Genomic DNA, 248301 nt, shown 5'->3' with positions numbered 1-248301 from the left:
GTACATGTACTACAAACTTTCACATGTTTGAGGAAATCCTAGGTTACACAAAGTCATAAATTTCAGTTCATGGTGATGAAATCTTGATGAATATTATTTAAAGAAAGAATCAAGCTACACTCACAGATACATGTCTTATGCAACTTACTCTTCTTCAGATCATATAGTAATCTTGTACATTACATTACTGATAAAAAGTGACAAGCGGCCTCACAAACTACATATTCACTCTAAGCATCCTTCATTAAGGAGACATCATAATTTCTATCAGTAGTTACAACAGTCAGAATACTGTTTGCAACTGTTATGTCAGATGTAATTCTAGATGGTTCTTCAGCCTCTGACATATTGTGACTCAGAATCAATGGCAGGGGAGAATATCTTCACAATTGTAGACAAGTTCTTCTGCAGAATTTCTGTAAATTTATTTTTACATTACAAAGGTAACAAATGAAATATTTGTTGGAAATTACAGGAGATGCTATGAGGTGATAATTGAATTAATCACTACATATGTGGTTCTTAGTATGAGTAGCTGAAGTTCACTAGGATCCAGTACTACCAAATATAAATCTCATTTATACAAGAGTTGTTTGCACATTCAGTGCTATTTCTGTATGACCCAGACAAACCGAATTATATGAGCTTCAGTTGTAGTGGCCTTCCAGATAATTACCATAAAAGATATGGTGCTCCTGATAATTCAAGTATAACAAATGTATGTGGTGGCAATGTGCCAGATAAATATTTCTGTGCTGATGTCATACAGGACAAGTACATGGAACAAATTATTTTTCCTTTGTGTGTGTGTGTGTGTGTGTGTGTGTGTGTGTGTGTGTGTGTGTGTGCGCGCGCGCGCGCGCAAGTAGCACAATTATAAGTGCTGTTTCTCTCTATATTATAATTTTTGTTTTCTCACCAATGTACAATCAGATAAATATGGACCCTGCGGAAAACCGGACCAGCAATTAAAATCTTCCAACAGTAGTGAAAAATGGCGATGAAAGAGAAAGATAAATGTTAAATAACAATGCAAAATGTAGCAATCAGAATATTTTTCTGGCATATTTTTTTTCCTTGTTACTATGTTGCATGTGTCACAAGTTACATGAATGTCTGAGAAAGTAATTCCAGTTCACGTCATTAATCTGACTTGATAAAACATGTTGCAGGTAATGAGTAATAACAAAAAAAAGAGACCAAAAGTATTTTAAGACAGAATAAAAGGTAGCAGAGTCTCTATCCCAGTTACTGCAGTGTCTGGTGCTCACCATAAAGTCATTTGTATACCAAACAGTATTTTAGAACTACATAATATTTGTCATAGTATACAGTCTGTTTGCATTTAACATGTGGATGCTGAATTTCAGGATGAGAGATCAATATATATGGTGGTCTAGAACAACATACACAATCTCATGATACCAGCTGATGAGCAACCTGTGTAAATAAACAGCATGCCGAACATGTAGCAAACTCTCTTTGAATTAAAAGACTTGCATCAAGTCTTTACATGTTCCCTTTACACTGAAATTGTCCATCAACCACAAGTATACATTCTTCCTACCCAAACATCAGTATGCCACATGAAAATAAAGTAATTCGCTTAGGTGATTCGTGTATTATGTGTGACTATTATGTGTGACATGTATGGCAATGCAGTAACAGATATATTAAGTCATGAAAGCTACTGACCACACAAATGTGATCAACTTCATGGTGCTGTTGTTTCTCTCAACCCAATGGAAGACTTTTTGCCATGAGCTTATTTCAGCAACAGTGGAACAGACCAACAGAGAATTCAAATTTCACAGTCTGCAGCATTTCTTGAATCTCTTCCACACCTACACAAAATGGTAAAGAAGTACATGCACTGTACAGATGTTGTATTTATTGTTGCAGACAAAGTTGCCAGTATGTTGAAATTTCGAATGAACAGACATAGAACACATTTTGTTTCTGGTACACAACATATTAATAACGTGACATTTCAACACATTCCTGAACTAACACATAGTTCCCATTCACTTGCTGATGAAATCTGTGTTCCTAGCACAAAGTTATATTTTGAAAACCTGAACATCTTTTCATAGGTAATTTGCATGAATTTTTTAATGTTACTATATCTATTAACAATCCTTCAATACAATATTCCTGATTCTCAAAAACAGGATTTCCTTTCTGAGAAGATCTAATGCTTGAGCCAAGACATTCTCTCTGTTCATCTGTTAAATGATGTAAAGTCAGGTAATGGAGAACTCATCCAGAGAAAAGAAAATTATCCTCAAGCACAGGTTGATTCAATTTAAGTCAATGTCTGAGGAGTCTTATCTGGGTGGTAGAGAGCATGGGGTATCACATACTCAACTCTATCTTCACAGTTACGTGGTTATAGCATTTCTGATGGGAGAGAAAATTTTTATTGTCATATGGAAGATGAGTCTCTGGACTGTGCTATTAATTCCAGCTCAGTTTCTAATTCACTTTCCACCAGTAATGAAAATCTGATTTAAGATTTCTTTATCTTTAATATAAGATCTTTGTTTAAATAAAGCCATTTTGGATGCCTGTTTCACAGTCTGTCCACTCAGTACAGGACATGTTGTGCAAAAACTTTTTGCTTGTTTAAATTACTAGTCATAATTCAAAATACTGACGTTGGTGGGATCATTGTGGTCTCAGAAAGTGACTCACATATTGCATGACATTTTCCTTCACGAGCAACAGTCACAAATTTCATTCATCTACAGATGTTTTTTGCCTCTTCATTCTTGGTTTCGAGTTTATGTTTCCACAGTCACCAAGGAAACAATTATGCCAAAGTAAACCGTAGTTAATTCACCACACAGATTACTGCACGAAATATGTATTTCTGAAACTTCCTGCCAGGAAGTTTCATATCAGAAAATTCATTCTGGAATATGTATTTCTGTCCTTATATGACCAAGTAAAATTATGATTTCACTGTATGATCTTTGATCTAATAATTCCAATGGAAAAGATTTGTGTAAACTCCTTCAAGTTACCTAGTCACATTAAAACAAAATAACTGCTTCCTTATCATAATTTCAACAGTAAATTACATAATGTCCAGAGTTGTTTTGCCATGTAACCATTATTGCCAACCATCTTATTACTTATTAATAAGTCTTCACAAACATTCGCAACATTAGACTTTTAAAAGAGTAAAAAGCATCAATGTGTTCAAAGTGAACATTGCAGCAGTTTGTGGAAAGTTAAGGTTTTGAAAATAGTTGCATGAAGATGACAGACTACTTGATTGCTGCAAATCAACATTCATGTATGGATGATTGAACTGAAACATACAAACATAATTGATTACATTGCTATAGAATGACAGCAAACACCATTTGCACAAAATATAATTCAGTTAAAAATATGTTGACTGTAACGACACAATGGCCCTTCAGTTTTCTAGCAGTGAAAATTCCTTCCAGTTCCCTGATCAGTACTGACTGAAAAACACAATAAACTGAGTCCACAAATAATTTATTATTTGACTGTATTCTATAATGTGCCATTAGTAGCTACAGATGCATTGCTAAATAGGTACAGCTGCAAACTATATACAAATACTGAAACTTTTTGAGAAGTAAAGCACTACCTCACATACTTAATGTTGGCCATTTAACATTCAGAAAAGGTAATGGCACAGGTAGAATTAAAGTTGAATAATGAGTTCCTTTGTGTATGGGTGATATAACTTTTGTGGATTCAACAACATGCTTAAGATCTAATTGTGATATGATCAAGTCTGATCCACAACAGGGCACAGGCTTCTAAAGACTGTTAACAAATGTGTTAAAAAATTTTGGCCCAAATTTAGTGCAAAAACATTTATTTAAAATATTTTTATTACAAAACTAATAAACTATTTCAATATAGAAGTACTGTAACTTATGATTTTTTTAAAAAATATACAAGTATAGACATCAATCTAACACCTCTAGAAACAATATGTTCTTCAGCCAGTTTACTGAAACAGCTTTGTAACACTGACAGTAAAACCATGGGGTATCTATCAGTTCATATCTAGAAGTAATCAAGAATAATTATTGTTACATATAAACATTACTGCAATACAACAACATATGCTTTTCTCCGCAAAATGTTTAAAATACTTTACTAAGTGGCACAGAACAAACATGATATAAGAAATAAGTCAACAGTCTTGTGCAAGCTGGTATGGACAGTCACACTTCTTTATACAGTCCAACACTTACAATGGCAACAACAAAAATGGGCTACAAAAATACCATAACACATATTCTAAATATGAACTACATCACATGTCACTGAAATTAGTATTAATTACCAAAATGTCAAATACAGAAACATTTGAAACCTTAGATACCTGGTTGTGCATGCTATGTGTTAACAAAATACAAGGCTTGCACCAACATTTATTGCACTAAGCATTTACACACATTTACTGGTACCTAAAAAAATGGCGCCGGCCGAAGTGGCCATGCGGTTAAAGGCGCTGCAGTCTGGAACCGCAAGACCGCTACGGTCGTAGGTTCGAATCCTGCCTCGGGCATGGATGTTTGTGATGTCCTTAGGTTAGTTAGGTTTAACTAGTTCTAAGTTCTAGGGGACTAATGACCTCAGCAGTTGAGTCCCATAGTGCTCAGAGCCATTTGAACCATTTTGAACCTAAAAAATGGCAGAGCTGTCATCATCAAAAATGAAAGCAAATCTTTTACTTAACATATTTTTCTTCATAACACGTATTTCATTCTTTGAATTTTTTAAAATCAAAACAATGTATGTGCAGTCAGAATTTCTGGCAGTTTTATGACAGTTTTTAATAAAACTGAAATGAACTGTCAAAATTGTGTCAAAAGACACTCATCACATAGTACAGGACAAGCAGGAGCAAAAGAACTCAGCTTAAAAAGAGATATACAAAAACTTCTAAAAACCGATTTGATTTCTGTTCATATACTAGGCAGTTGCAACACACAGGCAAGAAAATGGGACATCAACATAAAAGAAGAAATCTAAGAATGTCAAATAATCTCATGCATATAGACTACTGTAGTAAATGATAACTCAGTTTCTCTTTTTAGAGGGGGCAATGCGCACATCTCTTTTCACATACAGAAATCATATACAAAAATGAAATAATCATATTTTACACTTACATTCATACTCTGTAAACCACTGTGAAATGGATGACTCAACGTACTTTCCACTGTACCATGTATTACAGCTTCTTCCTATTCTATTAGCATATGGAGTACTGGAAGAATTGATATGAAGCAGAGTATGAAACATTTCTATATCAAAAAAATTATTAAAAATAATGATATTAATAATATATATTCATATTTTGATCATTTTGTACAATGGGATGGACAAATCACTTGGACAGAAGTATGTATGGGGCAATCAAATGAAAGCAAGACAAATGGCAAAAAAGTACGTAAACTGTTTATTACTTCAAATGTAATCCTCGGAAGTGTTAACACATTCATCCCATTGTGGGACAAGGCAGTTAATGCCGTCATCAAAAAATGTTTGCAGCTGCATGTAGAACTGTGACTGTACCCAAGGCTGTACCTCTTCATCTGAAGCAAATCAACAGCCATGAACATCTTTCTTCACAGCTGCAGGGCCAATGCACATGTTGCCGTGGTTGTTTCAAGTATGCTGCAGCAGTTTTGCTACGAAGCCCTTACACATCTTCCACGCTGTCTCAACGCCTCCCCATGTGATTTCCATATTTCTGAAGCCCTAAAAAAGACATTTGTTGCTGTCGATTTGCTTTGGATGGAGATGTGCACACCTGGGTACAATTATGATTCTGTGAGCAACTGCAAACCTTTTTCCACAAAAGCAGTAACCATCTTGTCTCACAGTGGGATAAATGTATTAACAGTTAGGACATTTACTTTTGAAATAATAAACAGTTTACTTACTTTTTTCCATCTGCCTTGGTTTCATTTGGCTGTCCCTTATACAACGTACCAAATGTAGATAATATTACACACAAACAATTTTGGCTTTAATTACACATAAAACCAAAGAAAATCTTACGTCACAGGTCCTGCCAGGTTACGGGAGGAAGCAAGGCAAAGACTGAGAAAAAAGCAATAAGGCTGTGCAATCTTCAGTTCAGAGATGGTAGAAGGTAATGATAAAGAGAGAAGTAAAAATATATCTGTAAGAAGCAGATAAATGGAAAACAGTGAGAGTGATCAAAATTTCATACAACAAGTAGAAGAAAGAAAAATGAAATGCCATCTGTGAGGGAGAAAGAATAATGTGACATGATGAGAGTAAATTTTGGAGAGACAGGTTTCGTCTTCCAGAGTTCAAAGAAGCAGCTGCATGGTGGGAGCGTTTAAATAGCCCTTGTGCTATAGCATGCACTCAGGGCTCTTTTTGTGGAGCAACTGGGTTCTGGCCACCTCAAAGACATCCATACCCATTCATCCATTCTGCTAATTTGATAGTTATTGCTATGGTTAATTAATGAGTAGTTCAGGATACAGCCTTTCCTTTAATGCTATACATTTTACCAGCAGTAGGCTTAGATTAGGTGGCAGTAGGTGAGGATACAGTTAACATTTCATAGTGGACAAGCAACTTAGGGATGGGATGCTGGTCTTGAATGTCAGAATCTCAGAAGGGTGTTTAGGAGGTAGCAGCATACAGGATTGAGTTGATATCACAATGAGAAAATATTTCAGGACTCAACCTGGGAAAATCATAGTCCTGATGGAGTAATTCAGTAAGGCACTAAAGTGTGGGTACTACTGCATTATGAGCATAATGTTTCTTAGCTGTTTGGATGTAGGAACTTCACTGATGGTATGAAGTGACAGGAGGAAATCGCACAGGAGATATGTTTGTGGATGTCAGTGGGGTAGTTGCAAGAGAGAAATGCTTGAGAGAGCATATTGGTATAGGTGTTATGGGATTTCGGTTTCAATCAGATTCATTTACCACAATCACCTACACTGTATGAAAGGGAATATTTGACTTGAAAAGGATTAGAGCTGTGAGAGTGGAGATATTGCTGTTGGTTGATGTGAAGGGGGCTGAAGTTTGGATGTATGACTCACAGAGTTGCAAGTATACACTCAGCAAGATGGCTTGACTTATGGACAAGAATGAGGTGAATTTCATCTGGGAAAATAAGTTGAAGGAAGTTCAGCAGATCTTCTTTACAATGAGTTTATACTGCAAAGATATTTATGACTATATAGGAAGTCAAGGGGCACAGCTTCTAGGGAGCTGATGTATGCCTCTTCCACACACCAGACAGCGCATTCTGTTTCCCATTGCCACCTATTCCCTAACAACTAATAAACACTCTTTTTGTTACACATTATCAGCACTGTCTTGATGGCCTAAGAGATTATTTGCAGAGCTGGGGCTTTCTCGTGCTGCACCCTGAAATGACATCATCCCTCCCTGGTCTCCTAACAACATGCACTTTCACTTCCAATTATTCTCTTAAACTTTTCAGCATCCTTGTCACGCCCTACACCATTCCCAGACCAAAATTTTAACCTGTAAAACATTTTCCATGCACTACCACCTTCTTTACCCACATCATTACCAAAATGTAAAACTTAAAAAGACTTAGCCACAAGCAAAATTAATTGTGTGGGTTACCAGCTGATACCTGTCTACAATGTGCATTTCTACACAGGGATGAACTACAATCTGGCAGAAAGCATGAAAGGACACAAATACACTGCTTCAGTTGCAGAGTGTGCTCTATAGCATAATTCAAGAGACCGCAGTGGTTACTATACCACATGGTCCCACTCAGAAGCTGTTTCCCTAAACTGTGGAAACAGGAACTTCAAAATATACTTTAATATACCTAAACTCAAATCATTTACCTTCACCCTTTTTCCTTCCACAGTCAATTTTCTTTTTATTTTACTTCTATGTTTATATTCCCCCTCTATAATTGCCCCTTTGTTTATCCTCCATTTATTATATTTTATTTGTGTCATTCTCTCAGTTTTGTTATTTTATCTTATTATTAAAAACCTGCTTTTCTTCTTACTATATCCCTCACTTCCACAAACTCTAAGCTGAAGAGGGACTAGTGTTTTTTAACATAATACTTTAGATCTCCTACTTTATCTGATACTATTCTCTTCATATTTGTCTCCTTCTTCACTCATACATGGTAAAACATTGTAGCCTGATTTCCAATTGATCTGTCCATCCCACTTAGCCAAAGCTCTTTTAAACATCAGGTATAGTCATGAATGCTAGTACTACTGTAATTTATTTTTTGAAATTGGTATTATATATCAATAATGTTGTATGTGTCGATTATACCAATGTGAAAGGAAATTCAACCACATCCACAGCAGTCTCGATAGAGTGTTCAGAGATGGTGGGCGTGTGTCTGTGAGGTGTCTGCGCTTGTGTGAATGTGTGTGTGTTTTCCTTTCTTTTCTGAAGAATGCATTGGCCAAATGATTAGTGTGTAATAATCTTTTCATTGTGCCTGTTTGCAAATCAGGGTGACACTATATGGTGAATAATAATCTCTCCTTTTCATAATTGTTGATACTTCAATCTGGACTTTCTATTGTTTCATTTCCACAGTTATCTATTTCCTTCTTCACACATTTTCTAGTAACATTATAAGTCTGTAACAAATAGGTTTCTGTCTTTAGTTAGAGACTTTCTTGGGAAGTTTTAAGGTCTTCAGATTTTTATGGAAATTCTCATTCTGCAGAAATCACAATGGCAAATGATTAACAACTTGCACGCATCTTTCATTCAAAGTAACAATAATTTTATCAGTGATAACTATAACCAAACTGTTTTAGTCACCAGTTACAGCAACTGTCATCAACTCCTCCTTGAGAATATGCTGTAGTTTCATGTCCACATCACTGTCTTCAAGTGGCCTGGCATACCCCTCAGTCTCAAGAAAACAAAATACTGTCCAGCATTCTTATAGACAGTGGGGGGCATTACATATACAATCTTTTCTTTCTTATTGTGGCCCTCTCTTGAGCAATTTATCTTCACATGATCGTGAGGGCAAATGAACTAACTGTTGTCAACCTCCACAACCTGATTCACTTTATGTTCCAGACTCCAACAAAGCTTAAGTAATTTCAGCAATCCCGTCTAATAGTTTCTTTTCAGCTAATCTATTGAGTTCAGTTCAGTATCCAACTACTTCAAGCTCACCACAAGTGTACATTAGCCATAACACAACCTGGCTGTTAACTGCTGTAATAATATGCTTACCAGTTGGGTACCTATGTCACTCCGATCCTGTATTCATATGTAGATGTTTTCTTTTGCTTTTTGTGATCAGTTCTTATATTTTGTTGCATTCCTAAATACTTTTACTATGATCTGCAGAAAAAAATCAACTAAATTTTATTTGGTAATGTCACTAAAAAACTTGTCAGAGACCAAGTAATTAAATTTCTGCAGAGATGAAATACATGAACTGATTTTGTTTAAGCAATATGGTTATTGCATCTTCAAAGTCTATTCATATTTTGGAGAAAATACTGTAACATCATTGTTTATCTTTGTATGGAAAATCTGCATTGAAGAAAGGCTTCACGTATGCATTTGACTATCCACATTATCTGTTAGGAGGCATTGACATAAGTAGAGCAAAGAGAATTTGGCAGTTTTAAAACACTACAAATGTGATAGTGTGAATGAAAAACTAAATTATTATCTATTTTTATCAATAAATGGTTTAGAAGGGAGTTTTTAGTGATTGGTAGTGACCAAATGTAAATTTGTGAGACGTTAACTTTTCCTGGCGAATTGAATGTTCAAATAATTTATGAGTTTGCTGCCGGATGACGTCGTCATCCACTGCCACCATGGTGGTCGACGACGTCACCCGGCAGCAACCTGTAAATTACATGAAATGTAAATTTTTTTGACAACCTCACATCCCTCTGGTGTAATGGAAAAACGATAGATGCACTGAAGATCTAAGACTTACAGCCCACTACAGATTTAATAAGTAATGGTGTCAGAGACTTTTATGTTGCCTTTTTGGGGGATAACATTAGGGTGGATGTTGTTGAACATTTTTTGGGCATATGAAACCTTGAAAATGTGTTAATTACATGTAATAACTTTGTAGAGAAATAACATGTTATATGAATGTATAATATAACTGGCTTAAAAGTAGTTTTCAGTTCTTCAGTCCACAGATTTCAATAGTACATTTCAGTCATTCACTCAAATAAAACAAACCACAAAAATCTGCAATATATTAAAATATAACAAAGTCAAAAATTTCATATTGTCTCCTGAGGCATTGCTAATAATATCACTTTTGTTTACTTCACAAAATTCAGTTGAGAGCTGTTAATTTTCTTCTAACTTTAAAAATACTTTCCATGGTTTCAGCATCTTGTGTATTGGTTCCTTTCTATATAATGGGATCCATTTAAAAATGGGTAATCCCATTTTGGTTTCTAGTTTGCCTTCTTTCAATAGGATAGCCAAGCAGATCTGCTATGGCAATAAAAGTCTCCCTGAAATATTCCCCTTTGGCTGGGAATTATTGTGATGATCTCATTTTTGAACTAGACATTTGCCGTGATGTCTATAGTTCAAGGTGTAGTGCTTAGCATTGCTGCCTTTAAATTGTCGGGTCTTGGGTTCACTTCTGGGCCTGGTTGGAGATGCTCTTCACTTGGAGACTGGGTGTTATCCTAATCATTTCATCTCATTTTATTCACAAAGATGTGCAAGTTGTTGAATATGTATCAAATAAAAAGATTTGCAGCTAGTTGCCAAGCAACTACAGACATACAGACAAGGTTTCAATTCTGTCACTGATCATTTCATTTTTCCATATGTCCATCATTGTTTCCTCACAACTAAAGATGTGTAGGCTCATACTGTTAATTTAGAATATCTCAAGGAGAAAATTATTAGACATTAAATCAGTAGTCTTGGCGTCATCAGTGTAAGAAATAAGCAAATTGCATTTCTTAATCTGCATCTGTTTCACTGTGGTAGGATCAATGAAGAGCATGTGTGTAGCAATGAGCAAGTTATTTCATTAATATCCATGGAAGATAACACACTAAAGGACCAATTACAGAGTCAGAATGAAATGTGATTGTGGCTTCTTGTATAGTAACAATACATAAAAATAATTATAACGCATGCACACAATAAAATTACAACAACAACAATAGAATAATACCTATTTATTATCATGTGTAGTCTCTTTTAATGAGTATCACATTTCACACAAAAGTGTTCAAATAAAAGAAATTTCTTTTTGATGTTTAAAATACTATAGAAGTTGTACACATGGAAAGTTTTTCTCTTAACCAGATCCAAAGAAATGAAGAACATATTTCCCATCCTTTTTTTGGATACGGACTTTCCACTGGTTCTGCCTATGTTATAAGTACATACTTCTGTTGAGTGTTACAGTACATTTAAACTTATAAACTGCACTTTATCCTCATTCTGGCAGGTAAAATTCAGGTATGTGCAACAATAAAAAACAATTCCATATTATGTGGTGGGTGGTTGAGCTACTATTTTTTCTACATTATTATTAGTAGTTTCCCTTCATATATGTACTACATTATTGTATAATCTATGACAACTACGATTTTGTTAATTCATTTCATTATCAAATGACAGTCTAGAAATAGACGAAAAATTACCAGAAGTATGACAACAAATTTTCAACTAGATGTGTTTATATTTTACTTCACTCGAACTGCATCATAATAAAATGAAAAGATAAAAAAGAAAGGAAGGAAATAAAACTATGAGTAACTGTGTTGCACTTTATAACTCTATACTGTTAATACTGAATATCTTAAACCAGTTATTATTTATGTTTCTGTAGACAGTTCTCAATCTATAAATTTGATTGAATTTGTTCACTTTCATTTTTTCTTATAATTTCTACAGTGTTTAGTTCTTATCTTTCATCTATCAAATGCATCCAGCTCATTCCTAAATCTATTAAAAAGTTGTTAGTTCAAAGATGATCACAGGTTTTAGGAGTAACTTTCTTTTTCCTTGTACTCTGTGCATTTCTTCCTATTTCCTCTTTTCACCTTTGGAAATATCTTATATGTGTGAAGCTGCACCATGTTTTTGTTTGTGTTAAACTGTAGATACCCAAGAAGTAGCTAAAATCAATTACAGATTAAAGAAAAGCAAGGGAACACTATCTCAAATGAAACTGCAGCCTCTCTGACAGTATTTATGAAGTAAATTTGCAACAATCTCTCTCAAATACAAAAATTATGAATATTGACACACCAGTAATGTCTCACATTTCATTTGTTCCAGAAATGCTCTGTGCACTCCATTTCCGTCACCTCATGGCAAACTTATTCTCTCATTGAAGACTAGGTAAATTCTTTGTTCCTAGATTTCAAATATTGGTCGATAAAACCACTAAGTCACATACATATGGCAAGAGGTAGCCACTTACTCTTCCTCGAATTGGTAGAGTTCAAGTGGTATTTAAGTACATACACCCTTCCACTCTTTTGTTCCTCAGTTTCCATCCAGACTACAGTTGTGCTCTGTGAGAATTTGGGAAGAACATTTAACAAGTAAGGATGCGTGCCAATTAACCTGTGTGTTTTGTACCAACAGACAGTACAGGCCTGGTTTTGAAATAGAACTCCTAATGTAATATATACATGTGATTCCTTCATTTGTGTGAAATTAACGGAAAATGTCACAACAATGTAGCTATAAACTAGATGATAGAAAAAGCATTCCAAGTCAACGCAGCTGATACATGAAAACCAGTTAGGTTTCCCACCAGGATGTAACAAACTGAACAGGCTGTTGCCAAACAGGTGATCATGCTAGGAACTTCTGATTATACAGTGAACTCATGTAGTTTTCTCTTTATTTGCTTAAATTTCTCAAAAAATAGAGAGAACTTCAGAACTATTAGCTGTGTGTTGCGGTATTATCCTGACTATTTTCCACAACTTTTTGAACAGGGTCTAACGTTTGAAGGTACAGTAAGTAAGCTGATAAGCAGAATGCACACAAATGTAGGAATTAAATGAATTTCCTTCCAGTATAAATAAAGAAAAGAATTCGCAAATTCCCAGATGTTAAACATATACATAAATATTCTCATTAGCTATATGAACTAAAGTACAGTAAGCAAAGAGCTACATTTATCAACTTGAAAAATCCAGAATGGAATGTAATAATATTAGAGAAGGAAAGTTGCTGCTCACCATATGGCGGAGATTCTGAGTCGCAGATAGGCACAACAAAAAGATTCTCACAATTACAGCTTTCACCCACTAAGGCCTTTGTCAACAGCACACACACACAAACACACAGACACACACATATACACACACGCACACACAAATGCAACTCGCACACACGACTGCAGTCTCAGGCAACTGAAACCGGTTTCAGTTGATTGCACTCTCAGGCAACTGAAACTGGTTTCAGTTCCCTGAGATTGCAGTTATATATATATATATATATATATATATATATGATGATATGGTTATAATAAAGGGAAACATTCCACGTAGGAAAAATATATCTAAAAACAAAGATGATGTGACTTACCAAATGAAAGTGCTGGCAGATCGACAGACACACAAACAAACACAAACATACACACAAAATTCAAGCTTTCGCAACAAACTGTTGCCTCATCAGTAAAGAGGGAAGGAGAGGGAAAGACGAAAGGATGTGGGTTTTAAGGGAGAGGGTAAGGAGTCATTCCAATCACAGGAGCGGAAAGACTTACCTTAGGGGGGAAAAAAGGAAAAAAGGACGGGTATACACTCGCACGCACACACACACACATATCCATCCACACATATACAGACACAAGCATACGTCTGCTTGTGTCTGTATATGTGTGGATGGATATGTGTGTGTGTGTGCGCGCGAGTGTATACCCGTCCTTTTTTCCTTTTTTCCCCCCTAAGGTAAGTCTTTCCGCTCCTGGGATTGGAATGACTCCTTACCCTCTCCCTTAAAACCCACATCCTTTCGTCTTTCCCTCTCCTTCCCTCTTTACTGATGAGGCAACAGTTTGTTGCGAAAGCTTGAATTTTGTGTGTATGTTTGTGTTTGTTTGTGTGTCTGTCGACCTGCCAGCACTTTCATTTGGTAAGTCACATCATCTTTGTTTTTAGATAGGTTGGAATGACTCCTTACCCTCTCCCTTAAAACCCACATCCTTTCGTCTTTCCCTCTCCTTCTCTCTTTCCTGATGAGGCAACAGTTTGTTGTGAAAGCTTGAATTTTGTGTGTATGTTTGTGTGTCTATCGGCCTGCCAGCGCTTTCGTTCGGTAAGTCACCTCATCTTTGTTTTTATATATAATTTTTCCCACGTGAAATGTTTCCCTGTGTGTGTGTGTGTGTGTGTGTGTGTGTGTGTGTGTGTGTGTGTATTGTCGACAAAGGACTTAATGGCCGAAAGCTATAATTGTAGAATCTTTTTGTTATGCCTATGTGCGACTCAGCAACTCCATTATATGGTGAGTAGCAACTTTCCTTCTCTAATATTGTTATATTTATCAACTTGAGTCTACACAGACAACAATTAAAAGAAACTGTTGAAATTACTTAAATGGTAGACAGTATAGGTTTCTTGTGAAGTAGTTTCAAATCCTCTACATCTCCTAATTTATTGGCTTCTGATACTCTACTGATTGGATATCATACACAAAACCAATTTTATAAGTGGTTCCCTATGGTGTAACATATAGGCAGCACTTATTACTTCTTGTAACACACTGCAAAAAAGTCATGAGTAAGGAAATTACTTTTTCATGTGTCCAGTCTTAAGGCTTGGTAAGTTCTGCTCTTAACAGAAATGTCACATCAAATAAGTGGATGTTAGAAAATTTAATTAACAAACTGCCTGGAAGGCCAATCAGGAAAAAAGCAGCAATTATAAAATTATCTTATCTTCTCATAACAACCCATACTTTTACTTCCTTCACAGAGCAAAGGAACTTTAACAAAAAATAAACAAAAATGAGGGCAGGTAAACACTCATCTATAACTGATTGTGTTATGTTTGGTGCATAAACAGATAATAAGCAAAGGCACTTCAGTTCTGAGAACTAAATCACACACACACACACACACACACACACACACATACACACACACACACAGTGATGCTAACTGTTTATAGCTGGTTGCTCAAGCTGAGAGAATCAGCTGATGGGTGGAAGGATGCCTGTGACAACAGGGAGAGGTTAGACGTAGTGAATGACGCAGAAGTGGGCCTTGCAGGAAATGAACCCGAAAATTCAATTTATTTGTATCATGAATGTAATCTTTGTCAACATACTTTGTGATAGAAAAGCAAAAATTATTAATCAGACAATGAAACAACTTATTTGTGACATCTGCAAACCAAGTAATGTGAATTCCAAAGTTAAGAAAATATATATATAGAAATGGTTGGAAGAGTGGAAAGTGTACATGTATAATCCACAAAATGTTTATTTTCCTATGATGAATGGTTGGTCTAGAAGTGTGCCTCTAGAAATCAAATGAACTTTAACATTCAAAATGCTCCGAAAAAAAGAATCTTACAAAGTTGTTTTGTTTGTAGTATTTGTATGTGTTCCAAATTTTAAAAATATAAACAAAAATAATTGTTACATACTGTGCAATATGGCCTTTGATTGTTTTGTAGCTAATAAATTATATTGTACAGTCATTGTATTAATAAATTAATGTCAATGTTAACTTGTTTTTAAGTGTTATTGTAAATGAAGGATAATACACTCCCTATTTGCTCACCTGCAAGGAAGAATGTTCCAGACCTTTTGAAGATCATATAATTAGATTACAATAATGTACTTGTATGACAACATCAAGTTAATAATCCTGATAGGAGTGAAACATGAAAGGACATCATCTTGCCACCATTGATGAGATAGATATAGAATTACTGAAGGAGCTGGACACCATAATGAACAGTGGGTTCCAGAAGTGATTCCAAGATTGGAAAAAGTGCTGGCAGGTTTTCTACTGCATCTCACAAGAGCTCAACAGGACCAAAGTATGGTGGCTTGAGGGCCATACTAGCACCTCCGTATGAGCGGAGTGTTTCTAAAACCAATACGGGCACAGCTTAGGAAGGTGGGAGGCTGAACCGTTCTGCTGATATTTCAGGTAGCCTGCAGGGAGCTACAGACAAGCAAATGATGGCAAGTGATCAGACAAAATGTTACTGTACAGCTTAACAAAGAGACATGATAGCAAATACACTGAGATGACGAAAGTCATAGGATACCTCCTAATATCATGCATACCTCCTTTTCCCTGGCATAATGAACCAACTTGATGTGGCATGAACTGAACAAATCATCAGAAGACCCCTGCAGAAATACTGAGACACGATCCCTCTACAGCCATCCACAATTGCGAAAGTTTTGTCAGTGCAGGACTACGTGCACAAACTAACCTCTCGATTATGTTGGGGTTGTTTTGGGGAAGGAGACCAGAGAGCGAGGTCATCGGTCTTATCGGATTAAGGAAGGATAGGGAAGGAAGTCGGCCGTGCTCTTTCAGAGGAACCATACCGGCATTTGCCTGGAGTGATTTAGGGAAATCACGGAAAACCTAAATCAGGATGACCGGACGCGGGATTGAACCATCGTCCTCTCGATTATGTCCCATAAATGTTCGATGGGATTCACTTCAGACAATCTGGATAGCCAAAATGTTTGCTCGAACTGTCTGGAATGCACTTCAAATCAGTCTCAAACAACTGTGGCCCAATGACAAGGCATATTGTCATCCATTAAAATTTCATCATTGTTTGGGGACATGAAGTCCACGAATGGCTGCAAATCATCTGCAAGTACCAGAACATTACCATTTCCAGTCAATGATTTGTTCAGTTGGACCAAAGGATCCAGTCCATTCCATGTAAACACAGCCCACACCATTATGGAGCCACTACCAAATTGCACAGTGCCTTGTTGACAACTTGTGTCCACGGCTTCATGGGGTTTGCATCACACTCGAACTCTAACATCAGCTCTTTCCAACTGAAACTGTAACTCATCTGACCAGATCATGGTTTCCCAGGTGTCTATGGTCCAACTTATATCATCACGAGCCCAGGAGAGGCACTGTAGGCAATGTCATGCTGTTAGCAAAAGTACTCGCATCAGTCGTCTTCTGCCATAGGCCACTAATGCCAAATTTTGCCACTGTCATAACGGATATGTCAGTCAAATGTTTCACCTTGATTCCTGTGTTTATTTCATGAATTGTTGCAACTCTATGCAAACGTCACTGCTCTCAGTCATTGAGTGAAGACTGTTGGCCACTGTATTGTCCTTGATGAGAGGCAATGCCTGAAATTTGATATTCTCGGCACACTCTTTAACAGTGTGGATCTACAAATATTGAATTCCCTAACAATTCTTGAAATGGAATGTCCCATGTGTCTAGCTCCAACTACCATTCCCTGTTCAAAGTCCGTTAATTCCCATCATGCAATCATAAGCACATCAGAAACCTTTTCACATGGAGCACCCGAGTACAAATGACAGCTCCACCAATGCACTGTCCTTTTATACCTTGTGTATGCAATACTACTGCCATCTTTATATGTGAATATCATTGTCCCATGACTTTTGTCACCTCAGTGTATATCTCAGACCCCATTTCAATCACTGTAAACTTCCCCGAACAAGAATACCTTCAACATCTGAACAAAGTCCACCTCGATAGCTGAGTGGTCAGCGCAGCAGGATGCCAACCAAAGGGTCTGGATTCGATTCCCAGCTGGGTTGGAGATTTTCTCCGCTCAGGGACTGGGTGTTGTGTTATCTTCACCATCATATCATCCCCATTGACACACAAGTCACCGAAGTGGCATCACCTAAAAAGACTTGCACCAGGTGACACGTCTACCCAACAGGAGGCCCTCACCACACAACATTTCATTTCATCTCAACAAAGCGTGTCCTGCTGGCTAGTGGGATGCATACGCTCATGTGATATTTGATGCACTCATACCATGGTCCCTGTTATTGGAGTGTAACAAGCTCATGAGAACTGGCTTCCATCACAAGGTTAAAGCAGAGTAGGACAAACGGAATGAAAACATTGTCTTATTCAGCAATGGACTGAGCATCCAGCCAGCAACCATCAGCAGCCAAGTTACTGCATGACAATGACCAAGGAGTACTTGGATGATAGCTTGTGGATGTACAGGGTAACCCAAAAGTCTGTTAACATTTAAAAATTCAATACTTCAGGGGATAATGTAGGTAGAGAGCTACAGATTGAGACATACTTGAAATTACTTTTTTTGAACCAAAAAAGTGAACAAAAGACCAACAGATAGCACTTCATATGATACAAAAGTAATCATTAGCATAACAATCGATTTTTAGTAAAGACAATTGTCTTTACAGCAATGCTCAACATGTCAATCACCATTCATCAAAAATACCAGAAGTTGCACTGTACAGCATATCAGAAGGTATGATGAGAAATTCCCATTGGAGGTTGCCTTTTACCATCCATAATGATGTTGGATGACCACAGTTGATGTGCGACTTCAGGTAACCCCACAACCACTAATCACATGGACTGAGGTCTGTGGACCAGAGAGGCCAAGCATGACGGAAGTGGTGGCTCAGCACATGATCCTCGCTGGATGATATGCGCAAGATATCTTTCACACTTGTAGCAATATGAGATGGAGCATCATCCTACATAAGATCCTACCTTCTAGTACATGTTTATCAACCAGGCTAGGGATGACGCAATTCTGTAACACAGCAGCATACCTCGTACTCATCATGCTGATAGTTTGAAAAGCAGCACATCACTGTCCAGCACCATCCGTTGGCCGCTTTTTGCACTCATGCCATTTCAGGATGTGTGTGACAAGTTTTACCTCTCTACCAACATTATTCTATGAATTAGTGCTTTCTCAAATATTAATGGATTTTCTGGTCACCCTTTATAGTCCCCTCATGCAGCTGGAAGCCAAAAAAAATGTTTTGTTCAATGGCAGTTACAATTTGTACCTGCTACAAGAGCAATACTATGAGTGATCTTTTGCTGTGTCATCAGTCATAATATCTGAAAATATCAGCCACAACAAAGGGAAAGTGATTTCTTGCCACAGACTAAAGAAAAGAAATGAGAGGAATGTATTCCAATAGGTATGTTGTGGCACAGGCCGTGAAGAGAAGTGATGATGAAAATTGATCGGCAGATTGTGAATGGCTCAAGCAATATATGAGTTCTGTTAGAAAAGTAGACAACATTTGGCAGAGAAGGGCTTACCTGCAGTGTTGGACATGTAATCACCCTCAGAATAGTTCCCTTGGGACTCCACACACTTCTCCCAGCGGTGCTGCCATTGTTGGAACCAAGCCAAAAAAACCTCTTTCGGGATGGAGTTTAGCTCAGCTGTCATAATGTCCTCTCGTCTCAAATTTCATTTCTTTTAAAAGCCTTTTGAGTTTGAGGAACAGCCAGAAGTCACAGGGGGCCATATCACGAGAATAAGGAGCCTATTAAAGTACAGGAAACTGGTTTCACATCAAAAATGTCTGAATCAAGTGTGGGGAACGTGCTGGAGCGCAGTTGTGATGGAGGCGCAAATTTCTGGTTGACCAAAAGTCTGGTCTCTTGCCCCCACACACAATTACATAAGTGACAGAAGATGCCCCTGCAGTATTCTTTGGTGATTTGAGCTGGTGGAGTGTACTTGTGGTGTACCACACTGCGGGAGTCAAAGAAATCAGTCAGCATCACTTTGACATTGCTGTGCACTTGTCGGGCCTTCTTTGGTCTTTGTGATGAGAAATGCTTCCACTGTGACAACTGGGATTTGATTTCTTGGTTGTACCCGTATACCCTACACCCAGGACTTGTCGCCCGCGATTATGATGTTCAAAAAGTCGGGCTCACTGTTTGTGGAATCCAACATGTCTTTTGAAACTTCAACCACAAGTTGCTTTTGTTTTGCCATCAGCAGCTTCGACACAAATTTCCCTGACACTCTCTTCTTGGCCAAATCTTCGGTCACAGTGGAATGTGCCAAAAAAGTGCTGACGCCCTCCCCTTCCACAATTTCTACAATAGTCATACAACGGTCTCACATCACCACAGGATTCAGTTTGGCCATGACCTGGTCAATTCAGCATGTTGGAGACCAACCGGAGCGTGGCTTTCTCTCCACCAATCTGCAGCCATCTTTGAACTTGTTGTACCACTCCTTAATCTGTGTGATACCCATATCATCGTCACCAAAAGCTGTCTGAATCTTCTGAATGGTTTCCACCTGGCTGCTGCCCAGTTTCTGGCAAAATTTGATGCAGTAGCACTGCTCCAGTCATCACGTCATTTGCCTTGCCATAAAAAACTAATGCAAGCACTCCACAATACTTCACTCAACAGCTGCTTGCCAGCAACTAATGCCATCGACAGCCGTGAAAAAAATTCACACATGTGTATGAAGGTTAAAAAAAAAATATGAAGAAGAAGAAGAGAGAGAGAGAGAGAGGGAGAAGAAGAAGGTGAGAGAAAGAAAGTTAGTTTTATACATTTCTAGCAGACCTCATATTACCTGGATTTCTGGACAAGGTATGATTCACAGATGAGGAATATTTAAATTAAATGGCTAAGCTAGTTCATAAATACACATACAATTTAGCAAAACCAGTTGAACATGCACAATCATATTGTTGTACTCAAATACCACCAACACCACATTTTCTGTTATGTTAGCAGTTCCTTTGCATCTCCGTTTCCTGTAATCCACTGCATCCTTCTTAGTATTGCTGTATATGATGTCGATGAGCACATCATTTAGGATCTGAAATCTCTTCCTCTCTCACCTCATCTAACCTTCCAAATACCCCTCTAACACGAAGACCTCACGGAAATCTGATTTTTGTAATTTTTTATATTTACAGTAAAGTACATGAAGTTCAGAAAGCAAATATCAGTCACATGAAACAGTCAGGTTTCTTGATGACATCTTTATAATCTGGACCCAAGGCCAGGACACCTTATCCTCATTCCTCTACTATCTCAACACCGCCTCTTCCACCCACTTCACCTAGTCCTCCTCCACCCATCGCACCACCTTCTTAGGTGACTATTTCTTCCTCTCAGATGGTTCCATCCACACCCCAGTCCACATAAAACCTACCAATAAACAACAGTACCTGTGCTTTGATTTCTGCCACCACTTCCACACCAAAACATTCCTCCCATACAGCCTGGGCAACTGTCGCTGAATCCTCCCAGACATAATATACAAACAGATCTCCCATGCCATATCACCACACACACCAGAGCCTCACAGCCATCCCAACCACAAAGAAGTGCTGCCCTTGTCACCCAGTACCACCCAGAACTGGAATGACTGAACCACATCCTTCGTCAGGGCTTTGGTTACCTATCATCATGCCTTGAAATGAGAGTCATCCCACCCAAGATACTTCCAAGCCCACCCGAAGTGGTGGTCCACCATTCACCCAACCTCACAACATCCTAGTCCATTCCTATGCCACTCCCACCCCCCTTCCCCCTGCCACTGGGATCATACCCTAGTGGAAGACACAGCTGCCCTATCCACCCACCCACCACCTCCCACTCCATTCCTGTTACAGGCTTATCCTGTCCCATCAGAGGCTGAGCCACCTGTGAAAGAAGCCATGTTATATCAGTTCTGCTGCAACCACTGCACAGCATTTTACATTGGAGTGACAACCAACCAGCTGTCATTCAGAATGAATGGCCACTGCCAAATTGATGGCAAAAACAAGTTGGACCAGCCCGGGGCACAACATGCAGCAGAGCTCAACATGCGAGATTTCAATGTCTGCTTCACAACTCATGCCATCTGGATCCTTCCCACCACCACCAGCTTTTCTGAGTTGCTTAGATGGGAGCTATCCTTAAAGCACATCCTTCACTCCTGCAACCTCGCTGGCCTAAACCTAACATAACTCTCTGTCCCCCCAAGCAAAGCTCTGTACCTCTTGTTTATGTATCTATCAACGACAGAGTGCTTCTGCCTTTCGGTAAGTCAACTCCTTTATTTCTAAATAATTTGTTTTTATCTTATAATACACAGGAATTTTGAGATGTGGATTTCTAGCTCAGTTTTGAGAATCACATGGTGATTTGAGTGGAGTTATTTCCAAAATCATGTGAGAGAAATACAGCAATTCAAAACCACGTCAGCTGTGTCACCAAGGCTATGATGTAACGTTCTAGTGTGTCAGTAGGTTTTTATTCTTTCCGTACTGCCTCTACATGAAATAAAAGAGAACCAATGCACAACAATGTCATTATTTGAATAGGATGGAAATCTGTAGTTGTGATGTACATGTCAAGACAAGGATATGATTACAGTTTCACAAAAATAGGGAGATTTATTCAAGAGAAAGAGGTTCACAAATTGAGCAACTCAAATCACACGTTTCTCCACTTCTGGTTCTTATGCAAGCAGTTGTTTAGCTTGGCATTAATTAAGAGAATTGTTGGATGCTCTTCTGAGGGATATCATGCCCAGTTCTATCTAAATGCCATGTTACTTTATCAGAATCTCTTGATGGTTGGAGAGCCCTGCTCTTAGTGCTCCAAATGTTCTCAAGTGGGGGGATTTTTGATGACCTTCCTGCCCATGGTAGGGTTTGCCAAGTATGAAGACAAGCAGTAGAAACTCTCAACATGTGTGGGCAGGCATTATCTTGCTGCAATGTAAGCCTACCAGGACTCCTCACGAAGGTCAACAAAAACGGGGCATATAATATCATCAAGGTACCACAGTGCTGTAAGGATGCCTCAGATGACAACCAAAGGGGTCCTGCTATGAAAAGAAAAGGCATCCAAGACAATCACTCCTGGATGCCAGGCCATATGATGGGCAACAGTCAGGTTGGTAACCTGCTGCTTTCTCGGGTGTATCCAGACACATCTTCGATGGTCTTTGGAATTCAGTTCGAGATGGGACTCACTACTAAAGACAATTCAACTCCAGTCGAAGAGAGTAGTCTGAAGATCTGTTTGGAAAAGCCCGGACAGTGGTGGCATACCAATTTGACTGTCAAGCGCAATACTGCTCGACAGCTAGTAGTGATGGTCTGGGCATCCATTTTTTCTGAAATTGTATCATTTTTTTGTCTGTACATGTACCTCACATCTACTGCTTTCTGTCCCATTTGGATAATTCCTCTGAGGTGTATCTTTTTTTATGTCTGAGGTGTGTGTTTTTTCTGTCTTAAGAGTGTATCATTGGCAGCTGTGCTCTACCCTTTTGTTCACTTAGCACTTATTATTTACCCTAATATGAAAAAAACTCTACCATCCGAAAAAAAAAATACTTACATGAGAAGAATCAAAGTTTTTGGCAAGACTGAATACTGTGCCACAACGTCCCAACTAGATATGTGATCACCATAGTATCATGCTGCAGATTACATTATCAACAATTGTATTTCAACAATATTGTGTCAAAATTTGAATTATTTGAAAAAAATATATGAACAACATTTTGGACAGAAAAATTGCATCCTTACCAGCTTGGAGGAATAATCCACTGAACACAAATGGCAGAGGAGGAGAGAGTAGGTTGGGGAGACAAGGGGGAAATGGGGGACGGAACAGAGGCAATTACAAAGAAACCTATACCTTCTATATCTTTCAACTATTTTAAAAAATTTCTTCACTGAGAGAAAGGGAAATATAAGAAGTTAATGTAAGGAAGAGAAAAAAATCTTTCCAAATGGTGGGTCTGTTGTGGTGTAACATTTCCTTCCATGTTCCTCTCCTGTCCCTTTATTACATATCTCCACTTCCTACTTCATGCAGCCCATAAGCACATAAATTGACAGGAGGGCAAGACCTACAAGTTTCAAAAGTGCTACCTGACAGTCCCAACCACACTTTGTTGACAAATCACTTTTACTGTAGATATGCAACCAGATAACAGAGTGGAGGATAGAAAAAGGTGAAAAGGAGTGTGACAGAAAGGGGATGATGACAATGACAGTTAGAACATGGAAAAAAGTAGGCAGTCCTAGATAACTTTGGGATGGCGGAAGAGGGGGAGCGGTAATACATGGCTCTAAGAGCATAGCAGCAAATTTTGACTTAATAGGAGAAAGAATCACAAAACTAATGCACAGTATGAGGAAACTAAAAAAAACATACCATAACAGGTGGGATAGGAAAAGCCAAGAGAAGAAATAGAGTGACAGGGAAGGGAGTGGCTAAGAATGGGAACAAACTGAGCTTTGTGCCAGAGGGATTTTTGAGGATTGAGGATTTGCTGGAATGAGAAAAGCTGACTACACAGCTCAGAGAAACTGGTGCTATATGAAGGTCTGGGGATTAGGGGGGGGGGGGGGAGTGTCTAAAACGAAATAGCAAATCTAATGATGCAGCTGTTTAGGTGAAGAGGGTTGACATGAAAACAATATCAGTTGTCAAAATGGATATATTAATGGCAGCTACACTGACAGGCAGAAGCTTTATAAATGTTGGGACTGTAGAAGTTGACAGTCATTGGATTATACATCACGGCTGTAGAGGTTGACAGTCATCAGATTTGCTTCTCTACCGAGGACAGGATAATGAGACAATGCAGCAACAGGACACAATTTTTGTAGTAAATTTATTTTTCATATTGTATAAAATATCATTTATTAATAAACCAAATTAATTTTCCAAAAAGTGTTACAATTACATTATTTTTTCAAGAGACTTAAGTCACTGCCTTTCCTACGATCTTCTAGATGGGCCTGTAAAACAAAATAAAATTCAGTTAAATATATATTTATAAACACACTAACGCAGATAAATGCCACTGAGAGTAAAATGTCTGTAGTAGACAAATCTACATGGTAAGTCAGAAAGGACTTAATAACTTAGGGACAATATAAAAATTTAATGAGATAACTAACAGAATTGGCAGATGTGTAATTTTGTAGCAAAAAATAGCATACATTTTGCACCAAATACACTAATGTACCTCCAAGCAGGCCTATAATTTGCTCTTAGCACAAGAACTTTGTTGAAACGGGTTGTACACTGCGACATCATAAATTGCCAGGTAGCCTGCTTCTTTTTGATTATGTCAAACACATTTGATAAAGATGAATGAGATGGGATGGTGAAGCACCTCACTTCCTCACAGGAGCACGAGGTTTTCTCCATAATAGCTTCCCAGTCAATGGATTGGCCATGAAGGCCAATTGCATGGCCACCTTGCTCCACACACTTGACACCACTGGATTTCTTTCTCTGGGGTTTCAGTAAAGATGGTGTGTATGTTCCCACCCTACCAAACAATTTAGCCGAGCTGAAAAATTGAATCTACAGTGCTGTTGCACAAGTTACGTCTTGTTTGCTGCAACAATTGTGGGAACAAACTGATTACCAGTGGGATGTTTGCTGCATCACAAATGGTAGTCACATCAGGCCAAAAGGACACTTGACACTAAGTCATTTGAAACATGAAATTGTATGCTACAAAATGACACATCTACCGATTCTGTACCACATCTCAATAAATTCCGAAGTTGGAATGTGCTTCTTGACTCATCTGTATCATCTAACTCTACTATTAAAAAATCCCCAATTACACATAAATTTCACATTCATACTATAGTTTTTGCTTAAGTAATACTCATAACTGTGATATAATTCTGCCACCAAGCATGACTTTTTACGGAATATTATAAACAAATGCACATGTGAATGCAGTACACTTGAAGATTTAATTATTAATTCCATTGCAGTGGATATGATCTATTGTGTGTACAAAATAATTTCCTTGCTGTAAGGAAGGTAATCTATTACATGTTATACAGACCTCAGTTGCATACACATGTAAGGTTACGTATACAAGGTTACTTGCTTTGGACTCACTTTACTAGATGTGATGTGCTAAAATTCAAAGAACTTTTAGCATTTTTATATTTAAATTGAAGGTGGAAGGGGGAGAATGGGAAAAAAAGGGAAGGAAGCGGGTTATTGATGTCAGTCAGCTGCATCGGGACTTCATGTGGAACCAGCAGCGACGAGTGAAAATGTGTGCTGGCCTGGGATTCAAATCGAGGATCTCCTACTTTGTATTTGATAATGGTGTAAAAGCTAAATCTATATTGCACAGGAGAAAAATGCAGTAATATACAGTCAAATAGCAATGGATTATTTCAAAAAATATGTAAGGTTGTCTGTTTCTTAAACATACTTCATGAGGTCACACCACAAGAAGTAAGTGATGGTAAATCAATAAATGAAACAAAAAATTTAAACTATACAGTTTTTGTTCATTGGAGATAATATAAGATTTTGAAGGTGAGACGTCAAAAAGTTGACTTTTTCTCTCTCTCTCTCTCAATTCACTTATGTCTTGTGGCATCATATTCTGGCACAATTCGTTGCCAAAAACAAAAGTATTTGTTGCACAGAAGCATGTGATAAAGATAATATGTGGCATCCACTCTAGAATTTCTTGCTGACAGTTTAAAAGTTGGGCATACTGAGAACAAGCTCACTGGGCACTTACTTCCTAATAGTCACAGTTTGAAAACTGCAGTGACATTCACAAATACAGTACTGGAAGGAGAAATGATTTACACTATCTGTCACTCAATCTTACTGTAACACAGAAACAAGTGAAGCATTCAGACATAAAAATAACTGACCATCTATCCTGTGATGCAAATAAGTTAATGGCTAATAAAATTAACTTCAAATAAAATCAGAAATCATATCTGCTCAACAACTCCCTCTACTTCAAACAGGACCATGTGGAACAATCTTGCATGTTCTTGTACCACTCCTGACATTAATTTGTTTCCTTTATTGGACCACACTTTGTAGAAAACACTCACATACTTATCTGACTGCTCACTTCAAGCAGGCACTTTACCTGATGTATTGAAAAGATCTACAATTACTCCAGTATATATATTTAAAAAAATGAGAGAGTGTATGTAAGTAACTACAGACCCAACACAATTTCCTCTCGCATTTCAAAAATACTAGAAAAATTTACATATGACAAACTTATGGAATTCTAAATAAAAACAATGTCCTATGTAATGAACAACACATATTCTGAAACAAGAGGTCAACAACAACTGCATTTATGAGTGCATCAATTGCAGACTAAGCCTTATGGACAAGAAACAGGCATCGACACAAGTATTTATTGACCCATTTGAAGCTTTTGGCATGGTGGATTGTCAGATTCTACTGTCAAAGCTTGAAAAATATGATACTTGAGGTCTGTTCCACAACTGAATTATTTCTTTCCTCAACAATCTGAAGCAAGCAGTATGCATCAGGCACACAAATGACAACCTTAAAACTACTTCTGAACACTTGATGGATTATAAACTAATTAAATATGGTGTACTCCGAGGGTCAATAATGGGGACCTTCTGTACATAATTAACCTAACTAAAATGGGGATAATCATCATTAACCAATCATATTTACAGATGACACCATAATTCTATTAAGAAGACAAGTAAGGAAGAATTACAATAACCTACATCTACATTTACACAGAAACTACACAAGCCACCACACCGTGCATGGCGGAGGGTATCCTGTACCACTGCTTGTCATTTTCTTTCCTGTTCCACTCTCAAATAAAGCGAGGGAAAAATGACTGTCTGTACACCTCTGTATGAGCCATAATTTCTCATATCTTATCTTTGTGGTCCTTACACACAATGTATGTAGGTGGCAGTAGAATCACTCGGCAGTCAGCTTCAAATGCCAGTTCTCTAAACTTTCTCTGTAGTGTTTCTCAAAGAGAATGTTGCCTTCCCTCCAGGGATTCCCATTTGAGCTCCTCAATCAGGGGGGAAAAAAAAAACTAAAATTTCACACCACTTCACAAATAAAGTGTACAGCTCATCTTTCTCCATCAACGATGAACCAGTTGGTATCAGTACAGAAACTAGGTTCTTGGGACTAAGTAATGTGAAACTGAAGAAATCTATTGAATGCCTTAATGCAAAACAGAGCAAGGCATGCTACCTTTTTTGCACACTAGAAACCTGCTATAGTGCTAAAACAGTAAAAAATGCATACCATACTTACTCTCATTCTTGCCTTAAATGTGGAGTCACTTTCTGTGGAAGCTCTAAAGCAGCTACAAGCACTTTTAAACAGCAAAAAATGATCATTCGAAACATGTCTGGGTGCCTAGATACTCATGTAAACTTCTATTTAAGATCTCTGGATTCATCCTTTACCATGTATCTACATCGTGGAAGCCCTTATATTCTTTAAAATAAATGTAATGGGTAAGGACTGCGGATTACAGAAAATGAACTGCAATACACACGATCACTTTATTGAGGAGAAAACACATTCCTGTGTCAAAACTGTTCTTTCTACATGAGAGTTAAACTTTACAACAAAATTCCTGACAAAATTTAAAAGCAATTATTGAAGTCAAAACATTTGGAAAATATTTAAAGTCATATTTACAACATCACTGCCCTTATTCCACTGAAGAATATTAACATTTATGAAGTGTAATGTATAAATACATAATGTATGTAGTGTATTACTGACATCTTAAATAAGTATTTGTAGAAATCACTTCAACTTGTATACTTATAAATCCTTTTGTCCAACGTCTTATGCATAAGCTGCTTTGTAGACAAGAGAACCAATAAAATACAATCTACAAACACACATAAGACAATTAAACAAAATATTATTCTTATTTCATCTGATGTGATGTTTCACAATATAGTTTCGCAATCACTGGCAATAATGCTATAGTTAATTTATCTGGAAATAAGTTTCATAATAAAATATTCATTATTTAAGTCATCAAGAACACACAGAGATAAAATCTCCTGGGAGCTAGCTAATAGTTGCTCTTTGCTTAATTGTTACAACTCATAAAGGAGTCTCCATTTTCCTCTTTTTAACAAATGTCTTTCTTTTTTCTAAACCTTAATATTTAAAAAGCATCAACAAAAATAATCAATTTTTGAAAATATAATATAATTGGAAAGATTAAAAAAAACAAAACAAAAAACCTTCTCGCTAAGCAGCCGAAGGAGAAAACACACATAAATGTTAACAAAATGTGCAAGCTTTCAGAACCAGTGACTCCTTCTGGCAGAAGAGTTGAAGTGGAAGAATGAGGAGTGACAGAAAAGGACTGGGGAGATTGGCATATGGGGAGACTTACAAAACAGCCATTTGTAACCCTGGGTCAGAGGTGATTAACGAGAAGGGATAAAGAAGGAAAGACGGATTATTGGGGACAGCACCAGACATGATTTGAAAACGTGAGATCTTAAAAGGTGGAAGGTAGGGTACTAAGCAAGACAGGGATTACTGATAAACAACGTGCATGAGTTAATAAGAGCAGAAAGCTAGGTGCGCTCTACACCATGTCAGTCGTGACTCCGGTGCCTGTTTCACTACACGTGCCACCTGGTTTCTGCACCTTGACACCAGTATTTCATAACTAAGCAGGTTTTAGGACTGGTGTTGCAACATGTCCTTGGTTGTCCCTTTCCAATCGGTATTTGGTCTCACATACTTCACTCCCTCTCAGTTTTATACAACTTTTATTTCCTGACCTGTGTAAACCAATGCCCCCCCCCCTCCCCCCCCCCCCCCCCCCCACACACACACACACACGTCTACCCCATATAATGCACTTAGTTTTCTGTTCTTATTAACTCTTGCATGATGAGTGGTAAGTAATCTCTATCTTCCTCAGTACCCTATCTTCCACCCTTAAGCTCTTAGGCTATCTGGCAGAGCACTCAGGGATTAGACTGCCAACAGGTGTAACATTGGGAGGCTGTGAGGAGGGGAGAGGGAAACAGGTGCAATAAAGGAGAGGGGAAAGGGAAAGATGGGTGGATACTGAAATACTACTGTATCTCATTGCTACCTATCAGAACCCCTCGGAGAGCATTAAAGATAAACACCAGTCCTAATTGTTCAACTGTAAAGTGACCTGTTTCCAAATTAAATAAATAAAAAAAAACACACACACCACTATTTCAGTATACATATAATTCATAAACAATGCTTTGCTGATTAACGTTGTTCTTATGTGAGAAACATAATATAAATGTGAGATTAATACTGTAACTAATCGAAAGAAATGTAGCACATGGTCAGGATGTACCAGTAAACTTATCATTATAAAATTACCACAGCAAATTAAATAGAACATATAAATAAAGCACATTAATTGAATCTCCAATATATGTTAGCACTAAAATTCAGGCACTAGTTGATTTGTTATAAACAAATTTAGAAATGTAATTGTTACCTGGAACATAATTAGTCAGAAAATGTTATATTAACTTGTAACTAAGCTGAAAATAGGTTCACCATGTTCAGCACTGAGATTGTAAATTTTTAGCAATGTGCATCTCATATTCAGCTTAACTTTTAATTGTGATTTTATATAAAATTGTAATTTTCATTGTAGGTAATTGTTAACAAAAGTATAAATAGAGGTCATGCAGGCACCTTGGGGCACTCGTTTTTTGGCTAGGGTTGCGAGCAAATGTATTGTGGGCTCACTCGTTTGTTGATTGTTGTGAACTCTGTGTCGTTTGATGTCAACTTTGGGTACAGGTGATGTAACTGGTACAGTTCACCAGGCTCGGACACCAGAGTCCTGTAAACGTATTGGTATTAAAACTGCACTGTACTTTGGAATTTATTTGGGAGTCTTCCGCAATCCTTTTCATGGGCTGCACAGCGACGAGACATGAATCCAGGAATTTTACGAAACCCAGAGAACTAAACAACTCTCAATGTTGGTAGAATTGACGTGAAAACAACAGCGCATCGACTGGGCATTTCAATCAAAACATTTGCAATGCGGAGGTGGGAAAATATAAACATCTCAACGTGGTGGAGGAGCTGGGATCAAGTGGAAGACTGTGCAGAGGACGACAACTCGCAAGAATTCCATGTACAAGAGGCAGGAACCATAACCTTATGAATCAGATAAGTACCCCTTTTAATTGTTTTTATTTCAGTCGCAGACAGTGTCCTACAATTTTCTGTTTTTGTTTCATTGCGTGTGTGTGACAATTTCACTTGTTAGGCAGGAAAGTGTTTTGTCTAGTGTTTAGCCACTTTGATCAAAATGAGCGAAACTCAGTTAAATCGAATAGGCATAACCACGCATTCAGGCCGTCAATTTCATGCTTCAGCTTCAAATGTACACTTAAACAGTGAAGCAAATTCCGCGAGCAGTAGTAGTTGTTCGCCTTTTCATGGTTTTTCGGGAGCAAATCAGCAACCTAATTTAATTGATCAGATATCTCAATTGTTCAATAATAAACTAGAACAACTGATAACTCAAAATAACCAATTAGGTAGCAACATTAAAGAGGTCACAGAAAAGCTGGACCAAAATTTGAAATCATTGAGAGAAGAAATCAATGCAACAAGTAACAAAGTACAAATTGTTGCATGTAACATAGACAGGATAGAAACCAAAGTTGACTGTTTGGAGGCTTTCACAATCTCCGAATTTAAAGAAACAAACAAAGGCATTGAATTAGTTAACGAACGTGTCAAAACCATGGAAGTACTCATTTTAAATGAATCAGTGAACCGAAAAGATGAGTCAAAAATGTTGCAGGAACTCTTTGTTTCAGAAAAACAATTCGTAGGGGAAAGATTGAAATAAAATTCTGAAGTTGTTTCTGATAAGATATCTCGTATTGACGAGAAAGTAGAAAGTGTAACAACAGAACTGCAAACAGTCAGCTCTGAAGTTTCAAAATCGCAAAACAATAGAATGTCCAATTTTGATTCAAACCAGATGTTTGTGCATGGTTGCAACAATGTTAGTTTAAAATGTTACCCAGGTGATGTGAAATTGCATCCGGTTGACTTTGTGCATCAGTGCAAAGACATTTTCCAACCAAACATGCCAGAGTCTGCTAAAGTTAAATTTGCGAAATGTTTTTTCGATGGTGATGCCCTTACATGGGCGAACCAAAACATTGATACAAATACTACGTCTTTTGCTGATTTTGAACGCCAATTCTTGGCAAAGTTTTGGTCGGAAAACAAACAGGCAAGAATAAAATCTGAATTTCTTAACGGTAGCAAATATCACACAGGTCTTGCAATTAGCATGCCAGAATTTTGTGAAAAACAGTTAGGGACATTGTCGCATTTGAGCAAACCTTTGGACAAACTGATACAGATTGACGCACTGAAATGGCGCCTACCACACCGTTTTAAGTGGGGACTTGTATATGGACCAGATGACAGTGTTGACGAATTTTTACGTTATGTAGACAAAATTAACCGTGCATGGTAGAATGATGACAGACAGTACAATCAAAACCTCAGAAACACTCACAATAGGAATGGGGGGGGGTCACAACAATATAATGGACACAGAAACAATAACTGACGTGGTAACCAAAACAGTAGTTACAACAGACACGAAAACTATCAAGAACAGAGAAACAGTAACCAGTTTCACAATAGCAATTCCAACCAGGGAAACAGGTAACCACCTCGTTGGGAGCCTGTCAATTCGAGGTGAATAATTATGGCACAAACCAGGCAAATAGGAGGTTAAAGAGACGGAAACATAAAAGCAATCATTGTTGTTGTTGTTGTTGTTGTTGTTGTTGTTGTTGTGGTCTTCAGTGCTGAGACTGGTTTGAGGCAGCTCTCCATACTACCCTATCCTGTGCAAGCTTCTTCATCTCCCAGTACTTACTGCAACCCACATCCTTCTGAATCAGCTTAGTGTAGTCATCTCTTGGTCTCCCTCTACGATTTTTACCCTCCACGCTGCCCTCCAATGCTAAATTTGTGATCCCTTGATGCCTCAGAACATGTCCTACTAACCGGTCCCTTCTTTTTGTCAAGCTGTGCCACATACTCCTCTTCTCCCCAATTCTATTCAATACTTCATCATTAGTTATGTGATCTACCCATCTAATCTTCAGCATTCTTCTGTAGCACCACATTTCGAAAGCTTCTATTCTCTTCTTGTCCAAACTATTTATCGTCCATGTTTCACTTCCATACATGGCTACACTCAATACAAATATTTTCAGAAACAACTTCCTGACACTTAAATCTATACTCAATGTTAACAAATTTCTCTTCTTCAGAAACGCTTTCCTTGCCATTGTCAGTCTACATTTTATATCTTCTCTACTTCGACCATCATCAGTTATTTTACTCCCCAAATAGCAAAACTCCTTTACTACTTTAAGGGTCTCATTTCCTAATCTAATTCCCTCAGCATCACCCGACTTAATTCGACCACATTCCATTATCCTCGTTTTGCTTTTGTTGATGTTCATCTTATATCCTCCTTTCAAGACACAGTCCATTCTGTTCAACTGCTCTTCCAAGTCCTTTGCTGTCTCTGATAGAATTACGTCATCGGCGAACCTCAAAGTTTTTATTTCTTCTCCATGGATTTTAATACCTACTCCGAATTTTTCTTTTGTTTCCTTTACTGCTTGCTCAGTATACAGATTGAATAACATCGGGGAGAGGCTACAACCCTGTCTCACTCCCTTCCCAACCACTGCCTCCCTTTCATGCCCCTCGACTCTTATAACTGCCATCTGGTTTCTGTACAAATTGTAAATAGCCTTTCGCTCCCTGTATTTTACCCCTTTAAATTAAAGGAAAATTCCAGGCAAAAATTGGAATGATAAAAGATAGAAACGGGAAAGATCTGAGTGAAGCAGAGGATATTAAGGAAAGATGGGCAGAATATGTAGAAGACCTATACAAGAAAGAACTGCATAATGACAGGGCTCCTACTGGTGATGTTAATGTTAATTTAGAACTAGAGCCAGATATTTTGGAGAGAAAAATCCAGTGGGCCCTTGAAAATATGGCTGATAACAAAACTAGTGGAGCAGAGTTGTTTCAAGTCACTGGAAAGGATGCAGTGAAAGTGCTGCATTCAATATGTCAAAAAATATGGATCACGTAGCAGTGGCCAGAAGACTGGAAAAGATCAATATTCATCCCCATTCCAAATAAGAGAAGTTCTAAAGAATGCTCAGACTACCAAACAATCAATCTTATCTCACATGCTAGCAAAGTCATGTTGAAAATCTTACAAAATAGACTTCGCCAATATCTAGATCGAGAGCTACCAGAAGAACAAGCTGGATTTAGGAAAGGAAGAGGAACTAGAGATCAAATTGCTAACATTTGGTGGATTATGGAAAAAAGCAAGAGATGTGTACCTCTGCTTTATTGACTACGCCAAAGCCTTTGACTGCGTCAATCACAACAAATTATGGGACGTACTGAAAAACATGGGTGTACCAGATCACCTCATTCATCTGATACGGAGTTTATACCTTGACCAAGAAGCCATGGCGAGAACTATGTATGAAACAACGAAATGGATAAAGATTCTGAAAGGGGTCCGGCAAGGCTGCATACTGTCACTGTACTTATTCAATCTGTATGCAGAACATGTTATGAGGCATGCGAGGCTAGATGAAGGAGAAACAGGAATTAAAATAGCTGGAATAAATGTAAACAACCTCAGGTACGCGGATGATACGATCCTGTTGGCAGAAAGTGAAGAAGAATTGAGAACACTCTTGCTGAAGGTGAAAGACGAAAGTGAAAAGGCCAGTCTTAGGCTGAATGTGAAGAAAACGAAAATTATGGCAACTACACCTACCAATCCATGGGATATAGTAGGAGAAACCATGGAGGTAGTGACCACATTCAGTTATCTTGGTTCCCAGATCTCTGCTGATGGTGACTGCAGTCATGAAATCCGGAGACGCCTGTTGCTCGGTAGACAGGTGATGTCAAACCTTGACAAGGTTATATATATATATACACCTCTGCCACCTTTAGAATTTGAAAGAGAGTATTCCAGTCAATATTGTCAAAAGCTCCATCTTCATCTACATCCTCTTCCATTTCCATAATATTGTCCTCAAGTACATTGCCCTTGTATAGACCCTCTATATACTCCTTCCACCTTTCTGCTTTCCCTTCTTTGCTTAGAACTGGGTCTTCATCTGAGCTCTTGATATTCATACAAGTGGCTCTCTTTTCTCCAAAGGTCTCTTTAATTTTTCTGTAGGCAGTATCTATCTTACCTCTAGTGAGATAAGCCTCTACATCCTTACATTTGTCCTCTAGCCATCCCTGCTTAGCCATTTTGCACTTCCTGTCTATCTCATTTTTGAGACATCTGTATTCCTTTTTGCCTGCTTCATTTACTGCATTTTTATATTTTCTCCTTTCATCAATTAAATTAAATATTTCTTCTGTTACCCAAGGATTTCTACTAGGCCTCGTCTTTTTACCTACTTGATCCTCTGCTGCCTTCACTACTTGATCCCTCAGAGCTACCCATTCTTCTTCTACTGTACTTCTTTCCCCCATTCCTGTCAATTGCTCCCTTATGCTCTCCCTGAAACTCTGTACAACCTCTGGTTCTTTCAGTTTATCCAGGTCCCATCTCCTTAAATTCCCACCTTTTTGCAGTTTCTTCAGTTTTAATCTACAGTTCGTAACCAATAGATTGTGGTGAGAGTCCACATCTGCCCCTGGAAATGTCTTACAATTTAAAACCCGGTTCCTAAATCTCTGTCTGACCATTATATAATCTATCTGATACCTTCCAGTATCTCCAGGATTCTTCCATGTATACAACCTTCTTTCATGATTCTTGAACCAAGTGTTAGCTATGATTAAGTTATGCTCTGTGCAAAACTCTACCAGGCGACTTCCTCTTTAATTTCTTAGCCCCAATCCATATTCACCTACTATGTTTCCTTCTCTCCCGTTTCCTACACTCGAATTCCAGTCACCCATGACTATTAATTTTTCGTCTCCCTTCACTACCTGAATAATTTCTTTTATTTCATCATACATTTCTTCAATTTCTTCATCATCTGCAGAGCTAGTTGGCATATAAATTTCTACTACTGTAGTAGGCGTGGGCTTCGTGTCTATCTTGGCCACAATAATGCGTTCACTATGCTGTTTGTAGTAGCTTACCCGCAAACCTATTTTTTAATTCATTATTAATCCTACTCCATCTAAATGTAATGTAAATAGGGACTACTACTTAGATGATACTAGTTATAAGCAAAACTTTTGGGATCACATGTTGAGTGAATTGAATAATGCACATACTCAAGCAGGACCACAGTTTGAACTTAATGAACATGACTTAGCATTAATTGATGACACATTAACACCTGATGTAGACAGAACTTATGATATGTATGGTATCACTAGCTTGTTTTCTGATGGAGGTAAGGATAATGAGGTATCTATATTAGTAGAAATTGGTAGCCAAAATGAGGAAATAACACCTGACTCTGATAATGAAACAGGTAGCAATTTCAGTAGTGTAACTTCAGATGTTGAACACTTAATAGTTAAGGCAGATGTTCATGCAGAGGCATCACCCACATATTATTTTGATGATGATTTTGGTAAAGATAGTGTTGTGAAGGATGATGTATTTGATGATATATGCACACAAGAGGAATTAGATAGCATTATTTATGTTGAAGTTATTGATAATGGTGTTGCAGCTGAAAGTAACTCTGAATGCTAAATTGGTTCGTGTGAAGATATTAAGGGTGCAAACAAGGTATTGGTAACGATTTTTATAAAAGAAATCTTAAGTAAATCTACTAATAAGAAGGAACAAGCTAAGTTGATAGGTGAGAAGATTTTGGAATCAATTGTCGGTGAAAATGAAGTTTGTTTAAAAAATAATAAGGAAAGTGAAGTCATCAAATCAGATCCATCCATGAAAGATAATTTTAAGTCTAGTGAAAGTACGGTATCTGTCTCTGTTGTGACTCGCCGATCATTTAAAGCGCAATTACACGCATCCTCTACGTGCCGCACTGTCTGCCAGCCATGCAGCAGCTGCACCACCTAAGCAGCCAGCTCAGCAGCGGCCACTAGACTGGGACTCACTGCTCATTCGAATGTTAACGCGTGCACGTCTTGCTTGTCAACTCACTCTGTGATTTATGTGTTGTGTCGTTCTGAAATATGTGTGTTCAACTTGACGTTATAACAATTGGCGACGAGGTAGTGGATTTTTCCTTTTCACCGTTGACCCACAGGTTTCCACGGCTACTGTCGAGCAACTATTGCAAAGTCTCCTTGAACAGCAAACGCTTCTAACAGCGGCGATTCGCGATTTTGTCGCGGCGTCAAATGCGGGGCGTTTCTCGTCATTGGCTATACCTCCTTTTCCTCCTTACGACGAGACGGCGGAAGACTGGTCTGATTATGAAAAACGTCTTCGACAGCACTTCTTAGCATTTCATGCCACGGACCAACAACCATGTAAGTCACTGTTCCTTTCCTGGATTTCACCTCAAACGTATCGGTTGTTGTCACAATTGGCTCCTTTGAAGGATCCCGCGTCTTTGTCCTTTGCTGAAATGTGTTCACTTCTGTCTGTCTATTTTCAAAAGCAAACGCATGTGGTAGCCTCTCGTGTTGCCTTCTATCATTGTCAAAAACAGCCGCATCAATCCTATCGCGCTTGGGCTGCTGAACTTCACGGCCTCAGTCGAAAGTGTCAATTTGTTACTGACGTTCACAAAGAATCCTATGCCGATTCCATGGTACGGGATGCTATTATCCGGTCGGCACCCGACAAAGAAGTTCGGCAACGTGCCCTTCACTTGGCAAATCTGACTCTCGATGAAGTTCTCTCCATTGCGAAGTCTTTTGAAATTTCTCGTGCCGCTGGGGCGCAAATCGAGGCGTGGGGTGATGACGGAGGAATACAACCTCTGTGCGCTGTTGACGATGCGTGCGGTGCGTCCCCGCCAGCCGACGTGGCCGCAGTGCGCTCCCACGCGCAGCCTTGGCCTAACTGTAAACAACCCGCTAATAAACTGCACCAAACCCCCGCAACTTCCTTCATGTCCGCAGTGTTTTACGAAAAATTCACGCGAGGATTATCCCCAACGTTGGGCTGTGTGTCACAATTGCAAAAAGAAAGGTCATGTGTCTTCTGTTTGCAAATCCGACCGCATACATTATGTTCATGAACGTGCCACTGATTCTGATTCTGTGTTGTCTGTCAATTGCACTTCTTCCCTTTCAGGGAAGTTATTCCTAACTGTCCAAATCCTTGGTCGAGATCTTCGCATGCAGGTGGATACCGGTTCTGCTGCCATTATAATCAATTCTCAGACGTATCTTCAGTTGGGTTCTCCACTCCTGTCACCTGTCACTCGGCAATTACGGACGTATAATAAACAGAAGAATTCTCTCTTGGGACAATTTAATGCTGAGGTATCTTACAAATCCGTCATTCGCACTGTTCCCATATTTGTGGTTGACCAGAGTAACGCAGAGAATCTTTTTGGTTTCGATGCCTTTCGTGTTTTTGGGTTCTCCATAGATGACTGTCAATATCGTCTCTGATGCTATTCCTTATGCTCAATTGGATTCCTTGTCGATGACATTTTCATCCCTTTTTTCTCCTGGGTTAGGCCGTGCAAACAACTTTGAAGCTCACGTCACACCCAAACCCACTGCTCGACCTAAGTTTTTTCGGGCTCGGCCCATTCCTGTCGCCCTTCGTGATCAGGTAAAACAGGAGCTGGATCGTCTCACTACTTCAGGGGTCTTGCTTCCTGTCACTTCCAGTGAGTGGTCCTCTCCTGTCGTCGTCGTTGCTAAGCCAAATGGTGATATTCGTCTCTGTGGCGATTTCAAAGCCTCTGTAAATGCTCAATGCCTCATCGACACTTACCCTATGCCCCAACCTGAAGAACTGTTCACTAAACTTGTTGGAGGCCAGTATTTTTCTAAAATTGACCTGTCGGAAGCTTATCATCAACTTCCTCTCGACGCTGCTTCCCGGCAGTTTCTGGTCCTTAACACGCCTTTCGGCCTCTATCAATACCAACGCATGCCTTTCGGGGTTGCTAGTGCCCCTGCTCTCTTTCAGCAATTCTTGGAACAATTATTGCTCCCTGTCCCTGGGTGTATCAATTACATGGACGACACTGTTGTCACTGGCTCCACCACTGAAGAACATCTTCAAAATCTCCGCACACTTTTTCATGTCTTACAGACTGCCGGTCTTAAGTGTAATCTTCAGAAATCACAATTTTTTCAGGCATCTATCACGTACTTGGGGTTTCAACTCTCTCGGGAGGGTATTCGTCTGCTTCAGCAAACTGTCACTGCAATCGATGCCCTTCCTCGCCCTACATCTGTTAAGGAACTGCAGGCCTTCTTGGGGAAAATAGCATACTATCACAAGTTTTTACCGTCTGCGGCTTCGGTGGCTCAGTCGTTGCATCGCCTGTTGCATAAAAACATGCCTTTTCACTGGTCTGCGTCATGTGATGCGGCTTTCCAGAAATTAAAGACTATGCTGAAACAGGCCCCGTGCCTGGCTACTTATCGACCTGGCCAACATCTTGTTCTTGCCACAGACGCCTCTCAATATGGGGTTGGTGCAGTCCTTGTGCACTGTTTTTCTGACGGTTTGGAACAACCCATTGCTTATGCCTCCAAAACGCTCACGGATGCCCAACAAAAGTATTCTCAAATTGAAAAACAAGCTTTGGCCATTATTTATGCTCTTCATAAGTTTGGTGTTTTTCTCTATGGCTCAAAATTTCATCTTGTTACGGATCACAAACCACTTGTTTCCTTGTTTCATCCATCAACGTCACTTCCCGACAAGGCTGCACACTACCTCCAGCGTTGGGCTCTTTACTTGTCTTGTTTCAATTATGAGATTCATTTCCGGCCAACGGCTCAACATGTGAATGCTGATGCTCTGTCTCGCCTTCCCATGGGTCCTGATCTGGCATTCGATAGGGATGAACTTTTGTGTTTCCACCTGGATGTTGCCAAACAGCAGGTTGTGGATGGGTTCCCCATCACTGGGGACAGGCTGGCGGCTGCTACGGGTTCTGACCTTACCCTCTCCCGGGTTTTACGCTGTATTCAGAAGGTTTGCCAGATTGCCCGTCCGCTAAGACTTCTGATCCGTTGCGGAACTACTACGCTTTGCGCTACCGCCTCACGGTTAGGTCGGTGTTATCCTCCTTTCCACTGACAATGCTTCGCCGCGTGTTGTGGTACCTGCGTCTTTGCGTGCTTCGATCTTGCGCCTCCTTCACCAAGGGCACTGGGGTGTGTCTTGCACAAAATCTCTGGCGCGCCGTCATGTGTACTGGCCTGGCATCGACTCTGAAATAGCACATATGGTCGCTGCCTGCGGCCCTTGTGTGTCACAGGCCACTGCCCCGAAGTCATCTTTGTCACCGTGGCCTTCGCCTGAGAAGCCCTGGGAACGCATTCATGCTGACTTTGCGGGACCCTTATTGGGTAATTATTGGCTCCTTGTAATTGACGTCTACTCTAACTTTCCTTTCATTGTCCGTTGCATGTCGCCTACCACCGCGGCAACCACCACTGCTCCCGCCCGCATTTTTTCTTTGGAAGGCCTCCCCTCTACTCTTGTTACTGATAATGGTCCGCAATTTGCCTCTTCCAAATTTGCGGATTTTTGTGCTCGTCAAGGCGTTATGCATGTCACGGCTCCGCCGTTCCATCCACAATCAAATGGTGAGGCTGAACGACTGGTCTGCGCATTTAAGGCTCAGATGCGGAAACTTCTGACTTCTTCTGCTGCTGATGATGCGCTTCTCCAGTTTCTGGCGTCTTACCGTTTCACCCCCATGGGCAACCACAGCCCGGCTGAGCTCTTACATGGCCGACAGCCCCGCACGCTACTTCATCTTCTGCGGCCTTCCACCTCACAGCCGCGGGTGCCTTCACTTGGCCGGTTCACCGCTGACGACCTCGTCTGGGTACGGGGATATGGCAGGCGGCCAAAATGGAGCCCGGACCGCATCTTACAACACCGTGGCCGACGCCTGTATGAAATCCAGATGGACATGGGTGTTGCAGTGCATCATTCGGACCAGCTTCGGCCTCGTGTGCCGGCAACGCCTGTTCCGAATGCCGCTACACCACCTTCGGCTCTACCTGATGCTTGGGATCTTGGTATCTCTCAATACTCATAATGCAGCCCTCTCACCGTCATCGCGATGCCAGCACAAGAACGGACGCCACCACGAGATGCGCCCATGCAGGAACCGGATGACCATCCTCTGTCAGAGCCAATCTACTCGCCTCCTCCTCCAACGGACGCCAACACATCGCCCATGTCTCCTGTTATATCAACTGGACTTGCCGCAATGGGCAGATTGGTGCATGGGGCCCCAGCAGAGTCAACCCCTACGTCTCCTGTCATCTCGACCCGTTATCATTGGGGACACTTCCGTCCGTACGGGAAGCCTCCTCCTCGAGACTTTACGGCGAGTCAAACAACGCCTATGGATGTTAGCCGTATCCAGGACGCCTCCATCAGGACCAGTGCAACAATTTCAAAGGGGGGAAAAGTGTTGTGAGTCGCCGATCATTCATTCAAAGCGCCGCCGCGCAATTACGCGCGTCCTCTACGTGTGGCGCCATCTGCCAGCCATGCAGCAGCTGCGCCACGTATGCGGGCAGCTGAGCAGCGGCCGCTAGACTGGGACTCAGTGCTCATTCGAATGTTAACGCGTGCACATGTCTTGCTTGTCAACTTACTCTGTGATTTATATGTGTTGTGTCGTTCTGAAGTATGTGTGTTCAACTTGTTATAACAGTCTCATGTGTATTTAATTCCAGTCATAATGATACTCAATCATGTGTTGATTCTGACATTGAAATCTGTAGTGAAGAAGTATGTAACAACATTGATACAACTGAATTAGAAAGTGACTTGTTGGCAGAGAATGTGAATAGTGACCCAAATATTACCTTAGGTAGCCCTTACATAGAAATAAGCATTAACAATTGGTCAGGACTTTGATTGATTGACACTGGCAGCCCCATTAGTAGTATCTCAGCCAAGTTGAGGAACAGGATAAAAAACACTGAAAGTTACATCGAATTTCCCATCACAGGTGTACGGATTAAAGGTGCCACCGGCAAGTTTAGTAAGTTAATAAATAAACAAGCTTTAATTACATTTTCTGTTGGCAACATTAATTTTGAACATGGTTGTTTAGTTATTCCAGATCTCAATGAGCAAATGATTTTAGGGATGGACTGGATAGTTAAAGCAAAGGTGAGTTTTGATTGGCAAAATTCAGAATTACTGTACACTGAACCAAAGGCTAGTATTCAAGGAAAAGTAGTGATCCAGTTAAATTCAAGTACAAAAAAGCAGGAATTGGAAAATTTTCTCTGGGAAAACTGTAACATTTTTAGTGATCAACCTGGTAGGATCAAAGATTATGAATGTCATTTGAAGTTAAAGCCACACGAATCCTTTTTCATTAAGCCTTATGGGGTACCCATCTGTAAAAGGACAGAAGTGGAGAGGGAACTCCAGAAAATGCAAAAATGGAGAATAGTAGAGAGAAGTCAGAGTCCATAAACAGCCTGATGGTCTGTATTTCAACAAAGGATGGTGGTGTTAGGCTGGTACTGGATTCACGTCACCTGATTAAGTTTGTAGAAAGACAAACAGATCATCCTGAATCCATGGAGGAACTCCTGTACAACTTCAATGATACAAAATATTTTTCTAGCCTGGATTTGACCTCAGGTTTTCATCAAATCACATTAGCACAGGATTCAAGGCAGTACACAGCCTTTTTATATAATGGTAAATGTTTTCATTATTGTGTTGTTCCGTTTGGGCTGAATGTGTCTGTAGCCGAGTTTGTTCGAGCTTTGGATCATGTGATTGGAAGTGAACTACTATCTAGACTAATTATTTACGTGGATGATGTATTAATAACCAGCAAAACTTGGGAGGAACACCTTGATACTTTGTACAAATTAGCCAATAAGTTCAGGCAAGGCGGTATGACCCTTACATTAAGTAAATGCAAATTTGGAGTATCAGACTTGAAGTTTTTAGGCCATATAATTAACAGAGAAGGCGTTCTACCTGACAGTGATAAAATTTCTGCAATTGTCCAGTTTCCATGTCCAAAGAACAAAAAAACAGCTGAGGTCATTTTATGGTTTATGTAATTTTTATCGTAAGTATGTCAGCACCCAAGCTTTAAATGCACCGTGTTTGAGAGAGCTATTAAAAAAGAACACCATATGGGAATGGACAGATCAGTGTCAAGCAGCATTCGATGAGATCAAACAACAATTAAATAACAGTCAATTACTCCACAGACCTGACCTTTCACTACAATTTTGCCTAATGACAGATAGTTCAGATTACAGATTTGGTGTACATTTTTTTCAACAGAAGGAAATTAATGGAAAAATAGAACATCTTTCAATCAGTTTTGGCAGTCGAGATCTGCAGAAACATGAACGTAATCACACGGTGACTGAGAAGGAACTACTTGCCATTGTATGGGGTTTCACTAAATACAGGAACTATCTAGCAGGCCATAAAGTCATAGTTTTCACGGATCACAAAGCTCTATGTTATATTCAAGACTGTAAACTTTTCAATAGTAGATTAACCAGGTGGGCCATATTTTTGCAACAATTTGATTATAGCATTCAGTATATAAAAGGGGATCAGAATCTAATTGCTGATGCGGTGTCTAGATTACCTGTGGGGGGTGGTGAGGAAGAAGAATTATTGGATAACAAAGTGTTTAAAGTAATGGACATGAGAGGGATTAAGGGTGAAAAGGAAATTACTAACATTTGCAGTCAGCTTAAGAGATACCAGAACCAGGATGATGATTTGAAACTTGTGAAAAGCCTTAGTGGTAAAAAGGGTTATGAAAAGGTTGGCATGTATTATCAAAACTTTAAAGGTATTTTATTCAGGAGACATAACACTGACTCTGACATCTGAAAGGTTTGTTGGCCTATACAATGTGTTGAGGTTTTAATTAAGTACACACATGAGAGCTATGGACACTGTGGAATCATGTAATGCACTGACAAACTTAAAGAAAATGTCTATTTTAATAATATGTTTAGAAGAGTAAGAAAGGTTATACAAAAATGTGATCGGTGTCAAAGAGTAAAAGTCACAAATCAGAAATACCAAGGTTATTTACAAAGTATTGTGCCAAAAGGCAAATTGGAACTGATAGGAATTGATTTGTTTGGCCAATTGCCGAGAACTAAAGAGGGTTATACATATTTGTTTGTAGTTGTTGACTTATTCACTAAACTAGTAAAATTGTATCCACTAAAGAAGACAACAAGCAGGAAAATTTTAAACTGTTTCTGTAATGATTACTTCACACAGATTGGAAAACCAAAAGCCATACTTTCAGACAATGGGAGCCAATTTACATCTAACGTTTGGAAAGATTTCATGAAAGATGAAGCCATTAAGCACATTCTTATTCCCATATATTCTCCGTCTTGTAACCCAACTGAGCACTATATGCGTGAAATAGGCAGGCTTTGTAGAACTTACTGCTATAAAGATCATAAAATTGGTCAAGTTACATATGTGATTTTGAAGATGTTTTGAACGCCTTACAACATACAACAACTGGCTTTACGCCTTATGAAGTCCATTTTAACAAACACCCACCAAACATCTTGTATGAATTGATCAATTTCCCTGTCTGTAATGAGTTAACACCGGACGAGAGAACGGAAATAGCAAAGAAAAACATTGAAACACACTGTGCCAAGAGAAAGCTTAAGGGAGGCTGTGGGGAGGGGAGAGGGAAACAGGTGCAATAAAGGAGAGGAGAGGGGAAAGGGAAAGATGGGTGGATACAATGGCACAAGATGGCAAACAAAGAGGGTGGGAGATGAGAATAGGGAGGTGATAGGACAGAGGGGCTGGAAGCTGTTGGGTAGAGGGTGTGGGGTCAGCAGGTTACCAGCCGGGATAATTTCGGGATTGGAGAATGCATTGTAAGGATAACTCCCATCTGTGCATTTCAGGAAAGCTACTGGTGGAGGGGAGGATCCAGATGGCCTGGGCTGAGAAGCAGCCATTGAAATTAAGCATGTCGTGTTTAGCTGCGTATCATATCACAGGATAGTTTCTTTGCTCCTGTGCACAGTTTGGCAGTGTCTGTTCATCCCAGTGGACAGCTGGTTGCTCGTCATACTAATATAAAAATCTGTGCAATGATTACAGCAAAGCTAACATAAGACATTGCTGATTTCAGGAGATGGCCTGGACTGGACTATCAATACTGGAATAGGAAGTGCTGGGTGGGTAGATTGGACAGGTCTTGCACCTTGATCTTTCACAGGGATCATATGCCACATGCAAGACCTACCCAATCAACTCACCCAGCACTCCTATTTCAATCCTGTCACAGGCTTATCCTTCCCATCAGAGACCAGGCCACTTGTGAAATCAACAACATCATATACTAGCTATCCTGAATCACTGCACAGCTTTTTATATTGGTACAATTACAAACCAGCTGTCCACCAGGATTAACAGCCACCGCCAAACTGTGGCCACAAGTGAAGTAGACTACCATGTGGCATAACATGCAACTAAACATGACATGACATGCTTTATTTCAATAGCTGCTTCCCAAACCAGGCCATGTGGATCCTCTCCTCCACCAATAGCTTTTCTGAACTGCATAGATGTGAGTTACCCTTACAACACATTCTCTACTCCCAAAATCATTCCGGCCTCATCCTACAGTATCCTACTGCCCCACACACTTCACCCAACAGTTTCCATCCCCTCTGTCCTGTAACCTCCTCCCTATTCTCATCTCCCACCATCTTCATGTGCTGCCCTCTGCCAACGTACCCACCTATCTTTGTCCTTCCCCGAACCTCCCCTTTTTCGCTCCCTGTTTCCTCCTCCCCACCTGACTGCCCCACAGCCTCCCAAAGCTGTGTCTGTTGAAACTCTAGTACCTGCACACTCCACCAAACATGCTCTTCTCTCCAGCCACCCATACCCTGCTACCCCTTCCCCTTCCCTGCCCCCTCCAGATTGCTGCTTCCATTCTGTGTGGCATGTGCATTCTGGTTCGAGCTACCGGAGATGGCGGTCATGTGCGTTTATATATATCTGTGTGTGTGTGTGTGTGTGTGTGTGTGTGTGTGTGAGTGTGTGTGTGCGCGCGCTTGACTGAAAGCTAATGTGCAAGTGTCTTTTCACTGTGCCTGTCTGCAACTCAGCACGTCATTTTTATGGTGAACTGCAATCTATCTCTGCCTTATACTGCTGATATTCCAACTAGGAATTTCCCTTGTTTGATTAGTTTGTTTACTTAAAGGAAACAAATATTTCCAAGTGCTTAAATTATTTAACAACCCAATATAAGCACCCTTCTTACACTTGTGTAGAAGGAATGTCATTCTGAAATCAAAAAATTAACCATTATTCACTTGTTATTTTTGTCTTTCATAAGACAAACAATACTTCATTCAGCAGTAGCTTGAATAAGCCTGTGCCTTCATGAAACTTGGTGATATATTATATCTGATCCATCTCTTTTATTCGTACAGAGTGGTAACTACATTCATTGTTTAATGTTAGGTCACAATGCCTCTTAGCAACAGCACTGATACTCCCAAATGATTTAAATTTTTATGCATTTGACTGCTGTTAGTTTTGTCTTACAAGCAGTCACAGGTTTTGTCTGTATCCAAAACGAATAGCTGATTTTCAATCATGATGTTATACAGCTGACTTAGATTGCTAAAAAGCTATTACAAATCTTCACATGAGGAAAAATTGCTCAGAGCTCCAGAATGTATAAGAATATGTAAAGGTACCTGTTCATTTACATACAAAAATATACATACACAATGTAATGGAATTTGACTAGTTGCTGAGAGAGAACATAAAATACACAACTCTTTCTTTCTAGTAGGTTTTGACCAACATGAAACAAAAATAATGCAACACTATGAAAACCTCTTATTGTGACATGAGAGACTTGAAGCTATATTGCTTTACCACACCTCTTGCATGTGCTAAGTGCTGAATACTTCTGACATGCTTAACATTCCCAAGATGACTCTTTTTTTTTGTTCCCCCCCCCCCCCATCCCCCACCCCCCCTGGGTGTTGGATGGGCACTAGGAGCATTACAAGTATTGTGTCCTATTGAGCCTTCAAGACGGCATGGCTGAATAAAATAATCTCTGATTTCAAGCCGCGTCAGTTCAAATAAAATTCTTGAGCTTTCAATGGCTAGCTTGCCATCATGGTAAGGAGTAAAACTACTGGCAGCCATAACTATGATTACGGCCACTGGCACCAATCAGAGGGGGCTGAAACGATGCACGCACAGAAGGTAAGTTGGATAGCTCACAGTAGCTCTGGCCCACTGTGAGACCGAGTGACATCAAGTGGCGTGAGGGGCCAGCGCCACATTTGAAACTGCCACTTCCGCCTCCCTAAAAGTGTCTGTCATTGATTCTTTTTGACATCCAAAGCCCACCCTCATGCCCTACTCAGTGTGTACCCCGGTCTCTGTTGAAATTGTTGATGTTCATTCTAATCTCAGTTGCCTCTTTTATAACGGAGTCCCAGTATGTTGACGGGCCGGAACATTTGTCTCAATCCATGTCTCTGTAGTACACATCCTAACTTGCTGCTTGTTGCCCCACAGTATGTCAGGAAAGCCACTGGCTTCGCTTCTTCTGCTGATTCACAAGGCGTCCTTCTTTGGTGACACATGAAAGCATTTGCAATGTCTCTTTTGCTGTAGCCATTCACCCTCAACAAGTGCCTCAAGTGCTGCAATTCAGACTATAGGTGGTTATTGTCAGAAATAACTTTGGCTCTGTATATTGAGATGTTCAGGACCATTTTCTCGTGTACAGGGTGATGGAAACTACCGACGTTCAAATATTGAACAGTGAGCGTTGGTTTCCTGTACACTGAATGACCAAGCTGGCCTCCTGCCTTCCGTTCAACTAAAATATCTAAGAACAATAGCTTGCCATCCTTCTCCATCTCCATGGTGAGCTTAGTGTTGGGATGGACACCATTCATGTGCTCCACAAACTGCTGCAGTGTATTTTCACAGTGAGGCCATATCAGGAATGTGTCATCGGCGTACCTAAGGAAGCACACGAGTGCAGGGGACTGTGGCGAGCCCATTGCTGTGCCATCCATCATTTCATAATATTTGTTGTGGTACAAGAAGTACGTTGGTGCTGGACCAACAGCTTTCACTTGTAATTGCCAAGTTGTCCTGTCATATTCTAATGACAATGCACTTCTTGCACCATGACGAATATTATGAAATGACAGATTGCCATCAATAGTTTTACTCCTGACACAATGGTGGAGCTAGCAATTGAAAGCTCAAGAATTTTATTCAAATTGTCGCGGCTTGAAAACTGAGAAGATTTTATTGATTACGTACTGTATTTATTTACAATATTTACACTATTTATTGCAGTTTTTCAAACTGACAATTCCACAGCAAAGCACAAAACCTCAGTCAACATAAATCCCAGGATGTACATTGGAATGTAATTTGTTGGTTTCACCAATAGCACTGCAATTAAACTGACCTCATATTGCATTTACCCAAGTATAAGTTGACCCTGATTATAAGACAACCCCTTTATTTTCAAGAGGTTTCTTGAGAAAAATTTACTTTTTATGTTCTGTAACAAATCAAAATTACAAACTGTTTTACTGGTAAAGTATCTGCCTAAAGAGTTAACATTATACCTATTCTAAATTTATTTAATTTATTGACTGTCTACATTTTAATGATGCAAGGAGAAGTACAGCAAATGAAAAGAAATGGTTTACACTGATTTGTGGATCATTTTCTTTTCTACATTTTTTGCTTACTAGCCCTGTCTTTTGTGGTTTTGCTATTTTTAATAATCAACATCCTAATAGCACAAATGTTACATTTCTATCTTTGTTGTCAGAAATATTTGGCCGAGTCTTCTGAATATGTTGTGATTTCTAGGATTTTTGTCACCATGGGACCTGAGAACATGACTCTTTCCATCCAAATGGACACGGACTTTGCTTCTATACTGACATGAGAATGTTACAATATCTCGTTTCCAAATATATTGTCTGTCTGCCACTCCCTCATTGGCTGTTTAGAACCAGCAGCTGGCACACCCCCTTTCATTCATCATACATCACGGCATCAATCGATAACATTGCAGAAAAAAAAACTCCACTGGCCTTTAGCGTCTCTTGCACAAATGAATGCAATTTTGATTATTTGTGCAGTTTTAAAGTCAATTCAATTCATGCCTTGGCTGTGGTGGTGTTGTGGTATCTTTGTATCCTCAGATTGACTGGTATCCCAGTAGGAGGCACGAGTGCCGAACTGATTCGCTTGGTTTATTGCTGTTTGCGATTGAGGAAACAGGTGACCAGTGCCACGGTAGAGAGTTGGTGTTCGAATAAGGCAGCAGCAGGTATGCACTGAGGGGCCAGTCTGTTGACAAGGTGGTCGTTGGGGCCTCCTGGTGTATTTGGAGCCATATGCACAATAGCATCCATTGTGGCTCTCTTCTGGGTTTTGGAGAGAGTGTACCAGCAATCTGCCTTCTGGAATGTCATCACAATGCACTTTGAATAATCGCATATGGTGTATTAAAGAAGGTATGGTGTGTATTGTGTTTTTCCTCTCAGTGAAACTCGCCTGTAGAGTTTGAAAGATGAGGGTTTCTTGCAATTGCTGTAACTTATTTGAAGCTGCAAATGTAACTTGGCAGAACTGCTTAGTGATTTCTATTTCTGTGTGTATGAGAAGTGTTGTACAGGCAGCTGGTCTGTTAGACTCTCCAAGTTAGCCTTGGGTTACATGAATGTTTACTTAAGTGGGCCACTGACTGAAGTGGTAAATTGGTTTTTTGAACTCTTCAACTACAGTTCTCCTGGTGGTACTTAATGTGCACGTGTGTTGCCATTTGTTGTTCCTTAGCTTTAAGTCATTCCTTATCTGTCATAAGTTTTGAGCAATGTTGAATAAGATTTTGATGTTTTAATTTAAATGTTCTTTTAAAAGTTGTTTTAGATGGGTTTAAATCTTGAGGGTCTGCAACCTCAGTCTTATCTGTAAATGTTAAGCCTAAAGTTTGTGCCATGGGGGTAAGATTGTATCTATTTTTCTGCAGTTTCGAAGGAGCTTTCGATGTCTATTGGTAAATCTGCTATTGGTTATTGCAAATGTCTTATCATTTTATAGTAGCAGTTTTAGTACAGTAATTGAAATTTTTGAGGATAATTAAAAGGTTTAAACCTTATTCACTTAACTTAGAGTTAAGTAATTGCTTAGCGAAGGTTATGTTACCTTAAGGGCTTTATTAACTCTTGAAAGACCTGAAGACGTTATTGTCGGAGCTCTTGACTTCAGTGTCATGATGTGTATGCTATTTATTGACAGCCCCGAATTCTGAGCCGTGACATTGTAATTGACGTGGCACTGGCTCACATGTATGTACTTCCGTATTTCGACCTGTGTGTGTACTCTGGCAGTGTCTCTCATGGCCATTAGCTCTCGCAGGGGTTTTGATTCTGGCTCCAGCTGCTAAACAAGTTTAGTTTTCTGGATATTCTATTTGATGGGTGGTTTTAAGTAACTGCCTTTTTGAGCTTGCCCTGTCTTGTGATCTCACATAATGAACCAAGGAATCTATTTTCTGCATTGAGTTTATGAACACTTATGTATGTAAATTTTTGAATGTTTAAATTCCATCTGTAATTCACTGCTCTTGATGGTCAGCTTGGAATGACTTGCTTGCACACTTCTCATAACTTGTTGATAGATTACCAGACACAAAGTTGTAAATTTGCCCTCTTTCTTGTTCTTGGTTGTCATGAAATTTAATTAGGAAAATGGAAATGGAAATGAAGTCCCATGCTTCTTTACAGAGCGTAGGGGAACGATGCGGAAGACCCGCACCGCTTTACTAGGCAAGGTCCTAGTGGAGGTGGTTTGCCATTGCCTTCCTCCGACCGTAATGGGAATGAATGATGATGATGATGTAGACGACACAACAACACCCAGTCATCTCGAGGCAGGAAAAATTCCTAACCCCGTCGGGAATCGAACCCGGGACCCCGTGCTCAGGAAGCGAGAACGCTACCGCAAGACCACGAGCAGTGGACAACCTTTACTTAATTCCACTGTTATACTTGTGTGCATTTTATTTAAGGGCCTTACAGCCATTTAAAATTTTGGATTACTTTAATGTGTTGTTTACTGAGTTTTAAGAGTGGTTTCGAGTTGTTTGGGTGAAGAGACCAAACTGTGAGGTCATTGGTCTCATCGGATTAGGGAAGCATGGGGAAGGAAGTCAGCCATGCCCTTTCAAAGGAACCATCCCGGCATTTGCCTGGAGCGATTTAGGGAAATCATGGAAAACCTAGATGAGGATGGCCGGACGTGGGATTGAACCGTCATCCTCCCAAATGTGAGTCCAGTGTGCTAACCACTGCGCCACCTCACTTGGTTTTTAAGAGTGGTCCCTGCAGGATTATCATAAACAGTATTTATTTCAAGTATTGTTTCTCCATTTTAAATTTGCTTGTGTATGTGATGCTTGTAGTTTAAATTGATATTTCTCTTGTCTTAAAGTCTGCTTATGTAAGAGAAACTTGAAGTTCATTATTGTACAACAGGTGCAAGAGAAGATTGTGGTTTTAATTATCATTCTGATTATTGACATATTTTGAAATAAATTTGTAATTTCATAAGGAAAAATGATGTGCTCATCCTGGGTTCACATTTCCACCTGTACTATCATTTGTCCATTTGTCCACTACAGACGGATTCATGCAAATTGCAGCTTAAATGTGGTACACGTACCTAGAAAGCCGAAGTATCTGGTGCACATACCCATGGTTTTCAACATGATGTAGTTTTGCTGCCTGCTCACTACTCCCATCCCTGTACTCATCCTGCTTCTCAGCCAAGCTGGTATCACTGTTCCCCATGAAACCTTTAGATAGGGTTGTGCTTGACCAAATGTGTATCAGACAGAAACAACTTCCAGCATGCAAATCATATGTAACAACTGCAACAATACATAAATGAAAGATCGTAATCACGATTCAGTCCAGTTCTCAATCTTTCATTTGTTCTGCAATCAAATAGTGAGGTATGTTCGTACTATCTTCACAATGAGTCTTGCTGCTGTAATTTATTCTCGCAACAACAATTAGTCGGTTTATTTTGTTTCTTAGACATTTCATTCTGAATTAAATTTCCTTCTTGTTTCATCTCAAAGTTACCATCTTCTAAAGCTTATTAAATGCTGGTAACATTTTTACCTAGTATTCTAATATGTGAACAGCGAGAAAATTTCTCACTTCCAAATCATTTAACATATCTGCACAATGTCTCATAATCTGGGTTTAAAATCAAGCAATGGGTTTTGAAAGACAACATTTGTGGTTCTTTGTGTTATCTTTACTTAATAAGCAGTATTAATGTTGATTAATGTTGGTATACAGTATCCATACACATATGAGAACTTTTATTGTAAACCTGTTCAAATATCACAAGAGTCTGTAAGTTGATATAATTTAGCACTACTTCCTCCTGTGTTTCACAAAATTGTCAAATTTCAGGCAGAGCAATAGATCGTTGGATGGGCTAGTTCATAGTTTCTTATGTATCCTTTGTACTAGCACCATACGAGTTGAAAGTCATGATTGCTCAAGCAACATCAATACTGTAACGAGTGCTTTAGCGTATCAGGAAATCCTAAGCCTGTTTGAAAGTCTAAATCATCTACCCAGCCCTGCTATCACAAATTCTTCAAAATAAATCTGCATGTGACCTCATAGCCAAAGCTTCACCTGTAAATGTAAGATGACCCCTATACGCTATATTAAATAACGAAAAATCTCAACCCTGCAGCTATTGTTTAATCTGTGAATATAAGACAGCTCTTTATTTTTAGAATGACTAATTTGGGGAAAAACCTCGTCTTATAATCAGGTTAATACTGTTTTCCATTACTGCTAAAGAAAAAATAAGCCAAGTCTGAAAACCTCCTTGGCACTTCATCACACAATGGGCACTTTAATGGTCAACTGCCTTAATAGTCAATCACACTCACGGTACAACCTGCTTTGACTGCTTTAGCAGTACACACAGTCAAAGTGATAACAGTGTTGGCCTAAGGAACTTGCTGAGTTTGTTCACGGAGAAATCTTTCCTATATCAATTGCTTATAGTCATCTAATGAGTCATAACCTCACATTTAAAGAAGAACAAGTGATCTGTTAGAAGAAAATAATGTTTACTAACATAAGAACAAAACTCAAGTTACCTCAAGAATAGTAGCAAAGTCTTCTCGACCCAGTAGCCCATATGCTGTTCCTGCTAACTGCCTGATGGTATTGTGGAAGACATCACCACCAAAACAAAACAGTGCTACTGCTAATTCCAGTCCCGTACCAAAATCACATTCATCAGTGGCGATATTGGCTGCTGTAATAATTTCTTGTAATTTTCCAAGGTGTGCATCACGTTCCTCATCTGTTGTTGCTGTTACAACCTTTTCCAACAGCTTCTTCAAGGTTCCTTTTCAGAATTGAAAGATAAAAGTAAGACTTACTAGTAAATAAAAATTATGAAACTGAATTACTGGCCAGTAATGGAAGTAACTATTGTACTGTGCAGAGAAAGAAAGGACACACATTGAATGTTCTTTACTGTCTATATTAAACTGTTTTTAATAAAACTTAAAAAATTTGTAGAAAGAAACAACCTTCAAAATCGAAAATCCTGTCCTTTCCTGCCTGACTCCCCCCTCCCTACACACACACACACACACACACACACACACACACACACACACACAAGATTTTAGAAAATTTTACATTTGTTGTCATAGTTAAAATTCAGCACAGATCTACTCTTAACGTTGCAAGTAACCTCTTGTTAAAAAATGGCATTCAATGTTACATTTACCGGATAAACTCCACAAACTGGGATCTTACCCTAGTGAAGTGTAAAGCTGTAAATAAAAGAATAATGACCAATTCAAAGGTGGATCACGGCAATTTCATCCCTCCTTAGTGACTGGTATGAGGTACAATGAGCTTTTGGCCGAAGCCTTCTTCAGAAATGAACACACACACATTAACACAAGCAAGCACACCTCATGCACACATTACTGCTCTGTACATTGAAATGTAATCTAGTCATTCTTTCACAGGGATCAGTTCTCAGTTCACTTTTCTTTAGCTTGCACATTGCAGACATGCCAAAAACAAAATTATGAAAGTTTGGTGACACTAGTGACTGCATACTTGCAAAAAGGTGTACCTAAATTGAACAGTCAGAAGAGATCCAAATGGAGGAACTGGAGGAAGTGGGAATTACAAATGGAGACTCCAACCAAATGTCACCAAAATGAAGGCTTTCTGCTTCCCCCTAAATAGTAAAAGTGAAGAAAAAAATCTCAACAGACAGTTTGAAAACATTACAATTACTCACAATAAAACATATAAGTACTTGAGGGGAATCCTTGATAGAACGCTGTCTATCAGAAGGCATCTAACAAAAAGGGCAAAAAAATTGAAAATCAGACTCATCATCATTCAAAAGTTATGTGGTACAACGTGTGGAGCATCGGTATCCACCCTATATTCTTCTGCTTGGGTCTTGCCTTCTCGTCTATTGAACATTACGCCTCAGTTTGGCTAAGCTGCCAAAATGCACAAAAGATAGATTTCCAACTAAATAACACCATGAGAATGATTGCTGACATCACTAAATCAATGTCTATGGGATAGCAGCCAGTACTAAGCTACCTTTCACACCCCCAACTACGACAAATAAGTGCTCTCATGAAAGAGTAAAAAAAGATAATGGATAGTAAAAATCTACCGATTCGTCAAGATGTGAATGATGCAGACTGTAACTGATTCTGCTCTAGATGACCACCAATAATAATAGCAAGGGTCGCTGTGGAAGATAAGTTCAACATAACTAATCCATCAACTCAAGAATGGACTGGACAATAAAATAATACAATGCCATGTATCACCCAAAAACCACTGGGATTTGACTTGCCATGCAAAACATGGCCAGTGCTAAACAGAATTAGAACCCAACATGGCAAATACACATACCTTTTACACAAATGGGATAAAAAACCATACTCACTTTGTTTCTGTGAAGAACCATGAATTGACAGACATATCATCAAATAATGCCCCACAAGATCATACAATGGCAGACCAGAAGACTTGCTGCTGGTGATTCCAAAATCAATAGATTACATAAATGCTGCAGATGTTTGTGTATAAGATTTTATATTGTAAATGTTATGTTCTAAACTCTATGTATTTTTCTCTCAACGTGTCAAAAATCCAAATGATAGAAAAACACAGGCAAAACATACAACATTAAAGAATAACACATGACACTATCCAGGCCATTTACCAACATGCATGTCCACTTTATAGCTTTCTATAAAAAGATGAATACTACCAAACTGGCTCACAGCATCCATGAAGAACTGTCACGTTAAGGAGTTGCGAGACGAATTTGCTGAGCGTGCTCCACAATGTTATTCAATAGACCTACGTGTTTGTTGTATTACACAGGACATCTGGATTTTCTCATCAAGAACCAGTTTCCTCGAACTCCAGAGGTACGAAATTGTCCTTCAAGATATCTGCTCACCATTTAATCAACAGTACTATTACTTATGATCAACTAGTATACCATCTACCTCACTTCTCCTGGATGCTGGATTTGTACTTTTTGCCAATGAGGAGCGTGGCTGCCCATGCTCATTCACAATCAATACCTTGAAAATGAGAGCCAGGCTCACTCAGAACATCTTGGTGTTCACAATCAGACAAATAAATAATAAAGGATGAAAAACATGAGTACAAGACTGAAACCATATATTGCATGTGTGATATAATTCTGAAGAGATGGTCAATACAAACTTTAGCAAATAAACAATAAAAAACTATTAACACCAATAAAATGTTGGGCCACCAAAATCATATACAGTGGTCTAACAGCTCTAAATATCATCTTTTAGTTAACAGTTTGAGGCACATGAAAGCCTGAAAAATGTAATCACTTAAAAAATGTTTAATAGATGCAGTTCCAACAATTATGACACAAAAGATGAAATTAATTTATTCTGCTTTCAATAATGTACTGGTCTACAACTGGATTTTATTTATTTCAAGATTTGATCAAGGAGTCATGGCTCGGTATCTTTAGGAAGCATGATTACTGCCACTACTTTAACTTCCTCACAAAAGCTGTGAAACCAAACTGTGATAGAAAGAAACATTATAGGTTTTGGGCAAACCAACGATTTCTAGGCACCTAACACTTTTGAGCTTCTGTAATCTGATCTTACAATCCTCAAATGACCTTAACCTCTTTAAACACTTGCAAAGCATATTAACAGAGAAATATGATTGCCTTCTTTTTCGTCAGAAATTTCAACACCTTAAGATGTTGTCATTTAGTTGCACTTACTTTCAGACTCTATGAGGCTTCTGTAACCAAGTTCAGTCTTCTTGTCATAAGGAACAACCATTCCTGCCTGATGAAATGTCTTACAGACAGTTTTCCTAGATCGAGCTTTCATTTGTGGTGTGTTGAGATCCAGAGTGATCTTGTGGTTTGTGGCCCATTCTTGCAGACTACTCTGTATTCGAGAAACTTTCATTTTTTGGAATGGATCTGCTTTAGAACGGTATTCCTCAAGATATGAGCTGTGAACAGAATGAATGAAGCATGCAGAAATAGGTTACAAAATAAAAAAATATTAAAAAACTAAATTTCTCAAACTATTGTTTTAATAATAATAATAACAGTGGTAATAATTAATGTGCTGTATATGCTATCTTGCAGTACATCATCGAGGATCTGATTCTCTTCCTCCCTTGCCTCCTCGTCCCTTCAACATACGCTTCTAAGATTGTTTTTATAACTCCCTTACTCCTCCTTTCTTAATATATGCTCTTCCTTTCTTAATATATGCTCTATCCAGTTACTTTTCCTTCTTTTTATTACACTCATGAATTGTCTCTACTCTCCCACTCTTCTCAGGACCTTCTCATGTTTCACACTATTCACCCAACTTATTCCTTGCATCCTCCACCAAGTCCACATATCAAAAGTCTCCACCTATTCCCAACTTAGTTTCTCATTACCCACATTTCAGCATCATACAGGACGGCACCTCCCACGAAGTGTGGATCTTGCCAAGTCGGAGACTCGTGTACCTCAACAACACAGAAAGTCATACTGTACATGCAGCCAAAATGGAGGGGTAGCAGTGCAGAGACCAGAGGGGCAATTTTCTTTTCAATAGTGGGGAATACTCAGGAGAATGTCATAATCAGGAAAAATAAGATTGGTATTCTGCAGTCAGAGAGTGGATTGTTACATTACTTACTCAGGTAGGTAGGTTAGAAAATGAAGAAAGGGAAATGGACTGGTCGAAGTTATATATAGTGGGAATCAGTGAACTGTGGTGGCAGGAATAACAAGACTTCTGGGTAGGTGAGTACAGGGCTATAAGTACAAAATCAAATAAGGGTAGGCTTAAAAATGAATAAGAGAACACAAATGCGACAGCTATGAATAGCATACTGAATGCATTATTGTAGCCTAGGTAGATACCAAGCGAACACCAACCACAACAGTAGAAGTTTATATGCCATCTAGCTTTGCAGATGATGAAGGGACAGAAAGAGTGTATCGTGATATCAAGGAAATCATCCAGATAGTAAAGGGAGATGAAAATTCAGTTGTGTCAGGTGTCTGGAATTTGGTAGCAGGAAAAGCTAGAAAAGGACCAGCAGTAGGAGTACATGAGCCGGGGGAAAGGAATGAAAGAGGAAGCTGCCAACAAGAATTTTGTATGGAGCATAATTTAATCATTGCTAACACTTGATTTAAGAATTATGAACGAAGGCTGTATACTTGGGGAAGAGCCAAAAACAGTGAAACATTTCATTTCAGATTGATTACATAATGGTAAGGCAGAGCTTTCGGAACAAGGTTTTAAACTTTAAGACATTTCCAGGGGCAGACCATAAAATATGAAAACTGGATAAATTTAACAAACCCCAGGTTGTTGAGAGTTTCAGAGAGCATTAGGCATTGTTGGATTGCAACAGGAGAAAGGAATACAACAAAAAATGAATGGGTAGCTTTCAGAGACGAAACAGAGAAGGCATCAGAAGATCACATAGGTAAAACAACAAGGCCTAGTGGAAATTCTTGGATACATTAAATTTAATCAACCAACACAGAAAATACAAAAATCCAGTAAATTAAGTAGGTGAAAGAGAATAAAAATATCTAAAAAATTAGACAGACAAAAAGTGCAAAATGGCTAAGCAGGAGTCACTAGAGGACAAATGCAAGGCTGTAGAAGTAAGCATAACTAGCAGAGAGATAGATGCTGCCTACAGGAAAATTGAAGAGCTCTTTGGAGAAAAGTGAAGCAACTGTAAAAATATCAAGAGTTCAGATGGCAAATCAGTACTTAGCAAAGATGGGAAAGCTGCAGGTTGTAATGAATATATAGAGGGTCTATATAAAGGAACAAACCTGAGCACAATATTACAGAAAGAGGAGGAGGAGGAGGAGGAGGAGGAGAAGAAGAAGAAGAGGAGGAGGAGGGAGGTAAGATACTGCAAGAATAATTTGAGAAAATGCTGATGCTGATATAATGCACCTGGATTCATTACCTCAGAATTATTGAGATCCTTGGGTGAGTCAGCCATGACAAAATCATTCAGCCTGATGTGCAAGAGCAAGATATATGAGGCAGGCAAAATACTTTCAGACTTTAAGAAGAACATAACAATTCAAATTCCAAGGAATGCAGGTGCTGACAGGTGTAAATATTACTGAACCATCAGATTAATAAGACACGGTTTGCAAAATATTTACACAAATTATTTGCAGAAGAATGGAAAAAGCAGTAGAGGCTGACCTTAGGAAAAATCAGATAAGAAATGTAGGAATACGTGAGGCAACACTGATCCTACAACTTAGAAGACAGATGGAAGAAAAGCAAGCCTATGTTTACAGCGTTTGTAAATTTAGAGATAGGTTTTGGCAATGTGGAATAGACTACAAAATAGGTAGCAAGGATAAAATACAGTGACCATAAAGTTATTTAAAACCTGAACAGAAACCAGACTGCAGTTACGAGAGTCAAAGAACATGAAAGGGAAGCCATAGTTGGAATGGGATTGAGACAGGGTTGTAACTTATCCCTCGTGTTTATAGCTGTGAAGGAAATCATGGAGAAATTTGCAACGGGAATTAAAGTTCATGGAGAAGAAATAAAAACTTTGAGAATTGCCAATGACAATGTAATTTTATCAGAGACAGCTTATGACTTGGAAGAGCAATTAAATGAAATGGGTAGTGTCTTGAAAGGTATTATACGATGACCATCAATAAAAGCAAAACAAGGGTAATACAATGTACAGAAGTTGAAATAAATCAGCCAACACTGAGGTAATTAGATTAGGAACTGAGACACAAAGTAGTGTATGAGTTTTATTATTTGGCCAGTAAAATAGCTGCTGATCACTGAAATAGGGAAGATACAAAATGCACACCGGCAATAACACAATAATATCTGAAAAAAAAAGGAATTTGTTAAATCTAGTATAAATATAAGTGTTAGGAAGTCTTTTCCGGAGATATTTGTTTGAATTTTAGCTTTCTATAGAGTGAAACATAGACAATACACGATGCAGAGAAGAAGAAAATAAAAGTTTTTGCAATAGGGTAGTATAGAAGAATGTTGAAGATTACATGGGAAGGTTAGTAACAAATGCAGAGATTATGAATCAAACTAGGAGAAAGAGAAATGTGTGGCACAACTTGACTAAAAGAAGGGACTGGCTGAATGGACACATTCTGGGGCATCAAGGAATTGTCAAAGTGATAACAGGAAAAGATGGATTGTAAAAGGAGATCAAAGATAGAATATAGCAAGCAGGTCCAAATGGACACAGATTGTTATATTTATGCAGAGAGGATGAAGCTTCTTTCACAAGACAGACTAGATGGAGGGCTGCATCAAAACAGTCTTCATACTGACTTGTCTGGCATAGCAGTAATAGGTTATAAACACAAATATTCCTCATGAAACAGTCATCTATTAGTGAAAACTGTATTAAATTCCCTAAAGTAGTTCCAGAGATAAGCCTTCACATACAAATGGAAAAAATGTGGCTGGGGACTTTAATTTATAATATTAATGATTTGCAAACAATTAACTGGGTACAACTGGGTAAAAATTAAGAAACATGCCATGGCTAATGCAACGGGCTGCATTAGCAGATCTCACCACAGCTGACCGAATGTTATTGCAATGGGGACTGCTGTTGGTACAAGGACTGCACTGCAATGCCAGGCAGTTACTATGTCGCTTGGTGCAGCCGGATTGGAAATATCAATGACACAGCAGGAAGGCAGAGACATTGCAGCACTGGCAGCCCAATTACTTCACACATGAGCCACAGGTTTATTGTGGCTTACATGATAAAATATCAACGACACAGCAGGAAGGCAGAGACATTGCAGCACTAGCAGCCCGATTACTTCACTTACGAGCCACGGGCTTCTTGTGGCTTAAGTGATAAAAAACAATGCTGTAACAAAACATGCCAAGTCCAAAGTTCTGGAATTAGTGCTCTCTACCTACCCTTTGGGTCACTTGAGGGTCTGCTTCAGATGTTGCTGGCCCTCAACCCTGGAGGTCTCTGGCTATCATACAGGGCCATGCAACTGCTCGTAGGCAAATTTTTGCTTGCTTGCCTCTGTTCTGGAAAGATATTGCTGTGGTGAGCAGTTCCTACTATCTTACGTCTACACTGTGATCTCACGCACCACATCTGGGGCTACCTGGTCACCTTTAGGAATCACAGCTGTTGCAGTGGGACACTGACTACCTTGCCTCTGGCATTATCGCTCCCCCACCTGCGCAAAACCACTGAGCTGTGTGCTGACCATAGTGCCTTCTCTGTCAGCGCATACGGTTTTTATGTCCTGTGGCATTGGCCTCTATGGGCATCAGCATGACCATTGCAATACAAAGTGATAAATATGTGGTTTATCAATGCTGTATCACTGATGACATGTTGGATTCTATCAGGCATCTACTCACCACCTTGCTGCTACCCTGCCTGGATGCTGGGCCACAAGCACCCAGATTTCCAAGAACCTCACACATAACCCACCATAGGGCCAACCATCACAGTCACTATAATATGTACAGAAGATACAAATAGATTCTGGTGATAATAATTTCATGTGGCTTAATGGCCTTGTGAAAGTCTTTCAATTGGACACCACTTCCGTGACTTAACTGTCCCCAAGGGGACTTAAAGTTTAATGTGGAACCTGAACTGTGTGTCATTTCTGGTGAATCTCCATTTCACTGAGATATGAATGTTAGATTAAAAGGCAGACAGAAAAATCCGTAGCCCGAACTGGATTGATTCCATGACCTTCCAGTTTCCAGGCCCAAGCATTACTGCTAGATCACCAAGCCTGACATAGATTCAAGTCAATCTTTGCTGCTCCCTGTTGTTGTGGCAAATGTTTACTTTACTGCTTTTTTTCTGCCAGATACTGCCTTCTATGTAGCTGACTAGCTTATTTCCATGAGATGTCATTCCAAAGGTCAATTAAATTCAGAAAAGATAACAATACAAATATTACTGGTCCACAATTACTTATCAGTAGCAAATTACACACAAACCTTCTTTGTGAATCAGTCTACCAATTAGTGAGAACAGTATTGAAATCACTACAGAAGTTCCCAAGATTAGTCTGAATTTGTGCACAGTAACTGAGGCAAGGGATGTTAATTTATAATACGTATTTACTGATTATCTACTCAACCTATTAATGTTTTATCTTTCTTTATAGAGCTGATGATGATCATTAATTGTTCATGCCAATTAATAATTTGTGACAATCTGCAACCCCAACTATTAAAATAAATATTTCCAGTTCTTTACTCGCTATTATCAACACAGCTTTCGTGGCATGTGTAATGAGCCTAATTATCATATACTGTAAAATCTTTTGATTAGTAACAGTTTTCACTTACACTTAGAAAGATCTCCATGCAGTTGCTTTGTATCATTTGGCAACCTATTAAGGATACAGGGTACTTATAAATGGTGGAAAATTTTTTTATGACTTTATTAAATTCTATACTCTTTCCTGATTACATTGATATATAAATTACAGGGTTTCAAATGAAAAATAACCTATATATACCAAATTTTAAAGTTACAGTCATGTATGCCGCCACGGCTCCTCTATTTCTGTTACAGAAACCAGTATTATTTCGAAAAGAACTGTGAACTTTCTGTTTCCAGCGATTATACATATGACACATTGTATATGTTGCTAAAAGTGCAGGTTTCTAGTGTCTGTAAGTGATTATCTTTACTTTTGTCTCGTTGAAGCAGTCTGTTCACATGTTACTGAGTGCTTGTTGCCCAAGTGCTACATATATTTGTGGAAGTACATATCCTTCAGTGTGCAATAAATATGAACTATGCCATGCGTCGAGAAATTCAATAAAAGGAAATTCCTTGGTAACCAGTTCACAAACAAAGCAAGCCACATTTTTGAAAGTAACCTATGTATCAGTTCTTCAGCAAAGATACTCCCACATGGCACGTCTCCTGGTGATTCAAATTTTTGTGTTAACAATGACACTGTTTGTAGTGGATTTGTTGTTGATGATGTGGACATCTTATCTTCTTTGATAAAGGAAGAGGCAAAGTATAAACAATGTGATTGTGTAGACTGTCTGGAAATAACTGAACAACAAAGTAGCAGGAAGGGTTTAGCGTCAAAATTGGTTGTTCTGTGTAGATCCTGCAATAAATCTACTTCGAAAATGACTTCAAACGTTGTGCATAATTCATATGATGTGAATTTGAAGTTAGTGTATCCAATGCATGCAGCAGGAAAAGGAAAAAAGGCTGCTCAAACAATTTGTGGTTTGATGGATTGTCCTCCTCCTCCTCCTCCGCCTCCTCCTCCTCCTCCTCCTCCTCCTCCTCCTCCTCCCAGTAGGTTCAGCAAGCACATAAAAATACTTTTAGGTGCCTTGACGGTTGTGTCTAAAGCATCTATGAAACTTGCAGTAGAAGAAACTGTATATATTAGTGGAACCAGGGGCGTTGCTGTTGCACTTGATGGGACATGGCAACATCGAGGACATCGTTCCTTGAATGGTGTTTTAAGTGCTACTTCTCTGGAGAATGGAAAAGTTGTTGATTTTGAGTGCTTATCTAAGTACTGCCGCACCCACCATGGTAACACTGACGGACATATTGAACATCAGTGGAGGTATGAAGTGTGATGGAGCTCTAAAAATATTTCAGAGGTCAGTGCACATTTATAACGTTAGATATACGAAGTACCTAGGCGATGGGGACTCTAAAGCTTTCAATAAAATTAATGAGTTCATTGTTTATGGTGATACCTCGGTAACAAAACTGGAGTGTTGTTGACATGTGCAAAAGAGGATGGGAGCTAGATTGAGGAAGGTACAAAGAGAAATGAAAGGAAAGTTGCTATCAGTTGGAAAACCTCTGTCTGGCTGAAGCAGATTGACAGAAACTGAAACAGACCTCCTTCAGAGTTATTATGGACTGTCCATTAGATGAACTGCACCTCTGAATGACGTTACAGCAATGAGAAAAGCTGTATGGGCCACCTACTTTCCTAAGTTGTCCACAGATGACCACCCTGTTCACAGATTTTGCCCTAAAGAAGATTCTTGGTGTGGTTACCAAAAAGCAAAAGAAAATGGTCAAATATACCAGTATAAGCTTTCTCTTCCTGAGCTTGTTATGAATGTAATAAAACCAATTTTTAGAGACATGAGTGACCCTGTTCGGCCTAGTAAATGTCTCCATGGGGGCATTCAGTAGACAAGTGAAAGTTTCAACCATTCCATATGGGAAAGATTACCGAAGAATGTTTTTGTAGGACTAAATACATTAAAAGTTGGTGTCCTAGATGCAGTGATATGTTTCAATTATGGAATGATAGGAAGGTTGGAAGCCTTGAGAAATTTAGGCACAAAATGTGGCTCTAATATGGAAGATCTATTGCTTGCATGTGACAGACAACAGGTGCATGAAGCTGAAAGCTTCACTCTTCAAGTTACCAAAGAAGCAAGAAGTGCTAAAAGGAATGCCAAGAGGAAGCTTGAAGATGAAGAAATGCTGCAGGATGAAGACTATGCTTCAGGAATGTTCTGAGGCACAGTTTAACATATCTTCATTCACAATTTCCCACAAGAAGTATTTTTCAGAATTCAGGTACAAATATTTCCTAAAGTTTATAAAGCATTGCTCTAATTTTTTCTGTAACTCGCAAATAGTCCATACTTATGTAGTAGACCTACGCTTTATTGCAGAATCAACTACATTATAGAAAAAAATAACATTTTTAGGAAAAAAAGTATAAAAATTAAAATGTAAGATGTGATTTTTTTATCCTTGCAATATACATAATAGGTTGAATTAAATAGGTCTAGTCCCTCAGCCATCATGTCATGTGTATCTGGTAAAAATTTGGTCTCCTTCAAATGTATAACATTGGATTAAATGGTACCTCAATTTGAGGGAACATTTTGGAAAAAAAAATTGCATCAATGTCTTTGTAATTTTTTTTAATAGTCCTAAACAGGTTCAAAAATATTCAAAATACTGCTAATTTGTTTAGAAAGTGTGCTGCATTACCTGATATCAACAAAAAAAAATCTGTAAAACACATACATTATAAACAGTGTCTGAAAGAAATAGGTGTTCACTTTACATAATATTGAGCTGGAAAAGTGCCCTGTATCCTTAAAGAAAAGACTTACAACAAGTGGGCTCTGATCCAAGAGCTCTTTAATTGCTCAATACTAAGATAATCATCTCTGATTGCAATATTGTAATGATAAATGTATTTAATCATTGTGTTACTTTCTAGGTTCTTTTCTATGGATGTAATTGTCATTAGAATAGACACAGAAAACACAGTTAGCAAATTATACTTACTGAACCATTCCCTGATAGATTTACATTTATTTGAATTACCCAGTATTCTAACTGCTAGCTTCTATAGACTGTTGTGACTTAAGGATTGACTGCTACCATGGAAATACTAGGGGGTGGAGGCCCATATGGGAGGCAAGGACTGCATTCTGCCAATCCCACAAGACCTGCCTAGCTGCAGCAACCACTTGAAGTTGCCAAACCTTGATCCCACCACCACAAAACTTATTGCTTGCACTATGCTACAGTTTCAGTCTGCTCACTGTCCTGTATGACCACTGTACTCTGTGACTTTGTTCATTTTCGTTTTTGTAACTGTAGGATTTTATTTGCTTTTACCATTATTTGTTGTATGGTTCTGTACAATGTCAGTAGGAAGTCTGTCAAAAATTTAGAGTAGATAAGATCTCTTGGCCAGGGGATTGCCACATCAGGGCAGTCAAGGGTTTGCATGTTACATGAAAAACTTAATAGTGACCTGCTGCTCACCGTTAACAATGTAATCGATAGAACTGCGACAGTTTTGATACATAAACAAAAACACTGTTGTGAACGCTGACAAAGAAAACGTTTGAGAATGAAAAGTGTATTACCAACACATGAGGGGCAGTCAAATGAAAATCGAACACCTGCCACAACAGGACCATGGAATCATTGCATTGAAAACTAATCATCGTATGAGTTAAGATATTTATCCCACTGAGGAATGAAATGATCAATTCCTGTCTCATAGAACGAGTCCGGCTGCTGACAGATGCACATTCGCTCTCATTCTTACACTTCCTTGTCCAACTGAAACCAACATCAAAACTTTTTTCTCAGGTTGTCAAATATGTGAAAATCACACTGTGAAAGACCTGGTCTGTACAGAGGATGCTGTAGTGTTTCTGAACCAAATTGCTGAAGCATAGTCTTTGCCCAATTGGCAGCACAGGTGCGGGTGTTATTGTGGAACAGGATGATTCTGTCTGACAGCATGCCAACAGCCCAAGGGTAAATGGCAAAGCCAACAGTGGATAAATCCCACACCTCCCTTGCCAAGGAAATCAAAAGCTGAAACTTCCTGGCAGATTAAAACTGTGTGCCAGACCAAACTCGAACCCGGACCTTGCCTTTAGCGGGCAAGTGCTCTACCAACCGAGCTATCCAAGCACTACTCACGCCCCATCCTCGCAGCTTTACTTCCGCCAGTACCTTGTCTCCTACCTTCCAAACTTTACAGAAGCTCTCCTGCAAACCGTGCAGGACTAGCACTCCTGAAAGAAAGGATATTGCGCAGACATGGCTTAGCCACAGCCTAGGGGATGTTTACAGAATGAGATTGTCACTCTGCAGCGGAGTGTGCGCTGATATGAAACTTCCTGGCAGATTAAAACTGTGCGCCGGATTGAGACTCGAACCCAGGACCTTTGCCTTTCACAGGCAAGTGCTCTACCACTTGCCTGTATGTTATTTATTGACATCTAGGGCTACCAATTTTTTCTGTGTACAAAGTCTTCTAATATAATATTTTGTACTGTCGGGTGTACCACTGGAAAGTGAATTGGAAAAACACACACACACACACACACACACACACACACACACACACACACACACAGAGAGAGAGAGAGAGAGAGAGAGAGAGAGAGAGAGAGAGAGAGAGAGAGAGAGATCCCTATGTGGCAAATGTAAAAAAGTAATCTTGTAGCAATATATCATCAGTGTGCAGAACTCATGATTATAGGAAAACACAATTTTACATTCTTGTTGTATTCTTATCCCAAAATGAATCCAATTACAAATAAAAAATACAGCTACAAATGAAAATAATGTTCAATGTCACATGTCAATTTGACCACTGTCACTGTTTACGTTTATAAAAAAAGTCCCTCTGTTCTAATGTTAACGTGCTAGCTGTTCCACATTTTACTGTATTTGCAGGTGTAAAACTGTTGAAATACCTAACTAGTGGCAAGCAGTGATATACATTGGTCAGTAAAATTTACCCTTCTTCCACCACATCTTGAGAACAATCTGAAATTGTCTGTTAAGCTAGCTCTCTCTCTCTCTCTCTCTCTCTCTCTCTCTCTCTCTCTCTCTCTCTCTCTCTCTCCCCCCCCCCCCCCACCCTCTCTCTCTCTCTCTCTCTCTCTCTCTCTCTCTCTCTCTCTCTCTGTGTGTGTGTGTGTGTGTGTGTGTGTGTGTGTGTGTGTGTGTGGGGGGGGGGGGGGGGGGGGTTTCCCCCAATTCACTTTCCAGTGGTACACCCAACAGTACAAAATATTATATCAGAAGACTTTGTACACAGAAAAAATTGGTAGCCCTATATGTCAATAAATAACATACAGCCACATATGTCCTAACGTTATCCCTAGGAGTTTACAAGTAACTTTAATGTTTTGGCTTGGGGATAGCTGCAAGTATGTACACACCTTTTAGTAAAAATAATGATAATACAAACAACGTATGGTGTTCTCAGATTTACTGACAAACAATTGCTTTTGAATGGCAAGTGGCAACAGATGCGCCAGCATTGAGAGTAAAATGCAAGGATGTGAGAAATGAGAAGAAACAATACTTGTGAGACTTTGTGACATGTAAATGCACAATCAGAAACATGGAAAGGAAACACACTAGCTAGGCTTGACATTCTTTTGATTTGAATTCAGTACTTGCCAGTATACACACATTGTTATTCCCAACATATATTAGGGCTCCAATATGAAGGCAGTAGTAATTATCAAATTTTTATTTAACTACTTTCATTCTAAGTGGTAAGTATTGTGAAGCTGTAAATCTTCTTACTGTAATAACTCACAATTAAGCTTTTGGGTTATGATAACTTTTTCTGTTATTAAATGCATGTTATCCTTACTTGACGGCACCAAAGAGATTTTCAGCCATGGGTTTTATCAAGCAATCCACAGCAGCACAATTACTTGCGACGAAGCAAGGTGCTTCTTTGGGATCATCACGAAAATATCCAATATGGAACAGTTTCTTTTCATCTCCTTTAATTACTGTCTGTAATTAAATAAAAGCAAGTTTAATGGGTGGCAAAAATATAATCAACTGGAATAATTAGTTACTTTAAATTATTACTGAATAGTTACCACCACCATTACTGGATCTCCATTCTGTCAATAAAGAATGCAAAACTCATGTACTATGCTTAAAAAAATAAAACACTTCAAGAATAAGGCAAAAATTATTTGGAACATCAAAAACAAACCAAACTTATTCAAATGAAACTGAGTATCTGGAAAACAGCTCAGGCAGAAATGGTGACACTTTCAAATCATTTGCTACCAGTTCCATTTTTACTTCCTTACAATGCCTACAAGCACTGCACCCAATAATGAACAACCAAATACATATGCACTAAATCTCTTGTGCAGACACTGCCTGTATCACCAATGGACAGTAGTTTTAAAAATACAATTCCTAAGGAAACTACAGAATTCAGTAGCCAGTGCCACTGGCTGTGATGGTGTTTCTAGCAGAAAATTAAAACCTTGTTCTGACTTGACAGGATTACCCTTAAGTTATCTTTGCAAATCAGGCAGTGACTTGGGGTATTTCCTGAAAGACCTAAATAGATTCTACTAACATCCACTGACGAAACTGGAGAACTGAACTACCTGTAATTACAAACCTATATCACTCCCAGCCCCCCATGAACCATGGACCTTGCCGTTGGTGGGGAGGCTTGCGTGCCTCAGCGATACAGATGGCCGTACCGTAGGTGCAACCACAACGGAGGGGTATCTGTTGAGAGGCCAGACAAACATGTGGTTCCTGAAGAGGGGCAGCAGCCTTTTCAGTAGTTGCAGGGGCAACAGTCTGGATGATTGACTGATCTGGTTTTGTAACATTAACCAAAACGGCCTTGCTGTGCTGGTACTGCGAACGGCTGAAAGCAAGGGGAAACTACAGCCGTAATTTCTCCCGAGGACATGCAGCTTTACTGTATGATTAAATGGCAGATTCAGAAGGATGTAGGTTGCAGTAGGTACTGGGAGATGAAGAAGCTTGCACAGGATAGAGTAGCATGGAGAGCTGCATCAAACCAGTCTCAGGACTGAAGACTACACAACAACAATCACTCCCAGCCTTGTCAGAAGTGTTGGAGGAGGTACCTTACAACTGAGCAGACTTGTTAACTGCCTCTCACTTTGGTTTCTGTAAAGGATCCTCCATGCAGAAAGCAATACAAGATCTTATGAATGGAGTATCAGCATAGCTAAACAAGAAAAATTATCCGGTTGATATATTCTGTGGACCACAAAATTCTACTTAGCACACTTAGACCTCCTTACCACTACCTTAAATGCTTTTTGTAGCAGATAATAAAAACCTGTTTCAACTAAACTGTGATACGCACATTTGCAGTACAATATAAAAAAAATAATATTCATGTAGACTGCCTTCTTGTTGATGGTTCAGTATGGAACTATAAACTATGCTGGTAAGACATTCAATAACTTACCCTCTAACATAGAGCAAGAATTTGGGAACCACCACCAGTTCAAAAGAAAATTAAAAACACACCTCATTACAGACTCTTTCTACTAATGATCTGAATACCTAGTTGCAAGGAAAGCTCTGTTAACTTTATGAGAAGTAGTAGTGTCTATTATAAAGCTGCACGACAAGTAATAATGTAATAGAAGTAGGACTCAGTACTTTTAGACGTAAAAAACTATATTATGTGAAAAACATCATCGTAATCAAGCAAATATTAAGCTACTAACAGGAGTTAAACAGCACCTATATAGTGAAACTGAGGAGGTAGCAGCTTTTTTTTGAAGAAGCAGTCTCTTTACAGTGTATGTAATATTAAGTAGGACACTGATAATTATTGTTAATGCAGTACATAGATTTAAGTCTTTATAATGTGTCTGTCTCATGCCAGCTCATTCTACAGCCTTTGGTGTGATTGGTTGGTTTGTGGGATTGAAGGGACCAGACTGCTACAGTCATCAGTCCCTTTTTCCAAAACTTCAAACACCCACACCGAATAAAAACGAACAATGGAGATGACAACAGACAACACAGGACAAGAAAGACTTAGACGGAGACCAGACAAAAGGAATTAAAATCACACAGAGTGTGACGTGGTTGGCTGACCATAGAGACAAAAAAGGAAAAGCCAACCACCTAGAAACACACTAAAAAAAAGTACCCAGTCTAAAATCGTAGGCCAAAGGCCAGACTCAAAACAAAAAAATAACAAACACTCAGATTAAGTGATAAAATCCCCCTGCCCAAATAAAATGCAGAACTAAGCCTGCCATGGCAGCGTCATCTGTTAAAAGGGCAGGCAGTGTATCAGGCAGCACAAACGTCTGCCTGATCACAGCTAAAAGGGGACAGGCCAACAAAATGTGGACCACTGTCAAAGCGGATACGCAGCGACATAGAGGTGGGTCCTCACAGCGCAATAAGTGGCTGTGCGTCATCTGCGTGTGCCCAATGTGCAGTCGGCAGAGGACAACAGACTCCTTGCAAGAGACTCACAAGGAGGAGCGCCATGCACCAGTAGCCTCCTTGATGGCCCGAAGTTTGTTTGGTGAAGGCAGGGTGCGCCATTCTTCACCCCAGGTGCGAAGGACAGTCTGCCGCAAAACTGCCCTGAGGTCACTCTCCGAAGGCCCAATCGATAAGGCTGGTGCACCGAAAGCCTGTTTGACCAGCATGTCAACACGTTCATTGTCCGGGATGCCGACATGACCAGGAGTCCACACAAAGACCACAGAGCGGCCGCAATGGGCAAGAGTTTGGAGGGACTCCCGGATAGCCATCACCATACAAGAGTGAGGGAAACACTGGTCGAAGCTCGTAAACCGCTCAGGGAGTCGTTACAGATAACGAAGGACTCACCTGAGCAGGAGCGGACATACTCTAGGGCACGAGAGATGGTGACCAACTCATCAGTGAAAACGCTGCAGCCAGCCGGCAATGAGTGTTGTTCGTAATGGTCCCCTAGTGTGAGAGCATAATCGATACGACCAGCAGCCATCGAACCGTCAGTGTAGACAACGTCAGAGCCCTGATACGTGGCAAGGACGGAAAGAAAGCGGCGGCGGAAGGCCTCAGTAGGGACCGAGTCCTTTGGGCCCTGTGCCAATTCGAACCGAAGGCATGGGCAGAGCACACACCACAGGGGTGTATGCAGAGAGGCCCGGAAAAGAGGTGGAAGAGGGAAAACCTCTAGCCCAGAGAGAAGCTCTCTGATGCGAACCACGATCATACAACCCAACCAGGGCCAACGTTCTGGGAGATGGACAACAGACTGAGGGAACAGGAGATGGTAGTTGGGATGCCCAGGCAATCTACAAACATGTGTAGCATAAGTGGCCAGTAGACGTTCGTGCCGTAACCGCAGTGGAGGGACACCTGCCTCCACAAGTATGCTGTTCACAGGGCTGGTCCGGAAAGCTCCAGTGGCAAGTCGGATCCCACCGTGGAGGATAGGGTCCAGCACCTGCAACGCGGATGGGGATGCTGAACCATAAGCCAGGCTACCATAATCCAGACAGGACTGAATTAACACCTGATAGAGCCATAAGAGGGTAGACCGGTCGGCACCCCAGCTGGTGTGGCTCAAGCAACACACAGCATTAGGATGCCACCAACACATCTGTTTAAGCTGCCGAATAAGAGGGAGCCAAGTCAACCGGGAATCAAAAATCACATCCAAAAACCGACGTGTCTCCACCACAGCAAGAGGTTCACCGTCAAGATAAAGCCATGGCTCAGGGTGAACAGTGTGTCGCCGGCAGAAATGCATAATGCAGGTCTTGGCACCCGAAAACTGGAAGCCATGCGGGAGGGCCCAAGACTGCGCCTTGCGGATAGCACCCTGCAGCTGACATTCAGCAACTGCAATGCCAATGGAGCTATAGTAGAGGCAGAAGTCGTCAGCATACAAGGAAGCTGAGACAGACATTCCCACCGCCGCAGCGAACCCATTAATTGCAATTAAAAACAGGCAGACACTGAACACAGATCCCTGCGGTACCCGTTCTCCTGAACTCGGGGGGAACTATGGGAGGCTGTAACTTGCACGCGGAAGGTACGATGCGACAGAAAATTTTCATATGAAAATCAGCAGCAGACCCCGAAGACCCCAACCGTGAAGGATAGAGAGGATGTGATGTCGCCAGTCATATTGTATGCCTTCCGCATGTCAAAAAAGACAGCGACGAGGTGCTGACGGCAGGCAACGGCTGTACGGATGGCAGACTCCAGACTCACCAGATTATCGGCGGCAGAGCTGCCTTTACGGAACCCACCCTGAGACGGAGCCAGAAGGCCCCGAGACTCAAGTACCCAACTCAACTGCCGGCTCACCATGCGTTCGAACAACTTGCAAAGAATATTGGTGAGGCTAATGGGACGGTAGCTGTCCACCTCCAGTGGGTTCTTGGCAGGCTTCAAAATGGGGATTACGATGCTTTCCCGCCATTGTGACAGGAAGTCACCCTCGACCCAGATACGGTTGTAAAGGTCAAGGAGGCATCGCTGGCAGTCCGCCGAGAGGTGTTTGAGCATCTGACAGTGGATGCGATCTGGCCCGGGAGCCGTATCAGGGCAAGTGGCTGGGGCACTTTGGGATTCCCACTCACTGAACGGAACATTGCAGGATTCAGGGTGGCGCAAGTGAAATGAAAGCCTCTGACGTTCCAACCACTCTTTCAGGGAGCAGAAGGCCACTGGGTAATTTGCAGAAGTGGAACTCAGAGCAAAATGCTCTGCTAATGGTTTGCAATTATGCCAGTCAGTACCAACTGCCCCCTTCAGTGAGAGCGCAGGGACGCTGGCAGGGGTCCGATAGCCATAGAGGTGCCTAATCTTGGCCCAAACCCGCGACGGAGAGATATGGAGGCCAATGCTGGAGACATACCTTTCCCAGCACTACTGCTTGTGTTGGCGAATGACGCGGCGGGCCTGCGCACGGAGCACTTTAAAGGCGATGAGGTGTTCTAATGAGGGATGTCGCTTGTGACGCTGGAGTGCCTGCCGGCGATCTTTAATCACCTCAGCGATCTCAGGCGACCACCAAGGTACAGTCCTCTGCCGAGGGGACCCAGAAGAACAGGGAATGGCAGATTCTGCAGCAGTAACGGTGACGGTGGTGACCGAGTGAACCACTGCATCAAGGGCGTCATTGGAAAGAGGCTCAATAGTGGCAATGGAGGAGAAAAAGTCCCAGTCAGCCCTATTCATAGCCCACCTGCAAGGGCGCCCAGAAGAGTGATGCTGTAGCAGTGACAGACAGATCGGAAAGTGGTCACTACCACACAAGTCGTCATGCGCACTCCATTGGACAGTGGACAGACGGTAAGAGGCTAGGGCTGCAAACCGAAAGGTCGATGGCTGAGTACGTGCCATGCGCAACACTGAAATGTGTGCAGGCACCATCATTTAAAAGGGAAAGGTCGAGCTGTGCCAATAGTTGCTCAATGGTACTGCCTCAGCCTGTTGCCACTGCTCCACCCCACAGAGGGTTATGGGCGTGTAAGTTGCCCAGTAACAGAAAAGGTGGCGGCAATTGGGCTATCAGCGCAGCCAGGACATGCTGCAGGACATCACCATCCAGTGGAAGATACAGACTGCAGACAGTAACAGCCTGTGGCGTCCACACCCGAACAGCGACAGCCTCTAAAGGTGTTTGTAGAGGGACAGACTCGCTGTGAAGGGAGTGAAGGACATAGATGCAGACGCCACCAGAGACCCTTTCGTAAGCTGCCCGGTTCCTATAACAACCCCGATAGCCACGGAGGGCAGGGGTGTGCATTGCTGGAAACCAAGATTCTTTAAGAGCAATGCACGGGAAAGGGTGAAGGCTGAGAAGTTGTCGGAGCTCAGCAAGATGGTGGAAGAAACCGCTGCAGTTCCACTGGAGGATGACATTATCCATGGCCGAGAAAGGCGTGAAGGGACTTGGGAGGCAGATTATGCCTCCTAGTCACCTGCTGCCACCGATTGAGTACCTGTGCAACTGCAATCCATTGCGTCTGAGGGACTGGCGAGATCCAGGCCCTCAGCAGATGCCAGAATCTCCACCTCATCCTCAGATGCAGAGCTCGAAGGTTGCGGTGGGGTGGGTGCCACCGTGAGTTCCTTGGGCTTACATGTCTTCTTCTTGGATTTCTCACGCTGCTCCTTGGGTTTCACTGGCTGGGAGGGCTTCACCGACTCAGTCTCTGGGACGGAGGAGGATCGCAAAGCCCTACGACCAGCTGCTTGTGGGCACTAATGCCACTGTCAGGCGTCATCCTTCCCGCTTGTGGAAACCTGGGAAGGGGACCCAAGGGACCCCTTGCGAGTGAGAGTAGCCGAAGATGTTGGACGCTTCTCCAGCTTGGAAGTGGGAACGGATGTCGCCGATGGGTGGGGGGTGTTGCTCCCAAGGTAGGCGGCGCAGGAGCAACAGGGTGGGTAGTGCACCACATGGGCAAGGGGGCACGTGGAGTTGTACGGCAAGGCGATCCGGCTGGAATTCGCTGAAATGATGTGGCTAGCATGGTTGTTGTAGCAGTGGCGTATGAAGATGTCATTCGCACGGGATGTAGTCAGTCATATTTCCTCTTAGCCTCCGTATAGGTCAGTTGGTCCAGGGTCTTATATTCCATGATTTTTCGCTCTTTTTGTATGATCCTGCAGTCTGGCGAGCAAGGTGAACGATGCTCTCCACAGTTGACACAGATGGGAAGTGGGGCACATGGAGTATTGGGATGTGAAGAGTGTCCGCAATCTCGACATGTGAGGCTGGAAGTACAGCAGGAAGACGTAAGGCCGAACTTCCAGCACTTAAAGCACCACATCGGAGGAGGGATATAGGGCTTGACATCACATCGGTAGACCGTCACCTTGTCCTTCTCCGGTAATGTATCACCCTCGAAGGCCAAGGTGAAGGCACCGGTAGCAATCTGATTATCCTTCGGACCCCGATGAACTCGCCGGACGAAATGAACACCTCGACGCTCTAAATTGGCGCGCAGCCCATCATCAGACTGCAAAAGAAGGCCCCTATGGAAAATAATACCCTGGACCATATTTAGACTCTTATGGGGTGTGATGGTAACAGAAACATACCCCAACTTGTCACAAGCATGTAACCTTTGTGACTGGGCAGAGGACGCCGTTTTCATCAATACTGATCCAGAGCACATTTTGGACAAGCCCCCCACCTCCCCAAACTTGTCCTCTAAATGCTCTACGAAGAACTGAGGCTTTGTGGAGATGAAAGACTCCCCATTAGCTCTCGTACAAACTACGAACCAGGGCAAATAACTGTCACTGCCATCCTGAGACTTACGCTCCTCCCACAGTGTGGCCAGGGAGGGGAACGATGCCCCAGGGAGACAGGCTTCTACTCCTTGGCATACGTGGGGAGTTAACGGTGCAGGCATCAGCAGAGCGATCCCTGTGTTGTCAGGGGGCTACAACCAACAGGGTACATGGTGGCCCCACCACAACGGACTGGCTACCGTGCTGGATATTAGGTGCAAAGATGTCCATGGTCGTCATCGGCACAAAAAGCAACACTGTGCAGTGCATAGTGGTAATCGCACCCAGGAACGTATCCTCGTCCAAGAGATGGAAAACGAGCGGGACAGCACTGCGACGACAAGGAAGCCGGCTAAAGTTCTCAATGCATGAAGGATACAATGCACCATGTAAGGGGCCCTTCCCCAATTGGCTCGCTCTTCGGAAGAATTTGGAAAGATGAAGGTCAAACCCGAAAGGGGACCATCACATAAGGCCGAAACTTTTGAGACTCCTTTTAGTCGCCTCTTACGACAGGCAGGACTACCGTAGGCCTATTCTTACCCCCGAACCCACAGGGGGACCCTTGGTGTGGTCTGCAGAACAAAATTAATTACATATGGGTCTCCGCATGCTCTATGGCCCTGGTAGGGTAGTGTCCCAAGGATAGAGTTGATGAAGGTCACATGAGAGTACTGAGTATAACAATATCCTATTGTTGATTATAGAATATATGAATTTGAGCAAATGGCTTTAGACCATGGGGAATACCCAATTATTCCTACACTCACACACACTGCTATACAAAATTTGGCAACACAAACATTAGAGGTAACAACATAACGGTACTTTAGAATCTGAGAAGTAGTAAGTGGTTCTGGAAGAATACTTAATTTTTTTTAATGAAAAATGATTCTTTTTATATTTTGATAGTTTTATGGGAAAAAATACAACATAAGAATTATAACAACTGTTATTGAAGTACATCTGCAGCTGTCATTTACAGTCAGTATTACCATAAATGTACCAAAAAAGGAGAAGTTAATCAGTACTGTCATTTATAAATAGAATTTGACCCATTTTAGCCAACCTGAGCCTGTATATCTGTGCTGCTTTTGAACATAGTCGGCTCACAGGCCCTGAAGTTGTGCTACACAATACTTTTAGAACCAATTGATACAGCATTTGCCATAGCAATTTTCTGGTTTCCCACCAGTTTAAGAGATTGGTGTTCCTCGTCAAATATCCCTTCACTAAACATTTTCCAATTCGACAACTACCACACTTTCTGGGTCGCGACTCGCCTTGACAAACACTTTCATCGAACACCCCCGCCCCCCGATTGAAGAAGTCGCATGCATTATGGAGGTAACTGGTTGAGAAATGAGCTGTGTTTTTTCTCCTTGAACAACATCTGCTTTCATTTCTGCAACAGCTGTCACACAGCAGTTCTGAAATTTTTTGTCATCTGGAAATCCCTTACTTTGAATTGGGGGTCCACTAAAATTGTTTGACTAATCAATTTGTTGCTCGAGATAACCCCAAACCACTCTGATAACTCTTTAAGCAAATTATAAACCAATGACTATTTCTGGAGGATATTCTTTATTTTTATCTTTAAAAGATTTTAGTTGCAGTTCCATTTATCTAGGCAAGATTTTCATTTCTGAAAGTGAGACTGCTTTCTCTCAGTACATCCCTTTGGTTACCTCATCGAAAACTTTCAACACCTGTAAAACCTGTGGCATTATCTCCCAGTCTATACATTTTACGTTTAAGGTTATCACTTGTCCACCTAAAATAGCGAGGCAAGAAGTTACTGGCTCTTCATTTAAAGTAAATCTTTGTAACATTTCATGAGTGGAGTTCATCTGGTTGGGACATCTTGTTCAGTTTCAGTCAGTCTTTTTTTTTTTTAAATTTTCTCGCATTTCAGCAAGTTTGCTTAAAGCAAAGTGTTTCTCCTTAAAAAGGTAATAACTCTTAAATTTGTCAATGGTTTCTGTACGGACTTCTGAACTTTGTATTGCATAGTGAGGTTTAAAGAAGGTGTAATGCATGGGATATGTGGAAGTTTCAGAAGCATGGCAGTTAATTTCATATTTGGCGCATTGTCTGTCGTTATGGAAGTGATTTTAAAATTGTATTTTATTTAGAACAACACACTGTACCCAGTTTTAGATGTTTTCTGCAATGTGTTGGTTTTTTGAACTGTGAGCACTCTAAAAGCACTTACGTTTCATGCTTCTCATGTATGAAACATGCAGTGAGTGCATAGAAACTAATGTTTTTTACATTCGTCCACACTTCAGATGTAAGGCAGACTGCCTTTGCAGCGGCCAAATCATATTTAATTTTACCAAATAACTCATGATGCAAAGTGGGCATTAGAGAATTTGACAACTTTTTCGAAACGTAAATTACAATTTTCTCTGCAAATCACTTTTAAAAGCTGTACATCTAATGCCATACTTTTAATGTGAGCGGCGATATAATATCAAAAAATTTGCTTATTGGTTGTTGTAAATGAAAAGCAGTTGTGGGTGAGGGCATAGTCAAGGGAAATAAAACGTGAAGACACTGATGGGCTGAATACATCTTGATACTGAATTTGCCTTCTGAGAGGATACCTTCTCCCAGTTGGAAACAAACATCAGTGAGGATGGTTCACAAGAAACGATTTCTCGAATTTCTGCATCTATTGATGACTATCTTGATAGGCTTCCTCATCCACATCATTTGGGAGGTACTGTAGGATGCTACGATTTTAAATGTCTTCTCAGGTTTGACGATGAGCCAGAAGCCATGGAAATAATCTGCTGACAGTACTGGATTTTCCTTTTCATTCGTAATTCTTCAATCTGAAGGCAATGTAGATGGCATATTGTTGTGCAGCACTGGTAAAATTAAAATATTTATTATTGACATAGACGTTTTAAATTGTAAAAGCTTAAAGTGAGAACAAATATACCTGCAGCACATTCTATAATCATAAGTTATAGAATAGGATGTAGAAAGTTGTGATCTGCATAACCTAGACCCACAATCATGAAGTTTGTATCATATACGGAAAGGTCTTCAACAGTCATAGTGGTTAAGCATGTAACAAAGACCAGTCTGACAATAAGCGAAGATTTCACTGCTGAAAAATAAAAATTTTGAGTAATATGACATCCAAATCGGGCTACATAGCACGTGAACAAGAGACGGAAGGATAATGGTGCAGATAAAGGCTGGCAAAAAGCAGTGCAAATGAAGGCTAAGGCCAGTGCTTTAGGAGTTATGAACTTGTCAACTCATGGAGCCACTAGTTCTACCAGTGTATTTGTATTGTTACTGTAGAACATAGTTGGCCATCACTTTCAACTCATTTCGACGAACTGCACCATATATTTCAGAATATCTACATTCATATCTTCCTTCTAATGAACATGGACACCTGGCTCAAGCCAGGCAGGCTCTCCATTGTCCTAAGACACCACAGAAGTGGCAGATGAGGTGGTGGAATAGTGGCATGCAAACACTTTGATGTATTACTGAACATGCTACTCACATTGAAGAGTAATGAAGACAAACAAGTCAAATATATGCTCATAAATATCAAATTGCTTAACAAAATTTGCCTAATCTACATCCATTAAAGACCTTCAAAAGTAGGCAGGACAGCTTGTTTCAAAACAGACCTCTCAAAATTCGATTCAGCTTAGGAGCATGCGAATAATGCTAGTAACACTAACATCAATATTATACACCTTCACTGTGAAATTCAAGTGTATTGTTTCTTCTTCTGATATAACAGTATTTCAGTTTGCACCTACCCATAATGCAGCTACAGCCACACCCCCACACATATATTTACCATTAAATCCACCAGCAAAGAAGTTATTACCTGGAATATCAGGTCACATCACCATATTCATGATTACTCTCTAAAACATCCAAAGAATAAACTATAATTGACAGCATACAAAGACTTGAAGTGTATCAATGTATCTGAACTTGCACCGGAGGCACAAGAGAATTTTTTGGGATGCAACTTCCACTCCACTCCTGGAGTTGCTCTATGGAGAAGCTCATGTGATCTAGGGAAGAGTAGGCAAAGTAGAAGCTGCAATTGAACCAATTGTCCCAACCAAGGAACTCCATGGATTTATTACCAAAATAAATATGCTCCCCAAAAAGATCAGAAACCTGAAACAAAAACCTGCACCTTGGCTAATGGAAGAGCTAACACAGTTCACTAATCTGAAACATTGCACATTGGACCTACAAACAACCTCCTACTCTTCAAAATAAAACTGATTACAAGCAGAAAGCAAACAGTCAATAAATCTGAGAGAAATAATAACTAAGGGATGCTAGTACATTAATCTAAAACAAAGACCAGATGCTCTATGGAGAAGCTCATGTGATCTAGGGAAGAGTAGGCAAAGTAGAAGCTGCAATTGATCCCTTTGTCCCAACAAAGGAACTAAACCAGTACTTAACTTTAGTGATAACCTTCATTGAATCATAAACAAAACATGGACTTAATAATTATTTCGTGGTGAGAAATGACGGTAGTCACGAAAAATTCTTTCTTGAGCTGACAACACTGTCAAAAAGTCGTTCAGATCAGCATTTCCTGTACAGGACAGTTTTGCAATCCAAATGATGAAGCTTATTGTTGACCCACTACTGCTCCCTAGACCTCGAAGCTCTTGCCTGGACAACACAACAGTTATTTGTTCATTTGATTTACCCTCACAGTATTTCTAAAGGAGCAGACTTGCCTCAGGCAGTACACAATTGCATGTATTGAGTTTTATCGAAGTTCTGTTAGATTACACTAGCAGGGACACAGTTATTAATTTTCAGTTTGATTTTTATTTTATTTGTTAGAAATGTTTTGTGAAAGACTGTGAATGTTAAAACAGTGGGTTTGTTTATAAAATAAGTTTTCTGCTACTAGTCATGTTCTTCTTTATATATCTCTTTTTCGTTTTTTGGGAAATGATTTTTCAGGTGTTCTGCCAAAATTTTGACATGAAACACAAAAAACATACTTGAAAATAAGAATCATTTTCTGAAATGCTCTGTGCACAAGATAAATGGAAACAAAGTTGTGACTGATAGCAAAAAAAGTTATTTTACAAACTAGCCCATTAATAATTTTCAATAAGATTTTACGGACATTAGAAAGTGTTGAGTGATTCTCCATTAGGCTCGATTAAAATACTTGTGGTGTCAGAAAAGGGTTATTTCTGTTTCTTGTTTAAATGAAACCAGATCATTTAAACTTAGGTAGTAAAAGACATGGGTCAGTGATATTGTCATATATTGATGGTGCTAGTATTGTGTACATAAGGTATAAAAGGGCAATACGTTAGCAGAGCTGTTATTCGTACTCAGGTGATTCATTTGAAAAGGTGTCTGACATGATTATGACTTCATGATGGGAATTAACAGACTCTGAATGTTGAATGATAGTTGGAGCTAGACACATGGAACATTCTATTTTGTAAATCATTAGGGAATTCAATATTCTAATATCCATAGTGTCTAGAGTCCGCCAAGAATACTAATTTTAGGCATTACCTCTCATCACAGACAATGCTGTGGCCGATGGCTTTCACTTTACGACTGCGAGCAGCGGCATTTGTGTAAAGTTGTCAGTGGGTCCTCTGGTGCAATGGAACTAGTCATACGCTGGAAATTGTTATTTCAGTTAACTGGAGACCATTTGCAGCAATAAGGTTTTTTTTCCATTACAGGCAATTCTCAGCAGTGGATACATGTTTCAAAAAACTCATGACTTGGATCACATCCTTCATGATGGCTATAGTACATGAGCATGTACCTGATATGAAAAGATATATCCTCCATTGCCAGACTGGATTTTATTAGTACCAACGGTTTCGTCCATAAGCCAAAATCTGGTACCTAACACCACAGCATTCTAATTTGTAGAAAAACATTAGGACAACACAAATTGGTGCCTAGAAATTACATAATAATATACTTACGAAAATCACTTGAAACATTTCACTTGTCATGAATATTGAAACAAAAAGCAATGAATGTATAACTTGCTGATGATGTGGATGACATATACAAGATTCATTATTCTGTAAACGTACAGTACAAGTACAAAGAGTGATGAAGTAGGGTACTGGAATTGCTGAACCTGTGGTAATTAGATCAACAAACCATAGTTATCTCCCAAGTATTGCTAAAATACAATTGGTTTTCAGTTTTCTGACACTGCTCACTGCTCATAATTTTGATGTCTTACAATGTAAAAAAATAAAAGCTGAAGAGGGGAAACGAAATTCGTGTACAGTTTGAATCGCGCTGCATTAGAGCTTGGTTATTTTCCAGTGTGTGATAACATAGAAACAAACATGATGTGATGTAGAATGCCACAAAAATATCAATCGAATAGTGCTCGTGTGCAGCAAGAATGAAGAAAATGCCAAACATGTTTACCACCCAAGTAAAGATGTGTAAGAAGTACTGGTGTCGAGGCAAGTCTTCAGTGATGAAGAAATTAAACAATGTGAGTGCAACAGTGTGTCCACTAAGCATAGTCTCCACATGTCCTAACACCTCGGATGGACATCCCAGCACCACGCCAAATGAAGTTTGCCTTCTGCACCATTGTCCACCTGGTCTTGGCACCTGGTCTTTCTGGATGGCTACAGTCCAAGTGGGTTCCAGGAATGGACAGCAATGTGATCAGCATTGTAAAATGCTGAAGAAGGAACACTGTGCCAGATAGAGGAAAGAAGCGATGCAAGCAATATGAATCTGTGTTTATGCATTGCCAGCACCTTGAGCCATATAAACAGCAAAAGTGTCCCAATCCATTCACACATTCTGAAAGCTCATGAGACACATGGAACATTGTTGAAGACAATGTCTGGCAGTGGAGGATGTTTCTTCATATTAGGTACATGCCCATGTACTATAACCATCATGAAGGATGTGATCCAAGTCACAACAAACAAGTATCCTATGCTTATGAAGGCTTACAGATAAGACTGGTATAAAAATGCAGCACAATATTGATAAAGAATCTGTATATGACCAATCTGGAGTACACAAGATTAACTGTGAGCAATGTGACACATTTTATATTGGTCAGATGGGGAGAAAACTTAAAATCAGGTTTACAGAACATTCTTACCCAAGTAACACTTCAGTTCTAGAAGCGTATTTAAAAACACACAAACGTGTATTACGTAATATAAATGATCATATGATTTTGTTACATAAGGCCAATAACAGCATTGGAATGAATTTGTTGTATGAGACAATTTTCGTCCCCCCCCCCCTCCCCCCCCCCCTCCCCAATGCGATAACAAACCCAGAAAAAAATACTCAACGAGTAAATTGATTTGAAGAAGAGGAGTTTCTTTGATGTCATTGTCCTTCTGATAAGACCCTTACAGACAATAATTACGTAATGGGCGGGTATGGTTCTGGATTTTGTGATAAGGTTTTTCCACTTTTAATTCTGTTGGATTCTCTCCCACCTTAGCTATGTCCAATGCATCACAGTGCATGTGTAGTAATAAAAAATATAAAGGAATGCTGCTAGCTTACTGAGTTTTATTCTTTTTTTCATTTGGAGATTTTTGTAAGTATAGTGATGCTCATGAAGGCTGAGGTTCTTAAACTACTGTACCAATTGCCAGATATGTTAACCTGGCAACTCTACTGTTATAGAGCATCAAGTATTCTACTCTCACTTATGTCCAGAGCATGAACACAAATGTTTAGGTATCTATTAAGAAGGTGTTTTTACATGAATGTTCTAGTTATTAGCTAATGTAACAAGAAAAGTATTTTCCCCCATAATTTCTCTGTCTGAAATAGGATACAAGACATACAACTCAATGAGGGGATTTATATTTTCACTGACACATAGGACCAGTGAATACACTGGAATGAATTTGCTGGAAGGGACAAGCCAATATTCTCAGTATGACAACAAATGGTGAACAACTGTGAGGTCAATTTCCCTCTTGGATGACCCTTATAGTCATTAATAAATTGATAGCTGTGTGAAACTTGAATTTGTGGCAACATTTTTGCACTTTCAATTCTGTAGGATTTCCTCCCACCTTGTCTTTATCTAATGTTATGATATTACATGTATATTAAGATTTTTTTACTGCATCCTACTTTAATACTATATTACTGGTGAGATAATCCACCTGACAGATTTTTATTCTTACAGTGAGTTGAAATAGTCCACTGGTACTACCATCCAGAGTATGCATAAAACTGGACTGACACTAGTAAAGTTTTAATATAGGTAGAGTTTTATTCTTGAAGTTTCTGTCTCTGTGTGCAGACTGTTCAATACAGAACTTATTGACCTGACTCAAATGGTTAGTCACCAAGATAGATTTTTACTGTTCCAACATACCTGGGAGATAAGCATGGTTTGTTGATATAATTACCATGGGTTCAGCAATTCTAGTACCCCACTTCTTCACCCTTTGTACTTTTACTGTGTGTTAACAGAATAATGAATCTTGTAAATGTCACCTAGAACATCAGCAAGCTATATAGAGCTGGAAAGGCTTAGGGACAGGATATGTAGTAGCTTGGATGAGCCACACAATTGTAAGATCTCACCTTATCCTGTCACTAACTTTAAAAACATGATTGTTAATGGTATTATGAGAAGGAAAGTTGCCCCTCACCCTATAGCGGAGATGTTGAGTTGCTGATAGGCACAACAAAAAGATTTTCATACTTAAAGCTTTTGGCCAATGGCCTTTGTCAACAATACACTCTCATATGCGCACACGCAAACGCAACTCACACACATGACTGTAGTCTAAGGCAACTGGTTTCTGTTGCTGGGACTGCAGTCGCGTGTGTGTGTGTGTGTGTGTGTGTGTGTGTGTGTGTGTGTGTGTGTGTGTGTGTGCACTTATGGGTGTCTGTGTGCACACTTATGTGTGCCTATTGTTGACAAAGGCCTTTGGCTGAAAGCTTTAAGTGTGAAAATCTTTTTGTTGTGCCTATCTGCAACTCAACATCTCCGCTATATAGTGAGTGGCAACTTTCCTTCTCATAATATTGTCACATTCCCTTCGGGATTTTCCATTGTTTGATTGTTAATGGATCATTTTTATGTTAGGTCTCACTTTTGTTTCAGTCTGTGCTATAATTTGCACAATATTGTGGTACTGTAATTTATACAATGTTACACTCTCAGTCTTTAGATGGTGATTAAGTCAATTGAGACCTTGATGTATGCTTTTCATTCTGTCTTTTTCTGTGCGTTAGGATGGCATGATGGTAGTAAAAAAAAACTACTATGCTACATGACAATAGTGATGATCAGATTTAGCTTTCTTTACGTTATTTGTCACATTTTGTAATTGAATAACGTACATGTCAATATATCTTCATAGGTATATCTTCAGCATAAGGAGATCATTGGACTGTGATGCTAAGTCACTTTGTATTTGTTGATGTCATCATCTCATATGATTAGGATGATTGGTACACTTGTAAATGCTACGGTGAGGATTTTTATTGTGTGTGCCATGTGGATTAAAATATTCATTGCTTTGCGTTTCAATATTCATGACAAATGAAATGAGTTAAGTGATTTTCGTAAGTACATTATTATGTGATTGCTAGGCACCAATTTGTGTTGCCTTAATGCGGTTCTACAAATTGGAATGTTGTGTTGTTAGGTACTAGATGATGACTTGTGGCCGAAACTGGTAGTACTAATAAAATCCAGTTAATGCAGTTCAGTGCCATGAGCTTTTTGAAACATTTGCAGCCCTTTATGGACTGCATGTTCCCAAACAACAATGGAATTTTTATGGATAACGTGTGCCACATCACCAGGCCATAATTGCTCGCTTTTGGTTTGAAGAACAATTTGGAGAACTCTAGCGAAAGATTTGGCCACCCAGATGGCTCGATATGAATCCCAGCAAACACTTATGGGACATAATCAAGAGATCAGTTTGTGCACAAACCCCTGCACCGACAACACTTTGTAATTATGGATGGCTACAGAGGTAGCGTAGCTCAATATTACTACAGAACTTCAAACAACTTGTTTTGAATCATTACCACATCAATACAATATTAGGAGGTATCCCATGACTTTTGTCACCTCAATGTATATATTACAAGAATAAGAACAGACCCAATATCGTGCCCTGTGGTACACATGTGAAAATTATTCCCTGTTCTGAAGATGACATTTCATTGTGTACGCTACCTGGATTTCTTAATGTGACACTCCGCAGCTTTTTCTTTTTTTTCTTTTTCTTTTTTTAATATATACAAACAAGAAACTAGTTACTAGCAAGATCTACACCATAATATTTTACGTAAGCGAAGGCTTGCAACAGTAACCAAAATGTCGGGCACTTTTATATACTGACAATGCGGTCAGTAGCCAAGAAGAATTTTATTGACAGCCATAATATTTGAGTTTCTCTAGAAGAATACTGTGAACTGCTCCATCAAATGCTTTTGACCAGTCACAGAAAATCACAACTGCATTGTAAGATGCCCCATGTGGAAGACATGCTCTTGTTTGTTTGTGCTCCAAAATTTTTGCTACTGCATGTGATAAACTGAACTTTAATGCTCATCTTTAGCACACTAGTGTACAAAAGTCATAAATTCAATTAAGTTAAAAAATCAGTGTAATCCACATGTTTGTTTACATATTTAAGACAACTTTCAGGTTTCTCTTAATGAGATACGTTACTGTTCATGTCTTTTTCCATAAACTTTTATGGGCTGCGTCACACCTTAAGGGTATAATTTGTGAGGTGTTCAGGTGCCACCCAGCTACCGCAACACCCACCTGACTTTCATTCGTTGCTGAGTCTCATGGCCCCTACAGGGTAGTTATCCAGTCTTTGTGTTATACGGGATGTAACAGCTCATGCATCATCTGGGTGAGCTCTGTGTCATCAACGGACTATAGCCAAGACGGTACATGATAACTCTACCATGTCGAATTGGCTACCTCGTTGACCTTTTTTAAAAATTTATGTAAAAACTCCTTTCCCCACATTTTCCCATTCATGTTTAAGATATGTATTGCTAAATTTACAAAGAACCATTGGACGAGCTTTTTTATTTAGAGAATTTGAAGGTGAAAACTGAATGGAGATCAAAAGAAATAAAGAGAAGAGCAACACAGCATTTTGTTTGGACCATCCCAATTTTGTTTCAGATAAACTAGCACAAACTCCAAAGTGACTGACAGCAGTAACTTATCTCTTGTTGGGTTTGTCTGGAGCACAGAAAATTTTTGTTTACATCACTTGATAGAGGGTTTGTAATTTTATTCCCCCCCCCCCCTTTTTTTTTTTTTTTTTTTACACAAAACAAAGCATAAACAGAAACTACTTCAGTGCGAGTAAAATCACTACATGTAAAATTTTATATGAAGTGTTATATAGACTTGATTGATTCATTGTTAAATAGCATATGTATGTGTCTTTGTGTATTGTAACACGCTGATTCATTGAATGGGTGTACGTAGATGTTATAAGTGATAGCAGGGTACAACTTTACCAATATGAGAGGATAGTTTTAGCAACCTGAGGTACAGGTTGTTCTGCTTACACAGGGTATATACACAGACAAAAAAAAAAAAAAAAATCAAAGATTTTTTTTCCAGATTTCCCAGTAAAAAACACACTTTTTCCTGGGTGAAATTACACTATAAACGGGGTAAAATAAATATTTTTCCATGTTAAGTGGCAGTATACTTTCCCTTGGAGCTGCAAAACCTATCAGTCCTTTGACAGGTAAAGGTCCTATACTGGCATAGGACTTCCCAGCACTTTAGGAAACGAAATCCAGCAATAAACAACGTGTTTTGGAAAGATCTTTGAAATGCAACAGTATGTCCACTGCTTATTTTCATACTGAAAAAGTACATATACAAATGCCACCAATTACAGCACAGTAGCTTCTGGAGCTCTGACATAGAAATTGCATTGCGTGATGCACTTTTGTCAGCCAGTCATAGCTAACATCAAGAGATATCATCAGCCAATGACAGCAGATATCCAGAGCATTAAACAAGTTACATAGTCAGCCGATAGCAAAATCACTGTTACGTAGGGCGACCACATGAAGAGGAAAATTTAATGGTTTAAATTAATATAAATACAGTATTGCTACTTGAAAAGCTGAACTTTCACATATAATATTGGACATCAACAATTTTTTGCTGTTTTTCTCTGAAGGTATAGTTAGGCAGGAACCTACGAGTGCTTTGGAAACCAAACTTCAGTATCTGGTGTCATTCGTATTTCTACTTTTGTATTACACAAACAAGCAGTCCAAATAGTTCCAGAATGAGATTTTCACTCTGCAGCAGAGTGTGCGCTGATATGAAACTTCCTGGCAGATTAAAACCGTGCGCCGGACCGAGACTTGAACTCGGGACCTTTGCCTCTCGTGGGCAAGAGCACTTGCCCGCGAAAGGCAAAGGTCCCGAGTTCAAGTCTCGGTCCGGCACACAGTTTTAATCTGCCAGAAAGTTTCAGTCCAAATAGTGATGCGCATCAAAGATCTTTCCAAAACACATTGTTTTTTGCTGGATTTCATTTTCTTAAGTGCCTGTAAGTATAAAACCTGTAACCTTTCAATAATCTGTTTTTCAATAACTCAATTTATTTAATATTTATTTTGTGACCATGGTTGCAGTAATTTAGGAGAAACTTTATGAAGTAAAGTTTATACTTAACTGTAGTTGGTGTCATATTTTCTTGAAGAGTGATGCAACAACTTTTACATTGTTTTTACACAAAATTCCAGCTATAATGTACAATACTTGAACAACCACTAACATAAGACTGTGAGCAATCACTGCAAGGTCTGGGGATCTTTGCGAGCATTCAGCATTCTGAGTGACAGACTGAAGTGGCAATGAAGGATGGGACTGAATAAGAGCAGTCACCACAGCATCAGCTGCTCACAGCAACACGATCCAGTGACTGGATGAAGGGGGAAGAGAGACCACTGTGAGCTGAGGAGATGAGGTGAGGCGAGGCAAGTGAGCCAGCAATCGGTCACATGAAGGAAGAGCCATCACTTTCACCAACTAACATCATTATATGCCTGCTCAGAATCCCAATACTGTGAAATGCCATAATCATACAGCTGCTGTTAGTGTGATTTAAATACAAATAAAACAATAACCACTTATACACCCAATACAAATAAATATAACTTGATATATGTAAAGTTAACAAAAAGCGTTGCGGCAGTATACGTGATTTTCGGACATGTAGTATGTTCTTGAGATGATCTTTGGCTACCGTGTATATAGCACACTTCGGTTTGTTTTTGTATCCTATCTTTGCAACAAATATTCCCAGATACGGAAGCAGTTACTAGAGAGCACTCCGCAACACCTAAAGTCTCCAGCCATCGGATCAAGGGCAGCCGTTCTGATTTCATGGTCCAAATACACAGAGCCATTCTGGCACGGAAATCCTTAAATAGGTTTTACAAGGCACGTAAAATGTGAAATATTATCCACAGTGTTTCCTTTACTGTGGACTTGATTAGGTAGAAAAATATGGAGAGGGGGACATCAAAGAACAGCTAGCAAACATAATGTGAACACAATGACACCTGAAGAGCATTTATTATATTTTTAGGTGTGAATAGATACTTAAAAAGTGACATGATCAACATAAGGATGAAGTAACACCTTATTTTAAACTTAAGCAGGTAAATCATTCCTCTACAAATAAATCAACATGTACGCTGGTATAGAATCTAGGCTTTAAATTAAAATTGGTATATGTACAACAAAAAGTCTAACAAGTCCTAAAGCAAGTTGGAAATTTTATATACAGTACACAGTATAGCACCTCTGTTGTAAAATAATTGGGAAGTAAATTTGTTCGTAACCGCAGGCTTCATAACTTAGAAATCATGGCTGGGAGGGTAGAGCGGAGAGATACAGAGAGGGGAGGGGGAAGGGGCAACGGAGGGGGGAGGAGGGGTAAAAGTGAACAGGAGTGAGAACAAAAATGAGGAGAATCTTGGAGAGAAGAAGGGAGGAGTGTGTGAAGAGCAGCGACCAAGATTTTGAGCTAGAGCGAAATGAAAGCAAAGGGATATGCCAACCTGCATTCAGAACTTTGGTCAGAGAGCGCAGCAGCCGTAGCATCTTTCATCTTTACAACTGATGCACCCTACTGTACACACAAAATCAGCTAAAAACACACAACAGATTACTGGAGTGAGACTGGTTGATATTCTTGTCACTGATAGTTTCTTAAAAGGTCAAAGAAAGCTATTAGTAATTTCGTAACTTATGATGAATGTTGCTTGGCAGAGACGGGGTTGTCAAACCTGTCTTGCTTGCTTTTCAAATCACCCAATTCGTCAGTAGTCAATCAGTGTGCTTGGCTCACCTGACGAGTTCAGTTCTGCTCATATGTGGAGCAAAGTTTTATTAACTGACAATGTGGGTACCACTCATTTGTGTCATATTTTGTCATGCGTAACAACAAGGCTCAACCTTATTTACATCTATCGGTCCTCTCTCTCCAATAAAGGTTGCCCACCAACAATCACTGAGACAGCGCCCTGTCAAATTGTTTTCAAGGCAATTGGTTTTCAGAGCCAGCATTCAAGGACTGGTCGATGAAAGTACCCATGCACCTTTATAGTGCTAAATGTGAATATGTCCAGGGACCCCTATAACATCAGTACTACAGGAAGATCGGCTCTTACAGGTCACATGACAAAATCCAAGAAGCACGTCGCAAAAGCAGCTGCCATCAGAAGCACAGCAAGTTTGTATGTCAACACACGACTGGCAGTGAAGACTTCAACCCAGCAGGCAGGTTCTACTTCCACTACCACATCTACAGATTCAGCTGGACCAACAACAGCGACGCTGACTGCTCGAATTGTTTGCCACTGCAGAAGAACCTCACTGCAACATCAAAACCCAGGGATAAACTGAGAGGATTTGATCAGATGACAATAAAGGATGAAGTAACAAAGGCAGAAATATTGTGGTATTTGTAGTGCATCGTTTCACACAAGTCACCGCCTAGTTCAGCAAGCGAAATATTACTTTTCCCCATTATGTTCCCCAACAGTGAAGTGGCCAAGAGCATGTGTTTACAAAAGGACAAAATTGGTTATACCATGCAATACGGACTAGCTCCCTTTTTTGAGTCTGAAGTTAAAGCTGACCTCATAAATGTATCATGGGTTGTTTCTTTTGATGAATACTTCAACAGGGTGTGCAAAAGAATACAGATGAACATTTTAGTGCAGTAAAAAAAAATCTAGTGTGCACTCTTTACTACGCATTGGCTTTTCCCAGCAGTTCGACAGCACCTAAACTACTCGAGTCCTTCAAGAAAAAAATACCCAGTGAAGCAATGAAAAAACTTTTTTACAAGTATTGATGGGCAGCCCTAGCTTCGAACGTTCTTAAGGGAGCTTAAAATTTTTTGAAAGAAAACGAAGGGACAGAGACAGTTTTATTGAAAACTGGGACTTGTGGGCTTCATGTTGTTCATGCACCTTCAAGTCTGCAATACAGGAGAGACAATGGATGATAATTCACATTTTACATGCCTTTTACAACCTTTTTAAGGATGTCCCTGCCAGAAGAGCTCTGTATATTTCTACAACAGAATCGGATCTGTTTCCCTTAAAGTTATGCGCAATTCAATTTCTGGAGAATGTGGAAGTTGCTGAGCAAGCTCTAGTAATGCTTCCATTTCTTCAAATATTTGTTCCAAAACTGGAAGACAAAAACAAACCAAAATGTGCTAGCTACAAGGTAATGAAAGATCACTTCAAGGACAAGCTACTCAGTCCAAAAACTGCCTTTTCCAAGACTCTTGCTGGAGACTTGACACCTTTTCTACAGGATTTCCAACTGATTGACCACTAGCATCATTCTTCCATTCTTATTTGACAGAGATAATGGAGACAATGATGACATGAATTGTCCAGCCGACGAAGATCTAGCCGTCAGTTAATTTGGACAAAGAATCCAATATTTTGGGTGTGAACCACTTTAAGACTGGGTTCACTGTACAAATGAGTTTAGGAAGTACAAGTCCCTCACAGCCCTTAAAATCACTACATTCTGGAACAAATGCAGAAGAGGAATTATCTAACTCTTGTCAAAGTTTATGGACAAATCACTCCTAAGTTTAGGTTGTCAAAATTCACCATTTAACTGAAAATACGATGATAAAAGCACAAAATTCACCATTAAACTGAAAATAAGACGATAAAAGCACATGTTCATCTTATTTTCAGTTCAATGGTGAATTTTATGAGCAGATTGATGGTGTTGCCATGGGAAGCCCTCTCTCCCCTCTGGTAGCTAATTTATGCATGGAAGACTTCGAGGACAAGGCACTGGACTCAACAAGTTTTAAACCAACAGTCTTCTGGAGGTACATGGACGACACATTTGTGGTATGGCTGCATGGAATGGATGAGTTACACCGATTTCTTGAGCATCTGAATTCCATCTATGCTAGCATCAAATTTACTATGGAAATAGAGAAAGACGGCTTCCTCCTCTTTTTGGATGTTGTTGTTCACCGTGAAGTTGATGGCACTTCAGAACATGCCTTATATCAGAAACCAACACACACAAATCTATATCTTCATGCCAGTAGCTGCCATCACCCTTCACAGACCATAGGTGTCAAGACCTTAGTGCATAGACCGCACTGCATATACGATAAATTTGCAAGAAGAGCTCACATACCCAAGAGTATTTTTTAATCGAATGGATTTTCTCCACAGCAAATTCGTAGAGCATTCAATACAAATCTAGAATGCAAATATGTGATGGGGAAGAAGTCAGTAATTCCTTCAGATCTAGTGCATTTTTGCCCTATGTAGGTGCTCTTTCCTCAAAGATAGGCTGTATTCTACAGAAACACTGTGTTAAGTGATCCTCCGGCCCCCCACGAGGATTGCAGCTTTGCTCGGCTCTGTAAAGGATGATTTACAGCTTCATAAAGCGGGTGTGTATCAGATTCCTTGTGGAAATTGTGAGAAGTCGTACGTAGGTCAAACAACACACACCGTTCATGAGAGATGTGTGACGCATCGAAGATACACATGCTTATTACAGCCAGATAAGTCAGCTGTGGCCGAACATTGTATTGGTACAGGGCAGGCCATGAATTACAGTGATATGAAGATTTTAACACCCACTTCTTCCTTTTGGGAATCTGTCTTCAAAGAAGCTATAGAGATTAGATTAGCTAATAATTTAATAAATAGAGATAGTGGTTTTAATTTGGACGAAGCATGGAATCCAGCTCTTGGGATAATTAAACTGTGGAGAAGTCGTCATGGTGTCACTGCCGCCTATCATACATTGATAAGCGAATCTAATGTCTGTAAGCCTTCGCCACAGGCGGTGCATGTGTAAGCGTTTTTCTCTGCCGCCAACCAGCATCTGCGACTCGCATGCACAGTACTGCTGCAGTGGAGCATATAAGGCCACACTTGGCATCTTGTCGTCAGTCTTGTGACTCACTCTGAGGATGGCCGGGCGATATGCGACCGAAATATCAGTGAAGGAAATTTTATTTGCGCGGCTACAAGCCCAAAATTTAATGGACCATACTTGTCCTAATTGAAAGCAAATTTCAGAGTGGTGAATAGAGTTGTTGCACTTGACACTTGTTTTCACTTTATGTGAACCACCTATCGCTCTAAAACTGGACAAATTTCGTATGAGAGCAAGGTACGAATGTGCTGCTACCTGTCACTTGACTGGTGCTGGCTTCTGTTGTCTATTTATAGAATTACTTAGAAAGAAGCAGTAGCAAACATTAGGAGAAAAGAAGCAAACCGGTATTGCTCTTATTGCAACACATTTCTCTGCACACCAGAACACTTCGCCTTTTTTGTAAAGATAATTACACTTTTTTCCATCACCATTGTATTATTTTTAATCTATGAAAGAACAAAAACAAATATGAAAACTAACCTTGAAGTTTGGTCTTTTTTAGTGAGTATTACCATTTATGACACATCAAACACAAATGTGTCAGTAAAATTTTAAATAATGGCGTAAGTGGCTAGTCTTCTGGGCCCGAAAATTTTTTTATAGCTGATCCTTCAATGAGAGTCAAATGCTCCACGATTTAAGAAATTCATTGCACATTCTCAAATATACTGTAATTCATCTTGCATGGAATTTTACTTTGAAATGAACACTTCTCGGGCCACCATTTGCAATATTTTCCCATGATCTGTTAGAAATGTAAACAACTGTGACGTAATGCTCATCAAATGTACATTTGTTGTTACAAAATACTGCATAGTCTTTGTTATAAAGCCTTTGCCTCATTTTCATCTCAAGAGACTTGTGTGTGCACTGTGTTTTGTTGTTGTAAATGGCCCACTTTACTTGCAACTGAAGTTTTATTTTGGTGTTACTCTCTCGTTTACATTTCATTGCTGCATTATTATCCAGCAGTAGTGGGCTAAGGTAAAATTCTTTGTTAGGGTATCAGTTCTTAAAAGTCAAACTTACACAAATTTAACTGAAAACTAATACAATGAGAAATTCATGGAATTCTAAAAATTCCCAAGTTTTCCCAGATGAAAAACTCCCGAGTTTCTCCCAGATCTCCCAGTTGTCCCGGGAGAGATACTCCATTATATTGTAAAAAGAGTGTCTTTAAGAAATTATGGAAATTCTTTACAGTTGATTTTGTTAGGTCTATCTCACATTGACAAAAATTTTATGACTGTTCGACAAGCTGGACGAAAGCATTCCCTTGTGAGATACAGGGGTGGCATAAATATGAACACTTTCACAGAATATTTACAAAAAAGGGCTGCGGATGTTTCATGTCAAAATTTATTAACAAATTACTTAAAAATAATAGAAGCTTGATAAACATTCATTACATGTTGGAGAATGTGTGATTTGTGTTCCTCACTATGATTATGAACACTTACTGTTCCCGACAGTTATTTACCTGGAATTCTGGTGGGTCATAGTAATATCTCCAATGGCGAAGATATTCTGATTTCTTGTACTTGCTTCCTGGACCCAAATTGCCACACAAAACATCAAATGGTCCTACCAAAGTCAGTCCAACTGGACATAATGCCTCTGTTGGGAAAAAAAAGGTATATGAGAGACATGCAAATGGGAGCTGGTGATTTTGAGTCATAAAGCAGCTCTTTACTTTATTAAGCTTTTTAACCTCTACGCAGAATGAAGCGATACCAAGTTAAGACATCTAGAATCATGCTAACGCTGTCTAATTATTTTGTATAGCCAATCTCTTCTTGTACAATTTGAAACCTGCATTACAGGAATCAACAAAACTGCTACTGCTAACATTTTTATGCAAAATGCATCCTGCAATATCATCCTATAAATCCTTCAGCCAGTGTTGGTCGACCACTGAATATATTATCACAGTAGTAACATTATTATTATTATTATTATTATTATTATTATTATTAGTTTATATTATCGTTATTAAGCAATGGAAAATCTGGGGTGGAATGACGACAACATTACGAAAAGATTGGGTTGCTACTCACCTTACAGAGGAGATGATGAGTTTCAGGGAGGCACAGGAAAAGTATCAACAATGCAAGAAAAGACAGATTACTACTCAACACAAGGATGACACACTGAGTTGCAGACAGACATAATGAAAATACACTTTCACATTAACTTTTGACCAAAGCCATCTTCGTAAAAGGAAACATAAACATATTCATTCATGAGGCGTGCTTGCTTGTGTGAACGAATGTGTGTATATTTTCTTTTGAGAAGAAGGCTTCAGGCAAAACATAATGCATAAGCATCTTTACATTGTGCCTGTCTGCACCTCAATGTGTCATCTTTACTGTGAGTAGAAATTTATCTTTTCCTTGTATTGTTGATATTCCAACCTGAAGTTTCCATTGTTTGATCAGTTTCTTTACTTAGAGAAAACTTAGAGGACTGGTTTAGGCCCCTCCCCCAAAAAGAAGAGAAACAGAAGATGGGAATAAGAGTAATGGGTGTGTTAGTGGGATAGAAGGTTGTGTAGTGCTGGAGTGGGAGCAGGGAAGCAGATAGGTGGGTGAAGGACATGGACTAGCGAAGGGTGAGGTCAGAGGGGTTATGGAAACATAGGATATATTTCAGGGAGAGTTCTCACCTGTACAATTCAGGAAAGGTGGTTTTGATGAGAAGAATCCAGATGGTGCAGGCTGTGAAGCATATTGTGTTGGGCAGCATGTTCAGCAACTGGGTGGTTCAGCTCTCTCTTTGCCATAACTCGTCGGTGGCCCCTCATAGGGACAGAGAGCTTGGTGATTGTCATGCCAACATACCAACAAGCACAGTAGTTGCAGCTTAGTTCATAGATCACGTGACTGCTTTCACAGTAGTGCTGCCATTGATGGGGTAGGTAAGGTTCATTCAGAGAGAAAGCTTGTTATTTGTCATGCCAACTTGGGTAAGAAGTACAGTAGTTGCAGCTTACCTCATAGGTCACATGACTGCTTTCACAACAATAGCCCTGCCATTGATGGGGTAGGTGCTGCCTGTGATCAGACAACCACCACCACCACCACCACCTACTCTAGCCTGGGGTTGGATCCAGTGATGTCATCAGTAAACAGTGGTCAGAACAAAAATGCACTGCTATTTCGCTCCACTAAACAAGTGGGATGTGTATCTGTACCTGCCAAGAGGTCCACAGGTGGTGATTTAGGGTGGGGAAAGCTGCTTGATTGGCTGCAATCCCACACAGACAAAGTCGTGGGTATAAGCTAGTTATTTCATACACACACAAGCAAACACTGCATGTGACTGCCGTGCTTTCAAGAAATGTGAAATATTCCCAGTACTTAAATGATGATGTCTTTGTTTTAAAAAATAGGGAAACTTACTTTCTGAATGTGCCTTGTAACTGATGAAACAAAAACCTAATCTCACACAAATTACTGGGATTCTACCATCAATGAAGTTGTAGAGGTCAGCATTTGCTGCAAAATGTTTCACTGAGATAGCACCTCTAATCTTAGTTATGGTCTTGACATTGATTGAGAAAGAGAGAAATGCAGGGTGATCACAAGCAATGATACAAACTCTGGCAGCAGGACAACATCAAGATGTTCCTGATGAAGACGACGAGGTTTTTTTGCGCAAACCAGTGACAAGAGGGTAATATTGTGGCGTGTGTAACGAGGTGTGGTTCTGACCAAAGTGTGGAAGTTCACAGCCCGTCACTAGAGGCCACATGTGCACGTCACGTGACTATACAGAGTTAGCAGAAACATGCACCGATTGTCCAACACTGCCAGTCACATTGCAAACAGTGACATGGAGGCGTCAACAGAAGAGCAAGGAGGTGTTGTTTGTTTTCTGATAGTGGAAGGAGTAGGAGAAAAGGCACATCATCAACGAATGTCACAAGTGTACGGCAAACACTGCATGTCCCTTGCAAGGTTCAAGGCGTGGCACAAGCACTTCAGGTAAGGGCGGGTGTCATTAGCCGATGATTCATGGTCTGGAGCACCACACTGCATTACTGATGACATTGTCCAGCTGGTGGATGTACTTATTACCTAGGACCACCAAGTTACAGTGAACGTCACAGCCGACATGGTTGGATTCAGCATTGGAAGTGTTCACACCATCATGAAGAAATGAATGCACATGTGCAAAGTGTGTGCCCAATGGGTGCCCCCACAGTCTTCGACCACACCAGGAAGCACGTCGAATGGCCCATGTCTTGCTCATCTGCAGCACTCTGCTTGGGAAGGGAATGCGTTCCTTGTATAAGTGGTGCCTGGAGGTGAGTCATGGTGTCATCACTTTGAACCAGAATCAAAACGACAAGTCTCCAGTGGAAGCATCCAGGATCACCATCACCAAAAGAAGCCAAGGGCATCCACACGAGGGCAGGAAAGGTTATACTGACGTTCTTCTTTAACCAAGCTGGCCCATTCTGATTCACTTTCTGCAGCACGGGACAACAGTGAATGCCCAGCATTACTCGCAAACCTTGACCACCCTACGCCATGCGATCAAATCAGAACGACCAGGCAATCTCACCCATGGGTCATTCTGCTCCACAACAATATAAAGCTTCATACCACCAACACAGTCAAGGCACTCCTGCAGAAATTCAAATGGGAGGTTCTCAGCCACACTCCATACAGTCCGGACCTCTTCCCTGTGATTGAGCCCCTTTTGGTTGCCTTAAAAAGGCTCTGAGGGGCAAACGATTCACCTCGGACGACGATGTCCAGCTGTACGTGTGAAACTGGTTAACAACGCAGTCCCAGAAATTTTATGAGACAGCCATTCACCACTTGTACTGCAGTGGGACAAATGTCTCAACAGCCAGGGTCAATACTTCCAACATACAGGTACTGGTTTCTATAATTATGCCTCTGGCTTGTTTCTTTTTGGGTGCCCTTATACATACATACATACATACATACATACATACATGCATGCACACATAAATACCCACATACATGAAAAACACTATGCTCAGAAAAATGCATCGTACAGAAAAAAAGCACTGGCATCGAAAAAGCTCTGGTACGGTACTGTGGGAGGGGGTGGGGGTGTACATATCTCACAAGGCACAGACATTACGAGTCATGAAAAACACCAATGACAACACCAATGCCCATTTCATTGCCAGACAATGACTGCCGCTATAGCATGTGGTGGGCAGGACCAGTCAGCAGGGGCAGAAGTGATGAGAGGCGGGTTGGTGCAGCATACCCCTCTCATGAGAGGCTGTAGAACAGGACAGGGGACAGCGTCTCCATAGCGACGTCCTCACTGAGTTCAACAACGGCGCTGGAGAAGTCAACAGGGGCATCTGAGATGACAACAACACAGGACCCAGCAATGTAGCTGGTGGCGGCAGCGGCAGCAGCAGCAGCAGCAGCAGTGGGGACTGCATTAGTGATGGTAGTTGACGATTGGGGACAGAGATAGGAACCCCAGACAGCTATCTGTCAGGCAGCGATTCCCTCTGCAGCACGAACCAGATCATCTGTGACATACAAAAAGGCGTCGGAGGAGGTGGAGGCGTGGGAGGCGGTGGGCTCTCCAGGACAGGCCCCACCACATGCAGCCAAAGCTGGTCGAAGTGACAGGACATCTGCCCGTTAGAAGTTTGGATGATGCACGGGCACCGGCCTCTGTGATGCTCTATGATGGCAGAAACCCAGTTCGTCCGATAGCTGAAACCATGAGCCCAAACAGGCGCACCCAACCAAGACCGTAACATAGCTGATAACGTCAGATGCAGCAGCTGGAGGGCAGTCCGAGGTTGGTGTCCATGTAGCACCTCCACCGGGCTCTTATAACCCACCGTAGTGAAACAGTAATAATTCAAAATACGGTCTAAAGCAGCTTCGCGGGACCTGCCAGATACATAGTTCCGCATCTGAGCTTTAAACGTCCGAACCATGCATTCGGCCTCACCATTAGATTGAGGATGAACCAGGGGAGCTGCGAGACGGCGACACCACTAGCCTGACAAAAAGATACATACCCTCGAAAAACAAACGAGGGGGGGGGGGGGGGGAGGCACTGTTATCGGTACCCATGGTATATGGAGGATCTTCAATTGCAAAAATATTAGACAAGGCTGCAATAGTGGCCGTCATGGACGTGGGCGGACAATGCATCATATAGGGAAACTTGGAGCAGGCGTCCACTGCAGTGGGTCAATACTGATTTAGGAAGGGCCCAGCAAAATCAACATGTAGACATTCCTGTGGGTGCTGTGGCATCTGCCGGGGAGGGGGGGGGGGGGGGGGTGATGATGATGTTTGGTTTCTGGGGTGCTCAACTGCGCGGTCATCAGCGCCCATATAATAAAGTCCCAATTTTTACACAGTCCAATCTAGTCACTGTCACTGATGATGATGATAATATGATGAGGACAACACAAACACCCAGCCATGGGCAGAGAAAATCCCCAACCCAGACAGGAATCTAACCCGGGACACTGTGATTCATGGGCAGCAACACTAGCCACTAGACGACCAGCTGCGGACACCAGAGGGGGGTGGGGGCCTGCAGAGCAGCCTGTTGCTGTGATTGCAGGTTTGAAGTACAGGACCTATGGTGATGGCCGATGCTGTTGTGGCACTAATGATGGGAAGACCATCAACCACATTCCGATCCTCAATATCTAAATAGAAACAAAGCAACTCAGGCTGATCAAACACCGGGTCCAGCCGGATGAGAAGGCAAGATAAGGCATCAGTGCTGGTATGTTCCAATTTTGACTGGTAAAAGATCTGATAATGATAACGAGAGAGGAAAAGAGCCCACTGCTGCAAATGATGGGATTCCTTGTCTAGCACAAAAGTCAATGCATTAAAAAAGCAACCAATGGCTTATGACATGTGATTAAATGGAACTTACAACCACACAAGAAAACGGAAAATTTCTTTAGGGCGAACACAATCTCCGATGCCTCGTTTTCAACCTGAGAATACCAATGCTGAGCAGGAGTAAAAGTCTTAGAAGTGTATACAATGGGTCATTCAGACCCATCCAAGTATTTGTGTGCCACTACTGTGCCAAAACTGTGCTGAGAGGCATCTGTAGCCAATACGAGATCATGACCCGGCTGAAAAGTGGCCAGTCTCGAGACAGACTGAAGCTTAGATTTAAGGATAGTAAATGCTATGGAGCAGAAAAAAGGCACATTTTGATGCAAAAGCGTGTGCAGTGGTTGAGCAACAGTGGATGCGTCCAGTAAAACTTATGACAGTAAGCAACTTTACCTAGAAACACCTGCAGTTCTGTAATGTAGGTTGTCCAAGGCAAAGCCACAACTGTATCAACATGGTGAGGCAACAGCCTGACCCCTGTGCAAGAAATCTCAAATCTAGGAACTCAATTGATGGCTGAAAAAAGTGAGGTTTGGCAAGATTGCACTTGAGACCATAGACTGCAAAACGGAAAACAATGATTGGAGATTGCTAAGGTGATCTTCAGTGGAAGAACATGAAAAAATGATATCATCGAGCTAACTGAAGCAGTCGTGTACAGAGGCTGTCAACTGTTCTAAATAAAACATTGAAAAATTGCTGGTGCACTAGCGATGCCGAAGGCAAGTGTTGATATACGTATACACCGAAAGGTGTACTGACAATGAGAAGGTGCACAGTGGCTTCATCCAAGGGGAGCTGGAGGTACACTTCCAACAAATCAGTCTTGGAAAAGTAGAGGCCACCTGACAATTTTGCGAGCAACTCATAAGGGCAGGGCAAAGGGTATGTATCTATCATTAACTATGCAGTAATCACGACACTGAGGTCGCCACAGAGACGACGTTTACCCATCAGCTTCTTAACGACAACCAGTAGTGTGGCCCACTCACTGGAAGAAATAGGCCAAATGACATCGAGAGACATCAAACTGTTTAATTTGGCCTTGACAGAGTTGCACAACGTGACAGACACCTGTTGCACCTGAAAAAAATGAGGGCGGGCAGACTCTTTTATGGTAATGCGGGCCTGAAAACTGTTATCACAACCAGCCCAGGGGAAAACTGAGATGAAAACTTAGAGCACAGGGACTCCAACTGCTGAGTCAGAACTTGATCTAACCCAACATGTCTGCAGAATGGGAATGATCCACAACAAGGAATGTGAGAGGACAAACAACAGATTTGTAAGATACAGGAGCAGAGAACTCACGTAGAATTGGAATCTGCTGTTTACTGTAGCTAACCAACTTCCGTGACACCTTTGTGAGGGGAAGGGAGCCCAAGTCCATGCATGTTTGTTCGTTTAGTAAAGTCACTGCAGCTCCTGTGACCACTTACATTTTTAGTAGCTTATTAAATACATGCAAGACAATAAACAATTTGCTCAGGAAAACAATCATTGTAGAGATACAGTTTATGTACATTTGTACTACTGTATTCACCACACTGGAAGAGAAGTTACACAATGGCGCTATGTGGCCTTCCTTTCAACATTTGTTGCAAATCATCCAATTTTTAGGGCTTGCAGCACACTCATGTTGAGCAAAGCAGTACAAGAAGGACAGAAGGGGGGTATGCAGCTGCTGCTGTCACGTGGCCTGTTGCTACTGTGACCATAACAGACACTGCTCCATGTGACACTCAGTTGGAGCTTGTACTGCTGCAACGGCTTCCCCTTCATCCTTCTGTGGACTTCCCTGTCCAGGGCCAGACGAACAACAACATCACGCACCATGTGATCAGCGTAGGATTTGTGTTTGGCACTAGTGACAAATTTAGACGACTTTTCAACCCGTGTACTTCTGCAGCCCACGTTTTGGCCATTTCTGACAATGGTAATATTCTACATGCATTGTAACGACGTGTGTTCTGTCAGAGCAATACGTGGAGAGAAACTTCTACATTTCATGAAATGACACTCTGGGAGGTTCTTGCAAAGGCAGAAGTTGGCACAGCAACTGAAACATCTTCGGGGAAAGCCATGAAAGAAAGAAAGCCCCACACAGGTATGCATTGCCCATGCAAAATATCTGGAAATGTTGGCATAACCGTGTCTCACAGGAGTCTCAGTCTTCAGCCAATTCATCATATGCAGGAAAGGGCAATAGTTACACTGATCAGAGAGTAGTGTGACGTGAATACGCAGATGCCTCTTGACTGAGAGCAGTGGTGAGAACCTGCTGTTGCTCTGCGAAAGCTTGCTGCTGGGCACTGAGATGTTGGAGTATTTCTTTCATCAAGATGTTTGTCAGGTGACTAAGCACTGACACCAACGCGTGGGGAAAACGTAACCCCCACTTGTCATCAAGTTTGCTATAGCAAGAACAAACATGATTTATGGAACATAGTACTTTATAGAGCAACACGCAATATACAGGTTGTGCATAGCACTGAACACATTGACTGGGCAACAGTAACACAGTGTAAAGTATAGGCTGAACACTCATTTGTGATTGTTTAAATAATGCTGTTTCTTTGGCGACTCATCACAGCACTATATGGAAGTGCGCTCTCCGAAATCACGAGCACTATGAGTGAAGATACATCAATTAGAAATAAATCAGGTGCTCCCGAGTAAGAAGACATTAATTTGTTGTTTTCCCCTCTCAGTCAACTGTTTAATGTATGGTATTACAGCTAAAATTATCATGATGAAAAGTTATGCAGCATTTTTGGTTGTTTTCTTATTTCATCAATTGCTTGTGGCAAAAAAATAGATACATAACATTCTGCGTTAACTGTTATTCGACTCTCTAAAACAGTGGCCACGACATGTTCACTGTAATCTCGTACACAAGCGATCAATTTCTTGGAAGTGTTCCACATAACAATTGCGTTTGTTGATTTTGGTTAACCTCAGACCAAACAGATGGTTATGCTTTATTTCAAGCTGTACAAGTATGTCTCCTGTTATGATGTTGTAAATGGATTTTGTGTTCACCCAGTTGAATTTCCTGAGCATTTCTTCACACTGACAGACACATAACTGTTTCTGAGCTTTGGTCAAATTGAGGGATATCCATTGGGATAAGATGTTTTTCACATCTGAATATTAATGCAAATTTCATGTACTGCAGTCTTTCTCTATTACACTGATAGTCACATGCTGATCCTCTTAAAATTATGTTGTACACAACATTGATGGTTTTGTTTTGATCAACAGCATATAGTCTGCTCCTATGCTGCACACGAATATTTGAATATTTAGTGGCACTTTATGCTTTGTTTTATTAATAAAAACATGCTAAGATGCTTACATTTCTTTAGATATAATGTGAAACAGTTGACAACAAAACAAATCGCCATGTATTGGAACTTACGTAAGTGAATACAACTATTCCACACCACATATAAAAAAAATGTAAGCACTTTAACACGTTTTTATTAATGAAACAACTTATAAAGTGGCACTACACATTCAAATATCCTTGTGCAGTGTAGGAGCAGACAACATGCTGCTAATTAAAACATCTCTGTAAGATGGGCTTGGTAGCCCGAAACTAGTTATGGCACTAAAATAAAACATTTTACAAAGTAAATATGGCTGGTTGCGTCATCACCAACTATTGGTGACCGATGCAGAGTTCACAAGAAGCAACTTGGTTACAACGATAACAATTTTGATCAGCCTTTCGAAATTTATCTTCAACAGACGTAAAACCATGTTGTAATCCTGGAAACCAATTGTAAACAGGCTTTCCTGAACAGGCATAAAGCTTTTCTTATTCATCTATGCCTCTACAAAAGATAATATAAAATCATCCAACAAAACAAAAAAAACCTTCATGAGATTTTTTTTTCACAATGCTGTTCCTTTAAATACTAAATGTAGACAAAAGTAAACCAACTACTAGCCAATTTCAGAGTTCCACAGTAACAGCACATCTCAAGAGAGCCATCTAGTGTTCATTTTTAAACACTTAAAACTCTGTCCTCATTTCTATTATTGGAACATACCGGCACCATCTACAATTTACTTATGGCATTGAATTAAATGCCTATAGTGCAGACAAACCGCAGCAATAATTCAGTTAACTCAATGACGCAAGTTTGAAAGTAGGCTTACCATACTGACGATTCCTTTTTGCCTTAGGATGTGTCCTATCAACAAATGCCATCTTTTAGCCAGATTTTGTAACAAATTTCTTGTCTCTACTATTTGTTTCAGTACATCGTCAATAATTACTTCATCTAATCATCTAATCTTCTGCATTCTTCTGTAGCAACAGATTTCAGAAGCTTTTATTCTCTTTTTGTCTGAATTGTTTAATGTCCACGTTTCATTTCCATGCCAGGCTACACGCTAGATAAATATCTATCCATTCTGAAACTTCCTGGCACATCAAAACTGTGTGCCGGATCGAGACTCAAACTCGAGTTCCAGTCTCGGTCCGGCACACAGTTTTTAATCTGCCAAGAACTTTCATATCAGTGCACACTCTGCTGCAGAGTGGAAATCTCATTCATCTATCCATTCTATTCTAATGCTCTTCCAAGTCCTCTGACATCTCAAAGAGGATTATTGTAAGAACAAAATCTTACATTATCAAACTAATGAAAAACAGACTTTTGTATCTGCTTGGCTCAGCACAACAGCGCCATTAAACTGTCCTGTTGGCACAAATGTCCTGTTGGCACAAATGTCCTGTTGGCACAAATGTCCTGTTGACACAAATGTCCTGTTGGCACAAATGTCCTGTTGGCACAAATGTTGTCTCCACTATGAAAACAAGGGAACTGGACTCCTGAGGAGGAAAACAAACTCAATGTGCAATTTAGTATAAGGGGGAGCAGAGTGTCCAAACACAAGATAGAGATGGGCACAGTGAAAAGCACAAAATGTGACCAGAACAAATGACTACACAACTAGCAAAAGCACCAAGAGAATAGCACAATACGTAGGTCAGGTCCGATCTGAACAAAGTCAACATAAGAACTGATGGGTCCAGCCTACTGCTGCCGACAAGTGGACGCATGGGTCAGTGATTCTGCACCATACGACACACTGTATGCACCATCTGTGACTGCTTGCACGCCACCTGCGACAGCCTGCCGCAAGACCCATACCAGCTCATCTATGTCCATATTAATGTCCGCCAGAGAGCGTACCCAACAAACAGCGCAAATTAGGAATTAAGTCATAGTTGATAAGTTTATGTATGCTAATGACACTGAACGCAACAGTTGGATGCACACCAAATTAAGAGGAAAGAATGAGTAAAATGGCCTGGAATGCTTTCAGTAAACTTGACTAGATTTTAAAAATAAAGCTGCTAGTGCAAACAAACAGAAAAGCTTACAATCTGTTGTACATGTGGCTTAAGTGATACAGAACAATACTATGAGAGGATGCCACAAAGGCACAACCACTTGCCTGATGCCTCTCAGTTCTGAGCAGCAGCCTCCAGGTGGCACTCACTATTTGGGAGCACTTACTGCTTCTGCCGCCATGTTCATCAGCAAGTCGTATTCGTCCATCAATAGTGTTTCCAGCCTCCAAAGAGAACGCTGTCAACCAGGGACAACACTGTTCCTACCTAATACTGGCAGAGGTGGAAATCCTTCGACCGACAGGCAGAAAAACAACGTGCCGCAGACATTCTGTCAGTTCCAATCCTGCAGTCAGACAGTACTGTTATGTGTCTACAGCCTTCTCATTACTCCTACTTCAATTATGCTACAGAGCACAGTTCCACAAGTTCTGTTCTGAAGACTACATTCCAACTTAGCAGTCACTATTTACATGGTAAACAGATACAAATGAGTATCTGTCTAATTATTTTCATTCATCATGACTATATTATAGACTGTCAAGTTATTTAAATTTCATTGTCTTGGGTATAGGACATCAAGGGTCATGCATCAAAGTGCTACAAAAGATAAGTTTTGTAACATACTCTTAATAAATGTCATTAGTTATTTTTCTTTGTGTTCGTACATTTCTGTTCTAGTGCCACCCGTAAAGCAAGTGTATAATTTTATAGTAACTAGAGTGCAGTCTGCCACCCATATTAATGAACTATAGCAGTAAACAAGATTTTTGCTACTGTGGATGTTAGGGCTGAATAATAGTAACACTCAGTCACAACATCCCAACATTTGTTGACAAGGAAAAGATTAATGATTATCTGTAATTTTTCATCAGCTGTCAAAATTTGGTGATGAGGTAAAAGTTTACAAGCTTTTAACAAAAATTTTGGCATTTCCCAACAATGGTGACAAGAAAAACTGGAAATTGATCACAAATTTCAACCAGTTTCCAACACTGACAACACGACAGTGCAGACCCACAGTATTACTGTCAACAAAGGTGATCAGCAAATGGAAACAACACTGGAGAAAAAATTCATTTGGGAACTAAGAAGAAATTTTATTATCCAAAATTTTTCTTTGAAAGCATAATTCATTACTTTGAGTTTTTTTACCAACATTCTATGGCTTATTAGCCAGTGCATATTAGATCCTAGAACTGCTAATTCATTTCCTTTCCGAGAAGACTTTTGTGAATTTTCTAAAATGTTCTGAGCATACTTTTTGGACTTGGTCTAACCAGAACTTGCTATTCTATGGCCCATGCTACATTTACTACAACTTCAGCAGCTCAGAGGTGCTTGGCCAGACTTTTAGAAGGCAGGGACAGAGATGAAAAACAACCACTGCAAATCAAGATGATCCTGTCACCACCTTTCTAGCATTCAACTGGAAGGCCTGGAACAACTACATACAACATCTGGAGCAGCACTACCTAATGCATCAGGTATCAAAGAATAGGTCCTTCTTATTGGCTTATGCAGGCACCACAGTTTTCCACATTATATCTAATGCATCAGGTATCAATTTTCAGGCACCACAGTTTTCCAGATACTTCAGATATTGCCACCTACTCATGAAACTGGTTCTCTCCTGTATGAGACTAAAGAAACACTCAAGAAATATTTTCACTCTCAAATCCCTGTTACTGCTGCCAGACATAGATTTTTTTTCAATGTTTCAAGAAGTCAAATCAAAGCTATAAAGAGAGGATTACTCAATTACATGGCCTGACAAGGGACTGTACATTTCTTTGTCAAAATGATCAATGTAAGACAGCTTGAGCATATTAACTAATTCAGAATGTGCTATTATGCACTCCCTTGACAATACACTAAGCAAGGACCTACTTGTTCAAACAAACCCATTTTTACAAGACTGCCTGCCATTGATTTGGGGATATGATCAAACACGTGTATTTGCTATAGCAACATAGTGCAACGATGCAGATGTATTCAGTATATTTCAGCAGCTGATGCAACCAAGCAACGGGCACAGGGAAAACACAGGATGCACTGATTACTCAATTGAAACAGTCAATAAGTTTTAAAGTACTAAGTAACAATCTTGTTCAGGCTGCAGTGTAAGACACAAAAGAAGTAACTGTTTCTGTCTGAACATGTACTGTAATAATTGTGAAAGGACCAGACATAGGGCTGAGGTGTGCAAAACAAAGCAAAGCACAAAAAAAAAAAAAAAAAAAGGTAATGTTCATAATAAACAAGTGCGAATTCAAAACCTTTCACAGACAAATTGTCAAGTGGATGCCATCTTGTCTGTTGATACCAAGTTATTGTCTTCATATTAACAAAGTGCCGATCAATATTGACATGGGGTTGTGAATTTCAATAGTTAATCTACATGCAGTCAAGTAAAAGAAAAATTTTCAACAGATGTGTATAAATGGTTTATGAAACAAGCTACATTTGTAGAGGTAAATTCAAATAATGCAAAGAATTTACTGGGGCTAGATCTCTTCAATGCTTTGGGCTTCACCATTCACAAAGGAATACATCAAATTCAACCTGAGATACTGAATAGAATATGATTATTTTTTTTTCTGAAGCAACAGGCAATATTAAAGCTCAGCAGGCAAACATTACGCTGAAGCCAAATGTGGTACCAAAATTTTTTAAATCATATAACATTCCATTTGTGTTAAAAGAAAGAAAAACAAGAACTCAACTGTCTTGAACAGAATGAGATTACAAAAGCCTTAACCAGTAGCCAATGGGCAACGACAGTTGTACAGACTCAGAATGGCTCACTAAGCATTTGCAGATATTTCAAAGAGACAGTTAATGTTCATTTTATTATTGATTCGTATACTGTTCCCAAGCTCGTGGAACTAATGTCAAAAGTAGCCTGTGATGTGTGATTTTCCAAGCTAGATCTTAAAGAAGCATATTTCAAAATTCCTTTGGTAGAAGACACACAGAGAAGTATATTGACAAATATTCCATTTCATATCTACCGTTACACAAGATTCCTTTTTGGAGTAGCCAGTACACGAATTTTGTTTCAGAGGTATTTAGAACAATTAATTTGGGAACTTCCAAACACTGTTAATTACTTGGATGACAGATTTGTCCAAAGCATCACTTTACATAATTAGGAGTCTGTTTTCCAAATTCTACAAGTGACAAATCTGAAATGCAACAAAGAAAAGCGCATCTTCTTTCCATGTGAATTACAATACTTAGGGACACATTGTCTGCACACGGTATCAAGCAGACGCTGCAACATATTGATGCCATTACGGACCTTCCAGATCCCAAGGGCTTCCTGCAATTACATTCCACATTAGGACAAAGAAACTACTGAAGTTTCTCCCTCATGCAGCTTCCAGCAGTGAAGCAGTGCACTAACTCCTGTAGCATTACTTTTCATTACAGTAGTTGTCGATACCAATAGTATTTTTTGAATTTTGGACAGGTCAATATTATCTCAGTTGCTTTTCTGAAAACTTTCATGTAATTTTATACACAGTATGTTATATTTCAAGCTAAAATTTATGAAAAGGAATTACTTTATAAAATATTTTGGTTTCAATGTTATAATCGATAAGTACTAGTTCTGAATGTACAGTTAAAATTATTTTTTTTAGAAAATTTGAAATTATGAAATATTTGCACACTTAAAAATTTCTATTATTAATTACACAATCCTGTACTATTTACTACGTTTATTTCTGGATTCATTTATGAAATAATAATTTAAATTAACAATGTAACGAAACATAGTAGGATTCATTTGTTAAGAAAAATTGTAAACCATTTGGACTATTTTTCCACATAGTTGGGGAGTTGTAACCTTGCCTCTGATGTGCTCGGACACAATTTTGTAGAATAGGTGCAAACAATGTGATTTCAGCTTTGTTAATGTGAAGAGTCAAAAGAATGTATGATATACTCAAATGCGAGAAAATATATTTATGTAAAAAAAAATAAAAAATAAAACATTATGCAGCAACAATCTTCCAATTCATTTAGTCCACACCAATCATGAGGACCTGATGTGAGATTTTCAGCTTCAAGAATCAGACCCCTAGACAAGAAGAACTGGAGCCATGTTAACACAACAAGCTAAGTAAACTTGAAAGTTTATTGTAATCTTCACTCCTCTCAAAATCTTGATAAATATTTTGCTTATTAATTACTTGGACTGGGCATTGTTTGGTGTGGACAATAGATGGAAGAAAGAAGGAGAGGGGAGATTACAAACTGGAGCAGTGAATGCCACTGCACATTTAACAAATTAAAACAGTGTTTGTTTTATGCTAATTGTCTTACTACATACAAGCTGAGAAAAATCTCCAATCACTGCAGATGTTGGAGACTACGGCATAAGCGCTGTCCTGTTGCATCAACATGTGCTTTTGAACAACCTATTGCATTTGCTTTAAAGACTCTGACAGTGGTACAAAGAAATTATAGTCACATCGAGGAGGTGGATCTTGTAATTATATCTGCAGCCAAGAAATTTCATGATTACATTTATAGACATAAATTTATCCTCCTCATAGACCATAAACCTTTAGTAACTATCTTTGGAATGAACAACACTGTTCCCAAGCAGACAGCATAATGTTAGCAGCAATGGGAGCTATTTCTGTCAAGTTATGGCTCTGGAATTATATTTGGGTCCACCGCACATCACACAAACACAGATTTGTTTTCATGTCTGACAACAGTGCAAAACAAAAAGTTTGATTCACTAGTGGAGTCTGTTTTCATATAGATATCAGTAGTCAAGACTGTGTGGAAAATCTCTCAGTCAGTTCTAATTTAACTGCTAAACTTGTGCATGCGTACCCTGTTTTGACTTAAATTAAACAGTGTATTCAAATGGAATGGCCTCAGGATAAGAAGTTACTTAATCAAACAGTGATTAAATCCTACTGGAATATGAGGCATCCACTTGTAGTGTACAAAGGTGTCATTCTGGTACATTCAGAATAGGGCAACTTGCCATAAAAATCAAATCGGATGCACTAAGTTCACCTGCATTTAGGCAGAACTCCTAGGCTATTTTCTTTCACATAATCAGAAGACCTGTAAGCCTGAAGGACCAGCCGGTACAGCTGGCAGATGTTACCTCCAACAGTGGAGCCCAGCTGCACCAGCCAGCAATGAACAGTGGACATTGTGCCTCCCACCTCACACCAGCCTACGGGCAGTGAAATGGCAAACCTCTCACTGTGGTTTTGAATGACTTTCCCATTGTGCCATGGGTGAATGCCAGGGGGCAGCAATATATGCCCACCCATAACAATGCACACTGGAAAGCAAGGAAGTAGAATGATAATGAAGCCAACTGGCTTTGTCAGCTCCCCCCCCCCCCCCCTCCCCCACTCATCCCATGCCAGGGGTGGGATGCTGTGTACATGGCTGAAAGGTACACAGTAATACTGTAAGATGTTGCCACCACAGAGGCACCATCACTCACCTGGCACTTCTCAGTTCCAAGCAGCAGCTGCCAGAAGGCACTCACTTTTAGGGACCACTTTCTGCTTCTGCCACCACATCCATCAACATTTCGTATGCCTCTGCAAGTAGTGTTTCCAGCCTCCAAACTGAGTCCTGTCAACTGGGGACAACACTGCTTCCACCTAGTACTGGTAGAGATGGAAATTCTCCCACCAACAAGCAGACAAAACAAGACCCCACAGGGATCTTGACAATTCTGATGCTGCAGTCAGACAGTACAGTTCAGTACAATTCCTGCAAATGTGCTATGGAGCACAGTTCCACAAGTTATGTTCTGAGGACTTCACAATTTACATAACAATCAATGTCTTTCTAATTACTTTCACTGATAGTGGCAATACTATAGACTGCAAAGACAAATCCTAAGTACACTGTATCAGGTATACGACAAAGTGCCCCACACCAAACTGTTACGAAAGTTAAGTAAGGTTTTGTGACATACTCTTAATAAATGTTACTAGTTATTTCTTATTCTGTTGATACATTACTATTACAGTGCCACCCTACAAGTAAATGCGTAATTTGATGGTACTAAAGTGCAATTTGCCACCCATATCAATGAACCTTAACAGCAAACACTTTCTTTGCTACCATGTATATTGGGGCTGAATTATTAGTAATATTCAATTACAACATCCCAACATGAGCAATGTTTATTACCAACCTATTATCCTGTCCCTCACCCCATCCTCCTACCATGAACCATGGGCCTTGCCATTGGTAGGGTGTCTCATGCGCTTCAGCGAAACAGATAGCCATACAATAGGTGCAACCACAACACAGGGGTTTCTGTTGAGAGACCAGACAAATGTGTGGTTCCTGAAGAGGGATAGCAGTCTTTTCAGTACCTGCAGGAGCAACAGTCTGGATGATTGAGAGATCTGGCCTTGCAACATCACCAAAACAGCCTTGCTGTGCTGGTATTGCGAGTGGCTGAAAGTAAGGGGAAACTAAAGCCTTAATTTTTCCGATGGCCAGCAGCTCTATTATATGGTTAAATGATCATGGCACCCTCTTGGATAAAATATACCAGAGGTAAAATAGTTCCCCCTTCAGATATCCATGCGGGACTTAATGCAGGAGGACATCGTCAACAAGAGACATAAAACTAGCCTTCTATGGACTGGAGCATGGAATGTTATCTCACTTAATCAGTCCGGTAGTTAAAAAATTTTAAAAGGGAAATGGATAGGTTGATGTTAGATACAGTGTGAATTAGTGAAGTTCAGTGGCAGGAAAACATGGCTCCTGGTCAGGTGAATCGATTATTATAAATAAAAAATCAAATAGGGATAATGCAGGAGTAGATTAGTAATGAAAAAGAAAACAGGAATGCAGGTAAGCTAGTATTAACAGCACAGTGAACACATTATTGTAGCCAAGATAGACACAAAGCCCACATCCTCCACAGTAGTACACGTTTATATGTCATGTAGCTCTGCAGATGAAGAGATTGAAAGGATATATGCCACGATATAGGGAATTATTCAGATAGTAAAGGGATACGAAAATTTAATTGTGATATGAGAATGGAATTCAGTAGCAGGAAAAAGAGATAAGGAACAATAGTAGGAGAGTAAGAGCTAAGGGGAAAGGAATGAAAGAGGAAGCCACCCAGTAAAATTTTGCATGGAGCATAATTTAATCATTGCTACCACTTGATTTAAGAATTATGAAAGAAGGCTGTAAATATGTGAGAGACCTACAAACACTGGAAGGTTTCAGACTGGTTTATATAATGGTAAGACAGAATTTTAGGAACCATAGTTTTAAATTGTAAGGCATTTCCAGGGGCAGATGTGGACTCTGGCCACAATTTATTTGTTACAAACTGTAGATTAAAACTGAAGAAATTGAAAAAAGGTAGGAAATTACGGAGATGAGACCTGGGTAACTTGAAAGAACCACAGGTTGTTGAGAGTTTCAGAGGGAGCATTAGGCAACAGTTTACTAGAAGGGGGGCAAGGAATACAGTAGAAGACAAATGGGTAGCTTTGAGAGATGAAATAGCATCGGTGGCAGAAGATCAACTAGGTATAAAGACAAGGATTAGTAGAAATCCTTGGATAACAGAAGATATTGAATTTAACTGATGAAAGAGGAAAATATAAAAATGAATCAAATGAAGCAGGCAAAAGGGAATAAGAACACTTTAAAAAGGAGATTGACAGGAAGTGCAAAATGGCTAAAATGGAATGGCTAGAGGACAAATATGATGATTTAAAAAGCATATATCACTTGGGGAAAGATACATATCACCTACAGGAAAGTTAAAGAGGCCTTTGGAGAAAAGAGAAGTAACTGTGTGAATATCAAGAGCTCAGATGGAAAATCATTCTTAAGCAAAGAAGGGGAAGCTGAAAGGTGGAAGAAGTGTACAGATGGGCTACACAGGGGAGATGAACTTCAAGACAATGTTATAGAACTGGAAGAGAACATGGATGAAGATGTGATGGGAGATACGATACTGCAAAAATAATTTGGTGCAGCAATGAACGACCTCAGTCGAGATCGGGCCCCAGTAGTAGATGACATTCCTTCAGGACTACTGATAAGCCTTGCGACAGACAGCCATTAAAAAACTCTTCCATTTGGCATGCAAGATTTATGAGACAGGCAAAATATCCTCAGACTTCACAAGAAGAATATAATTCAAATTACAAAGGAAGTAGGCACTGACAGCTGTGAAAATTGCCGAACTATCAGTTTAATAGGTCATGGTTGCAAAATAAAAAAAACCTTCAGCTGAAAAGCCCATGAAGGCCAACAGTACCAACCGGCCATTGTGTCATCCTCAGCTCACAGGCATCACTGGATGCAGGTATGGAGGGCCACTGCTCTCCCGGCCATGTCAGTTTTCATGACCGGAGCCGCTACTTCCCCATCAACTAGCTCCTTAATTGGCCTCACAAGGGCTGAGTGCACCCCGCTTGCCAACAACACTTGGCAGACCGGACAGTAACCCATCCAAGTACTAGCCAAGCCTGAAAGTACTTAAATCTGGTGATCTTACAGGAACTGGTGTTACCGTTGTGGCAAGGCCATTGGAACGTATGGGGCAATACTGGGCCTACAACTTATCTTAGAAGATACGTTGAGGAAAGGCAAAATTATGTAGGTAGCAGGTACAAAATATAAGAAGCAAAAGGCTATTTACAAGTTGTATGGAGACCTGACGTCATTTATATAGTCGAGGGACATGAAAGTGAAGCAGTCATTGAGAAAGGAGTAAGACAGGGTTGTAGGCTATCCCCAGTCTTATTCAGTCTGTACATTTGGATTAGATTAGATTGGACTGGGTTAGTGTCAGTTTTTGATCCACAGACCCAAAAATGAGATGATTCTCATGGGTGTGGAACAAGTCAGAAAATACAACACAAAAAGCATAAAACATTTGAATATAATACTCACTACCCCGATAATTTGTCAGGAGGTTGTCAAAATGTGTGAATACATTACAGTAAACTGGAACTGCTAATATTTCCAGAATGAATACATTGTCAGAATGAAACATAGTTATGCACTTTTAATAAATTTATCAAACACAAAATATCTATTTTTTACTGTATTGACCAAATGCTGTCAAAACTGAAAGCTAACAAACATTGTTACTTAAGCTGGTCTAACAATCTCTGTTAAGATATTCTTCTATGGTGTAGAAGGAGCTGTCTTTTAAACTCTGTTTAAACTGTGCTTTATCTGAAACTAGTTTTTAATGGTTGCTGGAAATTTATTGAAAATTGTGTTTACCTGAATATTGGACCCCTGTTTGGACCAAAGTAAGTGATTTTAGGTCTTTAGGTAGATTTTTCTTAATCCTAGGACTGATACTATGTATTAAGCTATTGGAAATAGAGCCATATTGCTTGGAACAACTGTCATATACTGACAAGCAGCAGTTAGAATACCAAGTTCCTTGAACACGTTTCTACTTGATTTTCTTAAATTTACACCACAAATGAGTCTTATTACATATTTTTGCATGCTAAAAAGTTTCATTCAGTTTGATGAGTTACCCCAGAATATGATCCCATTCCACGTAATGAAAGTAACCAAAGTACACAAGTTTTTTTATATATCTCCTGCAGCTGGCATCATTCTCCCTGCAAGTGCAGACTTGTTTAGGCACTTCAGTAATTCAGAGCAAGCAGTAATAGAAACCAAAGAAAAATTCGGGGAGAAGAAATAAAAACTTTTGAGGTTTTCTGCTGACATTGTAATTCTGTCAGCATCAGCAAAGGACATGGAAGAGCAGCTGAACAGAATGGGCAGGGTCTTGGAAGGAAGATATAAGATTAACATTAAGAAAAGCAAAACTAGGGTAATGGAATGTAGTCGAATTAAATCAAGTGATGCTGAGAGTCATAGAGTAGGAAACAAGACACTTAAAGTATTAGAAGAGTTCTGTTATTTGATCATCAAAATAACTGATGATGGCTGAAGTAGAGAGTATATAAAATGTAGACTGGTAATGGCCAGAAAAGCGTTTATGAAGGGAGATTGGTTAACATCAAATACAGACTTAAGTGTTAGGAAGTTATTTCTGAAAATTATTTTATGGAGTGTAGTCACGTATCGAAGTGAAACATGGACAACAAACAGTTAGGACAAGAAGAGAATAGAAGCTTTTGAAATGTGGTGTTACAGAAGAAAACTGAAGATTTGATGGATAGATAACTAATGAAGAGGTACTGTGTAGAATTGAGGAGAAAATTAATTTGTGGCACAACCTGACTAGAAGAAGAGATCGGTTAGTAGGACACATTCTAAGACATCAAAGGATCACCAATTTAGTACTGGAGGGAAAACGGGTGGGGGGTAAAAATCATAAAGGAAAAATAAAAGATGAATACAGTAAGCAGTTGCAGAAGGATGTAGGCTGCAGTAGTTATTTAGAGACGATGAGGCTTGCATACGAAAAAGTAGCATGGAGAGCTGCATCAAACTAGTCTTCGGACTAAAGTCCACAACAACAACAACAACAACAACAACTACTACTACTACTACTACTACTACTACTACATTGTTGCGGTAGTGTGACAGGACTCTGAATGTGAAAACCATTCAAAACAAATTTAGAAAAAATAAAGAAGAATGAAAGGAGGAAATATGTCATTAGAGTGATATAAAATTGAAACAGGGTAAACATAATTGCTGTACACGAACTAATAAACAGTCACTTTAGGGAACACAGAATAACAAGTACAATGATTTAAGATGAACAAGATGGCTGGATAATGGAACCAAAAAAGGAGGTGATAAGATGGAAACAACAACTGCAGAAACTTTAAAGGGGCCCAGATGAAATTAGGCTAATTGAATATGAGGACATGGTACTATAATAAGTATTAAAATAATTTTAAAAATTCATTATACTGGAGCCTCTGTACCAGAACACACATTGTAATTAAGTTTTCCTTCAACATTTTTTATTATTATTATTATTATTGTTATTATATAGGTACTGTCAATTTGGCCCAGTTGTGTAAACAGTAAATATGAGCTAAATGGATTCCCTGCTGGCAATGTTTTCCAAATAACCAAGCCTAAAAATAATCAAGTTCGTAAGATTACAAACATTGTCACATAAAGACTACAGCACAAAACATGGACATTACCGAACAGTCAAAGCTTACAAGTTCTGTGTCTCACCTTGAGGCTTGTTGTTAGACAAATGTTCACAAAATAACCAAAACTCATAAAAATCTTCAGGCATTTCAACCAAGAACTTCTGCTTGATGAATTCTTTTACATCACAAGGGGAGGAACTTCCTTTGTCATCCACTTCACTGGAGTCATCTTCGCGAATAATACGCGCTTGAGGAGTATGTGCAGTTTCAACTTCAACACTGCTCGTGGATTGTTGCTCTTTTTTTTCATTTTCACCACCACTAGGCTGAAAAATCACATTAATTTACTATGTGGAGTCAAGCACATGAACAACTAACATAAACTGAAAGCACACAGCAGAAGAACATAACTTTCCAACAATATTCAAAGTCACCATCAATACACGGTACATGCAAATACTTAATATTTTTTAAAAGAGTGTAAATTTAAAACTGTTCATATTTTACTGATAATGAACACACAAAATGTTGACATCATTGAACTGGCTTTGTTTCATATCCAAAATCGATGTAAGGAGTAAAGGAGACCACTACCAAAAAAGCAGAAGCGTTGAGTTGTCAACACACACATGAAAAAGAATTAAAACTTTGCTAGCTTCCACACAAAATCTTTTCATGACCTAGTGCACACGTGCGCACACACAAATATATACACACACGCACCCACAAACATATGGACGCGTGCGCACGCACGTCCACACACGCACTTGAGAGCCTAATTGTGTGCATTGTGTGTCCCACTACATAATGTAGACGTGTGTGTTTCTTTCTTTTTTTTTTTAAGGGCGCAAAACTGCTATGGTCATTAGCGCCCGGTCCGTTACTTAGGAAACAGTAAAAAACGAAGATGGAAACCAGCAGCAATGGGAACGAAATTAAAAAATTTGGAGAAACTAAAAGCAGAAGGAAAGCTTAAAATTCCACTACAGAAAGGGGTTGGTTGTCCCCCCCCCCCCCCCCCCCCCAAAAAAAAAAAAAAAAAAAAAAGCTTCAAATGACTGACGTCATTTCACTGGCACTAATAAACTCGAGAACGCGATCGGCCAAGCGCGTGCCATCTGCTAAAATTGAAGATATATCAGGCGACAGCTGTAGACGGGCGTGTAACGGAGTAAAATAGGGGCACTCAATTAAAAGGTGTCTTACAGTCCACAGCTGAGAGCAGTGGGGACAGAGTGGGGGAGGATCGCCGCTTAAAAGATGTCGATGGCTAAAACGACAGTGCCCTATCCGGAGTCAAGTTAAAATTACCTCCTCCCGACGACGCGTTCGGGAGGAAGAGGTCCAAGCACAAGGAAGAGCTTTCACGTCCCGCAATTTATTATGGGGAAGTGTCGACCAATGTGCGTGCCATAAAAGAACAACACAACGACATAAAACGCTCCGTAGATCGGCGAAGGGAATCGATTGAATAGCTGGCCGAAGGAGAGAGACTGCAGCCTTGGCCACTATATCGGCCGCCTCATTTCCACATATACCAACGTGTCCCGGGAGCCAGAGGAACGCCACCGAGACGCCCCCCAGGTGGAGCAAGCGCAGACAGTCCTGAATCCGGTGGACCAGAGGGTGGACAGGGTAAAGAGCTTGGAGACTGAGGGGAGAGCTGAGAGAATCTGAGCAGATAATGTACTGTATCCGCTGATGGCAGCGGATGTAGTGGACAGCCTGGAGAACAGCGTAAAGCTCCGCAGTATACACCGAACACTGGTCGGGAAGCCGAAATTGATTTGGGGTGTCGCCAACAATATAGGCACTCCCTACACCAAACGATGTTTTTGAGCCATCAGTGTAAATAAATGTGGCTTCCGTCATTTGTGCACATAGAGCAGAAAATGCCCGACGATAAACAAGTGAAGGGGTACCATCCTTGGGAAACTGACAAAGGTCACGGAGCAGGCAGATCCGGGCACGGAGCCAAGGCGGTGCTGTACCCCAAGTTGTCAAGAAGGTTTTAGGAAAGCGGAAGGAAAGAGAATGGAGCAGTTGACGGAAGCAGACTCCCGGTGGTAGTAGGGAGGAGGGGCGGCCTGCATACCCTACATCAAAGGAGGTGTCGAAAAAAATGTCATGGTCTGGATTAGCAGGCATGGAAGACAGATGGCTAGCATAACGACTCAGAAGGACTGCTCGCTGATTGGACAGCAGAGGTTCAGCAGTCTCAGCATAAAGGCTTTCCACAGAGCTGGTGTAAAAAGCTCCAGACACTAAACATAATCCACGGTGGTGGATAGAGTCGAGATGCCGAAGAATAGACGGCCGAGCAGAGGAGTAAACTATGCTTCCATAGAGCAATTTCGAGCGCACTAAGGCGCGATAGAGGCGGAGAAGGACCACTCGGTCCGCTCCCCAGGAGGTACCATTCAGGACACGGAGGGTGTTGAAGGATCGCACACAGCGAGCTGAAAGATAGGAAACATGGGAGGACCAGCATAGTTTTCTGTCAAACATAAGACCCAAGAATTTAGCGACGTCTGAAAACGGAAGGTTGACAGGACCTAGATGTACGGAGGGCGGAAGAAACGCCTTACGTCGCCAAAAATTAACACAAATGGTCTTACTGGGAGAAAAACGGAAGCCGGTTTCGATGCTCCAAGAGTGGAGGCGATCGAGACACCCTTGAAGACGTCATTCAAGAAGGCTGGTCCGTTGAGAGCTGTAGTAGATCGCAAAATCGTCCACAAAGAGGGAGCCCGAGACATCAGGAAGGAGACAATCCATAATTGGATTTATGGCAATGGCAAACAGTACAACACTCAGCACGGAGCCCTGGGGTACCCCGTTTTCTTGGGAGAAAGTACGGGAGAGAGTAGTGTTCACCCGCACTCTAAATGTGCGCTCTACCATAAATTCGCGAAGAAAAAGGGGCAGCCGACCTCGAAAGCCCCAAGAGAACAGTGTGCGGAGGATGCCTGTCCTCCAACAGGTATCGTATGCTCCCTCCAGATCAAAAAATATAGCTACTGTTTGGCATTTCCAGAGAAAATTGTTCATGATATAAGTGGAGAGAGCAATAAGATGGTCAACTGCAGAATGATGCTTTCGGAATCCGCATTGGGCAGGTGTTAAAAGACTTCGGGACTCCAGCCACCAAGCTAAACGGCAATTCACCATACGCTCCAAAACCTTACATACACTACTCGTGAGAGAAATGGGGCGATAGCTAGAGGGGAGATGTTTGTCCTTTCCAGATTTCGGAACAGGAACAACGATAGCTTCCCGCCATCGTCTGGGAAAAGTACTGTCAGTCCAAATTCGATTATAAAGGCGAAGAGGGTACCGCAGACTATGGGTTGGTAAATGCAGCAACATTTGGACGTGGATACCATCCGGTCCTGGGGCGGAGGAGCAGGAAGAAGAGAGTGCATGTTGGAGTTCCCACATGGAGAAAACAGTATTGTAGCTTTCGCGATTTTGAGAGGAGAAAGCAAGAGGTCGCACTTCCGTTGCACGTTTCTTCGGGAGAAACGCTGGTGGGTAATTTGAAGAGCTCGAAATCTCAGCAAAGTGCTGACCCAATGAGTTAGAAATTGCGACGGGGTCCACTAATGTATCATGCACGACAGTGAGCCCAGAGATCGGGGAGAAACTAGGTGCGCCTGATAACCGTCGAAGCCGACTCCAAACTTCCGAGGAGGGAGTGAAGGTGTTAAATGAGCTAATAAAGAATTTCCAGCTTGCCTTCTTGCTATCGCGGATGACGCGACGGCATCGCGCACGGAACTGCTTATAGCGGATACAGTTGGCCAAAGTAGGATGGTGGCGGAAAACGTGAAGAGCACGTCGCCGCTCACGTATTGCGTCATGGCACGCCTCGTTCCACCCAGGAACTGGGGGGTGCCGGGGCAATTCGGAGGTGCGTGGTATTGAACGTTCCGCAGCTGTAAGAATAATGTCGATAATATGTGTGACCTCATCGTCGACACTGGGAAAGTGACGGTCATCGAATGTCGCTAGAGACGAAAAAAGTGTCCAATCGGCTTGGGCAAACTTCCAGCGTCGCGGGCGCATATATGGCAGTTGAGGCTGCACTCTAAGGACACATGGAAAGTGGTCACTCAAGTGTGTATCGTCAAGGGCGAACCATTCGAAGCGCCGAGCTAGCGGAACAGTACCGACCGAAAGGTCCAAGTGAGAGAAATTTGTCGTGGAGGCAGACAAAAATGTAGGGACCCCAGTGTTGAGGCAAACTAGATCCGCTTGGTGGAAGACGTCTAGCAATAGTGAGCCACGTGGACAAGGCTGTGGAGATCTCCAAAGCGGGTGGTGGGCATTGAAGTCCCCAACCAGCAAATAGGGGGGTGGAAGCTGACCAAGAAGATGAAGGAGATCAGCTCGTGCCATTGGTGTGGACGATGGAATGTATACAGTACAAAGAGAAAAGGTATATCCAGAAAGGGAAAGACGGACAGCGTCAGCTTGGAAGGAAGTGTTTAAGTGGATTGGGTGATAATGGAGAGTATCATGGAGAAGAATCATGAGTCCTCCATGGGCTGGAGTGCCTTCAACAGGAGGGAGATCAAATCGGACGGACTGAAAATGGGGGAGAACAAAGTGGTCATGGGGACGCAACTTGGTTTCCTGAAGACAGAAGATGACCAGCGAGTAGGATCGTAAGAGGATCGTCAATTCATCCCGATTGGCTCGAATGCTGCGGGTATTCCAGTGGATAATGGACATAGGGTGAACAGAAAATGGAGGAAAGTGACCAAGGTTGCTGTCAACTCATCGACTGCTCAGAGCTTGCGACTGACAGCGTGGAATGGCATTCAGCCGAAGGCAGAAGATCCTGATCCATAGGTTGTTCTGGAGCAGCTCCTGCCACCAGCGATTAGCCGGTTGATCGGCCGCCAGCAGTGCACCTCGGCGACACAGAAGACGGCCGAGGGCGATTTCCGCCAGGTGGTGCTGTAGATGGGACACGCCTTGGCGGAGAAGGAGATGAACTGGTTTTCTTAGTAGCCTTCTTGGAAATATGATGTTTAGATGGAGGAGGAACCGATGGGGTGCGTAAAAAATCTTCACGAGTATGCTCTTTTTTCGAAATCTTGGTGTCTGATTTTTGGGCTCGAGATTTAGCAGAACCCGATGAAGGGTGAGCCATAGAGTGGGCAGGCGAAAGTGGTGAGGTTGAACGGGCGATCTTTGCGCTGGCCGATCTGACGACCGTGGCACTAAAGGTGAGGTCGCAAGTCTGCGTGGCCACCACCTTTGTTGGCCGAGGAGAAGCAAGGACAGTGCTGTATTTTCCTGTCTGAGGCACCGTGGGCTGTCAACTGGCGAATAATTTTTGAGCAGCAAAGGTCGACACCTTTTCCTTGACTCTGATTTCCTGGATGAGCTTTTCGTCTTTAAAAATGGGGCAATCTCGAGAGGAAGCAGCGTGGTCACCCATACAGTTGATGCAGCGAGGGGATGGAGGTGGACAAGCACCCTCATGGGCATCCTTGCCACACGTAACACATTTGGCCGGATTGGAACAGGACTGGCTGGTGTGATTGAACCGCTGACACCAATAGCAACACGTAGGGTTTGGGACGTAAGGGCGAACGGAAATTATCTCACAGCCTGCTTTGATTTTCGATGGGAGTTGAACTTTGTCAAATGTCAATAAGACAGTGCGGGTAGGAATGATGTTCGTGTCAACCCTTTTCATAACTCTATGAACATACGTTACGCCCTGGTCAGACAGGTAGTGCTGAATTTCTTCGTCAGACAATCCATCGAGGGAGCGCGTATAAACAACTCCACGCGAGGAATTTAAAGTGTGGTGCGCTTCAACCCGGATAGGGAAGGTGTGGAGCAGTGAAGTATGCCGCAATTTTTGTGCCTGGAGGGCACTGACTGTTTCTAACAACAAGGTGCCATTCCGTAATCTGGAACAAGACTTTACAGGACCTGCAATTGCGTCGACACCTTTCTGAATAATGAAAGGGTTGACCGTGGAGAAGTTGTGACCTTCGTCAGACCGAGAAACAACAAGGAACTGTGGCAATGATGGAAGAACTGTCTGTGGCTGAGACTCAGTGAACTTACGCTTGTGAGCAGACATAGTGGAAGGTGAGGAAACCATTGCGGAAAAATCCCCCATGATTACTGGCGTCTCTGATGGCACGCTCCTCCCTTGTGGGGGCCCTCTCTGAGGGCACTCCCGCCTTAGGTGATTGTTCACACCTCAGGTCACACCTCCCGGCAAACGGACGGAAGGTATCAGCTCGGGTAATCACCCCTCACCGGGCCTGGCCGTTACCAGGGGGTACGTACGTGTCCTACCTGTCTACCCGGGGCAGAGAATTCCGCGTTACCCCGTCACCGGCTACGCACAAAAATGTGTGGGTCGGCCTTCAGACACGCACAGGGAGGAAGAAAGAGAAAGGGAAAAACAAAGAAAGGGAAAGGAAAGAAGAGAGGTCTCAAACGCCACAGCGGAGAAAAGGGTAAAGAGAAGAGGTAAGGAAAAGAGAAGGACAAAGGATGGATAAAGACATACAAGCAGAGAAGGCGAAGAATGCGTTACATTTACGAGCGTCCGTCTCCGGACGTAGGCACAAACCATACTCCCAGAGGGGGAGAAAGGGAAGGAAAGAGCCAGAGGTGAGGGGAGGGGGGGGCGAAGATGGGGGATACGGAAGGATGAGGAAAAGTACGGTATGCAGCCCGGAAAGGAAGGAGGGCCACATTAGCTCGGGGTCCCGTGCTAGCTACGCACGTATCCACAAAAGAGTTGTGGACCCCCTGGGGGACGTGTGTGTGTGTGTGTGTGTGTGTGTGTGTGTGTGTGTGTGTGTGTCGGGGGGCTATGTATCCATGCATGCATTTGTGTTCTAGCTCATGGAAGGATTTCCTCCAAAAGCTAATGAAGTTCTCATTCTTTCTTGTGTGCCTTCACTCCTGAAGTATTTACATTCTGCCAGAACTTTGTTTACTATACAAAATAAATTTAATTCACTTCTCAATTCCCCCCCGCCCCCTCCCCCCACCCGACACCAACACTTTATTTTCAGACACAGATAATTTTACATTTGCAGCCTGCACTCCAAACTAATGAAAACTAAGCTGCTTATAATTTTGTTCTGAACATACCTGGTCGCTGGAAGAATGGGCCGCCACTTCATCTTGACTCTGCTTTACAATGTTGTGCTTATCTGCTTTTTGTCTCTTGTTTTGTTGCAAACCATGATGATCCTGAAATAAATTCAGTACTACTGCAAGCAGATCACTTATTATAACATAACTGCACTGATAAATGCAAAATAAAGGATCAAAGACATTTTACTTAGATGGTTGGGGTGAGGCTGTTTAACAAACTGGTTCACACTGCTTACATTGACTTAGGCTATTAATTTTTTTAATACTGCTACAGCTCCTGTCAGCTACGAGATTCCCTCTTCACATACTGCCAGAAGACGATTCCATGAGAATGCAGGTTTTCAATTAAATTTCACTGAATCACTCTTCTCGGGTTATTAGCCAAGTGGTACTATTGCCTTGGAGCAATGTTTCAACAAATTTCCTACTCACTATCTTCATATAAAGATGATGAGGAAGAAACTTGTGGAACTGTTACTTTCATAAGATGTTGCCAATCTCAGTAGATTTTATCAGAAATTACTTTTCCTCTCCACCAAACTATTCCATCTATACCAAACAAAGTGCAACAACTAGAAGAGGGATCAACTACAGATAGCTCACTAGTTTGCATTACAAAACATTGGTGTTGATGAACTGAAATAATGTGTATAGCTTTAAACTTGTGCAATCTATCATGCCATTATACTAGAAACTCCGTAGAAGTAGTGGGTCAGAAATGTCTGTCAAGAAATGAATTGTGTATAAAGTTAGAAGTAACAATTTCACTAACGAAGAGAAACACTTAATTATCTGCTACATCCGTAAGTGTCAGATTTGTACCAAGACACTAAGCCAGTTATTTACTGTTCTCCCAGTGGTGACATGCATGCTCTCAACGATAAATTAATCAAGGTTCAGATAGAAAAACCTCATTTGCACAGACCTGAATATGAACACAGTGAATCCAGATGGGTTTTTGTGGGACATTATTTTCTCAACAACATACACAGTTTTAGAATTTCACCAATGACACACACTGCCACAAGGATAACAAAAGACACAGCACCAGTCATTAATCATATACTAAATGACATAATAAAGGAAGTTGTGCTACTCTGCAAACAACCTTACTCTTTCGGGCTACTACTGCCAAAACTTGTAACAAAACACAATCCTAAAAAAAAGTCTTTGTCAATGCAAAAGGTTTGAAATTACTAAATAGTTAAACATTGAATCAGTGTGAATTAGAAGTTGTCATGATTGTTGTATATATCGAAATTTAGATTTCTAGAAATATTCAAGAAAGTATCAAATTCCATTGAATCACAAGAGACAAATAGCTAGGTACTCAAAAGTGATAAGCAAATCCTCTGCGACATAAACACAACTTTTACTACACATACAAACTAAATCTACACCTATAAATCGGAAGCCACCTTATAGCATGTGGCAGAGGGTATTTATGGCATCACCATCAAAAAACTCTTCCCCATTCCATTTGCGAATTTTGCGTGGGGAGAATGACTGTCGACACACTTCCATATGAGCAGTAATTTCCCTGATTTTCTTGTCACAGTTATTTCACGATATCTGTGATGTTAAATAATATGATGGCTGGCTCCTTTGAATGTAAGCTCTCAGAATTTCAGTAGTAACCCTCCCTGTGATATGCAATGCCTCTCTTGTAGCATCTGCCACTGGAGACTGTTTAACATCTATGTAACGCTCTCATGCCTATGGAACATGCCACACTTTGTTGGCTCTTCTCTATCTCTTCTATTAACCTGACCTGCAAGAATCCCAGATTGATGAGAACAATACTCAAGAATTGGTCTAACAAGTGTTTTGATAGCCACTTCATTAAAGGATGAAGTGGCCGATATTGGCTTTTTCTACAGTTAAGTTTTGTAAGATCACTCCACTTTAAGTGGTTCCTGAATCACAGACCCTCATCAAACTAACATCAATTTGCAATGTGATTTTGGAACCTATACTGTGTCTGAACATTACAAATTACCTTTAAGAAAATTATCTATTGACAAATAGCACAGATTCAGAAAATATTGTTCTTGTGAAACACAACCAGCTCTTCTATCACATGAAGTAATCACTGGTATCAACAGGAGACCTCAAACTGATTCAACATTTTTAGATTTCCAGATGGATTTTGACACTATTTCTTACAAGTAGCTTCTAATCAAACTGCATGCCTAAAGAGTATCATCCCAGTTGTGTGATTGCAATTACGTTTTTCCCATATGAAAGATCACAGTTCATTGTAACTGATGGAAAATTGTCGAGTGAAACAGAAATGATATCTGGCATTCCCTAATGAAGCAGTATAGGCACTCTGCTTTTCTTAATCCGTATAAACTATCCTGGAGACAATCTGAGCAGCCCTATTTACTGTTCTCCCAATGGTGACATGCATGCTCTCAATGATAAATTAACCAAGGTTCAGGATGCAGTTTCTATTCCCAGGTAGAAAAACCTCATTTGCACAGACCTGAAAATGAACACAATGAATCCAGATGAGTTTTGTGGGACATTGTTTGCAAATGATGCTGTCACTGACCATCTAGTGAAGACATCAAAAAATCAAACCAATTACAAAATGATATATATAAAAACAAAGATGATGTGACTTACCAAACGAAAGTGCTGGCAGATTGATAGACACACAAACGAACACAAACATACACACAAAATTCAAGCTTTCGCAACAAACGGTTGCTTCATCAGGAAAGAGGGAAGGAGACGGAAAGACGAAAGGATGTGGGTTTTAAGGGAGAGGGTAAGGAGTCATTCCAATCCCGGGAGTGGAAAGACTTACCTTAGGGGGAAAAACGGATAGGTATACACTCGCGCGCGCACACACACACACATATCCATCCGCACATACACAGACACAAGCAGGCATTTGTAAAGGCAAAGAGTTTCGGCAGAGATGTTAGTTGAGGCAGAAGTACAGAGGCAAAGATGTTGTTGAAAGACAGGTGAGGTATGAGCGGCGGCAAATTGAAGTTAGCGGAGATTGAGGCCTGGCGGATAACGAGAAGAGAGGATATACTGAAGGGCAAGTTCCATCTCCGGAGTTCTGACAGGTTGGTGTTAGTGGGAAGTATCCAGATAACCCGGACGGTGTAACACTGTGCCAAGACGTGCTGGCCGTGCACCAAGGCATGTTTAGCCACAGGGTGATCCTCATTACCAACAAACACTGTCTGCTTGTGTCCAGTCATGCGAATGGACAGTTTGTTGCTGGTCATTCCCACATAGAAAGCTTCACAGTGTAGGCAGGTCAGTTGGTAAATCACGTGGGTGCTTTCACACGTGGCTCTGCCTTTGATCGTGTACACCTTCCGGGTTACAGGACTGGAGTAGGTGGTGGTGGGAGGGTGCATGGGACAGGTTTTACACCGGGGGCGGTTACAAGGGTAGTAGCCAGAGGGTAGGGAAGGTGGTTTGGGGATTTCATAGGGATGAACTAAGAGGTTACGAAGGTTAGGTGGACGGCGGAGAGACACTCTTGGTGGAGTGGGGAGGATTCCCGCATCCTTTCGTCTTTCCCTCTCCTTCCCTCTTTCCTGATGAAGCAACCGTTTGTTGCGAAAGCTTGAATTTTGTGTGTATGTTTGCGTTTGTTTGTGTGTCTATCAACCTGCCAGCACTTTCGTTTGGTAAGTCACACTATCTTTGTTTTTAGATACATTTTTCCCACGTGGAATGTTTCCCTCTATTATATTCAATTACAAAATGATTTAGATAAGATACCTGTGTGGTGCAAAAAGTGGCAATTGCTTCTAAATAATGAAAAGTGTGACATCATCCCCAAGAGTACTAAAAGGAAACCATTACATTTTCGTTACATAATAAATCACACATATCTAAAGGCTGTTAATTCGACTAAATACCTAGGGATAACAATTATGAACAACTTAAATTGAAGCAACCACATAAAAAATGTGTAGGGAAGGCAAAGCAAAGACTGTGTTTTATAACAGTATTTTCACAGTTGTTGAAAATAGGCCAGGGATGCCAAGCCTGGTGCAGAGCTGAACCAAAACACTGCTGCATGAGATGCAGCAATATCACCAGCTGGTTTCCACACTGCCATCGGAGGCCCATGGCTTGCAGTGCCGCCGCCACAGCAGAAAGGCTGTACGACCGCAGCAATAATGGGCTACTTGCCACACCCAACTGGCTGCTGCCTTGTTTCAGTGTATGTGTTTACAAGCAGTACATCAGCACGATACTTATGCACATAACCAGTACAAATACCTGCCATTTCTAGCCACAGTATTAGCAGTTTGGCAGTGCCTACAATGACAGGAGGTTCATGCCAGGTGACAGGGCAACACTGTCCTGTAAGACTCGATGACCAATGAGCCACCTACTGGTTATTTGGTACCTTCCAGCTGATTTGCTACCTCAGGTTCGCATCAGCTGTAGCTGGTCTCCTGCCTTGGAACGCAGAAGTTTATGTCCAACATGGTGCAGCCACCCACCACCTGTACTTGTGCAGCCAAACTGCTGCTGCATAACACTGCTTGCAGGAGCGGGCTCCACTGCCAGAGAACCACAAGAAACACAGCACGCTGCAGAATTCTGTGTCTGCAGGAATGCCCTGTACTGAATCCCAGAGCCATGCCAAGGTGGCACATGTGTCAGCAGTCCTGCTCTGCACTTATCATTAGGCAACCAATGTTTGGAAAACGCCTCAGTGACTACTGACCTTGGTGCCATCAACACAAGCCTCGTCATAACTGCTATGGGTCAATGTTACAAGTGTTGCAACTTGAAACTGAATGAAATTTTTGACTACTGATGCCATTCACATATGCTCTGACGGCCATCCTGACAACAACCTACTACCATGTCCCAAACCTGCTAGTGTAGTGACCAACCACACCGGCGCACTGCAGTTGGTGTCAGAAGTTTTGACTACCACCACTAACAGCAATGTTTGTAGTAACACATAGCATCAAGTCACAGCCAATGTTCACAGTGGAGTACTATTCTCAATCAGTAAGGTGTTCACAGAGCAACTTACTAGGGCACTGCATGCCATGCACTAAGTCATTATCGGTGGGGTGTTCTACACACCACAGCTATGGCCATACTGCTAGGCAGTGTACTGAAACAAAATGGTTAATGATTAGGCATAGGGCATGGGTCAGTATGCTATGGTTATGAGTGTGTAAACTATTGTTTTGTATTACTGATTTTTATATCTGGTTGTGTATTGTGGTTAAAGGTTCCACAATGGCAAGGTCCAGGACACAAGGTATTTTTGGGCACGAAGCAATTCAGCTGTTAATTAATCAGTTACTTCAATTGCGAGCAGATAATATGGAGTTGCATAGGCAACTGGCAGCTAAGAAGGAAAATGAGATATTGCCAAAGCCAGCTAGCCCCTAATACATGAAGCAACCACTATTACTCCCTTTTCTTGCAAATCAACTGAGGATGTTGTGTCCTTCTTGGATGGCTCGGAGGCAGCAGCAAATATTGTAGGTTGGGTGGATAGTCAGCTATTGCAAATGACATACCTGAGACTGATAGAAGAGAGAAAATATTTTGTGAGATGTACAGATGGTATAAAAAAATGGACACAAGTTTGAGGATTTAAAACAAGGTCTCCAGTAATGCTACAAAAAATGGAATAGCACAAGGTTTATCTGTGACCAGTTAAGTAGAATAGCGAAAAACACAATGAGATGGTTGAAAGTTTTTCTCATAGAATATGGAAAGTTAATGCACAGACTTATGAGCTGGGGGACAGTGATGAAGTAAATAGGATTAAACTGCCAGAAGCCAAGCACAGGGAATTAGACACCTTTCTGAGGGGGCTGCCACCAGACATATCTACAGGGGTTTGGTTGGTTGGTTTAAGAGGGGGGAAGGGACCAAACTATGAGGTCATCGGCCCCTTGTTCCAAAGGAAACAATGCCACAAGGGTGAAAATACGACAATGAGAATTACAGCACAAAACAGAATGAAAGGAAAAACCACAACAACAACTGAAGGGCAACAAACACTTAAATGGACAAAAGGGGTCAAGAAAACCACAAAGACGCAAGAAACAGGTAGGAGGAGTTAAAATGAGAAAGCATGTTTTACCATGGCTGGCTAACCATGAGGATGAAAAGGAAAAGCCAGTCACTCTGCTACACATTAAAACCTCCACCCTGAAAGCACTAGGGTGGAGGACACACAGGGACAGAGGACATGTGTTAAAACTTAGAGCAAATGATAAAACTCACCCTCACGAATAAAATGTAAAACTAAAGCTGCTGTTGAGGCATTGTCGTCCAACACTGAAGGTAGGGTGCTGGGAAAGTTAAAAGTCCGCCAAAGATCGGCTAAAAGTAGGCAGTCCAGCAAGAGATGGACGACCATCATTCATGAGCCACAGCAACACCGAGGTGGGTCCTCGTGACGGAGGAGGTAACCATGTGTCGGCCGTGCACGGCCAATGTGGAGCCGACGGAGAACCACAGAGTCCTGGCGAGAGGCACACACAGGGGTCTTCCACACATTCATAGTATCCTTAATGGCACGCAGCTTGTTGTGCGTACCGAGGTTATGCCATTCCGTCTCCCAAAGCCGCAAGACCTTGCGGCTTAATACTGAATGCAGGTCAGTTTCAGAGAAGCCAATCTCCATAAGCGGTATCCGCGTAGCCTGTTTGGCCAGCCTGTCGGCAAGTTCGTTGCCTGGGATTCCGACGTGACCTGGGGTCCAGACAAACACCACTGAACAACTGGACCATTCCAGGGCATAGATAGACTCCTGGACGCTTGCTACCAAAGGATGACGAGGTTAGCACTGGTTGATAGCTTGTAGGCTGCTCAAGGAGTCAGTTCACAGGAGAAATGACTCACCTGGGCATGAGCAGATGTGCTCAAGAGCATGAGATATGGCAGACAGCTCTGCAGTGAAAACACTGCACCCATCTGGTGAGGAGTGCTGTTATATATGTCCTCCATGAACACAGACAAAGCCAACGGGACTATCAGCCATCGAGCCATTGGTGTAAACCACTTCATGGCCCTGGTACATGTTGAGAATTGAGAGGAAGTGACAGCAGAGAGTTGCAGGGTTAAATGAGTCCTTAGGGGCACATGAAAGGTCCAGGCAATGCCGCGGCCTAGGTGTACACCATGGAGGTGTTCGTGAACAAACCTCAAGTATAGGTGGTAAAGGCAAGGACACCAGTTCGGAGAGAAAGGATCACACACGAACTGCAATTAAAAGCCCTGACCTGGGCTGCCGATGAGGGAAATGAACCGCCGTGGGCGGGAAAAGGAGACGGTAATCTGGATGCGCAGGAGAACTACAAATGTGTGCAACATAACAGGAGAGCAATTGTGCATGCCTAACCTGCAATGGCAGGACTCCAGCCTCCACCAGGACGCTGGCCACTGGACTCGTCCTAAAAACTCCTGTCGCTAGGCGAACATCACAGTGGTGCATTGAGTCGAGTAAACGCAACACTGAGGGTGCTGCCAAACCATAAACCAGACTCCCACAGTCAAGGCAGGATTGAACAAGGGCTCTGTAGAGCTGCAGCATAGAACGATCTGCACCCTAGTTGGTGATGCTCAGGCAGTAAAAGGCATTGAGGTGCTGCCAGCTCTTCCACTTAAGCTGATGGAGGTGAGGAAGCCAAGTCAGTTGGGCTTCGAAAACCAGTCCTAAGAATTGATACGTCTCCACTAAGGTGAGTAGATCATCATTAAGGCAAAGTTCTGGTTCCGGATGAACAATACAATGCCGCCAGAAGTGCACAACACATGACTTTGCGGCCGAAAACTGGAAACCGTGGGCTACAGCCCATTACTGCGCCTTATGGATGGCTCCCTGTAGGTGCCGCTCAGCAACACCAGTACTGGTGGAGAAGTACGAAATGCAGAAGTCGTTTGCATACAGAGAAGGTGAGACAGATGACCCTACAGCTGCTGCTAAACCATTAATGGTCACTAAAAATAGAGATACACCGAAACGGAGCCCTGCGGCACCCCATTCTCTTGGATATGGGGCGAACTATGGGAGGCACCAACTTGGACACGGAAAGTACAAAGCGACAGGAAATTGTGGATAAAAATTGGGAGCAGGCCTCGGAGACCCCACTCGTATAATGTGGCAAGGATATGATGTTGCCAGGTCATGTCTTATGCTTTTCGTAAATCAAAAAGACGGCAATCAGGTGTTGGGATCTGGAAAGGCTGTTTGGATGGCAGACTTGATGAACAAAAGATTATCAGTGACAGAACGCCTCTGGCAGAAGCCACCCTGACATGGAGCCAGTAGGCCATGTGACTCCAGGACCCAACCCAACTGCTGACACACCATACGTTCCAGCAGCTTACAAAGAACGTTGGTGAGGCTGATGGGCTGACAGCTCTACACATGAAGCGGGTTTTTACCGGATTTGAGAACTGGAATGATGGTGCTCTCCCGCCATTGCGATGGAAAGATGCCATCACACCAGATCCGGTTGAAGATGACGAGGCGATGTCGCTTTTAGTCAGATGACAGTTGTTTAATCATCTGACTGTGGATCCGATCTGGCCCAGGATCTGTGTCTGGGCAATGTGTAAGGGCACTGAGGAGCTCCAACTCTGTAAATGGGGCATTATAGGGTTCACTGTGGCTTGTAGCAGATGAGAGGACTTTCCTTTCCATCCCCTGTTTGAGGGTGCAAAAGGCTGGGGGATAGTTCTCCGGCACAGATGCTTGGCATAGTGCTCAACAAAGTGCTCAGCAATAGCGTTTGCATCAGTAGATAACACACCATTGATGTTAATGCCAGGGACACCTGCTGGTGTCTGGTAACCAAAAAGACGTCTGATCATCCAGACTTGGAAAGGTGAAGTATGGCACACAATGGTAGAGACATACCCCTCCCAACACTCCTGTTTCTGTTTTTTGATAAACAGGCAAATACAGGCATGGAGCCGCTTACAGGCTATGAGGTGCTCCAGGGAAGGGTGCCACTTATGGTGCTGTACATCTCGCCAATGCTCCTCAATTGCCTCAGCGACTTCTGGTGACCACCAAGGGATCACCTTTCTCCGGGGGCACACTAAAGGGTGAAGGATCGCATTTTCTGCCGCTTTAATGATTGCTGTAGTCATCTGCTCAACCATCACATCGATGTTACCGTGTGGAGGACTGTCAACAGTGACCGCAGAGGGGAAAGTTTCCCAGTCTGCCTTGTTTAAAGCCCACTTGGGCAGGCATCCACGGGCCTGACGCCATGGCAGTGATAGGAAGATGGGGAAGTGGTGACTACCGCACAGGTTGTTATGTGCTCTCCAGTGGATACATGGGAGAAGTCCTGGGCTGAAAATGGCTAAATCGATGGGCAAGTAACTACCAGGAGCCACACTGAAATACCTGGCGGCCCCGGTATTTAAGAGGCAGAGGTCGAATTGAGACAGTAAAGTTTCGACGTCTCTGCCTCAGCAAGTAAGCATAGTACCACCCCACAAGGGGTTATGGGTGTTGAAATCTCCAAAAAGTAGGAAAGGTTTAGGGAGTTCATCAATCAGTGCAGCTTATACATTCAGGGGTGCTGCACCATCTGGAGGAAGTTATACGTTGCAGACAGTTATTTCCTGCGTCGTCCTTATTCTGACAGCCACAGCTTCAAGAGGAGTTTGAAGGGACACAGTTTCACTACAGACTGAGTTTAGGACATACACGCAAACACCACCTGATACTCGATTATAGTCACTATTGTTCCTGTAATATCCCTTATAGCCTTGGAGGGCAGGGGTTCCCACTGCTGGGAACCAGGTTTTCTGGAGGGCAACACAGAAAGTAGGTGTAAAGCTTAACAGTTGCCATAGCTCAGCCAGGCGGTGGGAAAAACGGAAGAAATTCCACTGGAGGATGTCGTCGTCATGATATTCGGAAGGCATGGAAGATTCAATGAGGCAGTTTACACCCCAGGGTCACCTGAAACCACCGACTTATTGTCTGAACAGTCTACGTCCATTGCGTCTGAGTGTCTGGCAAGATCTAGGTCCTCAGCGGACGCCAGAATCTCCACCTTATCCCCAGACGCAGAGCTTGTAGGTAGTGGTGGTGTGGGTACCACCACATTTTCCTTGGTCTTAGGGTTCTTCTTCCTGGACTTTTGTCACTGCTCCTTGGGTTTCTCTGGCTGGGAGGGCTTCACTGACTCAGTCCCCGGGACTGAGAATTATCGTGAAGCCCTACAACCAGTTGCTTTTGGGCATTTCAGCCACTGACAGGCATCATCTTTCCCATCAGCAGAAGCCTGAGAAGGGAGTGACCCAAGGGACCATTTTGTGGTGAGAAGAGCCAAAGAAGACTTACTCTTCTCCAGCTGAGAAGTGGGGACTGGTGTCCCCGATGGCAGGGGGAAAAAGGGGGTGGGGGGGCAGTACTCCCGTGGTAGGTGGTGCGGGAGCAAAGGGGGGGGGGGGGGGGAGAGTTCCTCCCCCCCCCCCATCATCAAGGGGCAGGTGTAGCCTTCTGGCTCTGAAAGCCGACTGGAATTCATGGCACTGATGGGGGCTACAACTGTTCTCTTAGCAGCAGCAGCATATGAGGAAGTCATAACCAGAGGATGTAGGTGCTCATATTTTCTCTTAGCCTCAGTGTACTTTCTTTCAGGAGTGCTAGTTCTGCAAGGTTCGCAGGAGAGCTTCTGTTAAGTTTGGAAGGTAGGAGACGAGGTACTGGCAGAAGTAAAGCTGTGAGGACGAGGAGTGAGTCGTGCTTGGGTAGCTCAGTCGGTAGAGCACTCGCCCGCGAAAGGCAAAGGTCCCGAGTTCAAGTCTCGGTCCGGCACACAGTTTTAATCTGCCAGGAAGTTTCATTCCCCAATTTGTTACAAGCAAGTAGAGTGCATGACTGGGCAGAGGATGCTGTTTTGATCAAGACTGATCCAGATTGAATTTTGGACAAGCCTTCCACCTCCCCAAACCTGTCCTCTAAATGCTCTACAAAAAAAACTGTGGCTTCATCAAAACAAAGGAGTCTCCATCAGTTCTCGTACATATGAGATATCGGGCTGAATAAGGTTCGGTGCCATCCTTAGCCTGGCGTTCCTCCCATGGTGTGGCTAGAGAGGGAAATGATTTAGGGTCATATTTTCTTGCATTGTACTGAGACTTGGAACGCTTAGAGACTGCTGGTGTTTGATCACCAACAAGTGATGATGTGGTACGCTTCACTGCGTGTCATCCACCCTGATGCCACCCACTCCAACCACGAGTGCTCCTCACAGACGCCACCCAGCCGCAGCAAAGGCCACCTGGCAGGATGGCCATTGCTGGGAGTCCCGATGCCCCACGATGACAGGCATCTACTCCTTGGCATTTGTGGGGAGTTAACGGCGCGACATCAGCAGAGCGATGCCTTTGTTGTCAGGGGACTACAACCAACAGGGTACACGGCAGGTCCCACCACAACGGACTGGCTACCATGCTGTATATGAGGTGCAATGAAGTCCACGGTCATCATCGGCACAAAATGCGACACTGCATAGTGCATGGTGGAAAAAGCATCCAGGAAGGCATCCACACCCAAGAGATGGAGAATGAGCTGGACTGCAGTGCGATGATGAGAAAGTGGGCTAAAGATCTCAAGGCACGCTGGATACAATGCACCCTGTAAGACACCCTTCCCCAACTGGCTCAGTCTTCAGGAAAATTTTGAAAAATGGAGATTAAACCCTACACGGGACCATCACATAAAGGCCGAAACATGAGACTCCTTTTAGTCGCCTCTTATGACAGGCAGGAATACCTTGGACAGGGGGCTACAGGGGTTTGGATATATATCTCCTGTATGCCGCTGTTAGGTTGACTACAGAGTTAGAGGAGAACGATGTACCAACAGGGGTCTGTTTTCTGCTGATATAAAGTGTTACTGGTATGGATAATCAGAGCACGTCCAGAGGTGATGTTGTCAGCCAAAGATGAAAAGTGTTGTGCGACTGGACACTGACAACAAGACTGTAGGGGCAACAGACAATGTAGGAACAGGGGAAATAAGCAAATGTTAAATATAAATGGGAAACCCAAATCTACTTATGCAGAGACAGAGTGTGGTGGTGTAGTAGGAATAGTGAGAGGCAAGAAATATACATTTATGTTGGACACAAGGGTACATATGTCAATGGCAAGTTTGGACCTCATAGGGAGGAGGCAATTAAACCCACCAGGCTATAGTTTGCATGGTGTGGGGGACAGTGATGTGGAATCATTAAGTTCAGCAATTTTGAGGTTTCATTTTAGGGCACAGCAATTTCAGCAATATGTAGAAGTAGTGCCTCATGTACGCAAAGGTTACACCACAATTTTGGGGAACTTCCTGTTCAAACATCATGCCAAAATTGACTTTTGGCAATGCATGGTGCAACTTAGAGGAACAATGTCAGCTGACAAATATCCTAAGGGTTAATTCGCAAGATTTAAAGCCAGAAGGCACTGGGAAGTTATCTTGGGTGAGTGCAGAACTGGAGTTTACTGTAGATGTGGGTATTGAACACTTACTGGAGAGAGATGACAGGAGAGCAATACCTGTCAGTTTGGATAATTTTGGCACCAATGAGGTAAAGGTGACCAAGAGGCTGATGGTAGAGAATTCGGACAGTCTAGATGACAACGATTGGGACATGTCAAGAGAGTCATCGTCATACACAAACTGCCATTAGGACTGCTACTTATGAATGTGGTGCAGCTAAAATAAGGAATGAGGTTGGAAATGGAAAAGCTGTTACTGGAATTCAACAACCTATTTAATCCTCAGGGCCCACTGCCTGCGACAGATATAATGCAACACAGAACGCCAATTGGGCACGAAGCAGCGGAACATCGTAAACCATACAGAACACCTTGGCATTTACAGCCAGTTATTGAGGACTTCATTAAACAGTAGCTAGCCAATGGAATAATAGAAGAAAGCACTAGTCCTTGGGGCACAGCTGTCTTGGTTATGCCCAATAGATCAGCTAACAGTTCAAAAGTTCCATTGTGACTATCAACATCTAAATCGTAAGGTGGTAACAGATGTGTAACTGATACTCAATATCATGGAGACCATCTACAACTTGGGGCAGCACCAACACTTTGCTACAAGAGATTTAAGGAGTGCATATTGTCAGTTGAATGTGGTTCCAGAGGACTGGCCAATGATGGCATTCTCAGTTTCCTGGTGTCATTACCAAGGGTCGAACGAAGCATCCAATCCCACCCGTCGGCTTTGACCTGTGACGTAAGGCTGTTGTGGTGTGTGACGTCACGCCGGCGCGGAATTTAGTTTGTGAGTGGTGTGTTTGTAAGTGTCGTTTTGATGTGATCAGTGGTGCTCTTTGGTGGTGAGTTAGGTGATGCTTCTGGTTTAGTTTGCATGTGTGGCATGTTTATAAGTGGCGTATTGTTGCGATCGGTGGTTATGGGGTTCATTTGCATGATAGCATTGTGCGTATGTGGTATCGGGACTGTGCTTTCAGCTGAATATTTTTCAGTGAGTTAACGATTTTAGTTTTGTTATTTCGACGTTATTGTAGATTTTTTCTGTTCGTCGTGTGTGAATTTTGGTAAATTGCTTTTTTTATGCCTTTGTTAGGTATGGGTATGACTGACAAGGTCAACAGTTTTCGGTTGTCGGCGATGATGGGGGACAGTGCTTTGTCTCTAATAAAATTTCTTCAACTATTCGGATTTTTGGATCAAGTCGTGAAGTGTTCAGTATGTCGTGAAGAAATGAGGCTTACTTGTTGTGTTTTTTGAGGTAGTGATGATTGTCTACATGGTTGTAGTTTTGGGTTTTATGATTTGGTACCAGTAGTTTCTGATGACCTATATAGGTCAAGGGAAGTGTTCGATTCCAATCTTTGGGATCGGGAGCTGATGTTGAGCTATATAGGTCAAGAGATGTGTTCAATTCCAATTTGTGGGTTTGGGAGCTGCTATTGAGCTGTATAGGTCAAGGAAAGTGTCCGATTCCAGAGGATATCATGTTTAGTGGAATTTGGGGAGTTTTGTGTTGACGGTTTTTTTTTCATCATTTTGTGTGGTTTGGTATGGTGGGGTGTGTCTAAATTTGTTTATATTTACTTTGTCCCCCACCCAAAAGCCCTCAATTTCCCATGTTTGTCCCGTTAGTTTCATTAGTTTTTTTGTGGAACATTTGTGTGGTGGTTTTTCAATATATTTTCGTGTTGGTGGTCATGTTTACGTAATGATGTCATAGACGCCATATTGGAGTCGTAGTGTATGGTCGTTTCTACCATATTTGTGACGTCATGGGTCAAAGCAGACGGGTGGAATCGGATGCTTCTGTATTTCCTACCAATACCAAAAGATTCAATTTGGATTAAAAAATTTGCTAGGAACATTTCAGCAGTTGTTGGATGGGTTTGAAACCTTGGCAACATATGATGTACCTCAACAATATAATTGTGTTCTCAAGGGATATGAAGGAGCATGTGCAATGATTGAAGGAAATTTTTAGAAGGTTAAGCACTTCACGTCTACTGTTAAGCACTGAGAAGTGACATTTTGCTCTGAAGGAAGTTAGTGATTTGGGGCATATAATTACTCAAGACGGGGGGAAGATATACTCGAGGCTAACACAAGTAGTACAGGATTTCCAGACTCCCAAGACAAGCAAGAAGTTAAATCACTTTTGGGGTTGACCAATCAATAAAGAAAATTCATGAAAGGGTTCACAAATGTTGCATGGCCACTTAAACAACTGCTACAAAAAGAAAGAAATGAAACTAGAATTAACGCAAAGCTATACTTGAGGGGTTGAAAAGCTTTAATAAGTCCAGTGTTGGTTTTTCCAGAATATGAGAAAAAGCTTTTTACTATCATGTGAAGCTTTCAACCACACATTGAGGTGTCTTTTGAGTCAAGTAATAGATAGTGTGGAGCAACCTGTGTCTTACACTTCTCGGCAGCTGAATAATGCAGAAAGGAATTGCTCCACAATGAAGGAGATACTAAGTGTAATATACAATTTATATGGTAAGAAGTTCAGGGTGGTAACCAACCAAGCCACATTGAAATGGTTGTTGAGGTTGAAAGACCCTTCAAGCAGACTCACTAGGTAGGCATTGAGACAGGGAGAGTTTGACCATGAGGCCATTTGCAAGTCGGGCAAGAAACACAGGAATGTGGACAGTCAAAGCAGGAAGGGTACAGTAGTGCAACCACTGACTTACAGTGTTGCAGAGTGGCAGACACCACAAACTGCTGATGCCAAATACAAGCTGTACACAACACAGGCACACTTCATTGCGCACATCTGCCTGTTATGTAGGTCAACTAAGTTGGGTCAATGCATGGTAGTATCTGCTAAGCTGAGAAGAGAGGTGTTGAAGGAAGAGTACGATCATATGCTATCTGGGCACAGGGGTCGAAGGGCAATGAATCAAAGGATAGTGAAGTAATACTGATGGAAAACGAGGAAAGAAAATGTATACCAGTATGTAAAAAATTCTGTACCATGTGCAAAATGAGCAGATACAAACCATCAGCAAGTACCATTACAAACATTACCAGAGGCAGCTAAACCTTCTCAGACAACCTGTATAATGTGTTTGCATCACTGCTTGATCTCTTTCCATCCTCTAAATTTTTCTTTCCCTTTGGTGGTGGTGGTGGGTAGTGTTTAACGTCTCGTCGACAACGAGGTCATTAGAGACGGAGCGCAAGCTCGGGTTAGGGAAGGATTGGGAAGGAAATCGGCCGTGCCCTTTCAAAGAAACCATCCCGGCATTTGCCTGAAACGATTTAGGGAAATCACGGAAAACCTAAATCAGGATGGCCGGAGACGGGATTTCCCTTTGGTATTGTACAAATGACAATCTTTTTCTCTATGCTGTTGCAAGTGGCATTCAAAACTAAGTCAATTCTCTGGAGTCTGTTCTATCTCTTTTTGTTAGTTTTAAAGTTCCATATGCACTCCTCTGACTCATTTAACATTGTCAGTTCCACAATTTGCTGCCTTATCTAGTTCATTATCACATTGTTCACTAGACACTCACAATATCTTAGATAAAATCTGAACTCTAAACATAAACATTAGCTATTGCCATGCTGTGGCTACATGCCATGGCTATGCAGAAAAATTGTTTCCTTTCATCTGTCAGCATCGCCATAGTTAGCTGCATCTGTGTTTTGAAACAATCCTGCCACCCATTAGTATCTACCAATATTGTTGGTTTTTGACTTGGTTATTACCCAAAGGCTTATTAAAGAAAGTAACAACACATGGAGTATCAAATGAAATCTGCGGCTGGACCGAGGATTTGTTGGAAGTGAGGGGGCACAGTATTATCTCATATGGAGAGTCAATGGGAGATGACTGCCTTCACACAGGGAAGTGAGCTGGGACCTTTGTATTCCAGTTCTATATTAATAACCTGGCATATAATATTAATAATCACTTCAGACTTTATGCATATGCAGTTACTTAAAATAATGCATTGTTGTGAGCTTCAGTTTGAAGACTGGTATGATAAGATCTCCACACTAAGTCCATCCTCTGCAAGGTCCTTCATCTCTGCATACTTATTGCAATTTACAGCCATTTGAACCTGCTTACAGTAGTCATGCTTTGGTCTCCCCTGTAATTTTTAGCCCTGCTCAGCTTCCTCTGTTACTAAAGCTACAATATCTTGTCCCCAGTTGAGTCCTATCAATCACTCGCACTTTTGAATGAATTTATGACCTACATTTCCCCCCCCCCCCCCCCTTTCAAAGTCCATTTAGTACCTCACAAAAGTTGTCAGAGCTACCCTTCTAATATCCGGCATTCTTCTGTCAGCACCACATTTCAAAAGCTTCTATTCTCTTCTAGTCTGTAACTTCATCATCCATGATTCACTTCCATACAAAGCTACACTCCAAATGCCTTCAGAAAAGATTTCTTGGGGCTTAAAATCATATTCATTATTAAGAAATTTCTCGTTTTGAGAAATGCTTCTCTTGCTATTGTCATTCTGCATTTTATACCCTCACCACCAGTTATTTTTCTGCACAAATAACAAAACTCATCTGCTGCTTTTAGCATCATTTCCTAATCTAATTATCTCAGTATAACCTGATTTAATTACACCACATTCCATGCCTTCATTTCACTTTTGCTGATATTCACCTTTCAATTTCCTTTTAAGAAATTATCCAATCTGCTTAACTGTTCTTCTAATTCCTTTGTTGTCTGTGACAGAATTAAGTCATCAGCAAACCTCAAAGTTTCAGTATCTTCTTAGTGAATTTTAATTCCCCTTACAAATAGCTCCTTGTTTTTCTTCACATCTTGCTCAGTGTATAGATTGAGAAGCATCAGGGATATGCTACAACACTGTTTCACTCTCTTTTCAACCACAGGTTCCTTACAGCTATTGTTATAATAGCAGTGTGGTTTCTCTGGTATTGGACCCCATGAAAGCTTAGTTGTGGCAATAGAGATTCGAGGTCTGGATTGGATTGGAAGGTGACAATTTGCTTATGAGTTGGAAAAGGCTCTGAGCACTATGGGACTTAACATCCACGGTCATCAGTCCCCTAGAACTTAGAACTACTTAAACCTAACTAACCTAAGGACAGCACACAATACCCAGTCATCACGAGGCAGAGAAAATCCCTGACCCCACCGGGAATCGAACCCGGGAACCCGGGCACGGGAAGCAAGAACGCAACCCCACGACCACGAGCTGTGGACTAGTTGGTAAAGGCAACAAATGTGAGAACAAAAAATCTGGTTGTGGTAACAAACTAACTGATAGCGAAGCCTAATCTTTAAGTCTGCGCCAAACTGAAAAATGCAAGGGGGCTGGAGGTATCTTTTACCAAGAAATCAATCGAGTGATTACATACGCTTATTCATTGATAAAACAGATGTCAGACTTCACTTCATTGATCATATAATGAAAAAATGCTATCACTCTAAAAATAAAACTTGAGACTGAAGTTTCTCACAAGCACGTCCTTGTATCAAACATTCTCCTGGTGATCAGTTGCTCCTGACGAAAATAACAGGTGATTGTTGAAAACTGTAATTTTAGTCAGGCTTGACACACAAAGAAGACTGAGAATGTTTTACACAAAGGAGACTGACTACGAAAAACTTATTCTACAATACTGCACAAGTGTGTGGGGCTCACTCCAAACAGGGCTAATAGGGGATATCAAATGTATAGAAAGGAGGTCAGCAAGGATGATCACTATTTGACTGATGGAAGGGCATCACTGAAATGCTGAAAAACCTAAACTGGCAGATGCCTAAGAGACACACCAACTGTACCATGAAAGTCAACTTACAATGTTTCAAAAACCAATAATACATGAGGAAGCTAGGAATGTACTATAACCTCTACACATCACTCCAGCAAGGACCACAAAGACACAATCAGAATAATTAAAGTGCATCTAAATGCATTTAAGCAATCCTCCTCCTCATCCTCCATATTAAAATAAAATCGGAAGAAACCCTAATACACGGTACAAACAGCAGTGCCCTCTGCCATTCACTCAACAGTTGTTCACAGAATATGGCTATAGCTACTACTTGTTCTCAATGATATGAACAAGAGCTCTCAAGTTCTGGATTGGCTAAAGTCGGCAGAAGCTGGTCAACTTCTAGCAACGGGTGTTTTCAGAATGAATTTTCACTCTGCAACAGTGTACACTTATGCAATACTTCCTGTTAGATTAGAACTGTATGCCAGACTTGGACTCAAATCTGGGAGCCCTGTCTTTCGCACGCAAGTGTTCTGCTTATGAAAGCTAAAGTTCTAGTTCCAGTCTGGCACACAGTTTTAATATGTCATGAACTTTCAACAAGTGTTCTGTGTCCAGCTGCCACCATTAGCGGTATAAAAATACATTACCTGTGCCTACAACTGTGTTTTGTCGAACTAGTAAGCACATGAGAAGTTGCCAACAGTGTGTGAGGAACTCAGAATCCCTCTCTCCCCGGGGTTGCCTGTGTGTTAGGCTCCAGCAGGCACAGTGTGCTTTCTACACTCCCTAACAACTCCCCCAGAAAACTATCTGGATGCAGGAGGCCATGAATGGAAGCGTCTAATAGTCACCAGTGTAATGGAATAAAATCTTACAACAAATTTCACAGCAAATCAAAGACAAAAAAATGGATTCCATACCTGCGGAATAGGCTTAAAATATGATTCTTAAATTAAAGTTGCTAAACAGTTGAAGATTACTTAACATGGCACGTAAATTCTTTACTCAAACATTTATCTTCAGTACTTAATTTTTGTGATATATAGCCACTGCACAATGTAGTAATAATATAAACATATAACAAAACAAGATAATATTTTGTGTGTGAGCGGCAGGGAGGAGGGGGTTATGTATAAAAGTTACTACACTTCTGACAATATCCATGCAATTAAAATTATCCGCGGACGGCGAATAAACAAACACTGTATTTAGTACTTATTAATACCTGACATCTCTTAGAATGTATCTACTGATGAAATGTACCACAAAAACAACAGTCACTGCACTAAAGTGTGGTCCTATTCTGTGTGTACATTCAAGATACAAGTTTAACAACAAAATTTTCGATTGGAGTTATTTGGTGGAACATTTACGTAACAGACGCCGTATCACTTACATCCGGACGTCGTTTTGGAGGATGCTTATACTTCTTGTGATGAGTGGGATTTTTCTGGAAGCATTTAACGCCATATTTACAAGGTATTCTAGTATCTTGCTTATATGACTCGAATCCGTCATTCACATCTTCGCAATTACCCGCCATTTTCAACTTTCAATATGTAAACATACGCCTACGCCAATGCAGTTCAGTGTCACAACACGACTACCGTTCAATGCTGATAGAGCAGAAGGATCCGCGAAGTCAACTGATAAAAATATGTGAATTATCGTCACAACTAGCGAATACATGTCTCTTGTGCCACTTCCCACTCCTTTAGTCTCTAGATGATTCAATTTATCTTTTGGAAATCTGTTAAGATTGCTTTCAAAGCACCATGTCTTTGCTTTAAAAATAAATAAAATAAAATAAAATGAAATCTCTAATTATTAGTTAAGTTATTTTCAAATTTATCCCGCCATTTGGCTGAGAAATTATTTTATATGGTTTTGCGACAGATTTTAAACAGCGATAGAAGTTCATCTTGGAACTGTCTGGAAGAGGTAGCTCTTTTACTCCTTGGCTGGAAAAGTGCATTGCGTCGGCTGTCAATAATGGTCGAATGTCAAAAGCTGAGCCAGTAGTGTCAGACTTCTGTTAATATAAGAAAAAATACCGTCTTAAAAAAATGGAGGATGATCTTCCGACAGAGTATGATGTCATTGTGGTTGGAACAGGCAAGTGCTGATTTTTATCTAACAAACAAATAATTTTGTCGAGGGGCATGCTCTAATGATGGTAGAATGGGGGTGAAGTAGTGCGCGATGTGGCACAGCTGCTATGGAAAGGGCGATTGCATGGGAACACTATCTTATTATTATTTGTCATTTTTTTATTTTCCCATGGTTTTATAAATAAGTTTCTGGCCCCAAAAATATTTCCCATTAAAATGTTCTTTTTAAACAATAAAATTCGCCATATTCAGTGTTCCATAAAAAAAAGGCTAGTGCCACTAGCTTTTTGTGTGTCTGTCACTTGACACGTTTTAGGTGCTGTGAGGTGCCTCTCAAATAAAAATTTGCAACGTCGTACCTGATCCTATTGCACTGGACGTATCGTTAACATTATTAACCTGAATTCCTCGTTATGAAATGTCAATCTTCAGCCTAATTAGGTTTAATTTGCAAGAATCTGGTGTTACCCTGGCTGCGAGTTAGAGCAAATTTTTATTGTTAAATGGAATAGTCTACAAATTAAAACTTTAACAAACAGAAAACTAACTATGAGCAATCTATTATCTGACCTACATGTAAAATTGAAATGTGCTAACTGGAAGTAACAGTTTAACGTTACTGTAGTCCGTCAGGAAAAAAGTTGGTTACAATAAAGATGTTGTAATTGGATAATGTTCATCTCACCAATCATAATGATATATGACTGTGAATAAGAATTGTCAAGATTTCTGTGTTGTTTCATTTTCATAGTAATTAATAGACCAGTTATTTTCAATCATTTTTACAGTGCTACATTCCAGCCATTTATTCCATGAGAGAGAATCCTGAACTGCCAGTCTCTCGTGGAGCAATTGTATATTTAAAAATGCTGTAGCAACATCTTTAACTTTTATAGTCCTGTCTTCCTCAGTTGCGTGTAATATTACGGTATATTAATAATTTTTACTTATGGACTGTCTGACAGCAGTTGCTGTCAGACAGTCCATAAGTAAAAATTATTAATATACCGTAAGAATGCTGTAGCACTTTTTATCTTTTCTTTTAAGTTACTGTACTTAACAGTTCATGAGTAATGTTGTATTCATGAATAAGATACTCATTGCACTCTAGCAGAAAAAAACTAAGAGCTGCTTCTCTTTGAGTGGGTGTACTTTTAGTGTCGTGAGCCTCTGTTTTCCAACCATTTTATTTTCAAATATTTGGAATGTGTCTTGAAATTTAAATGGCCTGAATAAATTAATTTTCTGGTTGACATGTTGCAGAGGCAACTGGGTGAGGAGGGTGTGGGGGGGGGGGGGGGGAGGGGAGGGGGCAATGGGAGTAGTGTTGCCAATATCCTCCAAGTCAAGCTTGAGAAAGCTCCACATGTACCTGCAAAAGAGGCAACACAGAAAGCACACAGCTGTCAAGAAGTAACTGCAATTGGCTGGCATTCCTTCTATGAATAATCTGAGTATTTAGATTCAAGGTTTAAAAATTCCTGTTCATCTACAAGGCAGGTGGCAGTGTTCATTATAAAGCTGCAGTACTAGTATTACTATATCGTAAACAGGCCCCTGTTATTACAAATGTGGGTAACTATTTTCTCTGACAAATACAGTGTGATGGAATAAATATTAAGGGTCCATTCTCATCAGTCAGCCCATAAAATAAGCATTTTTTCCCAAATGAAGCAATAAATGTAAAAGTTTTTGCAAATTATTTATTGATTCTTGGATATCATGTTCAGATTTCTTTAAAGAAATTGTCATCAGTAAGTCCCTTCCCTAGTCGAGGAGTTTAAGATGCTCTGTGCAAAAGATGGGGCTTTGACAGAAGTCCTGCACTCTGAAAATAATGTCAAAAAAATAACAATTTTATTAAGCTGTAAGATAATTGTGCTGGAGTAAGAGCAAAGTATTTTGAAATTTGAAAAAATAATAAAATGGTGGACGTTTGAAGCAAAGATTTAGTTTGAACAACAAATGCTGTAGTTTTGTTGATCACATTTTTTGCAATAACTAATGAATATATTAAAATAAAAGAATTACATATTACTCCATGTGGACATGCCCAAGGAATAATTCAGCCAAATTTCAAAAAGATATCTTTATTAGAGTGCCAGCAACCCATTCTGTCAGTTTGGGAAACTGTGTTTCAAGCTGATCAAATGGATTGCGGACATACTAATAAAAATATCTGCCAGACTGTAGAGTTTCTGATATGCACACATCTCATTTGGGACAGCAACTTTAATTCTTGGATGGGTCTTAAAGGTGACATAATTTCTTTTAAAAAGGACAGAAAATGTCCAAGAATCAATTAATGTGCAAAAAGATTTACATGGATTGCTTCATTAGTTTTTTCCAAAAAATATCGTAAAAATAGCTTATTTTGTAGGTTGGCTAAGGAGAATGGACCCTTAAGCTATCAACAGAGAATGTACAAAGGCTGTTTAATGCAACAGAGGAAGTTTCTGTGATCTGATTGTCTTTTGTTAATGTATTCTGAGACTTACTCCACATATCTGAAGGTTCTCTTTCTTGATGGGATCTACTTCAATGCTTCTGTTTATTATCTTCCCATTTTAAAAGATGATGGTCACTTTGTTTGTGCCAAACACTAGTGTGTGTTGATCACTTAATAACTTGAAGGTTAGTTACTTGAAGTCTGGGGCAGCTAAGTAGGCTTCCCAGTTTTATTGCTGTAATCATTCTCCATTTCTTCCATTAGTCTAATAATTAGAGACTGTACTTCATGGAATGGAAAATGCCTGGCTTATGGCCTTAATTTTATATTCTCAGTGCCAGCTACAGCTGAATGCACAAATGGGATTGTAGCAGACTTGTTTAATGATCAGCCTAATGTGAGACACATTGATGAAGCTTAAGTATAGTTCTTCAGGAAACAGCAAAATCTCGTGTCAGTCTGTTCCAGTTTATGCTGTTGGGAGGTCAGAATACATCACATGTGACGTCACATGGTTATGGATAAGTTAGTGAAGATCCTAGTGGAAAGAGAAGAAACCCCTGTTTTTTATTTGATCAAGCAGGCACTAGGCCTATTTAGTATAAGCAAATGTGATGGAGGAGATTTTGTATATTGTTACACATTGAAAAAATTAGTAAACTGAGTTTAAGCAAAACTCTCAGTAACCCAAAGGTTGTTTGAGCACCACAGAGCTTCATTAAGCACGGTCCTATTGGAGGTGGTGTTCAGTTGCCTTCCTGTGACCTTTGAACTGACTTAACAGTCAGTTATAAGAGGATCTACAGTTCAACATGGACTCTAAACCATGGTGCAACTTGACATTTTTCACATTAACATACATCGCTACAGGTGAAAGATGGGGTAAGCGACAGATAAAAATCTTGGGACTGAGTTAGGAAATAGTTACTGTAGCAGTTTTAATGAGCAAAATCTCACTGAGATAGTAGGACTCTTTGATGAAAGAAATTGACTATGTATTGTGCTTTCCAGCAATAATTGCTGGAATGGATTGCTAATTTAATGACAACATTGTAAACAAAAAAATTTAGGATTGAAAGATAGTCTGAAGAAAGGCAAACCCATGTTTACTGCATTTTTAGATTTAGAGTGAGTTTTTGCCACCATTGATTGATCTACACTCTTTGAAATTCTAAAGGTAGTAGGAATAAGATACAGAAAGGAAAATGTTGTTTACAACTTCTACAGAAACTGGGCTATTGTCATAAGTATCAAAAGACGTGCAAGTGGAAACAGTTGTTGAAAATGCACTGAGACTGGGTTGTAGCGTATCCCCAATGCTACTCAGTCTGTAAAATCAGCAAGCGTTAAAAGAAACAAAGAGAAATTTGGAAAGGGAATTAAAGTTGAGAGAGGAGTACTTTGATATTTTATGATGGGATTGTAATTCTTTCAGAGATGGCAAATGACTTTGGAAGGTAGCTGAATGGAATTGATAGCATCTTGAAAAGAAGTTGTAAGATGAATTTCAAGAAAAAGTGAAACAAGGATAATGAAATATAGTCTAATCAGACAATGCTGAGGGGATTAGATTATGAAATAAAATACTTAGTGGTAGAAAATGGGTTTTGTTAATTGGGCAGCAAAATAACTGATGATGGCTGAAGTAAGGAGGACATAGGACACAGGTCAGCAATAACAAGAAAAAAAGTTTGTGGAAAAATGAAATTTCGTAACATCTTCTAATGCATTTCTCCGTAATTTTACATATATAAATGGAAGTAGCGTGTCCCAGTTTTGTGGGTATGTTTGGACTAATATTGGGAACTACTCTATGAACTTTGATACAGTTTTAACTAATTGTGGAATGATTTACATGGAAGGTTCGTGTACATAATATATAAATATTTTGTACAAATTGGCTGAACTGTGATTAATTCGTCTTCTGCCACTGTGAAAAGATGTCATTGCCATCTAGCAATGAATGGCAGAATTCTGGGAAGCACAGCTGTGCACTGTGTGGTGCAGTTACACCCAAACTGTGTCTGTGTACAAACACTCCACTTTGTTTGATGTACCAACAACAGACAGAACATGTTCAATACAGTCAGTGTGGACACGCCTTGACACATTCAGATAAGATTTGTTTGGACTTGTAAACTGAGGATTGAACAGGATTAAAGAATCCCTTGTTGATAAGTATAAAAGATTTTGGAAAAAAGAGGACAATTACAGTCGCCGGTTTCTTTTCTCCTCAGATTTGCACAGTTCGCACTCATAAATTCACTCCACATTATTCAAATAATGGGCAGTGAGTTAACTTCAAAGAATCATAAACAATCATTTGAGAACAATTGCATAGGGAAAATACCATGAATACAAAATGTGGTTTTTAATTTTTTATGCTAGAAATAAACATTTTACAAAATATTACTTCAGCAGGGGATGCAGCCTTGATTAGTTTTTCAAGTCTCTTCAGCAGCACAGCAGATGACTGAACTTTCAGTTTTCTGTTTTCTTTGATCAAACCTAGATGTGCACGTGATTAATTGCAGCTATGAATCTGATCAGTGAATCGGTGCTTACTGGGATTTACAAGAGGTGGGGTGTCACAGGCTACATATCTAGCTCAGGTGTGGATTTTCTGTTTCTTTTCTTTTTATTTGTGGCCTTTGGACATGATCCACTCAGCCAGCCTCCCATACACGATATGCTATGAATTAAGTCATATCCAATCTCATACTCGTAATCACTCTACTCTTTACATTGGTTGTCACTCCAAACTCCAATTAAATGTAGAACAGATAACATTCATGTCTCCTGAGAAGTTTCCTGGCATCCACTGCTTAAATCATTGAAGTTATATGAAAGTGATGATATTCGGTTATCTAACATTGTTCTCCGATTTTTTATGTATAACTCTATGCAGTGGCCCATAAACAAATTTATTGCTACATCAGACAAGTCGTGTGGCCTTAGGTACTGGTTGTGCTCCCTTTGTGAAGCTGTGGCAGGTTGCTAGTTGGTTATAAATTGAAGTGCTAGGAAGTCATATCTCAACAACAGTTGGAGACAAGAAGAGAGTATAAGCTTTTGAAATATGGTGCTCCAGAAGAATGGTGTAGATCAGATGGGAAGACTGATAGCTATTGAAGAGATACTGAGTCTAATTGGAGTGTGTTGCGGCACAACTTGACTAAAAAAAGTGATTATCGAGAGATGTAGACACTGGCACATTGTAGGTGAGCATGGAGAAATACATCAAACCAATCTTAGGAATGAGGTCAACAACAACAGTGTAAACTTTCAAAGTAGTAGACCAGATGTTACGTAAATAGACGTGGTAATTCAAATAAATTGAACTTTCTATTAACATAACGATCAACTACATACATTTCTTAATCTGTAGAGGCATTGTTTAAAATGTTGTCACCGCAGGTCCTTCTGGTGCATCAGTGTTGCTTTAATTGTTATGGTGTGCCCTTCAAGTTGTCCACAAATGATAATCACAACTGGATGAATTGAGACCATGGATGCAATAGGTGATTTCAGACTCTTAGGTCAGATTTTTAAGTGCAGCATTGTTCATCTGCCTTTAATTTTTGTGTGAAGAGGTCTCAGATATCAGCAAGCTAATGCACTGAGTTCATATTGTATATGAAGAAAAGCATTCCAGTGATTTTATTGTGGTTGACAATAACCACCATACTCTAGTCTCTGCATCTTGCAGTGGTAGCTTGCAAATTGACATGGCTACTAACATGAAATCATGCCTCATCTGTCATAAATTGTAGACTTTGAAAAAAAAAAAAAAAAAACAATTTACCTTTCCTGCAGTAGCCATGTGCAGAACCGTATACATTTAACATCCTTTTCAGGATGTAACTTGGGCAGAGCCATGATCGTTGGTGTCCTCAAGGTAATGTCTTTCGGGATATGCCAGCCAGTTGTTTGTAATACTCCCACCAGCTGTGAGGACAACTTCACTATGGATCTACATCATGCACTACCAAATATCTTCCATGTGTGCCTCAGACTTTTCCAAACGTGATTATTTGAACACCTTATCAAACATGGATCCAGTTGTCTTAAACTTCTTTGACTTCATGTATCAATGATTTAGTAAGGAGATTATTATTAAACTTGAATGATTCAAGTAACTGAAACATTATATACAAATCATTTATTTGCCTCTACTGCGAACATCTCGGTGGAAACCACATGTCTGAGTGTTCTTGTGTCTCTATGTTCAATAAGTTTAGTTCTGTCTGTGAATGTCAATTTTTACGATGTGAGTTGTAGAAATGTGCCACACTGAGAAATGTTTTAAGGTAATTGGTATTTAGAAAAACTATTAACTGGACAAGATTTGTTGAGGACAGCAGAAATGTGCCTGAGAAATATTTTAAGGTAACTCGCATTTAGAAAAATTAACAACTGGACAATATTTGTTGAGGGTAGTATGTAGACTATGTATTTACTTGTGTCAGCAACCATCTCTTTAAGCACTGATATATAACGTAAGCAGCCTGTTCTATCTTTTTAAAGTTTCCAGTCACAGTTACACTACAGTTGAGTGAAATGAGAGAAGTGAAAGAAAAACTGCAGGAATGCAAAAAGTGTAAAAGATTATGTAATATTGGACTGCATAACTATTTGAAGTATAAGTTCAGATAGATAGATGGGTCTAATAATACTTAACTCTTCTATAGTTGTCTTTCTTCCTAACTGTGTCAAATGTGTTTTATGAACTCTGGAACGTAGTTAACACAGTGTCTGTTAAATGTTTTTTGACCTACTCTCTTTGTTGCCTTTTCTTTTATATCTTTGTGTTCCTTCATCCTCATATAAGCTTGCATTTCTTCAGGCCTGTGTGCGGAATGACCTGCACCCCATGTCCAACATCCTCCAAATCCTCCAAAAACCATTCCTCCATGCTTGCTCAAGAAAGACCATGTGGTTCCAAAATCTAAGAGTGATGTTATTGATTTTTGTATGTTTCTATAGGTTGTGCAAAATCTGCATATTATTTCTCTCCTTGGTTCCAACCAAAAAAAAATTCCGTGGATTTGGCTCCAACTAACTCCCTGAAGCTGGAACTTGTACACCAGTGGCAAGACGCAGTCAATACCTTCACTGCACGATAACAACAGTGAAGTCACTGATGACAATGCCACCAAAGCAGTGTTATTAAATATGGTTTTCCGAAACTCCTTCACCAAAGAAGACGAAGTAAATATTCCCGAATTCCAATCAAAAACGACTGTGAAGATGAGAAACATAGATGTAGATATCCTCGGTGTAGCAAAGCAACTTAAATCACTTAATAAAGGCAAGGCTTCCATTCCAGATGGTATACCAATCAGGTTCCTTTCACAGTATGCAGATGCAATAGCTCCATATTTAGCAATTATATACAACCACTCGCTCACAGAAAGTTCCGTATCTAAAGTCTGGAAAGTTGCTCAAGTCACACCAATACTCAAAAAGGGAAATAGCAGTAATCCGCTGAATTACTGGCCCATATCATTAACGCCAATTTGCAATTGGGTTTTGGAACATATAATGTATTCATTATGAAGTACCTCAAAGGAAACGATTTACTGACACAAAGTCGGCACATGTTCAGAAAAAATAATTCTTGTGGAACACGACTAGCTCTTTATACTCGTGAAGTAATGAGTGCTATTGACAGGGGATGTCAAATTGACTCCATATTTTTAGATTTTCCCAAGGCTTTCAATACCGTTCCTCACAAGCGTCTTCTAACCCAACTGTGTGTCTATGGAATATCGTCTCAGTTGTGCGACTGGATTCATGATTTCCTGTCAGAAAGGTCATAGTTCGTAGTAATAGATGGAAAGTCATCAAGTAAAACAGAAGTAATATCCGGCATTCCCGAAGGAAGTGTTACTGGCCCTCTATTGCTTCTGATCTATATTAATGACAATGGAGACAATCTGAGAAGCCCTCTTAGATTATTTGCGGATGATGCTGTCATTTACCATCTTGTAAAGTCATCAGATGACCAAAACAAATTGCAAAATGATTTAGATAAGATACCTGTGTGGTGCGAAAAGTGGCAGTTGACCGTGGATAAAGAAAAGTATAAAGTTATTCACATGAGTACTTAAAGAAGTCTGCTAAATTTTGTGTAGCAGTAAAGTTACACAAATCTGAAAACTAAATACTTAGGGATTACAATTACAAATAATGTAAATTGGAATGCTCGCATAGGTAATGTTGGGGGTAGAGCAAACCAAACGCTGCGATTCATTGACAGAACAATTAGAAGGTGCAATAGATCTACTAAAGAGACTGCTTACACTACACTTGTCCGCCCTATTCTGGAGTATTGCTGTGCGGTGTGAGATCCATATCGGGTGGAACTGACAGATGATATTGAAAAAATTCAAAGGAGGGCAGCTCGTTTTCTATTATCGGAAAATAGGGGAGGTAGTACCACAGGCATGATATGTGAATTGGAGTGGCAATCATTAAAACAAAGGTGTTTTTTTTTTTTTTTTTTTTTTTTTTTTGCAACGGGATCTTATCATGAAATTTCAATCACCAGTTTTCTCCTCTGATTGCGAAAACATTCTGTTGGCACCCACCTGCGTAGGAAGAAATCATCCTCACAATAAAATAAGAGAAATCAGGGCTCGCACAGAAAAATTTAAGTGCCTGTTTTTCCTGCGTGCCGTTAGAGAGTGGAACGGTTGAGAGACAACATGATGATGGTTCATTGAACCCTCTGCCGGTCGCTTAATTGTGAATAGCAGAGTAATCACGTAGATGTAGAAACACTCAAATGACCATCACTCAAAGAGACTTTGTTTCATGACAGAAGCCTGCTCCTCAGTGTTACAAAGTCTTCACTGATGGCATATTGACGAGAACTTAATTGAGATACTGGAAGGAGTTGATGCCAGAATCCGCCAGCTCTCATCAACAAGTACTGTCGCAGAGGTTCCTGGGTGTCCCTAAATAGAAATTCTTCAGGAAGAGATGGGCTGTGCCCTAGTAAATCATGACCAGGTATAGGCGTGGTCTTGTGATGGGGCCAGCAACCTCGTGCTGTTCATAATGAGGTACCTGGCGGTCTGGGGTATTCTTGAAAATCCCGCATGGCTGCAATGGACCACATGAGCTTTGCTTTCCGTGACTTGCATATTATAACCATCATGCATATTGTGATTGGTGCCCCTCGGCACCAAAGCAGGTTGCATTGGAAGTTACGTCTCCTGAAAGTAAGTACTGACCAGCCTGGCTGTCTGCCTTTGACAGTTTTCTGAATGGAACTTTTCATTTTACTCGATTAAGTGAATGTAAGAAATCTAAATGCAGTTAAAATTAAATTGTCCCTTACTTTCTTCATCTTGTACTGCTGCTGTTCATTCCATGCCTTGGATGACTTTGGTAATTCCTAATAATTTACAAAAATTGACACATCTGACCAAGTACCTCATATGGTTGAATTGAATCTCCTCCTTTACTAAAGATTTTTACTGTAATTCAGTAATAGAGCCTGTTGCCAAAATAATTTAACAAGTTGGGCCTACCATTTCTGAATAACACGAATATTCTGAATATTGATGGCTTTGTGACAACAGATGTAACTTTAAATAATATAACTGGCTAAGTAGGGCTAAGTAGTTTTCTTTTAATCTTGTATTTGTAATATTGAACCATTTTTTTGGATGAAACAGAACATTGTCCAAAGTCTCGGAAAACTGGTTGCGAAAAAGTATTACTGTGTGACTGAAAATAATTTACAGAATGGTGTCTAATTTGGAGGTGACATCATTTTAGAAGTACAGTGTGTGAAATATTAGGATCCAAAAAGATAGATAATTGGGGCTGGAAGAGGAAATGCACAACATCAATTTATCAGAAGTGCAGCAAAAGAGTGAAGTATGAGGAGGAGGAGGAAGAGAAGAGAAGAATTAGTTGAGTAATACATCTGTAAAATTTGCAAATAACAACAATATATTTGTCCTTATCATATTCCTTCAGAACATATCAAATAGAAACTGGACTTAGCAGTGCCTGTATGGAACTAAAAATGTCATCAAATACTAAAGCAGTGTAACACAGTTTGATAATAGTAAATCACTTTTGAATTGAATGTGATTATTGATTCAGAAGTTTGTGAGTAAAAAGTAGTTACATAGCTGAAAACATACAGGTTTATCAGAAAGGGAGTCAAATAGAAACCATGAAAAATTTGAGAGTAGGAAGACAGACCAAATGAAATTTAACCAGGACAGCATCTAAGTAAACAGTTACGCAGAGCTACACCTTATGCATGCAGCAAAATATATTGCTGGTGTAAAGAAAGACAAAGAAAAGAAAATTCCAAATAGAAAAAAGTATTAAAGAGGAGGTGAAAATTTCAAGAAAATTATGATAAGAACATAATATAATATGTTGAATCGACAAAAAATGGAAATGTCCTTGAGAAGATTTGAGAAGTGGCAATAGTAATTTGCTAAGTGAAATAATTGAAAACAATAAAACATGAAAGGAAAAAAAAACTTATGTAGGGTGTCCATTATAAGTAATCATCTAAGGAGGCATGGTAACTAAAAGCTAAATTGTCATGAAATAGGGGGGAGAGTGCCCTGGATACGATAAGCAAATGGGAGTGGCTATCATTAAAACAAAGGTGTTCATTGCGGCAGGATCTTCTCACAAAATTTCAGTCACCAACATTCTCCTCAGTGTGTGAAAATATTTTGTTGGTGTCCACCTACATAGGGAGAAACGGTCATTATAATAAAATAAGAGAAATTGGAGTTTGCATGGGAAGATTGAAGTGTTCATTTTTCCCCACACACTGTTTGAGAGTGAGAGTGAAAGTGGAATTGTAGAGAAGTAGCTTGAAGGTGGTTCGATAAACCCTCTTCCAGACACTGAATTGTGAATTGCAGAGTAATCATGTAACAACAAAAATAATCAATTTTTGAAAATGTAATGTAATTGTATAGATAAAAAATCTACTCACCAAGCAGCGGCAGGAAAACACACATGTAAAAAGTATTGTTTACACAAGCTTTCAGAGCCAGTGGCCAGTGGCTCCTTCTTCTTGGAGAGGGGTTGAAGGGGAAGGAAGAGGGAAGGAAGGAAAATGATTGGTGAGGTTTAGGAAAAGGGGAAGAGTTCAGAAAAGTCTCCCAGCACCCCAGGTTGGGGAAGACTTACCAGAAGAGATGAGAAGAAAGGGCCTACAATATATTCACTAAAGTTGTCACCAGCAACATTGAAGAAATATTAGATTTTAATCAAAGGAGAAAAACAAACTGGCTCTAGAAGTGGATATAGCACAGGAGACCATCTGTGCTGCAGCTCCATTAGACTTAACCAGGATAGTGAACAATTTGGAGGAGAAAGGGCAAGTTGAACAAGGTGGTTCTAGATTACAAAAACTAATTTTGAAAGTCCTTGAAACAGTTTCCAGATTCTTAAACGGGGAAAACAGAGGAATATATTTCGGTTGATCAAATGTTAATAGCCTCTATTTTGCAGATGATTTCTTACTTTCTGCCTCTAGAGAAGATAAACAACAAATGGAAGAACTTTTTAGACCAACTCTGAAAATAAATGTGAAAATAAATTACAATAAGAAAAACAATTTATAACTAACAGGTCAAAAAGAAAATAGTACAAATTAACAAAGATGTCATAGAAACAGTTTGTTTTGTAGTTAGGACTGTTTATGACAACAGTTGGATGGACTGGAAAAGAAATTAACAGATTAGCCAAAATTACCTGGAGAGATTTCTTAAATTAACTTCAGATATGTTTTTAAAGAAAAGTTTACCTTAATTTGAATTACCAATTTTGAAGTAATGGTATCGAGACATGGACTTTAATGAAGAAAGGTAGCTCAGCAAGCAGATGAGTAAAAGATTGATTATGACTGTAATTAAAATTAAATGGTGTTGGGCAGAAGATACATCTAGGTGCATGGATGATCAGTGAACCATGGAAGTACTTTGCTTGATGCGGATACATAAAAAAACTGAGAAGGCATCCTGATTAAAGGAGGGTAGATGGCTCTAGAAAATTTGCAGAATCCACTTGGGTACATGTGCCCTAAGGCTATCAAATATGGACAGCTCTTGGAGAAGGTCTTTATTCAGCAGTGGATGAAATGGCTGATTGTGTTACGCAGTAATGCAAAAAAATCATTTTGCTGTAATAATAGTCTACTCAGTATATTTTATTGGTTATAAGTAATTTTTTTTAACTATTCAGTTAACAAAGTATTAATTTAAATTTCTGTTTACAGGAATGACAGAATCAATTGTTGCTGCAGCAGCCAGCAGAGTTGGTAAGAAAGTTCTTCATCTAGACAGGTAAGGGAAGAATTAATTCTGTTTTGATAGCTACAGAAAAATTATCTGTGTAATATCAGTATAAAGATAATAAAATTAAGTGTATTATATTAAAGGGTTTACTGTTTGCAGTCAATCTTACAGTTTATACATATTTATTTAATTTTTTGTTCAAGTTAGGTAATATATTACCAGCAGAAAAATTCTACTTTGGGATCACAAAAGCTGAATATGTTGTTCTTTAAAAAAACTGACAGAAAAGTGGGGAACCAGCTGTCTCAAACCTCAAAAAAAATTTTGGCATGTGAACATGTTAACACTCTTTTTAACAGACATTGTAAATCCTTTTACCCAGTTTGTCTTTATAGTTCAGTCTTCATACTCAGCATCTCCTTGTCACTGCCACTGTCCATATATATCACTCTCCCACTGCCTCCTTTTTCTCTGTTGATTTAAAATATATCCCACAGCCACCGACTCCATTCTCATTTACAGGGTTTCATTGTGTGTTTCTTTCCCACTGCCACTGCCTCCATCATACTTAGTCAGCTCAAAAATTGTGAGTGATCTTAACTTATTTTGTCCTCTTTACTCACATGTTTAAAATTTCAGTCAAAAATGTGCTCTCCCCTATACCTGTATGTTAAAGCTCGTCATTCTAGGAGAGTCCAGATCTCCCAAGTGTATTCATGGTCTCCAAACATTTGTATTTTCATTTCCACTGTCTCCTTTTTATTTGCTTCCACTTCCTCTATCTCCACCCGTCTCTTTTTCTATTTTATTGCTGCTACCTCACAATGACCATCAGTATCTCCTCTCTTTTCCACTATCACTGTCTCTTTACTACTCTCTCAGCAAAAAAAGTGTGAATGTTTGTGTGCCAAAATTTTTGGTGAGGAAGGTGGAATGAGAATGGAGGCAGCTGGTTCCCCACTTTTCTTGCAGACTTTTAAAGGGGAATATATTTGCTTTTTTGTGCTCTGACAGGAATATATTTCTGCTGGTTCCCTTCTTTTCCCTGCCACAGCTCATATAAAAAAAGTGCTATACAATTCTTGAAATTTTCCTGCCATAGAAGGTATTCCAAGAATTTTTGGAATTGCAGCAGGATAACGTAGGCTTCTTGCCACAATATTTTGGCTGACAGCCATTCAGCCATCTTCAGGTGAGTGTTTCGCACTACATGTATACTAAAAATTGGCGAGGACATGCGCAATGGCAGCTGCTTTATGAGCGACCGCTCTACTGTTATGCGCCCTCTTTGAATATTGCTCCATCTATGGCACGCAGGCACATGCATAATGTGATACTTGTGTGCACTCTGTCAGAATGCACACTCGTGGACTTACAATTCAGATGTGGAAATTAATAAAATATAAACACATTCCACAGATTCCTAATAATTGAATCCCAGAAGGATCTCTTCGAGGCCAAGATTTCCATGGAATGTCCTGCAGAGATACAATGCCTGGCTATAACAGACTTACTGAGCTGTGAAAGGCAAGCGAGGCAGTCATGTTCAATGGATCTTTGTCGCACTGTGCACATTGTCTGACCAATGTAGGTTTTGCCACACTGACAATGTATTCTGCAGATTCCAGCCTTCCACAATCCCAGATGGTTCTTTGACGAACGAAGAAGAGTACAAGTCTTTGTAGGTGGGCATAAGATTATTTCAACGTGCTGTTTCTTACGATTCTCCCTAAATCAATGAAATACTGCTGATGTACAGGAGGAACGTACTGGATTTGAACTGATCCTTCTCCTTGTGATCTTGTCTGTGGTCACATTTCTTCTTCCTTAAAGCTGTGTTGATCTGAAGTGGGGAATAGCCATCATCTATGAACAGTGATTGCAGGTGTACCAGCTCCTTTACAAGGCTGTCTCCCTCAGACACAACATGCGCCTGGTGCACCAACATTCGAAGGATGTCCATAGCTTGTGATGGGTGCTGGTAACTAGATTCCTGAAAATACAGAACTGTATGTGTGGTTTATTGTAAACAGAATTCCCCAATGATCTGTCCACTTTCCATGTGGCCAAGATGTTTAGAAAAGGCAGACAGCCGCCCTTCCCCACTTTCATCGTAAATTTGATATTCTCAGATAGAATTCAGATGCTGCAAAAAGCATGACTGTTCTTATTCACCATGGAGCCACACTACAGAAGTATCATCTGCATTTTGCCAGAAGACATTTGGTTTAAGTGCTGTTACAGAAAATGCCCTTGCCTCAAATTATTCCATAAAAAAGTTTACTACTAGAAGAGAGAGAGAGAGAGCCACCTATGGCAACGCCATCAATTTACTCAAAATATTCACAGTTGAATAAAAAGTAGCTTGAAGAAAGGTGATGATGAAATAGTGGTGTTGTTTCGGCTTTGAACTTACTGCTGCTGAGTGACAATGAATCCATGAGAGGAACCCGTAGTGAAGACTGAGATAACATTGAAGATTACTAAAAAGTCACTTTGACTCGATGAGTTGAATTTAAGTCTGCTAGTAAAGTCACTGGAGTTGTGAATATCATGTGAACACTTCCCTACAAAAGATCTCAGTAAAGAATCAAGATGCTAGGTAAGTCATGGAGTGCCAATATTGCTCACAATAGGACATAATGGAAGACCTTTGTGTATTTTTGGAAGACTGTATAACCATGGTGGAACAGAGCTGTGATATTAATATTTTTGCAACTTCTTGTGGAAGGGAAGAGGAATTTGGCAACACTGCCATTTTTCTATTCTCTCTGTGGGGTCTCTATCAATCTTCTGATACATTGGTTCACTCAGCAAGCCATTTTGTAATAGCACAGTGGTGTTTTCCTTGTCCACTGGAAGGATCACCTTGTGAGGATCTTCTCGCAGCTTTCCTAATGCGAACCTTTCAATCGAGGAAATGTTGTGCTTCAGAGGCGCAGCTCACTAGGGTCCCCCTTGTGGATTCATCGTCACTCATCAGCAGTAAGTCCAAACTTTATATAGCAGTGCTGTTTTACCATGCCCTTTCCTCAAACTATTTTCTGTTTAACAGTGAATATTTTGAGCAAATTGATGGTGTTGCCAAGGGTAGCCCTCTCTCCACTCTGGTAGTGAAATTTTTTATTGAAGACTTTGAGGAGATGGCTCTTGATTCGGGAGAACTTAACCAAAAGTCTTCTGGCAATGTGTGGATGGTACTTTTGTTGTGTTGCCCGAAGAAGAACTGTCACACTTTTTGCAGCATCTAAACTCTCTCCACAATAATATCAACTTCATGATGATGGAAACGGGGGAGGGCGGCTGTCTGCCTTTCCTGGATGTCTTGGTCAGACAGAAAGTGGATGGATCATTGGGACATTCCATTTACCGCAAGTCCACAGATACAGATGTGTATTTGCATGCATCTGGTTGCCACTATCCATCACAAACTATGGGCATCCTTCGAACACTGTTACTCCTTGCGAAGGATCTACACCTACAATCAGTGTTTAAAGATAATGGATATTCCCTGCATCAGTTCAGCACAGCTTTAAGGGAGAAGAAGAGTGGCCATCCACAGGATCAAGAGAAAGAGCGGTTGAAGTCCAGTGTGCTCCTCCTGTAGGTCAGCAATATTTCTTTGAAATAAGAGAGAATCTTAAGAAAACATCATGTCAAAGTAATCTTCAACCCACCTTCAAAGACTTGGCCTCTTCTCGGTATGGAAAGTATAATCCGGGATTGCGGAAGGCTGGAAACTACAGAATACCTTGCCAGTGTGTCAAAGCCTACATAGGACGGACGATGTTTACAGTGTGTGAAAGATGCATTGAGCTTGGCCTTGACAAGATCTTATGGGATTTAGTTATTAGGAATAGGTGGAAATACTTTTAGTATAAGCTCTTATTAATCCTGGTGGCAGCATTCAACTGGATAAGGTGTGGGACCCAGTGATTTCATTCATTTCTTCAGAGAGAAAATGTTTATATGACCAATGACCTGTTCAGCGATATTTAATTTTACTAATTTTGGCATCTGAATTTTAATGCCACAAGTGTGCATCCTAACAGGGAGAGGACATATATTACCGCATTACGCATGAGCCTGCACACCATAGATGGAGCAGCGGGGCGCATAACTCAACTGATATCACACATATAGTGGCTGTCTTTATGCATGTGACTGAGCACCACTTTTTGGTATAAAGGTGGCAATATGAACTAACAGTCTCAAGTGTGAAACACTCACGTGAAGGTACTGTAACTTTTAACATCCCCCCCCCCCCCCCCCCCCCCCCCCCCGCCGCCGCCGCCAAGAAACAATTACAGGGTGTGTAATAAATCAGACAATGGAAACTTCAGGTGGGAATATCAACAATGTAGGAAAATACGTGGTGCTACTTTGCATAAAGAAGGCACGTCAACACACACACACACATCCACCAACCCCAGAATCTTCGGCCGAAATGCAACCATTGATAGTGGAGAAAATTAGAATGACATTGTTGATGATATAGTGCCAGCATGTTACACTTGCAGTGGGGTCTTCAGTGTGGTAGACAGTTGACAGCACCACCTGTTAAGTTTTCTTTTCATAAGATCTCTCTTAACAACTGCAAATAAAAACTTGCTCAATAAACTGAAAATAATTCCACTGTATAAGCACTATCTCAGTGAAGTTATTTGGTATCTTCACATAAGAGAACTGGGCTGGGAATGCTAGAGGGATATAGTCTGTTAAACTGAAAAGCAGGCAGTGCTGGTGGTGAAGAAAGTCGCCTGCCCCAGCAGATTGCACTTCTTGTAATGTAGTGAGGTAAGGAGAGTGGGGACTTACTGCTCGCTCTTCAGCTTGAAGACCTATGAACGAATGAACTGCATCATCACAATCTGCCAACATACCTTCCCTCATGCAATTAACATCCACCACCACCTCCTTCCATGTTACACCACCAGAACACATTTAATCCCTTAATACAGCTGTAATGCACATAGATGTGGTACAGTCATTTATTATTTGTTTTTGACTCACTTTGGTTAACAATAAACATTTATTTCATACTATTAACACTGTTTTTAATAATTTGTGATTTTTTTCCATTCCCTGATATGTCGAAGCTATTAGTCCTACAGAAGAAATTAAGAAGACCGTTATTCATAGAAAGTTTAATGTAGTTTGATTTTATACTGGGAAACATTTTATCTAGAAGCCATTTTCAAGTTATTCAAGGAAAAATATTAAAAAGTGACCATTTAAATGCATCGCTGCCCGCCAGGCTGTAGAGAATGAAGGTGCAGAATGGAGGAAAAATATGAATAATCACTTTGCCTAAGACTCATAGATTTTGGGGAACCTTCCGACTCAATTTCAATGAAAGTATGTACTAACAGCTCTTGAAAAACAAGTCATTGATTTCAGCATATGTTAATATAGAAAAGAGTACATCTCTTAGTACTGCAGCTTCCATTAGATTTTCACCAGGACAGTTGAACATTCAGAACTCACAGAGAAGTAGGACCAGGGCGATCAAGCTTTGAAATGCTTCAGAAATTGTACAACCAATAAACATGTGACTAATGGGGGTATTATTGTCATTAATTAACATATCTTCAAATAAAGTCTACCATCAGAAAAATAGGCAATAGGATTATAAACAAAAATTGTTCTCTGTTTTTGCCATTGTAATTATAAATGTGATAGAATTTTTCATATATTAGCAGTAAAAACTACTAACTCAACCTCCTGTTTTTAATAAAATAAGGTCAGTTGTGTATTGAAGTTAAGTATCAAGGGGACAACTCGTCAAATTTGCAGAGTCATTGAGAGTCACACACAAGAGAGAAAGAAAACTTGCTAGCTTTCAGAAAAAATCCTTTGCAGAGCTAGCGCACGCGCCCACACACACACACACACACACACACACACACACACCACACACACACACACAAACAAACAAGAACGTGAGCAATCGACCCAACCAGCACTTCCTACACCTGCCCTGCCACAGGCCTATCGAACACATCAGTGTGTTTCACCCGTTAAAGCAACCACCTCATCCCAACTGTGCTGCAATCGCTGCTCAGTTTTTTATATTGATATAACAACCCAACCAACTGTCCTCCAGAATGAATGCCCACCACCAAACTGTGGACAAGAACAGAATTGACCACCCAGTGGCACAACACGCAGCCAAGCACAACATGCTTGATTTCAATAGCTGTTTCACAACCTAGGCCATCTGCATCCTTTCCTCCATCCCCACCTTTTCTGAATTACACAGGTGAGCTTATCCTTGCAAACACATCCTTCACTTCCATAAATATCCTGGCCTCTGTCTCTGTTAAACCACTGTACCCACATCCTCCACCCAACAATTTCCCCTTCCTCAGGCCTGTCACTGCATCCACCATCACACCACCTCCTTTGTGCACTGAACTCCACTGGCTCCATTACCCGTGCAACATATGCCTAGCTTGTGCACCTCCCACCCTTCCTCCCTGCTGCATTCTCAACCAGCAAACCTGCTACCTTCCTCTGAGCTGCTACCCACACCGCAACCCCTATTCCTACCTACCACCTCTCTTTCCCTTCGCCCACCCCACCTGACATCAAACCCCATCCCACCACATTCCACCTGCAAAAATGTGATCCTGGCATTGACTGCCCAGCCAGCACAATGTAGGGATGCGTGCGTGCTCACGCACGAATGTGTGTGTGTGTGTGTGTGTGTGTGTGTGTGTGTGTGTGTGTGTGTATATACTCATGCTCAACAAGGGATTTATTCTGAAAGCTAGCCAGCAAGTTTTCCCCTCTCTTTTGTGTGTGCCTGTCAATGGCTAAACAAAGCTGCAATTTGCTGAGTGGTCTTCTTTACACCCAAATTATTTGCATTCTACCAGAACTTTCCTACCACTTCAGTTGTATGTATGTAGAGTGGGTTGAAAATCTTTTCCCAGAACTTAAAAAGAAAATACTTTCAAACTTTTCTCTGCATAAATTGAAAGCCCTTCTGAATTGACTAAATTTGGTGAGTACATTTGCATTAATTTTGGAGACTGCTCTTGAAATAATAAATGGAAAACTTTTTCATATCCCATATTTTAAAAATCCCTAACTGTGATTTGATTGCCATATAATTGTAACTTAATGTCTTTCTGTTCTATTCTTCATTTTGTAGCAATGAATATTATGGAGGATTATGGGCATCATTCAACTTTGAAGGGCTTCCAGAAGTGGATGGAAGAATGTAGACAACCAGCTAAGGCTACTGATGATGTTGAATTACCAGATGGAATACTGAGGAATGGCGAGGCTGCTGTAAAGGCTGGAAATCAATTCTCAGTAATAACCAATATTGAGGAGAAATGGTGTATCATAGAGTAAGTACTGGCATGATATTTCCTTCCAATTATGCTTCTTCTGGATTCTGATGTTGGAATGCGATAATAGTTGATGACTTGATTAATGTTGCGAAACATTTGCGCATACTGTAACTGTATTCTGTGAAGTGGATTGTCTCTGTAATTGTTTTTATGTATAAATATTGAAGAGATTGAAGCTTTATTAAAGTGGTAATTGCCATCAGAACTGATACACTACATCTACTGTGCATTTATGCTTCACTTGCTATTTTATGTAATTCATTGACTATTGCTTTACAGTCTGAGTTTTGATGACGTTAAAAAAAATAGGAAGGTTAGGAGAATATGAGAGGAACTGCAAGAGAAGTGGGAGAGGGAAAAATGAAAATTAAAGAAGTAATTAATAAATAATGAAACTGTACCATTGGGGGGGGAAGGGGGGAGGAGGGGATCATTAATGCAGGTCTAAGTCAAAGACGGTGATAAAAAATATGTTGAAGGACAAGTTTCCATATTGAAACCCTGAGGGGAAACTAGTCTTGGGTGAAGGGCAAGTTTCCATATTGAAACCTTGAGGGGAAACTAGTCTTGGTGTGAGAAATCTGATGACCCATGGGGTACAGCAGGCACTCGTTATGGTGAGCCACACTGTGTAGCACATTTGGCTTTGAATATTTCCAAGGCAAATGGTTCTTCTGTATCCATTCATCCAGTTTAGTGCTCGTAATTCCTTTAGATTCATTAACTAATTTTTCTTTCCACTTTTTGACACTAGGAAACACCACAGATCTAACTCAGTGTTGATCGATTGTGGATGCAGGACAGCAGCTGGTCAAATATGCCCCAAGTAAAGTTGCCAAACAGCCATATGTCTTGAAGTTTTTATTTTATTTTTGTCAACAAGTTTTGGCATTTCGGTATGCCATCTTCACACCCCATGTGACAGCAAGGTGGCACAGTGTGTAGCACGCTGAACTTGCATTTTGCAAGATGATGATTCAAACCCATGTCCGGCCATCCTGATTTAGGTTGTCTGTGATTTCCCCTAAATCACTTAAGGCAAATGCTGGGATGGTTGCTCTGAAAGGGCATGGCTGACCTCTTCCCCCATCTTTCCATACTACGATGGAGCTGAAAACCTCGCTGTTTGCTCCCTCCGCCAAACCACCCAACCAACAACCCAACCACCCCATTTGCAGTTTGTGTATAGTCATTCAGATGTATCAGTATTGGCATACTGGAGCCATCAGTATCCGGCTACCATGAATTCATTAGTCGAGTGGTTCCTTCAAAGACTTAACAAGTCTTTGTAGGAAGCACTTGAATAACTAAGTCATGGTATCCAGATACTGATAGCTCCAGTATGCCAATACTGATACATCTGAATGACTATACATGAAGTGGATATGGGGCTTGAAGATAGCGTATTGAAATGCCAAAACTGGTTGTCAAAATAAAATAAAATAACTTCTCAAAAAATACAGCTGTTTGCCAGTTTTCCTTGGATCTAACCTGTTGCATAGTTGCAGAATATAATGCTCCTCAGAACATATGAAGCAGTAAATTCTGTGCTTGCTACATCCTGGTCTCTGGTTATTGATTAAATGACTGATTCTAGTCACAAACTAAAAATTGCACATGCGGTGTGTGTTTAGTTTTTACTGTGATATGGGTTTGATGATATGAACCAGATGCCCAAGTATCACTGATCTAGTTTATTGGATAAAATCTGTCCACTTATCCAACTTCAGCAGACTGTGTGTCTTAATGAATTAGTAGATAATAATAAACTACAAATGCAAAGTTTTTCCTTTCAAATCCCAGTCATAAGACTCTACTTTTTAATGTAGAATATTTTTACTGAAACTTAAGATAATGTCTACCTGTGGGAAAGTTTCTTATGTACATGTGAGCAGTTTAATCAGACACTTGACTGCTTACCCAGCAGCATTTGGCAACTCCTTAAGCTCTGATACCTATAGATACTCATTGTGTTGACAACTCCATGAGACACAAAAAGTATTGGAGAACCATCCTGATATAACTACTTGGCTACCAGCTAGAACATAAGGAGATTGTGTCCATGCCATGCTAATTGTGCTCAGTGATAGCCCAGATTGGCTCAACAGGATTGAGGTCAGGTGAAATGGGGAAACCATGTAAGCATCTTCAGGTATGTGGAGTATTCATCCACTTCATTATTGTCAGAATTTAGGAGGATAGTATGATGCATTGTTATGATAAAGATACAGGTGGCCTGCTGTGTGCTATGTTAACAAAGGGATGCATTTATCCTCCATAATAGTAGTTATTTATTGTATGTTGCTAGGAAATGTGAATTGCCATAAAATCCAAGGGCATTTGTGCATTTTGTGGGAATGTATCACATCACTTTACTCTTTTCCTTCCCCTTCTTTTTATAATGATTTCATTGTAGCTTATTCACATGTCTACATCATCTAAATACTACTTACTAAGTTGTATGTATCTCCCAGGTGTTCCTATTCTAATTCATTCTCTCTCATATGCTTCAAATTGATCTTCAGTTTGTCTGCTTCTAAGTAGTACCAAAATTTCATTACCCAATTTTGTGCATTTTTAATGAATGAGACTTGGTTAAGCTTGTAGCTCAATAGATATCATTTCGTGTTTACAGGGAAGCTGCAGATTCTGTGGAAGGACAGTCATCCTCACAGCATACTCAAACTGATGGAACTGATGATGCAAAGGGTGATGCTGATGAAAAAGAATCTGAACAAGGTGACTCAAAAAAGAATGAAGAGAAGCAAATACCACCACCTTCAAAGCAGTGGAGCCAGAACAGAGTTCGTAAGGAGTACCGCAAATTCAATCTGGATCTAGCTCCTAAGGTAAGATGTTGCAAGAGAGTAGCTGAATCAGCTGTTCTATACAAATACTGCATTAAAGGCTTCATGTACAACATAGTTGAACCATTAAAAAATGTGCAATTGATGATAACCTAAATGAGAGGCTGGGATAGATAATATATGGAGTGAAATTTTAGTTCAGTAGTTTTCTGTATCCCAAAATATCTGAAGATCAGCAAGATTTTCTGTTTAACTGTGTAGAGATAACTGAAACTGGGTCTTGCATAAATTTGACCAAAACTGATTATGTCCAGTTGCTTTGAGTTTCTGGGGAAAATATGTTAGAAAGTATTGTTGTTGTATTTGACTTTTTAATACAGTTGTCCATTAATTGTTATGAATGTCTAATATTAGTTGCTGTACTAGTTTTCGTCACTAAGTGAACATAAGTGAGTCCCATTCAGGTATGTTTCTTTGACAGCCTTGCAAAAATCTCTGAAATATAGTTGTTAGTTGAATTTTGTTATCCATAACTTCCTAACTAAGGGATGATTTTCAGCAAAAAATAGGAGCTAACAATGAAACTGACACTCATATTATATCCCTTCAGTTCAGTAATAATACTAAATTTCACATTCAAGGCTTTCAACTTTTTTGGTGTGAAGTGTACACCCTGATTTGGTTATGACTGGCTTACAGAGAAATTTGGCATTGTGATATCACTATATCTCCCTCCCCCCCCCCCCCCCCCCCAAAAAAAAACTTCTTTTTTAGATCTTCCCAATGGCCACTATTATGGATCTCAAAAATAGTTTACAGTTTGACAATAATAAAATTCTATTAAGTATCCAATTTTTGTGAAGTGAACGCACTAAATATTTAGTTTCAGGCATATTAGATCATTACTCAGCAAATTTGTGTGTGGAAAATCAAACAGTGGAAAATCCAGGGTGGTATAATGACATTATTATGAAAACGATACATTGCTGCTCACCATTTAGAGGAGTTGAGACACAGACAGGCACAACAAAAAGGCAGCTTAACATGTTATATTTTGGCCAAAAGGCCTCCCCCTCTCACACACAAGCCACGGAGGCTGGATTGCAAGTAACTGTATGTGATGGAAGAAGCTATCTGGGTGGTGGAGGTAAGGAGGAGGTTGAGGTGGAGAAGGGGGGGGGGGGGCAATAGCAGGGTGGGGATGGGGTATGGCAAATTGCTGCTTGCTTGTGAGATCATACAGGGACACAGTGAGGACAGGGGGTAGGTCAGTTAGGTAAAATGAGACTGGGGAGAGGGGGGGAGTATGCTTGCAAAGGTGAAGCAATTTTGGGTGAGGATATAGTTGGTCATGGTGACCAGGAAGGAGATTGTAGGTTGGGAATCAGTAGGGCATTGGGAATGGTGGTGTTCAATAGTGGAAAGGCCATAGGCATTAGGGATTTTAGTGTGATGGGGGGTGGCATCAATAATGACGAGCAGGGTGCCATTTGGTAAAAGAACAGGAACAGTGGAGAATTGACGGAGGGGATGGATTGTGTCTTTTCAATAGGAGGGTAGATTATGGGTAATAAACTGAAGGTGATAGTCTACAATAGCAGATATTCTCTCTGTAGGGGCCCAGTAACTGTTCACAATGGGGCATCCTGGCCGAATGGGTTTATAGACATTAGGAAGAGATGAATGAGTGTTGTTCTGAGCTGGGCCTAAGTATTTGAAGAGAGACTGAAGATCCTGTTGGTTACTGAAATTGGGTCACTGTGGCAGAGTTTGTAAGTGAACAAATCTGACAGCTGACAGTCCTGCCACCTGGTAATCCCTGTGGTTCAAAACCACACAGTGGTGCAGCCTTTGTCGGCAGGTAGGATTGTAAGATCGGGATCAGTTTTAGGTGGTGGATTGAAGTTTTTTTTGCAGGTATAAGATTAGCTTCGATGTTGAGGGATTTGGGGAATGATTGTGAGGTAATGTTTGGGGTTAAGAAATTCTGGAATGTTAACGGGATGGTTTGGGGGCAGTGGGGGTGGATAACAGTTGGCTGGAGGAGTCAACTCGTCATGCAGGGTTCAACATAGGTTTTGGGTTGACTCTGATTGGTAGAGTTGATAGTGGAAAAGTGTTTCCACTGCAGGGACCATGAGAAGAAGGGAAGACTTTTTAACAAGTCCAGGATAAATGGATTTGGGAGAGTGTAACAAAAGGTAAGGCCTTTGTAAATGACTGTCTAATTTCCCAACTGAACTTAGCTGCCCTAACTTGTCCCCATCACATCTCTGCATGCTCCCACAAGCAGCAGTACTCGAGCCCTACCCTGCTGTCTTTCCACTCCATACACCCCACCCCCACCCAGATAGCTTCTTCCATCTTGCACAGTTAAGGCCTTTTGGCCAGAAACTTGCATGTTTAGCAGTCTTTTTGTTGTGCCTGTCTGCAACTCAGCATCTCTATACGGTGAGTAGAAATGTATCCTTTCCATAGTATTGTCAGATTCATGTTACAATATGATTATTAGTACTTCATATTCTAATCATCCTGTTGCTGATTACTTGTCAATTTTATACTGATAGCTTCAGGTGTCTAAAGATGGAGACCTGTAGCTTTGAAATCAATTACAATTAAATAGGAAAGCAATAAAATCAGGTGTTCAGATATAAAAGTAAAAGGCAAATTAATTTATTTGGGGTATGCTCTAAAACAACAACAAAAATCAAACTTAAACCACAGAAAATTGAGAACTGTTCATAGAGATGTTTTCAGGAAAAATGTAAGTATTCAGAAGAGCAATAAACAGAAAAATAGTTTGGAGGTATTGGTCTCAACTTACACGAGATGAGGGGTGACATGGATGTAGCTCACTAGAGGAATCTGGTAGTGTTATAGGACGTCAATGCAGAAGAGCTGAGGTTTTGATTATAGTTCATACCAGTTTGGAAGCCAAAAGAAAGAATATGATTTTAAAATAGGCTGGTAAATCCAGGATGGAATAACAATGAAATGGAAAGGATGGACTGATACTCGCCAAGTAGAGGTGGTGTTGTCACAGACAGGCACAACAAAAAGACTGCTTAACTTTCAAACAAAAAGTTGGCCTTCCAAAATAGATCCTCTCTCTCTCTCTCTCTCTCTCTCTCTCTCTCTCTCTCTCTCTCTCTCTCTCACACACACACACACACACACACACACACACACACACACACACACACACTCGCACCAGTACAACTCAGTCATAAATGCCTACTGGGCACAAAGCAGGGTGGGTAGCAAGGTAGGGATGGGGGAAGATGTGCCACTTGTGTGTGTGTGTGTGTGTGTATAGAGATGTGGTTGGGATAAGATAGAGCTGCTAGGTGCAGAGTGGGAGACTGTAAGGAGAAGGAGGGAGAAAGGGGGAAACTCTAGTAGGTGCATTGGTGGAACAGAAAATGTATGTAGTGCTGGAGTGGGAGCAGGTAAGAGGTTAGATAGGGGGAGGATAGAGACTAGAGAAAGTTGAGATGGAGGGGAGGGGGGGGGGGGTTACAGGATTGAAAGATGTGTTACAGGAAGAGCTCCCACCTGCACAGTTCAGAAAAATTGATGTTGGCAGAAAGAATTTAGATGGCAGAGGCTGTGAAGCTGTCATTAAAGTGAAGCATATTGTGTTTGGGGGGTGGGGGGGGGGGGGGGTCATGTTAATCTGCTCTCTCTTGGTCACAGTTTGATGGTGACCACTCATACAGCCAGGTAACTTGTTAGTCCTCACGCCACATGGAAAGGAGCACAGTGGGTACAGCTTTGTTTGTAGATCACATAGCTATCCTGGACTTTGCATTGTCTAACAATATGAGGAGGATAGATTTCTACTCACCGCATAGAGGAGGTGCTGAGTTGCTGATAGGCAAAATAAAAACAATGCTGGAAATATCCAGCTTCCCAATTTCAGTGCTTGAGCAGATGTAGGAAACTCCGACACATTCAGAGAAGCATAACACATGCACAAATTGCCACTGTCGTCTCCAGACACTAAGCTCCAGCTTACAAGGAGAACACGGAGAGTGCTATAACCCAATTTCTCAGAAATTTAGCTTGGTGGAAGAGGGGTCAAAATACGTGAAAACTTAGATTCTTGACCGTTTCTGAGAAAATGACAGTGAAAGTTTTTGATGCAATTTAGATGCCATTCATTGTATGGTAAGTTCAACTGAAGTGTTTGCACAGTGTATAGTGTTGCAGCTTCCCAGTTTTGCACCCCATGTTCGAAACCCAATTCTTGATTTATTTTCTATCTTTCTTTTTGATTGATCTAGCCATGTCCCTACTACACAAATGCTTCTTATGAAGTAAATGGATATGAGGGCGTTATATTAATTATAAAACTTCAACTGGGTTTCACAATGTGTGTCATACATTTATTACATAATATAAATGTGTGTGTGTGTGTGTGTGTGTGTGTGTGTGTGTGTGTGTGTGTGTGTGTGTGTGTGTGTGTGTGTGTGTTGGGAGGGGGTCCATTGCTATTTGTTCACTTTGAGAACTAATTTGGGAGTGATGAGTTTCCTGTACTGATTTTGTCAAGAGTACAAAACCAGCTGGGCAGGTCAGAATCAGTTGAAAAGAAGCCTCTCATTGCAGGCTGCACTAGTAAATGCGTATACTTCCTGGATGACTGCAACCCACTCCTCTGAAACAAGTACGCAACACCACCAATAAATATTATGGACAAGACACACAATAGGAATTTCGCTAAAAACAGTTTCAATTTTTCCTCATTCAGTTATTGTTTTACACATTTGTGTATTAATCTTCTACAGGCATGGGTAGATAAATCAAACAAAAAAGGCAAATAAAAACTGTTACAGTTTCGAACACGAGGTGTGAAAGTGTGAAGTCAGGGCTCTAGCAACTTTGCCACCACTGCATCTAAATGACTTGCGTGCTAAAATGCGCATAAAGTACCTTGAAAACTTTGACTGTTGTTTGATCCCTCTTCCACTGAGCAAAGTTTCTGGGAAATTTGTTTACTGTACTTGCCATATTCTCCAGGTCAGACTGTGTATGAGGTGAACAGCAGTGTACCTGGAGTTGGTAGTGGAAGTACAGAAAAGGTGTGGGACTGGGTAGGGAGAGAGAACTGGTTAGTGGTAGGGAAGATGCCAATGCTGCATGTGGGAGCATGCAGGGATGTGGTGGGGACAGGATAGGTCTGTTAGGTGCAACATTGTGAGGCTTTTCTGGGATTTTAGGGGAAAGGGATATGCGAGAAGTAGAGATTTAACATTAATTCTGAACAACAGTGCAACTAGACATCTCTCACTTCAACAAACATTGCCAGAGGGGAAAGAATTGATTAGTATCAGATAAAATTCTACTTGGACTGACCTGAAATAAAATTCTAGCCCTTTAGATCCCCAATCTGACATTTTACCATTGTGCCACCATCTGACACAACCGAGGTAATATGCTGGAAGCTGTCGTCCATCAAAATTTGTTATGGATGAAGTAAATGACAGTGTGTCAATGGGACAAACAATTAAAAGGAAAAATGTATCTGTTCTTAAATGAAGGGAAAAAAGAGAAGCCAAATCAATGAAAAGTAAATAAAACATATAATCTACAATTGTTTAGTTTTATTTCAGACAACCAGGTGTTATTTTAGTGTATTTGGTTGACTGTTTTGAATGTAGCTACTCAACACAGTCACACTAATGCACATTTGTAACCCCATGTTGAAGCCATTCTATCAGCAGATTAGAGAAATGTAGTTATGAAATAAAGATAGGTGCAAGAATTTTCTTAAAGAAGTTATTTTCTTTGTAATGTCAAGATACAGTATATTCCGAAAGTTGAATATTACACATGCTGTCAGCCCTCTTCGAAACCTCAATTTTGTTGTTCCCTGTACTTAAAATCATTATTAATTTTGCTGCAGCTGCTCTTTGCTCGTGGCTCATTGGTGGAACTGCTTATCTCGTCAAACATAGCCCGTTATGCAGAATTCCGCAGTGTTACAAGAGTTCTCACATGGTTGGATGGTCGTTTGGAGCCAGTTCCATGTTCACGAGCTGATGTGTTTTCCACAAAGAATGTATCAGTTGTGGAAAAGCGTTTGCTTATGAAGTTGCTCACAGCTTGTGTTGAGCAAGAAGATGCAAGTAAAGAATTTGAAGGTACACGTTTATAATTATTTATCAGCATATATTGTAGCTTAACCTACTTCCATCAAAGTTCTTACAATTTCAGCATTCTAATAAATGTCACCTACCTGTAACTTCTATATTTGGACTATTTACTGTGGCGTCTTGTAACAGCTGCTTTCACTTCATGACAGTCTATCTGCCAGATGACTTCATATTGTATTGAGTACCTATAGAGAAATAGTGATTATGTAAAAAATATATAATAAAGAGACATTAATTCAGGGAATATACTTCTTTGGAATACTAATACCTATATATCTGCCACATTGTATAATAATTCAAAATAAGTTCTTTACATCAGTATTATCAGTTTACAATTGGACTTGGAGGACTTGAATCAGACTGATTTTTAGTATGCTTTAACTATTAAGAAACAAGAGATCAGCCCTTGCAGTGCTGGTATACCCAAATACGCCTGTAATCTTTACAGCGACAAAATGTTGTTGTTGTTGTTGTGTTTCTGCTGCTGGTTGAACATACTGTTGGAACATCATCATTTGTGACAAGCTTCAAATGTTGTGTAGAAATATTCTAGTTTTATGCAACTTGAGCCAATGTAGGGTCTGTTTGACTGTTTTTAATAGTTCTTATAACTTTTGAAGTATTGTATACTATACAGCAGAGTGTAAACTGTGCCATAAACAAAAGTTGGTAGGCATGTTTCTACAGGTGTAAGATGACATACATTCAAATTTCACACCAGTCGCAAAGTTTGGCATTAGTAGCGCCACTATGAGAATGGAAATCAGGTTTGTCCTTAATACACGCTGTAATGGTCATGAACGTTAGTTACCTTTGAGATTGATGTAGCAAGTTGATGTTAGTAAAGAATGCCTTTAATGTAATAAAGACACCATTATCAACCCCTCACTGAGTTTCAAAGAATGCTTTTAATGCAATAAAGACACCATTATTAATCCCTCACTGAGTTTCAACAAGATTGTGTAATAGAGCTATGAGAAACTGGATGTTCCTTCTGTGTGATTGCAGGAATACTTGGCAGGAATGTACCCATTGTACATGATTGCTGGCAGCAGTGATCACAATAATGTGCGACTGCAAAAAGACCAGGCTCCAGACAGCCACATGGCACCAAAGAGAGGACTGTCATGTTCAGTTTGTGGCTCTGGCACATTGTACTGCATCTGCAGCTGCAATTTGAGCAACAGTTGACACCACAATAAGACAATAAACTGTTACAAATCGGTTACTTGAAGCACAGCACCGAGCCAGGCACCCTGTAGTATGCATAGGGTGGAGATCTGTTGTGTTTTCTGATGAAAGATAGATCTGCCCCAGTGTCAGTGATAGCCATGTGCTGGCTGGGAGGAGGCCAGTTGAGTGCCTCAATCAACCTGTCTGCAAGCTAGACACACTGGACCAATACCTGGAGTTACAATCTTGGGTACTATTTTGTGTGACAGCAGGAGCACTGTCGTGGTTATATCATGCACTGTGACTGCAAATTTGTGTCAGTATGGTTATTCCATCTGTTGTGCCACCATTTGTGAACAGCATTCCAGGTTTTTTTCCCCCAACAGGATAACCGTCATCCACATACTGCTGTTGTAACTCAGCATGGTCTACAGTGTGTTGACATGTTGCCTTGGCCTGCTTGATCACATCTGTCTCCAGATGAGCACATCTGTCTCCAGATGACAACTCCAGAATCATCCACAACCAGCATTAACGGTCCCTATATTGACCAACCAAGTGCAACAGGCATGGAAATCCATCCCACAAACTGACATCTGGCACCTATACAACACAATGCATGTACCAGCATTTCACATTTGCAATGGCTTATCTTGTGCTTACATTAACCTATGGTCTTGCAATGTGAATCATTTAAATAGGTTACCTAGACAAATGTATTCCTGAAATTTCATTACCCAGAATTAATTATTTTTTGATATTGCAATTTTTTTCTGCTAGTGTACATATAAAAGTTAGTAAAAAATAATTAAATGTGTGCAGTCTCTCACAACAGATTGTTCAGGGTTATTTAATGCACCGTAATGCCTTACAGTGTTAATCAGCATGGTGTTTTGAATCTGGAAGTATGTATCAACTTTCATGGGCTTAAATCCTTGGGCCCACAGGACAGACATTTGAGTCACTTTTCACCTATTATATTGTCGTTGTTTATTTGTCAGGATTACGTAGTAAATAAATATATGTGTGAGTTTAGGTTTTCCTGGTGTATGAAAATTTTGAACATTTCTCATGTATTCAGCTGGGTGGTGCCGTCCAAAAAGGACGGTATTTTGGTAAGCTGACTTATTGCCATCTTCAGGTGTTCCAGAGATGCCTGAAGATAGTAAAAAGTAAGCTTGCTGAAATGCTGTGCCATGTGGATGACGCCACCTGGCTGAACACTCAACAAATATTTATGGTATATAAATGTTGTATCAAAAGTTGAAGTGCAAAATCTTTTAAAATTACACTGAGAGGATGACTGACATAAACTTTACTTCAGGAGGCAAAAATCCTTCTATTGTTTATAGAAGCATGTAGAAAAAAAGTGCTAGCTTTTGAAAGTAATTGTTACTTCCTCCAAAATGGAAGGGATCGGTTGGGAGGGGGGGGGGGGGGGGGGGGGGGGGTTGAACACTGAAACCCAGCATCAGTCTCTCACTTGTGATGATGAGAGAGGAGATGGGTTAAAAAAAAAAAAAAGTACATTGGTAAACACTGTGACTGTTTCAATTTGTTGTAAGAAATAAGTATAACTTATAAAAAAAAAAAAAAAAGAGAAAGAAATGGAAGTGTAAAGTAAGCACAGTAGACAAAAAATTAGTCACCCCCAGGAGCTGTTGTTACTACGTACACCACCTTTAGTGTTGATAATGACCTCAATTCAGCAAGAAAGTCTAAAAGTTTCTTCATATATGCCATACCAAGCTGAAGCCACATATTGTTGCAGGTGTTACTGCACAGGTCATTTCAGTTATCCTCCCCATACTACGTCTGTTCAAAGAATTCCGGAACTGTCATAATTTCACGCCAATGTTGTGTTGGAGCGAAATGCAGTTCGCATCCCTGAACTTGTCTGTGTTTAATTAGTAACTGCCAGAAATTTCATTGTTGAGTTCTGTTACTTATTGTTCAGTGTTGTATTGAGTAAAATGTTGTCACACAGTTTGCAAATTTCGAGATGGCAGAGTTAGAGGAGCAACACACCTACATTAAATTCTGCTTGAAACTCGAGAAAACTTTACACACGCACACCAGACAATGTAGGAAGCCTACGGTGATGAGTGCTTAAGCCATACTCTGAGTACGAATAGTTCATATGGTTTAAAAAATGGCCAGAGGTTCAATCTTGGCGATGGGTCAGGAAAGGTTCTCAAAGACCAAAAAAAGCTCATCAGATCAGGTCAAATGTCAAAGCTATGTTCTTTGACTTTGATGGATGAGTTCATCATGAATTAGTGCCACAGGTATAAATTGTTTATCAGTGGTATTATCAGTATTTGTTGTGATGCCTGTGAGAAAAAGTGAGAAGGAAATGGCCTGAAATGTGGTGAGTCAATTCATAGCTCTTGCATCACAATAACGCTCCCACACATTCACCCTTGTTGATACGTGACTACTGCACAAAAAATGAAGTTGCTGTGCTGTCTCATCCTCTGTACTCTCCAAACTTGGCCCCTGCAGACTTTGTTATTTCTAAAGTTGAAGACCCTGTTGAAGGCACAAAGATTTGCAATGATAGATGAGAGAAAAGAAAATTTGGAAGCGGGGCTTCATGCTAGCCAGCAAGAGGTCGACCAAGTCTGCTTCTGGAAGTGGAAATGTCGTTGGGAGTAGTGTATCAATTGTGGAAGAGAGTATTTTGTAGGAGACCATGCACAATAAGTTAAAGGTAAGTGTAGAAAAAAATTGTGGAATTTTTTGAACAGGCATCATATTCCTGAACTCTCCAACATATTCTCTAACTCTGTCACCCTCTGGGAGTTAAACTCCACTAAAAGCCCAACCCCCTTTTCCCATCTTGTAGAATCATCATCATCAGTTTCCAGCCACTGGCTGGGTCTGTCGGGAACACAAGCCTCTCCATCGTGTTCTGTCTTTCCACCATTCCCCCTCTTCCACCTTCGTCCAGTTCTCTCCTCTTCTCGTCACACATTCCTTCACTCCCTTCACCCATCTATCTCTTGGTCTTCCTCTGGGCCTCTTCCCCTCCAGTTGCAGATCAAAAATCCTCTTTGGAATTCTTCCCTCATCCATTCTCTTCATGTGTCCATACCACTGCAGTCTTGATTTTTCTATCCTGTCCTGTACTGGTTCCTCCTTTAGTCTTTCCCTCACATACACATTTCGCAATCTGTCTCGTCTTGTTACACTCAACCTGCTCCTCTGGAACTTCATTTCACTAGCCTGTATTCTACTTTTGTCGCTTTTGTGCATTACCCATGTCTCACTTCCGTATGCCAATATGGGGACAAAGTAGGTTCGGTATATAATTCCCTTTGATTTCTGTGGCACCTCCTTGCTCCAAATAAGCCCCCTAATGCATTTGTAGAACTGCCCTGCTTTTCTGCACCTTTCATTAATTTCCATTGCGTTTCCCCCCCTTACTTTCAATCATGCTTCCCAGGTACTTGAAGTTCTCTACCACTTGTAGTTTTTCCCCTCCACAAGTTATATCCACATTTGGCCTATTCTTCTTCCTTGTTGTGAAAATTATTTCACTTTTCTTTGCAGAGAAATGCATTCCATATTGTGCTGCCGTTGCCTCCCATACATCTAACTGCTCTTGCACCACCTCCTCGCAATTTCCCCATAACGTCAGGTCATCGGCAAAAAGCACTGCTTTCATTTTATGATCTCCAATTGCATCTGATACTTGCTGTAGGATTTCATCCATAACAATAATAAACAATAAAGGCGAAAGTGCACTTCCCTGTCGCAGCCCATTTTCCAGCTTGAACCATGCAGTACGTTCCCACCCCACTTTCACACAACTCTCACTTCCCTCATACATTTTTCTGACTTTTTGTGTTATCTCTTCATCTATCCCTTTTGCGTTCAGCACATCCCAGAGCTTGTCCCTACAGATACTGTCATACGCCTTCTCAATATCTAAAAAGGCCATGATTAAGTCCTTCCCATACTCATAGTGCCTTTCCTGCAGTTGCCTTACCGCAAATATGAGGTCCGTTGTTGATCTTCCCGGTCTGAAACCATACTGCTCCTCTTGCAGTCTACTTTCAATACTGCTTCTTATTCTCTTCTCCAGGATCTTTTCATAGATTTTTCCACAGTGGCATAGCAGGGTGATTCCTCTGTAGTTCTCACATCTCCTTTTATCCCCTTTCTTGAAGATCGGGACTATAATTCCTTTCTTCCAATCCTCAGGAATTCTGTTCTCCTTCCACACCACCCTCAGCACTCTGTATAGCCACTGGGTTCCTACTTCTGCTGCTCGTATCATATCCACTGTTATATCATCTTGTAGAATGTAATTACTAATTTTTGTTTATTCTCAATTTTAAAATCTCTCTTCCTCACTAGGTCTCAACTGCAGTATTCCTTCCTCCTCCCATTTGTCTTCCTTGTTTGATGCATCTTTCTTCTCTCTCTCTCATGCCCCTTTATCATCTACCACAGTGTTTACCAATACACTATATTCCAGGTCTCAAGTGCAGTATTCCTTCCTCCTCCCATTTGTCTTCCTTGTTCCCTGATGGCAGAACATGGGCTTCAGATAGGTGAGATTACTGTTCTTGTGTGTCATTTGTGAACTCTTCTTGATACCCATGCAAAACTACAAGCATCTGCTGCCAAGCACTGCATTTATCACATTTGTAATTTTCAAATATTGAGATTACCTTTAATAATTCATACACTGTATATAGTCTTCATACTGTGGCATAAATAGTGTCCAGTCATTAGATACAATAGATGGCCTCTAATACCAGTTTCTACAAAAGTAGTTAATGTTGTGACCTAATCAGTGCAGCTGCAATTAAATTGGAATCTACTAGCTCAATGGATATAGTGATTCTTTTTGTACAGTCATCTTCCATAGAGCTTGTGTACCCATACCACATGCAGTAAAGTGATATGCCAGTAACTGTGATTTTAGCAATGTTCATTTCAGCTGGTATTTTGCCAGATTGGACAGTAATGTTTGTTGCAGTCAAATACTCTCACAGAATATTTCAGTGGGTGAACCAGTTTGGAGTTTTCATTTTCCCCTGTCCATAGAGTCTTCAGGAAGACACCATCAACATAATTTGACATAGCCTTGGGCCAATAATAATTCCTCAACAATTGAAAATTACTGGCAAGTCGAAACTGGTTTAGGCATTGAAATATTTTATGTGAGTATTTTGACTGCAACAAGAGAGATATATCAGCTGTTGCTCTTCACCAACAATATGCAAATACAAAAAGATTGGAGAATGCAAATACAGAGTGTTGCTAGGTATTTTGTCACATGTGTAAAAAGAACTCTTGAGTGTAAGCTGTCAAAACCTGATGCTTTCCCAGCTTTCATTCCTTTTAGAGCTGTTGCCATTTCATTATTGGATGGTCTTGAATAGTTTATCTTGGATTTACAATTTAATTTAAGGACTGCTAATTCCTTCTTGACTTTAATAACTTGGAGTACTCTAGAGGCAAGGCTGTGACCAACTTGGGCTTAACAGATTTACTTACATAACTGGGAGGTTTGCCAGCTCCATGTCTCCTTAACACCACAAAGCTTTCCAATTTGCTGTGACCAACTTGGGCTTAACAGATTTACTTACATAACTGGGAGGTTTGCCAGCTCCATGTCTCCTTAACACCACAAAGCTTTCCAATTTGTAACATTGAAAGATTAATGTTTTGATTGTATCAGTCCACTTTTTATGTCTCACTGCATTGATGCTATGCAGAAGCCCATCAGCTATCTCATATTCATCACTGTTACAAAATATCTTATATAGGCTCTCACTGTGTTCATGTCAGCAAGGTACGTATATTTGTGGGCCTTACTTTCCTTGCTGTGGATATTGTAGGTCCAGCAAACTGCTTGTAGCTTGTGCTTACAGTTGTGCTCATTCCACACATCTGTTAAACAATAATTGTTTTCACACAAAGGATGCTTAGTATCTTTCAAACACTTTGTAATTTCCACATAAGTATGTTTGGCGGAGCAAGTCCTTTTGCCAGACACTTTTTCGTATGGTGTGGGCTTAAGATAGTCAGAGAAAATTGTGTAAGTATTGTTAAATGCAGTGTCAGCATTCGTCGCGTGGTCTGAGCATGCTAATGTGGAATGTACAGTTTTAGCTGCAGAGTAGCACAGTGCAAGAGCTGAAGTCTGCTTGACAATGAAGCTTCCTCCACGTGAAGAACTGAAAAGTTTACAAACTAAGTTGTTTCTCATCTGGGCCTTCTGCTTCAGTTACTCACAATTATTCTTAAAGATGATGGATCCATCAACAGTGACATGTAGATAGGTTGGTGAGTCAGTGTTTGTTCACTAAAGACAATGCTAAATTTCCTTTCAGCTGTTTTATTTCATGGGCGGAATGCTGTCAATCTTTGTGTGTGTGTGTGTGTGTGTGTGTGTGTGTGTGTGTGTGTGTGTGTGTTGGGGGTATCCCCATCTGCTGTGTTTACTGTATTGTGAATGTCAATGTATAGTTTCCTATTGCACAATAAGACTGATACTTTGGTAAAGAAAACATCCTGTATTATTTTGAAACATTTACCAACTGGATTTCAAGTTGTACTGTGTTGTATGTGACTGTTAGCTCAACTATCACACCCTCTGTTACTTTCTTCTGGTAATACTCATCCTCTATGTCTTAAGTATCATTAACTACTTGTCAGGTACAAGTTTCACCCCTCCTTAAACTGTCTGGTTCAGATATAACTTCCAATTTAACCAGTGGTTTGACATAAGCCAGGATTGTGTGTTCAGAGATTTTGTGAAGATAACATAAAAGTGAAATTTGATACTCAGGGTCTTTTTCTGGTTTTAATAGTGTGCTTGCTTCTTAGGCAGTTGATTTAGCCTGATGCAGTTGGTAACTAAAGTAACCTTAAATTTGAAACATTTTACCTGATTGTTCAAAATGTCATCTCTTTTAGCAACGTTATCATACTTAAACTTGCTCCCTACTTTCTCTGGTTCATTTATTGTTACTTTTGTGTGATAAGTGGTTTTCCCTGCCTTAAATAACCATCTTTATTTTTGCTGGTCTTTTCTTTTTCACTTTTTCTGCTCAGTAGTTATTGAGCTGTTCTGTCTGTGATAATATCTATAATGTTCTTACATTTTGCTGATACTTGAATGGCCTCAAAGCTTTCTGTCTATTTTTTTTAAGGGAATTAATACTGTCAACTTTTACTTTTTACACTTTTTAGCAAAAGGATTATCACAATAATTTCTTTGCAGTAGTTTGCTGGTAGTGTTGGTTGAACAGCCTTTCATAAAATTTTCATAGGTGTGGAAATGATTTGCTGTTTGTTATACTTGGATCAAGCTCTTCCGAAAACTGAACCCAGTTTGCTTTGAAATTGTAATGTATTTTGCATGTGACCATTGATGGTCCTATTGAGGCACAACTTGAGAGATAATTGACCTATGTTGTGTTTTGGGAATGGGATCACACCTATTTTTTGACATTTTGTTGGCTTGTGTTAGAGAGATGAAACTTGAGTCTGAATTATGGTCGCATTTTTCATCTTGCATCAGTAAAAGGATGAAGAAGTTCAGCATCATAATCAATGTGTAATTACTTTATGTTGTCCAGTTTTCATTGGTTTCACCATTCTGATAAGTTTTCAGCATACCCTCATTTTTCATTGTGGCTGTTACAGCCACCTATCTATCAATAATTAGTTAGGATCAGTTAGGTTTACAATGTTTGGGACTAGTAAACGGGAATGGGGTGCTGAGTGGTTTATATGAAGAACAAGTGACTGTAAATTTTTTGTCATGAGCTCAGTGTTATTTACATTGGTATTGCCCGTTTTTATAGTAAAAGTTTAATATCTGGTCTGGTAAAGATGGCAGTTCCATAGTACTCGTACAGTTTCTCAGAGTCTTGTGCACATGAAATGTTGCATCTTTCATTAGTGCACATGTACTTAATACCAGGAGTGGACTGTGAAGGTTGTAAGAGAAATCCTGTAAGCGCTTTCTAGATACTGGGTGAGGTCAGCCAATTTTGTCAGTTGAGGTAAAATATGCGTCAAGAGTTGTGATCAGTCTTCTAGGCATTTGATAGGAATGTGCTTCAGCTTTGTGTATCAAATGCAAGGTGGGGCTTGCGATCTTCAGACCACCTAATCATAGCACTTTAACTTTCATGATTGTGTGTGTATTTTCATAGCATGTGACGGCTGTTGAGGTTTTCTAGATGTGTTTAGAATGTGTGTAGATATCAAACACTCATTTTGGCCCTCTTACTCAAAGGTTTTTAAACATTTATGGCTCTAGTTCCATCAGCTAGATAAAGTCACTATATTACATTGTTGTTAATTTTGCCTTTTGTATTTTAATTCGTACTAATTGCAGTAGATAGAAACTGAATGAACCTATTATTCATTGCCTGCCCAAAGCATAATTTCTAAAAGATGAAAATAATATTTCAATGAAGTCTTATTTAATCAGTTGGTAGACAACGTTCATGAAGGTATACCGAATCTTACCATGAGCCATTGGTTGGAGAACCATACTTATTAGAAAATTCAGAAAACATAAGGAAATTCAAGCAAGTCTACTCAAAGTGAAATCATAGAAATACGAGGGCGGTTCAGAAAGTAACCTCCGATTGGTCACAGTGCGGGTTGTGGGGGGAGTAGCGACGCCATCTGTGTGTTCACGCATTCAACAGGTCAGTCGGCATCAAGCCGTGGTCGAGTGAACGTCGTACCTGCGCTAGTTTAGTTTTTGTGGCAGTTTGAAATGTGTGCTGCAATAGAAAACCCCGCCAAATGTGAAGTGTGTGCTGTCATAAGGTTTTTTACAGCCAAAGGATATTCTGCAGCAGCTATTCATCGTGAGCTTTGTGCCGTGTACGGACCAAGAGTTATGAGTGAAGGAGTTGTCCGTGAATGGGTACGTTTATTTAAAAGTGGACGAAAAAACGTTCATGATGAAGAGAGGAGTGGTAGACCATCATTGGTGACTGACGAACTCGTTCAGACAGTTGATGCAAAAGTTCGTGAAAATCGACATTTCTCAATGTCGGAGTTGTCTACTGGTTTTCCACAGATTTCTAAGACTCTCTTGTACGAGATAGTGACAGCAAGATTGGGTTACCGTAAGTTCTGTGCACGATGGGTGCCCAAAATTCTTACCGACCACCACAAAACTCAAAGAATGGCCTCTGCATTAGACTTTCTGTCACATTATGAGGACGAAGGAGAACCATTGTTAAACACAATTGTGACCGGTGATGAAACCTGGATTAAGTACATGAACCCTGAGACAAAAGAACAATCAAAGATGCGGGCACATTCAAATTCGCCTACCAAACCAAGAAAAGCCTCGCAAGATTTTTCTGCCAGAAAACTGATGGCAACGGTGTTTTGGGATGCCAAAGGGGTGTTGTTGGTTGAATTCATGGAACGTGGTACGACCATTAATCAAGACGTGTACTGTGAAACAATAAAAAAGTTACGACGGGCTGTACAGAACAAACGCCGTGGTATGCTGACTTCCGGTATCGTTTTTTTGCACGATAACGCCCGTCCTCACTCTGCTCGCAGAACAGCGGCCCTTCTTGAGTCCTTCAAGTGGGACGTTATCAACCATCCACCTTACAGCCCAGACCTGGCGCCAAGTGATTATCACCTCTTCATGCATTTGAAGAAATGGCTCGGGTCACAGCGGTTTGATGACGATGAAGAGCTCAAAGATGCGGTCACAGGCTGGCTCCAGGCACAAGCGGGTGATTTTTATGCAGAAGGAATTTCAAAGCTTGTGAAGAGATACGATAAGTGCCTCAATCGCTATGGAGACTATGTAGAAAAATAGTGCAAAGATGTAGTTGTAAGATGTATATATTAAAATATTTTTATTTAACTTGGTGTATTATTTTAAATCAACCGGAGGTTACTTTCTGAACGGCCCTCGTAGATACATGAAAGCTTCCTTTAATAAACAGCCTTCACAATATTATCAGTACCATGTGGAAAGAAGAGCAGGTTCCACATGGTGGGAAAGAATTGTTTTTTGCCCTGCATGCAAAAGGAAGGGCCTGGCAGATTGTTGAAACTTAAGATGAATCACATTACTGAATGCAGCTTATAAAATGTTGTCAAATATACTGTTAACAATATTAAATCCATGTATTAAACATTCATTAGATGATGTCCACTGTGGTTCTAGATAAAACTAATCCACCATTCACATTTGATACATGCAAATCATTTTGGATAAAAGAAATTGGTATTGCAAGCAAGTGGATAAATTTAATAAATTCTGCACTTTAATTTGCAAAATATAGAAGTCGCAAGCGAAGGAAACTGAAGGGGGAAGGGGGGCGGAGGCGTATAGGACAAATTAATGGAATTTTCACACAAAATCTAAAGAAAAACACTATTGCCCATAAGAGACAAAGTAAAACAGATTGGGACATGTTACGTAACAAAGAACTACATTCATATATAGAGAACCAGATATAGTAGCCAAAATTAATGGCAAATGATGACAGTAGATTGAGCATATACATCACAGCACTATCAATGTGATCAAATTCCACTGGACAGTGATATTTTGAATGGCCTCATGTGAGATACCTCTAGCAGCCTAGATAGTAATCAAGTATTTGTGCAAGCCAAGTGAAGAAAAAAAAATTCAGTGCTTTGTTGCAAGGTTATTGTTGGAACAATAAAGTCACATGTCATAATCAAATTACAAAAATTAACCAACCACAAGATTAGTTATGTCCCAGAATGTTAGCAACAAAGGAGAGTATGCCCATCAGTTGTTGTTTAAAGGTATTACATATCCCAATTTTCAAACAGTTTTCGATATGATACTTATTGGCAGAGCATATTGTTTTGACATTTCTCACCTTGCTAGTAGATGGATGCTTTCAAAATAATGTTTTAGATCTTTCATTTGCTACCCTCAGTTTTTCCTTCTGTAGTACCTTTACAAAGCAGTAACTTAAAAAAAAATGCACTTTTGTGACACAGCATTATTAACACTTTGCTCAAGCTTTCAGGATCAGGCGTTCTTTTCAGGAAAAATTAAGGACCTATGATGGAACAAACAGAAAATGTTAGGTAAATGTAAAATTTTCATTTCATGTTTGACATAAAGTGTAGAAGAGACAAATTATTGTGTTAAATTATGTTAGTCCATTTTATTTTTTTCTCCAAAAGTTTTGAATTTAGCATTTTATTCACTTTTGTTGCAGGATTTGAAGATAAGCCATTTGTTGACTACCTGAACTCAAAGAAGCTGACTCCAAACCTCATGCATTATGTAATACATGCTATTGCTATGTGCACGGAAGACACTTCCTGTGACGAAGGTGTGGCACGCACACAGCGTTTCCTCAGCAGCCTTGGAAGATATGGAAATACACCTTTCCTTTGGCCCATGTATGGTAGTGGAGAGCTACCCCAGTGTTTCTGTCGACTTTGTGCGGTGTTCGGTGGATTGTACCACCTGAAGAGAGCTGTACAACACTTGCTAATTGAAGATGGAAAATGCAAGGGCGTGGCTTCTGGGGGTCGCCGCCTTGATGCGGTTAATCTTGTGATGGGTGTTGGTCACGCACCTGCGGAGTACTTGGCAGCAGCCAAGCCTGGAGGATTGTCACGTGGGATCTTTATAACTGACAGGTGGGAGCTTGTTACCATTCTTTTCTGTGCAGCTCATAATAGTTATCACAAATTCAGCTTCTTGAAAGTATGTGCAAATTCTTATAACATTGTAGAGCTGAAAACTTGCAGGGTTCATTTGTTGTTTTGTGAGAGTGTGTGGCATAATTTTTTTAGTGAAATTAGCAACCTGTCGTAAAAAGTTTATGCTTTTCATGTAGCAGAGATGCTGAATCGCAGATAGGCACAACAAAAAGACTTGTCACAAATAAAGCTTTCGGCCATTAAGGCCTTTATCAAAGCGTTTTCCATTGTTTGATGCAATTCATCTTTTCATACTTTTTCCCTCCATGCAGTGACTGCATCATGTAAATAAATAAGTAGTTCTCCTAAATTAGAGAATAAAACTGTAGCAACTCGCACATATTGTGGAAACTTGATAGTAGTAATATACGTCTGCTCAGATACCCCCCCCCCCCTTGGGAAATATTAATGCAGTATCTACATGGAAAGTTGGTAATATAGCACAGATTTAAATTTTTTGAACAGGTCCATTCTGCCAGCTGATAAAGAAGCACTTACACTGCTAAGATTTCCACCAGTTGAAGGTTCTAAAGAACCAGTGACTGTTATTGAAGTTGGTCCAGCTACAAACGCTTGCCCACAAGGATTGTGTAAGTATATGACTTTTAAAGTGAGAATAACAATTTGTTGCCATAAGTTGAGACAGTGAAGAAATGTCGTTTAACAGGTGTAAGTGCATACAAGAGTCAATTTGTAATGCAGATCAGTTGATACTTCCATATGTATCTATACATTCTGAAACACTTGGTGGAATTCCTACTATATTAGGAATTTGTAATTCTCTCAGATGAGGGGAAATATTGAATCTCAAGCTTTTTAAACTATTGTGAAACTGCAAGCTTCAAAAGTATGATTGATAAGTAAAAATTGGGAGCTTTCCTTTAATTTGATACAACTTTTTATTCTTTGCTGGAGATCTTAGTGATGTAGCATTGGTAATAGCACTGAAACTACGGCATATACTTTGGCTAGATTCTGTAACCTCAGATAAAAAACCATTAGTTTGTGCTTTTTGGGAATTTAAACCAGTTTGTGAGAAATTGTTTTCCAACACAAATAAAAAAACTAAACCATATTCTGAACAAGAAACATTATGGTGGTCAAATTTACCCTTTTTTGTATGTTGAACTGAATTACTTAGGCAGTATGGCATTTCTCCTTTCTAGTCGCAAAGCATTGGAAGTATTTTTATTTAGTTCATGAGAGCATGTTTCACAAGTGAGCATACACTGATGAAGGTCTTCACATTGTCAAAACAGTTTGAAATATCTTGAAGTACATCCTAGAATACTGAGTTTCAGCTTAATAAGATAATTTTTAGTTTGTCATGAAACTTCATACAGTAGACATATCTTTGAATGGTTGAGGTGCCAGTCCAGACTGCTTTATATTTGTAGAGGTGCAACAATAGGTGTTAGTTTTGAAGGCCACAGAAATGACAAAGTTTTGGTTTCCTACCAGACGAGATGCTGTCATTTCATGCTATGGTAAAGTTAATTTATTAATTAGGTGTGCAAGTCAATTTTGCTAGCTTTTTGTGGTAAATTAGTACATGTTCTAGTTAACTTAATAACAATTTCATTGTTTCCGTTATATTACTAGAAAGAAAGGAAAAATAACACTGTTACCAGGTTAGTTGACAATGAATGGAGGAAAATGTCTGCTTAGTCTTACAAATAAAATGTAAATGTAAGTCTCTTAATATTGAACATTTTATTACAGGAAACTGGGAAGGTTTGGTTTCAGTAAGGTTGCATAAAAGTCTCCAGTGTTAAAGCTGTATCTGCAAGAATAAACATGCATCAGATTGAGTTAGCTGCTTTAATTGTAATCTGATTTAATTGGTTTTCAATTAATCATAAATGATAAGGAATATATTACTGATTTTGTCACTATAATAGTACTGAAAGTTAAATTTATTTGTATTTGTTCAGTAGGTCTTACTGTGGAAGTTGGGAGGGGGAGACTGATGCAACTAACGAACATGTAGATTTAAAATATCTGTTGTTATTTGTAGCAGTATCACCATAGGGGACAAATGTGTCTCCTGTTGCAGGCTGTTGTTCATGGAGGAGAGGAGGAGTGCAATGCTTGTATCTGCAGTATTTTTGTTAAAACCGTAAAATTACAAGGAGACAATGTCTGCCCAGTACTCATCTTCAGGGGACAAAATTGAAAACCTTGTCAATAGCAATACTTAAAAAAAAAAAAAGAGAGAGAGAGAGAGAAAAAATACTGTTACCCAGCTTTCAGAGCAATTAGTCCCATCGTCAAGGAGGATAACTTTGGGAAGGTTTGAAAGGAGAGCAGGTCACTCAGAAGTTCATTGAGACGGACCTAACAGTAGTCAGAACAAGGAGAGACAAAGATCTTTCCCTCATCCTTCCTTGAGGATGGAACTAATGGTTCTGAAAGCTAGGTTCTGTTGTCTTATAATTCATTTTGATAAAGCACCCCTGCCTCTCAGGATTCTCTAATTGGTAAGTGCCTCGGCCAGTAGTTGCTAAGTAAAGGTTTGGCTGTTCCTGAACTTTCTCACGTAATTTGATATACTTTGTGTTCCTAAGATACTAAAACCTCATTTTTGAAGGATTCTATAGTTTATAATCGATAACAAAAATTTAAAATAGTCGTATAATGTGACCAGGTGTTCAGGTAGCATTCAAAATTTTATCTATCCTTGGCCAGGATATGTGACGTTTTCTTCTGTTGCATATGTGTGTCATACAGTGGGCTCTATTCTGAAAGCAGTTCAGACTAAATAATGCTGATAATTTAATATGTAACTCTAAGAGCTCATTCGTGGAGTGCATTAGTGAAAAACTATCACAGTTTTTCCTTATTGATTACATTTATTTATTTAAATACAAATGCTTTATTTTAGCCCATATTAATAAAACCAATTTCTGCTAGTGAAAAGTATACTCCACTTAAATTTCTTCACTTCTAGATGTTGTGCACATGACATGCCGACAACAGAAGACTGCTCGAGAAGATATGCAAGAAGTTGTGAAGAGTTTACTGCATACTGAATTTGATGATGGGACAGTTAGCCGTATTGATACAGATACACAGTCTACACAAACTTCACATCCGGTATAGTACTGTGTTCTTTAATATCATACAATTCACAGTACATTAACATAAAGTAAGGCTGAAGCACTTACGGGCTTATCAAGTGACCTTTGGGTAAAGTATCGTACAGTCCTCTAACAATTATTCTAATAATAATAAAATGTTGCCAGTTTGTAATAAAGATAAATTGTCGCTAATGAATCAAAAATACAATCTAAAAAATCAAACTTCACTCACATTATTTTCTACTGAGAACCATTATTTTTATGTGTGTAAAACTAATATTTGGTTGTATTGCTGCTATATTCCATTTTGTAATTGAAGATTCCCAGCAGCTGTTTATTGAAATGTGTGTGGACTCAAAAATGGAACTGTTTCACAAGTCATCACACAGCCTTCTTTGTAATGTTTGTGATCAGAATACATATTAGCAGCAAAACCATATAGGGATTTTTGTCAGTTTCAGTGCTTGTGTTCTTGTACCCAAAGAAACTGGCTGTGGATTAATTGTAATCAGTGAAAGTGACAGAAAATAATAGTCCATTTTATTGAGAACAGTAGTGAATTACATATTTATAAGCTGTGTTGGAACAATATTTTAAGAGTGCTAATACCAGAAATGTTTAAATTTCTAAGGGTGGTGAAGGAGACGGGGAAACAAATGAGGAGAGTGCTACCCGCCCAACGGCATTGAAGCCTCAGGTTTTGTGGTCTCTGTACTTCAATTGTCCAGAGACTTCCAGCTGTGATCTAACAACAGGAGTGCCATCAAATGTTTTTCTCTGCTCTGGGCCTGACCTGGACCTTGATTTTGAACATGCAGTTGCAGAGGTAAGTTAACAAAATGAAGTTACTATCTCAAGTGCCTTGGTTTAAATGATTCATATTTGTATCTTGTCCACTTGATGCATTGGAAAGCTAGGGGAAGCTCACAAGTGTGTGTGTGTGTGTGTGTGTGTGTGTGTGTGTGTGTGTGTGTGTGTGTGTGTGTGTGTGACATAGAATTTATGGAAGGGTAGTATTTAAATATTTAAAAGGTATGACATCTTTCATTAATGTGATAACAAATTGAAAGTTGTGAAAATGAAAGCAGCCAAAAAAAGTCATTTAAAAGGTGGTGGGTGTAGTATTGAACTGGTCCATTGTAAAATATTTCGTAAGATCAGATAAATTCTCATTTCTCTTGCATGCGAGTTCCATCTCACTCTTGGCCTTCCCCACCCCACCCCCCTCTTGAAAAGAGGGTACACTAGTTTCAAGAAGTCCTGATTGTATTTTATTTTAATTCACATTGAAATATTATTTTCATAGGTACACCTATGTGGTATTCCTCACTAATTAAACAAAACCTGCTGCTATGAGGGTAAGTCAGTTATTATCTGCAAAGTAGTTATAAAATTTTATTGTAATAAAATAGGAAACTTACAAGAATATCATGTTAGACATAGTCTCCTTGCGTTTCAACGCACTTGGTCCCTAGTTGTACAAGCTTCCTGATGCCCTCATAAAAGAAGGTTCTCGGTTGAGCTGCGAGCCAGGAATGCACCGCTTCTTTCACTGCTTCGTCCGAGGCAAATCAGTGACCCCTTATTGCCTGTTTGAGAAGACCAAACAAGTGATAGTCAGGAGGGGCCAGATCGGGACTATATGGTGGATGATTCAGTACTTCAAATTTGAGTTTCTGGAGCATTTCAGCAGCTTGGGCAGCAGTACGCGGACGGGCATTGTCATGCAACAACACAACACTTTTTGACAGCAATCCTTGGCTTTTGCTTCAAATTGCAGGCTTTAGCCTGGCAGTAAGCATTTCACTGTAATGTGCACTGTTTATTGTTATGCCCCTTTCCCCATAATGTTCCAGTACTGGACCTTGTGCGTCCCATAAAACCATAAGCATCAGTTTTCCTGCGGACGGTTGGGTCTCGAAATTTTTCCTGCACGGCGAATTCGGATGTTTCTATTCTATACACAGCCATTTACTACCTGGCATCGTAATGATGGATCCATGTTTCATCGCCAGTAATGATCCTGTCTAAGAAGTTGGACCCCTTCATTACCATAGTGATCCAAATGTTTTTTGCAGATGTCCAAGCGGGTTTGTTTATGCAACTATGTGAGTTGTTTTAGGACTCATCTTGCACAAACTTTATATAGCCCAAGTCTGTTGCAGATGATTTTGTAGGCAGAACTGTGACTAATTTGCAGACGATGTGCCACTTCATCAATAGTTAATCGTCTAAGAGAATCATTTCACGTGAACGCTCAATGGTGCCTTCATTTGTGGCGGTAAACAGTCGTCCGGCTCCTTCACCATTCATAACACTTGTGCGACCATTTCGGAATTTTTCAATTTCTTCGTAGACACTCTGTTGTGGCAAAACACTGTTCCTGTACCGTACCGAACATCTTTGATGAATTTCAGCCCCTGATTAGCCTTCCGACCACAAAAAGCGAATCATCAAACATTGCTGTTCTTTGGTGCAAATAGACAGCAGAGCAGCCATGATTAACTTCATGGCAGCAATAATGAAACTAACCTATCAACTTGAAAATTGCAAAGATATAACAACAAATAAACAAAGCATGCATCATCAACGTAAAATGACAGTACTGCCAAAATAAACAAAAATATGACTAAATTTTGGATAATAATTGACTTACCCTTGTATAAAACCCAATAAAAGACTACACTGTAATTTTGTTGCTATTTCTTTATTTTCATAATATAAAGTTACATACAACCAGCTTTTAAAAATGTTTCACAGACTCTGTGTTACTCTTACTCAGTTTTCAATTTTTTCCTGCAGGAATTGTTCCTACTGAGCAAGGTGGCACAGTGGTTAGCATACTTTACTCATATTCAGGAGGATGACTGTTCAAATCCGCATCCGGCCATCTGAATTTAGGTTTTCTGCGATTTCCCTAAATTGCTTCAGGCAAATGCCAGGGTGGTTCTTTTGGAAAGGGCACAACCTTTCCTAATAAGAGTTTGTGCTCTGTCTTTAATGACCTTGCTGTCAATGTGACGTTAAACACTAATCCTCCTCCCATTTGTTCTTTGTTTGATTATATTAAGAGTTATTAAGAAAAAGTTTGGCTATCTATCAGTAAAACTTGCAGCAGCATGTTTTAATCTTTGCGCCTTGCGCTTAGTTCAGTTTTTGTGTGTTTCCATCATGCAATGTGAAGCCTGCCTGTTGTATGAGACTTGGGTTCTTTTGTAGGTTTGATTGTACCATCCATTGTAAATATGAGTTTTCTTTCATTAATATTGTCCATAGCACTTGTGTACTAATCTCAGTTTCATCCCCTTCTTAGACTAATAAACAATATTGGATCTGTGCAACTTCATAATTATGTGGCATACTGACTGACCAGTCACAGAACCTCAGTTTCTTGATATGATATTTTGGCTGTATACTATTCAGCCATCTTTAGCGTGAACTGACAAAGTGAAGATAAGAACACCCCTACATTTTATATTAAAACAATGACGTGGAACTGTGCAGAAGGCTTTCTGGTTGTCGAGAAACACATCAAAAATTGGAGTTACGCTACTTACTACCTTCTGAATCTCTTGGAATGAACAGAACAGTCAGGGTTTTACACAGTCAATGTATGCAGACACCATGTTATGTCTCACATAGCATTTGTTAAGTCTCTTGAAAACTCATCATATGCAAGTACAATAATTGTTTTATAATACCACAAGAATATTCTTTAACTGAAGCCCATAAAAGTTTAATTTGTTTCAGTCTATTTGATAAGAACATGATTGAAGAACTGACTGTCCTTATCTGGCAATGATGGTATCTGTTTCGAATGTTGCTTATTGAAAGTGAAATCAGGCAGTAAGCTTTTTGTTGTCACTCAAACCACAACACACAGTATGTAGTGAATGCATGGAAGTTTCAAAACGTATAACAGATTTCCAACTGTCGTGTAATTCTGAATCTGTCTTCAGTATTACAAGTGATTTTTGAGAATGTTTTATTTTTAAAAATAATTTTTATGTATTTACTATTTTTTTCTTTACATCTGAACATTTGTGACTCACATGATGCTTACTTCCAGTTTTAAGAAAATATTTATAATGTTTTCATTGTTGTGCATTTGCTCTTCATTTTAAGTAAACTGGATTACCCATTAAATGGCACAATTATCACAATTCTCAGTTTACATTTTCAGATTACTCCCGGAAATGTTTCTTTTCTGATGTAGTGAATGATCCAGCTTCTACACCACCACATAGCACTTATTAATGATGTTTTGGAAGCTGTTCAGACATCCTTGTTGTGAGAAATATCTGCTTAAATACTTTTCAAATTAATTGGCTGGATTTGATTACCTTCATTCATTACAAACTTCATAGGTGGTACACACACTCGTATCTGTTTCTGCACAGTTCACTTGATTACTTCCTCCCCACACAAACAATGCGTAGATTCTGTTAATTTAATTGATGCAGTCCTGTTTAGAAAAATTGATGCTTGGTATTTGGCATTTTTCACTTAACATGAAGTAATGTTAGAGATCAGGCATATTAACTGTCAAGTTAAATCATAGAACTACTTAGAGATTGAAGTTGGATGTGACTCAATGGAGATTTGATCTTATTGTACACCACAGCATCCATACCTGTTAATCACTGACCTCATAACATACTGAGCTATGAAATACAAAGGTAGCTTGTGAGATGTGTCATATCTGTTAAAAGGTCACAGTCAAAATAAGACACTTGCAAAACTACTTTATAAAAAGTATTCATTAATGCAGAATAAATCGTTCTTGTTTCCTTTATTTTATGAGGTGTAACATGTATACATTGTGTTGCAGGCAAAGTCCATCTTCATGAAGATGTACCCAGATTGCGAATTTCTGCCACGTGCTCCTGATCCAGAGGAAATCGTTCTGGAAGGTGATGATGCACCTGGACCTGCATTTGAAAGTGGTGATGCTGTTGATGGTGAAGCTGAAGGAGAAGTGGGGGGTGATGCTGCTCCTCCAGCTGTTGAGGGTTCTTAAGAAGCTACACCTTCAGCCAATATCTGTATAATACTCCCACTGTGACTGATCTTTAGGGAGCAAATGGCATTGGCACACAGTTATTCCCTTAGCTTGATACTGCTTCCAGAATATTAAAGCTTTGGGTGTTTCCTTGGAGTATCAGTTAAGTTGCTAGTCACACTATTATATTATTTCAGTGTCACCTTCAATGAAATTATTGTAATTTCTAAACGTGACACTTTTTCTTCAAAGTGAATGATGATAATTCGTTAGACATCAATTTTGAAAGCAAAGAATGAACTGTAGTACATAATCCAAAGAGCTGCAATGAATGCTAAATCATTCCCTTGTACTTATCAATTATGATGTTGCACTACTTTTCTTCTATTCTCATTGGGAAAGTGAGGCTTGGAAAAGCAGTAATTATGGTGTGATGGTACTTATGTATGACAGTGAAAGTTGCCTAGTATGAGAATTGTAAAATCTTTCTTCATATTTTTAAGGATCTCACTATTTTGTATGCAGGAAATTAAATAAATGTCCTGAAGGCATTGCCTGTGGCTTATCTGAATTTTGTCTTTTCCTTCTTCACCACTCCCTTTCTACTAAAGAATAAAGCACCATACTCAATGTAGGAAATGATTTTTAATTTTTTGACAGTGTACTTAACTAATAATTTCACTGCTGTTAAATGTGTTGGCTAACTTAGAGCAGTCATTTTCCATCATTCTGACAGCACTACAGCACAATAATTCAGACTTGGCTTTTTTCCCACAGGAGCTTGTAATTTGCAGCAGCAATGTTAGGGTCAGCTGAGAAGGCTGGGGCTACAATCGGATCCATCAAAACAATGAAATGATATGTCAACAATGAATGTATTTATTCAGTCTCCAAAACTATTGAAGGTTTCTAAATCTGTGGCTGTAACACAACCCAATGAATTCAGAAGCTGACAGTACATCATATGAGGTACAAGGAAAGGCTGCAAATGAAAGCGTTAAAAATGCTAGTAAAGGCCTTAATTTGCAGGAGGGGGCTACCAGAAATGGTGCAGAACCAGTAATTTTAAGCCAAGTATTCGGTTCAGTGACCCAACTGGTGAGTTGGGCTGTTTGCATACAAAACTCAGTAAAGATGTGATATTATTCTAATTATGTGTGCAAGCAACAATTTGGACCATAATCTCCATCATTCATCAGAAGATCACTTCAGGCATTTCACTGGGAGTACCCCTGGCACGAATGTGAAGCTAGTGTGGTTTGAACTTAGTGTTCTGTGGAACTTTCTAGTCCACAACTTGCAGAATCACTCAGGAGAAGTGGGTGTTCACGGGTGTTACTGCGGAGATGCCTCATTATTTAGTTGGTTGCATTGTATGTGGCACATTCTTCACCTGAATGCTTCTGGAAAGAGGCTGGTCACCAGGAGGATCCATTCTGACCAAATCATGTTATTAATACAAGTGTATTAAGACTCAAAGGCAAAAACATTTCACAAGTTGGCACTTATATTACAGTTTGTTGTTTTCAGTGTATCGTATAATTCTGATGTAAGAAGTATGGTTATCTTTAAGACTTGTGATGTCATGCCTTATGAGAAAAGAATATAAATTCTTGAGCTTCTCAGGGTATGTTCTCATTTCTTATCCCTAAATTAAAGTGTCTCATGCCAGGGAGAGAGAACTCTTCCAAATTCAGAGGACATGTTGTTATAAACAGTCATGGAGTCTCCATTACCATCTGTACTGTAAAATATTCCTGTCATTCACTGAAATGTTAAAAATACGAAACATGTTGCGTTTGAAGAATGAAATGAAAATAATGGTGTTCCCAAATAATTATTGTGGTAGGGATGGTGACATACGAAATCACTGGCCTCAGAGTTTATTATTTACAAGATACCAAGCTGTTACAGGTAAATTAGGTTTACTCCAGCGGACACTGCTTATACTATTGACTTGCATACTACAATGTCCCCCATTTTTTTCTTTAGCCAAGGTAACTGGTGCAAATATATGGGATCACCCCCTCTGTCTTCTAAATTCGTCTGCAGATGTACTTGAAAGTACATGAACTCAGCACACTGCCCTTAAGACTGTATGCCTGGTCCTGTGTAAGTTTGTCACTAACCGGGTGTGGGACACTGCACACAAATTTTCAAAAATGTTTCCTTATGGACACATCTCAGCAAGTTAACCCACCTCTACCTCTCCTGATAGTTAGGGACATTAAGTTGACTCATCTTTTTATCTTTTCTCCACAGTTTTGTTTAAGTGATAAAGCTAATTTAGTAATACGGTCAATTGTTAAATGTGTCCATTGTTGACCTTCTTTTAACCTATCTCATATTGCTTATGACAACTGCATTCGTCAAGTGTCATTAAACATAATACATGTAGCTTTCCTTATAAGCTATTGCAATAATTAATTACAGTCTCTTATTATTTACATCCAGCTTACAACCAGTATTGGCCATAAACTCCTTTTCATACTGTTCCACAAGTCTGACACCTCTTAATCCAGCCTGCTCCATTGTACTCACTACAACCATATGCATCCTTTATTATCTCAAGAGTGTGGCAATTTAGCCTGAAACAAGTTTAAAAATGTAACTAAGGACCTTAAACAATGAAAACTAATTCACGCTTTGTGTGTTCCAATTTCCCCTAAACAGCTACCATTATTCTTGAGCTGTGCCCTTTTCTCCAGGTTGTCGTTCAGTCGTTTAATGCCCCATAGTAGACTTCCATTTCCTCTTTTACTTCACTGCATGAAATTGCCTGCAAATAAACACATACATATAGTACTTACATTAGCAACTTACGCCTAAGAAAAAAAAGGATGCTCAATGAAGAAATTATCCAAATGGGACAGAAATCAGTAGATGTGATGTACATATACAGACAAACAAATGATTATAATGTAGAAAAACTGGAAGATCTGTCCAAGAGAAAGAGCTTGATTGAAATACTTGGTGGATCTCCCCCTGAGAGATATCATACCAAATTCTGCCCAAATGACACATTAGATCATCAGAATCCTGAGCTGGTGGGAGAGCCCTGTCCATAAAGCTGAGAACGTTCTCAATTGGGGAAAGATCTGGTGACCTTCCTGGCAAAGCTAGGATTTGGCAAGTATGAAGACAAGCAGTAGAAACTCTTGTTCTGTGCAGACAGGCATTATCTTACTGAAATGCAAGCCCTTGAAGAGCAACAAAATGGGCCATAGAATTTAATCGCCATACCACTGTGCCGTAAAAGTACTGCAGATGACGACCAAAGGGGTCCTACTATGAAATAAAACGGCACCCAGACCATCACGCCTGGTTCTTAGGCCATATGTCAGGTGACAAGACAGGTTGGTACCCCGCCACAGTCCAGGGTGCCTACCTCCAGACATGTCTTTGCTGGTCATCAGGGCTCAGTTCATCCACAGCTTGTGGTCTAGTGGCTAGTGTTCTGCCGCTGGATCACAGAGTCCCGGGTTCGATTCCCGGCCATGTTGGGGATTTTCTCTGCGTGGGGACTGAGTGTTTGTGTTGTCCTCATCATTTATCATCATCATCATCATCATCATCATCATCATCATCATTCATGACCTTGGCTAGATTGGACTGTGTAAAAATTGGGCTATGCACTGTGCACTTAGCAACACCTGGAAGAGTGCACTGGATAAAGAAAAATTGCAGAGGAAAACTTCCCACACTTTACCACCTGATTCAAGGGATGGCGCTGCAAGCAACTTGGGATAGAAACTACATCTATGGAAGTAGAGGGCACCACTTTACTACGCGCCATATCGCTGTTGCTATGACGTATTCCAGGCAATCAGAAGTTGTCCTTTGCATACAAAAGTGGAAGCCTCGCTAGTTTACGACAGTGTTTTAGCCCGGACGACGACCATGGAGGTAGTGGTCGGAAGCTTGGAGTTTTATCCTGAACTGACGCGGCATGTACACCGAGAAATTTTTATTCAAGAAAACCGAAAGACTTTGTAGCCATATTTTCCATCAAAACATCACTGACTGTGTGTGTGTGTGTGTGTGTGTGTGTGTGTGTGAGAGAGAGAGAGAGAGAGAGAGAGAGAGAGAGAGAGAGAGTAGTTCTCACATTACCACAGGAAATTGAAAACTCTAAAGGTATTTCTGGACTTGCTGTGCTTGACATTATTCTGAAGTTATAGAAATTGAACAGATTCACCTAGATGGACCTAAGAAAGTATCACTTTGCTTTATGCATAATCTGAGGTACAAGGTTGTGGTTACATTCTGAGTATGTGAATTTTAGTAATCAGATGACAGACCTCAATACTGATTTCAATTTGGCTAGTTCTGATCAAGGACACTTAACAGTTACTGATGTCCAGCTTTGGTTTGTTACTCACAGTAACATTTCCAACAAGAATAGGATGTAGTGCAACAGCACTTGATAATTTTCTTTTGAATCCAACTGTCTAACATGAAATATTATGAGCCCCACAACAAGGGTTTTTCTGACGTCGATGGCCAAATGGCTGTAAAAAAAGCATCCTCATCAGTCAGGATATACTGACAAGGGAAGCAAAATTTCACACAATTGTAAATGTTGACTTACTTTTAATATTTGACAAGACATTTACCAATTACACACAGTAGAAGAGAACTTTAATTCTTTGCTAAAAATATTATTACAGCACTATAAATCCAGTTTTCGCGTAGAATAGGCCAGGGACAACTACAGTGGAAGTGAAGAGAAAGAATGGCTGTAATTTAGTAGTAAAGTAATTTGTGCTGTTATTTACTGTAGTGGACTACTTATTGGTCATCAAAAAAGCAAGATGCACAAAAAAATTCAACATTCTAAGAACAAGGTAATGAAAATTTGGGGCACTACTAGGCACAAAAAATAAATTTGATAAGGTAAATGATTGGTGTGGTACCACCCAAAGATTGCAGTGCCATAACAAAGTCTGCACCTCTCATCGATACCACAAAACACAGCAATGTCTCGCTGCATACCACAGTGATGAATGGGAGGCATTGGCAGAGTCTTACCCTCTATCCGAGCTTGCAGAGTTACTGCACATAGGCTGACATAAAGATGAACATAGGATCATTCAGCCAATAGTTCATGACCTCTGATCAAGTAGTCAACATTTTCTAGTTAGTACATATGATAGAACTGTCAGTTTGAACTTTGTACTTCAAGAGAAGAGTTTAGTACATGTGTGCATCAAATGATGCTTTATTATTCAAAGAACTGTTATAAATATTTGGCTCATTCCTGTGGCAATGGATTGTATAAAGACAAGTAAATATTGTTATCATTCTTGTAATAAGGTGAACTAATATTTCATGTGTTGTAGTTCCACTTCACCTTCTAACAGAACAATCAAGAACTTATGGTTGTACTGGACGATTGTAGTTTCATCAAGTCATAAAATATGTAACTTCCAGATGACAATAGCAGTGAGACTGATAATATTGACTTCAAATCATTGCCAACTAAATTCAACGAGTTCTTCTTAACAGTAGCTGAAAATGCCAGGACGTAAAATGGTCCATCAAAGGCAGATGCAAAAGAGTTACTGAGAAAGGCAATAATGCTGAAGGAATGATTTAAAGGTTCCCTTCTATGCTCTGAAGGGAATACATATTTATCAAGACACGCTAATTAATAAAGACAACAATAAATAACGAGGTGTGCTGAAAGAGGTATGTGAGCTCATTTGGACATATTATTCCTATGAGATAATGGCTACAATAAAATTTAATGAGTTATTACCTTTTAAATCAAGGGGAGTCCTTGTTCATAACGGAGTCCTTGAACAGGGTGGACTATGAGTAGTTTACAGTACTTTATTTGGCATTGTCTGGTTGCTTGAGGAGACAAGTGCTGAGAAGGGGGACATCGTCACACGATTTTGCTGGAATGGCGCCTGTATGCAGGTCTCACGAAGCCACGGGAAAAGAAGGGAGGAAGTTTGGGAATGAGAAGGACTTTCCTAGCGATCAAGGGAGCCAGTACAGTCAGAGAAAAAATTTGGCGGTAAATGGGCACCAAAATGGCCGGGGATGAAACGGCAATAAAGCTGCCTGGTACTCTTGGTGCACAAGCACACCACCACAATAAGTACACCACACTATTCCAACATTGCAGTTTAAGCTCTGCCTCTGGGAGAAGTGAGCATCAAGGGTGCTGAGGAGATGCAGTGGTACTTTGGCCACCACGTGGTTCGCTGATCACTGGTTTTCGGTCAGCGCAGATCGTTGTCTGCTGCTACAAGTGGAGGCGAATGGAAGAAGTCACCACAACACGCTGGAGATAAGTTAAAAGTAGATAGATTGATACAAAACACTGAACCTCTTTAACAGCAGCTTAGTTTGTTTTCCGTAAAAGCTTTTCTAATGAGAAAGTAGTACAATGATATAAAGACAGTTGTCATAAAAATAAATAAGAAAAATTACTCGGTTGACATTTGCTGTGATCTCGCCAAGATCTTTCATTGTGTGTATCATAAAAGTTTACTAAGAAAACTAAATTGATTTGGCATTAAAGGCATAGACACAGCCTTATCTTAATAATAGGCAACAGATGGTCACACTAACAAATGATACAACAGAAATAAGACAACATTCAGAGTGAAGAAACGTTAAATATGGTTTCCTGTAAGGTTTCATGCTTGGCCCTCTCCTGTTCTTTGTCTTCATAAATGATTTACATGGGACACTGGGGGATTCTTCAAAAAGTATAATCTCTGCTGGTGACAAGTATAATGATAAAGGGCCCAAACACATCTATAGCAGACACTGCTGGGGGATTGTGGTAAAGCTAACAACTGGTTCCTAGATAACAGCTTAACCCTTTATCTTAAAAACATGTATTATGCAGTTCTAAACTCATAATAATCAATTACTAGTACCAAAAGTAGGGATTAATTGGGAAATTCAGGATGAGGGATCGTGGGTGATGTTCCTAGGCATCCATATTGATGACAAACACATGGCAGGTGGCACTAGCACATGGATAAGTTAACCAACATTTTCCATTCTGCTCATTTTGCACTTAGAAATCTCATTGTGTTGACCTGTGTACAGAGCTGCTAACACTAATTCTATGGTGTAATCTTCTGGGCACTGCAGGCAACTTCAAAAACGTACTTGCAGAAACATGCAGTATGAATATTTAGTCAAGTTGATAGAAAAATGTCTAGCAAGAGCCCCTTCAGGAACCTAAGGATTCTTACACTTTCATGCAAATACAGAGATTTCCTAATGGTATTTGAGGTCAATAGTAAAGGTGAATTTTGGCGTAACCACACAATTCACAACCAGAATACTAACAGTAAAAATAATTTCCATGTAGATTATGCACCTCTATGTAGGATTCAAAACAGTTTTATACTCTGCTGCATAAGCCTACAACAGAATGCCGGTGGACATCAGGCAGGAAATTGAAAAATTCTTAGGTATTAAAAAATGAAGCAAAAGAATATCTCATTAACCGCTCATACAATTTATAAAGAACATTTGGACTGAAGGGTGTAAATTTCAATTACCTTTAACATTTGTATTATACAAATTATTGACTTTGCCAGTATACTGATAGCCGCTAGTAAGTACATTCAGTGTGAAGTAAGTGCTTTGCTTGAGGTATTAGTAAAATACGGCAACTGAGTAGTGTGACAGAACAGAGCAGTACCTTTTTATTTTATATTTTTTTCTTTCCTCTCTCTCCAAAGTAGCCCTCTTTCTCCAAATACTTATATATAAAGTAATTTAGAAGGAATTCCCATAATTGTCAGTGTAAGTATATTAGCAATAATTGTAATTCCATATCTATATCAATACTCTTCAAACCACCATGAAGCTCATGGCAAAGGATACGTCCCATTGTCCCAGTTATTAAGATTTCTTCCCATTCCATTCACATATGGAGCATGGGAAGAATGTTTGAATGCCCCTGTGCATGCAGTAATTATTTTAATCTTATCCTGAAGATCCACATGTTAGCAATACGTAGGGGGTTGTAGCGTTGCTATAGCAAGAACAAACACAATTCATGAACATAGTACTTTATAGAGCAGCATGTAAGACACAGCTTGTGTGTAGCACTGAACATATTGACAGGACAACAGTAATACAGGATACAGAATAGGCCCAGCCCTCATCTGCAGTTGCTTAAATAATAACGTTTCTTTGGCGGCTCACCAGAGCGGGGGTGTCAACCTCTATAAGTGCGCCTGTGAACTGTATCTCTGAACTCACACACGTCATGAGTGAAGGTAGATCACTCCTTCCTTCTACAGAGTGGGAAAACCACATAAATACATACACAAAAAACACTAGACACAGAGAAAAAATCACTGGTATCGAAAAAGCACTGGTACCATGAAACAAATTCATCTCACAAGGCACTGAGATTACGAGTTACGGAAAACACCAATGACTGCAATGACGTCTATTTCATTGCCCAATGATGGCAGCTGCTGCAGCAGGTGGCAGGCAGGCACCAGTGAGTGGGGGCGGAAGTGTTGGGACGGGTGGGTGCACCATCACCCACACTCATGAGAGGCAGTAGGGCAAGATTGAGGATGGAGTCTCCATAGCAATATCCTCGCCAAGGTCAGCAGTCAGTGCTGGAGGCATCAGCAGGGGCGTCGGAGACAACATCCACACAGGACCCAGCAATGAAGGCTGCGACATCAGGTATTGTGGGAGCTGCACTGGCGATGGCAGTTGAGGAGTGGGTGCGGAGGCAGGAAACCCAGAAAGAGATCTGCTAGACAGCGACCCCCAGTGCAGTGCGAACCAGACTGTCTGCAACACAGTTAAGGGCATTGGTGGGGGCAGGGGAGGCGGTGGGCCTTGTGGAACAGGCCCCACCATGTGCAGCCTCAGCTGGTCAAAGTGACGGGATGTCCGCCTGTCAGGAATGTGGACGACACATGCTTGTTGACCACAGGAACCCAGTTCAACCGGCAGCCAAAACCACAGGCCAAGACAGGTGGACCTGGCCGTAACTGTCATGAAGCTGGCAGATGTGGTGTTGGATGCAGCAGGTGAAGGAGGATCCATGGTTGGTGTCTACACACCAGCTCCACTGGGCTCTTGTTGCCCAACAGAGTGAAATGGTATGAATTCAAAAATCATCTAAAGCAGCTTCATGAGACCTACCAGATACATACTTCCTCACCATAAGATTGAGGGTGAAACAGGGGAGCTGTGAGATGGCCAACACCACTAGCCTAACAGAGAGATGCAAATTCTTGAGAAACAAACTGGGGGCCTTTATCAATAACCATGGTATACAGAAGTCCCTCAGTTGCAAAAATCTTACACAGGGCCAAAATAGAGGCCGCTGCGGACATGGACAGACAATGCACCACGTGTGGAAACTTGGAATAGGCATCCACTACAGTGAGCTGATACTGGTTTAGGAAGAAGGGCCCAGTAAAATCAACACATAGATACTCCCACGGGTGATTTGGTGTCAGCACAGGGGATTAAGGTACCACAGGGCTGAACATAGTGAGTGCAAGCTGTGTAATGTCCCCATTTATGCCCAGCCAATACACATGCCAGCAGGCCAAAGCTTTGGTGCGAGATGACCCCCAATGATCGACAAACAGAAGCCGCAGTACATTATGGTATAAGGAAGTGGGAATCACAATCTGGGGAGCAGCACCCTCTGTAGCTAACAAAAGAACCCAATCAAACAAAGAAAGGTGATGCTGGAGGACAAAGTAATCATGCAAGAAATATGAGGTATGGCCTGGGGATTTATCCAGCTAGTTGTGCTGCACAAAAGAGAGGATGCAACTAAGTATAGGATCCGCAGCAACGTCAGATGCTATTGTGGCCCTGGTCATGGAAAAATCATCGACTATGTTCTGATTCTCAATACCTAAATAAAAACAAAGCAACGCATCCTGACTGAACGCTGGGTCTGGCCCATTCAGAAGGTGAGATAAGGCATCGGCGTGTTGTGCTGTCAGCCAGTAATGGGTCTGAATATGATAATGGGGAGCAGAAGAAAGCCCACCGCTGCAAACAATGTGCTGCCTTCTCTGGTACAGGAGCTTAAGGGTTGACAAGAGCAACCAATGGCTTGTGAACCATGATTAAATGGAACTTAGATTCTTACATGCAGATGTGAAATTTCATGAGTGTGAACACAATTACTAAAGCCGCCTCTTCAATCTAAGAATACCACTGCTGAGTGGAGAAAGTCCTAGAAGTGTAAGCAATGGATCATTCAAACCCGTCTGTATATTTTTTTGCCAATACCATGCCAAGATCATGCTGAGAGGCAACTTTAGCCAACACAAGATGCTGACCCGGATGAAAAGCAGCCAGACACAGGGAAAATTGAAGCTTTGACTTAAGCAAAGCAAAAGCTCAGTCACAAGCTGGGGGACCAGAAAAAAAGACACACTTTTACACAAAAGTGCCTGCAGGGGCTGGGCAATAGTCAATGTGTTCAGTAAAAACTTGTGTTAGTACGCAACTTTACCTAGAAACTCTTGCAGTTTCTTAATGGAGGTCAGCCATGGCAAAGCTGCAATTGGGTCAACATGCTGGCACAACAGTTTGACCCCTGTGTGAGAAAGCTCAAAATCTAGGTACTCAAATGATGGCTGAAAAAATTGAGATCTGGCAAGATTGCACTTAAGACCCACAGACTGCAAAACAGAAAACAACGATCAGAGATTTTTAAGATGGTCTTTGCTGGAGCAGCCCAAAACAATGATTTCATAAGGTATTTGACGCAACTGGGCACAGAGGCTGTCAGCTGGTCTAAAACACACTGAAAAATTGGCTAAAAGGCAAGCATTGATATTGGTATAGGCCATAAGGTGCATTGACAATGACAGGGCCCTAGTGGCCTCATCTGAGAGGAGCTGGAGGTACGCTTCTGACAAATCAATTCATCAAAAAGTTGTGGCTGCCTGATAATTTTGGGAGCAAATCATTAGGGTGGGGCAAAGGATATGTATCTATCACAGGCTGTTCATTAGTCGTAACACGTAACCCATCAGAGAGGTGAAGCTTACCTGTTGGCTTCTTAACGATGACCGGTGGTGCAGCCCATTCACTGAAAGAAATAGGCCAGATAACATCAAGTGATGACAAACAGTCTACTTCGACCTTGACAGAGTCGCACAATATGACAGGCACCTGCCGTGCTGATAAAAAATGAGGGCAGGCAGACTCTTTCATGGTAATGTGGGCCTGAAAACTGGTAGCACAACTGAGTCATGGGGAAAACAGAGATGAAAACTCAGCAGAGGGATCCCAGTTGCTGATAACGGAACTTGATCTGACACTAAATTTACATCACTGACAATGGAAAAATCAAAATTTTTAAAACACATCTAACCCGACAGGTCTGTGGAATGGGAATGATCCACATCAAGTAAGATGAGAGGACGAACAACAGATTTGTAAGAGACAGGAACAGAGACCTGACCTAGCATTGGAATTTGTTATTTACTGTAGCTAACCAATTTCTGTGAAATCTGTTTGAGGGGAGGGGAGCACAAGTCCACGTATGTTTATGTGTTCACTAAAGTCCCTGTAGCTCTTTGGTACACTTGCATTTTTAGCAGTTTATTGAACACACACAAGTCAATAAATAATTTGTTCCTGGAGACAGTCATTGTAGAGATAAAGTTTTTGTCCATCTGTACTGCTGAGTTCGCCATGTTTAAAGAGGAATTACACACAGATGCAAAGTGGCCTTTCTTTTGACACTTGTTGCAAACAGCCCAAAGCGTAGGGCACGCAGCACTCTCATGTTCAACGAAGCAGTACAGGCAAGATGGAAGGGAGGCGTGCTGCCACTGTTGTGACATGGCTGCAACAGCTTCCTCATCATCCTGAACACTTTCAGAGTGCATAAGAGGGGTTGACTGAACAATTTCGGATACCTACTCCCATGCAGAAATCTGACCACCTGTAGCCCATACCACTTCAAAGGATTATGCTACATTGAGCACATCCATAAGTGCTGGATTCTCACACTGAAGCATTTTTTCACAAACTTCCCTATCCGGGGTAAGGCAAATAATAGCATATGCATCATGTGATCAGCGTAGGATTCAGATAGGTATTAGTGACAAATTTAAAACAACATGTTGACCCATGTAATTCTGCAGCCCATGCTTTGTAAGACTGGTTTGGGCATTTCTGCCAATGGTAAAATTCTACAAGTCACAATGACATGCAATATGTCTCAGTAATAGGGTGAGAGAAGCTTGCGCGTTTCATCAAATGATAAGCTGGCTGGTTCTTGTAAAGGCACTAGTTGGCACAACAACTGATAAATGCACAGCAGAAGCCAGGAAAGAAAGAAAGCCCTACACAAGTTTGCATCATCCACACGAAAAACCTGGAAATTATGGCATAACCCTATCTCCTGGGAGTCCCAATCCTCAGCTGATCATATGCTGGAAAGGGTGATGGCTGCATTGAAGGAAGAGTAACCTGCTGTGAACATGCAAATGCCACTTGATTGAGAGTGGTGGCAAGAGGCTGCTGTTGTTCCGCAAAAGCTTGCTGCAGAGTAGTGAGGTGTTGCAGTATTTCTTCCATCAAAATGTTTGTCAGGTGACTTAGCACTGACACTAACATGCGGAGAAAACATGAACCTCACTTGTCATTTTTACTATAGCACAGTTTACAGAACGAAGTACTTTATATAGCAACATGTAAGATACAGATCATGTGTAGCACTGGACATATTGACTGGACAACAGTATTACAGGATAGGCCAAGCACTCATCTGTGATTGCTTAAATAATATTGTTTCTTTGATGGCTCACCAGAGTGTGGCAGGGGTCAACCTAAGTGACCTCTATAAGTGCACCCATGAGCTGTATGGATGCACGATCTCTGAAATCATGTGCATCATGAGTGACGGTACATCAAACATATTCCTAGGGTCATCATTTAAAGTGGTTCTTCAACCAGCAGTATTCTACAACTGGCAGCACAAGTGATTTGTAAGCAATCTCCTTTGTAGACTGATTGCTGTTCCTCAGTGTTCTACCAATAAACTGAAGTCTGCCACCTTCTTCATTTACAACTGAGCCTGTGTGATCAATCACTTTCATATTCCTACAAAGTGTTATATCCAGGTATTTGTATAAGTCGGCCAATTCCAATTGTGACTCATTGACATAGGATACTAAGTTTCTTTGTTTTGTGAAGTGCACAGTTTTACATTTCTGAACATTTAAAGCATGTTGCCAATCTTCACACCACTTTGAAATGTTCTCAAGGTCTGACTAAATATTAATGCAGCTTCTTTCATGCAGTATTTCATTACAGGTAACTGCATCATCTGAGATTACTATTAATTATGTCAGCAAGGTCATTAAAATACAACATGAGCAGCAAAGGTCTCAACACACTTGCCTGGGGCACACCTGAAGTTACTTCTACATCTAACGATGACTCTCCATCCAAGATGACATGCTGTGTCCCCCCCACAAAAAGTTCTCACTCCATTCACAAACTGCACTTGACAACTCATATGATCGTACTTTTGACAACAATCTTAGATGTGGTAGTGAGTCAAACTATTTTCGGAAATCAAGAAATACTGCATATACCTGACTGCCTTGATTCAAAGCTTTCAGTATGTCATGTGAGAAAAGTGCGAGTTGGGTATCACATGATCGACGTTTTCAGGATATGTGCTGGTTGGCATTGAGGATGTCTCATTATATTTGAGCTCAGAATATGTTCTAAGATTATACAGCAAATGAATGTCAATGATATTGGATGGTAGTTTTGTGAATCACTTCTACTTCCCTTCTTGTAGACAGGTCTGGCCTATGCTTTTTTCAAAGAACTGGCCAGGTTTTTTTTTTTTTTTTTTTTCAAGGAATCTACAATAGATCATAGTGAGAAGATGGGCTAAGTCAGCAGCAAATTCAATATAGAATCTGACAAAAATGCCATCAGGCCCTGGAGCTTTCTTCAGTTTTAACAATTTCAGCTGTTTGTCTACACCACTGACACCAATATTTATTTCCCCCATTATTTCAGTGGGGCGAGGGTTAAATTGGGACAGTTCTCTTGCATCCTCCATTGTAAAGGAACATTTGAAAATGCTTTTGCCTCGCTACCTTCACTTTCAGTTCTGTCTCATTCACTAGGGCTGTTCACTAACTTGGTGCCACTAAAAGCCTCTACATATGACCAGAATTTCTTTGGGTTTTGTAAAAGATCATTTGACAATGACAATATTCACAGAAAGCAACATGCATTGCTCTCTTATCAGCCAGACACATTTCATGTAGCCTCTCTCTATCTGTAGTACTATTCTTTGTTTTACACCTGCTATGCAGTAGTCTCTGTTTCTTTAGAAGTTTCTTCAAGTAGCTGTATTCATGGAGTGTCCTCCCAGTATGTACTGTTCTACTTGGTGCATATCTATCCTGTGCACAGTCAACTATTGTTTTAAACTTGAGCCATAGTTCATGTACACGCCCTTGCCCAGTGCTAAAAGTTTCAGATTCCTCTTTGAGACTTGACACTGACTTTTTTTTATCTAGTTTACTGAACATATATATCTTTCTGCTTGTTTTAGTTGTCCTTTGTAATCATTGTTGTCACAACTGCATCATGGTCACTGATACTAGTTTCGATGAGGGCATCCTCAAAGAGGTCAGGTCTGTTTCTTGCCATTAGAGCCAATGTATTTCCATCATGAGTGGGGTTCCTGACTGTCTGTTCTAGATAGTTTTCATAAGGCATTTAGTAATGTTTCACAGGATGTCTTTTCATGTCGACCACTAACAAAACTGTAATTTTCCCACTTAATTGTTGGATGACTGAAGTATCCACTGAGAACTTACAAACAAGTGAACAGAGGTTTCCTCTAAAGTTTTTGGTTACATCAGGAAATGAGTCTGGTGGACATGCCCACACCTGATATTGAGTCTTGCCCAAACAATCACAAACGCGGCTTCCATTTCTACCCTGGTGGATCTGAGTTTCTTGTCTACTAACACAAATGCACCACCTCCACTTCCCATCTACCTATCCTTTCAATATACACTTCAAATTTCCCCAAAAATCTAACTGCTATCAATTTTAGGTTTCAACCAGGTTTCTGTAGCTTTTCAGGAGTGCTTCAAACTCTGGTACATTGTTGCAAACACTTCAGCAGTTAACCATTAGTATTTTAATACCCTCACCTGTGAGAAGCATTTCATTCAGTCTTACACTGATACTTCTGAGTTTCCTACAGCTATCGTTATCTGGATCGGATGGAGAGTCGCCTAATCTAAAAAACCTTTGTGTGCGCTCACAAGAGTCAGCTACATGAGTAGCAGCCTCTAATGCATAGAGCACACCTGACCCATTTAGGGGGACCCTACAGCTGTCTACCCTATGGCACAAGTCCATGGAGTTGTAGCCTAGCTTGTCACAGAACTTTCAAACTCTCTGGTTCATCCTTCCGCTCGGCTCAGAACCAAAGGATAATGCTGCAAATTTTTAGCTTCATTGAAAGTCCATGTGCAAGGCTAGTCTTCTCAGCCTTCTCTGTCAGTTGCTGGAATGACCCAAGTATGACCTCAGAGCCCAGACAACAGGCATCATTTCTTCCAGTGTGTGCCACAATCTGCAGTTGCTTGTACCCTGTTCCCTCAATGGCTACATGAATAGCTTCTTCAACATGTTGAATGAGGCTCCCAGGCATACACATTGAGTCCTTTCTTGTCCCTTGCTGCCATTTCCCTAAGGGTCACCATCATTTGCCACATGTCTAAACTGCCGACGATCAGTAGGCCACTACCCTTTCGCATTTTCCTCCTCTTGGCACTGGAAAAACAGGCTTCCCCATAACAGGTGAAGTGGTACCACTGGTTCAGTTTCAGTGAAAGACAGCACCTCAAACTCGTTGGTTATGGAGATCGGTACAACATCCGAGTCCTCCCTGGTCCCCATCTAACCCGTACAGGAAACCTAGATCTACCATTGATGCATCACTTGCAGTCATATGGACGAGTAATGACAAATCTTGTACTTTCTGCAGAAAAGACATGATCTAAAGTGAGGACCTCTGATATCGTTATTACATGTACACAACTCTTGGGAGCTCTACCAGCACACCAATTTGCAGCAATTGCCAATCATTTGACAGTAATCAGGGCGATTTCCAGCTCATTATGAACATCAACCAACTCATCCCATGTTCAAGAACAGCATTCACAGTGGCGATTCGTTGTCAGTATACTTTGCAGTAATAGTCTGCAGTGGGTGTTTTTGCCGCTGTACTCACAATATGACTCGTTCCACATCCCTAATGAGACTCCATGGCATGATTTACAGAGTACAGTGTGTGAATGAATAAATGGAAAAGGCAAAATCTGTTTCAAGATCAGCTTCAGTTATCTCATGAGGAGAAGAAAATATATTTGTCTCGCTCAAATATACATATGGTCCTGACACAAGGTGCAATTACTGCATCTTGTTATGGTTTCCTGTTAATTTGTCAGTGGATAAATTATTAGAATATTAATCTGCACATAGTAAGGCTGCTGGGGATAATAATTTCCTTGCATACCTGGCACTTAGTCCCTGATACTGCAAATATCCTTATTTGATGACAGTGATCCATCATTGATTATGGTACATTTTAGAATGCAGGCTTTCATGGTTGTTATTTGCGTTAGTGGTGGTAATTGTTTTTATGTGCATTATACTGTGTTCATGGCATAATTATTTGCCCAGTGTTTCATCTTCCAGTGTTGGAGATATGGGTCTTTAATGACTCAGAAAGCACTTAGTCTTGAATCAGCTCAGCAAGCCAATCACTTCATGACATCAGACAACCACCTAAGATTGCAGAGTTGTGCTGAAGTATGTTATGGACCTTTTGGTGGGAAAGAGTTGGCACTGTTTGTTTTATTTATCACTAAGGCCCGCAACTGGCAGAGTAGCCATATTTCTTCAGAAGGCAGTTCTTAAACAATAGAGCTCATCCTCCTGCACTATGGCCTTTTAGCCCAGACCAGCAATGATTTTATAACTTCTCTTTTGTTGAGGTGGTGATAGGATGGTATGTGAAGGCACCTATCTGAGCATGTGGGCTTTTTGAAAATTTTACACCCTAAAAATCCGTCGTTTTCTACATGCCTGTATATGTAAAAAGGAAACGTGACCTTTCTCTTTTTCTACAATGAATTTTATATTATAATTTATATTATTCAGAAAATTAAGAATTCTGAGAGTTCTTTTTCTCCATGTCACCTTGGAGAGAGACCTCGACAACACTGAATGTTCTGAGGGTGAAGAAAAATGTCATTCGGCAGCTGCAGATCAGAAGTATGATCGCACAGAACCAGCACTGCTCTGAGAGCACATCCCTCACATACAATGCGATCTGCCCACTGTGAAGTTAATAGAGCTACAAAATTTCCTCAAAAATAAGTTGTGTTGTGATATTTAGGGCAATAGACAGATGGAGAAATTCAACAGATTACAAAACAAGAAAGTAACTTTCCTACATTCAGATAAGAGTCATATTGTTAATGACAAATCTGGCAGGGTTTTGTCTAAGACTGAAACAGATGTTCCTGCCAAAGGAGGAAACCATGCAGGTGCACCTGCTAGAATACCAACAGGAGACACTGTTGTTACTATCAAACTTGGAATCAATTTTTACCACAACCAGCTGCAGATGAAATATACATACAATCAGCCAGGCTATAGCTTAGGACTGAACCACCTAGCAGCAACTTAATGAAAGCTGAGATGAAAGCATTCCCAAGATTTACATTCAGATAAAGACATAATAATCCTTTCAACAGATAAAGGCACTGCTACAGTGGTAATGAAATAAGACTTCTGCAGTAAAATTCAGTGCTTATTAGAACCAGGAAGATAAAGAGAACTTGTGGGAGATCCCACAACTTCCATTCCCAGGATAATAAATAAGCTGGTGAAGACCTTTCTAATTTCTCTGATTGAAAAGAAGGGTCTCACCAGTCAGAAGCATTGCCACCAAGTTTGTATGACTTACCACAAATTCACAAAAATGGCATTCCGTTATGATCAATTGTTAGTGCCACAGATTGCCTGACCTATGGGATTGCCAATACTTAGCCACTCTCCTACAGCCATTTACAGGAGTAGCAATTCCTCCTGATCACCTTGAAGCTGAAAGTTCACGCAAGTATGGAATGGTGGCGTTCAAAAATGTGCACAGTACCAACAGTTTAATTAACATTAACACATTTTATTCCATGCAAAGCAAATTTTTAATTGTGGTGGCCAGTCTTCACACTGAAACCAACCTTTAGCACAAATTTACAGGTCTGTACGAGCAATGACAGTGGTGAAGTTTTCAATTGGGGCACACATTACAATTCACATTTATGCAAAACCAACACAGATCACATTTAGCACAATCCTTTCATAATTTGTTAAAGATAACTATGCTTCAGTGGTTTATTTAAGTGAGTCTATCACACAAATTACTGAATTCAACTACAGTCCAATCCAGTGACAACAACAGTTCACACTCTTGATGATTAGAACACAGTTCAGTTCAAACACTCATTAATTTTAGACATTAAGATAACTTGTAGAAAATTAAACATCAAAGTGATTGAGTTTCATGTTGAAGAGAATGTGTATTCTCACTTACTTAATATATACTGTTTTGATTTGAGTCAAACAACGAGAGTGCTTCTGACGTAGATGTTAACTGTTCAATTTCAAACCACAGACTGACCTTACATGGCTTCCACCATGCTTCTTTTATGTATTTAAAACAATTAAATTTTATTTATACGTTGTTGTTTGTTAGCTTTTGCATATTTTGATTAAAGTTTTACCTTTCTGAGCAGCTGAGTAGTGGACGGACTTTCATTCAAACATGAAATTTCAGGTACAGTAATAACTTCTACAGTTTACACTTGTCAGTTAGTGCAAACGTGATCCTACTTCAGTAAACAACATACAGATGTTAGTTACTTCAAAATTAAATGAGTGCAGGTACTGCTTACAAGGCTATTATACACTCCTGGAAATTGAAATAAGAGCACCGTGAATTCATTGTCCCAGGAAGGGGAAACTTTATTGACACATTCCTGGGGTCGGATACATCACATGATCACACTGACAGAACCACAGGCACATAGACACAGGCAACAGAGCATGCACAATGTCGGCACTAGTACAGTGTATATCCACCTTTCGCAGCAATGCAGGCTGCTATTCTCCCATGGAGACGATCGTAGAGATGCTGGATGTAGTCCTGTGGAACGGCTTGCCATGCCATTTCCACCTGGCGTCTCAGTTGGACCAGCGTTCGTGCTGGACGTGCAGACCACGTGAGACGACGCTTCATCCAGTCCCAAACATGCTCAATGGGGGACAGATCCGGAGATCTTGCTGGCCAGGGTAGTTGACTTACACCTTCTAGAGCACGTTGGGTGGCACGGGATACATGCGGACGTGCGTTGTCCTGTTGGAACAGCAAGTTCCCTTGCCGGTCTAGGAATGGTAGAACGATGGGTTCGATGACGGTTTGGATGTACCGTGCACTATTCAGTGTCCCCTCGACGATCACCAGTGGTGTACGGCCAGTGTAGGAGATCGCTCCCCACACCATGATGCCGGGTGTTGGCCCTGTGTGCCTCGGTCGTATGCAGTCCTGATTGTGGCGCTCACCTGCACGGCGCCAAACACGCATACAACCATCATTGGCACCAAGGCAGAAGCGACTCTCATCGCTGAAGACGACACGTCTCCATTCGTCCCTCCATTCACGCCTGTCACGACACCACTGGAGGCGGGCTGCACGATGTTGGGGCGTGAGCGGAAGACGGCTTAACGGTGTGCGGGACCGTAGCCCAGCTTCATGGAGACGGTTGCGAATGGTCCTCGCCGATACCCCAGGAGCAACAGTGTCCCTAATTTGCTGGGAAGTGGCGGTGCGGTCCCCTACGGCACTGCGTAGGATCCTACGGTCTTGACGTGCATCCGTGCGTCGCTGCGGTCCGGTCCCAGGTCGACGGGCACGTGCACCTTCCGCCGACCACTGGCGACAACATCGATGTACTGTGGAGACCTCACGCCCCACGTGTTGAGCAATTCGGCGGTACGTCCAACCGGCCTCCCGCATGCCCACTATACGCCCTCGCTCAAAGTCCGTCAACTGCACATACGGTTCACGTCCACGCTGTCGCGGCATGCTACCAGTGTTAAAGACTGCGATGGAGCTCCGTATGCCACGGCAAACTGGCTGACACTGACGGTGGCGGTGCACAAATGCTGCGCAGCTAGCGCCATTCGACGGCCAACACCGCGGTTCCTGGTGTGTCCGCTGTGCCGTGCGTGTGATCATTGCTTGTACAGCCCTCTCGCAGTGTCCGGAGCAAGTATGGTGGGTCTGACACACCGGTGTCAATGTGTTCTTTTTTCCATTTCCAGGAGTGTAAATGATTGAGGCAACTTGATAAATTCACTGTCATTACATTAATTGATGTATTATCACAAAACTCAAAAGTCATATATAAAAATTCAAAAAGTTTTTTATGTTGCAGCCAAACTCCAGACTTCTCCCATGTGAGTGCAGCAGAGAGCAATTGAGCAAGATGGTGACAGGCGCCAAGAAAGCGCATGTTGTGCTTGAAATGCATTCACACCAGAAGCAAGAACAATGTGACACACTTCAGAACAAAGTTCAACAAAGGTCTGCCAACTCCATTCAGTGATAGTATGTGCAGTTTAAAGCTTCCAGTTGTCTCTGCAAGGGGATATCAACGGGTCGGCCTGCAGTGAGCGAAGAAATGGCAGACTACAACCAGATGAGTTTTGCACATAGCCCACAGAAGTCAACGAACAGAGCAAGCAGTGAGCTGAATATACCACAACCAACCGTTTGGAAAATCTTAAGGAAATTACTGATGCTGAAGCCTTACAATTTGCAAATTGCTACTAGCCCTGACTCCTGATGACAAAATCAGATGCTCTGAATATTTGGCATAGTTGTAACAGCTTATGGAAGAGGGTGGATTTTTTGATAAACTCATATTCAGTGATGGAAAACATTTTTTTTAAATGGCACAATGAACAAATCTGGGGGACACACAATCCCCTTGCTATCATGCAGCACATTCGTGATTCACCAAAAGTTAATATGTTGTGTACACTCTCACAGTTTAAAGCCCCCTTTTCTACTGCGAGAACACCATTATGGGACATCTATATCTGCGTATGCTGGAAAACTGGCTCATGCCACAACTGGAGATTGACAGTGTGGACTTCATCTACCAACATGATGTTTATTAATTATTAAAGTGGGAGTTGAGAAACAGATGGATCAGCCATGATGGGGTTTATCAGCAATTCATGTCATAGTCTCTCCAGACCTAACCCCATGTTTTTTTTTTTTTTTTTTTTTTGTTTTTTTTTTTTATGGGTTAAGTGAAAGATTCAGTGTTTAAGCCTCCTCTACAAACCAACCTCGCAGAATTGTGATCTTGCATCAACAATGCTTCTGAACAGACTGACAGCAACACAATGTGCTGAACATGGGATGAACTCGATTATCGACATGCATATGGAGCACTTGTATTACGTAAAAACTTTTTTAGTTTTTCTATGTGTGAGGCAAAGCCCTGTGTCGATATGTCAAGTAACACAGCTACTGCAAATCTGTGAAATCACTTCAACCGTTTATAATAACTCTAATTTTCACTGCTGGTTGCATGAATACTTTGTTTCTACAGCTTTCCCATCTGCTTTATCAGGAAGCCAGAGAACTTGTGTAGGTTTATATATGAACAATGATAATGAAATTAAACTACTGATATTTTGTAATTAACAGAGTTTCCAGGCAGACTAACAAGCACATTATACTCGTAGTAACCAAAAGAAAACAATACATGATTAACACTGGGTCAATATTTGAGATTTTTATGTACTGGGCTCATGTTGTATAAATGGCAGCATTCAAGATATCACAAAATCCATGTGCTTTGTGATAAGCTGATTCTGCATTAAAGACTCTGGCTATTATATCGAAAAATTAAAATCCATCAGGTTGAGTGAAAGTTAGTTTGTTTTCAAGTTCTATCACTATTTATTATGGTCCCTCTTAATGAAGTAATGTCACAGTTGTAAACTATTTTCTCAGAGGATGTTATAGATCTCTTTAAACATTGTCTTACATCAACTTACTTTCAGTTGTACGACAAATTCTACGGGCAAACTGATGGTGTAGCTATGGGGAACTCATTCAGTGCAGCTACAGAAAATTTTTATGTGGAAAAATTTGAAGCAGCAGCCCCTCAGACAATGAAGAACAAATCCTCATGCTGGCTGGTTTCGTTATGTGGATGGTACTTTCCTTATATGGCCTCATGGAGAAAAAGAATGCTCAGCATTCTTAATTTTCCAAATAATATGAAGTCTAATATACAATTCATTGTGGAAAAATAAAGGTCAAATTTTATTTTTGGATGTACAGGTACGCATAAAGATTGACGAATTTTTAGAGCACAAAATCTTCAGAAAGCTCATACTCACAGAAATCCCAAGCAAAAACAGAAGTTATAAAATCATTGGTGGTCTGGGCTAAAAGACTTTGTGAACCACAGTACAGGAGGATGAGCTCTATCATTTAAGAACTGGCTTCTGAAGAAACGACTTCTCTGACAAAGAGAGAAATCGGTCACTACACCCTAAAATGTCTAGAGCTTGTAATGACAAAGAACCTTTGGCTTTTGGGAAAGTTTTCTTTCCACTTGTAAAAGCTGTCACAGATCGCACCAACAGAGTACTCAGAACACATAATGTTGATACAGTTGTTAAACCAACAAGAAAGGTGCACAAATATTCCAACACAGTACCTAAAATCACATGCACATGTCATACACATGCACATGCCAAGTGCACATAGGTACTACAAAAAGAAGCATTAACATCTGCCTTAAGGTACACAAGATCAATTATCATATGGGCATGACGAATGAATAAGGAGTAGCAAATCAAGCACTGGGATCAGGAAACCACCAAATTTGTTTCTCTGACACTGCAGTTTTTGCAAGATCTAATGATAACTATGCTAGGATGTATAGAGGGGAAGTAGAAATTCAGAACCACAAAATGGAGTTTACAGAACATGAGGAAGATTGAAATTAGATAAATTGTGGGCCTTAGTGCCAAATAAAACAAACAGTGCCAACTCTTTCCCAGTGAAAGATCCATAACACATCGGCATGATTCCATGATCTTCGGCAGCTGTCTTCTGACTTCAAGAACTGACCATTGCATAGATAAATATATACAATGTAGCTTGTTGGGTTGCTTGAGACTGCAACTGCTTTCCAACTCATTAAAGCCTGTGGTGATATCTCCAGTATTGGAAACGAAACGTTAAGGCACAGAATTACGCCTTGGGCCGTGGCCTAATGCCAAGCAATAAGGCAAATTTTTCACATATTATGCCACAGGCATGAACCATGGACCTTGCCGTTGATGGGGAGGCTTGCGTGCCTCAGCGATACAGATGGCCGTACCGTAGGTGCAACCACAACGGAGGGGTATCTGTTGAGAGGCCAGACAAACATGTGGTTCCTGAAGAGGGGCAGCAGCCTTTCCAGTAGTTGCAGGGGCAACAGTCTGGATGATTGACTGATCTGGCCTTGTAACATTAACCAAAACGGCCTTGCTGTGCTAGTACTGCGAACGGCTAAAAGCAAGGGGAAACTACAGCCGTAATTTTTCCCGAGGAAATGCAGCTTTACTGTATGATTAAATGATAATGGCGTCCTCTTGGGTAAAATATTCCGGAGGTAAAATAGTCCCCCATTCGGATCTCCGGGCGGGGACTACTCAAGAGGACGTTGTTATCAGGAGAAAGAAAACTGGTGTTCTATGGATCGGAGCGTGGAATGTCAGATCCCTTAATCGGGCAGGTAGGTTAGAAAATTTAAAAAGGGAAATAGATAGGTTAAAGCTGGATATAGTGGGAATTAGTGAAGTTCGGTGGCAGGAGGAACAAGACTTTTGGTCAGGTGATTACAGGGTTATAAATACAAAATCAAATAGGGGTAATGCAGGAGTAGGTTTAATAATGAATAAGAAAATAGGAGTGCGCGTTAGCTACTACAAACAGCATAGTGAACGCATTATTGTGGCCAAGATAGACACAAAGCCCATGCCTACTACAGTAGTACAAGTTTATATGCCAACTAGCTCTGCAGATGATGAAGAAATAGATGAAATGTATGACGAGATAAAAGAAATTATTCAGGTAGTGAAGGGAGATGAAAATTTAATAGTCATGGGTGACTGGAATTCGTCAGTAGGAAAAGGGAGAGAAGGAAACGTAGTAGGTGAATATGGATTGGGGGGAAGAAATGAAAGAGGAAGCCGCCTTGTAGAATTTTGCACAGAGCATGACTTAATCATAGCTAACACTTGGTTCAAGAATCATAAAAGAAGGTTGTATACCTGGAAGAATCCTGGAGATACTAAGAGGTATCAGATAGATTATATAATGGTAAGACAGAGATTTAGGAACCAGGTTTTAAATTGTAAGACATTTCCAGGGGCAGATGTGGACTCTCACCACAATCTATTGGTTATGAACTGCAGATTGAAACTGAAGAAACTGCAAAAAGGTGGGAGTTTAAGGAGATGGGACCTGGATAAACTGAAAGAACCAGAGGTTGTAGAGAGTTTCAGGGAGAGCATAAGGGAACAATTGACAGGAATGGGCGAAAGAAATACAGTAGAAGAAGAATGGGTAGCTCTGAGGGATGAAGTAGTGAAGGCAGCAGACGATCCAGTAGGTAAAAAGACGAGGGCTAATAGAAATCCTTGGGTAACAGAAGAAATATTGAATTTAATTGATGAAAGGAGAAAATATAAAAATGCAGTAAATGAAGCAGGCAAAAAGGAATACAAACGTCTCAAAAATGAGATCGACAGGAAGTGCAAAATGGCTAAGCAATTAAAGAGACCTTTGGAGAGAAGAGAACCACTTGTATGAATATCAAGAACTCAGGTGGCAACCCAGTTCTAAGCAAAGAAGGGAAGGCAGAAAGGTGGAAGGAGTATATAGAGGGTTTATACAAGGGCGATGTGCTTGACGACAATATTATGGAAATGGAAGAGGATGTAGATGAAGATGAAACGGGAGATAAGATACTGCGTGAAGAGTTTGACAGAGCACTGAAAGACCTGAGTCAAAACAAGGCCCCGGGAGTAGACAACATTCCATTACAACTACTGATGGCCTTGGGAGAGCCAGTCATGACAAAATTCTACCATCTGCTGAGCAAGATGTATGAGAGAGGCGAAATACCCTCAGACTTCAAGAAGAATATAATAATTCCAATCCCAAAGAAAGCTGGTGTTGACAGATGTGAAAATTACCGAACTATCAGTTTAATAAGTCACAGCTGCAAAATACTAACGTGAATTCTTTACAGACGAATGGAAAAACTGATAGAAGCGGACCTCGGGGAAGATCAGTTTGGATTCCATAGAAAGGTTGGAACATGTGAGGCAATACTAACCTTACAACTTATCTTAGAAGAAAGATTAAGAAAAGGCAAACCTACGTTTCTAGCATTTGTAGACTTAGAGAAAGCTTTTGACAATGTTAACTGGAATACTCTCTTTCAAATTCTGAAGGTGGCAGGGGTAAAATACAGGGAGCGAAAGGCTATTTACAATTTTTACAGAAACCAGATGGCAGTTATAAGAGTCGAGGGGCATGAAAGGGAATCAGTGGTTGGGAAAGGAGTAAGACAGGGTTGTAGCCTCTCCCCGATGTTTTTCAATCTGTATATTGAGCAAGCAGTAAAGGAAACAAAAGAAAAATTCGGAGTAGGTATTAAAATTCATGGAGAAGAAGTAAAAACTTTGAGGTTCGCCGATGACATTGTAATTCTGTCAGAGACAGCAAAGGACTTGGAAGAGCAGTTGAACGGAATGGACAGTGTCTTGAAAGGAGGATATAAGAAGAACATCAACAAAAGCAAAATGAGGATAATGGAATGCAGTCGAATTAAGTTGGGTGATGCTGAGGGAATTAGATTAGGAAATGAGACACTTAAAGTAGGAAAGGAGTTTTGCTATTTGGGGAGCAAAATAACTGATGATGGTCGAAGTAGAGAGGATATAAAATGTAGACTGGCAATGGCAAGGAAATCGTTTATGAAAGTATTTGTATGGAGTGTAGTCATGTATGGAAGTGAAACATGGACGATAACTAGTTTGGACAAGAAGAGAATAGAAGCTTTCGAAATGTGGTGCTACAGAAGAATGCTGAAGATAAGGTGGGTAGATCATGTAACTAATGAGGAGGTATTGAATAGGATTGGGGAGAAGAGAAGTTTGTGGCACAACTTGACTAGAAGAAGGGATCGGTTGGTAGGACATGTTTTGAGGCATCAAGGGATCACAATTTTAGCATTGGAGGGCAGCATGGAGGGTAAAAATCGTAGAGGGAGACCAAGAGATGAATACACTAAGCAGATTCAGAAGGATGTAGGTTGCAGTAGGTACTGGGAGATGAAGAAGCTTACACAGGATAGAGTAGCATGGAGAGCTGCATCAAACCAGTCTCAGGACTGAAGACCACAACAACAACAACAACAACAATGCCACAGGCAGACAAAGGTTAACAACAATATCAACTGAAGGGGTAAATTGTGCATAAAAGCAATTTCCTTCCTTAAGAAACAAAGTTCAAGTCTTAACTATTCCTGTAACAAAAACATACTTCAGGAGATTTTCTATCAGGACAGACTTTCCCAACAGAGATACTTCAATATAGCAGGTTGATGCTAGTTATAAAAGTACAATTGAAAAAGCGCATAACACAGTTGTTCTGAATGACTTTGCAGGAAGAGGTATAAAACTCTTTGTGGATGACTTTGCACTCAAAACGACATTTTCATAAAAAGTAAAACTGAGAGAGAATTTGTTCTGTGGATTGCTGTTGCTGGAGAGCATAATATAATACCAAACTGATGCCAAATTCCCTCTTAAGAAAACATGTGTTTACTCACATTTTGATCCAATGAAACTTGAAAAATAAAATTGAGTCCATTATTAACAAAAAAATTTTCTGAAATTTTTCAATATTTTTCTGGAGAATTTTGGTCACAATTTTTCTGAAACGAGTGACCTGGGTCTTAGAATAAAACATAAATTGGTGGAAATGGGGTGAGTATACTATTAATGAACAGAATTAACTGATGCATATATTATGTCCCAACTTCAAGGGGCATGGGCTTCACCTGTCAGTTGCCTGAGCATGTCTTGCAGACGTTTTCCTTCATTCAAACAGGTCTGGGGAACACACATGGGAATAAGCTGTGTCCTTCCCAACAGAACCACTACAGCATTCACATGAAGCTACGGAAAACAAATTCAAGATTGCTTAGCAGGGATCTGAACCCCAGTTCTCCCCAATGTGAGTATAGTGTCTTGTCACTCAACCACCATACTCAATAAAATTTAAAGCCCCCCCCCCCCCCCAAAACAAACACACACACACACACACACACACACACACGGTGAACTCTTTGTTCCTGAATAAGAATATTGTCACAACACACTGATGTTCTGTACTAGCAAGTTCAAGTCATTGTTTTAATATACAGTCAATCATTGACCCTACAATAGCAAGCAATAAGGATATTGTGCAGAAATAGGTAACACATCCAACAAAGCTTCTTGACACAATTACCTGTACATTTACTGTCATGTGGTATTTTTAGCTCGTGATAAAAATAAATTTTTATACACAACAAAACTATGAGACACACAGAAGTCTAAGTGTTAGACAGGCATGCAAACCTAAATATACAACCTGATCTGCATAAACCCGGATGACATCATTGCCCCACATTCTGGTCTGCAAACACAGCTCCTAAACACCTTTCAAAGCTCCCTATTTGCTCTCTAGCCACAATAATTGATTTCATACCATTAAGATTCTATTGCTACAGTGCAATTTTTTCTAGATAATTATGTTCATTGTAAAATGGATACCATTTTACTACAGATACCAAACCACAACTTTTACAGATACCAACATCATTGGATAAATATCAGCCAAGCATAAACAGTAGAAACCCCTCTGCCAAATATGCAATATGTCCATCCTTTTCAGAGATGATTGGATAATATTCAACTGTTAATATAGTCTTCTGAGGTTAAAGGCTCTTCTTGCCTCATTCCGAAACAGTGAGACCACCTGTTACGAATGTCTACCGAAATTCAGTGTCTTATTTAGTGACTCCAGTAACTTAATTGACTGTGTCAGGGATCAACATGGGTGTCAGCAACATTTAATTTTCATTAACAACACAGATCCATACTTATTAGCAAGTACATACCATTTATATTACGACAACTGCTTGTACACACAAAAAACACAAGCCAATCATAAGCATACAACCCTCACCAAGATTAGAATAAATAATGAATTACTTTCCCAAGAATAAACTTTTCTCATACTTTCATTATGTTTGTGTGTTACATTAACCACGCCAGTTTCAATCGTACAGCGGCTAGTTGGCATGTTCTTCATGATAGATAAACACCTGCATTTGAAGCTGTATTTTGAGCATGTTTGTATGAGCCCACAAGACTTAAGTCTTGCACTGAATATGATCACTCCACAATTGAAATTAACATGCAATATAAATAAGAAAAACAGTTTCAAATTTATGCGACCATACTGGATTTTTCCGTGTTTGCATTAACTCAAATTGTTCTGAGCACTATGGGACTTAACTTCTGAGGTCATCAGTCCCCTAGAACTACTTAAACCTAACTAACCTAAGGACATCACACACATCCATGCCTGACGCAGGATTCGAACCTGCGACCGTAGCGGTCACACCGTTCCAGACTGTAGCGCCTAGAACCGCTCGGCCACCCCGGCCAGCTTTGCATTAACTATGGAACAAATTAATGATAGTTAAATTAAATAATCCGCATATAGTCGGAACCAGTAGTTTGCTATTTTATACATGTATTTGTTCCACACACATCAAAGTTCTCTTTCATGACAAAATCTACAACACAAAGTATGTATGAATGAATGAAGGTATATTTCACTCACCACCTTCATATAAACTATAATCAGCACCAACAAAGAAAATTCCAGTCCAATGTAAAGAAGTAATAAATACATTACATAATAAAGAAACAAATACATCAATACTCTTCTATATAATTACCTCCATGGTGGAGACACCTGTCATACAATGAAAACTTTACTGACAACACCCAATCATTCCTCACTTAATGACTGACTAGTGGCAGTAGCTTTCATCTTGTCACCTTTGTGTAAGAGCGAGTCTCCTAATTTCCAAACCTTTCTCCCCTGCAATTTCTGCGTGATGCTGTTCCATTACTTTCTATCATTTCAGGTGGCCACACCACTCTCTCTTCTAATCATTCACTCACGCACACCACTCTCTCTTCTATTCATTGACTCTCCCATCCCACCCAAAACCTTGTAGATTTTATAGCATTTGCTGCTTGAATGCTGGTGCATTCAAATAATCATACACCTAACCTCACATTCAGTGGATGTCAATTATCGGAATGGGGAGGGAAGCTATGTAACAATGTTTCTCTATACACAGTTTGTAGATATTAACTACAGAGTCAAGATTAAACTGTCATCACACCAACATCAAAATGTACTACTTACTAGAGTGCAGAGTTTGCTACTGTTACGTAATTAACTCCAACTGTTTCATAGCATGTAATGAACAAGTGGCAAGTGGAACCATAGTTTCCAGTACAACATTACAATGACAAACAACTATAGAATATTTTTGTTATCTTTTAATACTCTCTGTAGCATTAATATTTGTAATTTACTCAGCTTAAAACTGCAAGTATTTGACTTTATTTGGACTGCATGGAGACAGACAGCACAATTATTTCCTCTAACATAGAAGTTGAAAATCAACCAGTGACAAAGAATGTTTAAGTACAGTGCTGACCATGTCATCATTTTACCCATCAAGATGACCACAATAAATCTCTAGTCTTAAGAAACAAATGCTTCAATAAGGATAAAACTGGTCTGCTCACTGCACCAGTTTTGCAACAATTCGACATGTCACAAGCTTTCTCAAATTCAGCACAAAATTTCGGTCCAATAGTTTCACATGTTAAAAAATTATACAATACAGTATTTCATAATTAGCTCTTAATTTCTAATACACTCATCAGGGATCAACAATCAATATTTTCAAACAAGGAAATATTTCCCACAAAATGAGTAATTATATTTACTTTTTTATTAATGAACATATACACATCTTTTAGATTTTAATTTCCAACTTCATTGTGCAAAAATACCACAAGTTTTGCATAAAAACATTTTGAGTTGGTACCATATAAGGCGAATGGAATCACCACAACACTTTCAGAGTTCTCCTAGAAGTTATGTGACATATTCTACAAAATAGTCAGAAACACTATTAAATAATAACAGTGGTCTTCCAAATATGGTGGTTTTGTTTTACATCAATATGGCCACAACCGAGAAAATAGCGTATAATGATGCATGGTTAAGAGTAAAAGAAATTTAAAATCTGTTCATTCCAAAGAACACTGCGGAATCTCCACTGTATCACACACTTCACAAATACTTCACTTTCTGGACTGTGGAGTTCCTCTGCCTTTTACTTTGTCACCGGCTGCATCCGATCCTGAAACAAATGTCCTTTGCAGTCTGGACTTCTGCTTTTCTCTAAAACTGTCCGCAATACCTTCCGATAATTCAGAAACCAATTCCATCGTCTCCTTCGGATACCGGCAACCAAGTAGTTCAACATTTGTGAACACCTGAGCAAGGCAAACTACTCTTTGTTCGGGGTATTTTGTTTTATGGGCTTCTATAAATGATTTCCGTAGTTGCCAGTGTTCCTCGGATTCATGCTCCACTTTGTACTTTTCGACATCCCAAGACATATCAAAACTCATTTCTCACAATATATAACCATCAAACAAATACACACCACACACACCCACACACTTCAGCGTCCTCCACAGCCAACGTCCCAACGATAACATCTCCAAAGATTATCAACTTGTCACTTTGAAGCGATGAGTCGATTCAGAGCACAGTGTAAGCAGCCAACGAGTTAAAACTTTAATTTGATTTGCACGGTGCATTCTAGTTGGCGGCATTCTTACACTTTACAGTGATCGCCATTTATTGTTGCTGTGCTATAACGTAATTAGATAGACACAAAATCTACTCATCAAGCGGTGGCAGGAGAAAACATATTTAAAAGGTTTGGAAATACGCAAGCTTTCGGAGCTAGTGTCTTCTTCTTCTGAAAGGAAGACTGAAGCGGAAAGAAGTTAGATGAAGGCAAACGACTTGCGTAACGCTCTCCATTTCCTAAACATCGCCAGTCCTTTTCCTTCTGTAGCGAAGCTGCCGCGCGCTAATTCAAGCTCGCCGGTGTATGTGTGATGTGTACGCGTGTGCCAGTGCAGTGCTGTGCAGTCGTAATTACAGTACACGACGTCTGTGTAGTTCTGCGCCCAACCTCTAGATGCGCTGTGTTTTCTAGCTTTTATATACGTTCTGTTTATTATTATTATTCCTTGTTTTTTGAGTTAATTGGTAGTTTCGTGCCTCCTGGCTTGTGTGGACGAATACTGTTTTCTCTCCAATAACTACGGAAGTTTTCCCAGGATTAAGGATCCTTCTGTGGTGGCCGGAAGCAAATTTTGTAACTCCGATCAGTCCATGCATGCCGGGCGTCGTCAGATACGCGCTCGTAATAAAGTTACTGTTGCTGAACTGAAGGTCTTTATTCTTCTGAATCACGTTAAGCAAAGGTCGGATAGCCACCAATTAGCTGAACCCGACACTTCATTCTTCTTCCTTTCCCTTCAATGCTTCTGCCAGAAGAAGGAGGCACTGGTTCCGATAGCATGCGTATTTCCAAATCCTTTATAAGTGTTTTTTCCTGCCGCTGCTTGGTGAGCAGACTTTTTTTATACATACAATTATATTATATTGTCAAATACTGATTATTTTAGTTGATTTAGAGCTGGAGTTAGATCGACTGCTCTCTCATTTACTGGGTCGAACGTTAGTTTCCTTTTTTATTGGTGTTATTGGCTGGTAACAAGGCCTCCTTATATATGATAATTTACCTTTTAAACTTTGTCAAGAACATCTGTTACGAAGTTTTCTGTGTACATGATAAACTTGTGGGAACGTTAGTATCGCTGGCCGAGAAAAGGACTCGCAGTCTTATCTCTGACGGTTGAGGAAACAGTTTAGTACACTTTGTAACTCTAATCTGTTATGTCGTGTATTATTGTGCGTATCGAGTTTCTATAAAACGAAGTGTGTTGTGTACTCCATACCACTTTGACGACTGTTATTCGTTATCACTACATACCGGAGCTCCACATTAGTGACCCCGAACTTCGAGTGAACGCTAAAATAGTGCAAATTCGCGTCGCGACAATGTGACCATCACACCCGCGTTGCGTTACGCTGACCACGAATTTCATCAACCTCTTGTGCAGCCCACTATACATGAACAGTGCTCCATACGTCACCCAACTGATTGACAGTGATGCATCTCACACTGCAGCCTCGTCGCAATTCGCAGGGGCACAACAGTGCAGTGCAATTGACAATCCTCTTTTTGACTTTCCTACAGACTCTACCACTGTAAAGTCAACCCCAGCATTTCGTCAACATTTTCACGACCTGGACTACCGATCTGTGTCAACCGCATTGCAGCTGTTATCATATGCACCGGAGAAGTGTCCACGTGATATGAATGCCATCTCATCTGTGCGTCATGATCCGTGCCTCTGGTCCATGCAACAGCCTGCATTACCAGCCATCATCCACCCGCAGTTCTCCCTGTGCTCTGCAGCCGTATTCCAACCAAATTACCGAACCGAACGGTCGATTGATTCACTGGTCACACTGCTGCCATTCTGTATGGACAACCCACACTTGTGATTCGCGTTGGTCTAAAGCACGTTCGCATTCAACGCCATCGTCAAAGATGACACAAATTATGCCACCCTTGTCAGCCACCTTGGCACCCACGATTACGCTATCTACGACGTCATCCTGGCACTTCCGTCTATGGACAAGTATAGAACTGCCAAAACATCGCTCTTATGATGCTTCTCCTGGACTTCCGATCAAGAGCTGCACCAGGTACTTTACAACGAACATTTACTGGTTGGGGCCCCCTCCAAATTGTGACGGCATCTTCACAGCATCATGCCCTGTGAGGCAATGTGGACAATCTGGATCGTCAAGCTCCCATCTCTGGTGCAGATGACGTTACTTGCCAAAAGTAACCAGTCTCTTGAGGTCCATCTGTCCCTATTTGACGGTATTTTCGCTGTTTCTCGACATAGGCACAGCATAAACAAAGCTCCCAACAATGCTATGGATATGCTTTCTGCTCTGCCACGCACACGACCTCCGGCAGCCACCAACAGCCGCTGAGCACTCCCAGCCCTACCTGACGGTGACGTCATAGGAGCCACTGCCCCCTGTGTTCACAAAATAAACTCGGTTCCAGCTGTCACTCCCAGCACAGCAGCCACTGTGCCTGCAGAGTGTCGCCTTTGTTGGTACCATGTCTGCTTTGGTGACACCACATGCCTCTGTCATCAACCTTGTTACTACCCCAATTCCCCACATGGCTTGGTGCACCTCTTGCAGGCTACGAGAGGTGTAAGCTGCCTCAACACACACCAAGTCACTGCCTGCCCTCCAGCTACCGATGTCGCCCTGAACAACTGACTGTATATCCTCAATCACATCAGCAGACTACGTTTCCTGGCCGACACCAGATTGCACATCAGCACAGCTCCTTAGACGCCTGCCTTGCCTACATCTCAAGGCTTGTGCCTTCACTTGACATGGTCTTTAGACCTCAGCTTCACTAGACATTTCATGTAGTCGTTCATTATCGCTGATATTATGGAGCCAGTACTGTGTGCTGATTTCCTATGGGCCTTTCAACTTCTATTGTTACTGCATGCATATGAACTCATGTACCCACATCCTGTGCACAATGCTGACAGAACATGCACCCCAACTGCCTCACTGCCCCAATGCTACGATGCTGATGCTCCTTCATCCTCAGCCTTGACCACGCCATTCTCAAGAGCCTCCATTCCTCAACTATCATCTATGCGTATGGATCTGCACCTGTCAACTGACACTTCAAGTCCCCTAACGCAGCTGCCCCTGCCTCAGTACATCGCCTACTGCTTATTATGTGCCCACTCCTGTGTTACCTGATGTCATCTGTGCTGCACTTGTGTTACCACTTTTCACCTCTCCCAATCTCGCATCTGTACCAGATGATGCCTGCTGCGCCACATCCACACCTGTGCTGTATGCTACGTCCCGCTCTGCACCCATGCATGCTCAGAATGGCCTCGCCTGCACCACATCCACACCTGTACAGTACACTACTGCCTGTCTCAAGACAGTGCCTGTACCTGGTGCTGCCTGCTGCTCCACACCATGACCATACCTCCACAGTTAATCGATTGCACCATGCTTGCACACACACTGGCCTTTCCCAGAAGCCCAGCTCCAGTCTGCAGCTGCCTTCCAACACTGGCATCTTTCGGGCCAAGCCAGAGCCTGCCTGCAGCACTGTCTGCCATGCCACATTCGAACTTTTACCTACTCATTGACTGCACTGCACAAGCACATGCATAGTGCTTTGCTCGTGCAACCTAGTCCTGCCTACAGCTGACATTCAGTGTCATTTCTCCTGCCTGGGAGACTGACCTCCACGTGGCCCTGCTGACAAACTCTCAAAAAGTGACTCCAACTTGCATGATCTATTTATCTTGTGAGCTATCAATATGCACCACATTAACACTTCACCCAGCCTGCCAGTTAATCACTACCCCAGATGTCTACCCCCTGACCACCTCCACACAGTGAAGTCAGGGGTGCACAAGTTGTTACAAGTTGGCATAGTTCACCCATCAGATAACAGCCAGGCCACACCCATCCTCTTTGTCCCTAAGGACGGTTCCGTCAGACTTTGTGGGGGACTATTGTGCCTTGAATGCCCACACAATCATGGACAATTACCCACCTCCTAATATCTGAGAATTCACATACTAAGTTGCTAGCACTAAACAGTTCGGTGTAATTGATTGTAAGAAGGCATTTCAGCAGATACATTATGGACTAAAAAAAGCTTCTCAAACCTGGCAATGCATTATAGGTAGCTTGTTTTTTATATTTCCTTTTTGTAATATGTATCTGAACAATACCCTCATTTTTTCCCCAGACATGGACTCACACTCTGTCCACCTCAAACAAGTTTTTGGCTCTTTCAAAGCCAATGGCGCAGAGGACAACATTGACAAATGTCAACTCTGTCAGGGGCAAGTCACCTTCTTGGGTCAATAATTGATACTTCTGGCATCTGCCCAACTCCAGAGCACACAGAGCTGATTTGTATCCTACCGCCACCATCCAACTAACACAACTCTTCCTGAGGATGATAAATTTCTTTCGCCACCACTTGCCCCAAACACAGTCTCTCAAAGGCAAAAATTCAACAATTCACAGGAAGCTCCCATGGACCACAGACATGCAGCATGCCTTCGAAGAGATCAAGGACGACCTGGTTCAGGCAGCCACCTTAGCTCACCCAATTCTAGAAGCTCCCCTGCCCATCACTGCTGACACTAGCGATTTAGCAGCAGGAGCTGTCCCTCAGCAAGAGGTCGATGACTCCATCAGCCCTTGCACTACTTCTCCCATAAGCTGACCGATGCTTAAGACTGGGAACTACTGGCTGTTTACAAGGCCATGTGGTATTTCAGAGAAGATATTGAAGGATGCCTCCTTGCCATTTACATGGATCACTGGCCCTTAGCCAACGCCATCTGTAGCCTATCCTAGATAGAGTGCCTCTGTCATTACCATCACCTCAGAAACATCACACAGTTCGCTACAGACATCCGTCACGTTAAACACACAGACAGCATAGTCACTGACTGCTTGTCATACATAGGCGTCTTTTCGGCCACGAACGACTTTGACAAACTTGTGCAGGTTCAACGGGATGATCCTTAGCTATAGAAACTCTTAAAAGATATCTCCTCCACCCTCAGCACTGAACCAAAGTTTATCCATGGTTCAGCTCGCCCTATTCTTTATGACACATTCCACAGATGCACATGCCCTCTCATCACACAACAATTCCACAGAATTATTTTCGATCTGTTTCACAATTTCTCCCACCCTGGTGTCAACTTGATACTCGCCTTATAATTGAGGGACAAGTTTGGCCCCATGTTAAACAAGACTGCAAGTTGTGGAAGACGGCCTGTCTACCATGTGAAACCAGTCAGCACACACAGCTCTAGCTGGGCCCATTCCAGATACTGAAGGGACACTTACAACACATTTATGTGAACCTGGTCGGTCCCCTCCCCCATCTGGCAACTACAGCTGCCTTCTCTCCATTATTGATTGGGTAACACGCTAGGTAGAGGTTACCCACATCCAAGATATTACAGCTGAAACTGTTCCCAGAGCTCTCGTGCATTTTGGCCGTCCTGCCTCCAAAGTAGGCAATTCAAGGTAGGCAAGGTAGGTAATTCAAGTACTTGCTGTTTGCTCAACTCTGTAAGCTATGTGGCATTATCCATTACAGAACCACCACCTACCACCTTCAAGTTAATGGGCTTCTCGATAGGTGGCATTGCACCCTAAGGGCCACTCTTATGTGCCATGAGGGTGACTGTTTTGATGCACTCCTATAGGTGCTGTTGGGTGTCTGCACAGTGCATAAACAAGATCTCAATACCTCACTATCCAAAATTTGATATGGCAAAATTCTATGCCTCTCCAGTGATTTCATCTCTTCCGACTGCCCCCCCTCCCCCCCCCCCCATGTTAACCTCACTTCCTGCCTTGGTTGACAGTGTCTGGTGTCACATTGCTAACCTTAATGGTCCTCCCCCTTTCCCCCATACCCCTCCTCAAATTTTCCTTTCCAAAGACCAGCCATGTGCGAAATTGTCATGCTGCATGATGATACTGTCCATGCTGCCCTCCAACTATCGTTTTCTGGCCCACATGGGATTATCCAATGTGGCCCAAACACCTATGATATTCTGCTTAAAAGCAAGCCAGTCACAGTCTTCATCAATGACAGAAACCTGCCTGGTATTTTATCAACAAGATCCCCGATACAGCCTCTCCCATCACAGGGGCTTTCTCCCCCCCCCCCCCCCCCACTCTTAACCCACCTCACTGTGACTGTGTCCTCTTGTTTCGAGATGCTACTCGATGTCTGCTGCTTCACCCAAAGAATCTTAGCCTTACAGTTACATATAGGGAACTGGCTGTCACATGGGCTCATGATGACTGCATGGTCTTGCCTGAGTCCCCAGTACACCATTTCCAGGAAGTTCTCACCTTACATGATAACGTCAGTCCCACAACTCTGCAAACAAATTTCATCAATGACAGTCTCCTGGCCATCTCCACTACTCTCCTGACCCCTCCAGATGGCGAGCTCCTCACACACTCATCCACTGCATACATACTGTGGAATACATCTTTTCCACCTCCCCCTCCTATGCTCACCCATGGAGGCCACGCCATCCACGCACCCAGACATTTCTGTGACTACGTCTCTACACCCAGCACCTACTGGGGGGATAGGGGAGGTAGTGGGTCTCTGTGGGAAAGTTAGCATCATTGGCCAGAGACAACTCGCAGTCTTATTTCTGGCAGTTGACGGAGTCACTCTATGACTCGAGTGTGGTATGTTGTGTTTTCTTCTGTGTATCAGATTTCTACAAAATGAAGTGTGTTGTGTACTCTGTACCAATGTGTAGTCTATCATTCGCTCACTTTTTGCAGGAGTTCCACTCACTTTATCACTGATCTCATATTAGAACTGTATTGCTAGACTATATTCCGACTTTTTGTGTTACAGATGGTATTCCATAAGCTCACTTACCATTTATTAAATGTACAGTCTGAATGGATCTTTAAAAGAAGAAAAAATAACTGAAAATTTTTATTGTGAAACTTGTGAAGCTGAGAGTCGATTCACACTTGACAGAAAGGAACATTAAAACATTCCACAACGCATCTCATGTGATGGCATTTTCATGTGGAAGTCACGTATGGTGTGGGTATGATATAAATGAGTTATGACATGGTGTGGTAGACTTATATTTTATTAGATGAATATTTACACAGATAGAGACACACAACTGTTCAGCATGGACGCTAAGAACGACCTGATGTCTTTAGTGAAGCCACAGAAATTGCACTCACAGCACCTCAGCGATTTATATTGCAGTGGATGTCCCCACAGAGGTCCCCCTCCCTTGCCCCCCATAGTACGGAGTACTGAAGGAAAAATGAGAGTTCGGTTGGTGACTGCAGAAGTGATAGATACAGATGTAGATGACTTTTGGCACTGTGACTGACTCTTTTGTGATACCTGACCAGCCTGTTTCCGAAAGAGATCATGCATAGAAACATGTGACCAGTCATGCCATGGTTGCGACTTACATGAGACATGACTGGACTGTTTCTGAAAGTTGTGGTGAGAATAGTATGAGTGCTGAATAAGTGGTATGCCTGAAGCTGATGTAAGAAGTTTCCAACGTGTCCATACAGGATGTTGGAAGTATAACTGAAGAGGCATGGGGTGGTGGTGGTGCAGATTTCAGCATGTGGGGGCCATACTTGCTAGATGGACTTTGAACCAATTAAAGGAGCATCTTATGTTGAGGAGGAAGTGCAGTCGACTTGAACTGTTAATATATTTGCTGGAGTGAGCTTCGAAGATAATGGTCTATGCAGAGGCCATCAGTGGTAGAGTGGGGCCATGGGGTGACAGGAATACATGGTACCAATGTGTTCTGGATTGTGGTCAACATAGACAGAGATGCAATTGCAGAGTTGGCAAATTGCATTTGGAAATGGTGAAAAAGTTCTCATGTTGCATTCGGTTTCTCCAATGTGCTCGGGGAGTGGTGATATAGAGCATTGTCAACCTGTCGTAGGTGTGTGGTAGTTGAATGTAGAACCAGGTGAATGTATCTGGTATGTTCAGAATTGTCATGTGAAAAATGGCATTAAGTGGAAGCTGGGCTGTGTGCTGGTGAAATCATGTGGAAGAGATGTGGTGACAGCAAACTGTAGAGGCAGAAGGTGTGCTTGATGATGCCAGCAGTGGATTAGCTGAGTGGCAATATGGGGTATGGTGTACTAACAAATGTGCTTTGCAGTATATCCAGGGTCAACGACAATGTGGGTTCCAGGTATAATGGGGAGTGGGTGTGGTCGGACGTCTTGTGGGCACGAGCACTCTCACACTTGTCGTCATGACAGTTGTGTACTGAGACAGTGAGCTGTGCAAATGTCATGGCGATGGCAGTAGATATGTCATTATTACATTGTTGGAGCAAAGTGTTCATTGTATGGAGTGCATCCATTGACACAAAGCAGTCAGTGTAGCATTGATGAATCACCAAGACCTGGTCGGCTGAGGAGGCACACTGCTTGAGTGCTTTGATGGATATACACACATCAAAAAATGTTTGGCTCACTCTGGTTCCCAGAACTCCTGAAGATAGACATTGACTGTGGATATTGTATCACAGACACAGTCCCTTTCACTGTTCAGCGATGTCACTAAACTCGCCCAAAGATGTAAACAACCATGCATGAGCAGCGCCTATTAGACGAAGGGGGTCCAGCAACTGATCAGTTCCAGTCATTCCAGCTGGAAGGAGGTACACGGCTAGTGTTGTCTGTAGTTCAACCATGCCTAGATGGTCAATACCGTGGTTCGATCGCGTCCACATTGTTACTTTGTGCCAGGAAGGGCTCTCAACAAGGGAAGTGTCCAGGTATCTCGGTTTAAACCAAAACGATGTTTTTCGGGCATGGAGGTTATACGGAGAGACAGGAACTGATGACATGCCTCGCTCAGGCCGCCCAAGGGCTACTACTGCAGGGAATGACTGCTACCTATGGATTATGGCTCAGAGGAAACCTGACAGCAATGCCACCATGTTGAGTAATGCTTTTCGTGCAGGCACAGGACATTGTGTTATGACTCAAGCTGTGCAGACTAGGCTGCATGGTGTGCAGCTTCACTCCCGACGTCCACTACAAGGTCCATCTTTGCAACCACAACACCATGTAGCGCAGTACAGATGGGCCCCACAACATGCCCAATGGACTGATCAGGATTGGCATTACATTCTCTTCACCGCTGAGTATCGCGTATGCCTTCAACCAGACAATTGTTGGAGACATGTTTGGAGGTAACCCAGTCCTGAACACCTTAGACCCACTGCCCAGCAAGTGCAGCAACTTGGAGGTTCCCTGCTGCTATGGGGTGGCATTGTGTAGGGCCAACATACGCCTCTGGTGGTCACTGAAGGCGCCATAGCGGTTTTACGATACTTGAATGCCATCCTTTGACCAATAGTGCAACCATATCGGAAGCATATTGGCAAGGCATTTGTCTTCATGGATGACAATTCGCGCTCCCGTCGTGCACATCTTGTGAATGACTTCCTTCAGGATAACGACATCACTCGACAAGAGTGGCCAGCATGTTCTCCAGACATGAACGCTATCGAACAAACCTGGGATACACTGAAAAGGGTTATTTATGGACAACGTGACCCACCAACCACTCTGAGGGATCTTCAGTGAATCGCCGTTGAGGAGTGGGACAATCTATACCAACAGTGCCTTGATGAACTTGTGGATAGTATGCCATGATGAATACAGGCATGCATCAATGCAAGAGGACGTGCTACTGAGGTTTAGAGGTACCAGTGTGTACAGCAATCTGGACCACCACCTCTGAAGGTCTCGCTGTATGGTGGTACAACATGCAATGTGTGGTTTTCATGAGCAAAAAAAGGGCAGAAATGATGTTTACGTTGAACTCTATTCCAATTTTCTGTACAGGTTCCGGAACCCTCGGAACCTAGGTGATGTAAAACTTTTTATGTGTGTACTATTGTCTTCTTGTTGTTTGTCTTGAATGGTCGATGTATCACGTGGGGGTGGAAGTATCAGGCTAAAGGCTATGGGATGTAGCAGCCTGTGGCCCGTGTGCAGGAGTGAAGTGTGTTGGGCGACCAAGCAGAGGTGACAGTCCATCCCTGATTTTATAGTGTCTTTAACAGAGGACATCCATGTGAGGTGAAAAGACAGTGACATTTTCAGAATGTTGGTCATGGATCCATGCACTGCAAATGGTGAGCTGGTAGCCTCATGTGGTCACAGTGCCCTTAGTTAGACCTTTGTTGGTGAGCCATCAGGAGGTAGCAGGTGGATGTCTGCTGAAAGGTGACTCACCTGAGGTGATGAGGCAGGTTGCACAGTTGAAAATATGGTTCTTGGAAGTGGGAACAGAGGAAGTGGAAGCCCTGTGAAACTTTCATCAAAGTCCAAGTTGAAGAGAAGATTCCATTCTTGTATACAATTGGAGATGTGAAGTCCAGTAGCAGTCATTGTCGTTGGAGTGAGAGAAGATTCGCTGTTCTGTGGGGCGAGGGGCGACTAGCATAGTCTTCTCAAATAGATGAACTTGTTGCTGGCACTACTGAGTAACCACAAGACAGGAGACAGTAGCGGGCAGTGTCTGCAACGGCTTCCACTGGAATGTTGCTCCATGTGGGACGTGGTTGCACGGCATGCAGTCGTTTGTTTTGGCCAGGTAAAGGTCATTGCACCAAGCGGCAGTGGTGAAATATGTTGCAGATGCCGATAGAAGCAGTTCTGCCCAGGTGTAGCAGAGTCAGCCGCATGTTGCAGCTGCAAGGGCGCAACATGGATGGCGGTGTACTGCGCAAAGATGTGCATAGTGTGTTTGACGGCATTCTTTGCAGGCCCAGGCGTGATACAGATGGCGATGAACTGCGGTTTTGTGCTGTTGTGCCAAAGTTGTCGCTCTAGCTGGGTGCAGTGACATCAGCGTAAGAAGCCTTAAGCCTCGGCCGTTGCTGGGAAGGATGCAAGACAAAACTGACTCTGTAACACATGGTGGCCAGCGACGATAACAGTGTCAACGATATCAGTGCACTGTCAGTCGTCGACGGAATGTTCATTACGTATTATTCACTTGTGAAGGCAATCGTTATAAAAGAGTTATCGAAAATCTCGGACCAGGCATGAGGTTGGTTCGAGTATGTTTCAGATCCATCTGTGACATGAAGCAAATGTTCGAAATGCGGCAGGCGGCAGCATCAAAGTAGGTTCGAACTAATTTGCGTGTGCTGTGAAAAATACAGTGTCTGTGGCGAATAAAAATGAATCCGAGCTGCTGAAATGTTACAGCTGAACAGCTGTGTAGTGTATCTGCAAAGTGCGAATGGCGATGCGCTTCCATATTAAATCGTTTGTTGCTTTCAATTGTTTGGCACTCACGATATAAATCGAAGCACAGTGTTGAAGCACATCACTTGCAGGATTGATCACTGTAAGAGATCAAGGAGTCTATTCAAAAACGCTGCGCTGTCCAATACAGAAAACGTCGGCGTCGTTTGCAAATTCCGGCATATGATGGTTACACGCAGATCGAGTTGTTTGTTGTAGTAACCGTATCAGTGCGAAAATAACCTCTTGCACAGTTGTCGCAAATTGTTGGGATCATCACTGTCATGTTATAATGGTGGATTTTGTAGTTTGTTTCAGATCACCACTCTCATGTTATAGTGGTCTTTATTTTGTTGTTTACTTTGTTTTCCTGATCTTTGCAAAGATTCAGTGAACACTTGTATATTTTTCCTATATCTGTAACCGAAAAGAAAAAGATTTAGGTTTTACAATACTGGGATAAAGAGAAGGTCTACTTTGTGTCTAATCAAGAACAGAAATTTATGAAACGATTTTCATTAGACAAACTTTTTTAAAATGGAAAGTCAGCGCTATTGCAGGAGAAAAGGAAAAGTAAAATAAGCCAACTAAGCGATATTAAGGGAATTGAATAAGGAAAACAGAGACTAAAAGTAGTTTATGGGTTTTGCTATTTGGGCAGAAAAATTAAAGATTATTTTTCGAAGTAAAAACAAGGCTATGAAATGTGGACTGGTAACAGCAAGAAATGTGTTCCTAAGGATGAGAAATCTGCTAACTTCAAATCTAAATTTAAGAGTTAAGAAATCTTCTGAGAAGGTATTTTATATGGAAATGAAATATGGATGATCAATAGACAAGAAGAGCATAGGAACTTTTAAAGAATGATGTTACATAAGAGTGCTGAAGATTAGATAAGATATATAATGAAGAGTTAAGCCATCAGCACATGTACTGCGCATTCAAATGTCAACGTTGAGAGATGTAAGATAAAAATTATTTCATCATTCTCACTTTTTAGTAAAGCACTAACGTCGTTCTAATTTGATTGCTGTTTCTATTCGGTAGCAGAAGCTTTAGAACATTTGAAATATAAGACTAAACAAGAAAGTGCAAAATGTGTTACTGCAAATAGTGCAAGCTCTCTTTGTACCAGGTGGTCGTCATTAAACAGACGTTGTTCTGAGAGCTGTAGTGCAGGCTGTATACAGCAGCATGCTGAAACATCTCAGATATCTTCTATAATATAATAAAAAAATATAATAAAAATATGTTTAGATAGATGGAATCATGAGATTAAATTTTCGGCACTTAGACAAGCACTATAAGCTGGGCTATGCCTGTAAATGGGTTCATATTAGTTCTGCACAGGCGTAATAGTCTTTCTCTTGTTGTAGATTTAATCTTACCAATTAATAATACTACCTCCGATCGCCATATCCAAACACAAAATCTTGACTGTGTCCACGATATGGTAATTGGATCTTTGTGATAAAGTACGCAGGTGAGCTTCAATCCTTCTTATTAAAGTACTACTTGGAATAATAACTCAATTTTTCACTAACGAAATAAGAATGTATTATTTCTTTTACACACATAAAAAATACAGACTTTTCACTTATTCTCATAACCAAAATAGCTACCTACCATTACGCTCTGCCGGCCGCAGTGGCCGAGCGGTTCTAGGCGCTTCAGACTGGAACCGCGCGACTGATACGGCCACAGGTTCTAATCCTGCCTCAGGCATGGATGTGTGTGATGTCCTTAGGTTTGTTAGGTTTAAGTAGTTCTAAGTTCTAGGGGACTGATGACCTCAGATGTTAAGTCCCATAGTGCTCAGAGCCGTTTTTTGATTACGCTCTAAAATAACGTATGTCTACACTCGTTCATTAGCAGAGAGAGACTCCTTCCTCTTACCAAGGAAAAGGAAAAACATTTTATGTTTTTTAACATCAGGAAATCAAAAATTCATGACGATAGGCGCAGACTCTACGCTGGGCTACTGCTTCACTTTTCCGCTTTGTCTTTAAAGAAAACGAAAACATAAAAGCAAGAAATGCAAAAGGCACATCACATATGCCTCTCCACTGTATACTGTCGGAAATAAGTCTCTTTATTTAGGGATACAGTATCCAGTAACCTTTTTTTACATTGGGGCTTATAATTTGGTCACTTAGTGCACATCAATGGAGTTATAATACCTTTATACTACCACAAGTATATCTACAAAGCTTCATTTCTTTGTCCACTGCAAATTCATACACATAAATACATTCATATACCATATATACGTTATATCACATAATTGCACGTCCGTGTTGTGCTGACATCTTAGTCTGTTATATCCTAACATTTGTTAAATATGTTTTGTGTGAACAGGGGAAAAATTTTAATTTCCTAAATTGTACTTCCATCCTGTTTAAAAAAAATTTTTTCACTTGCTTTCGGTTCATTGGCAATTCTGGGAAGGTGTCCTTCCGGCATACGGTATCCCATTGTTCGCTGTACTTATGGCCTGCAGCATCTCATTTTTAACGCACCCGTCGCTGTAACCCAAGCGCCATGTGAGCACCAGCACTGCCCACACATCCATTGTAATGTCGCTCCAGGCTTATGAAGTCGGTGTTGAGTATGCCCTCCAGTCTGGAAACTGGATACGACGGATTCAGCTCCAACGCTGAACCCAAAGAACACCAATACCTCATCTCACACCTGGACGAAGTTTTCAGCCAGTGAAATTGAAGATAAGTGCCGCACTGCAGGACCTCGCATTATCTTCCATTGTAATTATAGTTCGGCGGTCCTCACACATCAGTTAATGGTTATACGGATTTCCTCTTATTTCTCCGTTGCACAAGCATCACACTCACTATATTCACTTCGCTAGACTGTAGCGTTTACTCTTATCATGGCTCAGCCATTAATTTCGCTATTATCAGGCCTTACCATTTTTGTAACACTTCACACATGTGAGTATTTTACTTGTCCATCATGTTGCACTTCACTTACATACATAAATGGTTCTCCTTTAAGAATAAAATTTCACATAAAATTCACAATTGTACATACATTTTACATAGACATTGACAATAATAAAGTTGACAAATAAATGTACAATTCACATTCCCATTTCATATATGGACTCCATGACATGCACCATCTTATACACTAATATATAAATCAGTAGGAATCTTGTATTTATTCTGAATATTTGCATTTACTTTACTTGTCTTGCAGGACCGGCCTTCACAACTACACATAGAAAATACGTTCCAGCAATACTCACTACATGGAAAAAAGAGGATTTGCTAGGGTCTGCTTCAGAGATCAAGCTACTTCTAGGATTGCTACTTCTAGGATTGCTACTTGTAGTGTGTCGTTAGTGTACTTGTTCTATCCTTAGCATTTGATAAATGTTCATACTATGTCCAATATTTACAAGTGTTCGTTTGTGAGCGAACATGGGGAATGTTTTATCCCTTGACAGTCCTGTCTTCATCACTGCTTGTTGATCGTTGTACTATTTCACATTGGTATACACATATTTCAAGCCGTATATTGCCTTACTGATGTGGCGCCATACAAATGTTTGCCCTCATAACATGTGACCAGTAATTTTACTGTATTTTTGTCATATGTAATTCCACTCATAATTCATTCCCACTAAAGAAGAAGGTGCTTATGCTAGATGTACTTCTTTCGTTTGTGCATGTGTCAAGAACTCAGTGTAGAAAATATTGTTTTACTCCATTTTGTGTTCATCCCCTGTACGAATTGTATATCATATTTTCATTTATATTCACCTTATAGTAGCTCAAGCTGTAACAGTTAGTCTCTAAGGAAATATTTTTCCTACTAAGTTGTTTACATTCTGATGAACGTGTAGCAAATTACTGTGCTGTGGTGTACATTAAATGTACTGTGTACCTTTGTTACTATTGACTTCACTGTGTCTTCTTTACTCTTCACTGCTTCTTTGAGATGTTCGTTTTCACAATTACTTACCATACATGTTTCATCATACTTCACTTTCCACACTCATACAATCATTCATTCTGAGACTTAAAACTATATAATCTATTATTTCTTACATCACCTTCATGGCCCTTTCCTACATACCCCTGTAATATTCATTTTCATATTCATTGCCATATACCCATTACAAACCTTCCACATAAATCTCCATTTACATCCATGTATTATCTGTGGGGTTCTCACACTAGAGCCGGCCGGAGTGGCCGTGCGGCTCTAGGCGCTACAGTCTGGAACCGAGTGATCGCTACACTCGCAGGTTCGAATCCTGCCTCGGGCATGGATGTGTGTGATGTCCTTAGGTTAGTTAGGTTTAATTAATTCTAAGTTCTAGGCGACTGATGACCTCAGAAGTTAAGTCGCATAGTGCTCAGAGCCATTTGAACCATTTTCTCACACTAGCTTCACCGCCCTATTTATTTCTTCCCACAAATATAAATAAACTCGAATGTCTCAAATACACTTTCATGCTCTACCTAGTTTCACTCCATGTATGATATTTCACAAAAAATGTATATTAACTAATTAATACCCCAGTTGAATCTAAAATCTTTCACACTCTGTTTCCTAGTATTAGCCCACAGTGAAATTCATTTATTTCTCCATATTGCTTTTTTAACATACAGTACTTACCTCAGTTATTTTGTTTAAGTTCATGCAATTACATTGTGTGCAAATTGGTTTGTTTTCGCAATTACTTAACTTATCACCCTCATGTGGTACGATTGGTGTTCACAGGTTTATTTTGCTGCTTATGTTTTTTCTATAAGATATCATGTAATTAATAGCAACTAATGTAAGTGACTTTTTTGCAGTGAACACAGGGTGTGTCGAGGGGCGATCTCACTGTTTTTAAAATAAATGAAAAGCCACGATCGCTTCAATGTCATTGAAGCGATCGTGGCTTTTCAATTATTTTAATGTAAGTGATTTCTGTAATAGAAAATTTGTGGGTATGTATTCTCCCTGTCCATTAAGCTCACTACTTCTAATGTTGTCTGTAAAGAAGTGTAGTTCTATAAGTGCACAACTGCTCTTCTCGCTAAATCTTGTACAATATGTTATTTTATAGTTTACTTCTCAGTCACACACATTTTTCTATGTGGATATTTCATTCTATCTTTCCCATCGTCGCTTACTTGCGTACTGTATGTAAGTCGCTTAGTTCTTAAGTTCTGTGCTAATTGCATTAAGTGTACATGTTATTACTTCTCTTTTAAACTTAACTTAATCCTTTCGTATGTAGTCAGGTGTATATTTTCTTGTACTTTGAATCTTTATATTTGTTTCTAACTATGTACATTCAATAGCTTACGTTAAGTACACAAATTTAATGTATTCTACACCCTCTATAGTGTACTTGCGCCGATGCGTTCCTTTTCTTAAAGCTACGTATGCTTAACCTAATGACATACTCTTAAAATTAGTACTCTTTACAGTATAGTCTCCGACTTGGAAATTAATGCCTCTAATCGTTTTCTTTGTGTAACTGATTTACACTACAGTAATCTGCTGACGGTATTCCATTTCGTATCGCTTCTGTTTTGTCCAGTCGGCTCCGCGCCGTGGATGCCGATTCGCTTAAATTCTAAAATGGTTTCCGTCGCGGTGCGCAGTGTTTCCTTGCGCATCTTAAAGGGGACACTGAACTCAACTTTGCATTTTGCATACTCAGCCCCTACGATCAGCTATTAGCCACCTCGCATATAGTTGTTAATGTATGCTCCGCTTCAAGCGCGGCTGCGCCATCTCAGTACATTTTGCCGCTTATGACCCTCGCTTAAAGCTGTCGTGCTTTGAATTACTTTCTTTTCCATCACTCTTATTGAAGTTTATGCCTGATGTACTATAACTACGCCATCTAATGGTTTTCACTCGTTCGGTATTGTGCACAGTTGTTTAGTTCTTGTTATATATTTCGTGTTTCCTAATAGAATATCAGAAGGTTTCCTTTGCTTCTATAGATATCTAAGTCTTAAGTACAATATCAAAATACAAGGAAAATTTCTATTCACTAGGTTGTATCTCATTCTTTGCGTGTTAGATAATGTACACCTATGTTTCCCACCTTTACCTTTATTGTTGCTTGAATAATTTCACTTACCTTGCGTGTTGTTTCTTTCTCTTCAGTGAACAAATCTTCTTTCATTTCTGCTTCCTTATCATACCTTAAAAATAGATTACGGATATGCTGTGTGTGATTGTTTCAGTGTCTGCTTCCTCTTTTCTATTTTTTTTTTCGTGTTAGTGTTTATGTCGCTAATATTATTACTGTGACACACTGACAGTTCATTCCCTCCTTCCTCTAGTCATGTTCGATTACTGTTATTTCCTGGGGGCGGTAAACGTATTGTTTCATTTTCTGCCATCACTTCTATGTTCACCGTATGTTCGCGTGCTCGCCAGTTTGTGTCCCGGTTGTTTCGGTTTAACTGTACTGGCTGCCGGTTCTCTCTCGGATCCATGTGTTCCATATTCCGATCCTGGTAATTCGAATTTCCTTGTCGCCTAGTATCAAAGTTTTCTCTCTAATTTCTCCTATCTCGGCTATTGCCTTACTGATGTGGCTGACACTTATTTTCGTACCTTCGGTCACCCTTTGGCTGACAGGTGAACCGATTGTACTGATTTCAGTTGGGATGCGGCGGTGCATAAGGATGCCATTCATTCACATGCACACGACCATTATAGTTTCTAAAGCCATTGCTGTTGCCGTTGTTGTTCCTCCCATTTGGGTTAAGTTGACGGTTACGATAACTAGGTGTGGCTTGCCCGTCCTCATGAATTAGATCTATTGAGTCGAGCACTGAGAGAAAATGCTCGAGATCATATTCGGGAACGGTTACTGATTTTTCCCTGACATTTGCAGGCAACTTGTTCTTTAAGATATTCAATACATCGACATGAGATATCGGATTATTCCAGTAGCGGGTCTTGTTTAGATATGTTTCAAAATAGTTTCTTATCCCCCAGAATTTTGGATGATATGATACTGGGTTAAATATCTCTCGTCTTAATCTCTCCTGGATAGCTGTTGACAAGTATTTATCTAAAAACGCATCCTCAAATTGATCATACGTCTCGCAGAGTTCCGACATCTCTGCAGCCCACAAAAGGGCGTCGCCTTCTGTGTGTCCTACTACATATTTGATCTTTTGATCTTCTGTCCAAATCCTAGGCAGTACATTCCTAAAGGATCGGACAAACACTACCGGGTCCGTTCGCTTTGTTTCGTTTGAAAATACATGAAACTGTCGATGTTTTATTAAACGCTGTCCAGCAGGACGGAACAGCATTTACATGCGGTGATGGCATATCTGTCTCATAAAAGTTCTCCGCGCCGCACGTCGGCATGCGGTCGCGCGGCGTGGATTGGGCATTGTTGTCAGCGTCACTGGCGGATGACAACTACGTTTACCGCTCCCGGCGATGATATTACCATAGTTTGTTAGCTATTTCGTCCATTAATCTTTGTCTACCTGTTTGATATCATGTTCTGCGCGTTTTAAAATTTCTTCTTCCTTGTCCGCTATTACTTCCTTTACCGCTTCCACGTAAGTACGCTGTTCGCGTACGCATTTTTCCGCGAACATTGTGTTTTTCATCTTTTGTATTACCCTTTACTGTTTCGTAAAGATGCTCAATGTCTGAGTTGATTCTTTTATGTTCTAACTTAAGTAATCCTATCACCACTGTGATTTTCTCTAGATTTTCTGTTAAGCTCTCACAGAAAGAATGCAGCTTCGCTACTTCTGATTGTATATTACCTATGTTAACCTGCGTATTCTTTTGCATTACCTATAAATTATTCTGAGTTTCTCTGATTGCGGATGACTTCTGTCCATACGTGCGTTGTAGTGTTTCAAATTTTTCTTCCACTGTGCCTTTTAATTTCTTACTCATATCGTGAATTTAAGTTTGTACTTGTTCGTTAATTTTCCTATCCCCTTCCGTGGAGATTTGCGAAATCTGCTGTGTGAACTTCGTATCCAGATTATTGAGTTCTGTACGCAAATTTTTACCTCGCCTGAAATGTGTGTCATGTTTGCATTTACCTTTCCGATCTCGGACTTTACTGTGATCATATCTGCTTTCATATTATTCATCTCTCTTTGTATTGTGTCTAAACTCGCCATCTTTGAATTGATTGTGTTCATGTCTGCTTGTATTGTTTCTAAACTCGACATATTTTCATTTACTGTCTTCATGTCTGTTTTTATTGCGTTCATGTCCGTTTGAAATCCTGTTAAGGCTCCAAATAAGGCTTGCATATCTTCCCTAGTCACTTCCGGCCTATGCCTGTCAGCATCTGTGTCTGTACTAGCGTACTACTTTCATTTAAAATATTCCTTTCACTTGAGGTGTCATTAATTTCGTCTACTGTAATCAACGTATTGATTATAATGAAATGTTCCGTATTCATGGGCGTCGAATGCAACAATAGCATGTCGCGCCCAGCATCCAAATAATCGCTGCTTGACGGTTCCAACCCACTAAAGTGCGCGTCATATATCTTGGCGGCCGAGTTTAGGTTCGTTCTGCACATCTGACGTCACAAAACACAGTCAGCCAATGAACAGAGAACGACGTTGCCAGATCTCGCTGCAGTGCAGAGCACGGACGAGTGTCTTCAGTGTTAGAAACGTTCAGTCATAAATAAAGTAATAGAACAAAAGCCATGTCTTGATAGCAGACTTTCTTTTATAGAAAGTTTGGAAAAAGTGTTCTTTATACCAATTGCTTCATATTATATTAATTAATGAAACCAAACAAGCAATAAGACTCCTAATTCAGGCGATAACAAGGGAAGGTGTTTGTATCAATCTCAGGAACTGCTTTTTCGCAATAAAGAACAGCGGTAATTGTTTATTTCCTATTGTACTTCGACGAAGCATGAGTAATTCACAGTCATACCAATAGCGTTTGTCAGTATTTTGCTTGACGTATTAGAATCCTTACGGAGTGTTACTACTGCATGAGCTGTGTTAGCGTAACAGTTAAAGTGCTTAGCTACTAAGCGAAAAGTTATGGGTTCAAACCTTATGTGGTGCATAAATTTTCCTTTATTTAAAAACAATATCGAAGTGTCTTACTTCAAGAATTTTATTCGTTTGAATGGAGTTTTTTGAAATTTCTAGTGCTTTGTCTCTTCATTAACCCTTTGGCTGCTGCAGACACGTGTTCCCCGCATTCCGCGCTGTGCGCGATTTTGTCATCACTGCACTGTTTGCCTGTGCAGACACACGGTGTTCCGACTGCTTTGACAGACTTTATCATTCGATTCCACAAAAACTATTTGGCCCGAAAATTTGATTTTTACACATCATCTTTACTGATGCCTTCCCCCCATAAATGGCTAAATTTTGTTTCGATGTTCAACGCAGTTACTGTGCAGCATTAAATGTAGTAAACCATTGCACGGAATTTTGAAGAGTTTGCAGAGGTAAAAGTCCATAGCGTATACTTTCCGTATGGTCGATTTTAGTTGCCACAATGTTGAGAATGAAATGTGGACAAGATACCTAAATTTCATATAAAATTTACTGTATAACAATATCTCATTTAATTTAAGTACCACATAGGTGTCGTATGTAATATTGAGAAATATTCCATCTTTCGCGACTGTAATAAAAGTTTTATGTACACCAGGCGCTTTTGACTTTATTTTAAAGCACTTCAATCAATGAAAGGTATGGTACATACACAATGGTACTCATGTTCTCTTTCTTGTTTATGTTCCACACTCGCAGTTTTACCTATGATATTGAAATATATTCCTCTTCTGCAACTGTAATAAGCGACTTATTTAGACCAGACGCGTTTCTCTCTTTTGAAGCATCTTCAGTGGACAGTATTTTGCCTCCTACATTGCCAAGTCACCTTTCGTAGTTTTGTGCTGCGGTAACACAATATTCAACGTTTGTGTCGGCTGATCAGTGTTTTAGCAAATAAATGCTGTTTGTGTGTGCCACACACAAAATTATATTTGACATAGCTCTGAGCACTTCACTGACAGACGATATATTCAAGTCCTAATGTTTTTGTAAGTCCGCAGTTTTGTTTAATGTATTTTGTCTACTTCCTTTTGATTGATTAAAGTGCTTTAAAATAAAGCCAAACATGCCCAGTGTAAGTAAAACTTTTGTTACAGTCGCGAAAGGTGGAATATTTCTCAATATTACATATGACACTTATGTGGTACTTAAATTAAATGAAATATATAGGTATCTTGTCCACATTTCATTCTCAACATTGTGGCAACTAAAATCGACCATACGGAAAGTATACTCTATGGACTTTACCTCTGCAAACTCTTCAAAATTTCGTGCAATGGTTTACTATATTTAATGCTGCATAATAGCTGCGTTGAACATCGAAACAAAATTAAGTCATTTATGGGGGGAAGGTATCAGTCAAGAAGGTAGGTAAAAATCTAATTTTTGAGCCAAATAGTCGGAACACGGTGTGTCTGCACAGGCGAGCAGTGCAGTGACAAAATCGCCCACAGTGCGGAATCCGGGGTGCACGTCTCTGTAGCAGCGACAGGGTTAATGCGGCCGTGGTGGCTTTACTTCATGAACTGCGCGCTCCCCCCTAAACGTAAGCTTGCGAACTATGCTATACTATGGCGCTGCTTCTATTGGCGCATGCGTCGTGTGCAACTGGCAACGCAGCAATCTCCCGCGTCTGGACGGGCATGCGCGAGCCGCCAAGATAAAAGAATTGAACTATAATTGTTACGTTTTGCAAATGCAAGTCTACTACATTGGCATTTTGATTTTGAAATGACATTTCCTTATTGTTTTATCCATCCATTATAGAAATCTTTACGCCTCTGCAGTTACCAAAATTAATATTTTCTCTTCTTGAATTTTACTTTTGCGCTATTTCTCGTGTGACAGAATGCATATACAGCTATATGTAATTGTAATCTCAGTTGTTGTTCACTCAATATACTTTTCGTACTGATAAATAAATGCCACTCTCTACTTCATTGCAATTGCGTTAACCTCCGAAGCTTTAGGTTCTGGATTTTAGGAAATAGGTGCTTGGATTTTCTAATAGGTCTACTAGGAACGCATTTTCTACATGCATTGCGCGGTCCTACCTTATCGTTGTCTTGTAACTGGTACTTCCTTCTATTTTAGTTTTAGTTGTTCACTCTTGGTATTGCTGTCTTCTTCCTTCTAATTTATACATTATTTCCTCTTCATTCAGTTAGTATTTTTCCAGTGTTACAAAATCGTCTCTATCATGTCATCAACGTACATGGAACATAAAGAAATTATCAACATATATGTATATCCATTGTCTTAACAATACTAGTACTCACAGTTTTGCCCACTACGTATCGTTCCTGTCACTTGTCACCACTTTATAATATAATAAAAATATATATGATAAAAAATATGTTTGATGTATGGAATTAATTTTTCGGCACTCGGACAAGCACAATAAGCTGGGCTATGCCTGTAAATGGGTTCATATTACTTCTGCACGGGCGAAATAGTCTTTCTCTTGTTGTAGATTTATGCTTACCAATTGATAATACGACGTCCAATCGCCATATTCACCTACAAAATCTTGACCGTGTCCATGATATGGTGATCGGATCTTCATGGTAACTCTGAATTACGCAGGTGGGCTTCAATTCTTCTTGTACTATTTGGAATAATAACTCAATTTTTCACTAACGAACTATGAATGTATTATTTCTTTTTCACACATCAAAAATACAGATTTTTCACATATTCTCATAACCAAAATGGCTACATCCGATTACACTCTAAAAAACCTTTTAGAGAGAAGGTGAAGCGGTTGCCCAGCGTAGAGCCTTCACCTACCGTTATGTATTTTTGATTTCCAAATTTTAGAAAACATAAGATGTTTCTCCTGTTCCTCGGTAAGAGGAAGGACTCTCTCTCTGCTAACGAACGTGGGTAGATGCACGTTATTTTAGAGTGTAATTGGAGGTAGCCATTTAAGGAAAACGAAAACTTAATCAAGAAATGCAAAAGGTACATCATAGTTCATTAATGTGTGTGCTCATGGAGTATGCTAAAAAATAATAGTTCCACTTCCTGCCACCAGGTAAAAGCTGTAAGCAGTCATAACATGGTGTGAGTGCAGGAAAATGGGATAGAAATGAACAAACATATCATCATACA

The 248301-nt window shown here is 40.5% G+C and overlaps 2 protein-coding genes across 2 annotated transcripts; one reads left to right on the top strand and one right to left on the bottom strand.

The window, feature by feature from the left end:
- Positions 1–24650: 24650 nt before the first annotated feature.
- LOC124804672 (histone PARylation factor 1) lies at positions 24651–143158 on the bottom strand. Its single transcript, XM_047264914.1, has 8 exons — positions 142947–143158; positions 123320–123421; positions 116262–116505; positions 94303–94439; positions 67893–68041; positions 56454–56692; positions 53266–53519; positions 24651–24792 (listed from the first exon to the last, which is right to left on the bottom strand). Exons 1-8 carry the CDS (start codon positions 143091–143093, stop codon positions 24739–24741), a joined length of 1326 nt encoding a protein of 441 aa, XP_047120870.1. The 5' UTR covers positions 143094–143158; the 3' UTR covers positions 24651–24738.
- Positions 143159–143501: 343 nt separating this feature from the next.
- On the top strand, positions 143502–194275 carry LOC124804671 (rab proteins geranylgeranyltransferase component A 2). The gene is given in 11 exon segments (XM_047264913.1): positions 143502–143665; positions 156384–156450; positions 163562–163610; positions 163612–163763; positions 166402–166615; positions 172482–172719; positions 185130–185559; positions 186088–186212; positions 188573–188718; positions 189334–189528; positions 193534–194275. Coding segments are annotated over 11 exon segments (1854 nt in total). The 5' UTR covers positions 143502–143616; the 3' UTR covers positions 193723–194275.
- The last annotated feature ends 54026 nt before the right edge of the window (positions 194276–248301 follow it).

Source organism: Schistocerca piceifrons, chromosome 7 (assembly GCF_021461385.2).
Source record: "Schistocerca piceifrons isolate TAMUIC-IGC-003096 chromosome 7, iqSchPice1.1, whole genome shotgun sequence".
In the NCBI taxonomy this organism is placed as follows: domain Eukaryota; kingdom Metazoa; phylum Arthropoda; class Insecta; order Orthoptera; family Acrididae; genus Schistocerca; species Schistocerca piceifrons.
Note: the sequence above shows the minus strand (reverse complement) of the source record. Positions and strands in the feature narration are given on the sequence as shown.

Excerpts from the sequence above, each read along its gene's own strand:
- LOC124804672 (XM_047264914.1), bottom strand. The coding sequence starts at position 143,093 with ATGGCGGGTAATTGCGAAGATGTGAATGACGGATTCGAGTCATATAAG. Across the intron at positions 68,042-94,302 it reads ATGACCCACCAGAATTCCAG|ACAGTAATTAAAGGAGATGA; the intron begins GTAAATAACTGT and ends ATTTAATTACAG. Across the intron at positions 56,693-67,892 it reads AATCTCTTTGGTGCCGTCAA|CTCATATCTTGAGGAATACC; the intron begins GTAAGGATAACA and ends TTCTGTTCACAG.